General features: G+C 36.2%; 2 protein-coding genes and 1 pseudogene across 10 annotated transcripts; all 3 read right to left on the bottom strand.

Annotated features, from left to right (window-relative positions):
• Positions 1–34,424: 34,424 nt before the first annotated feature.
• LOC100616702 (calnexin-like) lies at positions 34,425–36,049 on the bottom strand (annotated as a pseudogene).
• Positions 36,050–98,383: 62,334 nt separating this feature from the next.
• MEMO1 (mediator of cell motility 1) lies at positions 98,384–232,683 on the bottom strand. 3 transcript variants are annotated; one of them, XM_001371423.4, is made up of 9 exons: positions 232,211–232,683; positions 190,113–190,194; positions 145,195–145,263; positions 139,568–139,680; positions 137,895–138,006; positions 125,674–125,816; positions 116,958–117,034; positions 101,062–101,166; positions 98,384–99,070 (listed from the first exon to the last, which is right to left on the bottom strand). In XM_001371423.4, the coding sequence occupies exons 1-9, from the start codon at positions 232,269–232,271 to the stop codon at positions 98,939–98,941; spliced, it is 894 nt and encodes a 297-aa protein (XP_001371460.1). In that variant the 5' UTR covers positions 232,272–232,683; the 3' UTR covers positions 98,384–98,938. The 3 variants fall into 3 exon arrangements, with proteins under 3 accessions (XP_001371460.1, XP_056669212.1, XP_056669213.1); XM_056813234.1 differs by lacking the exon at positions 125,674–125,816 and having other exon boundaries at positions 232,211–232,269; XM_056813235.1 differs by lacking the exons at positions 125,674–125,816; positions 232,211–232,683 and adding an exon at positions 187,565–187,734 and having other exon boundaries at positions 190,113–190,190.
• A 4,037-nt stretch (positions 232,684–236,720) lies between these two features.
• On the bottom strand, positions 236,721–249,132 carry DPY30 (dpy-30 histone methyltransferase complex regulatory subunit). 7 transcript variants are annotated; one of them, XM_007476042.3, is made up of 6 exons: positions 248,577–248,718; positions 248,246–248,319; positions 248,109–248,156; positions 243,353–243,495; positions 239,260–239,289; positions 236,721–238,677 (listed from the first exon to the last, which is right to left on the bottom strand). In XM_007476042.3, exons 2-6 carry the CDS (start codon positions 248,279–248,281, stop codon positions 238,662–238,664), a joined length of 273 nt encoding a protein of 90 aa, XP_007476104.1. In that variant the 5' UTR covers positions 248,282–248,319; positions 248,577–248,718; the 3' UTR covers positions 236,721–238,661. The 7 variants fall into 7 exon arrangements, with proteins under 7 accessions (XP_007476104.1, XP_056669216.1, XP_001371479.1 ...); XM_056813238.1 differs by having other exon boundaries at positions 248,572–248,698; XM_001371442.5 differs by having other exon boundaries at positions 236,980–239,289; positions 248,577–248,717.
• Between the last annotated feature and the right edge of the window lie 39,226 nt (positions 249,133–288,358).

Below are 288,358 nucleotides of genomic sequence, written 5' to 3' on the forward strand. Positions count from 1 at the left end.
CCAGCCCAATTTTTCCTAGTCCATCATTTTGAAGATGAGGAAACTGAGGGATAAGGACATTAAATGACTTGACCAAGATTGTAAAGCTTTATCAATAAATATTTATTAAGTGCCTACTATGTGCCATATGTGCTAAGCTCTAGAGATGAAGAGTCAAAAATAAAAACAGAAGTTTACATTCTAAAGGGAAAGACAATATGCAAACAAATGTATACAAAGCAAATTACAGCATAAATAGAAATCAATTAATGAAGGGGAAACATTAAAATCTGAGTTGGAATTCAAATCTCGGATCTTGACTTCAAGTCTAGTGTTCTCACCTAGGACATTTAGCAGGTAATTGAACAAGTTTATCACTGAGATCCTATCAGTCTCACATTAATTTAAGCATGAGAGATATTTTATTTGAAGGGAATCTCAAGGGCTGGATTCTTTTCTACCAAGTCAAAAGCTTTCTTTAAAAAAAATCAATCAGATATTTAACATACCAGGATCCCAGATTCTATTACCTGTCTTCTAGCTATGAAGTGTGTTTTGCAATTTAAAAAAAAAAACAGCTGCAAAACTGGCCTGCTATCTTCTCATGCTTTTACTGGGTGTACCTCAATGTGTGAACCTATGCCATTTTCCGAAAACAACAATTCTAAACAGGGGTACTGGTAAATGTCAAACAATGAGCTTTCCAGTGGGAGAGGGAAGAAGTACATATAGCATACTTTAAAGTCTGTCAATCAATAAATATTTAGTCTTATAATATACTAGCCGCTATGCTAAGTGCTAGGGATACAAAAAAAAAAAAGCTAGACATCCCTCTCCTTCAAGGAGCTTACAATCTAGTAGGGGAGACAACATGCAAACAAATATTTATAATGAAAGCTATATATAGTATAAATTGGTTGATTTTTGTCCTTAGTCCTTAGAGTGGACTTCCAATCTATCACACTGAGCAATATAACAAAATGGAAAACAATAAACACTGGAGGGAATATGGGAAAACTGGGACACTAATACACTGTTGATGGAGCTGTGAATTGATACAACCATGTGGAAAATAATTTGGAACCATGCCCAAAGGGCCATAAAACTATGCATACCCTTTGATCCAGTAATATCACTACTAAGAATATGTCCCAAAAAGATAAAAAATAAGGAATAAGGACCTACTTGCACAAAAATATTTATAGAAGCTCTTTTTGTGGTGGCAAAGAACTGGAACTGAAGGGCTATCCACCAATTGAGGAATGGCTGAACAATTGTGGCATATGACTGTAATGGAATACTATTATGCCATTAGAAATAACAAGTAAGGTGATCACAAAAAAATTAGGAAAGATTTACATGAAGTTATGCAAAGTAAAGTGAGTAAAACCAGTAAATTGTACACAACAATAGCAGTAAGATACAGTGATCAACAGTGAATGACAACTATTATATCAACAATGCAAGGATCCAGGAGAGTTTCAAGGGACACATGACAAAAAGACTCTCCATCACCACAGAAGGAACTGACAAAATCCAAATGCATATTGAAGTATATCACTCTTTCTTTATTTCCTTCATGAATTTTTCTCTCATGAATTTCATTATTAATATGGAAATATGCATTGTATGATAACATATGTACAACCTATATCATAGTACCTACCATCTTGGAGAGGAGAGAGAGGTTGAAGGGAGGGAAAGAACATGGATCACAAAATGTTAGAAAAATGTTTTTATTGTATTGATGTGATCTTGAAAAAAATTTTTAATTAATTTTTAATTAATCTTGGAACTACTGGGAGAAAAAAAGACAAAAGACAAGATGACTGGTAATGGCTCAGGTTGCAGTGGTTATACTTGCCTTCTTCGATGGCTCAGGTTGCAGTGGTTATACTTGCCTTCTTCGATGTCTAACCAAGTTCTAAGCACTCCATAGTGCCTGCTTCCACCACTTTCATAGCCATTTGAACAAATTCCCCTCTGCCCTTTCCATCAGAGGAAATCTTCATATGCATGCTATCCCCCCTAACTCACCAATAAGCTTGCAGTCTGATATTTACCTTCAACCTGGTTTAGCCTATCTGTCAAGGCATTTTACCAAGGTGTGACGCCAGGCATGCTACAACTTCATGGAGCCACAAGTGAGAGCTGAGAGGCAGGTAGATAACCAAGGAAGAAAGGAGTCCTGAAAAGGGCTTGGCTCACCCTCACAGTAGAGAAAGAAGTCTTCTTTACTTACCCCATATACTCTTACAAGATAAGTAGAAAATAATTAAAAGAGGGAGAGTACTAAAATTAAGAAGGGTTAGGGAAGGCTTTCTTTATTTTCCTAAGTCTAAACAATCAACAAAGCTATAAATCAAGTCCTGGTTTGTAGTGTTCACAGACTTCCAAGTTGTAAATATTTACATTGAAAATTTAACAATTAGCTTTCTTGAGCATGTTCAAGCCAGCTCTAGCATAGTATTGATTCTAATACTCACACATGTAATATCATAACTACATTCCCTCATACTTTTAACTGATGTAATGGGGTAGAAATGTGAGGGGGTTTACATAAAAGGTTGGACTGGATTATTTTTGAGAGTAGGGTCACCAGGAATTTAATTAATTCCGAAGAGATTTATTTTAACAATTTATTTACAAAATATAGAAAGAGTGCAGTAAGAAATCAGAGAGAGGATAGGGTAAGATATCTAGCCTAAGCACTAAGTATTTTGCTCCAAGGATCTGGGGATACAGGGCACTTCTCTCAAGAGAGTAAATAGCCTTTCTCCTGAGACTAGTCCCTTCAGAAAATCCAGGAAAGGAGTCAGTTCTTTTCACTCACCACATGCTAGTCTAAAGGGAGAGATCTAAGAACAGTCTCACCAAGTATAAGGTTTCAGGTCCAGTAAGCAGATTCATCATCCTCCAACTTGAACTCAAAACTCTGAAGAACAAGAGAAATCCCTTCACAGAAAGATGTAACTCCTTTTAAAGACACTTCTTTTGTGTCACTTCCTGTGTCTTCCTCCACTTGACTTGTACCAATTACAGCTAAATATTTGCTTAAGGCTGCCCAGGGGCAGTCAGTCGATTCTGATTCATCGCCCACCGACCTCCCCCACTCATCTGAGTTGGGTGTATACATTTTTGGTGATTAAATGGGCAGGGGAGAATTAATTTAATCTTCACAATCAGGGGAGAGTTCATTTAATCTTCACACTATAAAGGAGAAAGTAGGAGAAGTCAAAGTCAGAGGCTAATCTTTTTTATAAATATATTTTATTTTTACCTATTACATGTAATAAATTTTCACATAAGTTTTCCAAAGTTATATGATCCAAATTGTTTTCCTCCTTCCTCTCCCTCCCCCATCCTAGAGCTGGCAAGCAATTTGATCTGATTTATATATGTATTATCATGCAAACATTTTATATTGTTGATTTTTATGAGAGAATAATCATAAAACCAAAACCCAAAATAAAAACCCAAATAAACTAAAATGAAAAGTAGTACACTTTGATCTGCATTCTGACTCCGATAGTTCTTTCTCTGGAGGTAGATAGCATTCTTTGTCGTAAGTCCTTCAAAATTGTCCTGGATCATTGTATTGCTGAGATTAGCTAAGTCTCTCACATTTGATCATATCATAATATTGCTGTTATTGTGTATAATGTTCTCTTGGTTGTTCTTATTTCACTCTGTATCTATTCATGTCTTTCCAACTCTTTCTGAAATCATCCTATTTATCATTTCTTAAAGCACAATAGTATTTTATCACCATCATATACCACAATTTGTTCAGCCCAAATGCTAATCTTAAAGAGTAAAAGGGAATATGAAATAACCATTAGCCACTGGAAGTTTGAAATGAAGGGCTCAGGGTCAGAAATGAAGGGGAGATAGAGGGGGCAAGACAATGGAGAGCCATCTTCCTATGTGTTCTGCTCTTCTCCATAGTCTCACTCTCCTGAGAAAAAGCTAGCTGCAAAAAGAAACATTTGGAAGCCCCCGGCAATGATGGGATAACATGTAGAAAAGCACCAGCCATCAGAAGCATCAGATCATACCAGATCAGCAATCCAGTCCCTGGGCCATGAGGAGGAGCTGGAAATGTAGATTCCAAGTTTTCATCCAAAAACTGGACTTATTGAATAAAATGAGTTGAACATTAATTAGGCACTCCCCTGGGTTTTCTATGCTCACTGTCCTTTTTGGTGACTGCCTTACCTGGTATACTATTTCCAACAGACCCCAGTTATGTTTCATTTCACAGGTTATTCTCCTGCCATCTTCTATAGTCTGACCACTAGCCTTTCTGCTGGGACCAGAAGCCAAGCTCCTAAGATATTAACACTTTTCTTCTCCAGAACTTTTGCCGTGGTGCCCCATTCTAATAAATGCCTCTCTCACTTGGCTCACTATTTCAGGCAAACTGAAGCAGTGTTTCACTTCATTCTCTACATCCCAAGAATCTTCTTGACAGACTCGCAAGCAGCCTTGCTGTCATGGGCCTCTCCTTTCTAACACTCCCCTATTCTCTAGTTCTGGAACCATGATCAAATAAACTCTGCCACTGTTTCTACCTTTATTCCCATGTGTTCCCCTCTCTGCCATCACTGTAGCTTTCCAGACCAAAGTAGCCCTCCCTGACTACCACTCCCTCATGCATGCTTTCTCCCAAAATTCAAATGTATGCTCTTGGAACACAGAGTCTGTTGCTGTTATTTTTTTTTTATTTCTATCTCCAGTGGTTAGCAGAGTGTTTGACTGATAGTAAGTGCTTAATAAATGGCTTTTCACTATTCATTCTTTTGCCTACCACTGGAAGAGAAGCTATGGGAAAAATAAGCAAACCAAACTGTGTCTTCCCTAGAACGCCTTTATTTAATGTAAACTATAGACTACTGTCTGTAGGATTGGGACTTCAAAGCTAAGTTTGATTGGATGAATCCACACTATGTTCTCTACAATGCAAGGGTGGAGTGGTTACCCACAGAGAGGAAGGCTTGAAGAATAATAGATCATCTATTCTCTGAAAATCATACTAATCATTTCTCCAACACTTTAATTAGCAGGATATGTTGCACAACTGCCCATCTCATATTCTTAATACTTTACTCCCTTTCACATATTCTAAGGTCCAGAGAAACTGGATTTCTTTGTTGTTCCTCACCCAAGATACTCTCTCTACTGACTCAGAGTTTTCATCAGCTGTCAACAAAGTCTGGAATGTTCTCTCTCCTCATGTCCACTTCCTGGTTTCCCTAATTTCCCTCAGGTCAGCTCCAATTCCGCCTTCAGTAAGAAGCCTCTTCGCAAATTCTTCTCAATCTCAGTGCTTTCTCTCTGAGATTATCTCCAATGATGCCATTTATACTTTGCTTGATTGTTATCTGCCCCATTAGACTATGATTTTCTTGACTTAAGGAATGGGGAGCAGGGAGGAGGTGACACAAAGGAGGGATGTTGTGGTTTGTTTTGACATTTCTTTGTATCCCCACAGCACCAGGAATGGAGTAGATATTTAATAAATTCTTATTGTTTGATTAAGTGGCTTGACTATAGGTTCAGAATTTGTCAGCATCAAAGTCAAGTCTCTTGACTTCAATTCTAGCAATCTTTCCACTATACTGTGCTACTTCTAGACAAAATAAATTCGGTATTGAGAATATAGGTTGGTAGCTCCCAATATCTTCTAGGTTCTCTTTTTTTTGTAAGAGCACCATCTCTGTGGAAAATTATTCTCCTAGAATCTTTCCTACTTCAAGATATATTAAAAATTGATCCTTGACTACCTTTAAAATTACATCACCAATTAACAGGTAAGGAGTCCCAGTAAAATGAAGTAAAAATTCATTAAAAAGAAAAAAAAGTCCTGCTCAATACCACTACATGAACAGAGTTGGAACTACCCCTTGATTTTTAAAAACTAGTAAATAAATAAAAAGTGCTGGAGGCCATCAGTCCATGACGCCTTGACAGAGTCACGCGTGGTAGCCAGAAAGACCAGAGAGTGGTCCTTGGCGAGATGTGACTGCCCACTCTATCCCCCTTGCATGACTTCTTTCATCAATGCCCCTTACCTATGATTATTATTCTCCCTAGTCTCAAAAGAAATAATGCAAGAGCAAAACACATGTACCCTTATTCCCCAAATCATCAAACCCAATCCCAAAAGACTATCATGGGTTAACTTTTACTTAGGTACATAATTCCCAGCAAAACTGCTGCTATAGGCCAAGCCCAAAACTTTCTCATGAAGCCAGCACACAAATCAACCATAGAGGCCCATACAATAGGTACAGGTACAGTACAGGTACACTAAGCTTCAATATGCCTCAGTGAGTCAATTACACAAATCAGTAACTCAAACTCCCTAGTAAGCCACCTGTGACAAAATCATTTATCTTGTATTCTGTCTGTAATCACAATACAAAAATATAGAATGTTAATCAAGTGATTTGTTAAAAGTTAATGTATCACTTTTCCAATTATCTCTCTTTGATTTTGTGTATCTGCATGCCAAGAATATGGATATAAAATAAATCCCAAGCCTGAGAATGTCGGAGCAACTGAGATGCAAAGCAGTCCCATGGCCATAATGATTAAGCAGTCTTCCGTTTGTTATTTATTTTATTATTTATTTTGACTGATCGTTCCCCACCAGTCAGGAATTCTGGAGTTGCGAGTAGGGCTGGACCCTGACCATGGCAAAAAAAGGAAAGGAGAGAAAAGGATAATTTCAATGCCACCTGTGGATATTTAATATCTAAACACCAACAATGAATTTAAGGCAAGGCCAAGTTTAAAAAGCTAAATCATTAAATCACTGAAAGGAAATTTTCTCTCCTGTCCTTTTTTATTTATTTACTAGTTTAAAAAAAATGACAGCAGTTCCAACTACAAAACCTAAAGAATAATAGATTAAGACCAGATCTGTGATTTTATGGGTCTAGGAGGCTCAGAGTGAGGAACATTCTCTGCCAATGCAATTTAACTCTCTTCCTGCAACATCTAGTTCTAAAGATTACATAGAAAACTGAGAGATTTATGTGACTATTCCAAGGTCACATAGCCAGTACGTAATAGAAGCAAAACTTGAACCCTAAAAGAGGCTTACAGGAAAGGAAAAGACATGTAAATGAGCCAGCAAAAAGAAAAGTCTAATATGAATGAAATGTTAGGGAATAATGGATCCCTCCAAGCAGTCACCAGAAGGAAGAAATAACACACTAAATTCATCCATGTCCCCAGAAATAAAGCTGGATTTAGCTCAAGCCACATCAAATTTATTGAAAACATTCTCAAAGGAAAGAATCAGAATCTGGCATTGGTAAAGAAAGATCTGACATTTGTAATTAGAGAGCTCCTAGCAATAAAAACAGAATAAGACAAATAGATAAATATTCCCGACCTAGAGAAGACAGTGGGAAATGGGAATAAAAGTATTTAACTGATGAGAAATTACACTGCCAGGCTGAAAGGTGAATTAGCTGAAGTGACAGCTTGCAGTTAAAAAAAAAGAAAAGAAAAAAAGATGAAAGACTTAAGAGCTTTACAAGTCAAGATGAGGGAATGTGACAGTTTGTAGAAATGATTTAGGAGCCATTAGACTTTTTAAAGCATGAAGAAAGAGCCTAGCCACTAGTTTTTTCCAGAAATCATGTAAGAAAATTTCCCAGAATTAGTAAAATCCTGGGACAAATTCCAAATTAATTTTCATCAGATGCCCACAGAAAGAAACATCTGATTCAATTCACCAACATATATTGTCATCAATATCCAAGACTTCATCAATGAAGAGGTAATTTCACAAGTGGACAAGAAGAAAATGCCACTTGTTGAGATCACTGATTTGAATTTCACAAAGATTTTAATGAGTAAAAAGGCTAGAAAACAAATTACCCAAAGTGCAGGGAAATTGGGCTTCTTGCCAAATTTTTCTACCCTACTATATTTAGAATAATGTTCAAAAATTTTAAAAATACACTTTTTATCCTCACAACATTTGTTTTCATAAAGAAAAAAAAACTCAAAAAAACTTGGTGAGGCATTTGACATGCAAATTGGCCCAGAAACAAACCTCTAGGTAATTCCTAGAGAGTCCACACTACCAGTGGATAGTTGATATGCAAACCAATAATGAATTTCAGGCAAAATCAAGTTTAAAAATCTAAATCATTAAATTGCTGAAAGGAAATTCAGTGGGTAACCTATATTTTAAAGAGTTTAGTTTTCTCTCCCTGCAATTTCATGGATTTTTATGAACCAGTAAAGAAAACATAGGGTCAGTGGTCAGATTGCCAGGATGTTTGATGTAAAGGCAATTGCTTGTTTTATGTTGGACTATAGCAGCACCTTTAAGGAAAGTCAACCGCTTTACAAAAAATATATATGACAAACTGAAACGCAGAATAGCCAGTGAGCCTTCAAGCAAACTCACTAAATGGTCTCTTATTCTGTAGGACAGCTGGGCCCAAAGGCAACGCAATATGTCTTAGAAGATGCTGAAGAAACAGGCTGGAGACTTACAGGAGAACATAGTGCCTGACCAAATTCCTTGCCAGCTAGTTTAAATGTCCAGTAGCAGCTTCATTTAGCTAGTCGCTAAGACCTGAGATTAAGTACTACCAGTACTACAGATCCAAAGTTGGAGGGCTTTTGTCCAGCTGATCCAGAAGGATTAGATTGCAGTGACATAATGCTTTTGAGATCTTGAAAAGCAAGCTAGATGATACAGTGGCTAAAGCACCTCACCTAGAGTTAAGAAGACCCGAGTTTAAATCCAGCTTCAGATACATGTGGCTGTGTGACCTTGGGCAAGTCACCTCACCTCTACTACAGTTTCTTCAGTTGCAAAATGGGGATAATAATAGCACCTACCTCTCAGAATTGTTGAGAGAATTAAATGAGATATTTGTAAAGTGCTTAGCACACAGTAGGTGCTATATAAATGCTAACTATTTTATTAATGTATTAGTTAAAAATGGGACATGAACCAAAAAAGAGATATGAGAAGTTACCTCACTGCCTTTTTGAAGATGTAGGAGACAATGGATATGGAATACTCCATACAATGTCATATTTTTTTTAACATTTTGATTAGTTTTACTGAATTTTTACTTCTTTTTTTATTCTTCATTATAAAGGAATAAAAGTCTGAAAAAAAGGAAAATGCATGGGAAAGCATAGTAGTAAAAAAAAATTATCTGCATTGAGTATGCTCTGGCCTCGGTCTTCCCAATTCAGATCAACTTCTTTGGTTGATTTGGTTCCAGAAGATACCCCTGAGGGTTGAGAGGTCTCTTCTTTAAAGCCATTCACTTGAACACCCACTAATGCATTCCTCTGACTAGACTAAAGCTCTATTCCACTTAACTTCAATTAACTTTTAGAAAGGGAGAATTTACATTGAAGACAGCAGGAAGAAAAACACTAGCATTTTCTCCCCATATTTTCAAGGACATTCTCCCTCCTATACTACTTTGGTCTCTAAGGAGAATGAGCTTTGATATAGCATAATTTCCATATACAATTTATCCCACAGAGTTCAAAAAGCATCACTTATCTTCCACTGGAGGTAGAGGAGGTGGAGTGTATCAAAGGTCACAATCTAGAGTCTAGACAGCATCAAAGATGAGTTGAGTGCAAAACTCAACATGGAAGCTCCTCCCAGACTCCTGGATGCCTAGAAATCTGGACACTGTACTCTCCTGACCTTTAGAAACTCACAAGTGACAATATCCAATCCCTTTATCTAAAACAAAAGAACAAATGCTAAAACAAAACAAGGAGGCCCCTTTTCACAAGGATCACATGTCACCTTCAGACAGAGAAGGCCAAAGGTGAGATCATTGTCTCTCACCAGATGGCATAAAGCAAAAGAATCAAACCAAGGGCAAAGATCCACCAAAAGGGGGAAGACTAGAGGCCAAATAATCACTTTGAAAAATCTCTGCAGCCAATCATAACCATAGAGTTAGTTGACTAAAGCCAGATACAGAATGTTCCAAAGTCTCTCCAATTTACTTCCATTATACATCATCATGCCTTTCCCAGAAGCAGGATCCCCAGCCTTCATCACTTGAAGAGTTTATTCAGTGGCATTCTGTCCATACATAAGTCCTTTTTACATACTGCTAAAAATGTACTTTAGAAATAGAAGAGGCAAAGAGAGAGGAGGGGAGGAATGAAGAGGAGAGAAAATGAGAGAAAAGAAAAAGGAGGGGAGGCAAGGCAAGGGAAAGAGAAAGAGGGGAATGAGAAACACTTGCCCCACAAGAGCACTATAGTATGCCTGATCACAGATTCCAAAGACTAGGTCAGAGGAAGTTGAATTGAGAATTCAGTCTTTCTAGAACCAGGTGTGTTTTTAATGCCATAGTTTTAATTTGTTTTTCCATTTAATAAATGTGCTCTAAATTATAATGTGAATGTGTAGAGGAAGGAACTCTATTTGCGCAGTCAGAAGACATAGATTCAAAGCCAACCTATAAGTGATATTGCCTGATACACTCTGGGCCATTCACATACAACATCTCTGGACCTCAATTTCCTCATATGTAAAATGAGTTGATGGGGTTAAATGGATTCTGAGGTTCCTTTCAGCTCTAGATCTATGAACCTATGCACCTATGATTTAAAAGATCATAAAAAAAAAGATACCAGATGATGACTTTAGGGTCATACAAAGTTGAGAAGGAGTCTGGAGTATCAATGAGATGAAGATAAAATGCTCCAAATGGGCTCTGAGTCATTATTGGGAGGATTTATAGTTCATAACTTAGACTAGACAAAACCAAGTTCTAACTGATAGCAATTAAAGGTTGAAGCCAAGCAACTCAAGCAGGTGACCCATGTCTACCCATATGCAAAAACCAGGGCGTTAGCTCCTACATCAGATATGTTCTCCCAGTATCTGCTGAAGGGGACCCAAGAACGAGAGCAACTTGAATTCAGAGCACCACCTAGCGTTTTATTTAGAGAGAAAATCCTTAACAGCCATTTCCACAACATCTTCCTAATTATAGCAATAGAAACACAAGTACATAGGATCATAAGTTTAGAGCCAGAAAAGATCTTAGATCATGCCCCTCATCTTACAGATGCAGAAATTAAGACTCTGAGAAAAGAAGTGAATTGTCCCTAAGTCATACAGAAAGTGAATGACAGAACTAGGATTTAAAATCTGGTTCTAGTCAGTTCTCATTCCCCTGTATTGTGCATCCTCTTGTATAGAACACTGCTCCTAATTGTGTCTAAATGAAGCATAGCATTTTCCAGTTAAATGCTCTACATACAACATTAGCAAAACTAAAGTTGGGATGTTATGACCTGAAAGTGTTTCAAATGATAGAGACAGAATGGCATGGGTGATTTAGTATAAATGTCATTCAAGCCAAAAAAAAAAATACCATTAGTGATATTATGATAGGCAAAGATGTAAAGTAGAGGGGAGATGGACTTGGGAGGAAGAGTTTGTCTAAATGCAATACAAAGGAAAACGGGTTGGAGAATTAAATAAGTCTGAAAGAGAAGGCTTCTGTGACAATCAGTAATGGGATTGGGTCCATGGGTCACCCTTTCAATCTGGACAGAAGAGGGAGATACAGTCTCAAATTTCTTTCATTTTTATTTCTTTCATAAGAAGGAAAACCAAAGATTAGTGAAAATAGAGATGTAGCTTTTTCCCATCCAGGTTCATGGGGAAGAAAGTCCATGGATTTCTAGTCAAAGACACAACAGGATATATATTACATGATCCCAAAGTAACAAACCCTTCATCAGTGAGCTGTATATCTCCACAGAAGTGGCCAGGGTATAGTTTCAACACTCCATGGGATGTGTTCTAACCAAAATAGATCAGGGGATATACTATTTATTCTCATTACACTTATGTATCAAGAATACTTTCTTCAGGGGCAACTGGGTATCTCAGTGGATTGAGAGTCAGGCCTAGAGACAGGAGGTCCCAGGTTCAAATCTGACCTCAGCCACTTCCTAGCTGTGTGACCCTGGGCAAGTCACTTAACCCCCAATGCCTAGCCCTTACCACTCTTCTGCCTTGGAACCAATATACAGTATTGATTCAAAGATGGAAGGTAAGGGTTTAAAAAAATACTTTCTTCAAAATGAGAATTGAAAGATCTTGGGAATTAATATCTATTAACATCACACAAAAGGAAATTGACTATCATAACAAATTGGAAACAATGCTACCAAAGTGGAAGTTTTTTCTGAAATAGCATCCCCACTGAAATTTTTTTCAGGGTGTATAGTATAGGGTGTTCAAGGAAGACTAGAACCCTTGGTATGAGGATCTGCTGAGGCCTTTTCAGAGCTGCTCATCTACTTTCAGTGTCTAACTTTCATTCAACTCTCATCTGTTGGCCCCAAGAAGTTGCAGCATGACTGGAGATACATCCCAGTAACATTGTCTCAGTGGTTTGACTAAACCAGGTTTAGAGTCACCAACAGGCCTCAAAACCCATTGGCAATTGGGGGGAGGGAGGTGTCTACCCCAAACTTGTAAAGATTTCTCCTGGCAGAATAGGGGGATGAGAACAATTTATTCCAACAGCCATGAATGTGTTCAAAGCAGGCACTGTGGTATGCTTAGTTTGGTCACCCATCAAAGATGCCAAGGTCATCCATTACATCCCAAGCCATTACCAGTTATCTTGACTTTTGTCCTACCACTGGATTTCATTGACTCTGGAAGAGATAGAGAGGATGAGGCTTGGGCAACTCTGCTTCATTTAAATCCAACTCATTTACAAATCAGGACCTGATGTCATTGGTCCTCTTCAAAAACAAAGGACAAACAACAACTAATCAATTCGTTGAAACCAAAATAAAATCAACCACAAATTGGGAAAAAAATATTAGCTCAATATAATGGCATGCAATCAAAACAGCTTCAACTTGACATTTTAAAACTTATTGAAGGAGAAAATGAAAGATGTTGATAACTTGATAACTATCTTGATATGCTAGATTTATCCTTCCACATGTGTGATGAAGATGTGTAAGAATAACTCTATTTACTTGGGACTCAGAGTGATTTGAAGAAACTGATTGTCTTTATGACCCAGAGTAACCTGAAGAACCTAACTGTCTTTGACAGCCTGGCTGAAGTCCACCTGCCATTGACTCATTCCTTACCAATTTTCATAGTCTCTCTGGAATGAACTAGCCAAAAGCCCTTGACCTTTCCTGTAAATATATCTGCTCCCAGCCTCTCTCTCTCCCTCTCCCTCCCTCCCTCCCTCCCTCTCCTCTCTCTCTCTCTCTCTCTCTCTCTCTCTCTCTCTCTCTCTCTCTCTCTCTCTCTCTCTCTCTCATTGAGTTTATCATTTGATCTCAACTATGGGACATCTGGCCCTAAGGATCAGTGGGTATTGCTAAGTGTAAATCTGTTGTGACTATTTCTTGTTGCAATGACTGGTGTACTCTGGCTTGAGACTAGAGAGAGCTGCTAGTATGGGGACACACCTGAGGGTACCTAATTACAATGGAGATAGATGTACTTTGAGAGATACTGAGAGAGATGCTGCTACAGAGATGGAGGGATGCTGCCACAGGGGAATGCTCTGGGCTTTGCCTATAGATCCCTATTTGAAGGCTAATGGATCAATATTTTCATAATATCCTCCTACCTTCTTCCTCCCTCACTCCCTCCCTTAACCACCAACTTCTTAAAGCCTTTGGTTCCCTCCCTCCCCCCTGAGTGGGCTATGAAGATACTCTTAGTTTCTTTCTCAGGTAAGGGGTTTATTGGGAAACAACAGGATGGGAAACTGAGGAAAGAGGGATAAAGGTTTCCCTAATCTATAAGGAGAATTTGAGGGTTTGGGGAATCAGTCCAGTAACAACTGTGACAGAGGGACAGTTAGAGAGATGGAGGACAATTGTTTAAAATCTTCTTTTCTTATTCACAAAGCCACCAAGGTCTCTCAGCCTAATTTCAGAAGCCCCCACCCTCCTCAAGGGTCCTTCAGCCTGGGACAAAAGCTAACAAGATCAGTTCAGGGCTTCTCTCCTTCAGCCAGCCACCAAGAAAGTCTCTCCTTCAGCCTGACTTTCCTCCAACTCTTGGTCAGTAAAATCCCAGAGAGCCAAAGTCTCCTTAGTCAGTCAAACCCCAGAGAGAGAGAGACAGAAGCAGATCCTCCCCTTGGCCAGCTCAACTGCCTCCTCCTCTGGGAACATTCTGTTCAGAACTGTCTCCTTGATTTTGTAGATCAGGTCCCCAGCTTGTTTCTTGCATGCTTGGCTTGCAAGTCCTCTCTCTCTCCATGCCTCTACCACACTTCACACTCTTTATCTTGCTCTCTTACACTAAAAATATGTACCAGCAATGTCTTTGTTCCCCCTTGCACCTGAATCAATTGAATTTTGTGGGTTTTGTTGTTATCAATGGAAAATAGTGCTTTGACATAGAAATTTTGACAGATCTTTTCCATTTTTATGTGTGTCATCATAGTTTTATCCTTAAATGTTCTTAGGAGATCCTACCAAGCTTTCTATAAACTCATTAATCCCTGTGTTGACATCACAATCCCTTAGGTGCTACATGAAAAAATAGAAATGACACTAGGAAAAAAAGATATCTAGATCAAACCAAGAATATCCAGAAGAAATCTATACTTATATTGTCACAGTTTTGATGGCATTAAAGTATCAACTCTCAAAATATCTGAAAAAATGAAGAATTAGCAAAGACCCTTGAGGAAAAAAATCAAGGATATTAATAACCCCCCCAAAAATCCAGAAACTTAGTCAATAGCAATAATACACCATATATGACTTTTTTTCTTTTAGTGAATTAGTCTTTATGTTAAAATTTTATATACATATAAAAGACATCTTTAAAAAATCCAAATCAACAAGCATTTATTAAACACTATGTGCCAAGGACTAGGACACGCTTACAATAGCAAAAATTAAACAATGCCCTCAAGGAATAAAACTTATATTTTATATGAGCACAGATAAGTAAATACAAAGGAATTTCACAGAGAGTAATAACAATTTGCAGATCATGAAAGGTCTCAATTGGGAGGTGAGACTTGAGTTTAAGATTCTACAAACTTGGGTGGTACTTGAACAAAGATAGGGATTCTACAGAGCTGATAAGAGGCATGGGAACAATCTGTACAAAAGTATGGAAATAAAAGAAAAGAATAAGCAGGCTTTCACAAACAATAGAAGACCACAGACAAATAACAAATAAAACGTGTGGAGAATACAAGATCCCATTGCATTTATTTTTTGCCAGTTGTAAAATCATTTGATTTCATAGAACAAAAAGAGATTTTACAGGCTCTTTTTTTCCAATAGGATCCCTAGTATACTGTAAAGATAATTTTAGTGTTTTGACTTAAATCTAAATAATTGGTTGCCAGGGATGATTCCCAAATAATAAAATACCCAAGTCAGCTGGGAATTATGGAGATTTTAATTAATATAGAGAGAAGGAATTAAGGAAAGGAGAGAGAGAGAGAGAGAGAAAGAGAGAAAAAGAGGAGAAAGAGAGAGAAGAGAGAGAGAGAGAGAGAGAGAGAGAGAGAGAGAGAGAGAGAGAGAGAGAGAGAGAGAGAGAGAGAGAGAGAGAGAGAGAGAATATAAACTTAAACTGCTCTGGCTCAGGCTGAGCCAGGCATTAGCTAAAGGCCTTGGCCAAAGTGGTCTTCCTGAGCCTAAAGGAAAGGGAGTCAGTCTTATCACTCACAAGACCATTTCCAAGGAAGCTCCAGTCCTCCACTGAACTCAATCTCCTGAACTGAGTTCAGACTGAATTGTCTCAACTGACTTTTTTAGCCTCCTTTTAAAGAAATTTTCTCTTATGTCACCTCCCCTAAATTTTCACATCTACCAATCACAGTAGGCGCTTTTTTCCAGGACTGCCCATTCTTAGTTCTTTAGTTCTCATCTTCTCTGATTAGATTATATCTTCTGAGGTACTTCACTCTTCTTTGTTAAGCTTACCTTTTGTGAGATACTTGACCTTTTTGTGATTAATTTAACCTTTACAGGTACTTAACACCTTTTTGTATTAGATCTAAAAATAGACTTAGCTTAAGGTTCTAGCTTCACTATAAGGTATGAGTTTATTGATTCATTGTTCAATAAGGAGTTTACAACTTTATCTTCCCCTAAAGTATGTCTAAGTATGGGTGGAGTAATGTAAAGTTCCCAAGACATTCCTGATTCTTATTAGACCAAGTATCTCCATTGTTACAATAAGGAAATAGCTAAATCAAATCTTCTAAAGTACAGTCTGAGTAGTTTTTAAGATTCACAATATGAATATTAAGATGATATAAGATTCCTTGAGATACACAGGAGATAACTTTGACAATTGGTTCTTGATATAAACCAAGGCATAAAACATGCATATATCTACTTTCTAAACTTATTTGCCATTGTCACATAGGGTTTTCAGCAGAAAGTCCAAATGAAAGAGGTTTGTTTGATTTTTTTCTGAATTTTTGAACCCATGCTTCCATTTGTAGCTGACATTGTGCTCATTACATCAAAATCTGAAATACTACAAAGCCTCCTAAATAAGATATATAATCACTCAAAAAGGATAGATCTAACCCCCTATCAATCAGAAAACATCTATTAAGTACATACTAGGTGCTTAAGAACACCCCAGTACAGAAATTCCTTCCCACTCCCAAGTGATAAAGACCTGGATAAAAGTGCTCTATTACAGTGTGGCATGCTATTAGTATATTGAATTCCAAATTGTTGCTTTTTGGAAAAAAAGCAACAAAAAATGAAATGTCTGTATGAAATTTTTTTGTAATATATGTATGTATGTATGAAATTTTTTTGAAAAAAAATATTTTAGCTGAGCTGAATTTTGTCTGAAAGAGCCTTACTGATTCTATCCAACCAATAACAATAGACTTCCAGGGAAGTAACATCTTTTTATCCATCCAATGATTGTGGAAGTATTTTAGTCTTCCCAAATTGATTAAGGATTCCTTTTTACTAGTTTATATTGACTGATTGATTCAGTAGAGTGTTTGTGGGATTGTGCTCAACTTTTATTCCTTTCTCTAATTCTATAACTCAATAAAAAGGGGTATTCCCACTTGATAAGGAAAAAAAAAGAACACCCCAGTACAGTCTATCCTTCACTATATTAAATTCTTGGTTGCTGGCCATCAAAATCTGCTACCAACTAATTCCTTATAATTCAATTTAATAATCTAAATCATTAATACCAATGGGTAAATGTATTGTCTATTAAGTACTCCTATAAGCACCTAAATTAAACTATTCAATATTTTCAACATACAGTCTGAATTAATACCTTTAAGCTACAGGCCTGCCACAAATCTTATATTTATGAAGTCTTATCAGTTCAATGATTTTAAAAAATGAAAAGAAGGTCCATTAAGACCTTTAGAATAGAACAAAAATCTCATGTTAAAATTTATTTGTTCTTTCCAAGTCACATGAGCAACAAGATGGCAGAGTAGACCTCTCAGACCTTCCTAAAACAGAAATTATGCACCAGAGATGAAGCAATTTCAACTGTTTCCAAAGTCTAGGTCATCTAAAATTCAAAAGGAGGTAGGGAGAGGAAAAAAAACAGGAACTGATGCTCACTGACATTAAGTTCACTCAACTTTACCCCTTTACCTTTCTATTACTAGAGAAAGGTTACATTAGCAGACTCAAGGCATCAAAACTCATCCCTACAACCTGGTTACCCTTCTCTTTTTCCATTGAAATGGAGACCCTGACTCCAAGCTGTGAAAGTTTACTCAGGGCTCAAGAGCTACCTTGTTCACAACCTTTCAGGAGTAAAAACATGCAAAGGGCACCAACTCAAAAGCACCAGTACTGCAAAGACCTGGACTAGCTGTGCTGTGGGCAATAGGCTCTGAAGTACCTGTGCTGGGCCAGAGAACTGGAGAACAAAAGTAGTTGGTCAGGTCACTGAGAACAGGATACTGTGCATTATCAGAGCTCCGCAACATTCCATCAAGTCTGAGAACATCATTCAGCCAAGGCCACTTCTGCCAACCAAAAGTTATTTGGGGCAGAAAACTAGACTGGTCAGCTGTGACTTGCCTATTATGGGAAGAGGTTGAGACACTTTGAGATCAAGTCCCTAAGGAAACTACAATCAGGGTTAGGAGAGAAGGTGAGGAGTGCCTGTTTGAATCTCACTGTTAAGAGAACAGTAAAGAATTATTGATCTTTTCAGATGGCTCAGGAAAAAACATTACAGGGTAGGTAATTTCCATTAATATTTCAGGAGGTCTTGGAGTAAGGAAGTTTCTAAATAGAATCTCTGGGTTCTTGTATTTTGGTGAAGAGCTACAATATAGTTGTATTTTAATAATAAGACGTAATAACGTGACCTCCAAATGGATCTGGTGTGAGGAGTCTTCCAAATTCAACCCCCAGTAATAACTAAGGTTAGATCATGTCTGTCCTAAGACCTGTGGTGGAACAGAGGAAGAAGCCATGATGTTAGTGTATGTTCTCCCCTGCTTGAGTCCTCAGAGGTCACAGAGGGCTGAAAGCATTACTGTGATGACAAAGAGCAGTGTACTACAATCTCAAAGCAAGACAATAAGTTTAGGGAAGTACATTACAAGGTACTGAGGTACTCCAATCCCAATTCCAAATAGAGGTGGGACAGGAATTTGACCCTTGAAGGACAAAAATCCCATGGAAGAGCAGGTGTTGGGGCAAGAATCATTTGTATTAGTAAAGTCTCCCACCTTTCTTGGTGCATAATGAAAATAAAGGTTGATAGTGTTTTGGTGATTCAGAATTACTTAAAGCCTGTTAGTACAGTAAATTTTAACTTTCTTATCTAAAATCTCTATCTGTATCTTTCTTCATTGGCTTTTATTTCCTGTAGCAATGTATTATTGGGTTGTTTTATAATTCCTTCAATAGTTTTTTTTTTCATTTCATAGAGGTCTTTTTTTTTTCATTTTATAAGGGATTTAAGTCCATTTACATTAATGATAATTGTATGATTTATCATACATTATTACTTTAAGCAAATTGGTAGAAGGGAAAATAATCTTCCTTATGTCACCAATATTAATCCTCTCACAATCTTAATATATGCAAAACATTAAACATAGTTTCAATATTTGTTATTATTAGCTCACTTAAATTTGTAAAAATTCAAGTTTCCTATTTTCAATCAGTTTGAGATCTACTTCAATGCGATAAACATTTATTAGGCATCTACTATGTGTCATGCACTGTGTTAAGCACTGGAGATACAAAAAGGGGCAAAAGATAGTTCCTGTCCTCAAAGATCTTACAATCTAATGAAGGAGACAACATGGAAACAATTATATACTATACAGGATAAGCAGATAAAAATAAAAGATGAACCTTCCTATAGAAGATGACATTTTAGTTGGGACTTAAAGGAATCCAGGGAGGTCAGTAGTCAGAGCAGAGGACAGGAAGCATTATAAACATGGGGGAAAGTCAAAGATAATTATCAGAGCCAATAAAGGGGTATTGTTTATAAAATAAGTAGCCAAAGCCACTGAAGAAAAGAGTATGTTAGGGAGTAAGGTGTAAGAAGTGTGGCAAGGTAGAAGGTCAGGTTGTGAAGGACTTCAAATTCCAAACAGAACATTTTATATTTGCACCTAGAGGCAATAGGAAACCACTAGAGTTTATTGGGGATAAGGTGTGACATGATCTAACCTGTGTTTTAAGAAAATCATTTTAGTGGCTGAATGGAAGGTGGATTGGATGGGGTGAATCTTGAGGCAGGCAGGCCCACCCTTGAAAGACTGAATTGCCTTCTATTTGAATAGGGAAATGTAAGACTAAAATCAGTATCCGAGAGAGCAGGGTTACCAAAACTTTCATCTCCAAAATGTAAGGAAGTAACATAAAGATGAAAGTGGGGTTCTGGGAAAAGGAGTCCTGGGATACAAAATTCTAATTACACAGAATGTATGAGGGAGAAAGATAATAAGTTCTGTTTTAGACATGTATAAATATCTCCTGGACTAAAACAGATTAAAACAGCCTGTTTTAACTGTCTGAAAGGCAGTAGGAGAAGTGAAATTGGAGGTCAGCAGAAAGGTTGAAGCAGAATAGGTATATTTGAGAATTATCAAAAAAGAGATGGTAATTAAGTCCATGGGAACTGATAAGATCATAAGAAAAGAAGGCCCAGAAGAGAATCCAAAGGGAAAACTATAGTCTGAAGGTGTAATCTGGAAGAGATAATAAAGGGGACTGAGGAATGGTCATATAGTAGGAGAGGAAGAATAGTGTCCAAAAAACCTAGAAAGATTATCAAGGAGAAGAGACCATTGCTGTCAAGTGGAATGAGGATTAAGAAAGGATATTGTGAGGCAGCTGGGTAGCACAATGGGAAAAGCATCAGGCTTGGAGTCAAGAGGACCTGGGTTCAAATGTGACCTCATGCACTTTCTAGCTATGTAACCCTGGGCAGGTCACAACTCCAATTGCCTGGCCCTTGTCACTCTTCTGTTTCAGAACTGATGCTAAAACAGAAAGCAAGGGCTAAAAGGGGGAGATGGGGGGAGAAGAGAAAGATTATTGGATTTGACTAGTAAAAGATCATTAGTAACTTTGGAGAGTGTAGTTTCAGTGGAATGATAAGATTGGAAATCAGATTGTAGGTGCTTTGGAAAAGAATGAGAGGAGAGAAAGTGGAGGGTTTTATATTTATATATATTTTATATATATATATTTATATATATAAGGGTATTATAGAGGGTCTTCTCAAGGCATGTAACAAAGGGTAGAAGAGAAATACGAAAATAGTGAACAGAGATAGAATGATGGAGTGAGGGATTTTTTACAAGATAGGGGAAACATGGGCATGATTGTAGTAGTAGGGAAAGAGCCAGGAAACAGGAAAAGATTGAAAATAAGTGAAAGAATGGGTCTGATAGAAGAGACTGTTTGTTGGAAGAAACAGGGTGGAATGGGATCACTTGAACAAGTAGAGAGGTTAGTCTTGTTAAGGAATAAGGCTACTTCATCATGTGAAATGGGAGAGAAGGATGAGAAATTGGGAGACAATACCTGAGTAATGGGAGATGAGGAAGAGAGAAGAGAAATTTCATAGAAAATGGCCTCAATTTTTCCTGTCAGTATGTGTGCGTGCATGTAAAAAACATAGTGTGTGCAGGTGTATGTTGAAATTCCAGAATGACCTTGGGTTAGGACTATAAAATTATTTTCTCCAGTGCTGTTTGCCAGCTACGAGAGTGATTGAGAATTTCTTTTTATGAAAAGGGATATAAAGGCACTGAGTTGAGGCAGTATTTGTAATATTAAATTGACCCAACATGGTATTTGCATGAGTCCCAATTACAACATTTTGAGGCAGTGTTGTAAATTGTCATTTAGGAGAAAGATTGTGGTATTTATTCTTGTGCATTATATTCATAGGTAGATTAGAGGATGCTGGTTTTACTCTCATTTAAAGCAATATAATAATGATATTCTATAATTGGGTGCCATAATATCTAGAAGAGATTTTTTTTTATTCTGACAATGAGGAAACAATAGCCAGCTTCCTTTTCTTCATGACTAGTATTTTTATTTTTTAAGGTAATAATTAAATTTAGTATCACTAACATGCACTCCTACCTTGTTTGTGGCATGTCACATGATATGATGTATACTGCTCAAACAGGGAGTAATTTCACTTAAATATATGGTAAATTCCACAGCATATCTTTTTTCGTTTTGTTTTTAGTAGATGACATAAGTGTTGACTTTGGTGAGGTGGGCACTGTATAAGCAAAAATGGTAGAGCAAAGGGGATAGAAATAGTGGACTGCCAAAGAGCTATCTGTGTGAAGCCAGTTTTTAGAAACATGAACCAAAAATTGCACCAAAAAACATGAACCTGATGTATCTGAACCTGTGGATTTTATTTTACTTTCTCTAAATAATAAAATGAAATTTCTTTGGAAAAAAAGGCAAGTTTCCCACCTGAGAGAGTAGAGAGGGTCAAGAAAGTCATGGAATGTTTAAAGAGGAACAAAAGCTTTAGAAAAGCCTTTGGGGGGAGTGGGATAATGAGTTGACAAGGGAGATATAGTAGGATTGCCTAGCAGCAGTGAAGACCCATTTGAGATTAGAAAACAAATTTGTAGAAGACCCAGGCAGAACATTTGAATAATTTTCTCCACTTTCATTTAGCAGATTGTGTGTAAGTGACAAATAATGGAAATGATACAAGAGTGAACTTGGCTGGATGTAATAAGTAATATAAGGGATAGAAATCCAAGACAGGGGGACAGTATAGCATTGAATTGGGTCACTGGGTCAAAATGGGGAGGAGAGACACTTGTGTAGGGGAGATGGTCTGCAAGAGAACTGAGGAATCAAGCAAGGGTTTGGGGATCAGAGTGAAGATGAAAAGGAGAAAATATAAGGAGGCAAGGCACAGGGAGAAGTGAAAAGTCAATAATTATTGTCAGATAAGGGAATTTCAAAATTTGTGAGTGATGGCAAAGTCAAGAGGATGACCATATTTGTATGTGGCTGAGACGAGGTGGAGGAATCACTCATGGGAGGAGAGTAAGATAAGGAACCCAGTTAGGTTATTTCAGGGAGAATCAATACATATGTTTAAGTCCCTTCATATAAGGTCAGGAGTTGGAGGGACAAGAAAAATTATAAACCAGGTTTTGAACTCATTGAGGAAGGACAAGGAGTGACCTGGGAATTTGTAGACAATAGCTATCAGGATTTTGAGTCAGTGATAGATATGAATAGCAGGAACCCCAAAGGACTACAATGTTCCTGAAATATTGTAATCACATTACGTTCATGGTTTTTAGAAACCAAACAATTAATAAATATTTTCTTACTCTGTCCTCCAGTTTCACCATTTTTACCTGCATAGATTCCAATTTTTTTCCAGTAATTTTCTGGGCATATTATTCTGTTTCTTCTCTTGTTTCTACCCTTCTGTCCTCCTAATGAAATAATTCTGCTTTTTATTGACCTGTTGTTTTGTTTATATTTACCAATGATATTTCTTTCTTTCTTTCTTTTAAACCCTTACCTTCTGTTTTAGTATCAATTCTAAGAAAGAACAGCAAAGACTAAGTAATCAGGGTTGAGTGATTTGCCAAGAGTCACACAACTAGAAAATGTCTGAGTCCAGATCTCTAGGCCTAGAACTCATTCTACTGTGCCCCTACCAATGATATTTCAAAACTGTTGAGTTTCTTCATCATCATCATCTTGTCTTGAGATTTCCTAGCTATATTTATAAGATTGTTCTTAATAGATCTTCATTTTTGTTAATTTCGCATATTCCTTTAGTGTATTGATTATCCATTTTATTGTATCTTGAAAAAAATTCCATTTCATTTCTGGTGATTCTCCTGGTGAAGTTTTCTTCTGAAATTTTTGTCTCTACTCTTTTTAATCCATTATATTTTATTGTGTCATAATTCCTCTTTTGTTTATATATTAATATTCCATGGATCTTATGTAAAATAATGAGGGCAGTGATAGCAGCAAAAACCCTCTAGCTAAGGACTCTGTATGCAAGACTCTAAAATGAGGCCTGATCATAAATGGATTAAGTATAAAGCATATATATATATATACTCCTAGGATGACAAATACAACTCATCTTGCTACTTACATAATACTAAAGATTTTATTAATAAAGTGATGGTGACACTAAGGTTTCAAACCTGGATGACTGAAAGGATGCTGAAATCCTCAGTAGTAACAGGAAGTTTTAGAAGAGAAATGAGTTTTAGAGGAAATGTAATGAGAACTGGAATGTACTCATCCATGTCTGTTCATCTTGTATATACGTCACTCTCTGTCCCACCAAAAATGGAAAGAGTAGATTGGAGCCCTTACTCATCAGAGTGACTCGGAGCACTGATATTGTGGGGAAAAGAGAAGAATTTCATGTGAGCATACTTCAGGTGTCTCGGTCAGCTTTCTAATACCTCTAAGGGGCCAATGGCCAGGCACAATCATGAGGAACCAATTGTGAGAGGGGGGAGAATGGAGGAATTATTAAGCAATAATAAGTGAAGCAGGGAATATAGTGATGTCCGAGATAAGCTAGTTATTGGCTAAAGTGGGGAGGGTGAAAAACAACCCATTCACACATCCACTGATTCATTAGGCAGCCTTTGAGACGGTATCCCAGTCCCCTGAAAGATACACAGACCCCACTTTGGAGACTAACAGACTAGGTCACCCCTAAGATCCTTTCCAGCTATAAAACTTAGAAGCCTAGTTCAAATTTTGATACATTAGAGTTGACAGGATAATGGGTTAAGCAAATGGAATGTTTCCAGCTATACTATTAATAACTATTCACTTTGAAATAAAATTACACTTCCTGTCCTGGGCCCCAATCCCTTCTCTTTATTAATTTTCTATTTTTTTAAAGAAATTTTTATTAACACCTTTTTTACATCACCAAAATTTTCCCTTGTATTCATCCCCATATCCCTCCCAAAGACTTACTCCATATAATAAAATTTTTAAAGACAAGAAAAAGAAGAAGAAATCAACAAAATTGATTAATATATTACAGAAGCCTAATAATATTTTAGATACCAAATCCTTAGAGAAATTTGATACAAAGATTTTTGGGGGGCCCATTTGACCACATCCCTTCTTATCCTACGTGGATTAATTTTGTGTAGAAATTTCTGTGATATAAAGTTACCTATTTTATCTCTTGTTCCTTTTCCATGAGTCTAACTGTCCAATAACTGTTAACATCTTCCCTTCTAACTTTCCTCCTTTGGGGCTCCAAGTTTGAGCAAAGATGTGTTTGCAAAGATCATCTGAAGCACACCACTGACATCTAGTGGAACTAATGAATTTTTTTCTTTTCTTTTTCTTTTTTCTAAAGGAAAAGTAATGAAAAGAGAAAATACAAACCACTACTATAGGGGCACCATAAGATCATAGATCTAGAGCTGAAAGGGCTTCGGGGATCAACTAGTCCAGTCCCCTCATTTACAGGGGAGAAAACTGAGGCCCAAGTGACATGCCTAAAGTCACAAAGGAGAAGCAGAAGCAGAAGACCGTCTTCTGACACAATCACCTGAGTTTTCCTCCTTATCATACTTCCTCATTTTGATTACCTACTTAAGCAATTAATGTGCATTTATATTCTCTCTTCTATATCGTATGTCTGTGTTATAGATTATATATTAATGTCCCTTAATGGAGAGTTTTTCACAGGTTAGAGAACACTTGTATATACAATATCCCTGGGTGACTTGGGAATGCCTGAGCAGGAAATAGGATGAACCAGAGGGCTCCCTGTGTGAAGAGATCTTGCAGAATCTCTCCTCCCAGAACAGGGCCCATGTGCCCCTCGGGTTCCTGCCCCTTCTGTTCAGCTAATAGACACTCAAAAGTACTCGGGGGAAAAAGTGGGGTCCTGACTCAGCAAAAGAAGCACAAAAATCACCAAAAGATCCTAGTGGCCCTGCAGAGGTCTGTCTTGACCATACCCTTCCAGGACTGTGCTAGCTGTATGTATTACCTATTTGTGTACCTCTCCATGCATGCCTTGATCATATGTGTTTTCTATGTGTGTGCTCATCAGATATGATCCTTATTCTTGTTCGTTCTTCCCACTAAAAGTACATGTATTAGTGAAAAAATATCACCAAAGTTGGGGGAGAGGGAAGTGAGAAAGGAGAGATATTCTAGTATTACTTAAATTATGTTTAACTAAGTGTTTCTTCTATCTAGATAACAAAGGCAAACACTAGTGGGGGCTTATGAGTAGTGATTTTTCAGAAGATGCAGGTCCACAGAGTTACTTGAACCTGGGATAGCTACTCTTGGAAGGGTGGCCAAGTGAGAGTGCCCTCAAGTGAGCTCCTCTATAGGTTAAGATTTTTATGGATGCCTCTGAAAATCTAATGTAAGAAAAATTATATTCCTCGAGAGGTACTGGTATAAATATATGAATTTTAATTTTAAAGTGTTTTTATTTCATTGTTTTTTATGTTTTAATGTTTTAAATTTAATTTTAAAAGTGTTTCCCTCCCAACAACCCTATGCATTGAGTAGTACAATGCTGTTACCTCCATTCTCTAGATTGTACGGGGGAGGGGAGGAAGGTGAGCCTCTTCTGTTTGGCATTAAAGCCCTCTATAGCCTAACTTCAAGATGCTTACTTTCTAGGTTTATTATAGTACACTTCACCCGCCTTCCAGTCCAGCCATTTTGACCTTCATGCATTTTGACCTCACCCATTGCATTACTGCTCTGTGCCTTTCCATGTGTTCTCCCATCATTTCTGCCTCTTGGATTCTCTAGTTTCCTTCAAATGGTTAATTTATATGCCACCTCCAACTTGAGATCTTTCTTAACCCACCAGTTACCAGTACCTCCTTCCTTAAATTACTTGCATTTTGTTGGTAGAGATCCAATTGGTCCAACTATTTGGGAGGGCAATTTGGAACTATACTCAAAGGGCTATAAAATAGTACATACCCTTTGATCCAGTAATACCACTACTGAATCTGTATCCCTAAGAGTTAAAAAGAGAGAGAGAGAGGAAAGGACCTACTTGTACAAAAATATTTGTAGCAATTCTTTTTGTGGTGGCCAAGAATTGGAAATTATGGGGATGTCCACCAATTGGGGAATGTCTAAACAAATTGTGGTACATGTTGGTAATGGAATACTATTATGCTAAAAGAAATGATAAGATGGTTTCAGGAAAAGCTGGAAAGATCTGCAGGAACTGATGCAGAGTGAAATAAACAGAACCAGGAGAACATTATACACAATAACAGCAATATTGGAAAATGATTATCTGTGAAAACGTGGCCACTCTCAGCAATGCAATGATCTGGGACAATCTGAAAGACTTATGACTGGGAATACTATCCACCTCCACAGAAAGAATTGTTGAGTCATCTTTCACTTCAGTGTATCCTTGGTTTTATTTGGGGGTTTTGGTTATGTATAAGTTTGCTCTAAGAACAATGACCAATAAGAAAGTGTTTTTTGAATGACAATTTAAAAATGGAGGGAAAAAGTAATTACTTGCACTGATTTTTTTAATTCTTGTATGTGTAGATGTTGCAACTCCTAATAGAGCATAAGCCCCTCGGGGGCAAAGACTTTCATCTTTGATTTTGTGTTCCCAGCACACTTAATCATCACTTGCTGGTTGTCTCCCTAATTACTGCATTCAAAGACATGAGATTATGATAAGCCACTGAACTTTGGGGTTTCCTCTGCTGAAGCTGGAAAATGGCCTTAGGAAGTGGAAAGAGAGAAACTGAATTCTACCTAGAGCAGAGGAAGGAGGACATAATGGTCAGGGTTTTTGAGAAAATATTAGTGAGAGGATTCATATTGATTCTCATTGCAGCGCTTGGTGTTAGCACTGCATGCATCTTATCTAATCAGACTGAATGCATCATCAGATGCCTAAATGAATTAACAATGGCTGGATCCAAACAGGTGATGCTTCCAGTAGGTAGGGGCAGAGTCATGGGAGATGAGTAATCCTGTAACTTGGGAACTGAAAAAGACTATTGTCTGTCCTACCCAAACAGGGAATCTGTCTCATGTAGGAGCCTGTCACAATGGGTGGGGCAAACTCTTCTTTTTTGTTTTGTTAGAGTAGACTTGGTTAGAGCATGGAATTTTGTAAGGGAGTTCATTTCTCAAGTGGGCTGGTTAACTTTAATTTCTCTCCTAATTCAGAAGCAAGCTTATGCTCTGTTCGGGGGCTACTCCTAACAGGAAGCTTCTGGCTGGATTTTTGCTGGCATATCCTAGGCAAATTTCCTCTGGGGGCAAGGGCCATGTAGGAATTTCTTTTCCAAAGTCCCATAGTTGAGGGATTCCTGGTATTTTTTTTAAAACCTTTGTCTTCTGCTATAATACCCTTTCCCCAGAGGGGGCACTGCAGGACTGCCATATGGGCATATTAGACATAGAAACTAACCCTTTAAAGCAAGAGGAAATATTCATGTCAAACATTTAAGTACCTGCTATGTGCCAAGCACCACTCTAAAAGCTAGGAATACTGTACGAAGACAAAAATGAAGTAGTCACTGCCCACAGGAAACTTACACTCAATCAGGGGAGACAACATATATATCAATAAATAGAAATAGAACAAGTACAAAATAAATACAGAGCGGTTTGGAAGGTACTAGCAGCTGAGAGATGAGGGAAAGGCTTGAGCTTCTGTGAAGAAAGAGTGGAATAAGGCAGAGAGGACGAAGGATTCCATTCCAAGCATGGGGTGGAGATCTGGGAGAAGGGAATGCAGCATAAGCAGAAAGCTGCATGCAGTTTGTTATACCTTCACAGACTCTTTCACTTGATTCAGCTTAAAAGCTACCTTAGTACTTTTCAGACTGCTGTGACTGACTTATTGGCCATTCTAATAAGAACCAAGCCTTTTGAATCAATAACTTTCTTTGTGATTATAATTATTAATTACCAGAAAATCAAGAGGCTTTCACATCTAGAATCCCAGTCCATTTTCTTGGCTTCAAGTTGAATCTGTTATCCTTTTGGCTGTCTGAAAACTGATTCAGCAAGTATTAACTGGACTAAGCTTACCCACTATTCAGTTCTATTTAACATGGAATCAGCACACATTTGTTCAAGTCAAGAAGCAATGTTTCATAGTAGATATAGAGCTTGCCTTATAGTCAGGATGACATAGGTTCGAGTCCCACCTCTGAGACCCAACTGAGCACATGACTCTAGGCAAATCACTAAAACTTACAGGGTTTAAGCAACTAAGACTGTAGAGATGGTGCAGGTCTGAACGATAGCGTCTTCATCACCAGAAACCTTTTCTACTAATGAAAAAAACTGATCTAATTTTTAAAAAATTATTATTTGAGGGGGCAGCTGGGTAGCTCAGTGGATTGAGAGCCAGGCCTGGAGATGGGAGGTCCTAGGTTCAAATCTGGCCTCAGAAAATTCCCAGCTGTGTGACCCTGGGCAAGTCACTTGACCCCCATTGCCTAGCCCTTACCACTCTTCTGCCTTAGAGCCAATACACAGTATTTATATTTATATATATATAAATTTTTTTAATTACTATTTGAGGCACTGGGGACAAAAAGACAAGAAAAAAGCAGACCCTGCTCTCAGGATGCTTACATTGCACTGGGGAATTTGTTGTCATTATTCAATCATGTCTGATTCTTTATCCCAATGGGCCCTACTGTCCTTAGGGTTTCCATAGCAAAGATACTAGAGTGGTTTGCCATTTCCTTATCCAGAGGATTTAGGCCAAAAGGTTAAATGGCTTACCCAGCTAGCAAGTGTTTGACATCTGATTTGAACTTTGGGCCTACCTAACTGAAGACCCAGTTCTCAATTCACTTCACTATCTAGTTGCTTAAAGAATTCTGAGAGGAGATCCATTTTGAGATAGCTTATTCTCCTTTTATGTAATTCCCATGATTAGAAGGTTTTCCAGACATCAATCAAGCCTGAACTGACCTCTTTGCCATTTTAATCCATTATTCCTTGCTCTACCCTTTTAGGTCACAAAGAACAAACCTAATCTCTCTTCCATGTAGCATGCTTTCAAATATTTGAAACAACTACAGTCTCTCATGCTTAGCTCCCCTTTTCCCCCAGAGTCTTTTCTTCTCCAAGCTAAACATAGGATCATAAAATCAATGGTCTAAAGATGGATGGAAAGAACTCCAGAGGCCCCATCTTGTCCAAGGGAAGCACAGGGAGCTTAAGCTATGCTTCTAAGGTCACCTAGGTAGTGAGTATCTAAGGTAGGATGCCAACTTCCTTTAACTAATTCTCTTATGAGATGGATTCAAGCCCCTTCTCCAACCTGGTTACCTCCTCTAGCACTCTCCAGTTTATCAAGACCCTTTTTAATGTGTGGCTCTTAGAAGACAACATGGTCTTTCCCATGAGATCTAGCTAGGACTACTACTACTCCAGCTTTGGAAGTTCTGCCTCTCTTCATGCAAGCCACAACTGCATAAACTCTATTGTCTGTCACATCACACTTCTAGCCCCCTACAGAGCTTGCACTCAATCCACTAACACCCTCAAATCCCTTTCAGAACAACTTCTCTCTAGCCATACCTCTCCCATTGTATTAAAAAGGGGGAGTTAATTTGTACTCTGAGGGGTTCAACCTTTCAGTATTGAAAGGGGGAAAGAGTGGAGACCCCTATCTCCTTCTCAAAAGTGGAGTACAGGGGAGACAGCTGATGTTTAGGGTTGGCTCAGAGAGAGGAGAGGGGATTTGAAGATTTTCCCCCTTCTGCTTTTCCTCCTTAGCTAAAGCTGCTCTCCCCAATTCATTCTTGTCCCTCTTGTCCCCCCTCCACTACATGAGACCAAAAGGTCTCCCCTTGATCTGTTCACTCACACTCTGCTTGGGGAACAGATAAGTTTTAACATCAATTCAATCAGGTAAAATGAAAGGAATAACGAGCAGGGAAGAATGGGAAAAGGAAAGTGGAGAAAGGGAATCCCTTTCTCTATCTAAACCCTTTCCCTCCCTCCTCGAGTTTGGCAGAACTCAGTCCTTGGCAACCTGAGCCCTCTGAGAGAAAATCAGGTTGACTCACTCCTGGGCAACAGGAGCTGCAATAAAGTCTGCTCAGGTTTCTCTTCAGAAAGTCCCTTCAATTGAGAAGTGTTGGGGGCGGGGGGGAAGATTCCCAGTCACCAGCAAGAAAAGTGGGTAACACTCAGGAGAAAGTCTTTTCCCACCTACTCTCTTTAGCTTCTCAAGATTAAGAGCGACCAACTCCTTTACCAGCCAGAGTCTTCTCCTCCAGATTCCACTCTCCTGGGGCCCCTCCCCCTTTGAGGTGATCAGTTTCACATACTCTTCAGTATTTACTTTACTTAAGTGCCAACCTCTGTCACACCCTCTTGTTCTTGTGACATTGCTTTTTTTGTACCCAAATGTTCCAAAGGTGAAGATGAGGATGGAGTGTGTTCCAAACCTAGGAGACAACCTGTACCACCATCACAGAAATAGGAGATAGAATAGCAAACAGATAAGATTAGCTGGTCCATAAAGTTCATCAAAGAGCCATATATAATAAAGCTTTAAAATGTTCATTAAATCTGGATAGACCCAAATTATTTTTTTATTCTAGTACATATTTATTTATTTGCTTGTTTATTTATTTTTAAGGTAATAAGTTTACTATTGGGTGTGGAGATTTTTTTTTGAAAATTTTATTTAGTCAATTTAGAACATTATTCCTTGCTTACAAGAATCATAGTCATTCCCTCCCTTCCCTCCCCCCACCATTTCCCATAGCTGATGTGCAATTCCACTAGGTATTACATGTATCCTTGATCAGAACCTATTTCTATGTTATTGATGTTTGCACTAGGATGATCATTTAGTCTACATTCCGAATCATATTCCCCTTGACCCATGTAATCAACAGTTGTTTTTCTTCTGTGTTTCTGCACCCACAGCTTTTTCCTCTGGATGTGGATAGTGTTCTTCCTCATAGATCCCTCCAAGTTGCTCAAGATCACTGCACTGCCACTAATGGAGAAGTTCATTATATTTGATTGTACCACAGTATATCAGTCTCATCTCTGTGTACAATGTTTTCCTGGTTCTGCTCCTTTCGTTCTGCATCAATTCCTGAAGGTCATTCCAGTTCACATGGAATTCCTCCAATTTATTATTCCTTTGAGTATAACAGTATTCCATCACCAACAAGTACCACAATTTGTTCAGCCATTCCTCAACTGAAGGGCATTCCCTCACTTTCCAATTTTTTGCCACCACAAAGAGCACAGCTATGAATATTCTTGTACAGTTCTTTTTTCTTATTATCTCTTTAGAATATAAACCCAGCAATGCTATGACTGGATCAAAAGGCAGACAGTCTTTTAGCACTCTTTGGACATAGCTCCAAATTGCCCTCCAGAATGATTGGATCTATTCACAACTCCACCAGCAGTGCATTAATGTCCCAACTTTGCCACATCCCCTCCAACATTCATTACTTTCCTTTGCTGTCATGTTAGTCAATCTGCTAGGCATGAGGTGATATCTTAGAGTTGTTTTTATTTGCATCTTTCTGATTATAAGAGATTTAGAAACTTGCCCATGTGTTTATTAATAGTTTTGATTTCTTTATCTGAAAATTGCCTATTCATGTCCCTTGCCATTATCAGTTGGAGAATGGCTTGATTTTTTTGTACAATTGATTTAGCTCTTTATAAATTTGTGTAATTTGACCTTTGTCAGAGGTTTTTTTAAGAAGATTTTTTCCCAATTTGTTGCTTCCCTTCTAATTTTGGTTGCATTGCTTTTGTTGGCACAAAAACATTTTTATTTAATATAATCAAAATTATTTATTTTACATTTTGTGTTTTTTTTCTAACTCTTGCTTGGTCTTAAAAATCTTTCCTTTCCCAAAAATCTGACATGTATAGTATTCTGAGTTCACCTAATTTACTTATAGTTTCCTTCTTTATATTCAAGTCATTCAGTGATTCTGAGTTTATCTTGGTGTAGGGTATGAGATGTTGATCTAAACCTAATCTCTCCCATTCCAATCTTCTCAGCAGTTTTTATCAAATAGGAGATTTTGGTCCCAAAAGCTGAGATCTTTGGGCTTATCATAGACTGTCTTGCTGAAGTCACTTACCCCAAGTCTATTCCACTGAGCCTCCTTTCTGTCTCTTAGCCAGTACCATATTGTTTTGATGACCACTGTTTTATAGTATAGTTTGAAATCTGGGACTGCAAGGCCTCCTTCCTTTGCATTTTTTTCATTATTTCCCTGGATATCCTTGATCTTTTTTTCTTCCAGATGAACTTTGTTATGGTTTTTTCTAATTCAGTAAAAAAGTTTTTTGGTAGTTCAATGGGTATGGCACTAAATAAGTAAATAAGTTTAGGTAGGATGGTCATTTTTATTATGTTAGCTGGTTCTACCCATGAGCAGTTGATGTTTTTCCAATTGTTTAGATCTAGTTTTAATTGTGTGGAAAGTGTTTTGTAGTTGTGTTCATATAGTTCCTGTGTTTGTCTCAGCAGATAGATTCCTAAGTATTTTATATTGTCTAGGGTGATTTTAAATGGAATTTTTCTTTCTAATTCTTGCTGCTGATATGTGTTGGAAATATATAGAAATGCTGATGACTTATGTGGGTTTATTTTGTATCCTGCAACTTAGCTAGTTGTTGATTATTTCTACTAGCTATTTAGTTGATTCATATCACCTGCAAAGAGTGATAGCCTGGTCTCTTCATTAACAGTTTTAATACCTTCAATTTCTTTTTCTTCTCTAATTGCTACTGCTAGTGTTTCTAGTACAATGTTAAATAATAGAGGTTATAATGGGCATCCTTGTTTCATTCCTGATCTTATTGGGAAGGCTTCTAGTTTATTCCCATTGCAGACAATGTTTGCTGATGGTTTTAGATATATACTGTTTATTATTTTTAGGAAAGTCCCTTCTATTCCTATGCTTTCTAGTGTTTTCAATAGGAATGAATATTGTATTTTGTCAAAGGCTTTTTCTGTATCTATTGAAATAATCATGTGATTTTTGTCAGTGTGCTTGTTAATATGGTCAATTATGTGGATGGTTTTCCGATTATTGAACCATCTTTTCATTCCTGGTATAAATCCTACCTGGTTATAATGAATAACCCTTGTGATCACTTGCTGGAGTCTTTTTGCTAGCATTGTATTTAAGATTTTTGTATCTATTTTCATTAGGGAGATTAGTCTGTAGTTTTCCTTCTCTGTTTTTGACCTGCCTGGCTTTGGAATCAGTACCATATTTGTGTCATAAAAGGAATTTGATAGACCTTCTTCTTTGCTTATTCTGTCAAGTAGTTTGTATAATATTAGGATTAGTTGTTCTTTGAATGTTTGATAGAATTCATTTGTGAATCCATCTGGTCCTGGGGATTTTTTCTTAGGTTCTTTGATTTATCCAATTTCTTTTTCTGATATGGGGTTGTTTAGGTATTCTATTTCTTCCTCTGTTAATCTAGGCAATTTATATTTTTGTAAATAGTCATCCATATCACCTAAATTGCTATATTCATTGCCATATTTGTGTATAATAGTTAGACACAAATTATGAAGGACTTTAGAAGTTCAATGGATGGGGCAGCTAGATGGCTCATAGTGTGGAAAGAAAAACTATGAATCAAGCTTTGGCAGTTCTGCCCACTGAGATGGAGCAGACATCAGTTGGAAGGTGATCAGGAGGAAGAGTTACAGTTGAAGTGGACCGTGGGAAAAACTGCTAGATGCTCAAATTTTCAGTGGATGGTGTTTGATTGGAATCTGTTGATTGTGAAGTCTTGAGGTTTTTCTGGGTTTCAACATATAAGGTGTATCCCAAGGTCCTCTTCCTAGGGTAATATCCAGGGTAGGGGGAAAAGGGAATCACAGATCAAATTCTTAAATTCTTTCAATCTCTTCATGGCTTTCTGTTTCTGGACAATCTGTTCAACACTTCATCTTCCTCTGCTTTAGATATTCTATCTTCATCCTCTTGACCTGCATCCTCTTCAGCATCATCTTTTTTGCTTCTTTCAAGTTTCTCTTCAGTCCCTTCTTCATCATCTTTCTTCTCCTTTTCCTCCTCTTTCTCTTCTTCCTCCTCCTCTTCCTCCACATCTGGTTGAGGAGCATCTGTCTTCTTATACTCTGCAGCACTAGGTTGTTTTTTTCCAGAACAGCAGAAGAGGACCACAAGGAACAATGGCAAGACCACAGTAAGAATATAGACCACCCAAAGCCATGTATGTTTTTCAGCTTTTCAAGCATTTGTCCCATTACACCAGGATCTGCAGCCCCATCTGCAGCTTTCTTCAGACCCCACCCATCATTGGCCCAATCATCTGCAACTTCTCGGTCTGCACAAATAATGAAATTGTCAAAAAAGATATCTGATGTCATGGACCACAGCTCCAGACCCACAGCACTGAAAGGAGTCATTTTGAAAGGCTCTAGATCTTCAAAGAAATCTGGGTTTGGAATCTTCCTTGGTTTCCAGATTCTCTCATAGTTAGGATTGTCAATCATAGGTGCTTTCCATTTGCCTTTATAATTGGGACTGTCAATGGTAGGTCTTTGCCAGACACCACAGCCAGGGGCTGATTCACTTTTTGGGTTTGTAATTTGGGGAGCTTCCCATTCTCCATCCATATCTTCATCCCAGTCCTCTGGCTTCTCTGTATCTCCCAGTCATCTGGTTTGACAGCATCAAGATCTGGTATCTTCAGCCTCTCATCCCAGTCCTCAGGCTTCTGATCATTTGGATCCTCAGTTTCCCAGGGAGGATTCACAGGAGGAGTCATATCATTCAGAAGGTCCCCACTATTCACAACCTTTTTGATCAACTAATATTTCAAAGCTATTATCTTGATTCAAGACTAATGGATACAGATGTGTTTTCTTATCAGTAAAGTGTCTTCAGATCTGATTCTGTCTCTTAGCATGCTTTTCCCCATAGATGCCTGTCTTTGGGTTTTTATGCCTGAAGATGAAGTGCTGCTTATAGTCCTCTCCACATTTATCTGGACCAAACATTATAAGAGGTCTTGTAATGGAACTGATCAGATTCAGTTCTGAAGTTCTTGAAAGCAGTTTCACATAGGCTTCACCACATTCTATTCCACTTTGGAAATTCACTTCATCCTGAACAATGAGGGGATTAGTATCAAAAGTGAATGGCTTGTTCAATCTTGCAGAGATGGCATGATGTTTGACTTGTGACAGCAACACAAACCCTTTATCTTCTGGAAGTTTAGATTCCTTCATTTCTTCCATTTCCCATTTCCCATCATATTTGGCAATTTCAGCATCAGTATCATCCATCTTGGCTTTGGATAAAACCCATCCAACCAGCATCCCCTTGTTGAAGGCATCAACAAAGTAAATCTCTCCTGTTGGAAGTGGTGCTTTATAGGAAACCTTTGGTGATAGAGAAAGTGTGGCACCATCTCCAGACTTTGAGTCTTCTACTTCTTCAATGCCATCTTCTAGGTCTTCTTCTACATCAATTACATCATTGTCATCATCATCATCTTCATCATCATGTCCTCATGTGCCTGAACCACTGTTCCAAGGAGCAGCCTCACGACTGGCACCAGCACCACTTCCCACTCCCTTGCCCCATGCCCAGCACCACAAGAAAAAGGGACAAGAAAGATTTCTAAGAAAAGAGTAGAGGACATCCAAAAGCTTAGTGTGCTAAAGACTAAAAAACAACTGAGAGCCTTTTTAGAAATAATAGGTTTCTGTATACAATGGATCCCAGGCTATAGCCAAATACAAAATGTCTGATGGACTTAACCAAAAACACAGTCCTAGAACCTTTGAAACTAACAAAATAGCATCTCCAAGCCTTGGCACAGCTCAAAGAAGCAATTCAAGGCTCCAGCCTTAGGTATTTCAGATTACAACAAAGAATTCCATCTTTTTGTACTTGAAACAAGAGGCATAGCTTCTGGATTGTTAGTCCAAACTTTAGAACCCAATTTTAGGCCAGAGGCATATTACAGTACACAGCTAGATATAGTTGAGAAAGGAATGATTCCCTGTCTTAGAGTAATCATAACCACAGCAACCATGATTCAAAAGTCATCTGATTTGGTACTAGGATCAAAACTTAATGTCTACTTTTCACACCAACTAGTCCATATTGAAGAAATGTCATTTACAAGCCTGCATACAACAGAGACTTTCTCAATATTAAATTGTGTTACTAAGCTACAAAAATATCATATTAAAATGTTGCCAACCATTGAATCTGGCAACCTTGATTCCAGATCTGCCATTTGAAGAGAAACCCATACATAACTGCCAGGAAACAATATCATTATTAGAGAAACCAAGAAATTATTTAAAAGACACTCCTCTGAAACAACCTGACATTGAAATGTATACAGATGGTTCGAGCATGATAGTTAATGGGGCAAGGTACTCTGTATTGGCAGGAGTAACACAGAGACATTATGGTATGCATCCTTACTGTAAAAATGGAGACTTGAATCCAGGACTTCAATCCCCAGAAGTCCTTGCTCCACTTCCCCAGAATGCTTTGTAATATCACTGAATTCTCACCTGGACCAAGATCGAGATGCGGTATTTAACCTGATTGGAAAGGCTTTTGGCTCTCTTTTCTTTCCTGTTTCCGCTTGCAAGCAGATGGGTCTTTCATGATGTAGGTGAGGTTGTGTATAGGCCTCTGTGGGCCTAGACACGTGCTTTCTTATTCTGTAATTTTCTTTAATCCTTAACCTTTAATAAACCTCTAAAAATATAATACTCCTTGCAGAGAGAAACTAATTTCTACCTACCTCAGTTTCCCAAAATTTTAACTCTTACATTACCAAAGTATGTGAGTGCTCAAGTGGAAGAGCTCGTTGCTTTGCTAAAAGCTTGTCAAATTGGGAAAGACAAATGGGTCAATATTTATACCAATTCCCAGTACATATTCTCAGGAATTCATGCCACAGTAGAAATTTGGAAATAGAGGGTTTTTAACAAGTACAGGCAAAGAGATTGCCTATGCCTTACAACTGCCCAAGGAAGTGGCAATAATCCACTGCAAATCACACACAGGTAATAAAAAGCATGTGTCCTTAGGAAAGCATATAGCTAACATTACAGCAAAATTTGAAGCTAGAGAAGGACCCCTACATGTTGTGGAAAGGAAACAAGACTGACAATTGGTGGGGGAAGGGGCAACTGGAAGTGACAGTTGGGTCTTGTGACTAGCGCTTCCTTCCTGTGGGGAGTGGCAGTTGGGTCTTGTGACTAGCACTTCCTTCCTGCCGGGTTTGACTTCCTTCCTGGTGTTGGAGGAGGGAGGAGCTGATTCAGCCCAGTCTGGAGTGGCATGCCTCGCCTTGGTTCAGCCCAAAGATTCAGGCCCAATCACTTCTGAAAGTTAGAACTCTTCTTGTTTGTTTTCTGTCTCCTGTAAGATTCTGAATTAGACAAAGCGAGGGCAGATATAGAGTAGACAGGAGTTGGAGAAACCCGCCACCAGCCGGTGGGGCCTATCTTCAACTCCAAAAGCTGAGGAAAAAACTCCAATCCCAACTGGTTATTAAACTTTATATTATTTGAATTCACAGTCAGATAAGTGGACTATCTTTTCTTGGCATAGAGGGAGCTGAACATCAGTTCAGTCATTCAACAAGAAACAGTCCTTATTGGACCCCTGCTGCTTTCTCTCGGCAGGGGGCATCTCTCTCCTTTGCTTCACCAAGCAATATTCTCTCTCTCCCCTCAACTCCTCCATACCCTGCCACAAACCCCCATTTTCTCCCATTTTTACAATCCCCCCATCATCTCTTTTCCCAATAAATATTACAATGTATTGAATTTTTCACTAATTGAACAGGACAATCTAACTAATGCCTATAATGAATGGGAAATTCAATCATGGATAAAGAACTTAGGGGCAAAACAAATAAGGGGCATATGGTTTTCACAAAAAGACAAGCCCATCTTGCCTAGAACCTTATTATATCATCTGTGCAATACAATACTTGCTCAAGGACACTATGGAACCCAAGCCATGATTGATTCAGTGAGACAATTTTGGACAGCACCTGGAACATCCTCATATGCCATAAGAGTCTGTCAAAAATGTAAAATTTGTCTGCAATTATGTTGATTTAGAATCTTGAACCCTAGAGACTACATTTCCCACAATCCTCTTTTCCTTTTCCTGTTTGTGCATCTCCGTATTTGGGAGGAGTTTTGAGTTTCTGTTTCTGCCCACATGGAGCACTGGTTCCATGGTGGGAGAAGGAGGAGCAGCTTTTGGTTTTTGCTAGTCTTACTTCCTTATACTTCAAGATAAATATTTAATAAATGTTATTAAATATAATCCTTGGAGTACTGGATATTAATTTTAATCTTTACACAGTTCAATCAAGGAATTTATAAGACCAAAGGGTTAGAAGGTCATCCCTTAGCATATACTCCATTTGAATGCAGAAAGATAGATTTTTCAACATACCAAGAGACAAAGGGCATAGGTATTGCCTTATGATAATAGACAAACCAACTAGATGACCAGAAGTTTTTCCTGCCAAAAAGAACAATGCAGTGTTTGTGGTCAAAATCCTATTAAAATAAATCATACCTAGATTTGGGATTCCCACAAACTGGACTCAGACCATGGGAGTCACTTCACTCAATCAATATTAAATGAAATTTATAAAAATCTAGGAATACAAGCAACATACCACACACTGTATCATCCCCAAAGTTCAGGGCAAGTGGAGAGATTAAATAAAGACATCAAACCATTAATTGGTAAATTTTGTGCAGAAACACACATAATATGGACAGACATTCTACCAGTAGTTCTGTTCCATCTTAGAAAAGGACCCTGTGAATATATACGCATTTCTCCATTTGAGATGCTATATGGACATGCAATTTGGTAGGGAAGGACTTGTAAACCAGCATACATAGCAATGATAGGAAGAGATTGTCAATCAACAAAGTACATACAAGCTTTACAAATAAGAATAGCAGAGTTGCATGAAGTGGACCTCAAACACTTCCTGTGTGACCTTGCTTACCTATTTGACTGTAAAAGGAAGAAAGATATGGTAGTTAAAAAGAAGCATACAATCAAATGTGAGTATGTCTATGGTTGTGGTTGTGATTGTTGCTGTTGTTACTATTGTTGAAGGATAGAGGAGATCTGGGAATATTTGTAAATTGTAGAGTAGGAGCCTGTGGATAATAAATGACAGAAATTTAGGGAAAGGGGGGATGATCAACTGGTAATCTCCCAGTGAAGATAGAAAACTAGACAATCAAGAACACTAGTAGGGTTTGTATTTGCAAGAATAAGAGTCACCTTTTCCACTAGAACTGGAACAGAGGAGGAGAGACTCAAGTGTTAGGTTAAAGTGATTTGGAGGGTAGAGTTAGGGAGATGAGAATTTATGAGGTATAGTCTCAGTTTTCTCAGTAAAGTATTTTTCAAATTCCTCTACTGAGAAAGAAGGGAAATGGGTTGAAATAGGTGTTTTGAAGAGAGTAGAAGTTTTCAACTTAAGTTGAGGGAGCAGAGTAAAATCAGTCAGAAAAGAGTAAAAGAATTGATGTGTAAGCTAAGACTGGATTTTGGCTAATAAATTTTATTGGGCCTGGCCAAAATAATAGCATTATTATAACAAAGAATATTTTTCTTTCAGTTTCTTTTGTTTTTTGGTGAGGGGTTTATGAAAATCAAGATTATTTGAAGGGGGTGCTAATATCTATTGACTTTATTGAAGTCATTTATTCTTTGTTTAATGTCCTTATATAAATGTTTTTATAGATACATACATATATTCCATATACATGTATATACACATAAACAACCATGTCTTACAAACAAAATAGAGATTTTCATTTTTCCATTGACAATGTTTATCCTTTAGTCTTGATTTCATGCCTTATTTTTTTTGTAACTTCTCTAAAACAATGTTTAATAACTGGTGAGAGTGGGCAATCTTGCTTTTGAATGAGAATATTTTAATGGTCAAACATTCATATAATATTAGTTTGTGACATATATATATATATATATTTACATATACATATACACACCAAACACACATATATACACATACATACACATATATAGTTGTTTATTTATGAAAAATCTTTCAATTCTTTTATTTTTTACTGTTAACATCAAAGCATGCTTTCTGTGCATCTAATGATAAAAAGCAAGTACATTCCATTTGTCTTATTGATGTGATTTGATCATAAAAATGATTTTTAAAGAAAATGTTATATTCTATTTTCACATATTTAATATATTGTGGTGAGAGTCATTAAAATATGTCTATAATTTTCTTCTTTATTTGAACCTCTCATTTAATCATTCTCCTCTAAATCTTTAACTTGTTTAGAGATGAAAAATTACATTTTCTTCATAAAAAGAAAAAGGTTGCCTATAATCTTTCCCTATTTTTAGATATAGTCTATTTAGAATAGAATTATTTCACAGAATTGCAGAATCTTAGAGTTCAGGGCTTTAATAGAGAGTTTGTCTGGTTGTAAAGAGAGAAAGAGTGGAGACCTCCCTTTCTCAAATTGGGGGTCAGGAGGAACAGCTGATGTTTAATTTGGCCAAGGGAGAGAAGAGGGAAGTGAGTCTGTAGTTCCTCCTCAGTTAACCTCAGTTATGGCTACCCTCCCAAACTGCCCTTGAGTTCCCTTCTTTACTATTATATACAAGGAGCTTCTCCCCTCAGAGAGAGAATATTCTCTCTCTCCCATAGCTAGAACTGTTTCCCCACTCTAACTGGATTCAATTGGAGAAAAACAACAAACTTTATTCTGGATAATCAGTCAGGAATGACACAGGAAAATGGCTGTAAGAAAGGGTCTGTGAGGAAAGAGGGAAAGGTGTCCCTAACTGGCTATACCTTCCTCCCCCCTCAAGGTGGGGAATCCAGGTCTTGGCAGCTTTGGGTCCCCTGAGAGACTCGCGTTTGAATGACCTTGGTCTTGGTCACAACTGAATGCAGTTCAGACCCAGGGCAGGCTGGTCACTTTCAATTGAGAAATCAGTGGGGGATGATGTTCAAGCACCAAGAGAGAAATCTGAATCTTTTCCTCAGCCTCAGGATCTAGTCTTAACAAGACCTTCTCCTTTGATTGTCTCAAAGCTGAGAGACCTAATTGACCCTCTGTCAGAACCTTTTATCTCAAGATTCCAAACCTCCTGGAGCCTCTGCCGGGTCGAGGAGAGAAGATTCTGTCACTCTTCCTTGAGTTCAGACCTCTGTCACAGGGCCTATCCAATATGATCCATACTTATCCTGAGAATTGTAGTCATGCAATTTTCATGGGAAGTCAGGGGGAACCCATTACTTCCTAAAACAGTCCATTCCATTTTGTTGTATAGGATATGATTCCAATAATTATTATGAAATTGTTCCTAACATGAAACTAAAATCTTCTTTACAATTTACACACTCTAATAGAATGTAAATCCCTGAAAGACAATGACTATTTCATTTATGACTTTGTATCCCTAGGGCCTACTGAGGTGAGTGGCACATAGTAAATGCTTTTTAAATTATTTTTTAATTGAATTAGACACTGATCAGGGTAGAAAGATCAAAAGGAGTCAGGCTCCTCATACACTCCATACAAAAAAGAGAAGAGAAATAGAGAGAGAAAAAAAAAACAAAGCAAAATAGCAGTACAATTAGAAAATACTGAAGGACAACTGAATCCACTAAACTGCTAGGGGCAACAGAGATGGAAAAATAAACCAACCTTATAATCTATTCCAAAAGAGCAAAAGGCAAAAATGACATACAAGAAATTAAACATGGCAATGCTAAGAAATTATAATACCAAATAAAAGAAGAGTTTGAAAGAAAGTTTAAAAGAAAAACACATGAGGAAATTAAAGACCAAGGCCACTAAAAATTAAAAGGCATGGGGAAAGAATGAGAAAAAATGTTGAAAATTTTATCAATGTTGCCATTTAATAAACACTTTCTTGAAGTAGATACCTCTCTCTGTCAATGTTCCAAAAGCCATTTGCTTCTCAAATATCCATCTCCTATTTTCAAAGAGCATACTAGGTAAGTAATTCTGGGCTCATGTAAATCCAAATGGCCTTTGGAACACTGACAGAGAGAGGTGTCTACTTCAGGAAAGTCTTCAAAAGGCTAGCAAATTGCCCAGACAGAAAGAAAACAATAAAGATAAAATAAACCTCCTCAGAGTATTTTATTGACTGAATCACAAGTTCAGTCAATAAATATTTATTTCAGAGGGAAGTATTCAGAGAAACTGAAGGGGAAAATATCCAAGAGAAGAAATGGAAATAAAGAAAAGGATCGGGCAATCTCAAAGTAAAGTAGTCTAATCATGGGAAATCACAATTAATGTACAGTTTTGTAATGTAATGTAGAGGAATTTTGCTTTGAGTGGTTCTGTTACCTTGAATATTTCCAATAACTTAAGGTTCATCCTAGAATTAAGGAGTCAAGATGGAAGAGGAGCCTTTCTTTGTATCTTCAAGGCTTAGCACACAGCAACCAGCATGTAAAAAAAGACTTATTTAAACTGAAATTACACAATCACTGAAGTATAGAAATAACATAAATCAGAGTGTTATAATATCACAGATTAAATAATTAAATATTGTGCTTATAATAAGAATATAAGCTAACATTTATATAGTACTTACTATGGGTCAGGCACTGTGCTGAGTACTGTACATATTTATAAAGTCAGAGATTCAATTCTTATCACCTGTGTTATTTATATATATTTATGTGTGTATGTGTATATGTAATTCATTCCCAATAAAATGCAAGCTCTTTAAGGTCATCTTTAAGGTCAATAATTAAGGTACCTTAATTATTCCCATTTTACAGATGAGAAACTGAGGCAGAGGATGAGTGACAATAACTTCTACTTTAAAAATTAAATATTAAATCTTTTGAAATAAATCCCTATGATGGAGATGGTTTCTATGGGCAAATTAGATTTCTATTTGCATAATTTCCATATAAAAGGCTTTGCAACCCATTTTTAGTTTGCAAATTGCTTATTACCAATGATGGTAATAAGTTGGTTGGTATTTCAAGAAAGGGTATTATCACAGACCTAACTACATTTAGTACCTGTCCAACCATTATCAATTAACTAGAAAAAATATAAATAAATCAAAAATATCTGATAATGATGCAGATAGTAAAGGAAGGCTCCTAGAAATGGCATTGCCTGATGTAACATTTGGTTGTCACTTTAGTTTTCTTGAAAAGTTCATCTGACCCATCTAAAGATCCAATAGTCTGCATGTTTCTAAGAGTTGGCAGGAATAATGACCTAATTATATAACATACACAGCCAAAAAAATAAGAGCAACAGCCCCACATGATAGGTCTTGAGAATTTTTTTAACGGAAAATGCCACTGGTTCCATGCATTGGAAAAGTGAACCAAACACTGAAATGTTTTAAAGGCAAGAAAAGGATAATAGAAAATCATTCCAAAAGCTAAGCTTTGGGGATTTAGAAAAAAAAATGTTGGCCTCACTATAAATCATATCACAAGAAACACTTTGGTTCAGTGGGTGATGCAAAGATTGGGAAGTCCTGCAATCTTTGCCAGCCCTGCCACTGATTTACAGTCTAATAGTCTCATGATAAATCATCCATCATTTCCTTCCCTTTTTTTCTTTTTGACCTCAGTTAACCTGAAATAAGAGCACTTATTTTATCTACAATGATGTTATGAGGAACATCACTGGAAAAGCTCCATGTGATATATAGGTAGGTCCATTACATAACTGGGAAAGCATTGGAGGTCTAGGAGACTAAGGTAAGTTTGGGGACATCACCTCCTATATGAAGCCTTCTTGAAATGGTAGAGGAAATATTCGTACCTGGGAATTTCTCAAATACATAAAGTCACAGGTCCAATTCCTTTCCCCTGTTTTTGTACATACTTATGTATGTACATATTATTTATTCCCAATAGAATGTAAGATCTTTAAGGGCATAGACTATTTTATTTTTGTCTTTCTGTCTACAGTGCCTAGCACAGTATCTGAGATGTGATAGGCACTTAATAAATGGGAAGGGGGAAAAGGAAATGTCTCAAGCATTTATTCAGCACCTACTATGAGCCAGGAATTGTGAAAGTATTTCACAAATATTATTTCATTTGATCGATTGAAAGGATTAATGTATTTTGGAGAGGAGAAGGAAAATAAGTTAGAAAAGAGTCAGAGAGTAAATAGAAATAAAAAGATGAGATTCATATTAGGAATTTGAAACAATCTTCACGTCTTATTGCAAGGAACACAAGGAAGGAGCAGCTAGTAGCACAGTGGTTAGAGAGCCTCTTGGAGATGGGAGCTCCTGGGTTCAAATATGACCTCAGACGCTTCCTAACTATGTAACCCTGGCCAAATCACTTAACCCCCACTGCCTAGCCCTTCCTGCTCTTCTGTCTTAAAACTAGTACATAGCATTGATTCTAAGATGGAAGGTATGGGTTAAAAAAATAATAACGCAAGAATTAAGAGTTGGATGAGGAACCCCACCTATCTGCATGCCACAGATAGGTCCCTTTTTTACCTGAGTTTTTATATTATAAATTCATGTTATCCAATTTCAACTAGCACCTTGCTGCAGCTATTATTTTATTCCTCCCTTACTAATTCTTTTTTCTCACTACCCCTCCCATCAAAAGTTTTTCCAAAAAAATGAGGGGATGCCCTTCAATTGGGGAATGGCTGAACAAATTGTGGTATCTATTGGTGATGGAATACTATCGTGCCCAAAGGAATAATGAACTGGAGGTATTCCATGTGAACTGGAACAACCTCTAGGAATTGATGCAGAGTAAAGGAACAGAATCAGGAGAACATTGTACACAGAGATGGATACATTATGGTACAATCGAATGTAATGGACTTCTCTACTAGCAGCAATGCATTGATCCAGGATAATTCTGAGGGACTCACAAAAAAGAACCCTATCCTTATCCAGAAGAACTGTGTAAGTAGAAACACAGAAGAAAAACAATTACTTGATCACATGGGTTGATGGAGATATGATTGGGGATGTAGACTCTAAACAATCACCCTAGTGCAAATATCAGTAATATGGAAATAGGTCTTGATCAATGACACATGTAAAACCCAGTGGAATTGCCTGTCAGCTCTGGGAGGGGGTAGGAGAGAGGGAAAAGAAAGAACATGAATCTTGTAACCATGGAAAAATATTCTAAATTAAGTAATTAAATAAAATTTTCCAAATTTAATTTTAAAAAGTTTTTCAAAAAACTTCTTTTCCTACTCTCTGAACCTTACCTCATCTTCTCTCAGCTGAATTTTTTACATTACTGTGAAAATTAAAGCTATTCCAAGTGAGCTTTTTGTTCTCTCCTTTTCTCATCTCAATATCCCTTGATTTCCCTCTTTCTGCCTCTTTTCTACCCTCTCCTGTTACAAGTTAAATTAATATATCTACTCAGTTATTAATTTTATAAAGTTTATTAATAGAAAGGATAGATAAGACAAAGTTAAATCTTGCTGCCTTACTCTAAGATTTCAAACCACCTGTGCCTAGCCTTCATTAACCTTTCTCTACCTCACCTGTCTCTCCAGCCCCGTGTCTGTCCAAAAAACTGCCAGGTATCCCCACCTACTTTCTTTTTATTGAGATTCCAACATTCACTGATGCAAACTCTGATACGTGGGGAATGTTGATGAACTGGGATGGAGGGGATTTCTCCAAGGGACTGAAATAAGATAGCCCTTCTTTCCTAAATTACCCCTGTTACCCATCCCCTTGATTCCATCTTCTACCATATTTTCTTGCATGTTACAACCTTAGGCATCCTCTTTTCCCCAAACCACTGTCCTCAAATATGCTTTAATATCCCTCATCCTTCAAAATCTTCACTAGACCCTCTCATCTCCACCCCAAGTCATGATACTATTTCCCTTCTCTTTCTTGTCAAGTTGCTTGAAAAAGCTGTCTGCATAAATTCCAAAGAACTCATAATGAAAAATGCTATCCATCACCAGAGAGAGAACTGCCGAACTCTGAAAGCAAAACTTCACTTTCTTAATTGTTATTCTTAATTGTTATTGCCTTTTTTTGTAACATGACTAATATGGAAATGTTTTGTATGATTTCATATTCATAAGTGATATGAGCTTGCTTTCTCAATGGGTGGGGGAGGAGTGAGAGAGAGAATTCGGTACTCAAAAATAATTTTTAAGAATATTAAAAATGGGTAAACATTTTTAGAAAAAATAATTTTTAAATTTTTTTTAAGAAAAAGCTATCTTTACTCAGTGCTGCCACTCAAACTGATTGCTCACCTCTTGCAATCTGGCCTTCAATCTCATCACATAACTAAAACTGCTTTCTCCAAAGTTACCATTGATCACTTATTTACTAAACGTTATGGTCTCTTTTAATCGTCATTCTTCTGAATCTATCTGCTATATACTATTGACCACCATACTTTCCTGGATACGCTGTCCTCCCTCCAACTATCTCTCCTGATTCTCTTCCAGTCTCACCAATCTTTCTCTTTCTACTTTAGTGGTCCATAATCTAAGTCGTGCCTCCTAACTATAGATACTCTCCAGGGCTCTGTTCTAGGCACCTTTACTCTTCTTCCCATATATTCTCTCTCAGTGACATTACCAGTTCCCATAGATTTAATTGTCATTTATAAAATTAATGACACACAGACACACACCCCTTATGTATTCGGTTGCTGTCATTCCCTTTAATTTTAATAATATATCATACTTGTCTACTGAACATTTCAGATTAGATGTCTGGAGATATCACAAACTGAAAACTAAACTCTCTAAAAAGCTGACCCCCCACTTCCAAATTTCCCTCTTTCCATTGTTGACATTTCCATACTTCTGGTCTCACAAATTCTAAACCCTATCATTACCCTTTACTCCAGGAACTCCCTCAACCCACATATTCAATCAATTGTTAAATTTTACAATTCTACTCCCCACAAAAAAACTTCCCTAGCAACTAATCCTTTCACTCTACTCATACAGCCATTGTCTTATCACTCACCATCTCTAATCTAGACTATTGTGACAGCCTCCAGATTGGTCTTTCTACCTCAAGCCTCTTCCCATTTTGAACCATTCTAAATACTGCTACCAAAAGGACTCCTCCTAAGCACAGCTCTGCCCATGTCATTAACCTACTCAATAAATTCCAGTGACTTCCTATCATTCTAGAATACAATATGCTTGGCTGTGGATACTCTGACCCACACATATTCTTTAGCCTAATTTCGTGTTTAGAAATCTTGCCCTAACATATATTTCTAGCCTCATTATATATTATACCTCTTCTTGCACTTTGTCTTTGCACTGTCTCCCTCCAAGTCTTGAATGTACTCCCTTCTTACCTTCTAGTCATAAAATACCTGTCTTCCTTCAGATACAGCTCAAGTACTACCTTCTACTGTGGCATCTCCTAATCACTTCAGCTACTAGTGCCCTTCTCCTTAGGCTACCTAGCATTTAACTACTGTATATTTCTTCTCTTTATGTTTATTCTATATGCCTTCGTATGTATCCTTTCTCTTTCTTGCTTTGGAATGGAAAATCTTTGAGACCAGGTGTTCTGTTCTTTGTATCTGGCACACAGCAGGTACTTAATAAATGCTTTTAGATTTCTCCACCATGCCTTCAAAAATGCTTCAGAAAAACTCTTCATTGGAAAACTCATCATCCTCCAAGATTGAATCAGCTTTGGTACGCATATCTCATCAGTTCACTTTGATTCTCTGCTTAGACCTTCTGATTGAAGGGCATAACCCATTCTCCCCCTTTCTCACTAGCTACACTGCTTTTGGACCTCTTTGGACTTCTCCATTATGCCCTAGAGGTAGATATCTTCTCTCCCTCCTTTTCAGCTACTTGTGTGTGTTGTTTTACTCCACTAGATTACAAGCTTCTTAAGAGCAAGACCTGCCCTTCTCTTCATTTATATTTGTTTTCCTAGTGCTTAGTGAAGTATCCAGAACATAGTAGGAGTTTAACAAATGTTTATTAACTATTGATACTTATTACTGGTTTGTTGAGGTAGACAGTGTCATCTATGTCATATTGTAGAGGAGGAATCAGGAAATAGTTCAGAAATGTGGGCATAAGGGGTACAATTGGTAAAAAAAAAAAAAAGGACAAATGGAAAATGTAGAACACATATATATATATATATATATGTATCCAGATTCCTTTTGGCTTTAAATAAGCATCTCCTTCTATCATTCACATCCATATATGTAATATTTATTCCACAAGAATTTCAGAAGCACCTATTATACACAAAGCACAGTGCTAATGTGAGAGAACTCTTACAGCTATATTGATTTTTATGACATGCTTTTCCTCCTACTTTCTACTCTGGTTATTGATGTTAACTATGTTATTCTCCCTATTAGGTTGCAGACTCTATGAGAACAAGGACTATGGCTTACCTCTTTACCATCTCTAGCATTACGTCTAGTTCTTGGTAGGGGAACAAATATTTGTTGTATTGAACTAAAAAGAAATGCTTTTTATCTTTAACCCATTGGTCTTTTATTTCTCTCTGGTAATCACAGATGATTAATCTAATTCTTCTTCTACTTGAAAATCTTTCAGGTAAAATTATTGTCATGTGGTTTTTAGAATCTTCATCAACCTGATCACCCTCCTTTAGTTTATCAGTGTTTCTAAAAATATTTCTTCTCAAAAAAGAATACAACTCTACATGTGGGACCATTACTTCCTGTGATGAGAAACAGTCCTCCTTTTATATACTTTTTTTTAAGTAACTGTCTCACACTATTGCCTTCTTAAGCTTATAGTCAATTAAAATTCATATATCTTTTTCAGACAAATTAATTCTCACATATTGGTCTTGAACCACCGTACATTTTAGCCAGAAAGACTTTAAGTTTATCTCTGACAAGAGAAGAAATCACCAGTCTGAATTTTTACTTTCCTTTTGACTGCTTTTAAAAGTCAACATGGTAAAATGGGAAATAAGGGCTGGACCTGGATTTGAGACATCCAAGGGCAATTCACAACTTCCAACACTGACTTGTTATGAAACCATAAATGAGTCTATTAAACTAAAATTCAGGTTTCTCATTAATAAATTTGAGATAACAATATGTGTATTAGGTACTTCACAGGCTTGTTTTGAAGATCAAATGAAAACACATATAAAGTGCTTTATGAACCTTTGATTCTTATACAAATGTCAGTTATAATACTACATAAATACTAATAACTGACTAAAATTCCTGATATTTCAGAGTTGGCTTGTTACTTCTTATCCTACTCTCCATATAGACCTAGAAGAGCCCAACAGGAAGGTAGCCTCGTTTAGTGGAAAGAGATGATTTGAAGTCAAAAGACCTAGCATCAAAGCCCAGCTCACTAACATTTTCTACCAGCTGTGTGAGCTTGTGCAAATCATTTCACTTGTCAAAGTTTTCATTTCCTCATTCATAAAAGGATGAGGGAAAGGCTAGATGACCTTTGAGGTTCCTTCTATATCTAGATCAATGAAACTCTCATCTTCCCTCTGTGCTCATGAAACTTTCCCCGCAATGCTCATCCCTTAAAAACATCAGTCAAAGCTTCTCTGGGATAATTAATCTCAATAGAAAGGTTTTTTCCGTCTTTCTTCTATTGGTCCAATTGCCTTTGAACATTTCCATTGCGTCCCTCAAAGTGTAAATCACAATCTCCAAATCATACCTGGGTAATGGAAACTAGAACCAAAAGAAGAATGTTATAATAAGACCCTGCCTGATCCAAAATGAGCTGATTCTCATCTCTCTCTACTTTCTACCCCACAGGCGTTATGAACGTGCTGCCACTGGATTGTGTTGCTATGGCGGCACTATAACATTCTGGTTTTCTCTAAACAGTACTGCGCTGTCCTGGGGCATAGCCAGTTGCTTTCTCCTAAGAAAGCATCCGGTCAGTGATGTAGTCAATAGAAATGCATTGGTACTAATTGATGTACCAGAATTGGGGAACCTACTCCATCCCTGCATCTACTCAGGTTAATTTGGAGATATGAGTTTATACTCAGGACAGAAGAAACTACCTTCATGGTGTTGCTTATTCAGCTCCTAAGTGTTATTGCCTTCTGGACCAAGTCTGTGGGCAATTGGAATGTGTTCTATGTTTTCAATATCTGGTTTGGGGTTACTGTGAGATGTGTTTCTTCTGTATTTTTATGAGATAAAATGAAGGCTGACGTAATTACCTCATATTCATCTTTGTAACACTGAATATCTTTAAAGGAGGCAGAAACCTTGTGGTAAATATATGAGGAAACCTTAGTTAAAAGCTATATTTAGATATTTTCATGTAGCAGATTCCAGGTGAGAGCAAGAAACCAAAGAGAAAGATGACTAATTTAGAGGTTAACCTCAGAATTAAACTCAGCCCATTTGAGTCCAGAGTGGGCGAGGGGGTCCCTATCCTTGTGTTACAAAATGTAAATGAAAAGAAAGCTAAAATAATGTTGAAAAAATATATAATTACAATGACCAATTTTGGTCCTAGAAAAGAGTTAGAAGTTATACTTCAATTTGTTTCTTGAAAAGGTCAAAGACTATGAATTCAGAATGTTGTGCATGCTATTAGGTGTGTTCACTGTGACAGCTGGTTGGTTCAAATGTTATGAGGTTCAACTAGGTCAGGGGAGCATGGTAAACCATGGACATGACAGTGATATAAATGCAAAAGAAATAAACAGAATGGAGAAAGATCATCACAAAAGAGAGATGACAATGAGGGAAGTGGAGTAGGAATAAAGGTATCTAGCATGAGGGTATGGTTTTGAAATGTGTAAGCTAAAAACAGAGGCAGGAGGAGAATGAAGCTGGACCCTTCCACAAAATGGATGTCCCAGGAGGAACTTACCAATGAGAAAAGAGAGATGGCCTGATGCAGGGATATTCCAGGATGAGAAAGTCACAAGGAGTGTTGTAAGTTCAATCTAGGCTCCTCTACAAAATGGTGGGCCTAAAAGAAACTCAACAATGGAAGTAGACCATATAGAATAATTATTGGGTGAGAAGGCCAAAAGGATTATATGTTCCAAAGCAAACAACAAGGAGGGTCCAACAGAGATTATATATCATAAATGTATAATAGGAAGAATTTAGGAAATCCTTCTCCCCCCATAAATGGTTCCACATTTTCCATAAAATCATTAAATCATTAGCCCTAAACTAAAATCATTCTCTTCTTTTGCAATCTTTCATATGAATATGTGAAGACAGGATTAACTCTTCCCTTGTTTATTTTTAGCTAATCAAGAACTTAAAGTACTCCTATTTGGCACTAAATAAGAGAGTTGCAAGTCACTTCTAGAGTAAGCTCAAACCTCCAAAGGTCACTGTCTGTCCCTCTTGGGCAGTGTTAGGCAAATTGAAAGACTGTAATTAGTTCCCATAAAGTGGGGGAGCAACAGGAAATGCTTCTTTTAAAAGGCCAGCTCAAGGATTCAGTCATTCTATCTTCTTTGGTGAGCCAAACTGGAGGAGGAAACTCCCTGGATGCTGCATTGGCTTGTGATGGTAAGTGGAATGATTTCTTCCTTGATTCTTTGTTGAGGAGACCATCTCCGCTCACTGGCACTCCCTTCAGTGTGAGTTCTGGTGAGATTTTTGGTCTTATCCTCATATGCACTGAAGGTTCTCAGTGCATTCTTCAGTGTCTCCTGGTTCTTTGGATTTGGGCTCCATAATTAGAACTCTGGATTCTGGTAAGATTCGCTTTTGGATTCCCATTTGTGGTCTGGAGACATTAGGATTAAACTTAGGGTATTTGTAGCTAGGCAGTACTTTCTGTCTCTTTATCTACATTTTTACACTTTCACTCTTTCCATCTCTGTAAATAAAGCTGCTAAGAGTCATTTTGACTTAAGCTGTAATATTTTAAAATTTGCAACCACAATATTACTTCGGAATTCTCATATCATCATAAAAATCTAAATTTAAATTCTTACAAGTCTTTCTTTGGCCCTTATCTTTTTAAAAATCTTTTATTTGCTAAATATATTGGCTATTTTTTTTCTAATTCCTCAACTTCCTTGACCTCTTCATAGCTTCTGACATTTTTTACTATCCCTGGAACTTTTTCTCCTCCCAAGATCCCTCATAATACTACTCTATCTTATATCTTTCTTGTTCTCTGACAGGCCTTTTACATTCGTCTCTACTAGATCATCATTCCTGCTCATAACGCATGGATATTCCCCCAAAGCTTTGCCTGGTCTTCTCTATACTTTCTTTTTTGGTGATCTTACCAATTTCTGGGGGAATCAACTATCATCTCCATGCACATAACATATCCAGTCCTCTTCTCTTTTCCAAGTTCCAGTACTATCTGATCAAATGTCTATCAAACACCAATAACTGCATATCTCATTTCCATCTCCAATGCAACTTGTCACAAATAGAATTCATGGTCATTATCCCTAATCCTGCCTAACTTCCCTGTTTCTCTCATGGGCACAACCACCCTTCTAATCACCCTGGCTCAAAATATCAAAGCCATTTCCTACTTTTAACTCTCCTTTAAGTGTTATAATGTACCAGGAAAATACAAACTCCTCAAGGACATGGGGCTGTTTTGTTTTTATTTTTGTTGTTGGTTCTGCATAGGGGGAGAAAAGGGGTCTTTATAAAAGGTTGGACTGGATTATTCAAGAGTAGAGTCACCAGGAATTTTATGAAATTCCAAAGAGATTTATTTAAAATTTATTTACAAAATAAAGAAAGAGTGAAAGTAAGAAAATGATAGAGAGGATAGGGCAAGCTATCTAACCTACACACTAAGTATTTTGCTCTGACCCCTAGCTCAAACAAGGCAGGGGAGTTTAGTCCTTAGCTAGATAGGCTTCGGCCTTGAGCTAAGGACCTGGGAGTGCAGGGAGCCTCTCTCAAGAGGCTGAATCTTGCCAGAAAATCCAGGAAAGTAGTCAGTTCTATCCACTCACCATGTGTCAGTCCAAAGGAGGGGATTCAAGGACAGTCTCACCAAGTACAGGTCTCAGGCCAGTCAGCAGATTCTTCATCAGATTCCAACTCAAACTCAGAACTCCAAAGAATGAGAATAGTCAGAAGTCCCAAGCACAAAGAACTCTCAAGAATGAAGAAGTCCCCACAGGAAATTATAACTCCCTTTTAAAGACACTTTCTTTTGTGTCACTTCTTGTGCCTTCCTCCACTTTTACATCTACCAATTACAGTTGAAACTTCGCTTACGACTGCCAAGGGAGAAGTCAGTTTGATTCTGATTAGTCTCCCACTAGCACATACGTGGGTCACAGACCTCCCCACTCAATGATTAAGTGGGATGATTACACTTTTGGTGATTAAATCTAAAAATGGGCAGGGGAGTTAGTTTAATCTTCATAATCAGGGGAGAGTTAATTAGCTTCATTTTCACAATCAGGAGAGAGTTAATTTAATCTTTACAGTTCCCAAGTTGAATTAAATAAAACAATACTTATATGTATCCATGTGGTTTCCCTAGAAAGTAATAAGATCCTTGAAGGGATTTTCTTTTCACTTCTTTGGGGTTTTTGTTTTTGTTTTTTCATTTTTGCAGCCCCAGATCAAGTCACTGTTTGGCAGATAGTAGACACTTTTAACAAATACTTGTTGAATTTAATTGAACTAGGATTCTTCTTAAAGTTCTTCAAAGTGAAGACCAGAACAACACTGGTGGGTTTGGGGCACATTTGGGCCAGTTGTACTTGCACTAATTCAGGGGATAACAAACCAATTCTTTCCCACTAAAATAAATAACACTGGTATCCTACAGTCAGATGTTCACATACCCCAGAGAGAGCCAATTCACTATTTTAAATACCATTAAGTTCATGGTCTACATTAAGCCTGACTGAAAGGAGCCATTGGAAGGTGCTAAATGAATAGCTACATGTGTTTGTGTTCACCTTGAGCACCAAAATAAAAATTCAACCTTGCTTTTCATCCAATCAAGCCAAGTATCAACTCCTTGCTGGACATACTATGCTGAGGGCAGCCTAGTAAAAACACCTTCTCAGAATTACTCCTGCTCACTAAGGACTTATCAGGATCAGTCGGGTCAGCTGGGAGTGCAGTTCTAACATTGTGGCTAAAATGTTAAGCATGTCAAGCACTTCCCTAAGACAGTATGAGGGAAAACACAGCTACAGTCCTCCTTCATTGGGCATAAGTAGGTTGCTGTGATAGAAAGCAAGGAGGCAGGTTTGGTTGGCTCTATTGGAATCAATTGAAGGGAAGTCTGCAGTAAGAATTTCTCAAATTTAAAGAGTAGTGAAAGGAAAAGGTTACAAAGAAAATTCCTTTTGTGATTATTTATATGATTATTCATTCTATCCAGGAACATTTTGGAAAATAAAGTGCCTGGATGGAAAGAAAACAAGGTATTTTAATAGATCCATAGTCTCATCAATGTGGAAGAAAGACACAGGGCAAAAGTACACATCCTATTCCACACAAGAGATGATGAAATGGATGGTTTCAGAGAAAACTGGGAAGATTCATATGAACTGATACAGAATAATGAGAGAAAAACCAGGAGGATAATTTATATATAAAAAGCAATAGTATAAAACAAAATAAATTTGAAAGACTTGAGAATCAGTGCAATAGAAAAGCACAATTCTTGAGAACTGTAAGAGTTAAAACTGGTTTTGATCAAATTGAGAGTTATAAAAAGTGTTGTGGTTGCCATTTATAAAAATTAACTCTTAAGTGACAAAGCTGTTAGTAGCTTTAGTAGCTTTATTATAGCAAGGTAGAGATAGAAAAGAGATGGAAATGAAGGAGGTAGAAAATATTGCCTAGCTAAATACCCTAAGTCTGGATCCAAGTGCCTCTAGACTGCAAATGTGAATTCTAATATCAATCTTACCAGCCCATGAGAGTGTCCCCAGCCAAGCATTTCACCAGCCAAAGGACCAACACCAAAAAGACTGAGCTGCAAAAGGCAGTCTCTAACACCAAGGAGGCAAGAGTCTCACCAGAGTAGGTGTCCCTCTTCAGCCCGAGTCTCCAATGAAGCAAGCCGAATCCAAAAGTCCGCCAGAGTCCAAAGTCTGAATGAGGAAGCCAAAATCAGAGTGCCTGACTTCCTGTTGGGTCTCACCTTATAAGCACTTTTCTCCACCCAACAGTTCTCTAATGTCACATCTCAGGAACCAATCATAGTTCCTTAATTTGTCTAGCACTATGGGGGTGGAGGGGAAGTGCTTGTGGGATCTACTTCTGGTATTTGAGGATGTGAACTTCCTTTTCCAGTGAAAGGTTCTTCAAGTGCCTAAGTGTGAAAGGAGGGGCACTCAAAGTTCTTGATTATGTTAAAATAAACAAAGGGAGTTAAAAATTCCCTTTCACAGAACCAAAGATGATGCATGTGTGAATTTCAAAACTACTCAACCCTATTCAGACCATTCTTTAAAAGATGGGATTTAGCTATTTCCTGATCAATAACAATAGAGATACTTGGAATAACAGAATTGGGTCTTGGAAACTACAATCTCCACCCTACTCAGGGTAACAAGATTAGAAAGGGCTGCAGCAAAACTCAAGATTTAATTATTTGAGAATATGGCCTTCAATAGACGTGTGCAAAAACGACAGACCTCTGGGCAGTCCTAGGTCAAGCTAGAGCCACCTTTGGCACATGTGAGAGACAGGAAGTAAGGTAGAGGACAGCTCAGGAGTTCTGGGGACTTCCTGTGTGGAGGGAGAGGTTGTTGGAGCCTGGTGCTTGGAGTGGAGGAGCCCACAGGCTGTTTCTCCATTTTGGTCACGTGAGTGATAGGGACTGATCTCTTTTCTTTGCCCCAGCTATCCAGGGCCTTGGACCTTTGGCTCAACCTAAGCAGAGTGGGTATTTAAGCCCTATTTCCTTCTCTCCTTTTTTTTTTCCTCTCTCTCTCTCCCTCTAATACTTTTCTTCCTCCTGTTTGTAATTAAAACACCATTAAAAAGGTTAACAGCTGACTTGAGTTTTCATTTAGGAATTACATAGCTGAATTCCTTGGCGACCTTAAATTAATATATGTCAGTATTTTAAAGTGATTTCCATATTACACATGATACCCACCATCTAAGAGGAAAGTGGTGGACTCAAGATGTACATTTTTTGATATGCAAGACTTTACTTTGTTTAACTATGTTATTTTGTTATTAAGTTTTTATTCTCTCTTTTTTTCAATTCAATAAAAGGTTTATAGGTGAAGGAAAGAAAAAATATATATCTATTAATTGGATTTTTAAAAATTTATTGGTGGGGAACAGCTAGTTGACTCAGTGGATTGAGAAGCAGACCTCGAGTTGGGAGGCTTTAGGTTCAAATCTGGCCTCAGATGCTTCCTAGCTATATAACCCAGGGCAAGTCGCTTAGCCCCCATTGCCTAGCCCTTACCACTCTTCTTCGTTAGAAAAAATTCACAGTGTTGATTCTAAGACAAAAGGTAACAGTTTAAAAAAAAACGCATGGTGTCCAACCTGAATAGATAAATCTTGAACCTCCTTGACCCCAGTAAATTTTATAGATTCAAGTGGCAAGACAAGGAGCCCATAATCAATAAATAAGTCTTTATTAAGCCTTACTTTTTGTTCACTAAGCTAGTAAGCACCAGAGGATATATAATAAGGCATGAATCTAGAGCTTTGTACAATATCTGGCACATAGTAGGTGCTTAATAAATATTTATTGATGAATTAAATCGTGCTTCCAAAGGTAATTATTATCTATTTGGGAAGATAAGCACAACACATAGGCATTGCTTCTAGTCATAAGAATGTGATAATCTTGCTATGTTTTGCCTTGTCCAGGTTTCATATGGAGTTTTGCAGTTAAGTGGGAAAACCATAGTATGGGAAGAGCATCATTAAGAAGGAGTTCTTCAGAGCTGGGAAACCAGGATATTGAAGCCCCTTGAATCTATGTCACCAGAGGACTAGTTAAGGAATGTTTAAGCTTGTTTAGCTTGCAGAATAGACAATTCAAGGGAGATATGATAACTGTCCTCAGGTATTTGAAGAGTTGTCATGAAGAAGAGGGGTTATATTTGGTTCTGTTGTTTATTCCCAAAGGGCAAAATGAGAAGTTGCAATGAGGCAAACTGGACTTATCCAAAAGTGGAATGGAGTGGTTTGAAAAATAATGGGTTCCCTTTCACTGGAGGTCTTCAAACAAAAACTAGGTGCCTACTTGTGGAGAGTGTGACAAGGATTCATTCTGGACTTTGGAATAGCCATAAAGGTTCTATTTTATTTAGAGATATTTGGAGACAGCTCTCAAGTTCCATGACTCTGTAATATGAAAGATCAAGAAAACAGGATTAAAAAAATAACTGGGAGATTCTAGGAGATAAGTACTATAGAAACCTGGAAATCAATCAGAGGAAGCTGGAGAAAGTGATGAGATAAAGAGCCATTCTGGACTGAATTCTGACCAAAGGAGAACTGCCAAGGAAGTGACAAGAATCTTGAAAGAAAATGACTGTCATCTAAGGAGTGAGCAAAAGAATGTGTATATGCTTTAAGTGGGAGGCAGAGTGATATAATTAGGTTCTAATTCTGGTTCTACCACTTGCTAGCCACATCACAGAACAAGTTAGCCTGTCTGAGCTTCCATTTCCTCGTCTTTAAAATGAGAATAATAGTGCCTATCTATCAGAGGTGTTATGAGGAATTAAATGAAATTATGTCTGGCACTTTGAAATCTGTGAAATTATAAAAATATAAGAATTCCCCAGGGATTTATGAATATAGTTTCAAATTGACTGAATGTAAACTGTGAAAAATCATAAAGACTGAGAGAGTCACTAATTATCTAGAGATAAGTACATTTTCTCCTCCTATTTTAAAGGGTAGATTTTGGAAGATATCCACAAAGGATTCTGACTTCTACACTAGACCCTCTACCTTGTTATCTCCAATCAAAGGTCCTACCCTGACCACTTCGGGATCCATCATGGCTGACTCATGGAGCAATTTGGTTCAAAGTCTAAATCTTTATCTTTCAGATCAGCCTAGATGACATCTAAGTCTTGAATATATCATTTGGAACAAATACCAGTAATTACACTGAGTATACCCCAAGAGACTGTAGGAAAAACAATGCAGCACTGCAGAGGAATCTAACCCAAGGGGATCATGTCCAAGATCGCTTCAGGGATGAAAAATGAGAATGTTATCAGTTTAGGTCAAAACTCCAATATAACTGCATCAAGTATGCCCAGGCTTACCCCAGCTGTAGTTTAAGTAGTCCCTCTTCTCTCTTGAGTCTCCTGGATAAGACCTGTCTCCAAAAGACACAAGTATCCTCATTCTGGGCTTTATTCCATTAAAGAGGCTTTTGTTCTGGCACTGATTCAAGGTCAAATACTTGAGCTATGCCCTTTGGGCATAATCCTTTTAAAATATCAAATTCACATGGAGGTAGAATAGAAAAACACAGAGAAAGGCCGAGTCTCAGCACTGGACAAATTTCCTATATAGAAGCAAAAGTACTGTATCTATGCAACTCCATCATGGATGTTGGGAAGGTGAACCTTCACAGTTGTCCTGCCTCTGAATTTTTTTTTCTGTGTCATCTGCCCCAATTAGAGTGTTGAGACCAGGGCCAGTCTCATTTTTTTGGTTCCAATCTTCCACACTTATTAAAAATTTAAGTGCTTAGTAAATATATTTTCATTTATTTATTTGCCAGATAGACATCCAGAAAGAGAAAGTGAGATAAGAGATGAAACTGGCCTCCTGGCTGTGTGACTCTGAGCAAGTCACTTCATCCCAACTGCCTAGGCCCTGACAATCTTCTTAGAATCGATACTAAGACAAAAGGTAAGAGTTTTAAAACAGAGAGGCAGAGAAGGGAGGGGGTAAGGGGGATTGGACCGAGGGAGTGAAAAAGTCTTGTACCTGCAAAAAGGCCCATGGGACACACCATCTACCCTGAAAAGGAAAGACTAGAATAGCAGGAAACATGACATAAAGAAACAACGCAGACCTATCCCTTCTCTGGTACAAGGGAGGGCGGGATCCATCAGAGGAAAGGTAGCAACCCTAAAATATGACCTCAGTGGGGGCAACTTCTCCGGACTGCACTAGAATGGTCATTTCCATACCCATTTGGAGTGATTGTATAAATTCATGGTAAAAGGGAGACTTCCTGGGGAGACAGTGTTGTTTAGTTCCTTGGGAACTCTGAAGTTCTTTCCAGTAAAAGGTTAGGTTGGGGGTGGGAGGGAACTGGAGCCCCCAGCCTCAAGGTGACACTATAATTTGTATTAATCATATAATAGGTCTTTGGGTAAGTGGGGATGGAAGTGGAGACAGGTCCACTAAAAGGAAGAGGTGCCTTTCCTGTGGAAGCGGTCAAGTATAAATCTTTTATGGTTTTTCTTTTTGTTTTTCATAGTGAATATGGTAGAGAAAGAATGCCTGTTAACCTAAGCACTTGCTTAGGAGCTAAAAAAACAAACAACCTTTTAAGAAAGACATGAGTTAAATTCTGATGCTTCCAAAAGAAAACCTGGATGGAAGCACAAGCCGAAGAGATAGATCACAGATATTCCCAAAGTAAATAAAGGTCCATACCCACATCAGTAAAACAGTATGCTTTCAGATTTGGATGTCAACCAAAGTATGATATCTAGAATGTGATTCCTAGAGGAGAACAATGAAGATGGTTAGAAGGAAATAGGCTCACTGAAGACTAAAGGAATTGAGTTTTAATAAACTCAGCAAAGCAATCCAGTTGAATAAAATTTCAAAAACATGAAGGGAATACTGCATTACAGTGAGGATTACATAGTCCATATTAAAAATAGGCCAAGAGGAAACTGATTTATATTGTCAAAGGTTAGCATTTGATAAAAGAAAAAATTTTTTTTTTGAAAGCATTTCCTCTCTGTGGGAGGATAACCTAGAATGCCCCAATTTGGGAGATGAGGATGTTTCACTTGAAGATTTTTAAAGAAAAAAATATATATGTGTATATATGTGTGTGCGTCTGTATCTGCATATCTGTTTCCTGGCATGATTTGAATGAATGTGTTTTCAACAGTTAATCAACAGATATCTATTAAGCATTTACTAAGTGCAAGGCACCATGCTAAGCTCTACAGATGCAAATAAAGGCAAAAACAGTCCCTGCCTTCAAATAGCTCATGGTCTAATGAAGGAATATGCAAATAACTCTGTACAAATGTCCCAAAAAGCCTATTGGTATGAGATTTTTTCCTTATTGGTAGAGAAAGATCCAGTGAGGGGCAGGTAGAATTGGCAAGAAACAAGAGCTTCAGTTCTCAGTCATTCCCTAGGACTCAACTAATTATGATTTCCTTGAGTCCTTTTCAGGACTCTCCAAGAAAGAGTTCCCTTTTGAGGAGTATTTGCTATGTGTACTCATTGTAGAACTGGTTTTAGTTCAGGAAGGAATCAAGCTTTGAATATAGAGCTTGAGGTTTCCATTCCCCACAATATGACAGAGAGCCAAATTCAGACGGAACCCAATCATATTCTCTAGACTATATATTTTATATTTAATATATGACATTTATTATATATTTATATTTAAATATGCCATTTATTATATTAACTATATTTAAGGGAAGAGATATAGTTCTAGCTGAGTATCCTTGCTAAGGAAAGTAGAGTGGTGGTCTCTGATCCCAACATCCTGCTTTCCCTCCTAGCAGGGATGAAAGTCTCCCTTGGAGAAGGGGTGGGGGGAGGACAAGAAGTGCTAAAGATATTTCTTCTGCCTCCCTCTTTGCCACAGGCCTTGCCATCTGTGTGGTGTCTCTACTCTTATCAATGCACAATATATGTTAACAAATTTTATATATATATATATATACACACACACACACACACACAAGACAAAATGAAAATATTTTCATAGTGAAGGCCTTTAGACAAAGACTGGCAAAGGCTCCTTGTAGAAGGTAGAACTGTAGCTGAGACTTAAAGGAAACCAGGGAATCCAAGAAGCAGATATGAGGAGGGAGAGAGTTCTAGGTATGGGGAACAGCCAGTGAAAATGCTCAGGCAACAGACAGTGTCTTCTTTAAGCAAAAGCAAAGAGGACAGTGTCCTTGTATCACAGATTGGAGGGAAAAGGTGGGTAGGAAGGGGAAAAGGAGAGGAAGGGCCAGATTATAAGGGATTTTAAAAGCCAGACAGAAGATTAGGTATATGATCAGGACAGGAACAACCTAGGCAAGGGATCTCAAACCCTTCCAACTACTTAAATCTAGACCTGAAAGAGACCATCAAGACCCCCTAGTCCAACTCCCCATTCTGTAAATGAGGAAACAAGCCCAGAGAGTTTAAGGGGCTAGCCTGAACTCCCACAGGTAGTAATCAATAGAGGTAGGTTTTGAATCTAGTTCTCCTGATTCCAGAACCTATACTCTTTCCATTGTACCAGCAAGGTCATGTAGTTTTTTTATTCATTTGAATACAGAATCCAGTTGATCTTTGTGAAGAGAAGCAATGATTTAGAGAATTGTGGTAAAAATAGATGACTACTATAAACAAACATGTATTTTGTATTTGATGCCACTAAACTGGAACTAGCTCAAGATAACATTAAAAATAAAATGTAATGACTGTATTTAGAGTAATGCTTTCCCGCACATCCAATCACATCAGTAACTATACAGATTGTTGCACACAGCACCATTTGGAGGGTTTCAATGACCACATTCTTATTACCTGGGGAACAATCCTTTAGACAATGTTACAAGGGAATCACTTTAAAAGACTGATATATATTAATTTAAGGTCGCCAAGGAATCAGCTATGTAATTCCTAAATGAAAAACTCAAGTCAGCCGTCAGCCTTTTTTGGAGTTTAATTACAATAGGAGCAAGAAAGGAATTAGAGATATATATAGAGAGAGAAAGGGGAGAGAAGGGAATAGGGCTTAAATACCCCTTCTGTTTAGGCTGGGCCAAAAGGCCCAAGCCCTTAGATAGCTGGGGCAAAGAAAAGAGATCAGTCCCTTTCACTCACGTGTCCAAAATGGAGAAACAGTCTCAGAGGCCCCCACCTTCAGCTTCCTCCAGAGCAAGCTTCCTCAGAGCCCAGGAACCACACCGACCAAAAACTCAATCCCCTCTCTCCGTCTCCAGACCCTCCTATCTTTAAGGATACCATCCAAGTTGCCTCCCCTCAGTCCTCACATCTACCAATCACTCTTCATCAATTTCCCTGTCAATGGAGGCTCTCACTTAACCCAGGACCGCCCAGAGGTTTCTGGCTTTTGCACATGTCTGTTGAAGGTCATATTTTTCAAATGATTAAATCTTTACTCCTTTGTTCCAGCCCTTTCTAAATCCTGTTAACTTGAGTATGGTAGAGATTGGAATAATTAAATTTTGATCTAGGCTGCAGCCCTTACTCAATCCTATTAGGACTGAATAGGGTGGAGATTTATTCCAAGTATCTCCATTGTATCAATTCTAAAATCAATCAAGACTCAAAGAAATTCCTGTTCTATGCTCAAGCATAGGTCAAAGTCCTTTCCATTGTTCAGCAAAGGGTTTCTGTCCTAAAGTAATCTTAAGAAGGGAAGAGAAGGAACCTCCCATGCCAATGGAGTTCCCATTCCAATAGACTATCAGTAAGAAATTTTCCAAGTATGAAATATCCCAATGGTGAAATTTCCAACATTTATAAGTCTAAGGAATTTTGAGGTTTACAATCCCCCCTGATGATCATTGGGAGACTAGTCTCCCCATTGATCATTTAATATAATCATTTTGTAGTTCTAAATTCACTTCTAACTAAAGATATATATATTAACTTGTATTACTGCAGGGAAAAATAATATTAGTATTAATTATGTGTACCTTCAGTACAAAAAATGAGAAAAAAATCAAATATTCTGATAAAAAAATAAAAGAAAAGAAATAAGAAAAAATAAGAAAAAAATCAGTAATTCAATATATTCTTGAGAGAAAAAAAAAACAGCATCCATTTGTCTATGGATTATTATCTCCAATTCTTATGATAAGATAGAGTCACAATTCATATGATAGGATAGAGTCAATCAGTCTCAGCAGAAGATGCTTTCTTCACATGTGAGCAGTGAATCCAAGAGTCTCTTTCTCCAATCTTTATAGATGTTGGAGTAGTTAATAATATTTGGAATGGTCCTTCCCATGAAGGTTCAGTTGCTCCAGTTCGCTTGAAATTCTTGATATAAACTTTATCTCCTGGGTTCAGGTCATGCAGAGAAAAGTCTAATGGTCCAGCTTGTACTGCAGCTCCGGATTCATGAAGTTCACGTAGTTTGTGCTGTAACTCCTGTATATAGGAAGCAATAGTAATATCTCCCCCTAATAGCGATGTATAAGCCGGGGAGAAAGGCTTAGCCTGTATAGGCGGATGTCCAAAAAGCATCTCAAATGGTGAAATATGTAAGTCTCCTCTAGGCCTGCTTCTAAGATAAAATAGGGCCAGAGGGAGAATTTCAGGCCATTTTAAATGGGTCTCAGTGCATAATTTGCCAATCATAGTCTTAAGTTCTTTATTCATCCTCTCCACTTGGCCTGAGCTCTGGGGGTGATATGGAACATGGAATTTTGGAGTTATCCCCAAGCAAGAATATATTTGATTTAAGACAGAATCGGTAAAATGACTCCCTCTATCAGAGTCAATATGTGCTGGTAGGCCAAAACGAGGGATAATTTCTTTTAAAAGTATCTTTGCAACAAAATCTGCTGTGGCTCGGGTTGTAGGAAATGCTTCCGGCCATCTGGTTAGTTGATCTACAATTACTACACAAAATTTATAACGTCCAGCCTTTGGCATTGTTATGAAATCTATCTGTAGATGTTCAAAAGGTGTGTAAGCCAGAGGACGTCCCCCAAAGGCTTTTCCACGATATGCATGTTGGTTATATGCCTGGCAAATAGGGCAGGCTGAACATACTTTAGAGGCTACAGTAGTTATACCAGGGGCTATCCATACTCTCTTAACAGAGTCCACGATGCCCTGGGTGCCAAAATGACCATTTTTATGAATAGATTGGCAAATTTGGTTATAGAAACTTCTAGGGAGCAGGGGTTTTCCTTCAGGTGACACCCATACTCCATTAATCTGTTTTGCTTTAAATTTTTGTTTCCATTTTTCCACTTCCTTTTCATTATAGGAGAGTGATAAATTTAAATTATCAGTGGTTGTTAATGTTAAAATTAATCCAGGTCCTTCTATGGCTGCTAGTTTTGCAGCGGCATCTGCTCGGTCATTTCCTCTAGAGACAGGGTCAGAGCCACCTGTATGGGCAGAGCAATGAACTACAGCTAGGGCTTTAGGCAGTTTGAGAGCAGAAAGAACTTCATTAATAATTTCTGCATTAGCTATGGATTTTCCAGCTGAGGTTAAAAATCCTCTTTGGAGCCATAGCATCCCGACTGAGTGACAAATGCCAAAAGCATATCTAGAATCTGTATAAATTGTTGCCTTTTTATCCTTGGCAATTATACAAGCTTGTTTTAGAGCTATGAGTTCTGCTCCTTGAGCGCTAATGTTAGAAGGTAGTGAAGCTGACCATTCAGTGGCAAATTCTGAGACTACGGCAGCTCCAGTGTAACGTATGCCATCCCTCATAAAAGAGGAACCATCGGTAAATAAAATCAGATCTGCATTGTCTAAGGGAGTGTCCAAGAGATTATCTCGAGGCTTTTCTGCCATGGACACTAATGTTTCACAGTTATGTAGTGGTTCTCCTGAAGTAGGTAAATCTGGAAGCAAGGTGGCAGGGTTAAGAGTTGAACAGCGTTTCAAGGTAATATTTTCACTATTTAATAAGGTTATTTCATACCTTGTAATTCTCTGATCCGAGAATGCCTGTGTTCTATGTTTTACCAATAATGCTTCAATCTCATGTGGGCACATTATTGTTAATGGACATCCCAATACTAAATCAACGGTTTTTGTTACTAGTAAGGCTGTAGCAGCTACTCCTCTAAGGCATGGTGGTGCTCCTGCTGCTACTGGGTCTAGTTGGGCAGAATAATAAGCAATTGGGCGCTGAGAAGGTCCCAAAGTCTGAGTTAACACACCAGAGGCTACTCCTCTTCGCTCATGCACATATAAGGTAAATGGCTTGTTGTAATCTGGGATGCCTAGAGCAGGGGCAGACATGATAGCCTTTTTCAGATCTGTTAGAGCTGACAAGTGTTCAGGCTCTAATTTGAGGGGTTCAGGAACCGAATCCTTTGTTAATGCTATAAGGGGTTTAGTGATTTCCCCATAGCATGGAATCCATTGTCTACAAAACCCTGTTGCTCCTAAAATTGCTCTCAGCTGTTTCTTAGTGGTAGGAGCACTCAATTTTTGAATGTTCTCAATTCGTTTTGGAGAAATATAACGAGCACCCGCAGTCAAGATGAATCCCAAATATTCTACTTTTTGGAGACACCATTGAACTTTATCCTTAGAGATTTTATGTCCTCTTTTGTGCAATTCCAAAAGAAGGTGTTTGCTATCTTCTTGACATGTTTCTGCATCTGTTGAAGCCAAGAGTAGATCATCTACATATTTGATTAATTTGCTATTTTTAAATGTTATATTGTCTGTGTCTTGGCTCAAAATTTGCTCAAATAAGCTCGGACTTTCGACATAACCCTGTGGCAGCCGACACCAGGTATATTGTGAGCCCTTCCAGGTGAAAGCAAAAATATGCCTGGAGTTTTCATGTATTGGTATGGAAAAGAAAGCTGAACACAAGTCTACTACTGTAAAGTATGTAGCTGTGCTAGGAATAGATGAAATAATAATATGTATGTTAGAAACTACGGAGTGTCTCTTTATAACGTGATTATTCACTGCCCTTAGATCCTGTACGAATCTATAGATGTGCTTGCCATCGGGTCCTTTTTTTGGTTTTTTAATTGGCAGGATGGGCGTGTTGTATTCAGATTTGCAAGGGATTATTATTCCCTGTTCTATTACTGAGTTAATAACTGGTGTAATACCCTCAATTGCCTCCTTTGAGAGGGGATACTGAGGGATAGAAGGAGGTGGGCTAGATTTAGTTTTTATCTGCACAGGAACAGCAGATTTGAGTAAGCCTACGTCAGAAGAAGATGTGGCCCAAAGAGACTCCGGTATATCTTTAGGTATTTCAAAAATGGAAGGTTCTTTTGCCTCCTGGTTTTCCGAGAGAAGTACAGGGAGTAAATTTAAAGATTCCTCTGGTACTTCTAATGATAATGAGCCATCTGGGGAGCAGGTTATTGTGGCTCTGAGTTTGCATAGAAGGTCCCTCCCCAGCAAATTTAAAGGGGAGTCAGGCATCAAAAGGAAGGAGTGTTGTACCTCTAGGGGTCCTACAGACACCATTCTAGGAGGAAGTCTTTTAACTCTTTGGGTTATTCCTGATACTCCCATTACATTCTCTGAGCCAATAGAATAACATTGTAAATCAGGTGTTCTCTTTAATACAGACCAGGAAGCTCCGGTGTCTAATAGACAATCATAATAGGTGTTACCCACTTTTAAGGTAACATGGGGTTCATTAGTATGGGGAGGGCAGTGGATAGGGACAACGGGTAGTAGGACATCAGGGTCTGGGAAATCAAAGGTTGTATCCTCTGATTCCTGTGCCCCAGCCCCCCCCCCCCCGGCACCATCATTGTGTTTGGGATATTCCTTGGGCACCCCCCTGAAGGGCACCTCTCTGAGGGTCATTAGTACCTCGAGTAATTTTTGGACGAGCGCCATTTCTCATATATTGTTGAGTATTATCATTAAAATTTTCTTCAATTTGAGCATTGTCATTAAATTCCCAATTCCTATTTCTATAATTCTGGTTTCTAAAGCTCTTATTTCTATATTCATTATAGTTATTTCCATAGTCATTATTATAATTTCTAGAATTTTGGTTTCTATAACCATTATCATAATTTCTATAGTTATTATTTCTAAAACCATTATTAAACTGTGTATTCCTTCCAAACATCTTAAGAAAGGTTCTACATTCCATCATTTTGTGGCCCTTCTTCTCACAGAAGTGGCAAGTAATGGATTGATAATTGGATTTCTGGAGAGGGGCAATTGTCGTTGGTTCATTATCATGCCCACTTTCTAATTTAGTTATCCTATCTATTACACATCTCATTTTTTTCTTCATTTCCTCCATGTCATCATTATTCTCTTTCTCCTTTTCTTCGTTTCCCTTAAAAACATATATAGCTGTTTTTCGCAATTCTTCAAGGTCCATATCTGACCATCTTGGGCATTGTGTTTTAAAATAATTTTTAATTACTTTGCAAGAATTATTTACAAAGATTCTTCTAACTTGTCTTAAACTATTCTCTTTATTTAAGTCCCAATCTAAGTATCTGTCCCCAAACTCGATAATTCTGTCCATAAATCTGGAGGGTGTTTCGTTTTCCTTTTGCTTAATTTTTTCCAGTTCCATCCACTTATCTGTACTGTCCGCACATTCCTTCATGGCCGTGAGGATGGCCTCTCTACAACGGTATAGTTGTAGATAGTCCTCAGGATTATTATAGTCCCATTCGGGATCCTGAGATGGCCAATGTGCTGCATTACGCCCCCGGGTTTTGTTGACATGAGCAATTATTTTATTTTTTTCACATTCACTTAAAAAAGCCTGTAGTAAGCTCTCAACGTCCTTGTAAGACGGATTATATTGAAAAAATATGTCTCCCATCTTTTTTGTTACTAGAAAAGGATCTTGTTCATATGTGGGGATATTTCGTGTAAATTCATTTATTTCTTGGGGAGTAAACGGTATCCTATGTCTTAAAGTCACCACATCCCCATTTCGTCCTATTTCAGGTACTTCTCTTAGAGGAAACAGGCCTCTAGTTGAATTTTGCACCTGTGGGTCAGTTTGACAAGGACAGGTTTCTCTAGGAGGACAAGATCTCCCTTGCATTGGAATTTGGTTTTCTGTAGGAGAAGGAACATGAGAAGCTGGGATTGCAGGGGAAGGGTTTTGGGGATTAAATTCAGACAAGATTTGCACTGCACGAGAGAAGCAGTCTGTTAACTGGGCTATAGGGAAGGTGTTTTCCATCTTTATTTCAGGGAAGGAAATTTCCTCATTCAAAGGTTCAGAAACAGGTCTGTTTCTGGTAGAGTGGGTGTTTGCCCATTGATCCTGTAAGAAACATTTTAGATCTTCTAATTGGGCTTGCATTTTATCCTCAATTTTTCCTATTTTATCTTCCATATCTCCCATTTTATCCTCAATATTTCCTATTTTATTCTCAATATTTCCTATTTTATCCTCAAGTTTTTCTATTTTATTCTCAATATTTCCTATTTTTAACTGCTCATGGATAGGACGAGCCAATATAATAAAAATGACCATCCTACCCAAACTTCTTTATCTATTTAGTGCCATACCCATTGAACTACCAAAATACTTCTTCACTGATTTAGAAAAAACCATAACAAAGTTCATTTGGAAGAACAAAAGATCAAGGATATCCAGGGAAATAATGAAAAAAAAACACATATGATGGGGGCCTTGCAGTCCCAGACCTCAAACTATATTACAAAGCAGCAGTCATCAAAACAATTTGGTACTGGCTAAGAAACAGAAAGGAAGATCAGTGGAATAGACTGGGGGAAAACGACCTCAGCAAGACAGTATACGATAAACCCAAAGATCCCAGCTTTTGGGACAAAAATCCACTATTCGATAAAAACTGCTGGGAAAATTGGAAGACAGTGTGGGAGAGACTAGGAATAGATCAACACCTCACACCCTACACCAAGATAAATTCAAAATGGGTGAGTGACTTAAACATAAAGAAGGAAACCATAAGTAAATTGGGTAAACACAGAATAGTATACATGTCAGACCTTTGGGAGGGGAAAGGCTTTAAAACCAAGCAAGATATAGAAAGAATCACAAAATGTAAAATAAATAATTTTGACTACATCAAACTAAAAAGCTTTTGTACAAACAAAACCAATATAACTAAAATCAGAAGGGAAACAACAAATTGGGAAAAAATCTTCATAGAAACCTCTGACAAAGGTTTAATTACTCATATTTATAATGAGCTAAATCAATTGTACAAAAAATCAAGCCATTCTCCAATTGATAAATGGGCAAGGGAAATGGATAGGCAGTTCTCAGATAAAGAAATCAAAACTATTAACAAGCACATGAAAAAGTGCTCTAAATCTCTTATAATCAGAGAGATGCAAATCAAAACAACTCTGAGGTATCACCTCACACCTAGCAGATTGGCTAACATAACAGCAAAGGAAAGTAATGAATGCTGGAGGGGATGTGGCAAAGTAGGGACATTAATTCATTGCTGGTGGAGTTGTGAACTGATCCAACCATTCTGGAGGGCAATTTGGAACTATGCCCAAAGGGCGACAAAAGAATATCTACCCTTTGACCCAGCCATAGCACTGCTGGGTCTGTACCCCAAAGAGATAATGGACACAAAGACTTGTACAAAAATATTCATAGCTGCGCTCTTTGTGGTGGCCCAAAACTGGAAAACGAGGGGATGCCCATCAATTGGGGAATGGCTGAACAAACTGTGGTATATGTTGGTGATGGAGTACTATTGTGCTCAAAGGAATAATAAAGTGGAGAAGTTCCATGGAGACTGGAACAACCTCCAGGAAGTGATGCAGAGCGAGAGGAGCAGAACCAGGAGAACATTGTACACAGAGACTAATACACTGTGGTATAATCGAACGTAATGGACTTCTCCATTAGGGGCGGTGTAATGTCCCTGAACAACTTTCAGGGATCCAGGAGAAAAAAAAACACCATTCATAAGCAAAGGATAAACTATGGGAGTGGAAACACCGAGGAAAAGCAACTGCCTGAATACAGAGGTTGAGGGGACATGACAGAGGACAGACTTTAAATGAACACTCTAATGCAAATACTATCAACAAAGCAATGGGTTCAAATCAAGAAAACATCTAATGTCCAGTGGACTTACGCGTCGGCTATGGGGGGTGGGGGGTGGAAAAGAAAATGATCTATGTCTTTAACGAATAATGCTTGGAAATGATCAAATAAAATATATTAAAAAAATATTTCCTATTTTATCCTCAATTTTTTCTATTGTATCCTCAATTTTTTCTATTGTATCCTCAATTTTTTTTATTTTATCCTCAATATTTTCTATTTTATCCTCAATATTTTCTATTTTATCCTCATTTTTTTCTATTTTATCCTCAACATTTTCTATTTTATCCTCAATATTTTCTATTTTATCCTCATTTTGTTTTATTTTATCCTCATTTTGTTTTATTTTATCCTCATTTTGTTTTATTTTATCCTCATTTTGTTTTATTTTATCCTCATTTTGTTTTATTTTATCCTCAATATTTTTTATTTTTTCATCTCTATAGTATTGAGGAGTACAAAAATGACAGTACCTATTAATATAAAAATTTGGAGGTATCCTTCATTCCTCAATGCCCCTACTTCTTCAGCTGCCATATAATTGTCAAAGAATGTAGTACTCATTTTTATATGTATATTTTGTAATTTCACAAAACACGTGGGGAGCAGGGCAAAGCAACAAACTTTCCACAGGGTTTTTTTTTTTTTTAATCCAGGAAGTTGTTCCTTAAGGGAAAGGATATTTAGAAACAGTTCTTCCAGCCAGGACTTTAGAGTCCTGTTGCTGAGATTTAAAAACAGCTGTTTTCTGTCTATCAGAGTCACACAGCTGGGAAGTATCTGAGGTCCGATTTGAACCCAGGACCTTCTGCCTCTAGGGCTGGCTCTCAATCCGCTGAGCTACCCAGCTGTCCCTTAAGATTAAAGGGAAGAAAAAGAAAAAACTGCTGATTCCAATTTAACTTAAGGAGAAAAGAGAAAAAGTTTTTTATACTCACGTGTTCTAGCAGCTGTGTCTTTAAGCCAAGTTTTTTTTTAAAAAAAAAAAAAGGACTAAGTGGTGAAACAGTATAGTAAAAAGGCAAGGAAAAAGTTTTATTGAGAGGATTCTTTAGACTCCCGTGTGGTCAGCCACAATGTTACAAGGGAATCACTTTAAAAGACTGATATATATTAATTTAAGGTCGCCAAGGAATCAGCTATGTAATTCCTAAATGAAAAACTCAAGTCAGCCGTCAGCCTTTTTTGGAGTTTAATTACAATAGGAGCAAGAAAGGAATTAGAGATATATATATAGAGAGAAAGGGGAGAGAAGGGAATAGGGCTTAAATACCCCTTCTGTTTAGGCTGGGCCAAAAGGCCCAAGCCCTTAGATAGCTGGGGCAAAGAAAAGAGATCAGTCCCTTTCACTCACGTGTCCAAAATGGAGAAACAGTCTCAGAGGCCCCCACCTTCAGCTTCCTCCAGAGCAAGCTTCCTCAGAGCCCAGGAACCACACCGACCAAAAACTCAATCCCCTCTCTCCGTCTCCAGACCCTCCTATCTTTAAGGATACCATCCAAGTTGCCTCCCCTCAGTCCTCACATCTACCAATCACTCTTCATCAATTTCCCTGTCAATGGAGGCTCTCACTTAACCCAGGACCGCCCAGAGGTTTCTGGCTTTTGCACATGTCTGTTGAAGGTCATATTTTTCAAATGATTAAATCTTTACTCCTTTGTTCCAGCCCTTTCTAAATCCTGTTAACTTGAGTATGGTAGAGATTGGAATAATTAAATTTTGATCTAGGCTGCAGCCCTTACTCAATCCTATTAGGACTGAATAGGGTGGAGATTTATTCCAAGTATCTCCATTGTATCAATTCTAAAATCAATCAAGACTCAAAGAAATTCCTGTTCTATGCTCAAGCATAGGTCAAAGTCCTTTCCATTGTTCAGCAAAGGGTTTCTGTCCTAAAGTAATCTTAAGAAGGGAAGAGAAGGAACCTCCCATGCCAATGGAGTTCCCATTCCAATAGACTATCAGTAAGAAATTTTCCAAGTATGAAATATCCCAATGGTGAAATTTCCAACATTTATAAGTCTAAGGAATTTTGAGGTTTACAACAAATAGTCAGCAAAAAAATTTTTTTTCTGTTTCCTCAATCTATCTCAAATACAACTAGGTAACCTGGCTTATAAATGTTTGCAAAGATGTTATGAGCTAAATGGATATCCAGAAAGGTATGGATTGTTGATTTCAAGTCATTTTAGTCATGTCTGACTCTTTGTGACCCCATTTTGGGTTTTTCTTGACAAATATGCTGAAGCAGTTTATCATTTTCTTCTCTAGCTAATTTTAGAGATGAGGAACCATGGCAAACAGGGTTAAGTAACTTGCCCAGATTCACACAGCTAGTAAATGTCCAAGGCTGTATTTGAATTAAGGAAGAAAAGTCTTCCTGGTTCTAAGGTCAGCACTCTATCCACTATGCCACCTACTATCTCAAAGGTATGGATTAGAGCAATTAAAAATATGAAAACAACTTCCTCTGAGTTGGACTTTTTGGAGATAATCAAATATAGCATAAGATTCCTTCATACCAACCTTTTGGGCAATTTCTTCGGACTAAGAAATCAATAGGAATATTAAATATTTCAGAGACAGCCTGACCAACAGCTATGAGAGGCGAAGTTGGGAGAATAAATCAAGACTATGGCAGCTGCTTCAGTATCTTAACTGTTTTCCCTCATATGTTAGAACTTGGCTAATGTACTCTTTGAATCATATCCTATAACACAGTGTCAACTTCTGTGCTTCCAGAAACTACATGTGGTTTCAAAACATGGCACCATATTGCAGTCACAAGTGTGACTCTTCCAATTTTGAAGAACTACAGTGGGGGTAAGTGCCACAAGCCAAGTGATGTTAAGGACAAAAATTTAGATGATCTATGATTTCTACCATACTAATTTAACAATGTAATTAGTATTTATGCCACAATGATTGTTAGAATTGTCAGTACCTGCCTAAAAAATGCAATCTGCCCCAGTCTGAATTGGCTTAAAGGCCTGGTTGAAAGAGAATAGTGTTATGCTGTTCATCTTTCATTCTGAAGAGGCCCAATGACATGGAGTAATGTCTTGACTTGCTGGTGAATTGGATTTAGGTGGGACCAAGTTGCATCATCATCAGTCTCACTTTTTCAGTCATTGGAGTCCAGTGGCTAGAAAAAAAAAAAAACAATGGCCTGGTATGCAGTGGGATGACTACAGTAAATACTATAGCTCCCAACTAGCCCTCAGGACATTTACTTACTAAGTAGTTTCATTTGAGACATTGGCTTTGTTAAGCTGTAAACAAAGAATGAATTTAGGTTGGGTCTCCCTAGAAGGGACAGTTTTTCTGTCTTTTGTTTCATCTTGTCAAAATTAGTAGTAGTATGGTTTCTCCAAGAGGACAGCTAATCTGGGTCATCCTGATTGGGGTGGTTATGATTTTCCAGCCAAGATCACTAGAGGAAGTTGACATCCATGAAGCAATTAACATTTATTAATGTCAGAGATCAGCCATACCCAAAGGCCAACCTGTTTTCCCCAGCTGCAGCTAATCATTAGACTCAACTACCAGATCCCACATTCTCCTTTTGGGGGGGGGCCTCATTTTGCTGAGATGGTTGGTGACCCACTTTATAAATAATAATACACATCACTGTCAATAAACTGTTTTCTTGCCCAGAAAACTTGCCTCAGGATCATTTTACTCACTACAGTAGGGTAAGGAGAGCAATAAAAAATATGAGCTCTGTCTGTATGACATATTAGTTGAGAAGGCAAAAGGGGTTCAAAGTGGCTAGTAGCACTGTCTTCAGGGAAAAGACCCAGCTAGTCACAAGCAGACAGTGGATTATGGACAGGCTAATTTAGCCTTGGCATAGTGGGAAAAGGAGATGGTCAGTTTGGAAAACCCGAGTTCAAGTCCTACTAAAACCTACTGCTTTTGTGACTCTTGCCAACCTCCCAGGCCCCAATTACTTAAGATTTTAAGTTGCAGAACAATTGTTTATATTTTACATGGGGAGGGAGTTTCCTCACAGAGTTCTCTACACCTATTAAGAAAAAAGGAGGGGGTAGCTGGGTGGCTCAGTGGATTGAGAGTCGGGCTTAGAGATGGGAGGTCCTAGGTTCAAATCAGGTCTCAGACACTTCCCAGCTGTGTGACCCTGGGCAAGTCACTTGACCCCCATTGCCTAGCCCTTACCACTCTTCTGCTTTGGAGCCAATACACAGTATTGACTCCAAGATGGAAGGTAAGGGTTTAAAAAAAAAAAGGAAAACTTCTAAGAAGAAAACTTCTCAGACTGTTCTGTCTTCCTTTAGCCTAATGGTCCAATTCATGTTATAGATAAACCTTATTCCTCATGACAGTTGAAAATTGAATTTAGAATATACCAAGCAAATGGCCCATTCTCTCCTGAATTCTGATTATATATGCCAAAACTAGACACCAAGAATAATTCTGTTTGGCCCTTTTCAGACAAAAAATAAATAAAAAGAGGTCCTGAAGGGTTGCTGGGAGGGAAAGTCAGCATGTGGGTAGGTTGTTAGGTTCTATAGGGAAGGCTTAATGAGTCTTTATTCTTTTTCAAAATACCTTTCCATAGAAGGTAGTAATATCAAATATTTGTGTTACTTTCCATCTCCAGACCTGTGCAAATGCCTGGGATGTACTGCTTTCTCATCCCTAGTTTACAATTACTAAGTTTCCCTCAAAGCTCAGCTCATTTAAGCTTTCCCCTCCCTTTTACATGAAGCCTTTCCCAATATATCCAGTTGCTAGTTTATCACCAAAATTACCTTATATTTATTCTGCATATATCTGGTATATACTAATATATGTTCATGTTGTCTTATATAGAAGTTCTGTTTCCTTGAGAAGCCTATAGCACTTGCTTTTTTTCCCCCCACATCCCTAGCACATAATTTGGTATACAGTAGGCACTCAATAGTGGCTGATCTGGGTTTGTAGTCTTTTGCATACTTTACTTCATTAGACCCTCAACAACCCTGTGAAGTAGGTCCTGCAGCTATTATTATTAAATTTTATAGTGAAGAAACTGAGGCTTAGGAAGGTTGTGTCATATGGTCACACAACTAGCACATGCCAGAGGCTGGATTTGAACCCAGGATTTCCTAAAACCATATACCTCACTGTTGCTCAGAAGGAACCCAGAGCTGGGAGTCAGGAAGACTAGATTCTAGTCCTAAATCTGTTACTAATTAGCTTTGTGGGAAACTCTGATCATTTCCAGATTAAAAGATGTGTTCCTCACATTTATTCCATTTTTAATTTTAAAAACTAAAAATTTTATCAATGAAATTTTTCTTTTAAAAAATTCCACAGATCCATAGAAATCATCAACTGTGTTTTTAATCAGTTTCAAGTTCCTACTATACAGAAATAGCAGTTAGCTTTGAAGGTAACATTTACCTGAAGAATCTTCTTTGTACAGAGCAGCGAAGCAATAACAGACAATTCCATAGATTTTATAATTGCTGAATGTGATATATTCATTAAGAATTCCTAATATTTCCTTTGTTCAAGCCTCCTGCATGTCACATACCACAGAAAAGGCCAAATGGAATACAAACAGAATCCTTTTAGTTTTAGTGAAGGAAAACTTCTAAAAAGGTCATCAAAGATTGTGACCAGTTGGACTAACCAGAGTTCAGCTTAAGCATCCCAGTGATTCACCACCATTCTAGAAATAATAGGTCACCAAATTCAGAGCTGGAAAAGCTTGCCATCACCTAGACTAACCACCTCATTTAGAGCTGGAACTTTAGCCATCACCAACCGCAACAGCCTGATTTTACAAATGAAAATAAAGCCCACTCTTGAGAGGTAATGCATTTTACCCAAAATTACACAAGGATTAGGTGGCAAACCATGTCTCCTACCTCCAAATTTACAGCAGGAGCAAGAAAAGCAGATGCCTTCGTGGGTAAAGAAGGAAACATAGCAACAACTATCTTTCACTTTATTCTGACTCATCACTTTACTCTAGGGAAAGATTTTAAAAACAATTTCTTAAATCTCCACGAAGCTGAGCAAAGTGTATATACAATCTATGAAAATGATTTTGAACATGCATCATATATTCTAATAAGGAATCATTCAATTAAATGGATATATAAGGAGGTTGTGGTTTGTTTTTCAACAGATTTATAGTAGGGCAACTTGACTGATTAGCAGGCATACCAGAATTCATACTTTTACATTCAAGTTTAGCTGCCACCCTAGGAGGCAAAACACTGACACCACAGAGCAGAAAACTTTGGAAATCCCTGTTTGAATGGCCTCTGGAGTCTACAGATCATTCTTTTGAGTATGTACAAGGGCAGTAAAGCTTTATCCCTTTTGGATGTAATTTATGTTCTACACAATCAAAAGTCACTTAGAGTCAAATCAGAAAAATGAAGTAGGTGAAGTGGGTCTATTAAGTAGAGAGCCCGACCTTCCAGTCTGGCTCCCAAACTAACTTTGAAGGTGATTTCCAAAGAGAATCCAAAACCTTCCCTGGGGTAAGACAATTGAAGGAATTGAGGGGATGAGGACAGCAAACAGTTAACTGTGGAAACTGAGCGAACCACACTGACTCCATCTTGTATCTATCCTAGAGCTAGCTTAGTTCCCTTTTTATTCAATTATAGGCCTAGACCAAATTCTATCTTGTGAGAAAAGTTTATTTAATTATGGGAACTGGGACAAAACTTTATGCATTGTTTGAACCTTGCACTGTGTGGCTGGGAAATTGGATCATTTGTATCTGCTATTTAGAAACTCTTAACCTAGGAACCCATGTTGACCAGAAACACTTTCAGATCCAAAGACTGATGTGAGTTTTCTCATAGCTGTACATCTCAAACAACCTATACGCCTTACCTGAAAACATGCCCCATACTGATCAATTATTATTTCCACATTCCTTTGATTTTTTTAGATACTTGGAGGAGTGGGACACCTCTTTTCCTGAATTCAGGTAACTGTTTCCCCTTCCCAACTTGGAAAGTCCTTAGTCTTTTCTATTAGAAATCAGATTACCTCATGTTGTATTGTTTGCTTTTAATTAATTGGCCATATTTTATTATTTTGTGTATAAAAGTCTGTCTCCCCCTGTATTTAGGGTCTAGCTTTAAGATGAGGAAGGGGCCTGATCCCAACTTGTTAGGCAATTGGCATGCACTGCTTAATAAATCTATATACTCAGAAGATTGAACCTTTTTTTCCTCATTTCATCTTTTGCTTTTTACACTGGAGATGTCTCCACAGATTACTACTTTGAAAGACAACATTCATTTGCATATATACCTTTTGGTATGACTAAGAAAAATTAGTTCTACTACTTTCTGGTCCCATCCTTCCATCCTATAACAACATATTATTCCTTATATACACCTAGCACTTAAAAGTTTACAAATTCCTCACAATACCCCTGGAAGAGAAGGAAATGGGAATATAATCATGTTTTACAGAGGAGGAGACTGGGGCTCAGATAGATTAAGGAACATGCCCGATATCACACAGCTACTGACAAAAACAGTTTAAACCTACATCTCGTGACTGCAAGCCCAGTGCTCTTTCTTCTACATCATATTGCCTCCCTCCTATAATAAAAGACGTTCATAAGTCACCTGTATCTTGAAGGATCTGTTCAAACATTTGTATTAGAATTGGAATACATTGTCTACTGCTTGAAATAAGGAGGCATTTTAACTAGGATTTAAATGTTTTTGTTATCATCAGCAGTGGTTTTGTCAAAATGTTATTTGTTGTAGGGTTTGACATATTACACCCTACAGATCAATAATGGATTAGTAAAATGTTAGCTATTATAACTAGAAGTTATAGTATGTCTTGTTTATCCAAATGCTATTTTTTTTAAAAACTGCAAGTTTTTGAAAATGTAAAATGACATTTAAAAAAGAACTTCAAGGGCTTTGCCAAAAAAGAAAACTTGTAGGGTACATATCTATTAAAAAATACAGCTGACACTTTTCAAAATGAAATTACCTCACTAAGAATCAAAGCCACAGATGTCTTATTCTTTCTGCCAGAATACAGATCAACACAGCTACCAACTCTAAAGTGTTTAGATGGAAATGGCCCATTCAGGCTTTAATGAAATCAACTGTGCTCCTTTCCCCAATCTCCATATTAAAATCACTAATTAAGTTTTCCCCAGATCCAATTGTGGCTAAACAGAGGACACAGAATCCCATATGGGTTAAAAGTTGTCCTGAAGCTTGTATTTTCAGATTGCATCCTTCCCCAACTCAACTCCCACCCTAACTCCTCTTATTCCCCCCTGAAAACTTCCTGAAACATTTAGACATTTTAACACAAAATAAACCTCTGCTGTTAGTAGCATTTGGCATTATGTTCTAAGGGGTAACTACCAATTTACACCACAACCTTAATACCTAAAACTGAACAGTAGGACCTCTGATTATGTCAAAAAAGGGATTTCCAGGTCTGTTTTTATGGAAGCCCTTACAAGTTTCTCTAAGTCTTCCCCCAAAATTAAAGTTCACTCTTTTAAAAATTATCCCCTAATCATCAGTCCTAGAGATCATAAGTTGTGTGGTCTACTATTCTTCCTATGGGCAGGACCTAGTCTAAAGCATCCCAGAACAAGTATCTCCTACTGTCCTGACAACATCCCATAGCAAACATGCTCCATTGGTCCCTGAAACTCTAGTTTGGAAGTTCCTCCAATATCACTCTTAATTTACATGTTTCAACCTAGGCATCTTATTATGCATGTCCTTCCCTAGAAAGAGAAAAGTTACTCACTTCTAATAGTTCTTTCTTGAATCTTTGGTTAATAAAGACAACCCTGACCTTACACACTTATGTTTAAGTAATCTGAATTCCTCAATCTTAACCCAATTCCACCTCAGAAAGTCTCCTTTTCAACCTTCTACCTTGCAAGTATGCCTGCCATATGAATTGGAGGCTCCAGAGAGAATAGCTTATGATAGTAAAAATGGAAATCTTGTTCTACCGATGTCACTGGTGAGTCTGTACAATCAACCTTAAAGTGAGGTTACATTCGGTGTGCAAAAGAAGATGGAGCAATTTCCTAGTAGGAGAATGTTGCTAAGGGCCTTAGATGCCATTTAATTAGGCACCGGTAGGATTATTAAACTGGCAAGGTCTCCTAACTTTAAATTTTCTTAATTCTGAAATCCAGTCTGCAACTGATCTGAAGGGATCTACACGATCTCAGATAAAAGTCATCTAACCTCAGCTTAACCCCTTTAACAAGAGGGAACTTTTTATTTCAATGTGGGCCAGATAGTGCTAATTGTGTAAAACTTAGATAAGGATTATTAATTTCAAATAGCTCTGTGTGAGAATCAGAATCTGTCTCCCCATTACTTTTACCTCTTGGTCCTAATTCTTTTTCTGGTCAAGTAAATTTAATCCCTCAAATCATTTCCTTTATTCTTGATTTCTCTTTTTGTGAATGGTAATTAAATGGCAGGAATAGAGATACACAAACTTGTCATCTTAATTTTTTTTCTCTCTGTACTTTAGAAAGGAAAAATGCCTATAATGTTTTTTTTGTTTGTTTTTTTATAACCCTTACCTTCCATCTTGGAGTCAATACTGTGTATTGGCTCCAAGGCAGAAGAATGGTAAGGGCTAGGCAATGGGGGTCAAGTGACTTGCCCAGGGTCACACAGCTAGGAAGTGGCTAGGGCCACATTTGAACCTAGGACCTCCCATCTCTAGGCCTGGTTCTCAATCCACTGAGCAACCCAGCTGCCCCCCCCCCCATAATGTTACATACATATCTGTCTACACCTATTTGGAGGGCAAAGGGTTAGTAAACCATTATCAGCAAAATGTAACATTCAAAATCCATAGGCTCATTATTTCAGGACTAATGAGAAGTCCCATAGTGGAAAGCCAGACACCAAAAAAATGACTTGGGTTGAAGTCCTGCTTTTAGATATACTGAGTTAGAGGTGCCTATGTGTCTCAGTGGCTAGACTGTTAGACCTGGAGTCCAAAAGATCGAAGTTTAAATTTAATCTCAGACATTTATTTAAATCCACATTCATATACTAGTTGGGCAAGTCAGACTGTCTGCCATAGTTTCCTCAACCATAAAATGGGAATAATGATAGTACCTATCTCCCAAGATTGTTGTTAGGATAAAGTGAAATATTTGTAAAGCACTTCACAAATCTAAGGACTTATATAAAAGCTATCATCATCATCATCATTCTGGTTGTTAAACCCTTGGCAAGTAGCTTAACCATTTACAGTCCAAGGAAATTCTCTAAGACTACGAGTTTCATATTAGGTGCTAATCTACTAAAGGGGATTTCCTGAAGTGGCCTATACCAATGAAATCACAGATCTGGTCTAAATAAATAAACAAAAGGAAAAAAAAAGTATATTTGCTGCAAAATGACCAGTGACATCCTAGCATCAAAGAACAGGAAAATGTATGTTTCACTAAAATCAAGTGGCATTAAGAACGCAAATTTAAAAGATGGGTTTGGATCTTCTGAATAAGTTCTTCTGTATAAAGGAACCCCATTCAAGGATACAAAGATAAGCAGACATACATTTTTATTGATAATTCTGGGAGGTAAAGAAAACAATATTTTTACATACAAGTTGATGTTTACAAACATTTTCATAAAACATTTTCCTTTCCTTTAAAAAATGTATTGCCATTTAGCAAACAAGAAAAATTAAACCAAGATTTATTATAAGCATATGAGAACTGCCACCAACACTTTCCTTCCCCCTTATCCTTGGAATCTGCAACTATAAAGAGATATGGGGCATTTTTTACATCACCACTCCAATGTGTGGAGAAGTCCTTAACATTATTCTATAAAGTGCTGAAATGTGGAAGGATCCTTTACATAGTGAATCCAAGTGTCTAGAAAAAGAAGGTAGGGGAGGAAGGTACTGATTAACAGATTGAGCTATACACTGCCCTAAACAGAAGGAATTAAAAAGATAGTTTTATAGACCTGATTTACTTTTCTTCCATAATATTCTAAGATGATTTTAATAATTTTTAAAAATTTTAAATACTTGTCATATCTTTTACAATTTGTCCAATTATTTTCTTATTTTTCACATTAAAAAGCATTGCTTCTCTACTGAAATAGTCTTCAGATATATATGAAAAATGAACAACAGCAAAAGCCCTTCAAAATATAGCATTTATTTTCTCACACAATGCCTTTGCCACATTTTGGAAGGTATTCTTACTCAGACAAGATACCTGCTGACGTGTGTGGAAAACTTCATCTTTAGGTAAGAAAAATTATCAATGCAAAATAAAAAAAATGTTTATTACTCTGGAACTTTGGTCCTTCTTATTTATGGAAACATATAACCAAATTCCCTATAAGGGGCATTTCTGTCAAATACAATCATAGTCCTCCAAATGGAAAAAAGATTACAGCAATGCTGACCAGCTGAAGGAAAGTTATAAAACTGGAGGGAGAAGTGGTGAATCCTTTTTTTTTTTTAATTAAACCCTTACTTTCCAACTTGGAATCAATACTGTGTATTGGCTCCAAGGCAGAAGAGTGGTAAGGGCTATGTAATGAGGATCAAGTGACTTGCCCAGGGTCACACAGCTGGGAAATATCTGAGGCCAGATTTGAATCTAGGACCTCCCATCTCTAGGCCTGGCTCGAGAAGTAGTAATTCTTAAGAGGAAGAAAAATATTATTATACAATATAGTTACAGACATACTTTTCCATTTTGTTTTCTGAGTTGCTTCCAAAGTCATATTAACAGTTCACATATGAGCGCAAATGGCAGCTGTCTTTCTAAGTAAAAGGTCAATATTCAAAGTAATACACAAGAATTCTTTAAGCTGATGGTAAATACCTGACCACAGCACCTTCCCAGTAGCAAACTGATAGTGACAAAGATATTGGACAGACAAAAACATTAAGATTATCTAAAAAGTCAACTGATTAAAAACCTTTTCAAGAGAAATATGCATTCATGATGTGAAGTAATAATAAAGAAAGCACTTGGAGGTAGCTGAAAGGCTGAAGAGCAGGGATTGGGGAGGAAGTGTCCTATGTTCAAATCTGGTCTCAGATACTTTCTAACTATATGACTTTGGGCAAGTTATTTAATATCCATTGCCAGTCCTTACTGCTCCTCTGCCTTGGAACCAATACACAATACTGCTTCTCATATGGAAGGTAAATGTGTTTTTTAATGTTAAAAAAAAATACTGCATTAGCCAATAAAATTGTAAATAATACTGAACTACAGATATAAGCTTGCATTTAGGCAAAAAGTAACACCCTTTGGACAATGGTCCATTAATTAACTCAATTTAAGACAGCTGACCTAAGCTGTAGAACACTTTTGTAGTAACAACTTTGGTAAAACATTTACTATTCAATACCGTAAATACTTAACTACCTTAAGAACTATTACTTTTGTTTGACAAATTCTTAAGAAGCGGCTGAAAATTAATTACAAGGAACATCACTCAAGAGACTACTAATATCAAGGCACATAATTTTCCTAACATCAAGGCTACTTTAAAAAATATGTTACTAAACATCTGACATCATTATTTGCTTTCAGAAGAAATTAAAAAATGTTTTAACTATATTTTAAAAGAGGGCCATCATTTTCCTCAAATCATTTGTCCTCTTTCAATTGCACTGAGAACTTCTTTGAGACTAAGCAAATCCCAATGTACTCATCAAATTATAAATTAATCCAACACCACCACACGTTTATAAATACACAAGTTTGAAAACTACTTTTGCTATTCATAGGATGGCATAAGCTTTTAGTACCAAACCTCCTATTAAAAGAAATATTTTTAAAGTCCTTTCCTAGACTTAGTAAAGGCCGAAGTTGTACCTCATTCTTTAGTACTGAGGTATTGGGTAGCTCCAAAAATAGAAAACAATCCTTTGTATGTGTGTGCATGTCTGTGCGTGTGTAAATTCTTGGTTGTAAATGCTATTTCTCAGACTTCTCTCATTCAAGTTCTGTCTAGAGTTCAGGGTGAAGTTTCAACTTAATTGCCCCTAGGAGTTTACCTTTAAATTCGGTTCAGCAACCACAATTGTATTTTTAACTCCTCCCAAGAAATGATCTGTGTCCAGCCTGTCTCCAACAGCCTTGGCTTCACTTTTTATTTCCTTCTCTTGGATTCTTTTATCCCAGAGTTAGGGTTCAGCCATTGCTACAGACATGGAAATGGACATTCTTTTAGAATTGTTTAATCATAAAATGGATCCATTACATTTCCACTTGCCCTCATAAATGACATATGATAATAAAGCAAGAATCCTAAATTTTAAACATCACCTGAAGTTATCTATCCAAATGACAGCTACATTTTGAAAGTGTTAGGGGATGAGACACATTTATTTCAACAATATTTTACTGATCAAAATTCTTGGGGAACTTTTCTTTGAGAACTGTCATTAAAAAACAGTTTGTGAACCACATAAGAAAATCAACTTTGTTACTTGGCAGTTGTGCCTCATTTTTGAATAAAAATGGTACTCCACAATTGAATCCTCCAAAATCTAGACTTGGCTCATAAAGAATTCTACCCATTAGATTGTAAACTTCTTGAAAGCAAAACTGTTTTGCTTTCTATATTTACATCCTCATTGAGTCCCAAAGTGGTGGACCCATTGCTTCATCATTTATTCATTTTGACTATTTTCAAAATCAAATATGCCATTAGAAGCTACTTGAAAGACTACTTGCTCTGTAGGCATTGCAAAAGTTATTACCATAATAATATTTTTCCAATGCAAAATTTCTGGGATGATTGTTTTAAAAATCAATTACATCATTCTCCAATCCTACCTAATGTTATATAAATTTCTTTCATTTTAATACTCTCAAGATACTCTTAAATCATTTCTATGTTTATAGGAAATTTTGTATGCATATCAATTTCAGTGTAGTCCCATAGATAACTGTGCTTGGAAAATGGAATTATCCACATTTATTCATACATTTTATGAGTCCTATACATCACATTAACAAATAGAATATAAATTTAATGATAAAGCACTTGAAATAAATCACACTGTATAAAAGCATGAAGAATTGATCCAATATTTGTCTGAAATTAACAAAAACCAAATCTTCCAATGTTCATTTTCATTCAAACAGCAATTAAAAATCTTTAACTAGGGCAACAAAAATATATCAAAGTATTCCAAGAAATGAAGCTAATTCCAAAATGAACACATTCAGCAAAAGCATTTAATCCAAAATGGTTCATATTGCATCTTCCTTAAAATACAATATAATTAAAATTCCAAATGTACTAAATTTTTAACATCAGATTTTGTTCCAGTATTATTTAATCCTTATTCACTTAGTAACTAGAAAGTTTTGAGTCTAAAGATCAGAAAATAAAATACAACGTGTGAGAATGATCTCAAGTTTCTCCTTATAAGCAATGTTCCCACCAGTTCAGTTCTTTAATGGGCTCTGCTTATAATCAAAAAGTCGAGTAAGAAATAAGGTACCACAAGAAATAGATTCCAAATAGAAAAAAATCACCATTTGTAGCCTTAGCTGAACCATTTTCTCCATGAATTCTCTCACTCATGTCATACAGAAGTCATATAGAAACCTATCTAATGATCTGAGTTCTATAACCTGGGTTTTTCAAAGGATAAGGTATATTGATTGACCAATAGGTGAGATTTTTAACAAAGACCATAAAGTGCCTCTTAGAATCTGGGTTCTGATTTTGTATGTTGTAAAATATAGCTATTTAAGTTTAACTGTTTCAATAATAATGTAATTGTACATACTACAATTAGTAAAATAGTGATGTTAATTGAAAGAATAACAAAACTGAATGTTCTGTAATTATAACTGAACTTCATCCCTGAGAATTAAAAAAATGTACCTCCTTCCTTTCAGTGCAAAGGCTGTGGTTATGGGAATACTGAATATGCTGTGAGATGGACATCATCCTAGAATCATAGATTTAAAGCTAGGAGGAGTCTTACATATAAGTTTTGATACACTGGATTTATTCTCTTTTTTTAACTTAGTTATAAGGGAGGATGGGAAATGGGAAAGGATATATATTCAGAAATGAATATAACATTAAAAAATCAACTTTGAAAGAAATAAAAAGCAAATCAAACTGTTTAACAAGCATATAACTGATTTACAAAACAAAAAACAGTGAACTCTAGAATCCAGAGCCAGAAGGAGCCTTAAAAGATAATCTCAATCCCTTTATTTTAAAATGAAGACACTAAGGTTCAAAAAAGTGAATTAGCTTGCAGAAAGACACAGCTAATAAGTAGCAAAGCCAAAGTTCAAAAGCAGCTCCTCTGAATCCAAATCTAATGGTCTTAACACTATAAACTTCTACATGTTATCATTGCTGTTGCACTGGAAAACAGAATGGTTGGAAAAGTCAAATGTTAAAAGCCCTTAACATTAGACCTCATGGACAACATAAAATTGAGACTTGCTGAATAACTGAATAATCTAGTTTATGGGGAAATTTTATTGTACCTTTGTATGATTACAAATAACTAATTAAGCAGGTATGAATCCCAAACATATTTGACATTGTGAAAGTCAGTCATTGTTTACTTCTATATCACAGCCTTGTGAATGTCCTCCTATGCAAGAATGAGAGATAGTTGAACTCTTCCCCACCAAACCCAACAAAAAATGGCCTATTCAGCCTATTTGCAATTGATGTAATGAAGATCAAACAGGGAAAATATCCAAAAATGTTGAAAAGTTAAACACCATACAACTAACAAGATATCATTTTAAATTAAGTTAAAATTCATTTAATTTTAAATATTGCATTATATTCCTTTGAGATAACCAGAGATAAAGAGGAACTATGAAACGTTCAAGATTAAGTGTCCATTCTGAATTTACCACATGCCCACATGGGTATCTATTTGCTTTGATTTTGTTCAGTGGTGAAAGAATTCTAAGTCTGGCTCTCTTCCTAATTGAGTGATATGATACTAACCAAATTTCTTGACCTGTACTTACCTATCAGTTCAACTTGAACACCAAGTGATTAAAAATAAGATAGTATACACTCCATGCCCATAGTCTCACACAATCAAAACAACTGCAGAAATATAGTCTGGGCACTAATGGGCATTATACAACGATCCACTAAAGCAGTTGGTTCTCCTCAGATGTAATATTTGCTATTTTTTAACAAAGATAGGGGATAAATGGAGAAAATAAAGAAGGGAAAAATCAAGGAACTAGGGGCTGGAAAGAAAAGCTGGAAGTAAAGGAACAAAGGATCACAGAATCAGAGATCTAGAGCTAAAAGAGTCTGTCCAGACAAACCTCATTATCACAAGTGAGGAATCTGAGGCACAGAGAAGTTAAAAGATTTGTCCAGGATCATATAGTGCCTGAAGTGAGATTTGATACTAGGTCTTCTTGACTCAAAAGTCCAATGCTCTACTACACTATGTAGGTACTCAATTTGGACAATCAACATTCCATAATAACACACTATATACACAATTAAAGTACTAATTAGAAAACAAAATAATATAATACAATGGACAATAGTCTGTCATCAAAATGTTATCAAAGTTATCAATCAAAAGTTATCAAAGTTATTTGACAAAAATGGAAAGAAATCAAAGTTATTAGAAAGAGAGCTGTAGAGGCCATCTGTCCCAACCAGTTCATCTAATACGTAAGGAAATTGAAATTCAGGTTTGTCAAGTTGATAAATTTTAAAAGCACTTTGTTCAAAAGAAAAGGAATGTGACATTTGATGTTTAGAAAACAGATTACATAAAAAAGTTTGTCCTCTGATTTCTTCTAAAATAAGCAAAGAAAAGTAATAAATGTTGGAGATGTGGCAAAATTAGGACATTAATGCATTGCTGGTGGAGTTGTGAATTGATCCAACCATTCTGGATGGCAATTTGGAAATATGCCCAAAGGGCTTTAAAAGACTGCCTGCCCTTTGATCCAGTCATACTACTGCTGGGTTTGTACCCTAGAGACTAAAAAAAAAAAAAAAGACTTTTACAAAAACATTTATAGATACACTCTTTGTGGTGGCAAAAAAATTGGAAAATGAGAGGTGGCCTTTCAATTATGGAATGGCTAAACAAATTGCGATATCTGTTGATGATGGAATACTATTATGCTGAAAGGAATAATGAACTGGAGGAATTCCAAGTAAACTGGAATGACCTCCAGGAATGGATGCAGAATAAAAGGAGCAGAACCAGAAGATCGTTATACACTGAGACTGATACACTGTGGTACAATTGAATGTAATGGACTCCTCTACTAGCAGCAATGCAGTCATCTAGGACAATTCTGAGGAACTTATGAGAAAGAACACTATCCACATCTTGAGAAAGAACTGTGGGAATAGAAACACAAAAAAACAACTGCTTGATCATATGGGTTGGTGGGGATATGACTGGGAAAGTGGACTCGAAATGATCACCCTCGTGCAAATATTAATAATATGGAAATAGGACCTGATCAAAGACTCATGTAAAACCCAGTGGAATTGTGAGTCAGCTATGGGAGGGGGGTAAGGGGAGGGAAAGAACATGAATCTTGTAACAATGGGAAAATCTTCTAAATTAGTTAAATAAAACTTTCAAAAAAATAAAATAAGCATGTTAAGAGATATTTTAGTGCTCCTTCCACTTAGCACAGCAAATTTTTTCTAATTCCCTTTTAAAACAATTCAACCACCTAAAAATTACATGAATTAAAACACTTTCTCAATATATTGACCACCACATGTTCTGATTTAAATTACTCTTCAGACTGCTTTAACTCTTCCTAAGTAACATCTTTATAACCAAGCACATGGCATTCATGATTCTTCAATGATTCTTCAAACCATCTTGAGAATTTCAGTTCTATTTGTCATTCACTACACAGCCACTAATGGAGAAGTCCATTACATTTGATTTTACCACAGTGTATCAGTTTCTCTGTATAATGATCTCCTGGTTCTGCTCCTTTCACCCTGCATCAATTCCTGGAGGTCATTCCAGTTCACATTGAATTCCTCCAATTTATTATTCCTTTCAGAAAAATAGTATTCCATCAACAACTTATACCACAATTTGTTCAGCCATTCCCCAATTGAAAGGCATCCCCTCATTTTCCAATTTTTTGCCACCACAAAGAGCAGAGCTATGAATATTCCTGTACAGGTCTTTTTCCTTATTATCTCTTTGGGGTATAAACCCAGCAGTGCTATAGCTGGAACAAAAGGCTAAATAAAACCATTTCTTAAGAATAAAGTAGTCCTGTTATTGTAGGCTGTTAAGGGATAGGGTGGGTTTGATGATGATAGAATGACTACCTTTTTGACCTGCAATGCCTCTTGAACCAAAAAATGAGCCAGGTAAAATTGTAGGAAAGGAGAGGCAAATGCTTCAATGACAACCATCATTTAAATCATTTGCTTACTTTGACCTAGGGTGCCATGGTGTATGTAGTCTGCAGATTTGAGTGGAATACTATTGAGGTGAACAGGTGCACCTACCTGCATTTTCTAATAGATGCTTTAGTGACTCAAAACACCTTGTAGGGTATTCAGATTGTAATAAACCTGTTGAAGACAAGGCATGGATTTTGCATGTTGAGAGGTGGTAATTCCAAAGTAAGGTTTTAAGTAATTCTTTTTTTTTTTTAAACCCTTACCTTCTGTCTTGGAATCACTGTGTATTGGCTCCAAGGCAGAAGAGTGGTATGGGCTAGGCAATGGGGGTCAAGTGACTTGCCCAGGGTCACACAGCTGGGAAGTGTCTGAGGCCAGATTTGAACCTAGGACCCCCCTCCCCAATCTCTAGGCTTGATCTCAATCCACTGAGCTATCCAGCTGCCCCCTAAGTAATTCTATCTTGATAATGGGTGTGCTTTATAAAACTACTGATCTTGCCTAGCATAATCTTTTGATAAGTAGCATAAAGGAAGAACTTCTGATCATAAAATGAATTATGTTTTAATGTTCTCAGACATTTGGGAATTCCTAGTTGGTTTTCTTTAAAATTAGAAAATAGTCATCCTTGTTCCAAACAGCTGCTTGATTACATGGGTCTAGGGGGATATGACTGGGGATGTAGACTCTAAATGATCATCCTAGTGCAAACATCAGCAACATGGAAATAGGTCAAGGATACATGTAAAACCCAGTGGAATTGCATATTGGTTATGGGAAGCGGTGGGAAGTAAGGAGGGAAAGAATATGATTCTTGTAACCAAGGAATAATGTTGTAAATTGACTAAATAAAATTTTCAAAAAGAAATAGTTCTATTTAGACTTGTATTAAATGTAAAGTCAATCATAATTAGTTTATTAATAATTGTTACAAATCAATGAACAAAATAAAAAAGCTGCTCTAATAATAAATACAACTTTTACCATCCTAATTTAACTTATACCCTTTTTCATTAACTTTTTTTATATAATCATAATTGATTGTACCTCCTACCCAAGAACTAGGATGGCTAAGTATGAAGAAGCTCATCACTAGAAAGTTGGCCAAGAATTAATTTCTTTTTTGAACATGGCAGCATGACTCCCTTCAATATAGTTTCCATTTATCTGACAGTGGTCAATGTAACCCCTCAATCATCTGAACACTCATGTCTTAAGCTATGACTTTAGCTTTTGTAGGTGGAATTCCCAAGAGATTCTCTAAAGGGTTACTAGGATTAGGCCACTAAAGACAAAAAGACAATGATTAAAAATTATTGCAAGTTTTGGGTTGCCTGAACCTCATCCATTATCTAAATGGCTGATAAGTCTGGTCTAAGGAGTACACATATGAGGTGGATCTTCTTAGAATTGAGATGTAATTACATCATCCAAAATTTTGTAGATTTTAAAAGGGGATGCACTCACAGCTCATAAGTTTCTTTTTTTATTCTTTAGGTGAGGAGGTGAGGAGGAGGGGGAACCTTGGAAATGTATTAGGTAGAAATGATTACTATAGCATTTAGGTAGGATTGTGGTAGTTAGGGAATCTGCATTGAAGTAAGACTTGGGTTCAAATTCTCCTCCTGAAAAACACTAGCAGTACAACTTTATGTTACAAATTACTTTCAGGGAAATTAGTTTCTACACAGAATTTCCCCAGATTACTAAATATATAGGCTTTAAGATGCCCATTCTTCATGCCCTCCTCCCCTTTAAAACACTACCAAATTCTCAACATCACCATATGTATGAAGAACCCTCCTCCTCCTATGAGGCTAAGTGCTTAGGATCTATATTTGATCTCCACATGGTTTATAATCTATTACAAATTATAGGAGGATGAATGAAAGGTTGCTTTGGGGCCATACCACAGACATTTTTTACATACTGTATTACTATTTGGGCTCTGTCAGGTCACTTTTAATATTTATCATTCAGTCTTTGAATATTTCATATGGATAGTACATCACTACAGAGACTATAGCTGGGCAATATTTTGATTTGCTCAACAAAACCTTACACATAGCCCATTATCCTGTCAGCACTAGTTAACCTGCAGGAATATGATCAATATGACAAGTTCAAAAACCACATTTAATACCTATAACATGTAAATTTCTATAATCTCTTTATAGACACAAGAAAAATCTAACTGAATCTCCCAATCAATGAGGAAATCCTTTCCATTACATTCCTGGTGATGTCATATCCATTCTGCTTATATAATTCCAAAGATAAAATATTTACTCCTTAATGAAAAAGTACATTTTCTTGCTAGACAGACTTAGGAATCCTAATAGAACTTCCATCCATTGATCCTAGTGTCTGAAGAAACACATAACAAAGTACTTCTTCCCTCATGAAACCACCTTCAAATATTAGAGGTTATCTTGCCAACCCTTCTCCTGTCAGTTTAGTTGTCCAAGAAAAGTATTTAAAACCTTCAACTGATCTTTTCACAATTTGAACACTATTAACTAATGTGGTCATACTTCAGTAATGAATATGATGTTAAAAGATATGAACCAAACAATGCAGAGTACAAGTAAAAGATGACTTCCTTTGACTGGGACATTTTTTATTTTTTATCATTTTCATGATATTGTTGGGTCATACTGACTCTAGTAGACTAACAAAATTCATCAGATTTGGAAATATTATCTGACCCCCTCCATGCCAAGGAATTAAAATGAATATGAAATCAAAGCATGCAATTTTTTGCTTAAGTTTATTTGGGTTGTTGTTTCAAAATTTTTGTTTTATATGATTTTTCTCTTATAAAAATGAATATTGTAATACGTTTTGCATGATAAAAATGTATAACCAAGGTCTGCTTGCCAGGTCTGGGAGGGGAGAAGAAAGGAGACAATTTGGATCATGTAACTTCAGAAAACATAAATGAAAATCTATTATATATAATTGGTAAAAATATTTTTATTATTAAAAAATAAAAGTGCTTTCCTGACAAAAATAAATAAAACATAATTAGTAAATGTTTAATGAAATAAAAATACAATGCAACAAAGAAAAAAATAAAGAGGATCTACAAAATATTGTCCTAGACTGAAGTCATAGGTAGCCAAGGACTTCACATAGTTTCTAGGATTCTTATTCAGTTTGCCATAAAGAAACTCAGGCTTTCTAGTAGTTTCCTAAAGTACCTGGTTAGCCCTGATTTTGAGGGAGTCAGAAGCCAGTTAAAGTTTAAATTACCATGTTAGTGCCATTTTGTAAACCTTAAAATTTCTTAGACTTATAAATGTTGGAAATTTCACCAATGGGAAATTTCATACTTGGAAAATTTCTTATTGATAGTCTATTGGAATGTGAACCCCATTGGCATGGGAGGTTCCTCCTCCTCCCTTCTTAAGATTACTTTAGGACAGAAACCTTTTGCTAAACAATGGAAAGGGCTTTGACCTATGTTTAAGCATAGAACAGGAATTTCTTTGAGTCATGATTGATTTTAGAATTGATACAATAGAGATACTTGGAATGACAGAACCAGGTCTTGGAAATTACAATCTCCACCCTACTCAGTCCTAACAGGATTGAGGAAGGGCTGCAGCATAGATCAAAATTTAATTATTCCAATCTCTACCCTACTCAGGGTAACAGGATTTAGGAAGGGCTGTAGCAAAAGATCAAGATTTAATTATTTGAGAATATGACCTTCAACAGACATGTGCAAAGACACAGACCTCTGGGCAGTCCTGGGTTAAGGTAGAGCCACCATTGGCACAGGGAAGACATGGACAGTGATTGGTAGATGGGAGAACTGAGGGGAGGGAACTTGGATGGTTTCCTTAAAGATAGAGGGGTCTGAGGACTGAGAGGGTTGGTTGGAGAGTTTGGGCTCTGAGCGGTTGGAGAGGTGCTCTGAGAAGCTTGCTCTGAAGGAAGCTGGAGGTGGAGGCCCCTGAGACTGTTTCTCCATTTTGGTCACGTGAGTAATAGGGACTGATCTCCTTTCTTTGCCCCAGCTATCTAAGGGCTTGGGCCTTTTGGCCCAGCTTAAATAGAAGGGGTATTTAAGCCCTATTCCCTTCTCTCCCCTTTCTCTCTCTCTCTCTCTCTCTCTCTCTAATTCCTTTCTTCCTCCTGTTTGTAATTAAACTCTATAAAAGGTTGACGGCTGACTTGAGTTTTCATTTAGGAATTACATAGCTGAATTCCTTGGCGACCTTAAATTAATATATATCAGTCTTTTAAAGTGATTTCCTTGTCACAATTTGGAAGACCCTACAAAGTATAATTGTGTCCTTACCTTTTCTGCATATTATCTTCTACAGAACTTAACTTGGAAAAAGAACCATTTGCTATCAAACATATATGAATTCTGGCAACTCCCTGAAGGAAGGTGTAATATACAAGTCTGGCATAGGAAACAACCCTAACCAGCTATACAGCCCCAACTATATCTTATAAGACTAATAATCTACAAGTGATAGTCAATTTGAGCCTCTGCACATGAGAGGATAAGTTCCTCAACAAGTCAGTCTCTGGATACATTGAAGATATCAGACAAGAGATGTTAGAAGAAAGGTAAGAACATACTGCTCTAAATTTAATCCCGTATCTGTCACATTTAAGAAAGATGCCATTACCTGGACAATATGGACTAAGCAAAAGCTTCCACTTTGGGACCAGTAAAGTTTGGTGGTATGTTGATATTCACATATGAATTCCGTGCCTACCAAAAGATGGAAGTCATCAATAGAGCCCATTACTACTCATTTATTCAAGGTTTGTAACCTCTAGAATCCTAGGTAAGTTCATATTTGAAACTTAGCATCAATTCAGTTTCTGTCATCATCAAGAGTCACAAAATCTTTATAACAATGCAAAAAAAATTTTTTTTTTAACTTAAGAACTCTAATACAACAAACTCACCTCCAGAAGATCAATGATGAACATGTTACCCATCTCGTCCTAAGAGGTGAAGAATTCAAGATGCAGAATAAGATATACATTTGTGAACATGAGCAATGTGTAGGTTTGCTTTCCTTAACTTTACATTAATAAATGATTATTTATTATAAGTATTTTTTTCCTATTTTTTCTACTGAGGAAGATTATTGGTAGAAGAAAGGAGCTTATAATAGTATCACCAAAAAAGGGAGGGGTCATACTCAAGCAATTTTTAATGAACATTAGTTCAAAAGGAAATAGAGACAAGCAGGCCAGCTTTGAAAGTAACATGTTTAATTTATTATAATTTTTTTAAAGCAAGCAGCACATAATAGATTCAGGGTTTCACATATAATCCTTTTTCTGTTCTAATTGTATAAAGAAATATTAAGTTCAGAATAAAAAAAATTTAAAACAAATTTCACTTGATGTTAGCCTATCACCCCAAGATGAACAGGCCGACTAAATAATGTAACAAATCTGGAGCAGTACTGACCTCCTACTAAAATAAGTGGCCCATTCTAATTAATTTCCCTTATAAATGAGGTTTTTTTCCATTCAAATCAGCTCTCTTTTTTCTATTTTGACTTACACTGTTGCTATTTTCCAATCTACTAATGATACCTTTATACTCCTTTGCTCCTATGACAACTTTGCCTATCTCCAAATTGACCTCTAAATATTCTTGCATTAAGCCAAGGGGCTCTGTATAAAGTCCAGGTCAGCAAATGGTAGATGTCTAGAAAGCCCAACTTAGACTGGTCATGTATTGAATTTTTCTACACTATCCAAACTGTCATCACAAAATTATATGATTGGAAAAGATCGCAGAGTCCATCTGGTCCAACCAATAAACAAATTAAGGATGGGCTCTCTAGAATATCCCCAATATATTATCATATGGCCCTCATTTGAAACAAAGGAGTTGAACTCTGATAAACTCCAATACTGATCTCAGGCCCAAAAACGGGTGTAACTTAGTTCAGTCCCAAAGAGCATGATATAACAAACTTGCTTCTCCTTGGTAAGAAAGAGTAGAAATGGGAGCAAAATGTTGTATGTACTTTTGGGCAAGGTCTCTTTGTTAGTCAGTTTTGCTTGACTGCTTTTCCTTGTTAGAAGTGAGGGTCTAATTTGAGGAAGGAATATCTTCTCCAGAGCAATCCTCCCCAAGTTCCTTCAACCAATCCTCATATGTCACAGTATTGATACTCTTCGATATTCTACTTATCCTCCCTCTTCCAGTTGTTCTCTAGCTTATAAATAGCTTTCCTAAAATGTGGTATCTACAATGGAATGTGGCACCTGAGGAATGGTCTAGAAAGGGCAGAATGCAGGACTATCATCTTATTCCTCTTTATTTTAACCTAAAATAAAATGAACTTTTTTGGCCAGCTATATCACACCTGTTGACTCAATTTGAACCTGTAGTTAAATAGCCCCATCCTCATGCTTTAAAAATGAATTATCTAGCCATACCTACTACATTTTGTAATATGAAGTTGATTTTCTAAACTGAAGCACAGGTCATTTATTCCTATTAAATTTATCTTACTAGAATTGAACCAACATACTTGTTGATATTTTTTCAGATCCTGATTAGGTCACATTCCTCCCTTATTTTGGGTCATCTACAAAATTGGTGATTATGCCTTCACTCAAATTGATAAAAAAAAAACAGCAATGGATCAAGCAAAGATGCTTGAGCACTGTACTAAGAATATCTTTATAGGGAAGTCTCTATATTCAATGATAACCAGCTGAACTAGTACTTCAACCTCCATCACAGCTGGCTCATGGAAGGAGGAGTCTTACTGAGATCTCTATGGAAGCCCGGCCCTAGGGTTAATTTAACCATGTTCCTATGGAACATGGGCAACAGAGCAAAGGGTTCAATTTGTGTATATTAATTGAGATAGAAGTCTCCTTTTAAAAATACCAATGATAATTCACATACATATTATATCTCACTTTAAGATTTTCAAAACTTTTCTCTTTAGTAGAATACTCTTGGGCTAACTAAAGAGGCTTATCTGCTCTCAAGTGACCTGCTACTATAGCTAACTATTGCTCTAAAATGTAAAGATCAAGAACATTTCACAAAGAAGAGCATCTATGAAACTGCCTCAGTTGCTCAAGCTTCTCTTAAAACAGCTATTTCCCAAAGTGTTCCTTATACAAACTGCCCTAACAAAGATTTTTCTGGGTATCTAGAAAACTGTTATATTGTTAACACTTCTGATTCAGAACCTTTCTTGAACAGTCTAGTCAAAGCCACTAACACTGGACCTACCTAATTCCTTAACAAACCTACCTTTCTCAACCTAACTTGGGTAACACACTGCTTCATTATGATGACCTAGAAAGTCTAATGTTCTGTTCCAGCAATAATATAATAATAATATAACAGACCTCCCTGATGACATTTTTGCTAAAGTTGATATGAAAATTAAATTGTACTCTCTAAGTAATACATCACAACATGGGTAGCAGGAAGAGAAGAATACCCAAAGGTATAATGGATAATGAAAAGAAATCAATCAGTGATGCACCACAAATGAAGTATAAAGAAGATAATAAAACATTGATTTAACCATGTTATATACAGTTTAAAAATGCTTATATCTGTCCAAAGCTATAGACTTTTTTAAAGGCACATAAACTCTATTAGTCTAGATCCAACATTTCAGAACTAATTCCATTTAGCTAATACAAATTAACTTCTCTCTTTATATCATTATAACAAAAAAAAAATCTTTATACTATGAATTGAAGATAAAAGATAGCACCTTATACTTCAATCACTTAGCAGTTTTAGCTTGTTTTACACAAGTGACACCAGAACTGCCATGGATTAAGTTCATAGAACCATAAAAGTTAAGAGCTAGAAGGAACCTCATATGATCTAATCCACATTATCTAGTTCATTTCTTATGACGGAATTGAGGCTCAGAGTGGTTAACTTCCCCAAGAGGTGGAAAGCCAAAACTAGAAATAAGGTCTTCTTCTCACCCCACACTCTTTCCCAATTACATGATGTTTATATTGTGTAAAGTGATGCTGATCAAGTTATCAATACAGATATTCTCCATTTAAAGTAAATTTATTTTTACCAAAAATACCAAATTTCCAGAATTGACATAGCAGGGCACTAAAAATTTTCCGGCTGAGATATAGTGGCACTTACTGTGCTACAGTAGCCCAACTCTCTGAGACACTGCAAATATATACCAAAAAAAGAAAAAAAGAAATAGTAGAGCTAAATTCTAGGAGGTATAAGTGTGGAGCCAGGGCAATTCCCAGGCATGGCAGATGTTCCTGTGTTCTTGGAAACAGGTAGAGGTGATTAGGGAGAATCCTAGACTTCAAAAAATTCTATAAAAGCATTCCCTGTATAACAACGCCAGCATTTAACAGGCATGGCCACCATCTTATCCTCTTTCTTAAAAAGGAAATCACAACTCACCAAATTGGAAAACTTTCCTCACAAAATATATTGCAAATTTTATAACAACATTACCAAGAGGGCCAATGGTTAGCTTTTAAAAAATGTACATATCACAATCAATTTTTATGTATTTCATTTAAATCCACAGAGCAAAGATATTGTAACCCGACACCCCCTCCCCCAAAAAAATTCCCTGTGAACATGCCAGGATTTAAATCATTGACAACTAATTGAATGGTACACTTTTCCACAGAGATGCATAGGACACTTTTAATCCATTTAGAAAAGTATTACCATTAATCAGACCTTGGGTAGAAAAAATTAATGCTTAACAAATAACAAAAACAAATACTTGAATAAATTTGGTGCAAGGCACCTAAGTATTGTGCTTGTCGGACATTGAAGATTTTAAAACTGAATTCAGTAGCTGAGAAGTCAAATGCTAGACTATGCTGAAATAAATCTAGCAAAAACAAGATGAACAAATAATAATCAATAACTACCACCTCACTTTTTCCAATTAAATTAAATCTAAACTAGTCTAAATTAAGCAAAAGAAATAGTATTATTTAAATGTGGGATCATAGGAATAGTAAAGGATTTTAAAAATTATTCCTTACTGAGAAAGATGAATACAAGACAAGGTCAAATTTTTTAAAGAACTATGAAACAAAGTGGTAACTATTTGGCAATAACTATAACTATAAAAGACTAGACATTCTACAATCTTTGCAAACTAGCATCCTCAAATAAACTTTGCAGCTGAAGGGCTAAGTCAACCGTATTTTGCCAAATCTGAATGTAAAGTCCACATGATATTTAGACAAAAAATTGGTTTCATATACCTAAAAGCAATTTTGGTATGCTGTAAGTAGCTTTGAAAAAACTACTTGTAAATTATAACATTATACTAATTTCTGTAACTGAAATAGTCCTCATAATAAATATAAAAGAAATTCTAAGCTATCTTAGAAAAGTGCTGTGAACATAAAAATTCTAAGATGAGTTAAGGAGAGGCAATCTACACATATACCACAGAGCAATAAGTTTAAATCAGACTAATTTGAGTTGTGTAGCCCTTTATTAGCAACTAAAATAGAAGGTATCTGTTGTACAACACGGGTAGTAGTTGACTATACTGGAGATTTATTATATTCTAATACAGATCATTTATAAATGCAATTTTCATTATTAAAAAGCTTCCACCCTTTTTTGTTTGTTTACAATTTGCAAAACTATTCTGAAAGCTGAATATATGTGCACAGGTCTGCAAAGAGTGCAAATTTAGAATATGGTAAATGCTTTACAGGTTTTATTTGAAGGAACATCTGCCACCTTGACTTTACATCCATCATCACTTTTTTAAATCATAAAATATTTTGATGCCATTCTTCCTTCCTTCCTTCCTTCCTTCCATTGTCCTAAACAAGAAAGCATTTTATAATGAGTTGAAATTAAGGAAGGACTACACCTACTAGAAAAGAAGAGAAGAAAGTTCTATTAATTTTGAGGTTTCAGTATCCCCAAAGACCAGGAACTGTATCTTTGTAAGGGCTAGGCTGGGACCCCGTTTAGAGTATGAGTATGTGCAGGTGGTATCCCTGAGTATTCAGAGCTTCAGTGGACTGTTAGTGCTCCAGCTGCATAACTCACTGAACTGTCTTGCCAGTTTCTACACTGGCTTGACTGGGCATAATTCAAAAATGAAAAGCTCATATTCATTCCATTCTTCTGTAGCTCTGTGATAGCCTGGGGGAAAAAACAAACAAACAAACAAACAAACCCAAAAACATAATTAGAACACAAATTATGCATGAGGACTATTAAATAAATGATTCGATCTTTTTCACTGATAATTTCTAAACTTTTTTATGCTTCAGCCTTCTTTTTCCACCCAAATCTGTATTTTTGTTTCTCAAATGATTTGCAGCTGCTTTTCATATTATATACATTAAGTAAATGTTTTTTTTTTCCTTCAAAGGTCTTTCCTCAAGTTAGCAACTATTATTACTGTAGAAAACAGTATCATCACCTTCTCATTTGTCCAAACAAAAAATCTTGGTCATCTTAAATTTTAGCTCCTCTTTCTCCCCACACTTAATGAGGGTTTACCCTCTGAGTTTACCTACCAGTAAGCCCTCATTAATTTTAATTTCAAAGATAGATTTCTGACCATTTTACCCTTGAACTATTTACTAAAGTTGAATCCAATCAAATATTGGTTCAGTTCAGGCTCACCTATAAAATTTTGGTGTCTTCATTTCTAAAATTCAAATGAAATAATGTATGTGAAGTAGTTTGCAAACAAAAATCCATAAAGCTCAGTTGTTGCTAATTTAAAAATTTTTTTAATATTTAAGTTTAGTCCCAGCACAATACAGTTCACTCAGATAATTCATTTAAAAAATTTAAGTACCTGCTAGATGCAGGAGCTTTGAAAATAAAACAAAACAAAAACAGTTCCTTAAGGGACTAACATTCTACTAAGGGAAATAACATATGTAAATATAGGTAAATATCAAAGATATTAAATACATAACAATTTTGAGGGGAGCAGTAATAACTGGGGAGATCAAGAATGGACTTAAGAGATATGTTTGAATTTCAAATAAGAAGGGAAGAATTTGTAATTCATTTTTACCCCCCTCAAAAATAGGAATTGGATTGAATTTGGATTCTTATAAAGTGCCAATATCCATCCCTACTACAGGCAACGTAAAATGTTTAAACTAAAATATCCCTTCTGTTTCAACCATTTTAACCATATTACTTGCAAATATCTCCTTTAAAATCTTAAACAGATATTTAATTGACCTCCATATCACATTAGTAGCAAGACTCTAATATAAAAGTCTCCCTATATCTTTTCTCTCTTTCATGTTCAATTTTTAAACTCAAGTAGAACTTTAGAGTTGGAAGAGATACCAGCCCTTCATTTTGGTAAGGAAAAATGCTATTAGGTAAAGCTGCTAAATGGTCCCACTCATCCCTACCAAGTTAACTACTCCCATTATTTATTCTACATCTTTTCTGTCCTCCTGAATTAGTTCAACTCTGTCATTATTATACCTCCCCTCTAAAATCTGGCTCACCAAAATTCTTGGCCCTTTCTCCTTCAGATAAAATTACAATATAGAAAGGTTAAAAGTCATATAACTTGTTTAAGTCAGTTCCTAAAGAATAGGATTTAATCTTTTGTTTAATCTATATATAACCTATAGAAATGTGGCTCCTAATCAAAATATACCTTTAAAATATTATCAGGGTAAAAGTTTGCAAAAAAGCAATTGGATTTGATAGAATGTTAGAAAGAACCATAACTATCTAGTTCAGTCCTTTAATTTTACAAAGACAGGCACTGAGACATAGCCTAAAGAACACAACTGACTGGCTTGCTAAAAGCTACCCAGCTATTATGTGACACAGCCAGGACTAGTACACTGATGTTTCCACAGTGCTTACATTCTCTCACTGTGAGATGGCCAATAAGCATAAGAGAGCATTGTACTCTAGTCCGATAACTTTTTATATTTATTTATACATATACATACACACACACACACACACACACACACACACACATCGTAGAATTAATAGGTATAGTGTTCTCATTTTAAAGGCAAATTGGAAAAAAAGGTACCATGCATATGTTCAACTAGTGATAATGAGTTAATGCCAATCATTTCATTTCACTATGGATGGGAACAAACTATAAAATCAAGGTTTCACAGAATACTCACATTTAATAACACACCAATGGGATGTCTTCCACATATTGTATTATGATATTTCTTCAAGTAATTGCTAAAAGATACAGGGTCTAGTTGTTCTATAATGCTCATGCCCTGAAAAAAAAAAAACCCAACAAATTATTACTTTTAAATAGATGTAGAAAATGTTCCTTAAAATACTTAAGCTTCATAATTAATATGAGTAAAGGAAACATAGTGAATAAACTTAGTGAAATATCAAATTACAGGAATCTTGCTTATAATCAACTTTCAATGACCTCTGCAGTAATCTGCAGGAACATTTGTAATCCTTTCCATTTTGGTTAATGGCACATTTCTCTCCCTGGACTACACATATCAGTTTTCTATTTGCTTATTAGGCAAATGCTATGATTTATTCTAAAATTAAATATAAAGTTTTATTAACTATTTTTCCATATCTATGTCACCACAGTCTCCTTTTGATAGTAATAATTGAAAGCTGAATACAATTGACTATAAGTTTTCATATTTACATGACATTTTCCTGGACACACAAAATATATAAGGCATTGTAAACATAGCAACAAAAATCTCTAAGGAATTAAATAGGCTAGAAAATATGCTAAAGAAATGGCTATAAATAAGGGGAAATCAGAAGAGGGGTGATTACAAATTAAGGCAGTGAATTAAAGAGTTATTTTTATGAAGATAGAAGGCTGATGGTAGCAAAGAAAGATTAATTCTCACAAACAAAAGATAGAAAGAGGTTTTGAAAGTTTCTACTTCTCTTTCTAAGGGCAACTGTTTGTCCATTTAATTAAACTATCTAAAATAGTAGAATTTTGCACGATAGGTGGTTAACAAATGTTTCTTGGATTATAGATTCAAATCTGATTGACCACTAGGAAGTAAAACAAGTGCTTATTTACAACAACCTGTAATATAAATTATAGAGAATCACAGAATTTGGGAGCAGAAAGGGATATAAGAAGTTATCTAGTCCAACTGCCTCATTTAAAGTACAACGACAACAACAAAAACTGAGGCCCCAGTCCCAGTTACCTAACTTCAGGTTTAGTGGTATTTCTAATATAAAATGTAACTCAGTGAAATCATATTTTCTCTCTCTCTCTCTCTCTCTCTCTCTCTCTCTCTCTCTCTCTCTCTCTCTCTCTCTCTCTCTCTCTCTCTCTCTCTCTCTCTCTCTGTCTCTGTCTCTCTCTCTCATATAACTTTTGCTGCTATTAAAATGAAATCCAGGCTATCCACAGGATGTTTTGCCTTCCAGTTTTTTTAATATTAAGTGCCATGTCATGCTTTTAAGTAAACTACAATAGCATATTCCAAGAGAAATTTAAAAGGCAAATAAATTATATCAAGAAATAGTTAAAAGTTCACTGGAACATATTTTATGCTTACTTTGATTTCATGAGCTGATTTAACAAAATAAACTCTACAAAACATCTGAGAATAACTTACTGAGCATTTATATCAAAATATAAGAATAATATAAAGAAGAGGTAGGGGAATCAGTGGAATAAAGCAATAAGTATGGCATACAAATTATGCATCTGTTTTTTTAAAAGTTTTCTTTCAAGGTAAAGTATTTCAAAACAAGTAACATTTTTCTAATATTACTACCTAAAAATAAGTAGGAGGAGATTTAACTAACTCTCTATCAGTTTCTTGACTGGCCACTTTGTGGCTTATCAACTGAACACAGTTATTCCCAGCTGGTTTCCCCATATATGTTTCTAAGTCATTGCTTTCTAGGAACTTTGGGCAAGTTCAATGTAACTAATTTCAAACTCAAACATTAAAAAAAGTCACAATTTATACGATAAAATTACAACACACAAAAAATTATAAAATGCATTCCAAAACCAAAAAGAAGTGATCTGGAAATGACTCCATATAAGAGAAAACTTTTTTTAAACAAAGAAACTAAGGCAAAAATATCTAAATAAGTTTTTTTAAATACCTATTTTAGATCTCTTGAATCTTAAATAACAGAACAATCCACAATCAAACTTTCAAACAGAAAAATGTTAAGCTATAGAGTCACAGAAGAATGTGATTAAAGAGGAGGATATATAAATGACTGAAGACTAGTTAAACTATATATGTGCTATTTAACTGTTAATACTTAAGTCATTTCACATATAATACTCACCTATTCTTGGATAAATATATACTTCAATGTTTCATTTTTGTCCGTTTCTTTGTTTTGGAAATGCAAATTTGGCCCCCATCTCAAAGTAAACTAATAGTGTCTGAGTTTCATAGATTACGAAAATGCCCCAAACTCATAAACTAATAAAATGGGATCATTAAAAAAATATCAGCAAACTGAAATGTAGTACAACTACCAATAAATAGCTATGGAGACAAAGAAATTAAAAAATGTTGGCTTCAGAATTTTTTTTTTTGCCCTTAAAATATTTTCTTTAAGAATATGTAATCAAATGAGTGGCAATTCCAGGCAAATGATATAACTTTTCAGAGATCTAAAATAATTGGAATTTGATCTCTAAAAATGCAACTAGTTTAAAAGATACTAAATTCCATCAGTGTTCATTCATTTCGAAGAAATGAAGTTTCCTTTATATTCAACAAAAACCTCATATACTACAAGCTACTCTGAACAATTTGAAATGGCAGCATCATCAAGATAAACTAGGTTTAGTTAGAATAAAAACTAAGCCCCTTATGCCCTTTGAAAGTATAGCCCACAAAGTGAATCCTTTAACTCACAGGGTGGTAAGGAGAACCTTGAAATGCCAGTGTTTATGTATTCTTAATTGAATATATTTTTGACCAATAGATTTTATATATTAATAGATTCTTGTTCAGACCTGCAACTTCTGAACTTTGATGTGGCAACAAAGATGAAACAACATTGCTCTTCTATATATGACAAGGCGGACTCTAGTCAAATGAATCAGAAATTACTACCCAAAGGGAAAAAAAATAAGTTTCCTAAATATAATAACCATGTGGCAACTAGTAGAACACTTTCAAGAGTGCTCAGATGTAAGACCCCAAATTATTAAAAGTCTACTCATACTACATATGCAATCATATATTTGAAACTTATTTATATGAATGAAGTTATATACTATTTTCAAGAGGAACCGCTTATATATTAGATAACAAATGATCTTGACATGTTCAAACAGGGGTCAGCAAACTAAAATCCAAGAGCCAAAAATGGTCTATCCTGTAATGTTTTGTACATTTTTTTATATAAAAATCTGATGGGGGCAGCTGGGTAGCTCAGTGGATTGAGAACCAGCCCTAGAGACAGGACGTCCTAGGTTCAAATCTGGCCTCAGACACTTCCCAGCTGTGTGACCCTAGGCAAGTCACTTGACCCTCATTGCCTAGCCCTTACCACTCTTCTGCCTTGGTGCCAATACACAGTATTGACTCCAAGATGGAAGGTAAGGGTTAAAAAAAAAAATCTGAGATGGGTGTGGGGTGGGGGGAGTTGTAAGCCAAACTATGGGCCTTACACACTAGAACAAAGGGCCAAATCTAATAAGATAAAAATTTCATAGGGATAAATGTATACTTGAATTTTGGGGAAAGATATACTCTTCCCCTCTAAATATAGTTTCACAGTTTATGTGAAAAAAGATCAACAGTAGACCATAGCCACAAAAGCTAATGTGATCTTAGACTATATTAATAAAACAAGGGAATTGGCTGACCAGTTATACTTTGTCCTAATCAGATCATATCAAATGTAACATGGAGTTCTGGAAGCCACATTTTAGGAAGGAAATTGCTAATCAGGAGAGCACCCAAAGCAAAAAGGATATTGAGGAAACTGGAGGCCATGCCAATATGATGACCAGCAGAAAGAAATGGGGATGTTTAGCCCTGAGAAGAAAAGCCTTAACAAAGTCATGAGAGTGTTAAGTTTATCTAAGAGCTATCATAAGGAAGAATAAAGAATTTAACTTGTATTAATAGGCCCCAATGTTCAGAGAAAGGGTCAGTCAATGGGGAAAAATGCTAAGAGGCAGACTTGGTCTTACGGAAAGAAAAATATCCCAACAACGAGACACAGTCAGAAATGAAACTGGCTACTCTCATATGTTATAAGCTATCCTTTATTGAAAAGTCTTTAAATGGATACTGAATAATCATTTTAGTCAAGAATAGTGAAGTAGTAATTCATGTTCAGAAACAAGCTAAAAGATAGGACCTAGCAAATCTCTTCTAATTCTTAATAAATTTCTACATCAATTTTCTTTTGAAATCCAGAAGGTAGTAGTGAGCTATAAAAAAATCACCTAAAAAGAATGTTCTATTAATATTTTGGGCCATAAATGGTAAAAAAAAAATCTATTACTGAGACATTATGCAATACTGTATAATAATATGTACTAGGAAAAAGAAGTACCAAAATTCCACTATGAATTTGTACCTTCGGTATAATATGGGCAGAAGAAAGAACAATAAAAACAAATATACAAAGCAATTATTTGTTAAAAGCTTCACAAAGAAATATAGCAGAAAAAAGTTGTCACATATCTAAAATGAAAGAATTCTGTCTCCCATTATAACTGGTCAATAATGTACCACTAGCCAGGTATGCTGCAATGTAACTACTGAAACAAAGACTATACTTCTAAAAGTAGCTTTAAAAAATACCTCATTTATTTATTTAAGAACTACTTAAAAACAACATTCATATTTATAAATGAGTAATCGATAACTCTCAAAATCAGTGTCATATTCTGATTTGGATGTGATAAGTATTCATATTCATTACTTCATATCCTCAAACACACACACACACACACACACACACACACACACACACACACACACACACACACACACACAATCTATCTATATGGTTGATTGATTCCAAGATGGAAAGTAAGGGTTTAAATTAAAAAATATATATATCTATATAGATATAGATATAGATATAGATATAGATATAGATAGATAGATATATGAGGTCACATTTGAACCTCCCATCTCAAGGCCTGACTCTCAATCTACTGACCTACCCAGCTGCCCGCCAAAAATTTTTTTTAAATAAATTATAATCCATTATATCACAAAGTCCTTCAAAACCTATATTCTTTTTTTTTTTTAATTATAGGCATTCATTTTTTCAACCAACCCAAAACCTGGGAAGTCTAGTTTGTTTACCTACCTATCTTCCTTCATTATGTCCCACTATATATGCTTCCATAGTACACTTTTGCAATTCCCCCCCAAATTCGAACTTAATAAATCTTTTTTGGGTAAAGACATTTTATAGATAAAAGACTTCTTTGTTTTAAAGGGATGAGAAAAAGCTGGACTTAGGTCAATATCTTACTAATTTACATATTGTGATATCACAAGTAATTAAATACAATTTTCTAGTAGCACAATAAGATTATCAAAATTTTGGACGTGGCTTAAACATACTAATGTACAAACTTTTATATTAAAAAATATTCTTCTTTGTACTTCCACAAAACTAAAATATTTATACTAGCTATGCATTAGTAATAGAAAATGGGTCTTCAGGGGCAGTTGGGTAATTCAGTGGATTGAGAGCTAGCCCTAGAGACGGGAGGTCCTAGATTAAAATCTGGCTTCAAACACTTCCCAGCTGTGTGACCCTGGGCAAGTCACTTGACCCCCATTTCCTAGCCCTTACCACTCTTCTGCTTTGGAGTCAATACAACTCCAAGATGGAAGGTATGGGTTTAAAAAAAGAAAGAAAATGGGTCTTCTCCTGCTCACCACCACCACCACCAACTGCTGACCAACTTACAGTGATGTGTAAGAAAGAGTTCTGGGAGTGGCAGCACACCTTTGACAATAAATGCATTTCAAAAAAAATTGTAAATCTTGGAGAGAGGGAAGGGAAAGAATATGATTCTTATAATCAAGGAATGATGTTCTAAACTGACTAATTAAATAAAATTTTCAAAAAATGAAAAAATAGTAAATCTTGTTATTAAAAAAACTCTTAAAACACACAAAAAAATCCATGAGTGAATTAAAAACTTTAATTGTAACTTAATCATATCATATAAATAATATAAAATCAATATACATGTCCTTTTGGTTACATATTCTAGGATGAGCTCTTTATTATAATTTAACCAATTACTGATTTCATTTGTTCATAAAATTAGCAATTGGCTAATAAAATAAAGAGAGGCATAGAAATCATTTTAGCAGGTGCAAACAACATTCTCTCTCCAGGCCCATTTACCTATAAGATGGGCCATTTTTTAGGCCTGCCCTATACCTAAAAAAAAAAATGTTATCTCTCGGCAACTAAATATGGCTGAAGACAAAAATTTCTCGTACAGCAATAAAAGTTCACTATCAAGGAAAATTCTAGAATACAAATACAAGATGTTTATTTTTCAAATATCTACAGTTTCTATTACCCTACATGAAAACATGTACAAACTAAAAACCATATTCTCCAAACCACAGAATTCTCTAGCATTAGTCAAGTCTCTAAATCAACAACAGACTGAGAATGAGGTGGGCAGGAAATTCATCCCCAGAAAGAACCAACTAATACAAATTCAATTCTAGAAAATAAGCAGGAGGTCCAGAATAAGACTTTTTCTGATGAGAGGCAAACTAAATGATCCTCAAACTAAATATTAGAATTAATTTTACATTAGTCTCTATGATGAGTATTCAGATCTTTCTCCTATCAAGGAATAGCTTTAAGAGAATACTAATTTTCCAAAAAATGAGTACTTTACAACTGTATTCTTGTAAAAACTAAGGAGATGGTGATTTCAGACTTCACTCAAAGTAAAGTCTCTTATGTTGGAGCTATCCACAACCTTAGCCTATTCTAGTTTTCAAATGACAACGCTTTCAACATCATTTAATAATTGTGTTTACTCAGAATCCCTTGAACATAGGGAAACTACTACCTATGATATATTTTAACTTCTCAGTCTCTTAAGTAGAGGGAACGGATCTCTTGATGCTTTTTACATTTTTCCCCTAAGGATAAACAGTAGGATATTTAGGCAGGTTTCAGATACTTCAAAGCAAAGACCTTAATTCCAAATGTCACCACCCACATAGATTGACTGAAAAAAAAAATCAAATGAAGCTCTATCTCCCTCTGCTGAGTTCTCCCCCTGAGAATTCATGCTTTTAAGAATTCTCTGTGTAAGGTAAACTAAAGATAACAATACTAACCATTCTGTTCCTTTGATTAATTTTCTTCCAGATCTTGTTAATTGAAAATTCCAGCCTTCAGGTTGACCATATCTTACTTAACCTCATTTTCTCTTGTTAGGATGACTCCTTTCTTTCCCCCTCCTAAAATGCACCACCTATGAAGTATATAAACTTTCCAATTTTAAAAAAACAGATTATTTTGCTCCAATTGTATCTACATGTGTCCAACTCCTGATATAATTCAGCAGTTACAGAATCAGATAAACCCAAAAGCTTTATATCTCTTTGGCCCTGAGAGAAATCTGTATTTCAAATTACAGTCTCATTAGTGAGTCAATGTCCAGTTTGGGCAATCACAAAACCCCATGACAATTTTCTTCTAACAAATTGCTAGGTTAAGTCTCTCCATTTAATATTTTGCATAAGGACCATGAAGGTTTGAAACAGAACTATTCTACAAATGACGATTCCTGCACTGTTCTGTAGGACTATTCTCATTCAACTCCATAAATTTTACAGAAAGGAATTAGGTCATAAGATGATTCAATAAGTATAATCTTAATTAAAGATCCTCTGACTCTAAATCCTATACTCCTGCTATATGAGATGTCTTCTCTTCCTAACATTACCATATTACTTAAATAGAAATAAAAAAGAAACCTCTCCCATCTCTCCATAAGATATTTTTTAACTTCCTTTATTTGCTCTTTTACATAATATTCTATGTAGCTATTTGTGAATTTTTCATGCCTCTAACTAGACTTCATAAGAGATTACACTACATTTTTCTTTGTGTCCCCCAGTTTTATAATCCATCAATGAGCATTTATCAAATACTTACTATGAGCTTAGGGATAACAAAAACACAACAGTCTCTGCCCTCAAAGAGCTTACATTTTGTTAACAGAAAATGTTATACATAAAAGACATCAAATAAAAATTTGTTAAATGTTGAGGTGTAAAGTAAGACTGTTCACTGATCTTTAATCACCCTGGTACTCCATAGTAAGAAACTGCCCGTGTTTTCAATAATAAGATATATTTATAAATTTCAGGATAGACCAATGCTTCTTTTCATAGCCTATATCATACTACTAAAATCTTAGTATAAAGAAATCATTTCATGCAAATTAAATTTCATTCCCAAATGGTGTAAAAGCAGGACTCTGTCACACACTTCTATTTAAACAATTTGGTACAATTACAGGATTAAGTTAATTATGTGTGCCTCTCTTTCAGTTACACCAAATAAAAAAGAATCATCCATGACTTAGTTTGATTACCTCAGATTAGGAAGAAACAAGAAGCTAAGCTTGTAGGCCAGCTATTTTTAGAGAGTAGCTAAGCAAAAATTATAAAAAAAAAATCAAAATTTGTTTATTTGATTGGCCTGTTCTCAAATTTATATCAATAGACCCTTAATAAATAAATACCTTTCTAATATCCTATTTTAATGCCTCAGTACTATGTGGATATGACTCTAGGTTCTAAGCCTAAACAAGTCAATTCCAAGTTCTGACAGTACTTAACCAAGCTGAAAAGGCTTCAAGTACAGGCTAGTCCACTGTCTATTGGCAAGGATTATTAACCTAACCAAATTCAGAGCAACACTCCTCACCAAGATGACCCATATGATGAAGAAATTTTCAGCCACAGAAATTCTTGAAGACTATCTACTAAGTAGGGAAAGTATTCACACTGATAAAATTACATACACTGTAAGCACTGAAATATATACACTAAATAACCACATTAGATAGGTTAATTCACCTGTTGAGGGCATATTTCTACTCAAAAGCAAACATTCTACGAAGGGCATTGTTAGTTTATTGCAGAGGTAAATTATTGGTTAATGGTTGCCCTAAAAATTTTCAGAGCAAATTAGTTTATTTTTATCTGGAATAGAACTAGAACTTTAAGCTCTCAAATGAGCCAATACACTGAAGATTAAATGTTCCTTTATTATTTTATATGTCTTTTAAAGATTTACAAATTTGATTAAAATATTGGCCCAATTTAAAGTCACTCTTACAGCTTACTTCCTTGTGGAAACAAATTAGCCCTCTAGCTGGAATAAAATCAAGTCAAGTTTGAAACTCGAAGTCAACTTTGCTTTGTACACATTTGATATTGGAAAGAATATAACTATAACTCTTATCAATAAACTAAAACATCAGCATTTCAAATACTAGTCAAAGATTAAATGGGCACTAGTCTTACCCAAGAACTCAACTCTCTCAGTGTAATAAGCCTAACAGACATGTTTACTAACCACTGTTCTGATTCTTCAAGTTTTATCTCTACGTTAACATTAAGATTATTTTTAAAAATGGAGTTTGAACTAAATCTTAGATCTATATGATAATATTCTTGTTATGCTAAAAGTTAATACTTTTTCAAATTTCAGAGGAGGTAAGTATGTGGGGGAGAATGTTAAACAATAACACTGGGAATATTAAACAATGTCCTTTATATGAGGATCTAAGGTATTAAATTCCTTTTTGAATCCATGACAAACAAGAGTTTGTCTCTCCAACTGAACATTCATGCTTTATTTTACCATATAATGATGAGAAATATGTAGTAAACAACAGTATCTTAACTTGATTTAAGTTGACTTACTGACAAGACCTAAAAAACTGTTATTATAATCAAGTTGGAAAAATGTCTCTAATAGAGTAATCTAGATTTACTCAAACCCTGTGTTACTCAAAACAGGATGATAAATTTAAATTTATAGTTAATAGGAACTTTAAATATAATGTAGTCCAAGCCCTAAATTTAACAAATCACTAAACTGAGACCCAAGGAATAAGTGTCTTATCTTAGTCACATGGATATATGGGAGAGACTGGATTCAAATTCAAAGTTCTCCTTCTAAATACAGCACTCTTTCCACTATACCACACTATCTTTTCATTTTCACCCATAATCCTGACAAAGGCATAGATAGCAAACACCAAACTTGCTAATGCAACAAAAACAGAATCTATGACTAAAATTCAAATGAAGAATCCAATTCAAATCCAAGAAGCCATCAAAGGGGCCAAATGTAAAGTCTTCCAGTTGGAGGATCAAAGAATCAACTTTAAAAGAATAAGATAAGAAGAAATGGAGGGATACTTCATGCTTTTTTTTTTTTAATATTTGCAAGACTTAATGAACTACAGGCCCAATATGAATAAATAATGTGATATGGTAGCCAAAAAAGCTGAGAGTTTTTTAGAAAAGACACCATTAAAGTTGGAGAGCATCCAGAAGGACAATCAGGTAAGAGTCTCAAGATCATGTTATAATACGATTGGCTGAAGAAACTAAAGATGTTTGATCTCAGAAGAATAAGAGAGCTCAAATGTCTTCAAATATTGGAAAAGATGTCTTGTAGAAGCATTAGCTTTGTTCTGTCTGGCCTGATTTAAGGAAAAACTAGCTAACAACTAAGGCTATCAGCAGGTGGAAGAGGCTCCCTCAAGAGACAATAGTTTCTTCTGCATTAAAAGTACTCAAAAGAAGACAAGATGAGCTGGCATTTGTCATATCAGTTAGAAAGGAACTTCTTGTTCTGGTATGGGCTGAATTAGAAGTCTTCTAAAGTTTCTCCCCATCTCTCAAATTCTATAATTCTGGAATTATATAATTTGATGTTAGTCTGTCTGACTTAACTTCCAAAAAACTCAAGAGCTAAATTCATTGCTCAATTTAGGCAGGCAATTCATCTCAAGTTCTTATATTCAATTTCTCTACTCCTTTTTACTGATTTGCTGGGTTTTTTCCCTATTTCTACTTGTTCTACTTAATATTGCATTAAATGTAAAACTACCCCCCTTAAATTCTTTCTTGGAAATAAGAGTTACATGTAATACAAAATTAAAAATAAACTGGAATTATATCTCCATCACCTATTATTAATAATAATAATTAGCATTTGTCTATAGCACTTTAAAGTTTGCAAATAGGCACCCCAAAGCTCTAAGCTCACAACCTAGATATCATCTTGAGATTCTTCACTATTTCTCATCCTCTCACATCCAATCTGTGGCTTGCTGATTTTGCCTTTGTAATATCTCTCATTTATGCCCCCTTCTCTCCTCTGACACCACCACCACCCCTCTGGTAACAGACCCTCATCATCTCTCACCTAGACTACCACCATAGTCTAGCCAACTGGTTAGGTCTTCCTACCACAGGTCTCTCCCCACTGCAGGCTATCTTTCTGTCAAGATACTAAAGAGATTTTCTCAAAGTGCAGGGCCTAACCTACTCAATAAACTGCAGTGGATCTCTATTAATTCCAAGATGAAATACAAAGCTTGTATTTGGGGTTCAAAATCTTTCATAATCTATCTCCTTGCTATCTTTCCAGTCCTCTTATATTGTACTCTTCAATTCAGCAACAATGGAGTCCTTTCTGTTGCAGGAACAAGACACTCTATCCCTACACTCCATGCATTTCCAGCCATGTCTAGTATGCTCTCCCTCACCTCTATCTCCTGGTTTCTCTGGCTTCCTTCAACTCCCAATTAGAATGTTTAATAGGAAGTTCACATTACAAAACTCTTTTGCAAACTTCCTATTACAAATCTCTCTTACTATAGGAGGCTTTTTCTGATCCCTCTCAACTTTAGTGACTTTACCCTGTGGATTATTTCCTATTCATATTATATATTGTTTATTTGTATATAGTTGTTTGCATATTGCCTTCCCCAACTAGACTGGGAGCTCCCTGAGAATAGAGGCCATCTTTCACCTTCTTTTGTATTCCTAGCACTTAGCACACAGTAGACATTTAAAAAATATTTACTGATTAAAAAATATTATCTCATCTTCTTTTTATAATAACCCTGAGTGATACATGCTATAATTAACCTCATTTTACAGATTTGGAAACTGACGCAGGCAGAGGTTGACTTGCCCAGAGTCAAAGAGCTAGTTAAGTGTCTAAGGCAGGATTTTAAGGCAGATCTTCCTGACTCCAGGTTCAATTCTCTATCCCACTTTGTCTAGTCATTCTAGTCACCAGAATTTTGAAAGGAATAAGTATTTGCCAAAATTAATACATAAATAATAACAGTGTTTTAAAATTCACAATATATAAATCCAGCTCCAAAAGTTTTTATGGCTAGATGACAGAAAAACTAGATATTTAGGGTAAAGATTCACTCATGCACCTCTATAAACTAGAATTCAATCATAAGGAACAACAAAGATATTTCTATCTAAACAGGAATGGTAGGATGCATTCTAGGTTCTTTTCTTTTCTCCCCTTCCCAACTCTAAAAAAAAAGGTAGTTCTCATTAATAATAACAACAACAACAATATTACTTATATAGTGTCTACTATGTTCAGGCACAGTACTAATTGCTTTACAAATATTCTCATTTGATCCTGATAACAACCCTGGGAGTTAATTGCTATTATTATCTCCATTATATGAATAACAAAACTAAGGCAAACAGAAGCTAAGTGACTTGCCCAGAGTCATACAGCTAATAAGTGCCTATGGCTACATTTGAACTCTGGTCTTCCTGAATCTAGGACCAGTATTCTACCAACACACTATCAGTGAAAAAGGCTTTAGATACTGAAACCTGGTAGAGAGGCTGGAAACTATTTGAATTACAGGAAGGCATAAATCTAAAAAATGTTCCCAGTGAATTAGTACTGCTCAGGTTTAACAACAGAAGCAGAGTTAGAGCTTCATACACGGATAGACAAAGAATCTATGATATGTCAAAACAGGTAACTCCCAACATGGGAATAACCTCCATTAAGGCAAATTGAAACCCTCCTATGACTTCTTAAAAGTCCTATGGAGTTATATATACCAGTTGCTGTATATCTGGATATATACTGAAGCATATACAGGTTAAAAGACCCATCTGAGATCAAAATACCTATGTGTACATATGTATGTATGTGTATTTATATATGAGTGTGTGTATATATATATATATATATATATATATATATATATATATATATATATATATATCATGACTTGAACCTAGGTTTTCTCAATTTTAAGCCCAGTATTCTATCTACAATGTCACAGTACCTCTACTGTAATTATTTTATATTGTAAAGAAATTGTATTCAAGTCATTGCATTTCTTTAAATCTACAAAATAATCTTCATGTTTAATTATTTTAATGAAAAGTCACAGCTAAATGGAAGAACATGCTAAATTAGCCTCTTTCATTTAACCATGCTTAAGGAATGCCTGGTGATAGTATAATTCTAATTGGAGACCCAGTTTCTAAAATGAAATAAGCAGCTTCCTAGCTAGCTTCAATAGCCCTGCAAACTCAGATGAATGCAAACATGATAATTTGTATCAAACACATGCTGCGTGTGCATGGGACAGACACAGTTTCCTGGTTTCCTTTGGTAGAAGTATTTTTTATATTAACACCTGCATTAATTTTATCAAAAGACACACCCCTAGAATATTAGTTTCATTCATTTTAATCACATGTTGGGACTGATTTTTTTTAAGTGTGGGCTCATCTTTTTTTTGACTCTTTTATGCAGAAATGATCTAATACATATAGACTGAGAGAAAAGGCCAATGAAAAACTTGGGGAAAGAAGGGGAAAAAAACACTTTTTTTTTTTAAAGCCATGCCTCTTTATAGACAATTAATATTCATGAATGTTAGATTCTGATCATTCCAATTGGCTCTTCATACATACTGGCAAGAAGCTCAACAATCAAAATTATTTTTTCAATGATAATTCATATGAATGATAGAACTAATTTCCAGGTGTTGTAAATTTGAATAAGGAGACAACTAGTAATTACATTTTTTTAAAGGAGTGCCAAATGGTTAAAGTAATTTTCAATAAAAATGAAATTCTTGCTATCTTTCAGGAAGATGTTAATAAAGTCAATATTAGTAATGTTTGCTTCATCACTCTTTCTATAAAAGCAGCCTAAATAAGGAAAGTAATCATCTAAATAAACTTACAGTTCTTGAAATAAAAATAATATAAACTAGTCCTTAAATTTTTTTAATTCTAAGGGGGCAGCTGGGTAGCTCAGTGGATTGAGAGCCAGGCCTAGAGACAGGAGGTCCTAGGTTCAAATCTAGCCTCAGATACTCCCCAGCTGTGTGACCCTGAGCAAGTCACTTGACACCCCCCCCCCCCATTGCCTAGCCCTTACCACTCAGTCAATACACAGTATTGACTCCAAGATGGAAGGTAAGGGTTTAAAAAAAAATTCTAAGGAAATAAGAATTGAGAGAAAGATAATATCTAGTGTTCCCCAATTTCTCAGGCCATGAGACTTATTTACCCTTCAAGAGTATTCAGAGAGGCAGCTAAGTGGCTCAGTGGAAAGAGACCCAAGCCTGGAGATAGGAGATCCTAAGTTTAAATCTAGCCTCAGACACATGCTGGCTGAGTGACCCTGAGTGACCCTAGGCAAGTCATGTACAACTCCCTAGACCTTACTGTTCTTCTGCCTTAAAATGATACTTAGTGTAGATTCTAAGGTAGAAGGTAAGTTCTGGTTTTTGTTTTCTAAAGAGTATTCAAAGAACCAAACAGCTAGAATGCAGAATTATTTTTAATACAGAGTATATGTACTTAAAAAAAATAAGACTAGGAACCAAGAAATCTGTAGCTAAATTCTTAAACTTCTATGTAAACCAAACCAACCAAAAATGATATAGAGACCAACCAAAAATGAAGTTATAATAGAAATTAATAGAAAAATAAAATTACCTTTATTTTAAAAATGTATGGAAGCTTTTCAGTTATCAATAATGCTGAGCAAGGCAATATAGAAAATAACTTTTAAAATTTTATCTCAAAATTTGTTGTGGAAAAATCCTAACTCTCCCTAAAATTTAGCTCATTTCAAAGTGAACTGAAATGTATTTATAAATGAGTTAAATGGAATTAAGAAACTAAATGTTTAAGATTTAAAATTAAATGTAAATGACTATATTAAAACAAATTATAAATTAGGGAAATAAGAAGAGATGATCTATCTCTACAGCTTTGTCTTCCTTCCCTATCATCATTTCCTTTATTTAGCTGTTATCTTTCCCTTTATATTGCTATCAAACTTATTACAATATATAATATACATATTTCCTGTATTTTGCTCATTTATTAGAAGGCTATAAACCAATTCAGAAAGGAAATACCTCAAATTTGGGGTAGCTGAAACAACAAAAACAACTTTCATAATGAATATGTTTAAAGCATAAATTCACTAAACCTGTAACCATTACAGCTTTCTGTGGTACCAACTATAAAGTTAAGTGATTTAAAATTTGCTATAATTTAACCTGTCCATCAAAACTAAATATTAAACAAAATAGCCAGTGAAAAAATAATTGAGTTTAAGGCAGTGAATCAAAGCACATTTTAAAAATCTCTAAATATTCATAAAAAATATGAATCAGAACCAAAGTGATGTTAGTATCCTCAATAAAAAAAAAAACTGAGTTGCCAGAAATATATTTCAAAGTCATATGGCTTGCTGATTATTCTTACTAGGACTATGAAATCTTTTGGCAAATGAAAAATAAGATGAAAGGTATCTGTAGTAATTGTGCAGGGGGTTATTCTGTAATCATTGTTTACATGATTACAATATACATTTTTGCACACTTAAATAGGAAGATCTATTACTCAATCTTATATGTCAACATATCAGGTCACAAAGTTCTTCTTTGAGACTGCAGAAGAAAATTTATTATTAACACCCCAACACCTGGAAGACTTACCATTTTATCTAGATGTTCAATGGATCTATAAATCTCCCCCTGGGACTCATCATAGTAACTGTAACGGAACCTTTGACCTTGAAACAAATATTATGTACAAAATAAAATAGGGAAAATTAGAAGCTAAAAACGTAAATGTTTACCAAAATAAGTTCAGTCCTCATGGAAGGCAAAGCATAGCTTAAGCCTTTGAGAATCAATCCCATGAGCCCTTAATAAGCCAAAAAAGGTAAATTTGGTTTTGTAACAAAGAAATTACAATCATTACAGCATTTTTATGTTAAAAGGTATTCCAAATCGTAAAATAGGAAAGACATCAGCAAAATAAAAGATTTAAAAAGAAACATAAAACAACTTTAAAAGTTAGAAGCATGGTTACATATAGTTGATCACTGAAAAAGACATTTACAATTTTTTTCAATAATGAAAAATAGATACACAAAATATTATTCAGAGCAATTTAATGTAAACAACCTGAATCTAATAAATCATAGAAAGCTTAGATTTTGGAGCAAAGATCCAATCTCCATTACAAGAAATCTATACAGATCAGGGATTTACAGGTGGCTTATGCCTGTGAATTTCCCAACCTGAAAATACAAGTGTTTGCTCTTTTGTCAAAACTTTTTCTTTTGGAGAAAGGTCATTTATAGGTTCCTTAAGTGAAAAATAAATAAGGTATGAAAAAGTATTTGTAATAAATGGTGCACTCTTCCTAATTTATAATATCTCAGTAAGGATACTCGGGTAGATAGTACTTAAAAATACAGTGATTTCCCCAAAATAAACAGAAAGAGCTAAATGGGGCAAAACTCTTTAAAACCTGCTTAAAATAACTGGGAAACTAAGGACAAACTGAGACAATTTTGTTCTCACCATCCTTTGCTCCCAAGGAAAATGATAACTAATGGTAGATTGTGATTCTTATGACTAGTATATCTTACACTGCTACCTGAAGCCATTCTTTCCAGCCTGACAATCTGGACTGAATTCATGATTAAAGAGTTGGTTTAATCTCCAAAGGTGCATTATATTTATCATATTACTCAATTTCTAAAACTAGGCAACAGATTTAGAATGGGAAAAGATAAATCCTTCCATTTTACAACTGAGAAAGGAGAATAAGTAAGGTAAGTTATTCTTGAAAAAGATTATTTCTAAATCTACAGCAGAGCCATAGCAGAGCATAAAGGCCTGAAGAATCTAAAGTCTATCTTAGAACAATGTTTTATATATGAGCTTTCATCCTCTCATGGAAGATGGCAGAAATTCATGACTGTATCACTAAGATAAAGCTAGCTTTCTCTCAAATCTTCTCACCTATTGGGATGACTCATCTGGGAATAAGGGACAATTAAAAAATCTTGGCATCGTTTTGAAGGTTATCTCTTAGAGGAAAAGTAAATATCACTAGATAGAATCCATTCATTTATCCTGTGGCAGAAAGGAGTTGTACAAGTGTGAATTTCCAGATATGTGCCAGAGTTTTTACTCTGAATCATCTTTGACAAAAATTTAAGATACCTGACTCACTTTTATGCTTGCTTAGAACATATAAACCATCACGAAATATTCTTGATATCTTAGGATCAATTACTTAATGACAAATAATATAACTGCCTACTCCAGGAGAACTGAGGTTTTATAAAGCTGCTTGTAATTAAAGAAGCTAATATTCCTGTACATTTATCCCAATGTCTCTTATGTCTATTCTCAGTTTTCCTTCCTATCTATGCCCAGTGTGAACTAATAATCTGCTGCCTTAAAAGGAACAGTTTCTTGAACAGGAACTATATTCTGGCATTATTCTTCCTATTCCAGAGTGAAATACATGAAATTTGATTGCTTCTTTATCAATAAGAAAACTATTCTGCTTATTTCTAGGACTTGCAGATATGTTCCAGATGTTTCTGATTGTTATTCCAAGGTCAGTGAAATGTTACTGTACTTCAAAATACTTTTCTTCTGATGTAGACCATTAAAAATGATTTTAAGAACTTTGTTTGCAAGAAAAATAGAGAAGCAAACATCCTAAAATATAATTTTAAGAGAAAGTTTGAATTTAAATTGGAATACATCACAGGCTAACCAAATAATAAAAAATTATGTGTAGGACAATTTTTTTAAATGGCTGCTATCATACCATCTGACCCATTATTAGTATCTCCATATGTAATACTTACTAAAGAACCAGGGAAAGTGTGCCTAATTTAACTCAGTTCAAATCAACAAACGTTATTAGGTGTTTATTGTGTGGAAGGCATTTTAAGAGGCATCAATGATACAAAGGGGTGAAAAGAGGAAGTGTATTAAAAGAGTTTACATTCCTATATTAGCTAATAAGAAAAAATATACATATATTTACATATAAATACAAAAATGATGCTAAATCACTTAATATGATTCACAGATGTTAAGAGTTTTATTTTCTCTTCACTTATCTATCACTGTTACCATCCTGATTTGTGTGTTAAAATTTTAATGGAAAGAGGCCATGGGATACCAGGTATTATCTTTTTTGTATTTCTTTAAAAAAATAAGAAGTGTTCTTTAGATTAATGAGAACACCTGGAAGTATCTAGCACAGTAGCTTGTATGTATTTAGGTCTTAAAATAGTATTTTGTTGTTCATTTTTAAAAAAATGAAAAACAAAACTCCGATTTCAAATGTGTCTTAACGATATGTTTTAGGTCACAATATCTAACATTTTCAACATTAAAATCAATTTCTGCAGCTGCCCACATTCCTAAACAAGTGAACTTATGCACTTTTATAAGTATGAAAAAAGCATACTACACATCACAAAATAAGTGAAAATTACTTACCTGAAACTTATCCTTTCAGAAGGTACACTGGGAAAATGGATTCTTTGAGCCCCTGTTTCAACTCCAAGTATGAGCTTTCTAGCTTTAAGAGCCATTGACACTGCCCCTAGAGGCAATACAAGCTTTGGAACTCCCCTAGTGAGTATAAGTCAGTAGTTTCTTCAAGTGCCTTCCCTCAGTTCTTTTCAAATTCAAAAGATGAGAGGAAAAATAACCCAAGAAAAAATCCTGTAAAGCAGAAACCTTACTCTTTGAGGGAAGGAGGGTAGCTCATTTGTGAATCCATTCCAGAGCACGCTTTCTGAGAAAAAGAAATACAGGTAAGTAATTTTCCCATTTCCAAAGGTGACTGGTGATTAATGAGTGGATTCACAGAGTGTGGAGTAATAAGCTCCAGGGATGTCTATTTAACACACAACATTCAACTAATGAGGACAAACAAAACAATGAATGGGACAAGTACCAACACTACTTTTAAGTATCTCAAAACAGCATCTAAAAGCAACACCTCAAAAAGTATTCCATACAAAAAAAGAATTAACAATAAAACTGACAAGCTGAATCCCCAAAAACCCAGTCAAGAAGAAAAATTTTAGACAAATGTTAATTCATTGTTCTCTATGATTAAATTTGCCTTCAAGATTACACATTTCCATTTCTTTATCACTGTATTTTTGGATCCACAAAATGCCTTCCAATCACCTTTTAAAAAAATAAAATAAAATCCTCACAACACCCCTGTGAGGTAGGTTTTTAGCCCACTCTACCTTAAATATAGGGACCTTGTGTGGGGTAAATGCAGGAACTCATTATTAAAAGAAAACCATGTTTCATGAAGAAATTACAAACAAACTGATATTAACCAGGGAAATCATGTTTCCAAGCAACATGTTATTCCTTGATTCGAACTTCATAATTAAAGCATAAAGCTTCTTATTAATAGCTGATATTCATTAACTCAGTATGATAAACTATCTGAGACATCAAGAAACCTGCATGCCCTGATGACATATACATTAAGTATTAGCTAATATCTATGACACTATTTAAATATATTTAAAAATAAAATGGTAGAGATACAAAAAAATTAGCAAAATTAAGTTACCAATTTTTTTGAAAACAAGGAAAATTAAGTATAAATGGGAAATTATTCTCCAATATCTCTAAAGCTGATAAAAGGGAATAAATATTGATGTAAATTCTACAAATATGCCAAAGAGTGCAATTATGCACAAAGCAAAATATGTTGTAAAAAAAAAAAATTACAAAAGTCCAAACTCAAGTAGATAAAAATACAAAATTTCTAGAGTAAGAGAACAAACAAGATTTTACTTACATCTTAACAAAATCTTTTACCTAAGAAAACTATCACCACTGATGAGGATTTTAAATTATCATGAAGATAGAAAATAAATAAAGGGCAAATATCTGGTCAAAAAGGAAATTTTTTTATCATATTACAAAACTGTTTTATTTAATAAAGTTCTCAAGAAACTACAAATTAACTGAATGAAAGCTGCCAGTGAGTCCAAATTAAGAAATATTAAATAAATTCATAAAGTAAATGGGTTTTACAGCTGCAAAAACCCTAAAAGATCATTCAATCCAACCTCTTCATTTTATAGATAAAGAAACTGAAGCACAGGAGAACAGAAGTGACTGCTCAAATTTACCCAGCTAGTAAGTGGTAGAGTAAGGGTATGAACCTGAGTCCTTTGACTCTAAAACCTGGGATCTTTCAGTTATGCCACACTAGAATGGAGGTAAGAGAAAAGGTAGCAGGTAGGAAGAACTGTTAGGAAGCTATTATAATACTCTAGTGTAGGTAATAATGGCCTGAACTAGGATGGTAGCAGTGGGAATGGAAATGAGATACCTCTAAAAAAGGAAAGATAGAAGATTTGAGGTGTGGAAGCAAGGGGGATGTCAAGGAAAACCAAGGTTCTAAGTGTGAATGACTGGGTAAATAGTAGCATCATTTATCCAGATACTTTAGTAGGGAAGAAATAGAGAACTGAAGGTAAAGATAAATCAGAGACAAATATACTAGTGATAGTCTATTTTTCCCCCTATTGAATGATATAAGTTGAAACAAAGCATATCATATAGCCTAAGTAACTATTTTTTCCTAATTTTAACTGTCTTTAGGAAAGATAAATAACTATTACTAAGAAAGAAAAAAATACAAATGGAAAATTGAAAAGAAAAGAATATGGGTCTAGTAAATAAGTGATACCTTTTAGAAAAGTTGGTTTCAACCATATATTTCATGAAAAGGGGAGAAGCCAACAAGGATACCATGCAATAAAAATTCTATATCAACATTAAAACCAACCAAACAAAACGATATCCTTTATTCAATTGCTGAATCCTAGGGAATACTCATAGAAGATATATTTGATATATTCTTAAAAATTGGAGTCTTTCCCATAGCAAAAGTCAAGCATTGGCAATTCTCTTACTTTAGCCTGTGTTCCATTTCCAGCTGCTAGTAGAGAGGCAAGTGAGAGGCATGATATAGTGTCCTTATTCCTACCTGAAGAAGTATTCCATCATTCTGGCTATTTTAGTGACCTGTGAGACCAATAAAGGAAGAGAAAGAGAAGCCAATATGTGGAGAACACAGAAGAGAAAACAGGAAGCAGAATGCATGATAGGATTGTTAGACTCATGTTCCTGTCTCCCTTGTATCACCATCCCAGAAGAAAATAATGGTGCCAATTTCTGAAAATCTATTTCTTCTATTAGTGGAAAGATTTAAAAATCAGATAAATTAATTTGGAGGAAGAATATTACAATTTTTCAAAATGAAACATACTTTTTAAAATAAGCCATCCTTATACTATTCATATTAGATCATAAATTTTATACATATTAAATGATGAATCCATAGAACAGAATTCCCAGTTAAAGTGCAAGAGCCTCAATTATATCATTCTACCAAACATTTTATCTTGATTTATTCAGAAGCTATGACTACTACAAACAAAAATATAGATTAGAATCATTTTAGCTGACATCTCTATAGCGTTTTAAACTTTTGCAAAGTACTTTACATGAATTATTTCTTTGAGTTATTTGATCATGACTGTCATTAATTCACTGTGAAGTTGCCAAATATAAATAGAGAGCTGTGGCACAGTCACAGGAGCTCTGAATTTTAAGTTAAAAAGACTTAGGTTCAAATCTCAGCTCCACTACTAAGGATTAGTATGTCTTTAGTTAAATTACTTAACCTCACTGGGCTTCAGTATCTTCATTTACAAAATGAAAGAAATGGGTAAGATGTTTTCTAAGGTCCATGATAGTTCTAAATACTATGATCCAATGTTATAAGCAGAATAAGACTTATATCAAGATGACATAAAATAATCCTTTCAAAGTTGACTTTCCTGACACAGAGAACATAGTGATTTGATCTAAATCAGGATATTAAATACTAAACAGGATCCTACCTGAAAAAGAGACAAAATCTTCAAAGGTATATAGCATGTAGTACTTTCAGGAAAGTTGAATTTCTAGGATCTTGACAATAGTAAGGATTTTCCATATAGAGGAGTAACCCTGTTATTATGAATAATGAACTTGAGAAGCTTAGATGTTGAAGCATGAATGAAGATTGTAATTGGGCTCCTATGGCTAATGACTATTATGACTTTAAAATTAGGCAATAAGATTCACCAAATAATCTTACTCTTATATAAAAAGTCCGATTATGGCAAAAATAAGGTCCAATTATTTAAGAGTTCAAGAAGAAATCTGACCCAATAACTTGCTATCAAGGTTAATATCCCTGAATAAACTAAGCATAAGATATGTTTAATAAACACTTGTTGATGATAATGATGATATTAGAGGTGGAAAAGGTGAGCATGAGTTTTCTTTCAGTCTTTAGACATTTCAAACATCTAACTCTTCTTTCCCTAGAGAATGGTTGTTTTCTTATCTCAACAAGAAATGATCTCTCCCTCCTCTGATCTCATGTAACATTTAGCCTGTATTTATAATAGCCTAGCTCTTATTAAAGATCATCATTTAAAAGTCTTATCTCCCCTACTAGGTTATGAGTCCCCTAAAGGCAGAAGCTAAAGGAACTTCTGAGTGTCTTTCTTAGAACAAGCATTCAGTAGCTATGTGTTAAATTAGTGAATTATTTTATATTTTATATGAAAATTTCATTTTAATATGTAATTATTAAATTTCATAATAAACAGGACAGTGAATTCAAAACTACAAAATTTTTTTTCTTTATAAACATACTGAATTGAATTTTTTGCTAGAACATATGAATTTCCAACAGCTTATTTTCTGTCCTACCTAAATCATCCTTTCCACCTTGAAATTTTGAAGACAGTAATGAGGACTTTTCTCAGAGCAAAATCCTTAATGACAACCTTAATAAAAGAAATTTCTTGTTCTTGATCTAATACAAATGACCAAAGACTAAAAACTTATGATTTTTCCCCACTAAAATCAATATGGAATGTAAAAACGGCTTTAATATGTTTTAAAACCCTTGAAGTACTAGAATTTTTTTCTCCAATGAAGAAACCAAGATTCCACAGAAGTGGGAAATAATAAGGTAGCCATCAAGATCTTGTATATTACAATCACTCATCTTGAGGGTTCACTGGGATGGCAAGAGAAGGGGTAAAATAGTTTATGTACATAGCTGAGATTCTTGCAAATTTGAGTAGCAAATTTTAATCATGAAGAATTGAAAATTCAAGGATATCTAACCTCTATAAAACAAAGAAACTCAGAAAACAAAGCCAAAAAGACAAAGATAAGCATTTAAATATTATTAAAATACAAGGGTAAGCCTCAGTACCAATTAAATTTCACAATATCATTTTTTTCCAGAATGAATTATAAAAGAATCTTGATCTCATCAAAAACAAAAGGAGTTCCTTAAAGTCTCAACTTAAGACATAAGTTCTAAATAATATCTCTAAATACATAAAGAATAATTTATTCTAAGCTTAGCCCAAGAAGCAAATATAATTGTATTTTGAATGACAATGTGTGTTGACTAATAATAGCAACACATCTTGAAAATGGGAAACAATTTCTGGATTTTTTTCCCCTTAACATGCCAAAAAAAAAAGGCAACAAATGGAAGAACTCAGCATTCAGGAAACAATGACTTATTTTGTCATACAGAGATGTTCTAAAGGCACCTCAAAATGTACTAAGTCATTATAAGATAGGTGAAAATGACAGGGGACCCAATACTGTAAAAACTGCTCTTAAGAGAAATATATTCAAAGTTAAAGTTCTGAGAGATGCTTCCTTTTCTCTGTGATCCATCTCCTTCAAGAATCTTCACCTTTCATATCACATTAATTAGAGTTGAGACTTTTTAATCACTTTGAATAGATGACAGTTTCAATATCCATAAAATTCCAATCTGTGACGTATATCTCTAAAGTAAAGGCAATGCTGGACAAAAATCAAGTATTAGAAAAGGACAAAAGGAAAAAAAAAAAGAAGGAAAAGCACTAATGAAGCACAAAAGGATCTTCTGTAGTTCTTGGTGATATCACCAAGAACTTTTCCCTTCAGAGACTCTACAAAGGACCTCTGCCTGGGGAAGGGCTCACGGATCTAAACCCTGAGAGGTCCTGCTGAATATATCTATATAGGCCAAGACCCTCACACTGTGAATCCATTTATACCAGTCGCCTTTGGAAATGTGCTCATCAACCTACTCCTACTAATCATTCAAAGATAACCAAGTAACTTTAAAATATATCTCCTTTAGGTAATGCTAAGACCTCCAAGAGGAAAATAGAAAGAACTGAAAACAGAAGCTTAACATATCAGGATACCTTTCATTACAAAAGCATACTATCTAACAAGATATGATAATATAAAGTCTACAACTTACCCCAATGGCAGAAATCAGAAGAAACCACAAAGAGATTACTAGGATCCGCTAGATATTTACTGAAGAGTTTTCCGAATTCCTGTTCTTTTGACTCACTCAGAGCTCCAACCAATACAGGAATAATGGTAAACTCATCCTTATGGCTTAAAGGAAACAGGGGAGGCAGATGGTCACATTTAATGTATTCAACAATAGTAACTTTTCAAATATGTTCATATTAAATAGACCATTTATTCAAAGTACTGAATTGGTAATAACAGTTAACATAATATTAGTACCCTGAATTTATAAAATCTATAAATTGTATATTTAAAAGGAAACAAAAAAGTAAAAAATTATGGACAGTATATCATGTAATCACTAAAAATACAAATTATAAGGCATGTGCATGTAACATGTACTTATATACTGATCTATATAATACTACACATATTAAATACTATATCCTCAGGAATTCTAAACTATAGTTGAATATTCTCTAAAGCAAAAACATACAGTGCACATTTGATTAGACCTTCAGGGACTCTTTTGAGCCTTTTCCCCTCATCACCTTAAGCTGTAAGTTCCCACCCAAAACTTCCAGAAGTTGATCTCTTATTGGATCTTTTAAATTTCCTTCCCATGTCATTCACCTCAGGAGAAACCACTATCAAAATCATCCATGAATATATGGTCTTAGTCAATCCTCTGAAACCAAGGTATGAGACCAACTGAAAAATAATTTTGCCTCAACCATAAAATTCACCATCCCCACTTCTGCACCTGCTCCAGGGAATAGATGTGGAAGAGTCTAAACATGTTAAATGAACTTCACTGACAACCTAGAGTACTTGTAGTTTAAGGAGTTGAATGTCAATTTAAAATGACAAGACAAAGGAACTATAAATAAGTCAACTGTATCTCACATACCCCACCTAAAATGTAAGCAAGTACAAAAATCAAGTATCATAAAACAACAGAATCGTTTAGTTGGAAGGGACCTTAGAGGTCATTTAACTCATCCTATTTCCCATTCCATGGAGAAATCATCTTTACAACATCCCTAATATTTCCAGTGATAAATGAATTGCTAACTTTTAAGATAAACCATTCAGGTCCAATAACTAAGAGAACATTCTTCTTCATTGTAAACCAAAATCTGCATCCTTCAATCTTCTGACTATTGATCCATGTCATGTTCTCTGGAATTACACAGAAAAAATCCAATCTCTTCTTTCACATGAAAGTTTTATCAAGTTTTTGTAGACATCTATCATATCTCATTTAAGTGTTATCTTCTCTAGACTAAACATACCCAGTTCCCTTTAATCAATGCTTATATGGAATGGGTTGGGGTCTCCTTAACACTGATTTCTCTCAAAAGACACACTCCAATTTCTCCATGTCCCTCAAAAAAGTGGCAACAAGAATTGAACAAGAACTCCAAAAGTGGCCTGATGAAAGTAGAGCATAATGGAACTATTTATTTCTTTCCTTATCCAGGCACAATAACTATATTAGTGGAACCCAAGACCTGACAGGCATTCCAAACACCTGAGTCATTGTGTACTTAAAGTAAACAAAAATCTCCAAATTTTTCTTATATAAATTGCCATCAAATCACATTTCTTCTCCACCTATCCCAATGCCGTTCTATAATTATACAGTTGATTTGAAGAATCTAATTATAGCTCTTTATATTTATCCTTGCATTTATTTCCACATGCTAAATTCAACCTAACATTGCAATCTGTCAAGATCATTTTGAATCTTGATTCTATCACCTAATATATTAAATATTCCTCCCAGTTTTGTGACATTCACAAATTTGCATAGGTTGTCTTCTAAATCTATTTTTTTCTTTAAAACCTTACTTTCTGTCTTAAAATTGATACGATCAGTCCCGAGGCAAAAGAATGGTATGGGCCAGGCAATCGGGGTTAAATGACTTGACCAGAGTCACAGAGGTAAGAAATATCTAAGATCAGATTTGAAATTTGGTCCTCCCAACTCCAAGATTGAAGCTCTTCCACTGTGCTGCTTTTAGCTACCTTCTGTCTTCTAGATCTTAAAAGACACTGATTAAAACAATGACCAAGACATAGCCATGAATAGAGTCCTGTAGCAAACGAGTAGAGACCACTCTTCCAGGCTGACAGTAATCCTGCTGGCAAAATGTAGACAAAGTTGGGCAACTAGCTTTGAGCTGTATCGGTCTATATAACATCTGAGTTAAAAAGGCATCAGAAAAGTTTGACAAATTCCTTTAAAAAAAACTATAGATATTGGCTTCAAAGCACCTAAAATATATGCCTTGCCTATAGTATGTACTTAATTTAAAAAATTTCTGAATTGAATTATTCTAATAAATCAGTCTAATGATGCCATCAACAAAGGAAATGAGGTTAATTTGGCACTATAATTTTAGCTTAATGAACCTATACTAAGTGCTAGTAATCATCACTGCTCTTTTTAAGTGTTCACAAACCATGAGTTTTCATATTGTAGACTAGAATTTTGTCAAAAATTCCAGATATATTTTGAAAATTAAAACAATGTATGCTCTTCTCTGGTCTCCTAGGACATACTGAAGATTTTGAGTTTATCATCAATGCTTTCAGTAATAACATCTTGAAGTTCTTTCAGCACACTAATATATAAATTTATCAGTCAGATGCCAAGTCTCTGGAAGGGTACCAATCCTAAAGCAAGAAGGGAAACTAGCTACCTCATTCTGATAGTGCAAACAGGTTTAATGTATTCAGTTGCCCATAAATGTTACCTTAGCTTTACCTGCTTTCTGAATTCACATTAGCTTCTCACTCTGACCTCTAGACTTTTCTATGCTTTTGGGCATTCTAATTTTTCTTAGATCTCAGTTAACTTACACAATAATGAAACAATACTTCCTGCTTATCTTCTCTAGAAATCAGGACTTTGTTTATATTACTCCCCTAATACAGTTCATGTGGATACCTATTTGATCTTTTTTTTTTTCCTTAAAACCCTTACCTTCCATCTCAGAATCATTACTGCGTATTGGTTCTAAGGCAGAAGAGCAGTAAGGACTAGGCAATGGGGGTTAAGTGATTTGCCCAGGGTCACAAACCTGGGAAGTGTCTGAAGCCAAATTTGAACCTAGGAGCCTGGCTCTCAATTCACTGAGCCACCAAGCTGCCCCCCCCCCCCACTTATTTGATCTTAATCATAACCAAATATGGCCTAACTTTGTGCAATCTCTGCATTAGGCCCAACTATTCCAAGGTCATTGCCAGAATCTTTTGGCCCCTGCAAATCCTGAAGGGTCAAACAGTTCCAGTGTCCTCATTTCCAAAAGTCTTAGCATTTCTCTGTGGAACACAGTAGGTTGGCCCAAGAGACTTTAACTCATTTAAAGTGGCTTAGTTTTATCTTCTCACCTCTCTTGAGCTTTAGTTATCCCTGAGTAGCATGAATAATGATCATTCTTTTTGAGAGAGAAAACAGAACCAATCTATGAATTGAATAATTCTGCTTTCTCTCTGCAATGTGAGAGATGTGGCAGAGATGGAAAGCAAAATAGGCCTACTATCAGAAAAACTGGATTTGAATATTCTTACCAGCTCCTCAACTTCTAGAAGTCTTGTTTGCTTCATCCATAGAATAGAAAACAATGTCTAATTTTAACCACTGCACAATTATGAAAACCAAGTGAGACAATGCATGGAAAAGCACTTTGTAATGAACAGAAATATTCTTAGAGAAAGTCAAGTTAGTGTAATAGCAAAATAACAGAACTTGAAGTCAAAAGACCTGAGTTCAAACCTTAACTCTACTATAATCTAGCTATGTAACTGACCCTCTCTAAGCCTCAATTGCACACATGTATATGAGAGAAGAGAGGAGAAAAAGGGGGAAGAAATAAAGAGAGGGAGAGGAAAGGGGGTGCTCATTTTGCACTTCAGCCTAATACTCTTCTATATTTGTTCTTATTTAAACAACACTCATTCCATCTTCTATATAAAGCCTTTAAAACCAACATTTTAGAGCTCCTTTTGCAGACACATCAATCTTCCTCAATTCTTTCCCTTTTCTTCATCTTCAGTCTTCCAAAATTATACTATCAGAATGCCTTTAATAGTTTCTTTTTACTTATGCAACATATTTCCTTTTATACTCTGAAGGTACATTAACAAGCTTTTTGAATGTTACTTTACTTAAGTTTAGCACATGTTTGAGCATATTCAGGTGTTTCTTGGCTGTCAGAGCCACTTGCTTCCAAATTTCATAACTTCCACATTATCAACTAATTTCTGACTGAATTTAGAACTAAAATTCGGGGGTTTATATATAATTTTATATATATATATATATATATATATATATATATATATATATATATATATATATATATATATATATATATTATATATAATTTGCGGATTCCTCTATTTTGGCCTTTTACCAAAGAGCATGAATGTTAGATTGTTAGGGAATGGAGAAAGCACTTAAAAGGGAACTTTCATTGTAGAGAATTTAGTGTGATCAGATAAAGAATAATTAGAATGGTCCAAAATGCATGCACTTACATGTTATGTATTCAATATTTATTGTCTTAACAGCATTTTATACTTAAGGAAGATAGAAAAATATTGTCTTTCTGAAATTGTAAGACTTTAGACACCAGAAATAAGTCTAATTTGCTCTGTACAAGACCTAACATGATATCATGAACAAATTAAAACATTTAATAAATGTTTTTGATGTTGGGACAATGTCTTTAAGGGTAAAATTTTCCCAAGGAGTCAGGCCATTTATTAATATGTATGTAGCAAAGAAGTAATTAAAGAGCATTTTAAAATACTTAACTTTTAAGTATTCCTTAAATCAGTATTTCAGTGTTCTATGATATGAAATAGGGGGCTGGTGAGAAAATATGACATATGAAATCATGTAAGCATTCAGAATGCTTGTAGTAAATTCTCTGCATGAAAATACTTAATTTCTCTATTTTTCTCCCAAAATGTTGACAGCATGCTGTCTATCACTTCCTAGAACCAGCATTTGTATTATTCAGCTATGCAGTTCAAGTCTAAGAATGTTCCACTGGTCAAACAAGTTTGAGAAACACTGCTTTAAATAACTGTTAATTCCACAACATCAGGTTGCATTCTACAGTAGAATATCATCACCCCCAAAGAGCTCCCTGTAATGAATGTAGTTGAAAGACATTATTATATTTAGTCAGAAAGCCTAGGTTTAAATTTGGACTCTGCTACTATCTGGAAGACCCTATGAAAGCCACTCATCCTTCTCTGGGTCTCCATTTCTTTATATGAAACAAGAGGAAGTTGAACTAAAAGAGATTTCTATGGTCCGTACAACACCCAAATCCTATGACTGTTAGTTACAAAATAAAAGGAGGTATGAAGTATCACCTGTAATGATCTTTCAAAATACCTCTATCTATAGAGCATTAAAAAAGAGTAAAATAATTGACAAAAGAGTCAGTCTGGGGTGTCTTCTTAACCCTTCACACCTTGCTTAGGTAAAGAATAGTCACAAAATTATAGGGTTAGTCTATTTGAAGTCTTTTGTCCCAGATTACCTAAACTGATAAGAAAAAAAGGGAGAGGAGAAACTTCTGATGTAAATACATTAACTTCATAGTCAACAGAGATCTCTAAGTTCAAGAACAATACTCACCCCCACTCCAATCACATTCTACACAATAAAAAAAAGTAGCTGTAGTGATTGAGACATTACTTCCTAACTGGCAACAGTTAAAAAGATCATTAATGAACTCATGGCTTGATGTACAGAATGTAACTGAACAAGTACATTTTTTTGCTGTTGATTTCTTTGGAGGTTGGGGGGGGGGGGGGGGTTAGAATAGTACAGTTGGTAATACTTTATCTCTCATTTCTCTAGAGGCAGCTGAAAGGTTAAGTATGAAAATTTATTTCTTCAGTCAACCCCTTCTGAACTTCTCAAAAGTAATTCTTTATCAACAGTGAACACTAGATGACCACCAGGAGACCAAGCCACATTCCAGCTTGGAGCCATTACACTAACACAGAAACAGACACTATGTACAAAAGTAAGATATAAATTTACCCTTTTTTTTCTTTCTCTTGTTTTCCCAGAAATTCCTAATACTCTTTCTACATTCTTTTGTCCTGTGTTACCTAAATCTATCTAGGTATGTCAAATAGTTTCTTCTTATTTGAAGGAAAGGTGTCTAAGATTCAAAAATAGGGATGAAGCTTAGGCTATGTGTTGTTTAAATACTGATTAATGTCCAAATTTTTAGTACATTTATTTGTGTGTTCTTTTCCCTCTAAACGACTTTCTCCTCTCCTACTTCAATTCTTAAAAGAGGAATGAAAGAATTTTTATTAACTTTTACTGTCTACACATCATCAATACTGACAAACCACAGATATCTGAAGTATAATTGAATCTCCTTCAGTCCTTAGAATTATTAGGTATTAATGTTAGGCATTCTAAAATCATCAAAGTTTAGAAAGTATTTATGAAGAGTTTAACACAATACTACAGATATGTCAGAAGGAAAATTATATATATATATATATATATAATTTTTTATATTTCTCCTTTTACCCAAAAAGTATCTGTGAAAATTAGTGAACTCATGTAAGTATAATCTTTACTTTAATTCATGTCAAATATATTTCCTATTCACTTGTATCACTCATTGGTACTTGTCATCTATTATTGCTTTTCAGCGTAAGTATTAGAATGAATCATTTCTATGAAGTTTCATCATCTAAAAAGATCCAACATAAGCAACTCCATTTCCTGCAGTTCCTGAAAAATTATTACCCACTGAAGACTGAGGAATATCTAAAAGGAATATAGAGTGTGGAGTAGGGAAAAATAGAAATAAAAGTAAAAATATGAGAAAAAATGAATATAACTATAGAGAAAAACAAAATTACGTGCTCTAAATACCGAAAATAGATGCCATGATTGCTATATAATTTATTCAGATCTATTCAAACAATTATGAACTAAAAAGCAAAATAAAAAAGCACATACTCGTATGAATTTTAGTACTTCTAGATCCAAAATTTAAATAAATCTGGGGAAAAAAAAGTTGAAAATTTCTAGTTTATTCCCTTTTTTCTTCAGGAAACCCCAACCTACTTCCACTCCAGATCAAAACTAGCCTTTCATTATTACACTTGAAGAGTTCCCAGACATCACTTCTAGACATCACTTCTAGATTTCTTTTAGTTTATACAAATCTGAACACAATTACACTATTCAACTTATTATTTTGTTTAATAGCATAGTAAAACTATAATTAATCTTCTCAGTTAACTTCTATCAAATAAGAATTTCTATACACTATTATCTTCCTTCCATCCACTGGAAAAGAGCTTAGTGCTAATCTGCTTAAAACTGGAAAGACTATTAGAAAAGAGCACTATGAAGCCTAAATTCAAGAAAGGAAAAACAAATTTCTGAAAGATAATATAATTAGTGGTAGGCCTTTGGTGCAGCCATTTAATGCATCTATCTTAAGAGATCTTCTCAAACTCTTTAAAATTCATGTGGTTAGGAATATTTGATTATAGGACTTTAAATATTTTTTAGTAATTTTTTAAAAATAACTTTAACGGGGGCAGCTGGGTAGCTCAGTGGATTGAGAACCAGGCCTAGAGACGGGAGGTCCTAGGTTCAAATCCCGCCTCAGCCACTTCCTAGCTGTGTGACCCTGGGCAAGTCACTTGACCCCCATTGCCTAGCCCTTACCACTCTTCTGCCTTGGAGCCAATACACAGTATTGACTCCAAGACGGAAGGTAAGGGTTATTAAAAAAAATAACTTTAACGATGGTAGTTAATTTTTGTCTCCAAATTTCTTGTATATAAATGGCAATAGGTTATAATTCTTTACTAATTGATTGTATTCTTATCTATAACCCCAAATACATTGAGACATCTTGCCATTTGCCCTTATGATCCTGCAACCACCCGAAACCTGGGAAAGTACCAGTCCTGAGGTTATACCTCTCTTTGAGTGAGTTAGTCCACATGGCTCTACAACTTCATCCTTATAAACTTGCCTAACTCAGCTCCAGCACTCTATCCACTGCATCACCTAACTACCTCTAAGGAACCTTTAGAGATTATTTAATCCAATCTCCTTTATCTAGTGAACTCCATTTACAATGTTCTAGAAAATGGTCATTCAGACCTCACTGTTTGAACAATTACAATAAATGGAATCTTATTACCCAATGAGGTAGCCCTGAACAAATAATGTCCTACTTGTGCCCTCTAGACCTACATAAATCTAATTTCTATTCTACATAATGATCCTTTACATATTTGAAGAAAACTATCTTATCTCCCTTAATCCTTTACTCCTTTCAAACTTAAACTTATTTCTTTTCTTAATGTTTTAAAAACAAAGAGCTGTCTTCTCTCCCTATAACATTCCTCCTAACAAGAAAAACAAAAAACAAACACCCAGATTGGATATATAGAGAATCATGGTTGATCATTAATTGAGTCTTTTGTTGGTACTGTATAATTTTTTTTCATGGTTCTGTTCACTCCACTCTACATAAGTTTAAACACGTCGTCCCAACCACTCCTCAATTACTTCTTAAAGTAAAATAGTATTCCAACATCTTACTATACCATAATTTATTGAACCATTCTCCAAATGATATAAGATACTTCCTTGGTTTTCAATTCTTTGCCATCATAAAAAGAATTGCTATATATATTTTTTCAGCATATGAGTGGTTTTTGCTATTTCTTCAATATCTTTGGAGAATAAATCTAGTAGTGCTATCAATGAATCAAAGCAATTTAATAGTTTTCGGAGAATTGTTCCAAATAGCTTTCAAGAACTGGACTTGTTAAACTGGCAAATGCGTTAATGGAATGTTTTCTCATAGCTCCTCCTCCCTAGCATTTGTCATTTACATCTCTAATTTCTTCACAAGGCTTCATATAATGTGGATTTTTAGACTTTTTCATCCTTCGGGTTGCTATCCACTATATATATATATATATATATATATATATATATATATATATATATATATATATATATATATATATATTCCAGTTTCTAAATGTCCTTCCTAAAAAGTAATATACAGAACATTATACAGACTCCAGATATAGACTAATAGGAAAGCAAAATATAGTAGGACTAATGGAATAGTAATGATATACTAAGATTATATTTTCTTTAACCAAATTCTAAAAAGCTTACTTCAAAATTTAAAATTTGAGTTTTCAAATAATTTCTGTTCAGTGGGTGCATTTTGAGCACATACTCCCCATAGGATGCCAGTAAATCATAGAGACTAGACCCTCAAACATACTTTATTTGTTAAAGGGAAGATTAATAAGTTTTAAAAGAGTATGCAGTACCTAATTGAGGCTCTTCCACAACACATCAGAAGAAGTAAAAGAGTATTTTTTAAGGGATAGTTTAAGGGGGAAATGGACAGCCAAATGAAATATTTTATATTATCATTGATACTCGAACTAAAAAATGGTATTTTCTAAAGTGTCTTCAAAATCATTCAATACTATTTGTTAACTTAATTAAAAGATGAGCTAACTTACTGTTAAGATTTTAATTTGTAATATTTATCTCCAGATTTGTCCTTAACTTGCTCAAGTGAAAACAAGGCACGGGGAGGGGTGGGGGGAGGGTGTGTGTGTGTGGAGGGGAGGAGAACAATATGAAGATAAAACTTCATGGGAAGTTGGCTATAAGAATTTGAATAGGATACCAAAATTAATTCCATTTCAATTCCTTCCTACTCTTCCATAGCCCCTCCACCATGACCTCCCTAGCCCCTCAAGTATGGATTAAGTACAGTGTGTTTTAACACTTTTCTGGGACATCTAAATAATTCAGATAAAAACAAGATTTTCTACATAACTGACAAGAACATATAGTGGACTTCTTAGGTATTCTTCAGATACATCCAAAAGAATTATTACCACCTAGTCCTGCTGAATTTATGGCTCTCTAAGGCATAAGGTAAAACAGATATAAATACAAAGAAATGTATTTTCAAGATGTCTGCAAGCCAAATGTTGGCAGTATCAAAATGTGTTATATGGCTAATGATATTTTTACAGTGAACATAAACAGTTTTAAAGTGCTAGATTCCTCACTCTCACACTTTCTGAAGTTATTAAAAAACATTCCAATAGTTCTAAAGTCTAAGAAAAAGCAGCAATAAAAAAATACTCTTTTATAAAGGAAAAGCTATGAATTGGTGTTATAAACTTCAACAATTAACTATATTTTTCTAGGAAGCTAAATGGTTTCTATATGTTCTCACAACCATAAAAAAGAGATGCAAGAGGATGCAAAATTAATTTCCTGAAATGCAATTATCCCTCCAAATATTATAGATATTAAATTCTTTTATTTAAAAAAATATAAGTATTTCAAGGTATAGTTGTCATCTGTCATCTTATGGAATCTAAGAACACTTAAGAATTTGATGTTATCTGGCAATCTTAACGTATAGGATAGAAAAACTGTTCTACCTCCTTAATAAATAAAAGAATGAATGAAAAAATGGATAAATGCATGGATGGGAGGGAGGGAAGAAGAGAGGGAAGGGAAAGGAAAGGGGAAGGGGAAAGCGGAGAAGGGGAAGGGGAAGGGGAAGGGGAAAGGGGAAGGGGAAGGGGAAAGGGGAAGGGGAAGGGGAAAGGGAAGAGGAAGGGGAAGGGAAGAGGAAGGGAAGAAGAAGGAGAAGGAGAAGGGGAAGGGGAAGGGAAGGAGAAGGAGAAGGGGAAGGGGAAGGGGAAGGGGAAGGGAAGAGGAAGGGAAGGAGAAGGGGAAGGGGAAGGGGAAGGGAAGGAGAAGGAGAAGGGGAAGGGGAAGGGGAAGGGAAGAGGAAGGGAAGGAGAAGGGGAAGGGGAAGGGGAAGGGGAAGGGGTAGGGGTAGGGGAAGAGGAAGGGAAGGAGAAGGGGAAGGGAAAGGGGAAGGGAAAGGGGAAGGGAAAGGGAAAGGGGAAGGGGAAGGGGAAGGGGAAGAGGAAGGGGAAGGGGAAGGGGAAGGGGAAGGGGAAGGGGAAGGGGAAGGGGAAGGGGAAGGGGAAGGGGAAGGGGAAGGGGAAGGGGAAGGGGAAGGGGAAGGGGAAGGGGAAGGGGAAGAAATTTATAGGAATAATCACTAATAAGCTAGATAACAGAATCAGTAGTCAATACGCTCTCCAAATACACTGTAACAGATTCACGGGTCAAAATGCTCTCAAAAAGCTGTAATAATGGACCAAAATCAATTAAATAAAATGTGACAAATAAATGTAAAAACATATTTAGAATTTAAAAATTCAATGGCATAATTGTGAGTCAAGGAGGGCTATCTAATTTGAAAATAATTAATGAGATAAAGACTTCATTTCAGTTGAGCACAAATCCAGTATGTCATGTGATTAATACAAAAGTGCTATATTAATAAAGCAAATCAACAAATTGTGCCTTCTCTGGTCCAAAAGAATAGCATACCTATCAAGAATGGCAATAATTTCCACAGTACTCTGTCTGCGGACATCTGGAATACTGTGTTCTATTCAAGGTGCCCTATTTACAATTTAAAATTCATAAATTAGAGCATATCCAAAAAGGCTGTTAACAAGATGATGTCTCTTTAGAAACCATACTATTAGGAAAGACTGAAGATGTTAACTAGAAGAAAAAACTAAGGATAGACATAATTAATATTTCTTCAAAAATATTTAGACCTATCATTTAAATGAGAGTTAATGATTCTGTGCAGCTTCAAAAGAACCAAAAAACGAGTTATAGGAAAGCATATTTGGCTCAATATCAGAAAATTTGTAACAACCAGAGCTGTAACAATGGAATAACTTTTGTGGGCATAAACTCTCTCTGATTTTAAACAGATTAGTTAGCACTGTTATTTTCCAATGGATGGAAGGAAGACAACAGTATACAGAAATTCTTATTTGATAGAAGTTAACTGAAAAGATTAATTATAGCTTAATATGCTATCAAACAAAATAATCAATTGAACCTAAGTATTCATATTTTACAAATAAACTTATCAATCACTATCAAAAAATTCCCTTCATTTCAAAAGTTCATTTTATTTAACTTTAAATAAGTCAAAGGAAGATTACAATTCCTTGTCCAATGAATTGCTGCTTCCAAATTAACAACTTATATGTAATAATAAGTGTATTTTCTCTTGGACTAACATATTTTAAACAATATACCTTTCCATGGCTTTAGCAGTATAAGGCAAATGCATTTCAATACTGTGTTCATCTTCATCTGTTTGCAGAGACATGCGCTCAAACATTCCTGTCTTCCATAGCTCTCCATAAACTGAAAAATTTTTCAGAATATATTAAAAACATATTACCATTTACTTTCATTGGAATTAAGGCACAAGACACAAAACTACTCGCATGGAATGGCTGTGAATATGGGGAAATGGAGCACTCTTCTTTATGTAAACATCAGCAACATTTTACAAGATAAAATACATATACATTCATGTTATACATAAAGTGTGGTTTCTTATCCTCTTTAAAGAGAGTTTGAACTAGCATTTCAAAAAAAACTAACTTCAATTGTAAAATATCTACATTTACATTATATAAAGTCACCTTTATGTTTGGGGTTCTTAAGTTTAGTTAGCATGGCCTTGCAAAAGCACAGCTGATAAAATGAGCTACTGTTGAGACATGGAAAAACACTGGTCTACCTACTCACCAGATTAATGACAGACAAGGAATTTACAGGACTTTCAGTCTCACTCCCTCCAGCGTGTTAGGAACAGACATGCTGGCAACACATCAAAAGATGGAAACTCTCCCGTATATAAGCAGGGTATTCTCCCAGAACTTCAAAATGAAGTTCATGGAAGATCAGAACATTAATTTAGTGAGGCATCACACCAGTTTAAAAGGCTTCATAATCAAAGGCATGTCACACAATATAAGGCAGCATTGCTTTACTTGCAAATGAAGGGTTTGTTTTTTAACCAAAAGTTATTTAGTTCTTAAAACCTCTGAGTTTAACATTTTTATTCTATCATAAGAATAAAAATCCCCCATTCTTGGAAATACTCTACTAAAAAGAAATTACAAAAAAATTATAAAAGACAAATAGTGGAGTAAGCATTTCTCACAAAATTGTTAGTTTAATAATGTCTTTCAACAAGTATGCATTCTAAAACCAAGAATATTTTAGTTCTACAATATTTTCAAGATAATGTGTTCTCTAGAAAACAACTCAAATAGGACATAGTAATGAAACTCAATTCTAAAACAAAACATTATTGCAAAAAATTTTAATGTATCTTCACTTTAAGGAATCTACAAAAATAAGCACTAACCCTTAGTCTGATAAAAAAAAAGTATGAAAAATTATTATTTATTTAGAAAGGTGATTCTTAATTTTACAAAATTATTCAGACTTCAATAAATGCTATGTTCCCAATTTCATTTGAAATATAATTTTATTTCCAAAATATGTTTATCTATTACATATTCTTAATTATACCTATACAGAAATCATTTTTATTCTATTTCAATTTTTTAAAATATGAAGAATAGAAAAAATAATATTCATGGTAGATTTATATGCCTTTTCTTTTAAAGAATGCTAAGCACAATGCTTTACAATTATGATATCATTTTATAAATAAGAAATTAGTTCTTACAGATGCTGATAAGGTTATCCCAAATCAAATATAATGATATAAATTTTCTAACTCTTGGTCTCAGTGTTATTTTTTGCCATAATATGCTATCTTTTGTTGATTGCTTTATTATCAGTCAATTTCAATTTTAAAAATTCATATTCTTTCATTTAAGATGCTAAAATACTTACCACTAAAACTAAAGCTAAATAACAGCCTGCAAGCTTACTACATACTTACTCTTTTGATCAATACGAAGATCATACAAAGGTGTTCTATATATATCCACACTGGAAAGTGCACATCGAGATAGGGGCACATGATGAGAAGGCCCAAGAATGAATATTCTCCGGCTAGGATAATTTAAACAAAAGATAAACACAGAAAAATTGAACTTCTATACAAAAACCTGCTCCAATATCTGAAAAAATAGTGATAAAAATTATATGCAGTATTTTTTCTCCTATTTGGTTTCATTGTCTAGAGAGAATTTTGCAAGCTATACAGGCATAAGTCTCTAATTAGAATGAGCTATAAGAAGGATCACTATTAGTTCGCAAGAAAAAAAGAAATCAAGTCTCAACCAACCTAAGCTACTTAGGTGAGGAAAAAATACTAAAGCTCTATTCAAGTTTCAGGTCTATTACTTTGAAGTGATTACTTCTTGTAAAAGACTCTGAAATCAACCTGGGAAAAATTGTCTTTCATTTCTATTATGAAATTTAAAGGAACAAATATCATTTTGAAATATAGTAAATTTATATTGCTAAAAGAAATCTAAACTTGCTACACAATGTTCAATCAACAAGGACCTACCATGTGCCAGGCACTATGGATACCAAACAAATAAATGAAATAACCTCTATTCCCAAGAAGCTTTTATACTCCAATGGTAAAGATAATTACATATCTAATCTATATAAAATGAACCATTTTTAGCTAAAAATTTGTAATATTCATGTAAAATGTAATACTCATAAAGTAATATTTTCCCCATTAACCCAAAATGATTTTCTAAAGACAACACTATCTTCCCTGCCTTTACATGGGCCACACTGGACATGTTTGTTAGACAGTGCTATTTGTTATTATCATATAAAAACAATACTAAATTCTACTCTATTTCAGGTCCAAGTAAAACAAAACAAAAACAAAAACATAAAAACTTGTTTACTGGGGGCAGCTGGGTAGGTCAGTGGATTGAGAGCCAGGCCCAGAGATGGGAGGTCCTGGATTCAAATCTCACCTCAGACACTTCCTAGCTGTGTGAACCTGGGCAAGGCACTTGACCCCCACTGCCTAGCCCTTACCATTCTTCTGCCTTGAAACCAAAACACAGTACTGATTCTAAGAGGAAAGGGAAGGGTTTTAATTTAAAAAAACAAAAAAATTGTTACAACTTTTTTTTTTCAGTATAGTCTAAGAGATGCAATTGCTTTTTCCTTTCAATAAATAACAATTACCATTCCCCTCCCCATATTCTTAACTGAAATATTCAAATTATTATCACTGTCCCCTGACCCTCCCAAGAAAAATATTTCTTCCAGTGGAAAAAAAAAAACTCACAACTGAATTCATAAGACAGAAAATGAAAAAGAATGTATATAAAAAAGTTAATGAATGAGCCTACAGTAGTATCTTCAAAGACTAATGTCAACAGAAATAACTAGATAGGAAAGAGTATAGGAATTACCTGCTTCTTAAGAGCACAAGCAGTACATCATTCTTTGTGAAAGTGAAAGATTCTCTTTAATTAAATTAGCTAAAAGTTTTTTCTCATACTACTACTATCTACAAAAAGTTTTCTCATGGCTGATATATAAAAAAGGCTTTTAAAAAAACTTTAGGAGATATTTACTTGCAAATCTTACTAGTCAGAATATTAGCTGCAAAGAATCTACATTCATATATTTACATTCAGTAAAGAATACAGGATATAAATATATTTACATAGAGAACTGTCAATTTGGGTTTGGTTTTTTTTTTTTTAATTTTAAAGGAAAAGCAAAAAAAAAGGTAAATAAAGAAAAAAAATCTTCCCTATCAAAAGGAGATTCCTTCTTTTTCCAAATCCCTTTCTAAAAGCATTGAATCAAAATTATGCTGATATCTTAGTGCTCTATCTATCTACCTGAAATCTGGAACTTGCCATCTAGTAAATGGTCTTACCAACCGAAGAACATAGGAAATCAATTTTCCATACTAAATTAAATGGTCATATGAATCCTTAAAAAACAAGTTAATGAGAAACTAATGATTTTTTTTCCACAAAGATTAATTTTTTTCCCTCCTTTTATTTTACTTGTAGACAAAAATCTCAGGTGAATCAAGATTATTCACTTTTCATAAATTTTCCCATAAAATTATGATTTTTAAAGAATGGTTACTAAATAAAAGACTATTTGCTATCACAAAGACAAAGGTTTATTTTGTTGTTTTGTAACAAAATACTCCTCTTACAAATATCTACCACAGGTGAAAGGGGGAAGAGACATGGATGGGCACCTCAATATTTGGGAAACTTGAGGATACAGAGAACCTTCTCCCCTAAAAAACATTTACTCCCTTAGGGCCTCCTCACCCTTACAAATATATGACCTGTGTTTATTTCACTAAAGATGAATTTAATAACAAATTCAAACTGGGAAGGTATCAGGATCAAGGGAATAGGGATTTGCCCTATACTTTGCCACAGACTGGGTTTGTGTCTCAGCTTCTGAGCTGAGCCAGGCCTCATAGGCTTGTGGAGGATTTCCTTTATTCCTGACTATACTATATCTATGCTTGGTTTCTTAAGTTCAAAGTCTTTAACCATAGACAGCAAGAGGAAAAATAGAATGTGACCTTCAGAGCTGGTTGGGCCTGTCTCTTCAAGCTAACGCCCTAAAGACCAGCCTTACATTTCAAACCACTCCCCTTAAATTCTTTTGTTTGATGACATGATCACAGGAATCCCAGTAGAGCACACAGTTGGGAAAAATCCAGGAATAGAGGTACTTCTATGCAGGGACAGGGAGAGAGCGCTCCTTCCAGTCCAAGGGCCAGGAAAGAGTACCATTCAAGAGCAACTGTCACTCTCCAAGTCTCCCCACCCCTCCGCCAACTGCCTTTCCTGTCCATCAATCTTCACTTTAACATTCCAAACCCTTTCTGTAAAATAATTTCCCCACATCTCCTTTCACGCAATGAGCTAACTAGCTCAATGACATGAACTATTATACTTAGCTTTAATTATCCTATGGTATTTGCTAAACCTAAACTCCCTCCCAAAATAATAAAACCCTTATCTTCTACTACATTATGCCAGATTTCTAACTATCTACCCTAAACTAAGACATTTTGGGAAGGTTTGGGATGGGAATCAGGGTTTAGAAAAATGAATACAGAAAAATAAGAACAATTGTTGCAATACAATAACATAAGCAAAAACTAATAACCATTACTAATGCTATTTTCTATCTTTGAAATTTTTATACTAATACAACAATTTCCTATCTTATTTTATCACAATGCAAAATCAATTCAATTATAACATTTCTATCAACAATTTCTAGATAATGCTGTTACATATAACTTCTTTAAAGATAACTATTCTGCTACTCAAATTTCAAATTCTATGGTTACTCTATGTGCTAATCTAAACTAAGTATCTAGTAACTCAAACTATTTGCTAACTGTTACTATATGTTATTCTAACTCCCCTATCTATTCTGTACATTTGTTATATACTATGTACAAGGTATGATACAGTACTTACAACCCTATAACTATAATATGCAACCCTATGTTAAATGTATTTACGTATGTACACTTTTTACAAAAATTATATACACATGTGTATTTATAGCAATTGTGTTATTTCTTACACCTTGATGTTAATCAAACAGATTTCAGGACTTGAAAGATTTTCCATCAAAATTAAACCTAATAAACAAGCAAATATTTTACTTTATATTCATTTTATTACTTCAAGTATAAGAAGTAGTACTAGGTACACATGGCAATATCTCTAAGACTTAACATATTAGTTATGAGGTATGAATGAAAAAAATATTCAGCCCTTGATAACCAGCCTATTGATCATTAGGTATTGTGTGTGTGTGTGTGTGTGTGTGTGTGTGTGTGTGTGTGTATAAATGTATGTTTCTGTGTATGTATGATTTAAATTTTTTCAGAATTCTCAAAATGCTTTCTTTCATGCTTACTTTCATAACCTTCACCTCCAAATTTCCTTAATATCTAAAGTTTTCATCATTATCTTTACTTTCAACCTCTTCATCAATTTATTTCCAATATTTTCTTCTAAAGGGTTAGCCATTAACCATTTGCCCCGAAGATATGGAGCCCAATAGCATAAAATAATGTCAGCCAGTGTTGGATTACATTCATTAAATATTTACTGAACACCTAAGATTTGCAAACTACATTTTAGAAGATAAAAAGGTGAATAAGATATAAAGTTTATGCCTCAAAAGTCTTACAATTTAGGTGAACATGACAATAGAAAAGCAAGACTGTGCCTTAACTAAAAATAAAAGCATCTTAATTTGTCATATTTCTAAAGTCCATCTGATTTCCCAGCTCTTCAGTTTCTTTTACTTTTTCTTTTTATATGTCACTGCCCCTACCAACACTTCATTGCTAAGAAGAGATAAAGAATAAGAAATCTTTTTTTAAAACTATTAGGAGATGCTCTCACTTTTTTTTCTGTCTCCTTTTCCTTTAGATTCTCTTTACATTATTTTCTCTATACGGTCTTCTTCACTTCTTTCTCTCTCTGTTATCTTAGTTAAGGACTACACTTCCTCTTTTACCCCAAATCAATGTCCTCACCCCTATCCCTATATCAAATATTCAAAGTAAAACTTTAAACTCCAAAAGGCCATGCTATAGCATGTTAAAATTTAGATATTCACAGTTGTGTAACATAATATAAAACACTGGGAAACAATGTTCTAATCAATATATTAACTACAAATATATACAATACATATCAGCAGGATAACTTGAACCTCAGGTATTACCGATTCCTATCCACTACATCATATTAATCAATAACAATAACATTTATATAGTGCTTTAAAGCTTGCAAAAGCTTTATAAGTACTGCCACATTTGATCCTCACCACAACCCTAGGACATAAATACTATTATGATGTTCATTTTTACAAATTTAGGAAACTGAAGCAGGCAGAGGATAAGTGCCTTGCCCAAGGTCACATGGTATCTGAAGTCATATCTGAACTCAAGTCTTCCTAACGCCAAGCCCAGCCTTCTATATACTGCTCTATAAGCTCTTGTGCATACTGGGATTTTAAAACTTGTCACCCATTCATCACAAGCCATCCACCCCAGCCTCATGAAAGTCCTTAAGTTTCCTTCAAGGTTCCTTCACTGATCAATCCAGTTGTTAACATTCATTCCATCCATAAACTCCATTTAAAGATTACCCCAAAAAAATTTATTTATGTACATGTGTAGTCCTCTCAATAGTACATAAGCTTCCTGAAGGTAGTCTTGTTTTAGCCTTTGAATCACCAGCACTCAGCACATTGCTTTTCACATGTTTGTTAAATAGAAATGAATTTCTATATTTATCAGAAAATCATGAAGATAAAATGTATTACTTTGGCGATTCTATGACATATATTTAGGAATTTATTTAAAATGGTAAGTCAAGTAAAAGGAAAGTAATGAGGAATTTTGGAAGAATTCATAAAAACATCAGTAAAGATGTTATCCATTCTTAAAGTCAAATATTTATCAAAAACTCAAAAGCAATTTGCTTTCTCTGACAAATCATTTTTCATTTCTGAAATTTCTCCTAATTAAAAAAGAAAAAGAAAACATCTGATAATATTACTTACGTAATAGATGGATCCACTTGTTTGTAAGCATGAGCAGCACAAGACCCACAGTAAGTATATCCTGCGTGGCTACAAAACAAAATAATTTCAAAATCTTAATCCTCTGTGTCAAAATCAAGATACAAAAAGACATTAAGAGAAAAGCAACAATAAATGGTAAACATAAAAAGGTTTGAATAAGTATTAAGCAACAATGAGGCAACACTAGAAGTAGGCATGATAGCCAGTACATAGACATGGGGAAAGCCAAGGAAGCCCCACATGATAGAAGGAGAAGAAAAAGGAAATAATCACAGATATAGATTGGATGGATAGACGGATGGGTGGGTGGATGGATTGGCAGATAGACAGACAGACAGACAGACAGACAAGACAAGACAAACAGAGCCTACAATGTACAAAACATTGTGCTGAGCCTTTTAAATATATGTGTGTATGTGTGTATATACACACATATAAATAATCACATTGATTCTCACAACTTTGCAAAGTAGGTGCTATTATTATCCCCACTTTACAGCTGAAAAAACTGAGCCAAAGAGAGGTTAAGTGAGTGGCCCTGGGTCATACAGCTCATAAACGTCTAGGGCCAGATTTTAACTCAGATTTTCATGACTCCAGGCCCCAATCTATATCCACTATGCCACCAGCTACCTTAACATGGACACAGCTGGTATGGAGTACAGGACAGAGAATAATGCATAATGAGGCTAGAAAGTAAGTATGGGTCAAAGGACATTCACAATTAACTTTTTATTGCTTCATAGAATGATTATTCACAGGTAAATTAATGTTCTTGTTATGCCACAGCCTCTCCAACATTTATCATTTTCCCTTTTTGTCATTTTTGCACTTCTGCTGGTGTGCAGATAGAATCTCAGAGATGCTTTAATTGCATTTCCATCAGTATCATTTGGAACACTTTTTCACATGGCTATATTTTCATATGGCAATAAATGTCTTGGTTTCTTCCCTTGAGAACTGACTAATCCATATCTTTAGACCATTTATCAATTTAGGAAATGGCTTATTTATATTTCAATCAATTCCTTATATAGATTGGAAATGAGACTTTTATCAAAGAAATATGCTACGATTTAAATTTGTTTCTGGAAAAATATTTTAATATTATTTAATCAGAATTATCCATTTTATTTTCTGTGATCTTCTCTAGCCCTAATTTGGTAATGAACTCTTCTCCTATCTATAGATCTTTTCTCTTTAATCCAACTCTATTATTGGTAGACCTGTAACAAATGAAAATCAAAGAAAGAAGAAAAAGGCTTACAGGATAAAAAGATTATTTGTTGTAGCAAAAAAAAAAAACTTGGAAATTAGAGGGATGCTCATCAACTAAGTAATGTCTGAATAAGTTGGGAACTAATGTGATGGAATTCTATTGTACTATAAGAAATAGAAGGTTTCAAAAAAAGACATGTAAATGTTTAAATAAAAGAGGAAAATATGCAAAATAAGAATAACAATATATATCATTGCAAAAAATGAACAATTCTAAAAACTTATAAACTGAAGAATGAACAATATAATGCCCACTCATGATTCAAGAAAACTAATAAGCAAATATATTATCCATGACAGAGAAAAGATGAAAACTAGATGGAGATACAAATATTTTTTATATAGCCATTGAGGGAATATGTTTTGATTCACTATGTATATGTATTGCAAGGAATCTTTTTCTCTTTTTTTTTTCCAGTAGTGTAGATAGGAAAGCAAATAGATTGCTGGGGTTTTGGGGTTATTGTTTTTTAAATATAGAGATGATGGATGCCACAGATATAGAATGTTGTATACAATTGCAGATGAGGTCTCTATTGTTACTTTGTAATAAGAGACCTCTCAGAGTAATCTGTAAATGTTTATAATGTAAAAACAAAATACCTTAATTGTTTAAAAGAAAGCTGTTAATAAACTAACAGTTAAGACTTTTTAAAACATTTTTTTTGTTTAAAGAAAGCTTATAAAGAGCTTTAGAAACATAAGAGTTGATTTTTTATCCTCCAGAAAAGAGTCATTGGAAAGGGGGGGGGGGGGAGACTCAGATTTATGTTAAATTAAAAATTTTGGTCAGCTGTGAAGAGTTTGGGAGTTGGAGGGAGATTTGAGGCCACTGCAATAATAGCAAGAGATAATAAAAGTCTAAAACAGAGGTTATTAACCTTGATTTTGTCATGTATTCCTTTGAAAGTCTGGTGAAACATATAAATTTGTCCATTATTCTGGTGAAAGCTACATATGAACTCATCAAAATAATGTTTATAAATACATAAGATAAAATACATGGTAATACCAAAAAAAATTATATTGCAATAAAGATGTAATTTTTTTCCGTCCAAATTCATAGATTCTCTGAAATTGATCTAAAGAAATTTTGGGGGTGGGGAATCCAAGGATTCCAGGTTAAGAATTCCTAGTATAAACTAAAGTGATAGCTATGTAAACAGGGTTAAAAGTAAGGGTTAAATATGCGGTTAAAAACTGGCAAGATTTGGCAGTTGACTGGAAATGTGTGAAGTAAAGTAAGAAGTAGAAAATAACACTGACATTACTAAACCAGACTAGAAAATAATATCTTTTGGGAAAAAATGGTGATGTTCAGTAGAGGGGGAGAAATATGAGAGAAAGATATTTAATTCAGTTTTTTGCATGATAAGTTTTAAGATGTCTCTGTGACATTTAGTTTTTAATATTCAGTAGACAACTGGTGAAGTAGAACTAGAACTTAATTGAAAAAGTATAAATGCATAGAAGATATGTCATCTTCATAAAGAAAATAAACTCATGACAGGATACGGTAACCAAAAGAATAAGATTAGAGAGATGGTTGAGAACAGAGCATTGGGGTATATTCAGTTAGTTAAGCAGCATCATATGGGTGATGATCCAGCAAAAGAGAAGTAAACAAATAGCTGGAAAACAATTGAGAGAAGTAAACAAATAGCTGGAAAAGAAATTGAAACAGACTAGTATTACAATAATCCAGAAAGAAATAGAATGTTCAGAAGAGAGTAGTTAAAGTATCAAATGGATCAGAGTGGTTAAGAAATTGATGACTAAGAAAAAGACCATTAGGATCTGGCAATTAAAAGATTAGTAACTTTGGAGAGAGGAGTTTCAGTTGACTATCAAGGTTAGTAAGTCAAATTGCAAAGGACTGAGGAATGGTAAATGTCCTATTTCCCCAAGGTCTGTGAATCCCTAGCATCTAGCACAATTTCTAGAACACATAAGTTTGCTTACTGATTCATACTCAGAAGCAGATATCAACAGTAGTCTGTGTACAAGTAGCATTCCTACTCTCTCAGAAGAATAGGCTGTATACATAATAATAAAACAGTATCTCTTAATACAATGTTTAACAGGCTAACTCTTCCAAAAGAAAGTTCTGAATTTCCTGTATGAATTTGTTTTATTTCCAAATGGAAAGCCTGGAAAACAAGAGAAGAAAATATCAAATTATAAAGAACTTTCTGGAAAACAAGGATATTTCCCCTTCTGGAAAACAATATGAAATTGGGGACAAGACATTTAATTGTGTTTACTCTTTCAATCAACAATAACAAAGAGATCAAAGACAATGGAAAGGATCCCTTTGTGCTAAAAATATTTTTAGCAACACTGGCAGAAAAGAGTTGGAAACCAAGAGAGTACTTGTGGTATGGAGAATGGTTAAACAAATTGTGGGTATATGAGAATACTACTGGTCCATAAAAAATAACAAATTTGAAGAATGCATAGAACCTTGGGGAGATACTTATGAACTGATGCAGAACAAAATAAGCAGTACCATTAAAGCAATTTATACAATGACCAAAATAACATAAAGGAAAACAAGACTTCGGCATCCCTAGAGCAGTAAAATGAACAATCATGGCTAGGGCTATCTCCTCAATACCTATCAAGTTTAGAATCACATAATTCAATTTTTTAGTCTTCCCACCCTTTATATTGTTGTTTTCTATATTGTACATCATTTATAGATTAATTTCTTATGAGTTTTAATCATCAAAATTACTTTGCTACTAGTTAGTTAAAGTCTTTGTTTCACTGCCATTCTCCTATGACAATCCCAATGAGTGAAATCATAACACTTTCATCATTCTATTTTTCCCTTCCCAAATCTAACCTCTGACATTTCCTTCCCATATGACATTAGGAGAGTCAGTTATCCTTTATAATCTCTAAACTGACCATGATATGACTTTAATGTACTTATGATGAAACCTGCCTCCCAAAGGAGAGATGACGGACTAAGAATATTCATTTTAGGAAATGTCCAATACATTGAGTTGTTTTGTATAATTATATTTACTTGTTGGGCAGGGTAGAGAAGGGAAAAAAAAACATGAATATAACCAAAAGAAAAGAAAAACGGGGTAAAAAGAAGTCAAGCAATTTTGTTACCAGCTTATTCAATTTAGCATATTTTTTCAAATAATACATAACACAAATAAGATTTTCATGTCCAATCTTCTTTTTAATGTTTGAATGTTCAAGTTAATTGGCGAAATTCATGAAAGAGAACAGAGAAAAGGAAAAGAGTAAAGAGAGAGGAGAAAGGAAGAGAGGAGACAGAAGAGGAAGAGGAGCAAAAACTGGAAATACAGTCAATGCTCAACATTTGCACGGTTAACTTTCACAACTTCAAGCATTTGCATGATTTTTTAGTACCTTCAATTTAACTTCTACATCAACAACCAAGTATATTCACAGCTATGTATATTGGGGGGAGGGGGGTGTTAAGAAACATGATGCACACAAATTTGTAGAGTGGCTGGTATTAGATGGTTCAATGGTCCCCATGCATTTGTTAAATATTTTCACTGCTTTTGAAACTCAAGTTTTATGTTGCAATTATGCCTCTATAAAGGGTAGTACAATTTCTTTTAGCTCTAAAGCTCAAACTTGCAAAGTCAATGATGTAGCCTGGGGAGAAAAAAAAGATGTTAGATAGAAGTCATTCAAAAATGTCTACAATCACTATCAATAGTGAATTCAGTGTTAACAAATTTATAATTTGTTATAACTGAAAAAAAAAGAGTAAAGTATTTGTGGTAATATAGTTTTTGTGTTTTGAAAAGTTAATACTGTCTGCAATCAATGTTTTGTTTTGTTTTTAATTGAGGCATTAGCACAAAAGATCAGAGAATTCTAAGAAATTACTAGACAAAAAAAGGTTTCACGTTACCAGTTTTATTTTGTGTACTGCATTTTATGGGTTAATAGTTATTGTGTTAAGAAAAATATATATTATCATAACTGGTGCTTTCTTATAAAAAATTATATAAAGAAAAGTGTATTTTCAACAATATCTAGTGAAAGATAACACCTTTTGGTGGTTGTGGGAACCTAAGCCCCTATTTCCCAGGAGCTGAATATATCGGCATTTGCATCTTTTACTTTTGCACCATTTTATAGGTATGTTAGCATATTAGGATTAAATTTATCTTTCAAAAATAAATGGGAGGGGTTAAGATAGCAAAGGACACTCCTCTAATCCCTACACACACACACACACACACACACACACACACACTCTCTCTCTCTCTCTCTCTCTCTCAATCACCTCAAAACAACAGAAAATTGGAGTAACACGTCTCATTGGCTTAAGAAGAGAGTAGTTCAGGCAGCAGAACATCTTCAAGAATCAGTAGAACATGAAGTAACCCAACACACCATGATTCAGTCAGAGGCAAAGAAGTTGCAGGAGAGATAGAAGCACAGCCCAAGCCACTATAACCCAGTTATAGAAGTCAGAGAAGATAGGAAACTGTGTTCCCACATAGCAGCAGAGAGGGAAAACAGCTAAATCACAGGAAACCCACACTCCCACATGGCAGCAGAGGGTCTGAGGTAGCAGAATCCAAAGCATGGAACTTGCCCAGTACAAGCCACTTAGTAGGGGCAAGGAAGCAACAGAGTGGAGAGCAGCCTAGTCCATAAAATAATAAAGGAACAGCTAACACAGGGTGCTGAACATAAAGGCAGAGAACACTTGCAAAAACTCCCCAGAGCAAGCCAACAGGGCCTTCTCCTTAACAAATGCATCATGATAAAGGCAGCTGGGACTATCTCAAGTACCAAAGAAGAATACTCTGCAAGCTTAAAGCAATGTGCCCTCTACCATAGGAATAGAAAAGAATCTCAAAAGATAGATATGGTTTCAAAAAAAGGGGATAAAGGAAGGAACACCTACAAAGATGAGAAAAACACAAAAAAATCCTGACCATAAAAAGTTACTTTAATGTCAGGGAAGCCAAAATACAAAACCAAAAGCGAATAACAATGCCAAAAAAGTAAAAATGTAAAGCCTCAAAGAAAAGTATAAAAGTATGTCAGGTCCCAAAAGAACTCCTCAAAGAACTTGGAAAAAAAGTTTAAAAAACAAATAACAAATAACAAGAGAATTGGCAAAAAAAATTCAACAGCTGGGGGGAGGGGAGATTTAACGAAGAAATCAACTCCCTAAAAATAAGAATAGACAAAAGAAAATATACTGAAAAACACAACTTCCTAATGATGTGTTGATGAATAGCGTGCCAGAGGGATCTGTTCTCTTCCCCATCGCCATGTGCAACTGAGAACATTTCTCCCATCACCCGCCCCTCTGCCCAGCAGCCCAATGTAAGTGCATCCTCCCTCCCATCTAGGGTAAGGCGAGGGGACTCACATGCTGTTTGAAGGTTACAATTTGGGGATTTGGTCTCTGTGGAAGAGGCGTGAAGGAAGAGAGAATATCATGCATGCAAGACAAAGTAAAGGACCTCAGTTGTCAATCAAAAAAAGAACATTCCAAATAGAATGTTCCCAGGTGTAAAAATGGAGATTTGAACCCCAGACTTCAATTCCCAGAAGTCCTTCGTAGTTCCCAGAATTCCCTGAAATCTCACTGGGGATCCTCACCTGGGCTGAGAGCAAAAGGGGTATTTATTTAAACTGACTTGTAGCACCTACGCCCGCTCTCCCTGCTTCCGCTTTTAAACACACGCGTCTCTCAAGATGTAGAGTAAGTGAAATTGAATGGGCTTTCAGCCCTCCTAGGCACATGCTTTATTATTTTATATTTTCTTTATTTCTTCGTCTTTAATAAACCTCACAAAAATATAATACTTTTAGCAGAGAAACTAATTTTAACTGTAACACAGGAAAGACAGTTGGAGAGTCAAGCCAGGCTAAAAGGGGAAGAAGCTCTGAACTGATCCCCCCTGTTAGCTTCTGTCCTAGGCTGAAGGACCCTTGGGGGAGCTTCTGGAGCTAGGCTGAGAAGAAATTAACTTTTGTTGGTGGTTTAGTGTGGTGAAGAAGATATTTTTATCTCTGAGATTTGAGTTTGAAGGAAGAAAGAAGATTAAACAGTTATCCTCCAATCTCCTTGACAGACTTGTGTCACAGCTGTGACAGGACTGACATTTCCTAAAATCCTCCTTTCCATCCTAGTCTGTTTTTCCCCAATAAACCTCCTTACCTGAGAAAGAGTGAAAAAGTATCTTCTCTAAACCTCACAGTTCACCTTTGAGTTACATAGAAAGGTGGCTGACTAACAGAGGGGAGGGGAAGGGAAGCAGGAGGGCATGGGTGGAAAACTGGGAGGTGAAGGGTGGAGGGTAGGAAATATCTTGATCTATTAGCCATCAGTAGTGATCAATAGGCAACCCCAGAGTATCCCTTTTAGTAGTATCTCTCTATCTAACAGAAGTATCTTTATATCCATTACAACTAGGTACTCACAGATTTTCCCTAGTATCTCTCTAGTCACTGCCAGAGTATTTCAGTTATTACTACCAGAAATATCTCCTAGATTATCTTTTCTAATACAATTGGCACCTCAAAAATTTACTGAACTCCACAATCTTTTGAAAGGCAGAGTAGAATAGAAAAAGCAATGTTTAAGCAAGTTATCTGTGGAGTTGTGGTCATTGCTATCATTGCTTGTTTCTGGGTCTACAACACACTGTATAGCAGAATGACCCATATGATCATGGAATCTATTGATGATATAGGCAACATTACAATGTCTACGTTGCAGTTGCCATTCCAAACTGAACTGGTACTCTGGCAGATCCTGGCTCAATTATATGTGATCTTAATGGCTGTCCTGCAGACTCTAACCCAAGTGAAGAATATCTTTAGATTTGTGATTAGATTTAGATTTCCCCTTAAGGCAGAAAAGTTACTGGCTATTGATAACAACCAGGAAAGCATGATTAAGGCTGTGTTTGAGCAATTGATTAAAGAAAAGGGGCTAGATCAGGTTATGGGCAAGGACAATGGAAAAGCTGACAGTGTCTCTGAAGAAAAGATAGCTAAAGTCACTGATAAGGGAAATGAAGGTGACAAGGACACTGTATCTGCTGGTGAACCTGCAAAAATCTGCCAACGGAAAGAAATCACCAAACTATCGAGTAATGCTGGTGTGCTACACTCCAAAGCCCATAGACAATTCACCTCACAGGAACTTTAATACATAAAATCACATTTCCCAAAATTTGTAGAAAATTCTTTCAACTCTCAAAAGGAGTTTAAACGTGCTTTAAGGATTTTTGATCCTGATTTTGAAGATGTGGAGTTTCTCATTTCAGAGTTATTTAGCCCCCCATGAACAAAGGCAATTCATGGAGAAGACAAGATCTGATAGCAATTTAACTAGCTGGCCAACTGTGAAGCAAAGGGTAGATAAGGGCTTTGCTAACTCTACTAGCATATTCTACCTAAGAAAATACAGGGAGAACTTTCTTCAGGCCATAAAATAAAGCTGTCCAAAAACAAATGCATGGGCTAGATTTGACAAGATCTTGCAGAATAAAGGGGAATATCATGCCACATACATTGACTGTCTGTCAGAGATGGCAGATTCAATTTTGGGAACAGTAGCTAATAGTGAAGAATCTGCCAGCCATGTCTGTAGGCAATTTCTAAGGGGTTGCACACCTAATTTAAAAAAATTTATTCAAGCACTATCTCCCTAAGTATGATACAGGTGGCCTGATAGAACTGCGTGAGACAGCAACTTACTTACATGATAGTAATTCAGAACAAAGTAAACAAGTCCAAGACCTAAAAGAAAAATTAGAAATGACTGAGAAAAATTTGAAGGATAAGGAGATTGAAGAAATTAAGAGACTGAACATGGTTAAAACTTACACAATATCTAGTTACAAGAAACCTAGTTATAGACAAAAACCAGTGCAGAGAGAAACTAGGGAATGTTTCTTTTGCCACAAGAAAGGTCGTTTGTTTAAAAATTGCTTTTTAAAGAAACATGAAATTAATAACAAGAATACACAAAATTCACAAACTAGGTATAAGAAGTCCACTTGTCACATTACACATTAAAATCCTCAAAGGAAGCTCCAGACTTTCATGAAATGCAATGGGCCATAAAAACTGGTGCTAAATCCAAGTACTCAGATATGGTTAGGAAAGAGTTATGAAGCCTAAACCACTTTCTGTGTTTAAACACATGCTGTGTGAGGATTGCAATTTGGGGATTTGATCTCTAAAAGGTTCACCATCACTGCCTTTAAGGCATAGAATGGATCAAATGGAAATGGAAGACAAAAATAATTACAGAAAACAACTTTTTAAAGAATAGAACTGGCCAAATGAGAAATGAAACACAAAAACTAAAGGAAGAAAATAACTTCCTAAAAACTTAACTAAACAAATAGAAGCAAGTTAAAACCATAATACATCAGGAAACAATAAAACAAAGTAAAAACAAAAAAAATAGAAATAAATCTTAAAATATTTTAATGGGAGAGCAACCAACCTAGAAAACAGATCCAGGGAGATTATCTAAGAATCATTGTAATACCAGATATCCATTATTGTAAAAAAGACTGGACAGCATATTACAAGAAATCATCATATTGAACTGCTCTAATATCCTTGAAAAAGAGGGGGAAATAGAAATTCAGAGAATCCACTGATAATCGCCTTAAGGAGAACCCTAAAATTAAGTACCCAGATCGTTAGAGCCAAATTCCAGAAATCCAAGGCCAATGAAAAAGTACTAAAAGCAGCCAGACAGAAACAATTTAAATATCATGGAGCCAGGCAGAATTACATAGGACCTAGCAGCTTCTGCAATAAAGGAATGAAAGGCATAAAATATAGAATCCCAAAAGGTAAAAAGGACCTAGGAATAACACCACCTAGAATTACATACCCAGCAAAAATAAGCATACTCCTCCAGGGGAAAAAAATTAATGTTTCAATGAAATAGAGAAATTTTAGACTTTCCTGATCCTAGAGGTAAAAAGAAAATCTGACAAGCAAATTCCACATTTAAGAAAAAGCATAAAAAGGAAAAGTGAAAACTTATGGATTTCAATAAGATTAAATTGTGTACATTCATACCTCAGAGGGTAATAATTGAAATAATGAGCTATCTATGATACCTGAGACAGGTTAAGGTACATAAAGTATACAAGATAGCTAACATACCTAAAAAACTTAAGAACTATATCACTACCAAAGCAATGAAAATAAGTATACATAGAAAGAAGGAAGGAATCTAAATAAGATGGGTTAATACACCCCTCCACCTCCCCCCCAAAAAAGTAATGGGAAAGAGAAATAATGGGGGAAAAGAGAAAAGGAACAACAGGAGATATCCTCTCATTAAGAGGCATATAAGAGATAAATACAGTGGAGAAGATGGAGGGAAGGGGAGTTATGCTTTAACCTTACTCTCATCAGAATTAGCTCAAAGTAAGAATTATTCCCATATTCAATCAGCTATAGAAACCTAACTTAACCTATGGGGAAGTGAAAGGGTAGGGAGAAAAAGGGAGAAGTGGCCATCCAAACAAAAAAGAAGGATGAACTGGGGGAGGTCATTGTTGAAAATTAAACATCTGTGAATAAGGAAAGGGTAAAAGGAAAGAGAAGAATAAAAGAGAAGAAAATAATATGGAGGGAAATATACAATTAGACATCATATCTGTGAAGGTTAGATGGGAAGAACTCACCCATTAAATGAAAAAGAATAGTAGAGTGCAATAAAAGCAGAATCCCACAATATGCTGTCTACAAAAGGCACATTTAAAACAGGGAGACATACACCAAGTAAAATTAAAGGGTTAGAGCAGAATCTATTATGCCTCTGCTAAAGTTAAAAGGGGGGGAGGGGGGGCAAAGGTAGCAATCATGATCTCGGACAAAGCAAGATTTTAAAAAATTGATCTAATCAAGAGATAAAGAAGAAAATTACATCATGATAAATGACACCATAGACAATGAAATAATATTAACATTAAACATATATGCACCAAATGGCATAGCATTGAGATTCTTAAAGAAAAAAATTACATGAGTTACAGGAGGAAAAAAAGAGTAAAATGTTACTTAGTAGGGGACCTTCCTTCTCAGAAGTAGATAACTCCAACCAAAAATTAAGAAAATAATTATAGAGGTAAATAGAACTTTACTTAGGAAAGCTCAAAATGACAGACATCTGGAGCAAACTGAATCAAAATAGAAAGGAATACACCTTTTTCTCAGTGGTATATGGCAGCTTCACAAAAATTGATCATACATCAGGGCACAAAAATGTGCAATCATCCAAATGTGGAAAAGCAGAAATATTAAAGGCATACTTTTCAGATCATAATACAATAAAATCACATTCATCAAACTGCAACAGAATAAAAGAATAAAACTTAATTGGAAACTAAATAACCTTATCCCAAATAATAAATGGGTCAAAGAATAAATCAGAAAAATAGTCAACAATTTCATTAAAGAAAATGACAATGAGGAAACATACCAAAATATATAGAATGTAGCCAAAACAGTAATTAAGGGGAAATTCATAGTCTTAAGGCTTACATCAATAAATTAGAGAAAGAGCAGATCAATGATTTGGGCATACAATTAAAAAACTAGAAAAAGAACAAATTAAAAATCCCCAATTAAACACTAAACTAAAAACCCTGGAAATCAAGGAAAAGATTAATAAAACTGAAAGAAAGTAATCAAACTAATAAGACAAGGGGCTGATTGTATGAAAAATAGATAAACCATTGATTAACTTGATAAAGAAAAAAGAAAACCAAATTTCCAGTATTGAAACTTTTAGACGCAATCATAACAAATGAAGAAATCAAAGCAATTATTAGAAGATATTTTGCCCAATTATAACTTAAATCTGAAAATCTAAGGAAAATAGATAACTTACAAAAACATAAACTACCTAGATTTTAAAAAAGGAAATCGAATACTTAAATGACCCCATCATAGAAAAAGAAACTGAACAAAACCATCAAAGAATTCCCTAAGAAAAAAGAGCCCAGGGTCAAATGGATTCACAAGTAAATTCTACCAAACATTCAAAGAAAAACTAAATCCAATACATAAACTATTTAGAAAAATAGGGAAAGAGAGAATCCTTCCAAATTATTTTTATGATGCAAATATGGTATTTATACATAAAGCAGGATGAAATAAATCTATACAGCAATCTCCCTAATGAACACTGATGTGAAAGTTTTAAATAAAATACTAGCAAAGAGATTACAACATTCTATCACAAGAATCATATACTACGATCAGGTGGTTTCTTAACAAGAATGCAGGAATGGTTCAATATTAGGAAAATCATCAGAATAAATGACTAAATTAAAAACAAAAAATAGGAACCACATTATTTCATTAGATGCAGGAAAAGCATTTAACAAACTACAACACCCATTCCTTATAAAAACATTATAAAGTCCTAGAATAAAGTAAGCCTTCCTTCAAGTGACAAATGGCACATATCTAAAACCATCAGTAAGCATTATCTGTAATGGGGATAAACTAGAACCCTTACCAACAAGATCAGGGGTAAGGCAAGCAAGAATGCCCATTATCACCACTCTTATTTAATATTGTACTAGAAATACTCTATAGCTGTGATGGAGAACCAATGGCACACACAGACCTCTCTGGAAGGCACACATACCAAAGACCCAGGGCCCTAAGGACTCAGTGTTCCCATCACTACAGCAGAGTTTGCCAGAGTTTCAGTTCCTAATTAGAAAGCCTGAGGGGAGGCGCAGCTGGGCTACTCCCCTCCCCCAGTAGGAGTTAGTTAGAAGTTCTCTTCCCTTGAAGGTCAAGACTGTCTCACCCCATACAGAATATAATAATCTCTTAATTACCTTTGGCCTGAGTGAGACAGAAACAACTTATATCAGAAGCAACCAGTGTCTTTATAATAAAAAGTATTTTGGGGATTTGGGGATGTAGCTTTTTGAGTTTGTACTTTAAAAATAATCTAAACTGTAGTCTAATGATTTAGGAATAAGTTTTATGAACCCAAGGCTAGACTAATATCCTCTTCCCAGTTCTGTAACCCCTTTCCTTAATTTCTTTCATTGGCAACCTGTGTTAGTTTTAGTCTGTTCAATTTGCATTCAAAGAATGCCTGCCTAAGAGAAAACACAATAATGACTTGTCAATCTCCCAATCAGCAGATAAAAACCTGACTTCAACCCTTGACCATTTACTAAAAAAGTTAATTTGGATGTTACCCACTTCAGAAAGACTAGCCTGGAATGGGTTGAATGTGTCAAGATGAGGATTATATTTTCCTATAAATAAAGGGTTTTCCTGGAGGATGAGGCTTTTTTGCCCCTTTGGGGGGGGGGGGCATCTTTTTCTCTCTTTCTCAATAAAGCATTGCATTTGAAATGGCTTCCAGTTCCATGAATATTGGCTAAAGAGGGTGTACTTTGAAATTTCCAAGGTCCCCTCAATTTCCACTTTGGAAAGGAGCTAGGTTTGAGGGGAACATAGCTCACATAACTAGTGGGGAACAATGTATAGTTCTAGTGACCCTCACCTTACCCCCCAAAGCCTGACTATATCACCCACCCCCCTGCCCAGAAGTCCAATGGGAATGCTTCCTCCCTCCCCGCGGTGTGGGGATGGAGGAGCAGTGTGAGCTGGGCAGTCAATTGGGGAGGGGCAGAGAATGCAGTCTCTGAGTGAGGGCAGAGCCTGGCACTCCATCTCTTAAAGGTTGTCCATCACTGCTCTATAGCAAAAAGAACAAAAAAATGAAATTGAAGGAATTAGTAAAGTAAATGAAGAAACAAAGTTTTCACTTAGCAGACCATATGATGGTATACCTAGAAAACCCTAAAGAATCAAACAAAAAAACAACAAAAATATTAACAACTTCAACAAAGTTGCAGAAAACAAAATAAACCCCCATAAATAATTGGTATTTCTATTTACCACCAACAAAATCCAACAGCAAGACATAAAAGTTAATTTTATTCAAAGTAACTCTTGACAATATAAAACAGAGGTGAATCTTCTTCCGGGTAAACGTGGCTGCAATCTAGACACGAATAGCTTCCTCTCCCTGGCACCGAACGAAATAGACTACATCAAAAGAGCATAAAAATCATCTTTGGAAAAACGGAGGGACTCCCCAGTACCCCACAGAAACGACGGTACATGGTGTTTGAACATTGCCACACTATAAGGAGGAAAAGCTTGCACAAAAACGTGAACTGAGCTGCACTTCCTCCTCCTCACAGAACCAGAATAGGGGCTCAGAGTGCTCACCGAGACAGTGAGTGAGTGAGGAATGTCTCTGTCTTGGGGGGGCACACCAGGGTCCTTGAAATCTAAAGACTTATAGGGAACTACCTCTCAGGGTGGTTTCACTGGAGTACTCTGCACACTGGAGAGCGCGCAGACCACGGGGCCCCTGCAAACTGAGAACAGTGTGGAGTTTTGAGAAACTGTAGAAACTGCCTAAGGCCAAAGCTCCACTCTTTGTTGTAGTGAGGGGGGAGGCGGAGGGGGGCACGCCAGGCTCCCTGGAAACTGACATGGACAACCAGAGATTTACCCCTCAGAGCGGTTTTACAGGAGATTCCTATGCACCAGTAAGATGAGACCATAGAGCACGGGGGCACACTACCCAAGAGCAATCCTCCAAGAAGAAAGGGAAAAACCTGACTATTGAGAACTATTGGGGGGGGGGGGGGGAGCCAGGGGACAGAAGAGAAAGAGGATGAAATTCAAACAAAATCAAAACATGTCCCAAAAAGTGGAAATCATCCACAAGCTCTGGGAGAACTGAAAATGGAACTTATCCACAAGATGAAAACCTTCTGGCAAGAAAATGGGAAAAAATTCAGAAAGAGGTCAGCAGTCTGACAGACAAGACCTCACAATTGGAGAAAGAACTGGAGGCCACAAACAGAAGGGCAAACCAAACTGAAAAGCAAAACCAGTCCTTAAAGACCAGAATTAAGCAACTGGAAGACAGTGAGCTTGCAAAACAGCAAGAATTAATAAAGCAAAGTCAAAAAAGTAATGAATTAGAAGAAAACATAAAATATCTCACTGACAAGGTGACAGACCAGGAATAGAGGAAGGAGAGACAACTTGAGAATCATTGGTCTACCCAAAAAAACAGAGATAAACAACAATCTCGATGCCATACTACAGGAAATTATAGAAGAGAATTACCCAAATGTTCTTCAGCAAGGGGGAAAAATAGAAATAGAAAGGGTTCATAGAACAGCCTCTATACTAAATCCCCAAAAGACAACCCCCAGGAATGTAATCACCAAATTCAAGAGCTTCCAAGCTAAGGAGAAAATCTTACAAGAAGCCAAGAAGAGGTGCTTCAGATATAGAGGAGCCCCCATAAGGATCACACATGACTTAGCAGTGAACGCGCAAAGAGACCACAAAGCATGGAACACGATATTCAGAAAGGCAAGAGAGCTGGGTCTTCAACCAAGAATCAGCTACCCATCAAAACTAACTATATACTTCCAGGGGAAAGTATGGGCATTCAACAAAATAGAAGATTTCCAAGTTTTTGTAATGAAAAGACCAGAACTTAGTGGAAAGTTTGACATCCAAACACAAAGAGCAAGAGAAACATGAAAAGGGAAATATGAAAGAAAGGGAAAAGGAGAAAAATGTTATCGTTTTCTTTCATTCAAACTCTCTTCTATAAGGAATACATTTATATCAAATTATATCTATTAATATGTGGAGAAAATGTAATGTGTAACTCTCAAAAATTGTATGCATCAGAGTAGTTAGAAGAATCACGCATAGGGAAAGATAGGGGCATCAAGATGATATGGTGAAAGGGGGGGAGAAGAATGAAAAAGGGAGGGGGGGAATTGTTGATGGTACTAAGATTTACTTCAAGAAATAAGAGGGGAAAAAACTAAATAAAATAATCTTTATCACACAAAGATACACATGGGAAGGGGAGGGGAAGAATTCTATTATAAGGAGAGGAAGAGAGCGTGAAGTGGTATTACTTAAACTTTACTCTCAGTGAAATCAACTCTGAGAGGGAAGAACATCTAGATCCATTGGGATCTTGAATTCTATCTTATCCAACAGGGTAAGAGAGAAGGGGAAATTGAGGAGGGGGAGAGGGGAGGGAGTATAAAAAGGGAGGGAGGGGAACGAAACAAAAAGAGAGGGGCTAGAAAGGGAAGCATATCAATGGAGGGGACTAGGGGGATTGATCTAAAGTAAATCACTGCTTTAAAAGGTTATAGCTAAAGAAGAAAGGTCAGAATTAGGGGAGGATATCAAAATGCCAGGGAATCCACAAGTAACAATCATAACTTTGAACATGAATGGGATGAACTCACCCATAAAACATAGACAAATAGCAGAATGGATTAGAACCCAAAACCCTATGATATGTTGTCTTCAAGAAACACATATGAGACAGGTTGATACTCACAAGGTTAGAATCAAAGGATGAGACCTTTTGGGCCTCAACTGATAGAAAGAAGGCAGGAGTTGCAATCATGATATCTGACAAAGCCAAAGCAAAAATAAACCAGATAGGGAAGGTAAATATATTCAGTTAAGAGGGAGTATAGACAATGAGGAAATATCACTAATCAACATGTACACACCAAATGGTATAGTACCCAAATTTCTAATGGAGAAACTAGGAGAATTGAAGGAGGAAATAGACAGTAAAACCATATTAGTGGGAGACCACTATCAAATTTAGATAAATCAAATCAAAAAATAAATAAGAAAGAGACAATATACAAACCCAGCAACTACATGAAAACAATTATAAAACACACAAAATAAGACCTAAACAATTAGAACATTAATTGCTTATTATGGAAAGGCTGAGACATACCTAAATTAATTTACCTACTTAATGTCATACCAAACTATTCAAAAAATTATTTCATAGAACTAAAAAAAAAAAAAAGTTCAGCTGGAAGAACAAAAGGCCTAGAATATCAAGAGAATCAATGAAAAAAGGTCAATTAGCTGTACCAGATCTCAAACTATACCATAAAGAAGTAATAATCAAAACAATGTGGTAGTAGATAAGAAATAGAGTGGTGGATCCATGGAATAGAGAAGAGAACCAACAGATGACAGTTACTGCTCATGGCAATAGACCCAAAGATCTAAACTTTTGGGAAAGAGCTTACTATCTGACAAAAACTGGGAAAATTGGAAAGCAGAATGGTAGAGACTAAGCATGAATCAACATCTCACATCATACAGCAGGATTAAATCAAAATGGATACTTGTTCTAGACATTAAGGGTGACAACACAAACAAATTAAGGTAACATGGTAAAGTTTACCTTGAGATCTTTGGATGAAGAAAGAATTTATTACCAAACAAGACAGAACAAATGAAATGGATAATTTTGATAAATTTAAATAAAATGAGTTTGTAGAAATTAAACCAATGCAACCAAGATGAGAAGGAAAACAACAAATTTCTTTTGTCTCATAGGGAAATCTTATATGAAAGTATTTCTGGTAAAAGACTTGTCTCTCAACTACATAGGAAACTGAGCCAAATTTATAAGTATACGAAGTATTTCCCCAGTTGACAAATATCTATAGTCATATGAAAAAATGCTCTAAATCAAGAATGATTAGAGAAATGCAAATTAAAACAACTCTGAGATACCATCTCACACCTACCAAACATGACCAAAATGTAGTAAGATAAAAAATGGCGGGATTTTGGGAAAATTGCAACACTAATATGCTGTTGGTAGAACTGTAAACTGATACAATGATATCTTGACACATGAGTTCAATTATTTCCATGGCCAAGCTTGTGACTCAATTTGCTCCATGTGTCAAATCAAATTTCCCAGTTTAAATTAATGAAAATGTAATTAATCCATTCTGGCCCAAAAAAACCACACCAATTTTTTGTCTTATAGGCTTTTGAATATAAAAATGCATATAAATAACAAATAAATATATTTATAGATAATAAGAAAGAATGTAAAGAAATAAAATTGCTTATAAAATGTCATTTACTTTTCTCTATTGTAAACAATGTGTGTTTCACTTAACAATATGATGAATGTGTAAATATGTAATGGATGTTAACAAATGTACAATCTATATCATATCATTTGCCTTCTTAGGAAGAGGACAGGAGTAGGAGATGGAGAACATGGATTGACAAAAGGTTAGAAAACTAGTATTAAAATTTGTTTTGACATCTAATCTGGAAAAAAATAAAAATAAGCACAAAATAAATAAATAAATAAATAGATAGATAGATAGATAGATAGATAGATAGATAGATAGATAGATAGATAAATAAATAAATAAATAAATAAATAAATAAATGAAATGTCATTTACCTTCAAGGTCAGACAAAAATGCTGGCAGAGGTTTTCATTTCATGTGCTATCACTTAACATAAACATGTAAAGCTACATTTAAATGCAAAATTGACCTTACACATTACTTATGATATGTAACTTTATTGTTAAACTTAACTGCTATTTTTTTTTACTTTACTTAATTATCATCATTTTCTTCACTGAATTTTGGCTGTTTTTGCCACATTTTCCTTGATTTAAGAGGCCATTTCAACAAAAAATTTTCCACAGAAATTTGTTTCTTCCTTTCAAAACGTTTCGATAATGTGTAAAACAAGTGTTGTTATACAGCTCCCATGCAAGACCTGTTGCAACTTTTTCTGGGTGTGTCTTAATAAACTGTTAATTTTTTTCCCAAATCCTCAATATTTCCTTAATCTCATTTGTACTGATTACCTCATCTACCTCTGGCTACTCTCCATTAATTTCCTGCAAAACCTCCATATGCTGAGGTTTCTGCTGCTTCTGCTGCTGTAACTCCTTCAATTCCTCTGCCATCAGTTCCTCGCTGTGCTTCAACAAGGTCATCAATGTCAAGCAAAAGTAATTCCATACAGATACTCGCACAGCCAGATAAACACTGAACTAAATTAAACAGCCTCATGTAACTTGTGGAACCAAACGTTTGGCAGGCTATCTAGTAGAGGGTGGCGGAATCTCCTGATTCAAATATATGTTCACAACCTAAAGCAAAAAATTCCAATCGTGACTGCTCATATCTCAAATGCTCAAGACTTAAGGTGCTTGTGGATCAAAGTATTATTATGCAACCATTCTGTAGAGCAACACGGAATCAGTTCAATGGGCCACAAAACTATACATATACTTTGATTGAGCAATATCACTTCTGGGTCAATATCCCAAAGAGATCAGAGATAAGGGGAAAGCATCTGCCTGCACCAAAATATTTTTAGCAGTTCTTTGTGTAGTGACAAAGAATTGGAAACTATGAGGTTTCTCTATCACCTGAAGAATGGATAAGCAAATTGTGGCATATAGTTGAAATAGAATACTACTGTGCCACACAGAACAATAAATAGAACGAGTTCAAGAAAACCTAGAAAGGCTTATATGAACTGATGCAAAGTGGAGCAAGGACAACAAGGGGAACAAGTCATACAGTAACAGAAATATTAGACAATGACCAACTGTGAAGGATTAAACTATCATAGGCAAAGCAAATCCCACAAGAGATTCATGATGAAAATATTACACTTTACAATATTACAGACAAAGAAGAAACTATTTTAATTCTGAATATAGATCAAAGCATTCATCTTCCACCATATTTCATGAAATTTCTATTGTATATGTGGTATTTAACTTCTTTCATGACATGAGCAATATGGAAATATGTATTACCTATAAATATGACTATAACCTTTATCACACTATTATTCATCGCGTCAGGAAGGTAGGGAGGGCAGAGAGGAAGAAAACTCGAATTCTAAAATGTTGGAAAACAATTGCCAAAAATTGTTTCTACATTTAATTGAAAAAATAAAAAATAATAACAACAATGAATGGAATGTTTGAAATTGACTGACATGACTCTGAACTTGACCCAGAAGGTGAGAGAGGATAAAAGGTATGATCAAGTAAATGTTCATTCTCTATTCTCTAGTGACAGACCAAGGAAAATGCTCCTGGAGGTCAGGCTGAGAGCACCCATGTATTAGATTTGACTATTTTACTTTTATCCTTCTACATATTTCTGATCTTTTACCTATCCAAGTGATTTTAATAAACTTCATAAAGTGACCTGCCCAGAGTCACACAGCTAGGAAGTGTCTGAGGCCAGATTTAAACCTAGGACCTCCCATCCCTAGGCCTGGCTCTCAATTCACTGAGCCACCCAGTCTCCTCCCCCCCTCTGCCCCCCATTGCCTTCTTACACATTAGAACTATACATTATTATTACACATCAACTTCCATTTCCCTGATTCCCTCCTCTTGGGATCGCTAGATTCCTTGAAAGAACAGTGTGGATACCACCTTTTAGATGAAATCTTTCCCAATTTTCCCCACAATTGGTATGATCTCTCAATTGGGAAGATTACTTTTTTATTAAGTCATATATATTTGATATTAACTAATCTATATAGGCTACATCTTTCAAATTAAAATTTAAGCTCACTGAGGTCAGGGTCTTTCTTCTGGTTTTATAATCTCAGTGCCTAGATAGGGCCATGCACCTTAAAGGAACCAAACAAACATGAGCTAAATTGTTTCCAATACTCTTGGTCTCTAAGGGATCAAAAAATAGATGGAAAAAAAAAAGTCAAGTAGATTCTTTATATTATCTGTCTGTATATATCTACATATTTTCATAAAAAACTTTAAGATAAGATAATAGAAAAATCACCTCCAGCTAAAGTAATCAAGTAAGGCTTAATGGAAATGAGCCTTTGAGAGAGGACATTAATAATGGCTAGATTGCAATACATGAAGAAGGGGAAAAGAGTACAAGAAAAAGGGAAGAATATGAGCATTAAGCAGTGACAAACAACAGATATGGCAAAAAATCTAGTTTGGCTAAACTATAGAGTATGTGAGTAAAAGTAATGTGATGTAGGAAAAGTAGAGTGGATTAAGTAGGGTAAATTAAGGAGGGCAATAAATGCAGATGAAGTTTATTGAATAAATGGGAAGCTATTGAAGGTTTCCAAGCAATGGACTGATTTGATTATGCCTTTATACTAGGAAAAACAAGTATTTTTAGCAATAACAGTTCTGTTAGATTAATGCTGGAATTCCTCCAAAAAGATTACTTTGTAAGAGAATCTCTTAGTTGGAGGAATAATTTTTGGGATGTTTATTGAACATTCTCCCAAATTTTATTTGGGATGTTTCATTATTTGGCAACCATATCATGAAAACACAGAATCAGAAAAGCTTAGAGTTGGAAAGGATGGTAAGGTCCAAACTTCATATCTATTTTTTGAAGTTAAAATTAGAATGCAAATGTAAAAAATACTGCTATTAGTATTTAATAAATATGAAAGTAATAACATTATAAATGTGGATAAAGAAAAATCATGACTCCTTAAATACACACACAGTAAAACTAAAATTAAAATGCATAGCTATCTAATTTCTAATCTATTACTTAGTCACTAAAATAAGCTTTTACATCCTATTGAAGGATTTTCAAGGGCAAATTTGAGAAAAGAAAATTTGATTAGTATATCTAAGGAAGGAGAGTCAAATGTAGTGAAGAAATATTTCTTCTACATACATTAAAAATAAGATGGATCCTCTATCTCTCTTGGCACTTCACACCAACCATAAAAAAAAATCTAATGAAAAAACAGGAGTGTCACAGGAAATGTTTTAACTCATTGAATCATAAAATATTATATCTACTAATAAAGAATAAATAAAATGACATAAAATTAGGAAGGCAAGAAATATAAAGACAATCTATGTGAAAGTCTATCTGCATAACATTTCAACTAAAGGTATAGAAAAATGATTTTCAAAAAAAAATAAAACAATTCCAAGAGCTTCAAAAAGAAAATAAATTAATAGTGATAATGGTACTGGGCTAGAAAGGAGGTTGGAAACGTAGGCACTAGTCATGGCTCTGTTTCTACCTTGCCATGGACCTTCAGGCCTAAGGCCTCAGTTTCACAGTCACAGAGTTAGATGAACCTGGGAGATTCATCTAATTCAACTCACAAATGTAGATAAATCATTCAGCCCCTACTTGAAGAAGTCTAATGATGGAATAGCTTCTATTTCCAAAAGCATATTATTTTACTTTTAGACAGCTGTAATTGCTAGGAAACTTTCCTTACATAAAAAGCCTAAATCTATCTTTTTGCAATTTCTACCTGCCATTCCTATTTCTGCCTTTCTGATCAAGAAAAAAGTCTAAGGGACAAGATTCAAGAAGACACCTTGAAGCTAGCTATAAAAATGCCATATTCTAAACCTTCTCTCTATATATAAACATAGATTGTAAAGTTAGAAACCAAGTGATTCAGGCTCAAAAAGCTCAATTAACTTTGGCACGCCTCTTTTATTAGTCCCTCCCTCCACTCTGCTGCTATTATATAAACTCTACCTTCACACACACTTCCCACTACCCTATAGTCCAGGCCCTCTTGCCTAAACTATTTTAATAACTTCCTATTATTCCTAACTCCTGTCTCTATCTTCTCCAATCATCATCCAAATTGCTACAGAAATAGTCCTCCTAATATAATACACAGGTCTAACTAATACATGCTATATGTTCAAAAACCTTAAAAGGATCCTTACTGACTACGGGTTAAAAGGAAAAGTTCATTGCTTAATATTTTTAAGGTTCTCCACATTAAGATTTGGTTTATAACATAAGTCCCCACAGCTGAAAATAGCAATTCCATCCTACTTATTCTCCAGGCTTTGGGCTACCTCTTAATTGGTTCTTTGTTGGTGTGTGTGTTTTAAACCCTTACCTTCTGTCTTGGAGCCAATACTGTGTATTGGTTCCAAGGCAGAAGAGTGATAAGGGCTAGGCAATGGGAGTTAAGTGACTTGCCCAGGGTCACACAGCTGAGAAGTGTCTGAGGCCACATTTGAACCTAGGACCTCCCATCTCTAGGCCTGGCTCTCAAACCAGCTACCGAGCTGCCCCCAATTGGTTCTTAGTTTCAAGCAGAAAGTATAATTTTAATAAACCCTTGAGATGCTGATAGCTTAAAGACTTGCTTCAGGCCTGGGCATAAAGAGGAAGGATAAGCATAGCCGGGTTGCAATCCGTAACTCTGAAGGAAATTTTCTAATCAATGGAATTACAGATCCATTTAAATACCTACAACCATTGTATGCTTTCTGAGGTACAAAGTAAAATCATCTCAATAATGTCAAAATTAATCCACTAAAAGTTTATGAAACTGAAAGAATCTAAATGTTTGAAAGGAGGCAAAAACATATAACTCAATATTCTACTTGTAGAAACAGTTTTTCTATCTTCTCTCTTTACCTTAAAAATATATTCAGGGGGCAGCTAAGTGGCTCACTGAATTGAGAGCCAAGCTAAACACAGGAGGTCCTGAGTTCAAAACTGAACTCAGACACTTCTTAGCTATGTGACTCTGGGCAAGTCACTCAACCTCACTGCCTAGTCCTTACCACTCTTCTGCTTTGGTTCTAAGGCAGAAGGTAAGGATTTTTTTTAAAAAATCATCCTGCCTGAAAACCAATTTAATCCTCTTGCTCCTACTTGCTTACATAACTTACTGGAAATGAAGGTGATAAAGAACATTGCTCAACCTTTATTGTGTCAACAGCATTTAATAAGTACCACACTATAATAGCATTTTTAGGATTTACAAAGGAAACAGAAGACAAAGTCCCAAATTTTCAAAAGCATGAAATCTACTGTGAAAAGTAGTTGGCTAGTCAGTGGTGCCTCAATCTCAAACTTTGAATGATCTCCTTCACAAAGAGCCTAAAAAAAAAAGTTCTACTGGTATATATCGTATGTAGTACACCACATTTGGAGATTTTAACTTGTCTCCCCCATTTCACCAAGCTTAGCTCTAGCTATATACAGTATTTGTCAAGAATCCATACAAAGAGCTAACTCAATACAGCATGTATGTAGTAGTCTCTCGATAATCGAGGATGATGATTGACTTTGTGCGTTTTTGTGCACAGACACTTGTGCATGAAGATTTAAGTGGAAAAGTCGATGCACAGAGACAGTCCCACTCTCTCGGCGTTGGAAGCCTGGGTCCATTGGCACGAAAAGTCGTTACACCTGGAGACTTCCTCAGCTGCATTGAATGGCCGTGTTGTCTTTCAACACGCCCTAAGCACTCCACAGTGCCATCTCAGCCGTTGAACCTTCTTGTTGGTTTCTTCTGCCTGTTCGGCCGAAGCAGTCTTCACATGCTGGGTGAGCAAGGCCCTGGTTCACCAGGGGTCGACGACCCGATGGCTACCCTAACAAGGTTTAGCCGGCCCGTTGAAGCCGTTGCCTGGGGTGTGGCCGCTGCCGCATGCTAGCAGCTACTGGGTGCCACAAGTGAGAGCTGGGTGTCAGATGAGGGTCAGAGGCTGGAGAGCTGCCCTAGGAGGGCACGACAAGCCTCCATACCAGAGATATTACTCCTCCCTGAGCACCCCATACACCCATGTTTGGCTAAATAACAACTTAAAAACTGAGGGAAACAAAGTAAAGTTATTAAAATCTTTAACAAAAAATAAACAAGTTGTGGGAGCATAATGTGGTGATACACAGGAAAGAGGGAAATCTTGGTGATGATAATAAAATCTGTAATTTTTTAAAAAGCAGGAGGGCTTCACTGAATTTAAGCATAAGTATGTGAAATGAGAGTCAATAACTTTTTAGGAGTACAATTCTAAATTAAGTTATAGATTCTTGAAAATAAAAACAAAATTTATTTCACAAATGAAATATTTATCTGGGTTATATCAAGTTATTCTTTCAAATACAACTATCCCTAAGGAAGCATTGTCTATCAGTTATTGAATTGGTGAATTCCTATTCCCCTATTATTTTCCTCTAAGTCAATAAGAAAATAACAGTTGTTATGAGGCTGTTGTATCAAGCTGATAAAACTAGTATAAATTCCTAACCAAGAGGCACTTTAGGTAAGGTAAACCTGGGTAGTGTAATCACAAGTCAGTTCAATTAAATATTTTTAATGCACTTACTAGAAATATAAAACTGCTTTCACAGGGCAAAGATAAGTACAAAATAATTCAAAGATAGAAAACAAGAAACCAGCAAGACCTTCCCTTAGGAAGGGAAGTATTAGCACCTGAAGCTGAACTCTGAAGGAAGCTTTGAATTTTAGCTGTGAATTTACTCCACCCTGTTTAGTCTTTAGAATTTTAGCAACCAGGAATGTATACACCCCCACTTAACGATTAACTGTGAGGGAGGATGGTCTGTGACCCACATGTGCTAGCAAGTGACAAATCAAAAACAACTGATTGACCCCCTGGGCTGTCCTAAGCCAAGTTTAAGCCACCATTGGTACATGTGAGACATGTGATGTAAAGAACTGCCTTTATAGTTCACATCACTTCCTGTGAGAGGGACTGGCAGCTTTTTGCTATGATTCTTGACTTGGAGGGCTGCAGCATGGAGACCTGAGACTGCTTCCCTTAGGTGACCACATAGTGAATATTAAGGCTCAAGCCTCTTTCCCTAGCTTTCTGAAGGCACCAGCCTCCAAGGAGGCCCCTCATCTTGGAGGAAGCCTCATGGCTGGAAGCCGAGCTAGATTTAATCTTCTGGGAAGGCCCCTTGGCTGAGGTCTCTGAATTCCCCCTGGCTCAGGCCAGGCAGGAGTAGATCCTCTACTCTTTTCCCTCTTTCTCCCTCATTCTTAATTTTTTCCTTCTATTGTAAATAAACCACCATAAAATTCCATTCTAACTTGAGTATTTCATTGGGATTTAGAATTTAAATCCCTGGTGACCACTAAAATTATATTCAATCTCAATCCTAAAATTCACTCTTAACAAAGCCAAGGATCCTAAGAGGAAGAATGGAAAAGGAAGTACACTCCAGGAATGGCAAACAGTCTGAGCAAAACTCTAAAAAGGGAAATGTAATGTAGAGTTCAAAATTAGTGGCATTATAACAGCTTAACTAGAATATAGAATGTGAAATGGTAAACAAAAGGAAATAAGATTAGAAAGGTAGATGGGAGCTAGATAGTAGAGAGCTGGGCAATTAAGTGGCCACTTCTAATTTTTTTGTTCAAGAGACCAACAAAGTTAAGACCTGTGGTGTAGGAATATAAATATTCATATTTTGTAGTTTTTAAAATGTAGACTTTTATAGTTATCATTATTAAATGTAATTTTTAATTTAAAAAATACTTAATACTTTTCTACTAGTAGAAATGCAACAATCCAGGACAATCTATGGGAACTTATTAGATAAAACACTATCCACATCCAGAGAAAAACTGTGGGACTAGAAATGCAGAAGAAAAACATATGATCAATCACGGAGTTTGATGGGGATATGATTAGGGTTCTGATGTTAAAAGATCTCTCTACTGCAAATATGAATAACACGGAAATAGATTTTGAACAATAATACATGCATAACCCAGTGGAATTGCTTGTCATCTCTGGGAAGGGGAAGGGAAGAGGAGTGGGAAAAATCACAAATCATATAACCATGGAAAAATATTCTAAATAAAATAAATAAGTAAATAAAAATACTGATTTAGCACCCAATGCTTACAGGGTTTTTTTCTAAGTTTAAGTTAGAAAAACCAGAAAAAAACTATAAAACGCCTTTATAATTTACTCCGGTGCATGTTTGTGTACCCCTAAACTAAGAGCACTGTGCCAGAAGTTAAGGATACAAAGATACAAGTAAAACAGACTATCTTGGGGGCAGCTGGGTAGCTCAGTGGACTGAGAGTCAGGCTTGGAGACAGGAGGTCCTAGGTTCAAATCTGACCTCAGACACTTCCTAGCTGTGTTATCCTGGGCAAATCACTTAATCCCCATTGCCTGATTCCAAGACAGAAGGTATGAGATGAGGTTAAAAAAAAAAAACTATCTTGAAACAATATATAGTCTACTGAGGGAATATAACATGTACATAAATTCAATAGGTATATAAAATATGATTCCATAAATGAAAAAAAACTAATGACTGGGGGGACCAGAAAAGCAAATAAAATTTGGCTAATCATTTCAAGCAGTCAAGCTCTTTTTTGACACTAGCTCTGTCATCCAGTGTATTAGCTATTCTCACATTACATCCAAAAAATTGTTTGCTACTTATACATTCATTCAAGTTATTGATAAAAATAAAGGAAAGCGGACAATAGAAAACAGCTTTCAATGTTTACATACTTCCATTACCCATTCATCCTTTCAAAACAAACAATAATCACCTTACTGATATAGGGTTTATTCATAAAGATATCATTAGAAGTTATCTTCTTTTTAAAAAAAATAATAAAGTCTTACTTTCTGTCTCAGAACAACTCTAAAGACAGAAGAGTAAGGCCTAGACAAAGGAGGTTAAGTGACTTGCCCAGGGTCACACAGATAAAAAGTGTCTGAGACGCTCTATCTGCTGTTCTACTTAGCTGCCCAAGAGGTTTTTCAAATTTCCTGCTCTACCACTTCCTCCCTCCAAAAAAGGAGGAGGGCAAAATATAAAGTGTAGCCATGACTTGCTCCTAGTGAATACATGCAGGCTCTTTTATTCCCAACAGGACCCAAAATGATTAGTGTCTCCAGAAGTGCAACTTACCACTTCCTGAGAAAAGAAGTCAGATCAAGTCACAGCCAAAATTGGCTCAATGAGAAATGGCATGCATAAAATTAGTTATAAGAAAAAAAAGTTGTTTTTTGGAAATGGAATGTTTGGCTAAGATGGCAGAGCCACATGTTCCAGATGTGTGAGGAATTCATTCAACAAGCAGACAAAAGACATACTAGGTCATGCAAAAAAGAATAACAATGGAAAGAAGAGGCTGTATTAAAGGTTGATGCAGAATTAGTACACAGTTGGCTACAGGAGATTTGTCAGGCACAGCCACTTTCCCTGAAGGAGTATCTGAAGAGCCACTGCCCAATTCTACAAGTACATTTTGGTCTCACACGCGTGGAAAGACTCGCTCAGAAGCAGAATTATATCAAAAGATATGAAGTCAGTTTAAAAAAAAATGAAATCTATTAACAAACCAAAAGGGAAAAAATGATTCAAATAAAAAACAAGAGAAATGCAAAATAAAGTAATTCCATAATCACATCATCAGATTGGCAAAGATGATCAAAAAAAGGAAGATAACAATTATTGGGGGGGAGGTGGGGGAGAGATAGGAAGATAGGCACAATAATGCACTGTGCCTGGAACATAGTCAGCATTTAATATATGCTCATTAACTGAGACTGTGAAGTGTCCTAACCACTCTGGAAATCAGTTGCAAAGTATAACCCAAAAGTTACTAAATCTACATGATCCAGTGATGCCACTATTAGACTTATAACCAGAAGTGAATGGGAAGAATCTATATATACAAAATATTCCTAACAACACTTTTTTGTTGAGAAAAGAACTGGAAACAAAATGGATACCCATCAACTAAGGAATGGCTGAACATAATATGGTATATGAAATAACTGAGTATTATTGTCCTATAAGAAATGAAGAAAGGGACTGATACAGAGATGACTGGGAAAACTTCTATGACCTGATGCATAGTAAAGTGATCATAAGCAAAAAACAATTTATATAATGATTACAACAACATAAAGGAAAACAACTTGGAAAGACTTAAGAACTCTGGTCAATGCAATGACCAATCATGACTAATAATGAAGCATGGCTTCCCTATTGGCAGAAAAGTGACTGTACCAAGTTGCATGCCATTTGGACAGATTCTTCAAATACACCTAATACAAGAAATTATGTTGCTTGCTATACTTGTTACAAAACTGGAATGGGGAAATGGATGAATAGTGACAATAACGCCAAAAAAAAGCAAAGATCAATGCAATATAAACCACACAGAAGTAAATTTAGAATGGGCCACCATGTTATACCACTGTATCAAAATTTAACATAGCTATATATGAAAAAAAAACTTATAATAGATTCAAGGTTTCACATACAATCATCTTCTATTCTTCATATATTCAAATGTTAAATGTTTAAGTTCATATTTCTAAAAAAATTTTAAAGCAGCAGTGGGCAGTCTTTGATGTTCTCAAACCCGTTTCTAAGCACTCACCAATCATCCAAGTGATAACCTAGTCAAAATTATTGCTAGGAATCAAGATATGATTCATTGATTTATAACTTCTGAAACATACATTTTTTTTTTCCTCTATCCCTCTTAGGGAAGATTAACCTATCTCTAACTCTTAAGAACTTTTCCTTTCTCCACAATTCCTTAATAATGGTTCAGTCAGTGATCTTATCTTTTAAGTCTTATTACCCTAAGTTAGAATCCTTATGATACAAGGATCTTGAACTCAAAAAATCAGATTCTCTCTTCCTACCTCATTCTCACTTATCAACTACTCATCTACTTAAGAGTATCAATTCTCACTTACCAACTACTCACCTACTTAAGAGTATAAATTCCCTCTTAATAGCATTTCTTCTTCCTCTTCAACTCACTGGCCAACCATGAATCTAGATGATCCATGAAGAATGTGCTACCCATATCTTAACAGGAGGTGATGAATTAATATGAAGAATTTATAAGACAGCAAACATAGGAAACTTGTTTTGCTTGACTACAACTATGTTACACAAAGGTTTTATTTTTCTTCTTTCCCTGACTCTCCAGAGGTGAAGAGGAATGCAAAAAGTAGGAGAAAAAATGCTGGATACTAGAAAACAATAAAATCTAGTTATTTTTTTTAAATGTTCTACCCTTTCCAGTTTGATAATTATTCTCCTTGATGAAGAGGGAGACAAAATAGGAATATGGTAGTTGTGATTTTTCTCTATTGACTCTATTAATATTATATTGATCTAAGGGGACCTCTGGGGGTGGGGCCAAGATGGCAGAGTAAAGTAAAGAAGCTCAGGGTCACCAAGAGAATCTTCTCCAGACAATATTAAAATAACGCCACAAAACAAATACAGGAGTGAAAGAACCAAAAAAAGATACAGAGCGAAACAACTTTCAAAAAAAGAAAAACTGAAAAGGTAGGCAGAAAACATCTGGGACACTGGGGTAAGAGGGGAGCATAGTCAACAGGAGGCTAAAGTAAGTAGTGAAGAGCCAGCCAAGAGCAAGCCACACCCCCCCACTCCACATCTCTGTTCCACATTCAGAACCTAAGTCCAAGCCAACATTCAGATCCTGAGATGCTGCCTGGGCAAAATAGAGGTCCAACCAACCCACATCCCTTGAAATTCTCAGTCTGTGTTAAAATCCAGAATCCCAGTTCAGGGTAATCTGTGCTGAAGTGGGATGATCTGTGTAGGCCCAGAGCAAAGCCAGGAGTCCCATTCTGGGCCTATGGTGAGGACATAGATCCCAGTTTGGAGTAGTTGGTAGACCCAAAGTGGGTCCAGATCTTTTTGCCAAAAGCTCAGGGCAGAGTTTGAGGACAGAGCAATCAACAGTGTAGCCAATTAGATCATGTATATATTGAAACCAAAAACTTACACCAAAGGCTAAGGCAACAATTTGAGCAGTCTCTGACCTGATCAAACTCAAGAGAAAGACCAAAAGTTTATGCCCAAGCCTGAAGCAAGTCTTTAAGCTATCAGCATTTCAAGGGTTTATTAAAATTATGCTTTCTGCTTAAAACTAAGAACCAAATTAAGAGGTAGCCCAAAGCCTGGAGAATAAGTAGGATGGAATTGATATTTTCAGCTGTGGGGTCTTATGTTATAAACCAAATTTCAAATTATAATAAAAGAGGCATCTATAAAATTACCTGCCTATATGAGATGTGATTATGTAGTCATGGAAAAATTGTACAGTAATAGAAATTTAACTTGTGGCTCAAATAATTTATTATTATACATTACAGGTATCCCTTCCACATAATGACTTTCTCCATCATGGTTTCTAAATATTGCAGTTTTGTGGAAGCTGTAGACAACACAGGAAAAGTTTAGAAACTATGTAACCTATGACCAAATATTTAACCCAGATTTTACTCTAAGGCACTATAAAAACACTGTAAAAGAAAAAATAAAATATTTAAATTACCTCATACAAAATAAAATTTCCCTGGCACAAAGGGAGGGCCAAAAAATTTTATGTGAATTTTCCAGATTGCAGAGGTGTTAAACCCTCACCACCTCTGTACCCCTAAATCCTTACAATGTGGAAGGGATACCTGCATATATATTATTATGTATTTATACATATGTGTGTATGTATACACACATATATTATATACATTTCTTAAATAACTTATACATCACCTGTCCCCACAATGCAATAATGCAGTTTCATACTCTAAATCACTAATTAAAGGTATCGTGTATCAGTTACCTCCTCCCTATGTAGGAAGGCATTAGTAAAGGATAAGGTTTAAGGGTTGAGATTACTGATGTAATGATTGAAATTCTCAAGAGGCAGTATTTCTTAATTTTTAAGTTAATTAATCAAGAAAATCTAAACTAGCCAGTTTATTTCCTCCATAATCTCAACAGACACCAAGGTGCTTGAGTAGGGAATAAAAGAAAGAGTTCCTGTGGTTCAAGGTCAATATATACCTATTGTGACCTCATCACTCAGTCATGTCTTCCCCCTACCCCATCCCAGGACATCCCAAGACATTTGTAAATAGTAACTGATTTGTAAATAGTAACTGAGGAGGTATATTCAAAGAACTCAATCCCTTTCTCATTGCTTCATCACAGGAAGGGAAGTATCTTTGTTAAGACCAGAAGACTCTAATACATTCTGTCAAGTGGCCATTTCAACATGGCTGCCTAGTTTTTGGCTGCTAGAGCTTGCAGACTTCCTTCACCTAAGAGAGTTCTTGTTTATAGATAAAGAAAAATCAGGTCTCTACCCTACCTTTAACAAAAGCTAGTCCAGGTTTAAGAAAGGTTTTGTATTAAAATTATCACATTCCAATATTAATTGTCATCATTTCCATATATGATATCTATATATTTCAAAACTGTCTCAGCAAGACACATAAGGGCCAGAAGGTATTATACAATTCATGGAAGGTCTAACTATACTTAGGTGTTTCTTAACATGATATTAAAAATGACTGATAAACACACTGACAGGAAGCCATTAGGGAACACTCTCCTTTTTGGCACAAGGATCTTACAAACAAAAAATAAAATATGAGCACATGGGGAGGACCAAAGGAATGGGTAACTCAAAAACCACTGCCAAATTCTGTCCATTATGTATAAGAGCTCAAAGTCTCTTGATGTAGGTATTTAATTTTGAGAGGCATCTTCTACTGATATCATCTTAGGGCCTCTAGAGTCATATTTGTCCTTAGAGCAGTTTCTCTGACAAATCAGTTTTAATCCTGGTCACTAGCATCTTTTCTGGGTTAAAGACAGAGTCAACTGGCTAGTTTAGATTTTCTTGATTAATAAACTAACTTAAAAATTAAGAAATATTGCTTCTTGAGAATTCAATCATTATGCTGGACTGAGAGCTAAACAGGATTTCCCATTATCAAAATAAGTGGAATAGATCTCAGTAGTCACCTAGTTCAATCATATCCAAAAAAAGAATCTCCACTACAACACGCTTAATAAATAGTCATCCAGCCTCTATTTGAAATCCTCCAGAGGGAAAATTTACCCACTAAGACAACATAAGCCTCTTTTGGATAGGTTTAATTGTTAGACTATTAATCCTGACAATAAATTTAAATAATCTACTTTGTAATTTACACCAAAAGTTCATCTATGTAACTATAGTTTTAATAGTGATAGTTCAAGTTACTAGTTGAGCAAATAACTATATGAGAATCATAAATCAACATAGTATGATTAAAATAATTTATCTAATTACCTTTAGTAACTTACAAGATATTCTAGTCACAAAGACTGTGCATGTCTTCAGTGTCCTAGGATACATCCGGAGTTCCTGAAGCTGTAGATTCATGTTATCTCACTTAAAATACAATCATAGTGACCTTGGCCATCTTTATTTTAACATATATGGTACAGGTGGTTCTGTTATCTGCCTTATAGAAAGAATGAAAGGATGTCCTACTTCCAGGAGAAGGAAGATGCAGTTGGCCAATTCTCTCTAACATGAATTTGTGTAACCTAGCTCTTTTGCATAAAGCATAAATACTTGTCACCTGAAAAACTCATGGTGAATATTTCTGCAGATCCTGACTTTTGTGACTGAGGCTCTCACAATAAAGTCAGTTTCTGCTCAGAAAATCTTTGCCCAGTCTTTTTCTTTTACAATTAATTGGGGAACAGTTGAAAAAGCTGTGGTATATTGTTATAATAGAATACTATTGTGCTATAAAAAATAATAAGCAGGTTTATTTCAGAAAAAAACATGGAAAGAATTATATGAATTGATGTAAAGTGAGCTGAACCAGGAGAACATTATACATAGCAATAGTAATACTGTAGCAATGATCAACCACGAATGACTTACCTATTCTCGGCAATTTAATAATCCAAGACAATGCCAAAGGATTCATGATGAAAAATTCTATCTACCTACAAGAAAGAACTAATGAAGTCTGAATGCAGATTTCAATATTACTTTTCTTTCTTTTTTTTTTGGTGGGTTTTTTTTTTGGTCTGTTTTCTTTCACACCATGATGATTATGATGTCTTCCATGGTTGCACATGTAAAAACTTATATCAAATTGTTTGCTATCTCAAGAACTGGGGATAAAGCAAGAAAGGGAAAGAATTGGAACCTGAAATTATTTTAATTGAATGTTAATTATTTTTACATGTAATTGGAAATATATATAATATTATTCAAAAGAAAAAAGTCATAGGAATCTAATCTGCTGCTTAGGTAGTTTTATGACCATTAATAATAATTATAGTTATATCCAATGATAAAGAGTAATAAATTATCATGCTTTGAGGAGTAAATGAATCACCATTTAAAAAATAGAACATAAACTAATTCATAAAATCTTACAAAGAATAATGGAAAATTATAAGAAGTATCACCTAATAAAAAAGAGCAAGAGGCATTGGAAGGGCAGCTAGAATAAAGAACCAGGCTAAAGACAGGAGATTCTGGTCTCAAATATGGACTCAGACACTTCCTAGCTGTGTGATCCTGAGCAAGTCACTTAACTCCCATTGTCTAGCCTTTACACTCTTTTGCCTTGGAATCAATACACATTATTGATTCTAAGACAAAAGGTAAGGGTTTGTTGTTTTGTTTTGTTTTGTTTTTTAAGGAGCAGCAGCAGCAAAGGAGAGAGAACCAAGTTTTATTTTTCAGGGAGAGGCTATCCAAGGTATATTGTCTTGATGAAACTGGTAAGTAATTGCTGAGAATCTACAAAGGCTCAGGTTATCAGATGACATTGTGCTGACTGCATCAAACTCCAGAACACCTCAAAATCTCTGAAATGAGATCTATAATCATTCAGTCTAAATATCCAAACAGGAAAAATAAAAGCTATCTACCTTCCATTTTCATCCTTAAATGACTTTGGGTTGACTATCATTTGTAGATGGACACATAACCTATTTGAACTGATACATCAATAATATACCTTGGATAGCCTGACACTAAAAAATAAGCTAAAAAATTCTTTAAGACAATAAGATACTTATTAGTTATGGGATCTGTAATGACACCTATCCATGCTAGAAGTTTTCGATACTAATGAAAGAACCTACCCAACCCCATCGAATTCCACCCTCAATCCAAAAGAAAAAAAAAGTCTAAGCCCAAAGCTGAATAGGAAACAAAGTTGGGCTACATTTCAAAAACTGCATTGTTTTTAATGATCCCAATCTCTTTCTCAAAGGTTTTTTAAAAATCAGTACTCCTGATAATATTGTTTAGGTCCAAGTCATGAATTCTTCAATGATTGGTATTCCAAGTTACAGGCCACCCAAAAGGCAACAGAGACACGTATGTTGTTCATAAGCAGGCTGAAACTCAATATCAACAAAGACCTGAACTAGAAAATAAGTATTAATAGATATAATTATGTTCTTAGAGTTAGATATAACCAACAAAAAGCTCACATGCTCCACCATTAGTCACACAACAGTAAAGGATCTCTTAGAAGGTCCCTCTAGATATCTTATAATACATTAAGTGAACCTTCTATGGAGGAAGTAAAAACATAATCAAGGGCCATACGGGGATGAGAAAGTTTGAATAGGTTGTGATCTACATAGAGAATAACCACATCAATAAGAACACAGAAGGATCCATCATCAAACTCATAGAAGACACTCACCAGGCATATTTAGCCAGAAGACACAAAAGAGATATCCCTCTTCAGTATGTGAAGGAGTATCTCATGGAGGAAGAATTAAACTTGCTGTTTGGCCCCAGAGAACCAAGAGTACTGGGAAGTTGGCAAGGAGGCAAATTTAAACTTGATTTCAAGGGAAAATTCCTTTGGAGACTAAAGGTTGAAGAAAATGACTCTGCATTATCATTTACCCAAAGCCAGCTACCCTTGGGCTCTCAAATGCCCAAACACTCATACCCAGAGGGTTTCCACCAATAACCACCACTGATCTGATTTGGGCAGTTAATTTAATTTGACTCAGCATTAAGAGATAGTAACAGAAGAGTCAAGTGAAGAGAAAGCAGGGGAATAGGAAGACACAGGCAAGAATTCAAGCTCCCCTTCTTCCTTCAAACACCAGCAAGACCTCTTTGATTCTGCAGAGATAGACAGTGATGATTTCTGAAACCATACTGTGATTTCTTCTAGCTGACTGCCCAATCATCAATATGGTCAGATGGAATATAAAAAACAGGATTGGAATCCATCCCATTCTAGTCACTTAGGAAAAACAAAAGAAGAGCTTTCACCTATCCTCCTTCTCTCCCATTTTCTATTATCTCTTCTTTATTCCTCATAACTTTTGGGTTGTGGAAATGGTTGTAGTTGTGCCTTGACTTTCCTATTCTTCCTGACGCATGTTTAACTTTGGATTTTGTCTCATCTATTATTGAGATTTGGGTTCCCACACACAAATTTGGGAGAGGAAAATACATCCTTTTTGAAAAGGATCTTTTGTTTACCCACATTTGTGAAAATAGTTATCACCTAAGGTTTTTTTTTTTTGGTGTCTCTTTTGGTGAATGTTAGCTCAAAGAAGTTGTTGAAAATTTAAAAACCCGGGGTAGGGGAGGATTCTTAACAATTAAAGCTGTTCAAAAGTGGAATGGGCAGCCGTGCCATTCTGAGAGGCGGTATGTTCTGCCGTTTAGTAGGTTTTCATTCAAAATCTGGACAACCACTTGTCATGTAGATTATAGTGGGAATTCCTTTTATGTATGAGTTGGACTAGCTAGACACTGGGGCACTTTCTAACTTTCAAATTCTATGACTCTATGAAGATATAATAGTTTATAGAGAAAGACTGGCTTATAATAGCTGGACTTTTTCTATTATTTTCTCCTAGATTAATACATTCTATTTGTGAATCATGACTAGGAAAAGCAAAGCAGCAAAGTTATAAAGCAAGTTTGTGCCAAAGATGGCAGTCTGAAAGCAGGTAAATTCTACAGACCCTTTCAGACTGCCTGCTTTAACTCCCATTTTGCTGTGCCTGAACCTTTACTGGATTTTCACCATGCTAAAAGACTCAATTTCTGATATTCAATATCTCAACTCTCTCAGTTGCCTCTCCTCTTTGACTGGACAAATGAAACAGTAAGCTCCTCTAAAAGCCTTCCTTTAGAGAGGGCTCCAAACTTTAAAAAAAATTTTCAGGTTAATTTCTCAATTTCCATCAATAGCTTTAACATGGTTTCAAGTCCAGGGAACATCATGTCCCAGTACCAGGTACCCCCAATATCCTCTTCTCCCTTTTCAGCTTCCTTTTGTATACTGTCTTTCTCCACTAGAGTGTAAGCTCCTTGAAGACAGGGACTGTCTTTTCTTACTTTTTCTTTATTTTTGCATCCTTAACACTTGGAACAGTACCTGGCATGAAGCAAGTAAGTGCTTAATAAATGTTTACTGAATTGAACTGAACTGAATTATCTTTTTTGTAACACTTCTATACTGCCTACATAATTCTTGCTTCAACAAAGATCCCTACTAGATTATTATGAATAATATTTCATTTTAATTGGTCTTTCCAAATATTATTAGTTTAGATAGCATTGTAAGAAAGAGATACAGAAAATAAGTAACATAGCAGAAAAAAAGAACAAAAATATCCTACTTCTATATAGGATTTCCCCCAAAAAAATACCTAGTATAATACCAAATAAATATTTAATGATTAATCTGAGTAGAAGTCTGACTATGTATTATATATAAAAGCTAAAAATAAGGGAGTAATTTAAACATTCTCTACCCCACTTTAAATTATATTTGTTACAGAAAATATGTATAAAAATTAAATTTCTAGAAATCAAATCTTATTTTAAATGTACAAGGAAAATAGACAACTGAGTAACAGAAATTCACAAAGGATATAATAACAACTTACTTAAAATGACTTAATGTCTATAAAGCCTTTCCCTCTCAGAATACTCTAAAGACATGAGTAGTGTCCTCATTTTAAAGATAAGGAAACTGAGACCAAGAGAAGTTAGATTATCTGCCTGAGGTCACACAGTAAAGTTCTTGATGTTTTTAAACTTCAAGATTAACAACCTAAAAGTTAGTCACAGGAAATACATCACAAAAATCTAAATCCTTCAATTTTAAAAGCTTTTTTTAACCCTCAAGAAGACCTTCCTAAGATTTATAAAGTTTTGGTATAAACATTAAAACAGAGCTTTCTAAAGATTTGCCACCATAAAACAATTTGGATTTATAATAATAGAGCATGTTCATGGATAGTAAGAGTATGTGTATGTGTGTACATGATAAGGGAGAACAGTACCACTCCTAAGGCCAATAGAAAGCTAAATAATTGTGGTTTTATGCAATAAGAACAGACTTTGTATTTTTAGAACTATAAAAATTACTTGTCTTAAACTATTTGGCTATTGAAAATGAAGAATTAGAGAATACCAGACTGAGGATTGAGGTTATTAATGCAAACTCCATTCAATATAAGAAATTTATATATATTTTCAGCACATATTGATCATTCTTTCTTTATAATTCCAATAAGTTATTTCTTCAAGAACTACAAGTCTTATACCAGTTTTTACTGAAACTAGGGGTATAATAATTACACCAAGTGTTTGCTCTCCATTTATATAGCTTTTACCAGAGATAATGTGATGTAACACAGATGGGAAGATGGGAAGAACAGGAAGACCTAGATGTAAATCTCAGCTCTGGCACTACTGAGTGGGTCCATGGTCAAATCACTTAAGCTTTCTAAGTCTCAAATTTATTCAAATGTAAATGGGGATTACTCACTTCACAGGATTAGTAGAAACTCCAATTGATATAATGTACATAAATCATTTGGTAACTCTTAAAGCATTACATATACATGTCAGTTACTGTCATAATTACCTCCCACTGCTGCTACCTTCTACCTTTGATCTCCACCTGTTGTTAGGGCTTACGATCTCTGGAGTTCAAGATCAAAGTTAGGCATTATGTCCATCATTTTATACTTCAATAACATTCAATTAATGAGTATCTCTCCAAAGATAGAGAAAGAGAAAGAAAGTATCTAACCCCATGATATTCTTATCCATATTCTCCAAAGACTGCTCTACAGAGAGTCTAACAGATGTACATAGGGGTGTTTTTATTCATTCTTTCAACAAGAATTTATTAAGCACCTACTGTACATACAAGGCAATAAAGATCTAAAGGCAAAAATTCAACAGTTCCTTCCCTCAAGAAGTTTGACCCTGCATGAAAACCAATGAAATACAAGGGTTATCCATAAATTACAACTTATTCTCAAGACAGGTCTAAGCCATCTTCTCCTATCATACATCTCTCTGATGACATCTTTTATACTATTTCCTCTGTTTCAACCTATGAAACATTCTATTTTATACTTGCAAAAACATTCCAATCATCAGATTAATCTTCCTAAGGCATAACTCTAATCAATATTACACAAAGTACTCCTCTATAAAAAATAAAAAAATAAATTAAAAAATACATTTCAGTGGTACCTTGTTTTCTAAATAAGATCCAGATTGCTTTGCCTGACAATTGAAGCCCTTCATAATTTTACTCCATATCATTCTAATTCCCCTTCATACGTCCAATGCTCTGGCCAAAATATCCTAATTTCTATTTATTAAAACACAGGAATAACCCATGTTACCTAATCCTTGGCTCAGGCCTTTCACTCTGTCTATTTCAATTATGTCTCAACTTGTCCAATCATAACACCCTTTAAATTCTATTTCAAATATGATCTACTACAAATTAGCCTCCCTTTTACAGTAATGTTTAAAATGCTTTAACTCCAATTTAGAGGAAATTTTAAACATATTTGTAGGGTTTTTTAGGTACTTTGGATGATGTCTCATTTCTGTGTTTATGTGGCTCCCAGTCTCCAAATGGTCACTGGCTCCAACTGACTCCAAGAGCCATTCCTGCTCTCTGGTTAGAAATCATATCAAAAGTTCTCTTTTTCCCAAAGAGATAATAATGAAAAATGCTTGTACAAAAATATTCATAACTGTACTCTTTGTGGTGGCAAAAAATTGGAAAATGAGGAGGTATCCTTCAATTGGGGAATGCCTGAACAAACCATGGTAACTGATGGTAATGGAATACTATTGTGCTGGTGGATTTCTATATGAACTGGAAAGACCTCCAAGAACTAATGCAGAGTGAAATGAGCAGAACCAAGAGAACATTGTACACCAAAAGTGAAATATTGTGGAACTATCCAATGTAAAGGGCTTTACTACTTGTAGCAATTCAATAATCCAGGGCATTCCTGAAGGATTTATGAGAAAGAATGCTATCCACATTGAGAAAAAGAACTATAGGAGTAGAAACACAAAAGAAAAATTTATGACTTATCACTTGTTTATATGGATATATGATTTAGGGTTTCAGCTCTATGGTAAAAATGAATAACGATGAAATAGGTATCAAGTGAAAACATTTGTACAACCCAGTGGAATAGTTATTGGTTCTGGGAGGAGGGAGGGAAAGAAAATGAATTATGTAAACAAGGAAAAATATTTTAAAATAAAATAAAATAATTTTTTGAAGTTCTCTTTTTACTGAATTAATGTCACATTTTGTACTTATTTTATTGTACTTTTAGCTTAAAGGGCATACTGAAAAGAAAAAAAATCAAAACCAACACACATTCATTTGGTACCTACTTATAAGGTACTATACAAGTCATTACACAATTTTTAGAATACACATAATACTTCATCTTCTAATCCCATAATTATCTATAAGTGGAGCTTCTTTCTCTTTTACAAAAAAGGCACACCTGTATAACCTTCCGTTATGCCCAGGAGTGTTTAAATATTTTTGTATACTGCCACACATGAGAATAGCATAAGAGTGAATGATGGTATGAATTAATTATCTATACCAATGCTACTTGAAATTGATAAGCTATAAGGCAAAATTAACTTACTATAAACTAAACTGGCCTTCCTTATACCCGGTATGTGATCTCACCTTCCTATCTTTGTGTCCCCTTCACTTCCATTCCTCAGAAACCTTATTCTTCAAGGCTCACCTCAAGCACAACCTCTACAAGGAACTTTTCCTGATCTCTCCTATCCAATCCACCCAAACTAGAGGTCTAGTGCCTTTGCATAAAAATCACTTTGTACATATATTGCATCATTTTTATACATACCTATACATTTATATTTATGCCAGTCAATCAATCAATAAAACATTTATTAAACGCCTACCATGTACCAGGCATTGTGCTAAATAAGCACTGGAGATACAAATACTAGAAAGGAGCTTATAATCTAATGGAGGAAGACAATACACAAAAAGATCAAACAAGGGAGAGGAAAAGTATGAGTGAAGTTGGGAAGATAATGGACAAGTCCAAAGGAGTGGATTTGAAGAGGGAAAGAGAGATGGTTGGTTTGGGTGTTTATCTTAAGTGGAGATTTTGGGAATAGTCTCCACTAGCTAGTCAAAATTTTCCTTAAGGACAGAGAGCCATTTTCATTTTTGCCTTTGTATTCCCCAGGCCCAGGACAGTAAACTGAACAATTGTAGACTAGGAACCATTTAAGCAAAAAAATAGGACACTGTCCAAAATACCTACAAAACCTACAAAAATGTTCAAAACTCCCCCCCACCCAACCTAAATTTAAAATATTTTAAACTTCACTGCAAAAAAAAAAGGCCAAGATGTCAGCTAAAGGATCACTGCAACCATGAGCAGCATTTGTCCTCTGATTTGGATCAACCAAAGAATAATCACCCAAAGAGAAAAGAAAAATTAACTGTTATTTAAAAAAACAAACAAACTGAGAGCCAAATGACTAATGCCTAGATATTTGATCACATTAGCATTAGGAATCAGAATGAATATGGGACACAATAAAGAAACCTGAAGCTATCTATCTGTTCTAGCAAATGGGTTTTTCAGTAATTTTGACACTTCGTGCTTTGGTGGAAATAGATCTTGGTTATATGCACCCAAAAAAAGGGTTTAAGTAAAGATCATTTTCCTCAAAATTCTTATAACTTTATTTAAATATTCATAGTCTTTTATAGATATAATTTAGAGGACAAACTAAAAACACAAAGACTTTCCAATTACAAAGATTATATTGGCACTTTCTCTTTAAAAAGTTACTTAATGTAGTTATTGTACATCTTCTATTATGCTTTACTTCAAATACTATAGAGACAGAAATCCAAGAGCTACTTCTAAAATCCATAATAAAATAATGTTCCCTTAATACATTTTCCAAGTTTTAAGAGAACCATTTTTTTCCTGTGTACTCAAAATATGAAGTAGATTGTTTTCTTTTGCTTTTTTAATTTTGTACACATTTAGCAAACAACTACTTCTGTCTTCCTAATTTTTCTATTACTGTCAAGAATACAACCATCTTCTCAGAGATGCAGGCTCACAACCTAGATGGCATCTTTGACACCGCAGGCTCTCTCATCCCCTACATCCAATCAGTTGCCAAATCATGTGTCTCCTACCTTCACAACATCTCTCCTCTGACACTGCCACCACTCTGGTGCAGGCCCCTCATCATCTCATGTCTGTCTGGACTATTGCAATAGTTTTATGGTTGGCCTCTTTGCTTCAAGTCTCTCCCCACTTGAGTCCATTCTCCACTCAGCTGTCAAATAAACTGTGGATTCACCAACTGATAAATGATCAAAGGATATAAAGTGTTTAGAAGAAGAGATCAAAGCTATCTGAAGTCCTTAAAAAATGCTCTAAATAACTTCTAATTAGAAAAATACATTTTAAAATAATTGAGGTCCACCTCAAATCTATCAAAAATGATAATTATTGGAGGGGATGGGGATAATAAATAAACTAATGAACTCCCAATGGAGTAGTGAACTGGTCCAACCATTGTGGAGAACAATTTGGAACTAGAGCCAAAGGACCATAAAACTACATGCCATCTGAAATACCAATAATAAGTCTGTATTCCAGAGATACAAAAGAAATAGGAAAAGGATCTATATGTTTAAAAATATTTAAATAGTACCTTTTTTGTGGTGGCAAAGAAATGGAAATCAAAGGGATGCTCATCAACTGGGGAATCAGCCAAATATGTTGTGGTACATGATTTTTTGGTAAAGTACTATTGTGAAATGATGATGGGGTGGTTTAAGAAAAACATGGTATATGAACTGACAGAAAGTGAAATGAGAAGTGGGAAGATCATTGTGCAGTAAGATCACTGTGCAGTAAAAGCAATATTTTAATGATTATCAACTGTAAAAGGACGTGGCTACTCTGAGCAATACAATGATCCAAGGCAATTCCAAAGGACTTCATGATGAAAAAAAATGCTATTCACCTCCAGAGAGAACTGAATAATTCTGAATACAAACAAGTATAATTTTCTCAGTGTCTTTATTTTTCTTCCTTTTTAAAAAATGGCTACTATGGAAATATGTTTTCCATGATCTATCATAATGCTTGCTTACTATGTGGGTGAGAGAAGAGATGGGTGGAAGGGAGAGAATTTGGAATATACATTTTTTAAAAAAATATCAAAAATAAATAAGTAATAAATTAGAATGTTTTAGTAAAAAAATAAATAAGTAAATTGTATATCTGAACTGATGACCTTCCCCTCCTGACACCCCCTACATTTCAATAAACTTCAATGGCTCCTTATCACCTTCTGGATCAAATAAAAAATTGTTTGGCATTTGAAGTTTTTCATAACCTAGTCCCTTCCTGTTTTTCCAGTGACCTTACATCTTATCTACCCTCATGCATTCTAAGATTCAGTGACACTTGCCTCCTTCCTAATTATCAAACATAGCACTCCATGCTCCATCTCCTTAATATAGGCATTGTCACTGGCTGTCCTCTATGTCTGGTATTCTCACTCTCTCTCTCTCTCTCCTCATCTCAGCCTCTCACTTTCCCTGGTTTGCTTCAAATCTTGGGGAAAGTTCTGTCTCTTACAAGAAGTCTTTCCTTGTATGTAAATAGTTATCTTCATTAAACTGTGAGCTCCCTGAGAGCAGAGATTGTCTGAGCACAGTGTCTAGCAAATAGTTGGCACTTAATAAATGCTTGTTGACTGTGTGCAAGGCACTGTAAAGGATGCTAGGGAATATACACAGATTAGATAAAATAGTCACTGTCCTTGTGGAACTTAAATTCTTGCATAATACCATTATATATAATAGAACTTTACATATAAAACTAAAGCTAATTTAAGATTACCAAACAATATAAAATATGGCTAGGTATGATAGTAGATAGAGCACCACTCTTCTTTCTGAGTTCAAATCTGGCCTCAGACCTTTATTACTTGTGTGACCCTAGGCAAGTCACGTACTAGTTTCTTTGCCTTAGTTTTCTCAGCTATAAAATGATCTGAAGAAGAAAATAGCAAACCACTCTTGGTATTTTTGCCAAGAAAAACGCAAATGGGGTCATATATAGTCAGACACGGCTGAAACAACTGAACAAGAACAAATAGATATGTTTATATATGTTTATTTGTATACAAGTAAAAAGATGCAATAGCATATTAAAATGTTCTCAAAATTCCATTTGAAATGGAATGTTAATGAAATTTCAAAATTAGCCAACAGAAGGAAATAAGTCTGGCTACTCTTTCATAAGCATTTAATCACAATATAATTTCATGTTGACTTGGCTCAATTTCCACATTTGCAGACTGCTTCATCTATCATATCATTTCACTATAAGGAAAATTATATTTCTTAAGATAAAAGGGCATTTTAAAAAATTAATAATACTCATTCAACTAGAGCTTGTGTCTTGATCATTCCTCTATAATGAAAATCATTTAAAGGTTTTTAAAACATTATAACTAAAAAAACAAAAAACATGTTTTTCAAATTAAGTGACAGAATAAAAATAATGGGTTGTACTTTCCTTTGGCACACTTCCCAATGTTAAGTTCTTTAAGAAAAATTATTCAGCTTCTAAACAGTTTTCTTTATCAGAAAAAGATACATATAAGAAATTATATGTTTACTCTTCAAACTTACAGTGCATAAAAGTACACTTAAAACTTACGGGGCAATAATGGCTCTAGCAGGTCTTTTTGTGGACTGTACTTGGGAAAGCCAACCTTCTAATTGTGCATTCAGTTGAGGACCTGAAAAAAAAAAGAGAGAAAAGTGACTAAAAAAACAACAACAATGTACCAGAATTGAATAGCTCTACTAAGTCCATTATGCTAGAGGTTGAGGTTACAAAGAGGTCCCCTCCAAAAGAGTACCTGCTCTCAAGTTATTTACATTCTACTAGAAGGATACAAGACAATTAGTAAATATAAAGTAATAAAGCACAGAAGTATAATCTTTCCATTGGATTTAAAGTCAGAACAACTGGGTTCAAGTCCTGCTTTTGTCAATTCTAATCTGTCTAATCTGGGTCAAGCCAGATTTTACAACTCCACTGGGTCTCAATCCACTCATCTGTAAATAAGGGGTTTGACTTCCACATCAATTACAGCTCTAAAACTATGACATCATCCTATAATTAGTATGATTCTGTGATTACCAACAGCCAGGACTAGCCAGGGAGGACTTCAGGAAAAAGAAGGTATCTAAAGAAAAATGTAGAATGAAAGAGGAAATGCATTTCAGGCATAGGGAACAAGCTTGTGTAAACATACAGAAATCTTCAACAGAGTAATAACATCAGGGAAATATGTATTCAGACTAACATAATCAGAAACAACTCCACTACCATAATTATATCATACTCATCATGACAAAAGTAGCATTAAGAGTCATTTCTTAATATGACAAATAGTAGACAACAAATACCCTATTGATTTGTTCATTCATGACCATTACTATACAAGTCATAAGAAAAAAATGATATAACTACAGATTTAGGCTGGTTACTATCTCAGAATATATAAGAGGCAGTATGACCATGTTTTTCAATGCCAATGACTTTAAAGTTGCAAAGTTTCTTATATGATCTAAAAAAGAATGATTAGTGAATAAGATGCTTCTATTTAACCAATAAGAAGGTTCAACGGCTGAGATGGCAACGCAGCAAAGCACTGTGGAGTGCTTAGGGCGTGTTGGAGCACAAAAGACAACACGGCCATCCAATGCAGCTGAGGAAGTCTCCAGGTGTAACGACTTTTCGTGCCACTGGACCCAGGCTTCCAACGCCAAGAGAGTGGGACTATCTCTGTGCATCGACTTTTCCACTTAAATCTCTTTCACGCACAAGTATCTTTGCACACTCATCTATCCTAACCCCGTCCACCCTCTTCAAGACCTGCGGCGAAGGGGGTGTAGCGACGCAACAGGTGGAGGTGACCACTGGCAGTTGTAGTCACAATCCTGCACGTAGGCGGCCCACGGACCAGTGGTCGCTCGGCCCTGTAGGGCAGCAGAGATGTTCGGCAGCATCCTGGGCGACTGAGCAGCCCTCTCTAGGACAGCACTGCTCACCCTAATCAAGGGAGGGGAGTAGAAAAGGTGTCCCAAACATTGCCTGCCCTACAAACACCCGGTCAGCACACTGCGGCTGGCAGGTCATCCCTTTAAGCAGTCGAAGTCAAAGAAAACATAATACAAAGAAACTCCTACTAGGAGCATGGAACATCAGAACCTTACTTGATAGAGAGAATACCCCAAGACCTGAGAGAAGAACAGCTCTAATCGGTAAAGAACTGGCGCAGTAGAACATCGACATCGCAGCCTTAAGCGAAACACGCTTACCAGAAGAGGGATCACTCAGCGAACCTACCACTGGATACACCTTCTTCTGGAAAGGTAGAGCCTCAAATGAAGAAAATCCACGGTGTGGGCCTGGCTATCAAGACCAGTTTGCTCAAACAGCTGCCAGACTTGACTGTGGGCATCAGTGAGAGGCTCATGAAGATCTGTTTGCCTCTCAGCAAAGACCGTTATGCCGCAATCATCAGCGCATATGCCCCAACACTGAGCAGCACAGGAGACCATCGAGAAGTTCTACTCTGACCTGAGTGCCATCCTGCACTCAGTGCGCACAAATGACAAGCTGATACTACTGGGAGACTTCAACACCCGCATTGGCTAGGACCATGAAAGATGGAAAGGAGTGCTCGGCAAACTCGGCGTGGGCAAAATGAACAACAACGGCCTACTACTACTCAGCAAATGCTCAGAGTTCGAACTCACCATCACAAATACTTTGTTCAGAATGGCAAACAAATATAAAACAACATGGATGCACCCAAGATCAAAACAGTGGCATCTCACTGACTACATCATTGTATGCCGGCGAGACATCCAGGATGTACAGATCACCAGAGCCATGAGAGGAGCTGAATGCTGGACAGACCACCATTGGTTAAAGGGACTCTTCAAATGCTCATTGCGCCTCGCCATCCAAAACGCGCCCAGACAGTTCACGCATTTTACAACATGAGTCCTCTTATCCATCTTATTTGCAAACATTCCAGTCCTGCCTGGACAACAAGCTGTCTGTCAAGGGACCACTCACTGGAAGCTCAACGGAGAAATGGAACCAGTTCAGAGACGCAGTGAAGGAAACATCAAAGGCAGTCATAGGCCCCAAACAACGCAACCACCAGGACTGGTTTGACGAGAACAACACTATTTTTGAAGACCTATTGAGCAAAAAGAACAAAGCCTTTATGGAGTGGCAAAATAACCCAAACTCTGCTCCTAAAAAGGACGGATTCAAGTCTCTACAAGCCACGGCGCAGCATGAGATCAAGAAGATGCAAGACCGATGGTGGGGAAAAAAAGGCAGAAGAAATCCAGCGGTTTGCTGATATGAAAAACTACAAACAATTTTATAGTGCTCTCAAGACTGTCTATGGGCCATCAAAACCCACCACCACTCCCTTGCTATCCTCTGACGGTGACACTCTCATAAAAGATAAAAAAGGCATCAGCAACAGGTGGAAAGAACACTTCAGTCACTTCTCAACCGACCCTCTTCAATCGACCAAAGCGCCCGTGGCTAGATTCCCCCAAAACCGCACCATTGAACAACTTGACGTCCCTCCTTCAATAGAGGAAGTCCAAAAAGCCATTAAACAAATGAGTACAGGCAGGGCACCCGGTTAAGACGGGATCCCAACCAAGGTGTACAAGGCCTTAAATGGAAAGGCGCTCCAGGCATTCCACATAGTACTGACCAGCATATGGGAAGAGGAAGACATGCCCCCAGAACTCAGAGATGCCTCCATCGTAGCCCTATACAAGAACAAAGGTGCACGAGCAGCCTGCGACAACTACAGAGGCATCTCACTTCTCTCCACTGCTGGAAAAATCCTCACCCGTGTTATACTCAACAGACTCCTGTCATCTGTTTCAGAGCAGAACCTGCCTGAATCACAATGTGGCTTCTGACCAAATCGCAGCACCATCGACATGGTCTTCACGGTGAGGCAAATGCAGGAAAAATGCCTTGAGCAGAACCTGAGTCTCTACATTGTCTTCATAGACCTGATGAAGGCGTTCGACACAGTGAACAGGGACTCATTGTGGGTGATCCTTAGCAAGCTCGGTTGCCCAGCAAAATTCGTCAAACTGATCCAGCTCTTTCATGTCGACATGACGGGACGTCCTATCGGGTGGAGAGACTTCCAATCGCTTCAACATCTCCAATTGCATGAAACAAGGCTGCATCCTTGCTCTGGTTCCATTCAACCTATCCTTCACCCAAGTATTATGACATGCTGTGATGGATCTAGACCTGGGCGTCTACATCAAATACCGACTGGATGGCTCACTATTCGACCTTTGCTGCCTGACTGCAAAAATAAAGACAACAGAGAGACTCATCCTGGAAGCTCTCTTCGCAGATGACTGTGCTCTCATGGCCCACCAAGAAAATCATCTCCAAACCATTGTGGACAGATTCTCCACCACAACAAAACTGTTTGGCCTGACTATCAGCCTCAGCAAAATAGAGGTGCTGTTCCAACCTGCACCAGGGAGGCCAACTAACCAGCCGTGCATTACAATCAACGGTACGCAGCTTTCTAACATCAAAACTTTCAAGTACCTGGGCAGCACCATCACCAACGACGGGTCCCTAGACCACAAGATTAATGCCAGGATGCAAAAGGCCAGCCAGGCACTCGGGCGGCTGCGCTCCAAAGTCCTCCAACACAGCGGTGTAAGCACTGCGACGAAGCTCAAAGTTTATAACGCAGCGGTCCTCAGCTCGCTCCTGTACGGTTGTGAGACATGGACACTGTACCGGAAGCACATGAAACAGCTGGAGCAATTCCACCAACGCTCTCTCCGGTCAATCATGAGGATCCGATGGCAGGACTGAATCACCAACCAGGAAGTCCTCGACAGAGCCAACTCCACCAGCATCGAAGTCATGGTCCTCCAAACCCAGCTACAATGGTCTGGACACGTCATCCGCATGGACCCACAGCGAATACCAAGACAGGTATTCTATGGTGAACTGTTAGCTGGACTCAGGAAACAAGGCCGACCAAAGAAAAGATACAAGGATCAGCTAAAGTCAAATTTGAAGTGGGCTGGCATTACAACAAAGCAACTAGAACTCGCTGCCTCTGTCAGAAGCAGCTGGTGAACCCACATTAACCATGCCACCACCACCTTTGAAGATGAACGATGTCGCGACGTCTTGCCGCTGCGCGTGAATGCCGACACCAGGCCACAACCTCACCTCCCGTAACAACTGGTGTTCCATGCCCCATATGCCACAAACTTTGAGCCTCAGTCTTTGGACTTCAAAGCCATATGAGGGTACACCGTAGATGAAAACGCACAAAGACAATTGTCATTCTCAGACACCAAGAGACTACTACTATTTAAGCAGAATAAAACAATCTGAGATATTGAAGCCTAGTAAGGAGAAAGGAAATATCTGGAAAAAGATAACAATTCAGATTTTTAGAAAACCAAAAATTACTCTGATTTAAAAAAAAATCACCCCATTCAATTAATAAATAGATCAAAAGACCAAATCTTTTCCAACTTTATTGGAGCCAGGGAACACTTTAGAAGTATAGACCTCAATTACAAAATGTTTGTAAATGCATAAAATGAAATACATGCAATTAAAAAGTATAACGGAAATCAATTTTATTAAAATAGTTATCAGAATATTATTAAAGTTCACAAACCCAAAGTTAAGAAATCTTTTAAATTTATCCTTTCTTTGTTATTCAAAACACCACAATTCTTAAATTGTTTAAACCTTAAAATGTTTATCTTACATTATGAAATCTCTCCTCAACACAGCAACATGCGAGAAACATTAAGTTTCTTTAAAGAAGAAATTAACCGTTACAGAAAGCTTGCTAAAAGTAAACCTAGAACTGAATTTTTTTAAGAGCTTAAAATACTGGATGATTTTGAAATATGTAGTAAAAAGTTCATTTTGAACTTAATTTACCATTTGGAAGCATGCCACTTAACAAGCAGAGTTAAGCAACCGTTTTAAACTGTCTATACTACCCAATAATATTTTTCATAGAACTTCTCAGACACAATTAACAGCTTTAGATTTCTTCTTAGATTAATGTAAAATACTGTGCAACCTCTAAAAACTGACCCATGTTTTCTATAAATCAAGTATATACCTCCAACAAAATAATTTATAAAAGCCCCTGAACACAGGTTTCCAAAAATGCTTGTAGATTTAAATGCACATCTACAGGAACCAGTGTACTTTGTAAATAGTTAGGACCATCTATAAACTGATATGTGAGATCAAAAACAAAGAAGTCTGTCTTGGGATTTAAGCAGTAAATTTCATATAAATAAAGCTACAGGTAAAAATAATGTGTTAATAATCAGTTTAAACTGCAAAAAAAGTTTATTATTTAATCTTTAACTTACTATTGAACACTAAGTTATATGAATTTTTCTAACTCTTCAAAAATTTATTAACTTCTGTGACAGAGGCTGGCACTAGGCTGGAAAAAATGCCAGAATGAAGAGTATGTGAAATTGATCACCTTGACGGGGTAGGGACCCCAGGAGTGGAATCAAGAGGAGGAGAAGACTCTGGCTGTGAGAGCAGTGAGGTCTCTCCATCTTGAGAAGCCAAAGAGAAGTTGGGGAAAAAGACTTTCTCCTGAGGGTTACCAATTTTTCCTGCTGGTGACTGGAAATCTTTCCCCCCAACACTTCCCAATTGAAGGGACTTTCTGAAGAGAAACCAGACTCAGCCCAGGTACAGTTGCCCAGGGGTGAGTCAACCTGACTTTCAGGGGGCTCAGGCTGCCAAGGCCTGAGTTCCCTCCAAAGTCCAGGAGGGAAGGGAAAGGGTTTAGATAGAGACAGGGATCCCCTTTCCCCACTTTCCTTTTCCCATTCTTCCCTGCCCTGTTATTCCTTTTGTATTATCTGATTCAGCTAACATTAAAAGTTATCAGTTCCCCAAGCTGAGTGTGAGTGAACGGATCAAGGGGAGGCCTTTTGGTCTCAAGTAGTGGAGGGAGGAACAAGAGGGACAAGAGCAAATTGGGGAGAGCAGCTTTAGCTAAGGAGGAAAGGCAGAAGGGGGAAAATCTTCAAACCCCCTCTCCTCTCTCTGAGCCAACCCATTACATCTGCTGTCTCCCCTGATCCCCATTTTGTGGAAGGGGAGGTCTCCTCTCTTTCCCCTTATCCATACCGAAAGTACAAACTACCCTTCGGTTATAAACTTCCATCCTTTTTATTTTTTTAATACACTTAATTTTTAAAGTCCTAAATCTACATCTGTGTGGGTTCTTTTTGCATATCTGAAAATATTATAGTAATGAAAAGAGCTTACTATGTCATATAGATTGTGAAAGAAAGTCCAGGTCTCAGGTCTCCCTATTTACTTTTTAATAAGACCATAAAGACACAGGAGCAGGTAGGTAGCAGTGGATAGAAAGGCATGGCCTAGAGATGGGAAGTCTTGGGTTCAAGTCCAGCCTCTGACACTTCCTAGCTATGTAAGTCTGGGCAAATCACTTAACCCATTTGCCTAGGCCTTACGTAGTATTATTGTTTCTAAGACAGAAGGTACAGGTCTTTAAAAATAATAACTGTTTGGGCAGTTAAGTGGCATAATGGATAAAAGTATCAGGCCTGGAGTCAGGAGATTCATCTCCCTGAATTCAAATGTGGCCTCAGACATTTCCTAGCTTTGTGACCCTGCACAAGTCATTTAACCATGTTGGTCTCAGTTTCCTCATCTATAAATTGAGCTGGAAAAGGAAATGGCAAACAACTCCAGTATCTTTGCAACGAAAATTTGAAACATAGTTGTGAAGAGTCAAGCACAACTGAAAAGCAACTGGACAACAAATAAAAAATATTTGACAATTTAACATTTCACATGTAAGTAAACAAAAATACATACATAAATACATATGTATATAATTGTGTATATTGATTTGTTTCTGACTAGGAGGTTATAATGTTTGTGAACTAAAGAAATGGAAAATGTCAATTTTTAAGGTACTTACATATAACATACTAATTTATTTTAGTATGACAATGAAAAAAGTATAGCTTTTTTCAGCCATAGAATGAATGTTTCTTTTTTATCTTAGTCCCCTCTGTAGTCTTTAATTGGCAGTTTGCAAGATACCATTCCATAGTTCTGGAAAAATCATTTGGGCTATGTAGAAAGTGAATACACTATGTTCTAAGTGTGCTAACATGTCATAGTAACAAGAAAAGAATTAAACTAGATAAAAACTATGAAGATTTATTACCAGAAGGTTCATAATTTTTAATCAGCACACTCAAATATTAGAGTAGATAAAACTGTAAATGAAATGGTATTTCTACCACTTTGCCAATAATACTGACTTGCTAAATTTCTATCAACATTTCTAATTTATTTTTTAAAAGCGACAATCATACTTTTTATCCCTGTTTCTTTTACATAACAAAAAAATTTAAGTTCAATAGGCTAACCCTATTCTATTCCTATTCTTTATTGTCCAAGTAAGACAATAAAAGACAAAGCAAATTCATTTTCCATTTTCCTACACCATATACATATATGTATAATTTTTATGAGAAGCAAGTATGCAGAAAGATTCAAAGTGGAATATACTCCAAAAATTTGAAGCTTTCTACTATTAATTAATAAGAAAATAACAAGAATGACTGTCATCCTAATAGGGAGGCAGCGTAATGAAATGGACTTAAGGTCCAAAGAACTAGGGTCAAATCCCTATCTAGCACTTTGTGTGTAATCCTGAATAAGTAAGTGAATCTGGGCTTCATTTTCCTCATATTTAAAAAAAAAGGGGGGGGAGGGAGAATAATACCTATCCCATCTATTCTGCATTACCATTAGAAACAAAATGAAATATTGCATGGAAAACACTTGTGATAGACTATCTTACCTTATGGAGTATTTTTAAATCATAGATATTGCCAAGTATATGTCATTCATGGAGTCTATTTTGGCTATCATAATAGCAATAACAGCATAACTTTTTAAAGAAAAGTTTTAGGAACAAAAATAATGTTTCCATGCAGCTGAAGGTTTTTATAACAGCAAACATGGAACCTAATAATCAACAAACATTTGCTAGTATAGGTTGATTTAAGGTCATTCTACTTTGATATGGACAAAATTTTATCATTTAATTAAAGAAAGCATTGAAGCACAGTGACTTAAGCAATAAAATGCAAACTCAAGTAGTGAGGACAATGATTTACTCTATCAGAGGTAGTTTAAGGCCCACATTGTCTTTTTCAGAGTAAAAAAAATTTTTTTAATTCTTAATTAATATTTTAAAAAATTAGTGGGGGGAGGGAGGACAGAGCCAAAATGGCAGCTTACTAACATCAAAAGCTGCAACTGCTCTGACAATCCTTCCAAAAAGCCAGTCTGGATACCAGATTAATTGGGATAAGTAGCACGATACTCTCATTAGGATTTCTATAATCTTCAGACATCTCCTATCCAAGTTCTCTAATTATTATGTGTTTTATAAACAAAATTTCACTAGATGAGATGATACCAAGAGTACCCTTAAAAAAGCAATAGGGTTCTCTACTCTTCTGCCTAGAGGAAGAGATTTGAGAGTCAAATGGGAAATGGAGGAGGCGGGGGGGGGGGGGGGGGGGCCGAAGGAGGGTAATTATATTAGTACATGAACATGGAAGGAAAGAAAGAATATGAGCCAAGGGATAGAGGCAGGTCTGGGCAGGGCATGTATAGAGTTCAATGTTATTACATTTGGCTTCTGAATCTCATTCCTGTTTGTTACTCTGTTTGCTTCAATTATTCTTCCCTATTGGACCAGGGATGGATATTTTCTGATTACTTTCACAGCAAATACATGCCAGCAGTGTCCTTATCCATTACACCTCCAAAGCTGTATTCCATCTCCTCTTTCCACAAACAAGAAAAACAAGAGTAATGCCTACACGAATACTGATTGATACACCCCCCCCCCAGCCCACCCACTACTGGTGTATTCCCAGTGTTCAATCCTCAGATCTAATTCTGTTAAAAGATTCAGGGAAGAAATATTCAGCAATATTGAAAGATGCCAAACATCAAAGAGAAAGTTCAGTGAGAAAAGACTATAGAATCTGGCAATTATGAAATCACTACTAATCAGTATCAGTTGTGATGGGTCTTTCTCCATAAACTACAGATTTTCTCATCATTTTAAAGTTTCCACGATCTTATATTTTTCTATTTCATTATCCTTAAAATGTAATCTTAAATAAAAACCATTAATTTTTCTTAGGGAGTTGGGACAAAGCTAGTAAAAAAGAAAATGCAAGGTGTGACATGGGAGAGACCATTTTGAAGCACTTAATTACATGCTTCTAGCACAGTGACCAAATCATTAAAAAAAATTAAAAACCTCAATTTTAAGTGTATTATGCTTTTTTTAAGGCAAAATATAGTTCCTAGGATTTCCTTCATGTATAAGTAAATTAAATCAAGACAATTTTTAAACTTTGTCTTAAGAAATAAAATCAATAATTTATGTAAAACTGAATTGTATGTGATATTTTAAGTGACTACCTGTCAACTCTAAACATCAAAGCAGGCATTAAACACCTATTAACTAGGAGCTTTCTAAAGGGCATATTTCATTGTGGCATAGAACAAGCACAGACATAACCTCAATTTCATAGTGAGGCAACTCAAAATGTGTTATAGGAATTCACCATCATAGCTAGGCATATAAATGGAGAATTGAGAATGATTAAAAATATTCAGAAACAAAGTTCACAAAGGGGGAAAAAGTGTATTATTCAATTAATAAAGGCACTCACTAAAACAAGATTTGCCTGAATAAAAGAAAAAAACTTCAATTATTTCAGAAGCATTATATAAGACAGTTTGCCCTAGGTACAGTGGGAAAAGTCCTAGAAGAAAAATAAAGAAACTTGAGTTGAAATCCTAACTGAGGACTAACTAGTTACATGTCCTTAGACAAGTCATCTAAACCCAAATAGGCCTTCAGTTTATTCAAGTTATAAGGAGGCTGAAGTTAATGATCTCTAAAGGTCATTTATAATTCCCTTTTTAATTATAACAGGAATAAAATATAATGCTTTTAATATGCAAATTACAAATCTTTATTTTAGCGCTTTTTTTTTGCTTTTACTAAAGTAGGTCATAATATCTTAGATGTCAGACCCTCTCATTTACAGATGTGGAAAATAAGGATGAGAGACTTCTCAATTATTTGCTGACGGTTACAAGAATAATGACAGAATAAAAAATTGAATCCAGGTCTCCTGACTCCAAATCCAGAGCTCTTTCCACTGCACCACACAATAAGCAGGTCTCTGCCACTCAAAAACAATGATAATGACCATATTTTACAAAAACATACATAATCAATTACAAAGAGAAGTATCAAGGCATTGTGTCTAGAGAACCCACCCTAAGACTAAAGGCCCTAAGTTTGTCTCACCTCCACAATCATGGCTAAGTGATCAGAGCAAATCATTTAACCTCTCAGTGCACCAGGCAACTTAAAATACTAAACTTTATACAGCTAGAGACAATCTGCGTAGGGAAAATAAATTTCCTCCCTATCCAAGGAAATCATAGTTCTAGTCCAAAATAATTGGGGGTTTTTTTTAGTACTATTGTCTGTTTTGTTGTTGTTTGGGGGGGGTAGAAGGGTGTTATGTTACTACTATTATTGGCACAGATATCTTAATGAGAGACAATAGAGCTCAGAGTCAAGACACACAAAATTCCCAACACAAAAGATGTAAGACCCTGAGGAAGTTACTTAACCTCTCAAAGCTCCAGACCTGTCTTTTAAGATTAAATTGCTGAATGGATGCAGATCTGCACTGATAGAAAGTTTCCTTGTTGGGAGTTCCCTGCATCACTAAAATTAAAGACCTAGACAAAAGATATGGATATGGAATGGGTATGGGTATGAATAGAAAGACAGATATGGTAGAGGGACAGAAAGCCTCAGAGTCAGAAAGAAGTAGATTCAAAGTAGTTTTAAAACCAGACCAGTCTGCTAGTTACTCTCTCAAGTCTTTCCCCAGTCTAATCCATCCTCCACTTAGACATTATTTGATTGATCTTCCTAAAGCACAGGCTCCCCATTTGCCACCCCTCCCTCTGTTTAATAGACTTCAGAGGCTTCCTATCACCTCAGGGTACAAATGCAAAATCCTGTTTAGCATTCAAAATCCTAGATAACCAGAACAACCCACATTCTTCAATCACTTGGCTTTTCCCATGTTGATGGCTAGGCTAAACACTTTCTTAGTATTTATGGATCCTACCTAACAGGTTCTGAAGAATATACTTATTTGTTTTCTGAGTTGCCTGGTGTTAATACTCACAGGGATGCCTAACAAGATTGTTTCCATGACTGTATCTTTACTAAGGAAATGTAGAGCATTGGTTAGAAGCATTCTCTTCTCTTCTACTCTTCATCTCAAAATTCACTGATACTTTCACTGATCTCTTTCCTTACTCCAATCTCCAAGAAGATATGGTCCTTCTCACTAAGACCATCTTTCTACTTCTATCTTTTATCCTATCCCTTCCTGTCTCCTCTTCTGGCACATTACAAATTTTACTCCCAATTTCTTTCATCTTCCTATGTACTGGCTCATTCCCTGTAGTCTATAAAAATGCCCAGGTCTTTCCCTTTGTTAAATACTCTCACTTGAAATAGTATCCCCATATAATAGCAAATTCCTTACAAATAAAAGTCTTGGAACAGTCAAGGTCAATCAGGAAGGTTTAAAAATTTGCCATACTATGTGAAGATCCAGTTGGAATTAGATAAGAACTTACAGAATTCAGATGTATTTAGCAGCACAAAAATAAGAATAGGGATGGTGGTTGGTGGAAGTCAGGTATATTATTTCGATGAAACATTCAAAGGTATAGTATAGGCCAGTATATATCTGAATTAACTAAATACAGGGTTAAAATGGCAGAAGTTAAAAAATTAGGCCAGAGTATAGATGATAGATGGGGATAACAGGTAGGAAAGAAGGACAATTTGAGAATGAAGAATATGTTTAAAAGTAAGGCAAAGGAAAAATCTGGAAGCACAAGATATCATATAAAGGATGAATTTAATAGTTCACCATCATAAATGTGAAAAACAGAATTTGAAGGGAATGCTTGATCAAAGCTATTGACCATTACTGTGCTGAACATGAAATGGTATGAGAATAAGAATTATTGCAGATGAATATGCTGAAGAGGGGACAAATGTATATACTAAAATCCCCTAGTATGAAGACAGAAGTGGTAGTAGAAAGACTGTAAGTCTAGTACTATACTACTCAAGAATGAAAGGAAAATAACCTGGAGTCCAGATTTACAGAAAAAAAATTATCTAAACCAAAGGCAGCAGGGTTAGAAGTAGGACCAGGCCTTGAGCTCACAAAGGAAGATCTTCTTTGTTAAGATTAACACTCCACACTCATTGAGTTGACTGATCTGGCCAAGCAAGCCAACCCAGAGGAGATTGAAATAGGAGAGGAAGAGGAAAAGAATAAGCTGAACCCTAAAGAGGTGCTGGTAGAAAAGCAAACTATACCAGTCACTATCTTCATGAAGCTGAAAAAAAAAACATATTACAAAAAGAAAAAAGAAGGCAAAACCAATGTAACCATGATTGAAAGGGAAATAGAAAACTTAGGGGGGGGGGGGGGTAATATCAAGTATCTCTGACACAGACCTCATTTCTCAAATATATAGAGAACAGAGTCAAAATGTTTAAGAATAAAAGGCATTCTCTAATTGATAAATGGTCAAAGGATATGAACAGGTAGTTCTCAGATGAAGGAATTAAAATTATTTATAGGCATATTAAAAATGTTCCAAATCACTATTAACTAGAGAATTGCAAATTAAAACAACTCTGAAATACCACTTCATATCTATCAGACAGGCTATGTCAAAAAAGGAAAATGATGAACGTACAGGGGGCATATGGGAAAATTAAGACACTAATTTACTGTTGGTGGAGCTGTGAACTAATAGTCATTCTGGAGAACAATTTGGAAGTATGTCCAAAACGCCATCAAACTGCATATACCTTTTAATCTAGAAATACCACTAGTAGGTCTATATCCCATAGATAGCAAAGATAGGGGGAAAGGACCCATACATACAACAATATTTATAGCAGCTCTTTTTGTGATGGCAAAAAACTGGAAACTGATGGGTGTCCATCAACTGGGAATGGCTGAACCAGATGCAGTATATAATTGTATTAGAATACTATTGTGCCCTAAGAAATAACGAATAGGACAAGCATCAAAAAAAAAAAACAACTAGACAGACTTATGTGAAGTGATGCAAAGGGAAGTGAGCCAGACCAAGACAAAGTTATACAAAGTAACAACATTTAATGTACAATGATCAACTGTTAATATATTAACTATTATCAACAAGGCAATGAACCAGGACAACCTCAAAGGACTCATGAAAATGGAATTTTCCACTGCCATAGAAGGAACTGATAAGAGTCTGAATGCAGATTTGAAGCATACTCTTCTTCACTTTATTTCCCTTCATGAATTTATCTCTAGCATAAGCAATATGTCTTCTACAACACTACAAACATGGAAATACGTATAGTGTGAAAACACATTTACAATCTCTATATTACCTGCCTTGTTGAGTTCACTGATAGCCTGGCCTGCCTTCCTTCCTTCCTTACCTTTCATCCTTCCTTCATCCCTCCCTACCTCCCTCCTTCCTTTTTTCCTTTCTCCTTCCCTCCCTTTATTTTAAAGTTTTTATTTCTATTTTTAACATGTTGGTAAAATTTTAATAAGCATTTTATGATGTTTTGCAGGCCATTTTTTCTCTCTCCCACTCTCCTCAAGAAGGCAGGTGATCATCATATATTATTGTTTCTCTGGACAATGTTCTCCTGATTTTGCTAACTTCACCCTGTATCACTTCATATAAATCTTTCCAGACTTTTTTTGGGAATCATCTTGCTTTATCCTTTCTTAAGGCATAATAGTATTCCATTATAATCATATACAACAATTTGTTCAGCCATTCTCCAACTGATGAACATTTCCTGTTTTTAATGTAGTCTATCTTAGGTTATAAAATCTTAAGCTAGAGGGAGTTACATTTGAAGTAGTACATATCACCACATGAATAAGGCATTAAAAAAATAAAAATTTGTTATCTATGTATGAAACACTCAGGATACAAAGTTTCAAACAGTCTCAGTTCAGCACCTTTTTTTTTTTAAACCCTTACCTTCTATCTTAAAACCAATACTATGTATCGGTTCTAAGAAAGAAGAGTGGTAAGAGCCAAGCAATGGGGGTTAAGGGACTTGCCCAAGGTGACACAGTGTCTGAGATCATATGTGAACCCAAGACCTCCCCCTACCCCCCCCCCCTCTTGGTCTGGCTCCCAATCTACTTAGCCACCTAGCTGCCCCCTCAGTTCAGTACCTTCTCACAAAACTAAAATATTTTGCTACAACATTCCTGTGATGCTTGCATATCTAGTATAAAAACTGTACATTGCAGTTTTTATAAAACTTATATATATGCCCTATAGGCATGGTCTATTTTTCTGAAAACATGGCTATTTTTACACATTACTGCTTGATAGCACCCACTCCAATAAATGTATAAACAACACCACAGGCTTTCTCAGAGTAAAGCTTTTCTTTTTTTAATGGGTTCTAGATCTTTAGCTAGATATTGAGTCAAATATCCCAGTTCCTCTATTATAGAAATATGCTTTAGATGACTGCACATGTATAATATATATCAAATTGTTTGGCTTCTCAATAAGTAGGGAGGGGAAGGAGGGAGAGAGAGAAAATTTGAAACATAAAACTTTAAAAAAACAAATGTTAAAAATTGTTTTTGGATGTAATTAGGGAAAAAATAAAATATTATATGAGGGGGGAAAAAACCAAGTACCCCAGTTTTAGCTTAGGCTTAAACTGTACTAAAAATTTTCCCACAAAATCCATAAAAACAAAAGACAGGAAAAACATTACTTTTGTTATCACAGTAACAGTTTCTAGTTTCCCTATCATTCATTTTTCATACTTTCTTAACTTGTTTCAAAGTAATTTCATTTGAAACTACCTATTAACTAGCCTAGAATCTTTTCTTTCATTCTAAGTCTGATCTCATTGAAAAGTATACAATTTTCAAGCCACGATAGACCTAGGAGATCATCAAGTACTGGAATTTTTAACCTTTCTTTGTGTCACAAAACCCTTTAGCAGTCTAATAAAGCTCATGAACATCTTCAATGAACTATTTTCTCTGGCTGTCTCTCATGCCTACCTGCTGACAACTCTGGCTTCCTTCAAATCCAAGCTGAAATCTCCCTTCCTATAGGAAGCTTTTCCCAATCTCTCTTACTCTAATGCCTTTTCTCTGTTAATAACTTTCTAATTTTTCTATATATTGCATATTTGTTCATAGAGAGAAGGAAGGAAATAAGCATTTATATAGTGCCTGGTATGTACTAGGTGCTTTAAGAAATTATAATCTCATTTGATTCTCACAATTTAGGAAGTAAAGTATTATTATTCAATTTTATAATTGAGGAAATTGAGGAAGCGGGTAACATAACAATTAAGTGTTTGAAGCCAAATTTGAACTTGATTTTCTTCCTGATTCCAATCCTAGCATTCTTATCTACTGACCAAAATTATATCAATCCTGGGGATGTCTTTTGACACTAGAATAAATTAGATTAGAAGTAGAGTTGCGCAAAATCATTAGTCTCACTCTCTCTTCCAGAGTCATCAAAGTCCAATGGCAAGACATGTCAAGACAACTGGTGATGGCCTAGGATGCTGTGGGGAATCATCCTATTGAACAAATTGTTCTCATTTACCGACTGCTGCTACTGTAAGATTCCAGTTAAAACTGGTAACACAAATTTATAATGTAATCAGTGTGTAACTTCCTTCAGCTGCCTTTCAGCAACATTTTAATTCAGGGCTGGGGGTAGTTAGGGATGATTGGCAATAAAATACAGGAGGTAAAGGATTAGAGAGTAGAAAACAGTATGAAGTTGAATTGGTTAACTATATGATTAAGTTAAGGAAAAAAGGAAAGTGAAGTTAGAGCCTGGGTAACAGGTTGAGAAAAATAAGACAGGTCAGGAAGAAAGGTTATAACTATGATGAAGGGCAAAACTAGAAGGACTGAGGCATAGGAAGTGTTGGAATAATATAAGATTACAGTTCCAGTACAAGAATGTCAACATTTTTGATTAAGGAAATGGAATGCTTGTGGTTAATGGTGAGATTTTGGGTATGGCCATGCCTGTGACTGAAGTGGAATGAAAGAACAGGTCTTTAGATTTAAGAAGCCTGAGGTACTTACTAGGAGGTTAGAAAGTTTGAAGAAGCATCAATAAATGTACATTGAAGTCACTCCACAAAAGGGTAAGAGTTGGAAAAAAGTTATTAACAAGGTTCTGAATTCCTTAAGAAAAGAATAATGCACTGTGGTACAATCGAAGGTAATGGACTTCTCCATTAGGGTCAATGCAATGTCCCAGAACAACTTTTGGGGATCTAAAAAACACTATTCACAAGCAGAGGATAAACTGTGGGATGATGAAAAGCAACTGCTTGATTACAGGGGCTGAGGGGAAATGACTGAGGAGAGACTCTAAATGAAGACTCTAGTGCAAATACCAACAACATGGAAATGGGTTCGAATCAAGAACACATGTGAAACCCAGTGGAATTGTGCGTTGGCTATGGGAGAAGTGGGGGGGGGGGGGGGAGAAAATGATCATTGTTTCCAATGAATAATGTTTGTAAATGACCAAATAAAATAATGTTAAGAAAGAAAGAAAGAAAGAAAGAAAGAAAGAAAGAAAGAAAGAAAGAAAGAAAGAAAGAAAGAAAGAAAGAAAGAAAGAAAGAAAGAAAGAAAGAAAGAAAGAAAGAAAGAAAGAAAGAAAGAAAGAAAGAAAGAAAGAAAGAAAGAAAGAAAGAAAGGAAGGAAAAATGACATCAATATGCTGCCAACTCCTGACAATTCTACCTTTCAAATAGGCCCCCATACTAGTATTAAGCCCCTTATCTCCAGAATCAAATATAAAATATCCTTTTGGTTTAAAGCTTTCATAACCTTGCCTCCAACTCTCTTGTCTTCTAGCACCTTACTCTTCTCCACGTATTCTGCAATCAAGTTGGCAATGGCCTTCTTACTGTTTCTCAACCAGTTACTCAATCTCTCAACTCAAAGCATTTTCACTGGCTGTCCTTCTAGACCTAGAATTCTTCCCCACCTCATCCCCTGGTTTTCTTGGCTTCCTTCAAATCACAGCTAAAATCTCATCTTCTTCATGAAGCTTTCCCTCATCTCCCTTAACATCAGTGATTTCCCTCTATAGTTTAGCTCCAATTTATCCTATCTGTATCTATTTTTCAAAGGGTTGTTTGCATGTTGTTTTACCCATTCGACTGTGAGCTCCTTGAAAGCTAACAAGACTGGGTTTGGGGCATTTCTTTGCATCCCCAGTGCTTACCACAATGCCTGACATATGGTAAATACTTAATAAATAAATGTTTGTTGACTAGACCTGGATGTCAATACAAAATATCCACTATGATTAGAGTGGTAAATTTTGGCAGCATGGATTTTAAAAGAGAAAAGTGATAAAGGCAAAGACAGAGTCTGAAAGTGACAGATTTGGCAAGTATTTTGACTCCTTCCACTCAGGACCAGTGAGTCAAGAGGTGTCAGTGAAAGCACATCCAATAATGGAAAGGATGGACAGGAATGCAGTGTCGCCTAAGTGACTAATACAGAGATAGGAGGAGTAACAGGTGATAGTGAGTGGTAACTAAACTAGTAGTAATGGGTGGCAGATCTATTATAATGCTCCTTGGAGGCAGGAATTGTTTTTCCTTCTTTATTTTTGCAATGTTTGTTAGCACAGTGCTTGGCACACATGTAAAACAGCCAATGACTCATGGGACCTTAACCAAGTTCTAACAAAGGCTTGATATAGCAACTTTTAACTTAAACATTACTGAGTTTTTTTAATTATTTGAAAAATACATTAACACAACCAAAAAAAAGTAAGTTAACAATGAATTATTCTTCCACTGAGTTATAAAGAGGGGAAGTATCTATTAATTTCTTTTCTAAATCATTGCTCTCTGGATCACTTTTTTTTTTTTAATTCAAAGCCTTTATAAAGTCTGAAATCGAGCTACCTGGACTGATTTACTACTTTCAGACATATGGAAAATAAATGTGTGTGTGAATCTATGCATGTGTATGCAAATATACAATACACATTATATACTTACATATACACATGTAAGTTTCTGGTTTGGTCTGTCCAAAATTTCATTCACATTTATTAATCACCTACTTGCTATATATGCAAAGTACTACAATAGTCACTAGGGATATAAAGACAGAAAAGATTATGTAATATCATGGAACTACTGAGATGATACCCTATGTACACAAGTAAAAAAAAATAAAAATGGAAGAAGTTGAAAATAGGAAAAATATAAGAAATAAGGGAAGGTATCAAAAAAGGGGCACCAAAGATAAATTTTAGAGAAAGATTAGGCTTCTGACATGTAAAGAAGAGTAGAGTATAATGGACAGAAGGAACAGGTCATTCATATGCAAAGAGTTCTGGAGTTATCAAATTCAGAAAAAAACCTGCTAATCTACTTTCTGACAAGCACACTGAATTCATGAAGGAAAGTAATATAAAATAAGAGAAGCCAGAATATGTCCTAAATACCCTTCTAAGACAATCGGGATATTTTAACCTACACACAATATAAAGCAACTAGTGGTTAGTTGGCAATCAAGCAACCAATAAGTCCTTTTTAAAGTATCTACTACATCTAAGGCAGTGAAAACACATAGACAAAACTGAACAGATCCTGTCCTCAAGGAATCTATATTCTACAGGAGAAATAACGTATGCTCATGTCAGTATAAATAAAACTATATTCAAAGGAAGTAAAAGGTAATTCTGTGAAGGAGACACATCAGTGGCTGGGGGAATCAAGAAAAGCCTGACATAGGAAGTAGCATTTGAGCTAAGCTTTGAAGGAAGCCAGGATTCTAAGAGCCAGAAGCAAGACATCCCAGACATAAACAGGGGCAGCCTGTTTAAACGTGTAGAGGAAGAAACTGGAATACAATGTCTGAGGTACAGAAAAAAAGTCAGTTTAAAGGGACTAAAGAATATATGAAGGTAAATAACACATAAGAAAACTGGAAATGTAGGATAAAAGCCAGACTGTGAGGAGCAGGAGTTTACTAAGTTGGGAAGTGGCATGGTCAGACCTATGCCTTAGGAAGATTATTCTAGCAGTTATGTAGACAGATTTGACCAAGGAGAGACTATAGTCAAGGAAACCAATTAGGAGGCTATTATAGAAATCCAGGTAAGAGTTGATGAGAGCTTGTATTATGGTACAAAGCATGAATGGATAAAATGAGTTAGAGTGAAGAAATGTAGATGCAAAATTGACAAGACTTGGCATCTGAATGGACATTAGGAAAAGGAAGGGAAGAGAGAAGAGCTTAAGATTTAGTGGCTGGGCAGATAGTGATTCCCTCTACAGAAATAAGGGATTTTGAAGGAGACATATTTAGAGACAATAATAAAATTTATCTTGAATGAGTTTGCGAAGCCTAAAAGACATTCTGTGGGGTGTAGCGAGGGAAATTATAGGATGCAAGAAAATGATTGACAGGGCGTGAGACTCAGAATCTTTCTGAGCCTGGTTGAGTCAGAACTCCTGGGAACAGACTACCAACTGTCACTCTGGAGCTGCAAGTTGAAGGAGAAAGGTGTGTGGCTGAGACATTCTGGAAATCCATCCATCAAACAACTGGCCTTGAGAATTTACTAGCTGTGGTAAGAATATCTCCAGTCTTCCTGGTGGACAGCTGAACTGGGGAAAAGATCTCTACCTTGCTGGGACATCTGAGGATATCAGCTGGACTCCTGTACCTGACTCACCAAGGACTCTGTGAGAAATCTAGTTACCTGTTGGACTTGCCTTTAAGAATTTATGTAATTAGTTATGGTAGTTAAACAGTGGGTTTAGAGGGTAAAGCAGGCAGATTTCCCTTCTCCCATTTTCCTTCCTCCCTTCATCCCTTCACCGTTAATAAATTCAATATTATTTATATATGCTCTTTTTTCTTTGTATTACCTTCCTTCCCCCTTTCCTAAATATAGATTTAACAGGGGAAATTATCAAGTAGGCAGATGACAATGTAATGTAATTCAAGAGAAAAAATTAGGTTTAGATGAATAGTATCAATTAAGCAAGCACTATTAAGTGGCTACTATACATGCAACTAAGTGGCAACATAAATAATGTGCCAGGTTAAGAAGAGTCCAAATCCTGCCTCAGAAACTACCTATGTGCCATTGGGGCAAGTCACTTAACCCGCCTTTCCTCATTGTAACTGGGAAAATATTATCACCTACACTTCACCAGTTGTGAAGGTAAAATGAAATAATACTTGTAAAGAATTTTCAAACCTTAATGAGATATGTAAACGATAGACATTATTATGTACCCAGCACTGGGCTAGGCCATAGGGGTACTGGGACCCAAATATATAGAAGAAAATAATCACAACTTGCAAAAGCTTATATTCTAATGGAGGAAGAGAACAAGTCCATTTAAAAAACACATAAAGAATATGAAATTAATAAAAACAAATATAAACAAAGAAATTAAATATAAGATGTTTGTAAATGAGGACAATAGCAGATGGAGAAATCAGAACTGGCTTTATATAGAAGATAGTACATGAGTTGCATTTTAAAGGAAGACAGGAGATAGGGAGGAGGGGATAAGATAGGTGTACTGCATTCCAGGATAATAGTATAACAACAGATACAAAAGCAACAATAGGGGAGGCAGAATGTTTTCTGGGAGAAACAGAAACTGGCAAGATTTAAGTCATCTATGTGGAAATATTTCATCCAATGGTAACTGATAACCTCAAGACAGCATATAAAGAAATAAAAGAATTCAGGATAGAACCCTAAGGAACAAACACCCACACTATAAATTAATTGTGATATAGGAAAAGAGACATAGAAACAATCATTAGAAATAGAGGGGGGAAAAAAACCAAGAATCACTGGAAATGTCAATGAGGAGGGGGAGCTCAGTAATATCAAAAATTACAGACAGATGAAGGAAATAAAGGACTGAGAAAAAGCTACTTGATTCTGCAAGTTAGAATTGTTAACCCTAAAAAGTACAGTTTCAATGAGTGGTAGGGTCAGAAATAAGATTGTAAAAGACTAACACATGAGTAATGAGAAAGTGAAATTTAGAGCATAGACCATTTTCCCTAAGAATTTACAAATGTAACACAGGACAAAGAAATAAAAGACTTGTCCATCCATGCTCTTATTTCATGACTACTCAGACCAGACTAACTTGTTTTGTAGTTCTGAAACTATACTCCCAAGTGAGTTTGTCTTTTAACTTCCTGCTACTGGATGAGCTAAGATGACAGCCATATCTAAGGGTCAATAAAAACTATACACTCTTCCCTGGCCCTCACCTAGATATCAATGACATGATGATAATGATGATGAAGAAGACAATAACAACTAAGATTTATTAGTTAATAAGATTTATTAAGATTACTTAGGGGATATTTTGAATCAGTCAACTTGTACCACTTAAAGTAACAAGGCATTCTATAGTTTTGACAGACATTTATCAGGTCAGAACCCCACTGCCCAATGAATCAATCAAAAAGTCTGAACTTGGTGTGAAGAGTTATTAATTTAGAAGGAACAAAATCTTCCAACAATTGGATAAATTAAATGATGCTATGACTGAAGTACAATAAAATTAATTAAAAACTCAGAGACACCCTGTCGGAGTTTGGATGCAGTTCAGATTGCAGCATACCCGTGTCAGGTCAGCTTAGTGATGAACAGAATTTCATCCAAAACCTGACAGGAAAAAGAGAAAGCCATTATCTCCTCCCTCTCCTTCCAGACTAGAAAATAACCTTGTGAATATTATGAAGTTGGAAGCTTTTGGACTTCTCATAAAGATCCTACCAGTAACCCTGGAACAGAAACAGTTGCTGGTAGCATTGGTATCAGAAGCAAAGTAAACTAGACACAATAAAAAAGATGGCTTCAGGATTCTATACCATACCTTAAAAGGGCAAATTAATGAACACCACCCCCCCATAAAGGATAAAAAGGACTTCTAGCAATCAGGAACTGTGAATTGCCCCTTCGATACAGGTCCTCTAGGTCTACGTCCACTTTTCCCTTGGACTCTGTACTTGTAAGGGGAAGTCTCTCAGGCTGGGAAGATGTTTTGTTACAACTATCCGGTTTCTAAAAGTTAACTGACTGTCTAGCTAATTGAATTCAATTGATACTCAAAGAGAAAGTATGCCAATCCCCATTGCTAGGCTCCTAGCCTAGAAAACAAACTCCAACTCCTTGGAATTACTATCCCTGCCCTTTTGCCTCATCTGCTGGAGGAGGAATAATAGTAGGGACCAGACCAGATAGCTAAGTATGTACTAGATGAAAGAGCCCAGAGGCAATGTGCTCTACATGGGGCTTCTTCTGTGACAAATATGGGGCCCTTCACATTTACAGGGACCTACTAGAATGATTACCCACCTGGAATTCTAGTTATGAAATAGTCTAGTTTCCAGGATGCACTAGAAAAAAATTAAGATTTTTCCCATTGTTTTAGAACATAATTGAACAATCTGTATTCTAATGTGTCTCCTTATAAATTAATCCAATTTCTTTCTGATAACTTTTGTTTCTCTGTGATCGAGAATGACTATTGTCTTTGTGCAGTTTCATCTACGGTGTACCCTCATGTGGCTTTGGAGTATAAAGGCTGAGGCGCAGAGTTTGTGGCACATGGGGCATGGGAAGCCAGTTGTTACGGGAGGTGCGGTTGTGGCCTGGTGTCGGCGTTCACGCGCAGCGGCAAGACGTCGACGTCGCTCATCTTCAAAGGTGGTGGCGGCATGGTTAATGTGGGTTCACCAGCTGCTTCTGTCAGAGGCAGCAAGTTCTAGTTGCTTTGGTGTAATGCCAGCCCACTACAAGTGGGACTTTAGCTGATCCTTGAATCTTTTCTTTGGTCGGCCTTGTTTCCTGAGTCCAGCGGACAGTTCACCATAGAATACCTGTCTTGGTATTCACTGTGGGTCCATGTGGATGACGTGTCCAGACCATCATAGCTGGGTTTTGAGGACCATGACTTCGATGCTGGTGGAGTTGGCTCTGTCGAGGACTTCCTGGTTGGTGATTCGGTCCTGCCATCGGGTCCTCATGATTGACCAGAGAGAGCGTTGTACTTGAAAGTGTTGACGTTAGAAAGCTGCGTCCTGTTGATTGTAATGCACGGCTGGTTAGTTGGCCTCCCTGGTGCAGGTTGGAACAGCACCTCTATTTTGCTGAGGCTGATAGTCAGGCCAAACAGTTTTGTTGCGGTGGAGAACCTGTCCACAATGGTTTGGAGATGATTTTCTTGGTGGGCCATGAGAGCACAGTCATCTGTGAAGAGAGCTTCCAGGATGAGTCTCTCTGTTGTCTTTGTTTTTGCAGTCAGGCGGCGAAGGTCAAATAGTGAGCCATCCAGTCAGTATTTGATGTAGACGCCCAGGTCTAGATCCATCACAGCATGTCGTAATACTTGGGTGAAAAATAGGTTGAATAGTATGGGAGCAAGGACACAGCCTTGTTTCACGCCATTGGAGATGCTGAAGCGATTGGAAGTCTCTCCACCCGATAGGACTTCCCCTGTCATGTCGGCATGAAAGAGCTGGATCAGTTTGACGAATTTTGCTGGGCAACCGAGCTTGCTAAGGATCACACACAATGAGTCCCTGTTCACTGTGTCGAACGCCTTCGTCAGGTCTATGAAGACAATGTAGAGACTCAGGTTCTGCTCAAGGCATTTTTCCTGCATTTGCCTCACCGTGAAGACCATGTCGATGGTGCTGCGATCTGGTCGGAAGCCACATTGTGATTCAGGCAGGTTCTGCTCTGAAACAGATGACAGGAGTCTGTTGAGTATAACACGGGTGAGGATCTTTCCAGCAGTGGAGAGTAGTGAGATGCCTCTGTAGGCTGCTCGTGCACCTTTGTTCTTGTATAGGGCTACGATGGAGGCATCTCTGAGTTCTGGGGGCATGTCTTCCTCTTCCCATATGCTGGTCCCATATGTGGAATGCCTGGAGCACCTTTCCATTTAAGGCCTTGTATACCTTGGTTGGGATACCATCTTTACCGGGTGCCTTGCCTGCACTCATTTGTTTAATGGCTTTTTGGACTTCCTCTATTGAAGGAGGGACATCAAATTGTTCAATGGAGTAGTTTTGGGGGATCTGGCCAAGGGCACTTTGGTCGACTGAAGAGGGTTGGTTGAGAAGCTGACTGATGTGTTCTTTCCACCTGTTGCTGATGCCTTTTTTATCTTTTATGAGAGTGTGACCGTCAGAGAATACCAAGGGAGTGGTGGTGGGTTTTGATGGCCCATAGACAGGCTTGAGGGCACTGAAAAATTGTTTGTAGTTTTTCATATCAGCAAACCGCTGGATTTCTTCTGCCTTTTTTTCCCCACCGTTGGTCTTGCATCTTCCTGATCTCACGCTGCGCCGTGGCTTGGAGACTTGAATCTGTCCTTTTTAGGAGCAGAGTTTGGGTTATTTTGCCACTCCATAAAGGCTTTGTTCTTCTTGCTCAATAAGTCTTCAATAGCAGTGTTGTTCTCGTCGAACCAGTCCTAGTGGTTGTGTTGTTTTGGGCCTAGGACTGCCTTTGATGTTTCCTTCACTGCGTCTCTGAACTGGTTCCATTTCTCGTTTGAGCTTCCAGTGAGTGGTCCTTTGGCAGACAGCTTGTTGTCCAGGCAGGACTGGAATGTTTGCAAATAAGATGGACTCACGTTGTAAAATGCACGAACTATCTGAGCGCCTTTTGGATGGAGAGGCGCAATGCGCATTTGAAGAGTCGCTCTAACCAATCAGTGGTCTGTCCAGCATTCAGCTCCTCTCATGGCTCTGGTGATCTTTACATCCTGGATGTCTCGCCGGCGTACAATGATGTAGTCAATGAGATGCCACTGTTTTGATCTTGGGTGCATCCACGTTGTTTTATATTTGTTCGCCATTCTGAACACAGTGTTCGTGGTGGTGAGTTCGAACTCTGAGCATTTGCTGAGTAGCAGTAGGCCGTTGTTGTTCATTTTGCCCACACCGTGTTTGCTGAGCACTCCTTTCCATCTTTCATGGTCCTGGCCAATGCAGGCGTTGAAGTCTCCCAGTAGTATCAGCTTGTCATTTGTGGGTACTGATATCTATTGTATTACTATATACAGTTTTAGAACTGTAGCTAACAGATGTACAGATCTTGCATACAGTAAATAGTAGTGCTTACCTCACAAATGCTCATTCTTTCTTTTGCTTTTAAATAGTCATTCAGTAAACATTTATTAAGCCCCTAATATGTACCAGGCCCTGGGCTAAGTGCTGGGGAAATGAAAAGAGGCAAAATATAGTTCTTGCCCTCAAGGTGCTCACAACTGCTTACTTATGACATGAGTCTAAATAGCTTATCTGAGTTTTGTTTTGTTTAACTGATAGCAATGTCACAAGATAATGTTTATCTGCTGGCCTGTCAACTAATGCTTAATCCTCTTTTAGGAACTTCACAAACACTCTCAGAGCTTACCTGATGCTTCCTCTCTGCCCCTCCTCTCAAAATAAGCTTGCTTGTCCTATTTGGGGGCAAGTTTGGAATTCCATTAGGACTGCCTTGACAGTGGCAGGAATCCAGTAGAGAAATTTCAGCTGCCCTTTGATACAGGGACCCAGAAGAATCTACCTGAACCTCCAAAGGAACTGCATATTGTATGAGAAATTTGGGTGTGCCTTGCTTAGAAAGGGACCATCTAGAGATTTTGTCCAGACATCAAATTATGAAAGTTTTCACCAAGGAACAATTTGGTTTGTCACCTAAAAATGAGGAGAATGACTTCTAGTCAACTCCGGATCCCTAATTGGATAAATCCACATGCTCTGGATAACTACAGGAAATGGGCTTTCCTTTAAAAAAAAAACAAAGGAAGACATTTTCTTTTCTTTTTAAATTAATTTGCAATTAAACCCAGTCTATGTGTACAAGCACAGAGTAGAAATAGAAAGAACCATTAAGGGGAAGGGAAAGAACAAGAATTCCAGCTTCTCTAGAGTCAATGTATCAGTAATGCTATATAAACACCAAGCCAAATCAATTTGGCTTCTAACCTAAAGAGTGAGGAGGTGACTTTCCAGGTCCCAAATCCCTGTGTGGAGAGCTCCTTGTGCTTTTTGAGCTACACTTCTATAACCTCTATAAAGGTTAGACTTTTCTTCTGAAAAGATATGCTTGGTTTTCTTACCCTTTTTTTTCATCTTTATTGCTCTGAGGTTGAGGAAGACCTTTCTACAAGCACCAGTATAGAGATAACCTACAAAGACTTTGCAAAATGATTATTTCTTCAACTGTGTCAGTTAGTATGGGAGAATGTTAATTATCAAATCTAATTGGGAACTGTCATACAGACTTTTCCCAAAGACTTTTTTGGATAAAGTATAAGAATATATTAAAAAAGAATAACCCTTCCCAAGTTATCAAAAAACTACACAGGATTTGGAACTAATAGATTTTGCCAAACACAGTTCAGGAAATCTGCTAAGGACAGCAAAGTTAAAATAGGAGAGAAGGGGCAACTGGATAGCTCAGTGGATTGAGAGTCAGGCCTAGAGACAGGAGGTGGTCCTAGGTTCAAATATGGCCTCGGACACTTCCTAGCTTTGTGACCCTGTCACTTAACCCCCATTGCCTAGCCCTTACCACTCTTCTGCCTTGGAATCAATATTGATTCCAAGATGGAAGGTAAGGATTTAAAAAAAATAAAATAAAATAGGAGAGAAGAGGGTAAAGTGAGGGAGAAGAGGGAATTGCAAGGGGGACATAGAATGTCAATGTGTTGATCATTCCAACCCATTTAAAATAACTAATGAGAAAGATGCTTTTTAAACACTGACAGATTTATCAGGTCAAAACATATCATCGAAGCTATTAAAAATCATTACTCTTTACTTAAACATAAAGTCTTTAATTTGAAAGGAGTAAAAAATGCTTTCTACATACTAGATGAAAATAAATATTGCTATACAAAAGCGCATTAAGATTGGATTAAAAGTCAGTGATGCCCAGAGGTTTTGGACAAAATAGCAACTCAACTTGGAACCCGGAATTCTAGTGTCAGACCAGAGGGAGGAAAACAGCTGAAGCCAAGAATTTGGGAGGGAAATCCAGTAAGGATGCCTCTTTCTAATTGGTCCCACTTGAACAGAGGATGACCATGTGAATTTCAAAACATCAGAACACGATGGACTTCCCACATAATATCAGTGCCTCCGAAATATCAATGTCTGATCACAGCCATCTAAATTGGAAACAGAAGATGACAGAGTCTAACTCTGGAAATAGCTTCGAGGGCTATTGAGTCAGGGTGAAAAGTATATGTATTGGGCTTACAGGAGGGTCTGTTCCAACTAAGAACTACACAGGAAGCCTTTTAGAGCGGTGGCAAAGTTTGAGTTGGGGTCTACAATTTATAAGGTAAATGACATAGGTAGAGTAATTAGATAAGCCTCATACAGAAACTACATGCAATGAAAAACATGCAGCTTTAGGACTTTAAAAGGAGCCCCACAGAAATATACAACATGCCTAAAGAAATATATACCCTTCCTAAAGATGACTTCATAAGAAACCTCTCAAAGGTGAAAAAAGACTTCTAGCAACCATGACTGTGAATTACCCCCTTTGCTACATTTGTTCTTTACACTTAAGATCATTTTCCCTGGGAAACTATATTGTGTATACTTGTGGAAGAAAAGCATGTCCCCCATCAAGGGGGACTTTTTGTACCCATTGTTCTTACTATACATTGCCTTAATAAATACCTATTTAAGTCTGGCTAATTGATATTAACTGCTAATGAACTGGAGAGTACAGGGAAGGAAAGCATTCTCATTAAGTACTTGTGAGCAATAATACTAGGGGTAAAAAAAGGAAACAACCCCTCAAGTTTACCCTTTGAAATAATCAGCCACCATCTAGGTCTTCTACCTGTCAGTGTAAATGGGGGGTTATGAGCATAGCCTCAGAACTCCCCCTAAATTTAGAGTACTTTAAGGTTTACAAGGAAATTTACATATTATCTCATTTGCTCCTCACACTGACCCACTGAGTAAGGCATAGATGCTACTATTATATCCATTAAAGTAGAGCAAACTAAGGTTATGTCATTTTCTCAGGGTTAGAAACTTGGTAAGTGTATTTTTAATGCCCCATTTCATGGTCACAATCATTTACCTTGATTGAGTTCCTGTCTACCTCTCCTTACTTCAATACCAAAGGTTACATATTTTTACCATTCTACTTATAAAAATTTGTAAGCATATCAGAATATGAGCATAATCTACCTCTACTCTGCCAAATAATTGAGCATCAATAACAGTTTCTTAAAATATAAAGAAAAGATTTAAATTTAGCCCAAAAAATCCCATAAAACTATGTAAAAAATACATATGCAATCTTTTTCCATTCCACCTGGACTGAAGTTCTCAGGAATGGATTTCTAATATAGACAGCTCTTTCTGGACAAATAATAAGCTTAAATTTCAGCAGGAGAGAGGAATAAATACGATACAGTAAGACTTTTTATCATATCCTTATGCGACAATGACAACATGCTATCAACTTCTCCCTGATGACTTCCTATTACAAGTAGAGAAAAAAATGTCAAAATAAAATGATATAAAGCAGTAACAATAATAATAAAGATCTTAAAAAATAACCATGTCATGGGCTGTGAATTCTCTAGAAAAAGATCAGAATTTAGCTCTACTACTGTGTCAAACTAAGAAGAAGGACAATTAAGCAAAAGAATGGATGGATGGAGCATGGGATGCTCCAAAAAAGCATGGGATGGAGGGAGGGAGGGAGGGAGGGAGGGAGGGAGGGAGGGAGGGAGGGAGGGAGGGAGGAAGGAAGGAAGGAAGGAAGGAAGGAAGGAAGGAAGGAAGGAAGGAAGGAAGGAAGGAAGGAAGGAAGGAAGGAAGGAAGGAAGGAAGGAAGGAAGGAAGGAAGGAAGGAAGGAAGGAAGGAAGGAAGGAAGGAAGGAAGGAAATAATTTATGAAGTTTATAAAAATGAATGGCAAGAAGAAAAATTATTCTCATAAAGAGAAATGTCTGTTTCTAACAATCCTCAAGTGGAAAAAGGAGCAAAGCCTGTTATTCTACATTCCACATTTAACAGGTTGCTTTTTGGGTTGTTTTTTTTAATGGCTGCTATATGGAAGAATGGGATGTACAGGGAGAGAATTAAGTAAGAGAAATCAATTAGGAGGTTACTGTAAAAGTCCATGCAAGAAGTGACTGGTCTGGTCTTGAAGAGAGTGAAAATAAGGGAGTGAGTGGATGGGAGAGAGGTTGTGGAGGTACAACTGACAAGATCTGGCAAAGATTAGATGGGGGTAGAAGGAGCCAAAAGAAAAGATAATGAGTAATGTAAAATGACTCCAGGGTTTTGAACTTAGATGACTAGAATAACAGTGTTGCTGTCAGGGACATGAAGAAGAAAGATGGGTTTTGGGGAAAAGCAGCGGTAAAAATGTACAGATAATAAGCAAAATGCCAAAACATGCTTCATGAGGAGGGACATTGGTGAGCAAATTAATCCCTACCAGTTCTAAAATTCTATGACCTATACTAGCAGTTTTTATTTACATCTGTAAGAACATGTCACCACTTATTTGTGCTCCAATTTTTTTAAACACTCACCTTCTGTCTTAAAATCAATACTGTGTATTGGTTCCAAGGCAGAAGAGGAGGAAGGACTAGGCAGTGGGGGTTAAGTGACAGGGTCACAAAGCTAGGAAGTGTCGGAGGCCAGATTTGAACCTAGACCTCGCATCTCTAGACCTGGCTCTCAATCCACTGAGCCACCCAGCTGCCTCCCTCCAATTTTTTTAATTTGAAAAAAATGAACTTTTTTTCTGTTAATTGGGCTACTAGAAAGTTAAAATAAGTTCTACTCGATCAAACCATTTTGGAATTATGTTAAATGACTAAAATATCGATTCTCCTTGACCTAGAGGTCTCACTACTAGATGTGCAATGGATAAAAAGAAAGTTCCTATATACCAAAAAGTTCCTATATACCAAATATTTATATCAGTAGTTTTTTGTAATGTCAAAGAATTATTTAAAAAAAAAAAACAGATGCCCACTGAGTTGGGAATAGTTAAACAAATTGTGATACATGAATATATATCATATAGAACAATGAATATGGTTGGCCAACTGGTCAAAAAGCATTCAATAAGTGATTCCTATGTTCAGGCTCTAGGCTAAGTACTGGGAATACAAATAAAGGCAAAAGGGGCAACCAGGTAGCTCAGTGATTTGAGAGCCTGGCACAGACATAGGAGGTCCTGGTTTCAAATATGCCCTCAGACACTTCCTATCTGTATAGGCCCAGTCAAGTCACTTAACCCTAATTGTTGAGCCCTTACTACTCTTCCACATTGGAAATGATACTTAATATAGATTCTAAGACGGAAGGTAAGAATCTTAACAACAGCAAAGGTAAAAATAGCCCCAATTTTCAAGGTACTCACTGACCCCATTCCATTCTAATAGAAGAGATAACATGAAAACTACTGTCTAGAAGATATATACCAGGTAAATTGGAGGCACTTTTAGAGGGAAAACACTCATTGAGAGGAACTAGGGAAAAGGCAGCTTGCAAAAAGGCAGGATGTGAGCTCTCCTGAAGAAAGCCAGGAGGTAAAAGAGGAGAAAGGATAGTATTCTAGACCCATGTACAGAGAAGCAGGAGAAAATGTTCTGCAAAATGAGTAGAACCAGAAAAGTGTACATAACTATAACAATGTAAGTGGAAAGAATAACAACAAAAAATGGAAAGTGTATATTGTAAAATTGCAATGACCCATGTTGACCTCAAAGAAGAGATATAAAAAGGCATCTCCCTCCTGTCTTTGCAAAGGTGAGGAACTATAGATATGGAACATTGTATACAATGTCAGACTCGGCTGATCTGTTTTGCAGAAGTGGATTTTTATTCTTCTTTGTTAAAAGGGATAGGCTCTAGGAGAGGAAAGAGAAGGGAGAAAGCTATACCGGGAAATGAAAATAATGTAAAAATATTTTAATTATACACATTCTTCCTCAGCATTCAGAAAATCCATTAAGTTTCTCTATAATACATATTATACAGGCAAATCCATTTATAGATATGCTTGCAAACCTATATTTGTCTCTAAACTGGTATCAGATAATCCCAATGTGATAAACATTTTAGTTATTGCCTTTTGTAATATTTTGCATGTGCTTTTATTTTTAAGTACAAAAAGTTTGTTCAAATTTCCAATTCTTAAATACAACATTCTTGAAAAACTGCTTGAGCTACAATTAATATGAAAGTTCTTACCTAAGTTCTTGCTTTTTTCATTCAATGAACTATACAAATCAATTATGAAAAAAATTGAGCATTTATATATAAACTCTTCTGTGAGGAGGCTGGTAAAATTTTCAATTATCATTAAAAAAAAAAGATGATGCCCAGAAAAAAAATACATAACAGAATTTAGAAGCTATATTAAAATTAGTTTCTCCAAAATGTTCTAAACCCTAATGGCCACATCTGGATCAAGTAGTTACAATTTGCTTAAATTTTATGGTTTTGCCCCAAGTTAACTGTGGGCTCTGCCTAAAATAAGAATTAGCATTACTTACATTTAAATGGTGCTCTAGATTTTACAAAAACTTTCTCACAATAATCTTGAGAGAACAGTAGAATGCCAACTTCAATAAATTAGAAATTGTGATCACATAGCTATTAAACATGTCTGAGACAGGAATGGAAGCCAAGTGTGATTCCAGGGGGTAGCAAGCTATCTACTAAGACATGTTGCCACAATGTACTCTCATTTCTAAAGCCCAGAGTATATTAAATAACTTTTAAAATGCATATAGAATTGGTAATAACATTGGTCTAAAAATAAGTTGATTCACATTCTGGTCCTACTTTGGTACTAAGTAAAAACTAGACATCTTTAAAAGTCCTTGTTAACTCAAAATAGTCAAGATTCTACCAATGACTACTTTTACATTCAAAGCTCAGAAATGTTGGCTTTAACAAGGATATAAATTCCAATTCAACCTCAAGTAATTCAGTCCCTTCATTAGTATTCCCAAAATAGTAAGAGTGATACTTCCCTGAATATAACTAATCTCTTTCCATTATATTTTGTAAACCATGTTAACATAATATTTATAAGCACCTCCATTTTACTGACTCAAAATAGATTTCATTTTTATATATAGCTCAAGAAACTAAAAAACCTGTAATGAGATAAAGGTATTTATTTCCTAGTTTGTATTTAAAAAAAAAAAGTCCTCAGCATGTTGGAAGGGCCCTGCAACAGATTTATGGGAAGACTTGGATAAGAATACCCCAGAACAGTCAAGCATAGATAGATTATGATTGTTGGTGAGGAAAATCCAAATCAATGAGACTTGCAGAGATCCCCTGAAGTATTGAAGAAAGTTTAAAAAAAAAGACCTTGTTCTTTCAGAACACCATTAGAAACTTTCACTCTGGAAAAATGGAGAAGGAAAAGGAATTAATAACAGTAATTGCTCTCATTTCTAATACTTTAAAGTTTTTTAATTGTGTAACCTATATTATCTCATTTGACCCTCAAAACATGAAGAAAACCCTTCAAGGAGTTAAATGACTTGCCCATAATCCCAAAACTATTTCCCCTTTGATAGCTTTTTTGTTATTTTGTAAGGTGATAGTATGTGTCAGAAATAAGATTCAAACCCAGATCTTTCCTGAATCCAAATTCAGTCTGCTTTCTGATAGTCATCTCTTGATTATTAATATTTTTTTAATCAAACCCAACAGTTTTCAAAGCATTTTCACGTAGTTCTCAGAACAACCCAAAGAAGTGGAAAAGAAAGGCAATGATATACCCATTTCACAAATAGAGAAGTTGAGACTCAAAAAAAAAGTTAAGTGTCTTGACCAAAGCTACAGAGCTATCATGGTATTACAGGACTAAACTCTAAATTTCTTTGACTATTCACAAACTTTTTTTTTTTTGCTTTCAGGGCAAAATGTAAAGAAATATGTGACACAAAAAGAAAAACAACATATGTGACACAAAAGGGAAAAAACATAGATCTTTAGTTAGAAATGAATTTTTTAATTTTCTAAGTCACTAAATTCTATATAGTGTCTTTTTTCAGCTGAGTTGCTCAGAAAAGTAGTAATACACTTTACTAAGCAGTGGTGCTCCTGTTAATTAGAAACCATAAAATTGTTGGCAAATTTCTTAAAACTCCTTGAAACAAAAAACAAATCCATATACCTAAAAATGCAAAAAATTAATGGGGTTTTTAAGCTCAAGAATTTTAATGTCTCCCAACTAAATAATTATTTTCAAAGTAATCAAGTAAAATAAAAGCAACTAAAGAAGTAAACACATCTTTGTATACATCATTGCTCGTGCCCTCAAAGATCCAGGTCCTCCCTCAACTGATAAAGACCACAACCCTAACTTGCTTTTTCATTCTGTAATTCTTTCCTTATTATAATTCCAGGAATTATATGAGGTCTTCCTTTGTTTCCTATAGCATTTCAGGAATACCAATGCAGTTACTCAGCCTATTGCTACATAACCATTCCTCTATTTCCAGTTATTCATATCCTTAATGATATCTTTTATAATACTCATCAATCAAATCATCCTTGATAATATATTACAACCCATGTCTACCCATCTAACATATTTCCATAACCCTTTGAACTGAATATCTAACTCTGTCAACACCATTATGTTCCACTTTTCAGTCACATAGCATCACTGGGAGAAGAGTGGTATTTTTAAAAAATGGTTCTGGAGAAGAGAGTATCTGAGGATGGAACATTTTCCAAAATTCATTCAATCCCAATAACTTCCTCTTCTATTCATTTCTGGCTAATATCTATTGAGAGGGGGAAGGGGGCAGAGGGAGGGAGGGAGACAGTGGGAGACAAAAGGGGAAGGACAAAACAGAGAGACAGACAGAGACAGAGACAGAGACAGAGACAGAGACAGAGACAGAGAGAAACACTAATGGGACAACTTAATGGATTGCCAATTTAACTGCATACCCTATTCTGGCCAACATGCATTCTTCTTCCACTTGATTTTTCCTATGTGTACTGCTCTTCTAAACAGCTGTGGATCACACCGAGGCAGCCCTGCAGTATTCAGGGACTTAATGTGATCATTACAATGTCATCCACAAAACGGAACATCTGAAAAAACTTTCCTTCTAACTATATAATGACTAGACAAAACCAAAATCAACACCAAATTAGAAAAATGAATAAAGATGCCACTCATATATACAATTATATCAGCTCCAAACTTAAATAAGCATTAATGACTCTTGAAATTTTTACAAGGCAAAAATAAAGATATTGACTGAGATATACCATAAAATTAATTGCCATGAATTATTAACTGCCATTAAAAAATCCCTACAAGTTCAGGGACTACCTCAACCAGGAAAAATCTCTTTGTCAACATGAAAGCTAGGAGCAACATCAATTCAGAGTAGAAGCTATTTATAATCTGTTACTTATTCAGTCATATGGATCTCTTAATGACCCCTTTCTGGAGTTTTCTTGGCAAATATACTAGAATGGTTTGCCATTTCCTCCTCCAGCTCATTTTACAGATGAGGAAACTGAGGCCAACAGGATTAAGTGACTAAAAATCTTACACAAAGCTAGTAAGTATCTGAGGCCACAACGAATTCAGATCTTCCTGACACTAGTATCTACTGTGCCACCTAGTTATATTCTATAATCTCACAAAACAACAAAAAGCTATCAAGGGAAAAATAAGTGCTATCTATATTGTTTGGGTTATGTTTGGGGTTTTGCTTTTTTTGTAAATTAAGTATAAAAATATAATTTGAAAGCACTATATACTACCAGACTGGATTATATATTTTATTTCAGAGATTTCTAATCAGTATATTGGTATGCTACACTGAACATAAGTGCTCCCCAGAACTTGACATTCATGTCCTTTCTAAGAAAGTCAAACATAACTCATATGATCTTAAGAGTGTCATACTCAACAGTTTCTGTAAAAAAATCATAATAAGCAGATATGATGCAAATTATACACCATATAAGATAAACATTTGACTCCATCTAATTAATTACCCTTCCTGATTTGCCTATTTATTACACAGAAAACCACAAATAAATATCTACCTCAACCTCTTAGGAATCCTAATCCTCAACAACTAACTTTGGGGTGTCCCAAAGGCTCTCCCCTAAGCCCTCCTCTCCTGCATCTCTAATATTTCACTTGGTGATCCCATCAGATTCCATGGATTGAATTATCTCATGCTGATGAATCTCAGATCTATTTATCTTAACCAGTTAGGGCTCCTTCAGGGCCTCTAGTCTCGCCTCTCCAAATGCCTATTAGACATCTCAAATCGAATTTCCTTTTTTTTTCCCCCAGAAGAAAGATGTTCTATTTTCTTTCATTTCCCTTATAAAAACTCAAGTCAACATGACAGGTTGTTCTATTTTTTTTTTGTCCATAAGCTAAATAAAAGACAAAATGGCACAGAATTAAATTAATGAGTAACATTATTATAAAGAAAATCAGATCAGTCTTCAATAGCTCCAGAGTGCACTGCATCTTAAACTCAAAATGTCCAAAACTGAACACTTTCCCTGCAAATCCTCCTTTCTAAATAAATTCTCTTTTATTATTGAAGATACCATCATCCACCCAGGTTCACAACCTAAATGCCATCCTCAACTCTCACCCAGGATATTCAATCTACTGTCAAGTCCTTCTGATTCTACCTTCAAAACACTTCTGGGGCACAAAAAACTCTTCTTTACTCTGAGATTGTTACCACCCTGATATAGGCCCTCATCACCTCATATCTGGACAAGCAAAAAGCTTCTGGTTTGGTCTCCCTACTTCATGTCTCCCCACATTGCACTCAGCTGTCCAAGTGATCTTTTTAAAGTACAAGTCTGACTCTATCACCATCCCCTCCTAACCCACCCCAATCCACCCTCCTTCAATTTCAGTACTTCCTGATCACTCCAATATCAAATATATAAACCCACTGTTTGTTTTTTTAAATATTTAATAACTAGGCCTCTCCTACCTTTCCAATCTTCTCACAGTTTATTATCCTTAATATATAATCCAGTGACACTGAGTTCCTTATTGTTCTTGCATAAGACACTACATCTCCTTACTGTCCCTATTTTCACAACCTATCCCCCATACCTGAAATTCTTTCTCCTTATTTCTGCCTCTTGTCTCTTCTTTAAGTTTCAGCTGAAATCTGATCCCTCTTAATGCCAGCACTGTCCGTTTGCTGATTATCTCCAACCTATCCTGTCTATATCTTGTCTGTAAATAGTTGTTCAAATGTTTCCCCCCCCCTTTAGGTTATGAACTCCTTGAGAGAATGGCTTATCCTTGCCTTCTTTGTATTCTCAATGTTTAGCACCGTAACTACATATAGTCGGTGCTTAATAAATGCTTGTTGACTTGACATTTCATAAAATATAAATTTTTTTTAATTTTAGTAAAATAATAATTTATAAAAGTTAAAATTGATGTAATATTCATGTTTTCCAAAGCATTTTCCACACTACAACCCCAATGAATGAGGTAGAGTGTGCAAGTATTATTATCCCCATTTTATCCAAAAGTACACCAGGTAACTCAGCTAGTGAGAGAATGAAGACTTTAATCCAAGTCTTCTGACCTCAAGTCCAGCACTCTTTCCATTAAGCTAACCTTTCAACTGATTTACTGTTACCCTTCCAATTCAATATTTTTTTCCTTCTGTGTACTTACAAATTTTTTCTTGCTGTTTTTTTACAATAATCAATGTGCTCTAATTCTTTATCCAGTCATCTCTAATGTCTCCCCCATTCCCTTGGCCCTATATCCTATTAGTGACCAAACCATTCTTTAACAATATTTCTTTTATCAATTCCTTTTTCTCTTTTCTATCCCCATTATTGCCACTGAGTTCAAGTTATTATCATCTTACATGATCTCTATGTCACCAGTCTCTACTTCCTCTAGTACATATTGCACATTATTGCCAGGTTAATCTTCCTTTAGTGCCACTTTGAGCAAGTTATTCCTCTTGTTCAAATGTTTTCCCATAGCCTACAAAATAAGATCCAAACTCTTAAGCCTGACTGACATCCAACAGCCTCTACAATCTGTTTTGTATCTACATTTTGAGCTTTATCTCACACTATAACGCAAAATTAATGCTCTGTTCATGCATGACTCCTTTTCCATTCTGAGTATCCAAATTTTACCTATCCTTAAAATTCTCTCAAATTTATACAAGTGGTAATGGACACAGAATTTGCAGCCTGACTCCAAATCTATTCCTTTCTATCTTAATTCAAGCAAAAAATGAAAACATTTTACTGGAAACATTTATACTTACAGAAAAGAATAATTTGTGCTTAATTTATCTGAATTTACACTTATAAACACAAATATTTTGGGTTCCAGCAAGACAGAATTGTGTACTAGAGCACTGACAGAATCAGGAAAAATTCATTCAAGTCCAAAATATTAAAAGTCTTAGTCAAAGCTATATGATTATAATCAAGCCACTTAACTTTTCCAACCCTGTGCATCCTCATCTGTTAAACAGTAAAAATTATTTATACTGATAAAAGTACTTAATATTATCTTAAATGGTTGCTCTAAGGAAAGAACTCTATAGACATTAAAAGGCTACCTTTGTTAAATATGTAGTAAAATAAACTATTATTATGAAGCAATAATCAACTATTACAATAGTCTCTTTTTACGGGTCAGCTGGGTGGCTCAAAAGATAGAGAGAAGGTGTAAAAATGGTAAGTTCTGGGTTCAAATATGGCCTCAGACACTTCCTAACTAGGTGACCCTGGGCAAGTCACTTAACCCCTATTGCCTAGCCATTACCACTCTTCTTCCGTGGAACCAATACACAATACTGATTCCAAGACTGAAAGGCTTAAAAAAATTTTTTTTTGTTCTCTTAAACCAAATTCTCCACAGAAATAGTAATAAGTAACATCATAATTTTAAATATATATATATGTAAGTTCTAATCCTGATCCTATGAGTTCAGAAAACAGATGTAAATTAACATATAGCCAATTTCCGAAACATTTCATTGGCATCAAGGAAAACAAGTTTTTATATTAAATTTTTAATGAAATTATAATATAGTTAATTGTCAATAAAAAGATATAATATTACATTTCATAAACTAAAAGATCTTAGAGAGCTATTCTTAAAAAATAACACTTAGGAAATGGACATTTCAAGTCCAGATTCTAAGTTGCTATATATTATGAACCTCTAATCAATAAGTTAGTGATCATTCATTAAACACCTATTATGTGCCAGGCTCTGTTCTAAGAAGGCAAAAACAGTTTCTGCTTTCAAAAAGTTCTCAGTCTAATGAGTGAGACAACATACAAATGACAATGTACAAACAAGATACACATAAATGCACATTCGCTAAACAGGAAATCTTTGTGAGAGGGATTCCCTTCAGTAATCTATATCTGGCATTATAAATCTATAATAAATGGCAAATGGCATTTAAAGCACATTATCTCATTTGAACTTCACAAATCCCAATGAAGCAGACCATACAAGTGACAGGATTTCCAATTAACAGGTTAAGAAAACTGAGGCTTAAGAGAACTTTATCAATTAAAGCAGGATAGGGTGTGGAAAAAGCCCTGGATATGGAGTAAGAGGACAAAAATCCAACTCTGCTTCTGCCACCTAAAAATCTGTGACTTTATGAAGTAGAGCTTTTTGGTACTGAAGGGCTTGAATTAGATGACCAAAAAAGGCCCTTCAGGCTCTTTAAATCTATAATACTAGGATTTTGTGACTGGCCCATGGTCACATAACCAACCACTAACTAAATCAGAATATGAATCCAGATATTCCAGACATCATTAAAGCCTGGAATGTGGAAGTGCAGTTTTTAATGTAAAATTATCTCTCTCTCACACACACACACACACACACACACACACACACACTTAGAAAATTCTAAGAGGCAGTATCAAATAGTGAATAGAGAATCTCAACAGTAAGAAGAACTGGATTCAAGTCTGGCTTTGGCAATGCCTATGTGAGCAACAAGTCATTTAACCTTTAAAAACCCCAGGTACTCTTAAGACTAAGTTGCTGAGCAGGTGTCTATATGAACTCTTTAAGGAAATTTCATCATAAGCTTCTTATGCCAATAAAATCCCAGGCCTGACCCAAAATTTTAAAAAAGATACGTGTAAAATCTGACCAAAAAATAAGTTAAAAAATCTTGTCCATAAGGTCAATGCTGAGAAGCTGGCTCTTTTTAAAATGTAAAAAGAGAAAGCCTAAGTAGCTATATGAGTAAAATGTTTACCTCGCAGAAGAGGATCAATTTAAATGTCCAATTTGTTTTAAAAAATAACAGTCTAAAATAACAATTCTCAAACTTTATGTCCTTAGGACCCCTTTAGGTTTTTAAAAGTTATTGAGAAAGAACTTTTGTTTATGTGATTATATTTATCAATATTTGCCATATTCAAAATTAAAACATCTTAATATTGTCTTGAAAATAGATTTCTGATCTCTGAAAGGACCTCAGGGGACCCAGACCACATTGAGAAGGAAGCTCCAAAGGGAGAACTGCTAGTCTAGAGGTCTGAACAGATGCCCTGCAGTTTGGAACACTCCAAGTTTCCAAATTCTGTTCTGTCATGGGTCTCAATGGCTTACTGCATGGTGCTGGGGTATCACTGAACTTCTCTGCATCTGTTTACCCATCTGTTGAACAGGAATAGCAAAACTGAATCTCCGGTTGTGAAAATCAATTAAGTGTTTATGAAGTACTTTAAGGTTTTTAAAGGAAAAGAAGAGTAATTATAAAATATCTTTAACTATGAATCACAGATATATGCAAATCCCAGCACATTTTTTACATCTTTTTCATATCATCAAATTCTTAAATGAATCAGTCAGATGTATTTATTAACTAGCTTAGCAAAACTCTTGAGTCCACAACTTTTCATAATCTCTTTGTTTTCCCACAAAACATTTCACTAGCCCAATTACATATAAGGGTAAAAGTCTAGGATTCAGTGAGAAATTATTGGCAATTACGGCCAGAGCATCCGAAGCAAATAACTTTTTTTTAAAAAGCACCAGAGAATACAATAGTTTTAACGATGCATTGAAAATCCCTCTTCCTCCTACCCAGGGCATACTAACATTTGCTGATTAAAAAGAGTATGGACAGTTTATTCACTTTAAAGTGCAGGAGTTTTATTCACTTTTAAAGCTGGATTAGTTTGTTATTTGGCTCGCCTTGGCAAGTGCAAGAGGCTAAGAGACTATGGAAGAGTGGAAAAATGCTGATGCCACCTCCAGCTGCCCCTAGGGTGAATGACAGTAACAACAAAACAATGACAAAAGAACCAACAGGCTACCCCAGGCCTCGGCTTAACAATAATTCTGCCCCACCCCCAACACACAAAGGTACTCTCCAGAAAAGAAAAGGGGAAAAAAAAGAGGCCTCTTGCAAATCCTTAGCCACACCGCCAAGGAAGGGAACACTTCTTGGCAAAGGAGAGGATGGGAGAGAACAGGGTTCTCAACCCATCTGCTCTGTCTACACCCTTCACTAAGGAATGGGGAAGGTGTCGAGGAGTAAGGAGACTGACTCGCCCTCTCAACTAGAACGGGTAGTTTAGACAGGAGGCTCCACAGTAGAAGGCGTGAGGGGGCAGGGGAAAGACTCCAAAGGGAGAGGATTCCCCCGAGACTTGGGCTCTCAGAGGAGAAAGGGAAAAGGGAAGGTGTCTTCTCTGGAAAGCAGGCGGGCAGGGAAGTTCCGTCCCTCAAGAGTAAGAGAAAAGAGGGAGGGAGGGTCCTATACATGACTCAAAAGGAACGAAAGATCTTCCCCAACCACTGGGTGGTGGAGGAGAATAAGTCCCTTCTCTATTCTCGGGGATAGGTGCAGCAAATACTCTATCAAAGGGCTAAGGCAAGGGTTCTGGCCCCTCTCCTGCCCCACTCACGAGGTAAATGGGAGGCCAGGGGCAGGGCTCTAGGTTACCGACTATTCCGGCCCCAGCTTCCGGGGCGGGATCGGTCAGCTCGGCCTGAAGGTCGGAAAGAAAGGCGGGGGCCAAGCGGAATCAATCCCTCGAGTAAAGAAACTGGAGGAAGAACGGCCCCAGCTCCGCTTCCTTCCCTCCCTCTCCCGCTCCCGCTTGGGCCGCCAGTCTCAGCACGCCGAACCCGGAGCGCCTCTGCTCGGGGCCGGGCCCGGCCCGCTTACTCCGTTCCTCCCCGTATTGCCGTGCCGTGCCGTGCCGAGCCGCGCCCCGGGCCGCAGGGGGAGTCCTGGAGGCGGCTACGGCCGCCTGGCTAAGCTCCCTCGGTCCGGTCCGGCCCAGGCCCTCCCTCCCTCCTACCTGAGGCTGTATACCAGCTCCCGGCGTGACTGGCTTCCCGGCAGACCACTCGGTTGGACATCTTGGAACCTGTGCCGCCTATGGTGCACGAGGATGAATGAGGAGGAGGAGGCGGCGGCGGCTGCAGGAACGGCTCAGGGAGGGGACGAGGCACCGCCGGCCCAGCCCAGGAGGAGGCGGCCGTGGGGAGGGGATCTGCCCGGCCCAGGAGGAGGAGGAGGAGGAGAAAGAAGAGGAGGAGGCGGAGGAGGAGGAGGAGAAGATGATGGCGGCAGCGTCCCAGATCACCATGCACGCGGACGGCCTCCAGAAGGGGCCCGCGGCGGCCTCCCAGACCGCAGCAAAGCCCAGGCGCCGGCCCCCGGAGTTGCCGCTTCTCCCTCTCGGGGGCAGGGCCCGCCACCTAGCCGACCCAAAACCACACTGCCCCCCCCCACCCCCCGCCCTCCGGCGGCGCTGCCGCCGGTGACCCCACCCCCCTGACTCCACTCCCGCCCCCGCCCCCGGCCCCTCCGCTGGCTCCCCTCCCCCAGCGCGCCCCGGGCCGGGCCGGCGCGCCCCGCCCCGCCGCGCTCCGCCCCTGCCTGCGCCTGCCCTGCTGCCCGCGCCTGGAACCGGGAGAACCCGAACTACAGCCACTCAGGGCTGCATCGGGGTCTGCTTGGGCCCCGGGAGGCGGCTAGTGCATACAATAATGGCCGGGACCCGGGCTTCAACTGAGGAGATAGGGCTCGTGAAGAGCCAAGACTTCACTCCCCACCCCCAACCCACAAGCCTAAGCTGCCCACTGAGCATGCCCAGCTACTGATCCAAGGAACGTGCAGCTCCTTGCTCCCCCCGCAGAAGGGATACTAAAGGCAAGGACCGGAGACCCTAGACTTACCCGAGACCGTTAACCCCACCCCACGCCCCGCTCCCTTACAGCAATCGTGCACTTTACAAAAAGAAGTACTTTGTGGGTCCACACTCCAAGGTTTCAATTTTTTTCTTAACTTTAACCTGTGGCCACAAAGGAAGATTTTATTGACAAGACAAAAGATGTGTCCGGTCCTGGAAGGATTTGTCCTCTTCTGTCTTCCTTTCACAGTGAGTTACTACAGTGCAAGGTTTCCAATTTAAAGTCCAGTGTACAAAGGTGGACCAAGGGCTTTGGTGGAGATGGAGAACTCTGAAAGCCACGCAGCTTCAGCCAGAACATAGATTAAAAACCAGAATACTGAAGTGACAAATCCACTTCCACGATAGTCACACTTCTTTAGAACAGAAGAAAGCAGTGTAAGAAACTCAACTTAAAAACATTTTTAATATTACTCTACTGATATTACAAAAGAAACTCCGGTGCTCAGCTCTTCTGCCTGATGCTTGAATCTGTCACTTCTCTTTTTATGTGACATTCCACCAACAGAATTTTGTTATACTTATAATCTAATTCATTTGATCTTTTCTGAGTTCCTGCCTTTTTGCTGGGATGAAATCCTCAATGATTCAAGTATTTATCTTTTTCCACTCAACCCCTAAATTTTGGGGAAAAAAAACAAAATCGATACAATACCCACCTTTTATGTGGCAGCCTAAATGTGGCAGCCCAACTAAAAAGGCTGATTTACATTAAATCCTTTCAGATACGGCTCAAAAATCCCAAAAGACAAGCTCATTGAAGTACGGAAAGTCTTGTGATACCTACATCTCCATCCCAAATTGGTCTCTCCTTTAAAGTCCTACAGACCTCTAAGGACAAATGAACTTTGATCATTAATTTTGGGGATGACAGCTTTGTCCCAATGATCAGTAAATGTATTTCTCAGGTAAAATGGGGAATTACAGTAAAAATTCTAATGGCATCCTATAAGAAAAGCAATTTAAAGTATCTGCTCTAGCAAGAACCCTACATGTCACCTCCATCAAGATGCATAATTTAGGGTTAGGTTGGTTTTTGTTTTTAAGAAAAGTCTAGAATAAAAATACTTTCTCAAAGTTTTTTTCATGGAGCAGATAGATGGACAGTAGAGAGCCAGGCCTGGAGACAGGAGGACTTGGGTTCAAATCCACATCAGACAGGTTAGGCTGTCACTCTTGAGCAAGTTACTTAACCCCTTCTATCTTAGAGTTGTTACTAAGGCAGAAAGTAAAGGATAGGGGACATGTAGATAGCTCAGTGGATTGAGAGCCAAGCCTAGAGAGGGAAATCTTGGGTTCAATCTGGTCTCTGACACTTCTTAACCACGTGATTCTGGGAGTCACTTGACACCCCACACCCTACCCCCCCCCCCACAACCTAGCTTTTACCACTCTTCTGCCTTGAAACCAATACTCAGTATTGATTCTAAAAAAGAAGGTATGGGTTTAAAAAAAATAAAGGTTTCAAAAAGGTGGGGGAGGGGTTCCACTGGTCAGCCTCAATATATCAAACAAGACTCCACTGGTAAGTGCAACTTGAAAGATACCTTCAGCCCTTTGACACACCACCATACTCCCACTATCAATCTCCAGATTACTATTACCACCCCCAACAAGTCTCATGACAGAATATCCTGTTTATCTAAAAGCCGAAATTTCCTTCATAACGGTTAATTTCTCAGCTTTCAAGGATTTTTCTATTGGTTTACTCTATTCCCAATGGGACAGCTAGGTGGCAAAGTGAATCAATCCCAGGTCAGGGGTCAGGAAGACACTTTCCCAAGTTCAAATCTGGCCTCAGACACTAGCTGTGTGATTCTGGTCAAGTCACTTAACCCTGTTGGCATCAGTTTCCTATCTGTAAAGATGAGCTGGAGGAGAAAACGGCAAACCAGTTTCTCTGCCAAGAAAACCCCAAATGATATCACAAAGAATTAGAAGACTAAAATGACCAAACAAGAACTATTCTCCTAAGATTCCCCCCCCCCAAAAAAAAAAGGTAGATTTATGAAGCGCAGAACTTGGAATCAGAAAAGCTTGGATTCAGCTACTGCCTGATATTTACTTTGCCAGCATGAGCAACACCAGTAACTTTCACTTGAGATAGTGCCTCTAATACCTACATCAGTGCTGTTCCAAGACTCAAGTGAACATCTATGTAAATGTCACACATTATATGAAAGCAATCACTACCTTCTGGACACACAGACTGCTTTTGTAGTTCGGGGGTCAGGGTGGGGAGGTCTTTGTCATTTGATATTTAAGAACACAAAGTGCCCCATTCATAGTATTGATTCTAAGACAAAGTATGGGTTAAAAAAAAACCCACCCCCCAGCATTACAGTATAGTCATACATCTTTATATTTCATTGAATAACATTGAGAAGCAACAAGCTGTAGTGGATAGGGGACCAATCTTGAATTTTAGAGACTTGAATTCTTGAGAACAGGCACCTTCTGACTTTTTCTACTTATATCTCCATTGCTTAATATGTAGTAAGCACTTAATAAATGCCAAGATTACCAACAATAAACATCACTTGTTGGTAGCACCTAAAATATCTAAGACCCAAGCGTCCAGAATAAAAAGTGCTATCGTGGTAAGAATGAGAGGCAAAAGTCTGATTGCTAGTGGTATACAAGAGACATGAGAGAGAAAAAAAGACCCCTGGGCTAGTCTTTATGATTTATAAAAACATATGGAAAAGAATTATATGTGTGGAGGGGTTGTAATATGCATCAATAGAGAAAATAGCCAATGATAACTTGGAAATACAAATTATATTATACAAAAACTATATTTGGGCTCAATTTAACACAAATATACTACTTGCTCATTATGTATGTAATATCAGTTGGAGAAACCAGACAAGAAAGACTAAATTACAAGGAAGTTTCTCATTTGCACAGTGGAAGCAGTGTTCCTAAATGAGATTCAAACCCAAAAATAAAGAGCATTATTGTTTACAATTCTGAAGTTCAATTTATTCAACTACTGATAGCCTGAGTGGCTCCTGAGTTTATATTTTATCTGGACTTGAGGGAAAAAATACTAGAATGACACCAAAGCACTTTAATAAATCTAGATTGGGGGTGGTAAGGAAAATCAAGAAAGACAACTCATATATTCATAATTTGTGTCAGAATTAGCATTACATTCCTGGTATCAACAGGAATGTAGAGATTTAAATGTAGAAATTACAGTAACAAGTATTAAAACCTAAAAGACTAAAAAGATTTTTTCTAGTTAAACCTGACTTGTATCCCAGGTATATTGGTTTCGGAGCCCTCCCCCCAAACTTTCCCCCAACATAAATTAAGGAACTGTTTTAGATATCATTGAGAAAGGCTGGTGCAGGAATAGGTGACAGCAACCCAAGTCAAAAATAAATGATGCTTAGATTAACTCTGCTTCCCCAAACAAGAGCAGTAAATGAAAAATAACATAAATAAAATGGCTAGAAAATTCCTTGAGAAGTGAGTTTGAGAGATGAAATGAATAAGCATTTAAGAGCTTACCATATGCCAGGCACTATGCTTAGAGTTGAGCATAAAAAAAAAAAAAAAAAGAAAATTTGCCCTTGCCCTCAAAGAAATTACACAAGGAGCTCCCTGACAGAATCATCAGACTACATTTATATATGTATAAATATATATACTTACAATTTTTATATATGTATTTACAAAATACAAGAGAACTAGCTAATTAAGTCCACAGAGCAGGAACCCACTAGTAATTACATTGTTATACAACATATATTTAATATATTTAACATATTTAACAAAAAGAAATGTATCTAGTCTCATTTAGATTTTACGGAATCATGTCTAATTACATATTTCCCTTAGAATTCCCAGTTCAGAGAGCTGTATTTTTTTACTACACGGTATGCATTTTATTGTTAAACAATTATAGTTTACCTAAGCAACTGTAACAAGTTTCAGGGAAAATGGAAACATTTAATAACCACAGGAAAAGCTGCTCCAATTCTCAAACAATCAGAGATGAAAATCAAAGCAACCTTAAAATAGCATAATAAGTACACATAAAATGAAACAGCAAAAAGATCATACTGAGTTTTAACAGGTCAAGAAAAATAGGCACTCTAATACACTGCTAATGGCAACTACAGATCTATGTAGGTATTTGGTAAAACACAGTAACATACAATAAAATTCACAAATCACCTGATACCTTTTGAGCCAGTAATTCTATTGCTAATATTTTATATTAAGATTATCATAAAAAGGGAAAATAATCTATCTATACAAAATTATTCACAACTGCTTTATTTGTAATAGCATTAAATTAGCTACAACCTATATTTCAATTATTGGAAAATGGCTGAATTATATGTTAATGTCATGGAATTTCATAAATTTAAAGAATACAACAGGAATATCAGAAGACCAGATGACCTGATGAAAAATGAGACTGGTAGAACCAGTATCATACACATGGAGACAGACGATTATTTTAAAAAAAACTGTCAAAAGTAGTTATAGACAGGGGCAGCCAAGTGGCTCAGTGGATAGAGAACCAGGCCTGGAGACAATCTGTTCTCAGATAATTCCTAGATGTGTGACCCAGGTCAAGTCACTTAAGGCCACTTGCCTAGCCCTTACCACTTTTCTGCCTTAGAACCATATAAATTCTAAGACAAAAGGTAAGAGTTTAAAATGTTTTTTAAGGTAATGGACAGACTTGGAAACATAGGGATAGAAAACATTCTTTTTTTACCAGCTAATTTACTTGAATTTGGTAAATGAAAAATTTGGCAAATGAAAAAATATTATTTTATGTTTATTTTTATTAAGATTTAAGTGTAAATTAAAAATTTTAATGCCAGGGCAGATTTATGTAAATTAACTAAACCAGGCAGAATGAAAAATGTGGTCTGATTACTTCAAATATTTTATTAAGTTAATATGCAAAAATAACACTGCAGCCCTGCTCTGAAGCTCACAATCTAATCCATTTGAAAATAATAGCACCTTAAAATTTTATAGAACTTTGCAATCTACAAAAAGTGTTACATATGTTCTTACATTTGTAATAACCCTGTGAGGTGCTAAAGATAAAGCTGATGAAAGACTAAACTTCATAAATAGGTAAGCTCAAGAATTAACTCCAAATTCGGTATATTTCTTACATGATGATACAACTGTGGAAATTACAAAAAGCAGTTATTTCCAGATTTCTGTTACTAATATAAACACAAATTTGGCAGATGCAAAGCAGTGCTACTTTTATTGAGTAACCTCATTCTGTTATACCATTTCCTGAAATTTTGTGTTTTGGTTTTTTTTTTTTACAAAACTTTGGGAAACATGAAATTCATGTATTTTCTTTTAAAACTGGTACTTATTTTTATTTTTTCCTTGCCTATCTTAATGCTCTTTTCTCCAGGGACTAATCCATAAACTTTCTTCCTGGATGGTGGGTTACCTCAGCATTTTCACAAAAAACAGAGCAAGCAGATGCATCAGAGCCTCAGGTGCCATATAATTGTTTAGGGAAGGAATTGAAGGAACAATGCTACTTTTTGCTTGGCTATGAAGTACCAATACTTAGAGAGAGCCAGGTTAAGGCAAGATAATGATGGTTATGCAAGAATGGCAAAATGATTACCATTTAAAATGCTTAAGTTTTTCTAGTATCTTTTTTCTCTATGCTTTATCTTCATTGTACTATAAATCCAACACAACATTGCAAAATTTAACCCAAAGGAAACTATAATGCAAAAAAAAAGATAAAAATAGGATTAGTGCTACCTATTAAGTAATACCCAAACAATATTAAATATCCTCAATAAAAACTGCTTTCCAATAATCAAATTTTTATCAATTTATTCTGAAGGTTGATTTTAAGACAAAGTTTAAGACAATGTGAAAAAATAAAAACAGAATATGCTCATTAAATAAGTATGTTCATTAAATAAAGAATAAGGGAAATATGTTCCCTTCTGGAGTTACTGAAACAAGATCTGTGGTCCTGAACATTCATATACTTTCAAAAGAAAAAAAAAAGGAATCATGGCAATATAAACTGCCTCTTAATCATATATATCTACAGTAACAACCAAATTATTTTATTCTTTTCCCGAAATTAGTTTCGATCCTCAAACTGTGACTTGTTTTTTAAAAGATACGATGCTAGAAATTCAATGGGATTTGGAGGTCTGAAAAAAAAAAAGAGAGATCCAAGATTTAGAATCTATTCCAGATGTATCTATCCAAGGAAACTAATTATAAAAATAACATTGTATTATTGAATTTTATAATAATCATTTTAAGACATTTCTTACCAAAATTCAAGTAAAAAGCAATGTTTACTTTAGTTCAATTTAACTAAAGAAAATAATTTACTTCTTTGGGTAACAGCTATATATTTCTGTAAGTTGAAATTGATGATTATTTTGGTTTTCACCTTCACTTTTAATTAAAATATAACATTTTATGCCTTCAGTTCACACATGAAAAGACAGCATGATGTAGTGCAGAAAGCCATCTTCAGAGCCTGGAAAACTTGGGTTTTAGTCTAACCTCTAATATACTGGCCTCTCAAGCATTCTAGACAATTCCCCAAAACTGTGAGTTTGCATTGTTAGAAAGAGCTTCCTCATGAGTGTTCCCAATAACAAAAAACATAGGTATGGTTTATAGCTCTATCCCACAAATACAATGACAGGCTATGTGACTATAAAATAATGAGATAAGATTTTTCAAACATAGGTAATTCATGAATCATACATCCAAAGATTTAAAAGCCATCTACACAGAGATAGTAACAATGCAATGAGGTAATAAGATCACAATGGAAAAAGATTAGAAAGAAGAGTGTCTAAAAAAGATACTGGAAGGATGCCTATACAAGGGTTCAGGAAGATGATGACAATCTAGCAATGTACACTGAGAAGGAAGGTTCAAACAGGTAGAAGAGAACCATGAAAGAACAGGGTCACAGAAGCTAATGGAGAATTCAGTGATTACTGGTACCAAAAGCTGCAAAATGTCAAGCAGAATGAGGACTGAGGGGAAAAGGCTATTATTTGTGAGTTTAGAATTGGAGAAGTCAAAAGCCAGAATGAATTGAATTCAGATGTGAGTGGAAAGTGAAAAAATGGAGGCAACCCTCTCTAGGAGTTTAATAGTGAAAGAGTGATGATATAGAACCTAAGGGAGTAGGAGAGTCAAGAGAAAGTAAATGATAGAAGAGATCTGAGTATGTTTGCAGATAGCAAAAAGAAGCCAGTGAATAAGAGGCTTAAGATGAGGCAACAATCAAGGAGGCAAGTTCCCTGTGTAAAAGAGAAGGGGCAGAATCAAGAACATAAGTGGAGAGGTCAGAAATTGGAAAAGAGCGAATCAAGTACTAATAGAGAAAAGTTTTGAAGTATAATGTGAAGAAGCTCATGATGGATGGGCATCTGTTTTGGGAGGTCCTCTGCTGAGAGGAAGTAGGTAAAGGATGGTAAGAGCAGTTTGACACACTAGGAAAAAGCTTGAATAGCCATTGTGAAAAATACAAAAATTGATTAGGGAAGAATTGCTACTGAAGCAGTGAAGGCACAGCTGAGATAAATTTTTGTAATAAAGCCAGCCAGCATATTTGTGATTTTCTCCAGAAGTGCTCATAGAAACAAAAAGGTGGCTGGCACCTTTTTTGGTGAGTGGTACTGGCAAGATATGATTGGCAACAGGCTTAGGGGGCAAGGATATCTGAAAGAATGGCTAAAATGTTTGAACTCAGGATCAAGGATATGAAAGACTTGGAAAAGTCATATCAAGGATAACAAATAGGTTATAGGACTTAACAAGGTTCCACTTCACATTCCTCAGCTTGGCATATAGGACCAGCAAGGAAAATAAGAATCATTAAAGGAGTTATGGAAGGATAAGAACACTAATGAAGATGTGAATTAGTTCAACCATTCTAGAAAACAATTAGAAAATATATTTTAAAAGTCACTTAACTGTATACATATACTTGGACCAAATAATATTGCCATTGGGCATATACTCCAAGGAGGCAATGGGCAGCGGGAAAGGACCCACGTGTACAAGAATATTTATAGCTGTATTTTTGTTGCAGCAAAGAACCAGAAATAGGTGCCCATCTATCAGGGAATGTCTAAACAATTGTGGTATATGAATATAATAAAATATTATTGGACTATAAGAAATGATGACTATAAGATTCAAAAAAATGTGGTAAGACATACAGAATAAAATGAATAGTACGAATAAAGGAAATTGCATTTATTAAGTGCTTCCTAGAAATCAGGCAATGGGAATACAAACAGAAAAAGTTAGAAAGTGCCTGCTCTCAAGGAGTTCAATCTCTACTAGAAGGAAGGTTTATAAATAAAGTTCAATTATAAGGTAGATGTTAAGGATCTGAAAGTCCTTAAGTTGTATTGTCCAGAGAAGATGGGGACACTGAGCATTCCTTGGATTATACCAATAGAGAAAAATTTATGCAATGACAAGAATAATATGTGAATAAATAACTTTGCAAGAGCTCAGAATTCTAACCAAAACTTCAAACAATTATGACTTCAAAAGACTGGTGACACATATCTCCTACCTCTTGCTAGAAAAGTCAGTAAGAAGTAGAAATGAAGATAAGATAAAGAGACAATATTCTAGAATAAGTTTATATACGATAATAAGTTTATGTGTAAGTGTAAAGATGACATTAAAGGAGACCACACTCATTTGAATGTATAAATTTATCTCATTAATTTATAGTCACTTCTTTATATTACAGGTCACCATTGGAGCAGTTTTAAATATCATTGCCTTGGAACACATAAAGTTTACTATTAATTTCTCAACATTTTATCATTTTTATCACCATTTATTATATTTCAGGAGTCTAAATATCCAGATTTGGGGCTGATAATGACATATTTTCACTTGTGTCACAATACAGCACATAAACATTTGACTGGCATTGACCTTCAAATGTTATTTGAGACTTGAAAAATCTATTTACTCTAAATGAAAAAAAAAATTTAACATCAGCTTCACATGTAAATAAGCCATTTTATTTTACTTAATATCAATTTGCTGAAGAGTTATTTTTAATTATAAAATCCCACTGTCATTCATAGACTTTCTTCCAAACCTTAGTCTAAAAGTACCACGCAATTATAATCCTTATTTGAAAGGGAGGAAGGGATGATTAAATAACTCACCTATTGTCTAAGTATGCCAATGATAAAACCAAATACTCCTATAATAATTCCAATTTTATTAGAATCTTAAGTTACATATCTCAGAATCAAACACCTAAATATCTATTAAATTAGAACTATACTCGACAGAGGTAGTAACAACTTGCATATCTAATCTAAATATTAGACAATACTCGCTTCTTCAAACCAAAGATATGTTCCTAAGTTGTACCATGGTAAACTTCAAATTTATTTCTGACAAAATTTAAACTTATTACACTAAAACATAATGGGCATTAAATGATAACTAACTTAATTTTTATAAAGCTCTTTTCCAGTGGATCTAGTTACCTAGTGAAAAATCAATTAGTTGGGAATTTTAGGAAAAATAAAAAGGAGAAATAATTGTAAAGCCAGTGGTGTTGCAAATCAGGATGATTTCCAATTTTATTCTATTTATTCTAGTTACTTCATTTACAGGCAATGTAATATGTAAAAAATGTTAACTTTGTCAATAGAATATCTTTACTACATAATGAAATCTTAATCACAGTTATACAATGAATACTAGAGTAAATCTACTGGTTATTTTAGCCTCTTAGGTGACTTAAGGAGGAAAAAGTAGTAAAATAAATATATAGCCATCACTGCAACTCCTTGAATGCTCTTCCTATCATTTTCTAATTGACCATGAAGATAACTTGGAATACAAATAATTCTAATGATGGCATCACTCTAAATACAAAGTCCTCATAATTTCCCCTACAATACCTTTTTTAAAGACCTATTAAGTATCCAGGAACAAAAAAAAAAAGGAAAAGGGATGTCATGGAAAACCCCAAATTACCTTTGTGTTGACAGGTAGCTAAAAAAAAAGTAGTTTTAAGAATGGGATTCTATCTACTGTCTCTACTTAGACACAATCCCAGGCTTACAAGTTCTTAAAACTCAGAGGGTTTTTTCAAAATGTGAAATATTTATGTTAACATACATAAAGTACTTTTAAGAAAAATCCAAATCATTTGCAAAAGAATTAAAAATTAGATTGCATGTATTATCTCACCTTTCTTTTGCAAGCACAGCAAGTCCCTGTAATAAAATGGGTACAACTGTCTGATCCAAGTAGGCACGAGTTGGCAATGATTGAAGGTCCACCTTCTGTTTTGATGACTTTTCTGCATTAATCTTCTCATTTTCCACTATTCGCTAATGAATTAAAAAATGATGTATCAATGTGACACAATAAACTATCTTGAATGACAAAAATAACGAGTAGTAGGTTAAGAAATAAGCAGTCTTTCATTTGGAACATTTCAATCCCCAAATTTCTCTCTGCCAAGATTTCTCTTCTCAAATTTCTCTCATCAAATTTCATTCAGGTTATTTCTCCCCTTTCGTGCCTGATAACATCTAATTTTTTATATTCATAATATCATCAGACTTTTTTCTTTTACTTCTGCATTTTAAAATTCCTTTTAACTCTGATAACAAATATTCTTTCTCTTTTCCCACTAGACTATATTCTTTTAACTCTTACTCAACCTCTCTATTCTGCAACATTGCCAAGCCCAAATGCATTTTTTAAGTCTTGGGAGTCTCCACACAGACCTCCTCCAACTTCCAAGGCACAGGAATTGTATATGGTAGAAACATTTCACTGGAATTCTCAAATTAATGGTCTTTTTAATTCAGTATTTTTAAAATGTAGGGGGGAGAGGCATCATAAAAGGCCATGTTTGAAATATACTCTACCTGTACATATATACTAAAATGTGTGTGTATAAATAGCTTTTCAATCAAATTACTCGTTATCCAAATTATATCAAAACACACAGAGAACAAATGAGACACTTTTGTGTTAATTTTTATACTTTTTAAAAAGTATAAAGAGCAGTAACATCATATCTTTAGCCATTTTTTTCAGTCTGGTTTTAGAACTTTCAGCAATATATTAAAATGCTATTTAACTACTATTACAAAAGAATAAAGACATCTCCAAACCAATCTGTTCTCTAAATAAGATGCCAACTTTTTTTAATGGTAAATGGAAAAAAACATTAACTATGACCATTTCCTTAAAAAGTTCAATGAAAAATAGGCTTTAAAATGAAGAGGTCAGCAATTAAGTTTCCATTAAGTCTCCCCACCAAGAAAAATGGCAGCCAAAGACAATAATGGTTTATAGTTCACTTACAAAATATTATGAAAGCTTATGGAACACTTAAAGATGGTGATGGAAAACTATGAGCAGTACCTATAGTACCTATCTTTGAAGAATGAAAAATAATAATAAACAGTTCTTACTTTACATAAATTTGCATTACACAAATTGGTCTTAATGTAAAGAATTCTGCAAAAAATCCACATTCCAAAAAAAATTACAAAAATTTCTTACATGAAGCAAACACTATAATAAGATGCTCTACAATCTGGACAACATAAATAGTGATGTGAAGCACCACTTAGAGAATCATCTCTAAGTCAGTATCTGCAGAAAGTGATCCTGTGCCTTTCCCTATGTTCAATAATGATCTTTATATTTTCAGCATGGCTGGCAGCAAACATGCTCTTGAGCAGAAAAGTAAACCATCCTGTAATCATAAGCCAACAGACTTGGAAATTAAAATGAAAATAATTAGAAAATATGAAGGATAACAAAAATTGTCATTGATAGTATGTGAACTTAATCTCACATTGTCAACAGAGTGAAGGATACTGCCCAAATAAAGAAGCATGCAAAAGGAAGTGCTTGCATGAAGTTAAAACAAAGAGATGGTGCTATTCCAGAGGTTCATAAAAACCAGACCCAAAAGAACACTCATTTAAACTTGATGGCAAATCAAGCCATAGCTTGAATCCACTTTGAAGATATAAAGTATCCTGAGGGAACACAGGTATTTAAAGCAAACAATGGTTGTTTTGCACCAATTTTAAAAGTAATATAGGATTTCATAATATGCAAATGTCAGAAGCAACAAAAGTTCACAGACTTAGAAGTGGATGAAAAAGATGTGAAGTCACATCTGAAGAATTGTCAAATAAGGATCTGAATGAGCTAATAGTGATGCTATCTAGCAATGAGTTCTAGAGCATGTTCTCATAAGAATCAAAATTACAAAAGCCTCAAATGGCAATGGAAAGTAGACTGAAACTTATTATCAACAATAACCATCACTTGTTGGTATCGCTGGTCAGAATAAAGAAATGTGTTAGTTATGAGGTAAGAATGAGAGCCAAGTCTGACTGCTACAATGGTATCCTAGAGATATTATAAGAGGTAGAAAAAAAGGCCTCCAGACTATTCTGTATAGAAAATTTATAAAAAATATGTGAAAAAGAATTATTATGAGAAAAGTATGCATGGAGAAGTTGTAATATCCATCAATGAAGAAAATGTCTAATGATCACTTATCAAATACAAATTATATTACACAAAAATGGTATTTGGGCTCAATTTGACACAAAGACACTACTAATCACTATACCTATTAATTTAACTTTTTAAAAAAGGATAATGCCCCTCCGTTCTCCACTTTACAAATTCAACCTATTCATTCCATATCAAACACCTAGACTATATTGTATCCATCTAAATTCTGAAAGTAGTAACATCACTGTGATTGGATCTCTGTCCTATGACAAAACTATGATCTTTCTGAGCATTAATTTACTGCAAAAGTAAAAAAGAAAGAAAAATCAACCTAGGATCTAAGGACTTTTTAAAGGTTTATATCAATACCTACAATCTAAACGTTGAAAAGATGAAAAAGCTAAGAAAGAACACACCATTTATTTATGCCAAGAAGTATAGTTTAATATCTATCTTGAAAATAAAGCCAAAATTTCAAATAAAAAGCATAACTACCAAGTATTTTAAAAGTTGGATATGTACTAAATTATAAAAAATTCCTTTCATTGTTTTTTGTTAAAATCCTAAATTAATCTATTTCATGTTTCAGAAAATAAAGGATGGAATTTCATTAAGTGCTGTGACCATGACTTCTGTTCAAATCACTTGTCAAGGAGGTAAATACTGATATTTCAAAATGTGTCATGAGCACAAAATACAAACAAGCTATGTTGCTTCTATACCTAATCCAACCCAACAATGCAACAAAAACTATATTCCATATTGTTAAGTTATTCATCTAATTCTTCCTCAATATAAAAAAGTGCAATCTATATAAAATAATAATTAGCATTTATTTAGCCTTTTAAAGTTTGCAAAACACATATTTTTATCCTTACAACAAACCCAGGAGGTGCTATCATCCCCATTTAGAGGTGGGAAAACTAAGGCAGAAAGAGGTTAAGTGATTTGGCTAGAATTACATAGCCAGTTAAGAAAGTGCCTGAGGCTTGATCTGAATTCAGGATCCTACTTCCCAAGTCTATCCATTCTATACATTATGTCACATAACTACTATCTTTTAGTACTTGTCACAAAATTTTTGGAGTCAAGAGAATCTGGAAGTTCTGCTAATAATCACCTGTGTGACCTTGGGTAAGTCACCTTCCATGCCTCAGTTACCTCAACTGAAAACTGTGGATAAGCATTTATTAAACATTTACATAAGTTCCAGAGACTGTGTTAAGTGCTAAGGCAGAAAAACAAGTAAAGCAACTAGGAATGTCTGTCCACACAAGAGGCTTTTCTAACAGAGGAAGACAAATATAAACAATTTTATCTCAATAAAATAAAAATTTACATAATTTATATATGTTCTATATTAATACTAGATTCTTCCTGGCATATATTTTTTATTATGTATATGCAGCTACACATACACAGTTACATATACACATAAAATATGTATAACATACTGGAAAATAAGATGAAGTATATGCATTATTGTCATATATAAGGCATATATATCTCCTTTTATTTTCTATATGATAGTAACATATATGCTCTCTTTTTGTTTTCCAGTGAATTCATCCTCCTTTCCCCCTTAAGATTGTCTAATGGCTAGAACTGTTTGTTTTTTTTCTGTTGCATATCCCCACCTATAATGTTGCTTGGCACATAGTAACCTCTTTGTGAATGCTTGTTGAATTAAATTAACTGTATCCCAACAGCAACTCCTATATATGTATATATGTATGTATATACATATATATAAAGCATTCTGTATTTGCTGGCCAATTAATGTTGGCTAGCAATCAGTCAATAGAAGAAAATTTTTTTATTACTTAACTAAAAAAGTAATGGAAAGATCAATCAACAAATATTTATTATGTACATAGTAAATGCCAAGCACTATGCTAGGTGTTGTAGATACTAAAACAAAAATAGGACAGTCCCTATTGTCAAAAGGTTATTAAGGGAAATAGGTACAAATAAAAGTAAATACAAAGTATTTGCAAGATAAATACAAAGTAATTTTCAGAGGGCTTTAGTAACTGAAGATATTAGAAAAGGCCTTAGTCGATAGATATAACCCATGAACTGAAAAAAAAAAAACCCATCAACGCTGCCCACCAAATAATCTAACAACTTTCAGAAATGTTTTCTTCAGTCTTGTTTTAATAAGTGTAATTTATATCCAAAAAGGTACTATTAAGTTAAGAACCCAAGTGCAATAAAAGCAAATTGTCAGTAAAACTAAAAAGTCAAGCATATACCATTACCATATACTATAGGACAGAATCCAAATGCAATAAAAGCAATGCTGACATTTGAAACATCAAGCATATACCACCACCAGCACCCAGGTCTCCCTAATTTGCAAGGCTAGCAGAAACAAAAACAAACAACATTCCCGTTTACAACCGAAGTAGAAATATTGCTAACCAGTCAAAGAAGTGAAGTGAGTTACCTCGACGTTTTCCGTGAGTCCATACTCGGAGTGAGGATTTTCTGAACCCTACAAGACAAGATAAGGGTCAGGGCACAGTCCTGCAGCCCGAAGCGGCCCCGCACCCCACCCACCCACCCTTGCAGGCTCCCGGGTACCGGCGTCTGTCCCTCCAGCAGCTGTTCCGGCTCCATGACGAGGGCCCTGCAAGTGGCCGGCTCGGGACGTGAGTCTAGGGAAACAAGGAGAGCGCCGCGTCAGTTACCAACAGAGACCTAGGAGAAAGGACTGTATGGGTCGGGAAGGAAGGGACAGGACCCGGGGCCAAGATCGGGCCCCGCCCCTGCAGCCCCGGCTGGAGCCCAGGATCGGCCCGCGGAGCTGGCCAGGGGAACGCGGGGCCGTCCGCCCGCCCGGAGCGGCACGGGAAGCAGCGCCCAGCCCTGGCCCCAGCTACAGAAGGAGCTCGGAGGAAAAGACGCACGTTACCGCGCTCAAGTCGAACCGCGCCCAAAAGCCTTGCACCGCACCTCCGATTCCCTACGGCAAACCGCTCGGGCAGGCCGTAAAGCAAGGACGTCGTACGACTGCTGCGCCTGCGCAGAGTCCAATACACCCCCACCCCCACACCGGCTGGAGAAAGGAAGAAGGCGGTAAAGGAAACCGCGCGTCCCGGGTTCCCCGTGACTCCCGCCGCCACGAGAAGCAGGCATGCTTCTTATCTGAGGGGCCGCCCCCAGAGCGGGAAGAGGAATGGGTTATCCTGGAGCCCTTAAATCGGGCACAGCTGTTCGGTACACCCGGAACTGCTCGAGCAACGGGCCGACCCGGAATATGTGCCCACTTTGCGAACGCAGCAACCCCCGGGAAGGACCTCTTCCTCTGCTAACTTTCCTCTCTCCTCCCATTCTGGACCTTCTTGATTCCCCGCCACCCATTCCCTGGGTATTAGCTCTCTCCCAAGCCCGAAATTACTTTGTATATATTGTATTTGTTTTTCTGTGTACATGCGCACGCGCGTGGATACACTGCTCGTTGGCAGGGACCGTTTCCTTTTTTTTTTAACCTTTTGTGTAATCTGTGTCTAGTACCTAGAAACGCTTAATAAATATTTGTTCCATTAGAATTTAATTGAATCGCTACTGCTGTAAAAAATATATATACTATTCTAAGAGTAATTCTAGACAGGAATAAATTATCTAGCCATCCACTGGAGCTATACCTATGCCAAAAACGGAGCAGCTAATAACAGTGGTCCTAGGGATGATCTCGTTCTTCAAAGGTGGAGGGACAAGTAAATAGAAACTCTATTCTGGGTTTGAGTCTTACTGAAGGACAGGAACTTTTTAATGAGGTAAATCGATCAGCATTAAGCACCTACTATGTGCCGGCCACGGTGCTAAGTGCTAGGGATATAAAAAGAGGCAAAAGACATTCTCTGCCCTTAAAGACCTTACAGTCTAAGTAAGGAAACAAGCAAACAAATGAATACATGCAGCTTTGTAAAAGATAAATAGGAAATTATTAACAGAAGGAAGGCAACTAGAATTAAGAGGAGTTGGAAAAGTCTTCCTCTTAAAAAATAGGATGTTAGTTGAGACTTAAAGGAAGCCATGGAAATCAGGAAGCAAGTGTTAAAAGTCTCTCTTCCATGCCTTTGTATCATGGGAAACAGCCAGATAAAATGCCCAGGGCTAAGAGATGAGTATCTTGTTCCTAGAACAACCTGTGTCACAGCATGGAAGAATAAGTATTAGAGAGTAAAGTGTAAGAAGACAAGAAGTGGAGGAGGAGAGGGACCATAGATTATGAAAGACTTTGAATTGGAAACCAACATTTTGTATTTGATCTTTGAGAAAAGAAATGATCATCTGAGTGGGTGGGATGACATAGTGTGATCACTTCAGGAAAATCCCTTTGGTGGCTGAATAGAAGATGGATTGGAGTTGGGAAGAGACAAGACAAGCAGGCCTGCCAACAGGCTATTGCAGTATACCTGGCAGTGTCAGAGGCCAGAAGGAAGCATATCAAAGATGTTGCAAAAGTGAAATTAACAGGCTTTAGCAACATTGTATATAGGAGATGAGTGTTAATAAATCCAGTTTGAGGGACTAGAACAGTGATGGTGAACCTTTTAAAGGCAGAGTGCAAGGCCCTGCCCACCAGAACCAGTGTCCCTAGCCCCTACCCAGAGACCCTGTGCCATTCCACTCCCTCCCATCAAGTGCCCAGCTCACCGTCTACCCCGTTACCCCACACAGGAAAGAGAGAAAGAAAGTGTTCTTTCTCTCTGTGGGCTGGGGGAAAGGAGGTGAATGTGAAAAAATGTCAGGCAAGGTGGCGAGGGGGAGGGGAGCAGCTTCCCCTCAGTCTCTCTATCTTCCAGGTAACCAACTGGTTGGGGGAGTCCCACATACCCAGAGAGTGTTCTATGTGCCATAGGTTTACCATCACTGTGCTAGGAGAATGGTATAACCCTTTACAGTAATAGGGAAGTTAGGAGGGGGAAAAATGAGTTGTGTTTTCAAAATGTTTAGTTTAAGATGTTTACTAGATAGCCAGTTCAATATATCTGAAGGACAGTTGGAGATGTAACACTAGTTCAGAAAAAAGATTGGAGCAGGATAGGTAGATTTGAGAATCATTAGCATAGAGATGGTAATTAAATCCATGGGAGCTAATGAGATCATCAAAGGAAGTCATATAAAGGGGGACTTTTTTGTCTGAAGGACACCTATAATTAGAAGATGTGATCTGGATGAGGATCCCGCAAATAAGACTGAGAAAGGAAAAGTCAGATAGAGAAGATAACCAGGAGCCTGATATGTTGAAAACCTAGAAGGAGAAGAGTTTCAAGGTGGTAAAGATGTTCAATAATGTCAACAGCTACAGAGGGCTCAAAAAAAATAAAGACTGAGAACAGGCCAGGCATCATAGAAAAAATGCTAGCCTCATCCTCAAATTTGGTAACAGTGAGGGAAATTAGAGCATAATCTGATATGTTCCCCCAGACTGGGGAAAGCAGATATCAAACATTTCAGAGTAAAGATAGATAGGATCATATGCTACAGGGGAAGTCAGCCCATGAAAAACATATGCTCAAAAAATATCTAATAAGGGCTTGTCTCCCACATACAATATATAAATAGGGTATCTTTACATGACTTGAAGAGAGAACAGAAATCCCTAACTCTCCACCATACACACATACCTCCCTCCAAGGGAGGCTTTAATTCCTTAGGGGAAAATGTGGGGTTTGGAGGGAAGCAGGAAGTTGAGGCCAAAGGCTACTAGAATATCTATCTGCTCTATTAAATATTGTTAATTTAAGAACTGTGGTTTTTCAAGTTCAAACTAACTTCTGATTGCTGTTTCATTAAGAGGAAACAAGATCCTAAAATACATGTCCAAGACTTGGCTCCCTTCCCCTGCAAATACCAGTACCACAATTGCAAATAAACCTATTTGCACAATTTTTTTAAAAGAAGCAAAAAACAGAGAAGGAATACTAATGAAAGAACTTTCCCATTGGGAGTGAGGTAACTCAACTCAGCAGAGAGAGAATGCTCACCCAAAGGAAAGTTCCCCAAAGCCTCTAATGTAGCAAGCTGGGGATAGAGACATGATGGAGACTTCAGGCTTCTCTTAAAGTGGCTTTTTCCCTGAGATTTTTCCTTTAGTAATCTGAACTAGAGTTTGCCTCTTCTGTCTTCTTTCTTGAATCTTCCCAACTTCCCCTGGAAGAAAACTTGGCCTACCCCTCCCACAAGGACTTGAGTTGGGAGTTTGGTTTGGTTTTTATCCATATTGGGAGAAAAAGACAAAAGCACAGAAAGAACATTTGATCAGGATTGGCAGAATAATAATTGGAAAGAAAAGTCAGAGCTGTTTACTTCTAATTTTATTTTGAAGGGGAAAGGGGATTAATTTTAAAAGGGTTGGAATGGATTATTTAATAGTGTGATTGCCAGTAATTTAATTTATTCCAAAGAGATGTATTTATAATTTATTTACAAAATGTAGAAAGAGTGAAGTAAGAAAATCAGAGAGAGAAGTTAAGGTATCTAGCCTAAGCACTAAGTAATTTACTTTTGGCCTCAGCTGAACCCTGGCAGGGAGAGTTGGTTCATAGCTAACCTCAGCAAAGCTAAGGACCTGGGGAAAAACTCTCAAGAGGTTAGTCTCTCCTGAGTCTTAGTTTCTTCAGAAAATATCCAGGAAAGGAGTCTGCTCTTTCACTCACCACATGTCAGTTCAACAGTCTCATCAGGAACAGGGTCTCAGGTCCAGTCAACAGATTTCTCCTTTAGCCTCTAAAGAATGAAGAAGTCCCCCTCATAGGAAGTGACTGCTCCTTTTAAAGATGCTTCTTTTGCATCACTTCCAGTGTCTTCGACTTTTTATGAGGACAGATCATAGTCTAAAACCTTGCTTAGGACTGCCCAGGAGGCAGTCAGTTGATTCTGATTGATCACCCACTATTGAATATGGGGGTCACAGACCTCCCACTTAATGATTAAGTGGGATGGTTACACTTTTGGTGATTAGATCTAAAAATGGGCAGATCTTCCCTCTCAACTTTAAGTAGAGTGTTCTAAAAATAGTCAGGGGTTACAATTTTAATCTTCACAATAAAGGGAGAGTTAATTTTAATCTTCACAATTTGTTTTCTCTGCAAATGAGAAAGTCCCCAGCACTAAAAAGTAGAGAACAACCTATTTTCAAACTGATAGATCCTTTATGTATCAATATAAAAGTATTAATATAGGGGATATATCATCATATATCATACCAATATAATGGTATTGAACTATTAAAGGACATACACAATTTAATAGCTTTTGGAGCATAGTTCCATTGTTTTAATTTTACTCTCTGTCATGAATAATTTCATATTTATAATAATGGCTTTGGTTTGTAATGATTTGTTAATAGGCAGGCTTAGATGTTGTGAAGATTGGATTTGGCTATCTCCTGATTGTAACAATGAAGGTACTTAGCTCTTCCTTGATAGTGAAGATAAAATTGTAATCCCCAGTCTATTTTGAGGTTTTAATCCCCAAAGTGTTAACTCAGTATTTAAAGTAGATCTACCCATTTTAACTACTAAAAGGTGAACTAACCACAAAAGTATAACTAACTAAAAAAGGTGTGAACACCCATTTCATACATTCATACATTGTGTGGGCAGTCCTAGAGAGGAGCATGCTGTGATTGGTAGACATAAAAATTAGGGGAGGTGACACAAGAGAAAAAGATCTTTAAATAGAGGAAAAAGAGGCACACAAAGATGGATATGAATCAAGAATGAAGAAGAGTCACTCAGAGGAGAGACTGGAAGAGACACTTGGAAGACAGACACTCAGACTTGGAATGAAGACACTTGACTGCGAAACTGAATCCCTGGAGGAGCTCATGTATGTAAACCTCAAAATTTCTCAGACTTATGAATGTTAGGAGTTTCCCCCATTGGGGAATCTTCTACTTAAAAAAAATTCCCTAGCAGATGGTGAGAACTCTACTTGAGTGTGGGGGCTTCTTGCCTTGGGAATATCCCTACTCCACCCTATTTGGGATTGCTTTAGGACAGAGAGCTCCTTGAGAACAATGGAAGTACTTTGATCCATGCTTATGGAAGGGACAGGAAGTTCTTTGAGTCATGACTGTTTTAGAATTGATACCATGGGATACTAAGTACCTATAAAGGTGGGGCAACTTGTAAACTACTTAAACCTAAAAGGGTGATAACCTATTCAGAGGTTTTTTCTAATGAAATTTGTCAACACAGCAGCATTTTTTTCCTGACTTACTAAAGAGATTAAAACTACTCAGCTGTGAATTCAAAATGGGCAGTCCTTTAGAAACATCTACAGTGATTGGTAGATGTAAGGACTTAGGGGAGGTGACAGAGAAGATTTTGCCCTTAAAAATAAGAGCTCAGGGAAGAGCTGAAAAGTCATTCTGAAACATTCAGATTGGAGAGACTCATTCTGAGGAGACTGATTCTGAAACATTCAGATGGAGGAGGGAGCTGGTGAAAGCAGCTGAGATGCTGCTGGCCTGGTGTCATTAGAAATCCTTACTTAGACAGTTCTTATGGTGAGTTATAAAAAACTGACTGATTTCTCTTTTAAGACTCAGGTCTAGGCCATATTGGCTTTGAGGCCCTTCATACTTATTCCTTTCTTTCTCTCTCTTTCTTTGATTACTCATTGTATTGTTAATTAAAATCTCTATAAAACCCAATTGACTTGGGTATTTGAATAATTGGGAATATTTCCCTGGCGACCACCTTATATTTGATTTTAAACCCAAGACACTGTAGTGAAACATATTTCTGCAGTCAAACTTACTCACCCTCTCTTATATCTATCATAATTTATATCTTCCACTATTTTAACCACTACAGTTTAAGACCTCAACCATTTTAAATCTCACATGCAGGAGACCTCAGACGGCTTTCCTTTTAGATGGTCACTGGTCACTGTGGTGAGTGTAAAGGCTGACTTAGTTTCCTTGCCCTTTCTGAAGGTGTGAACCTCCAAAAAAGGCCCATTGTCTTGAGACTCATTTCCCCTGGCTAGGGCTTAGAATTTCTACTTGGCTCAGAGGAAGCTGGAGTTCTGCCTCTCTCTCACCCATTTTATTTCTTCCTTAATAGCTTCCCTCTATTGTAAAAATAAACTACCATAAATTCCATTTATTTTAGTAATTCATTTTGGGATTTAGAAATAAAATCCCTGGCGACCACCAAATTAAATATTCAATCCAACCACAATATAAATTTAACAATGCATATCAGAAATGAATTGGTTTTATATTTTAATACATTCAAATTAATTGTAAGGAACTTGATTTCTTATTAGCATTTCCCTCACTTTTCTTCTCAAATGGTTACTTATATCAGAAATTAAGAATTGGAAGAGACTTTAAATGTTCTCTTCTCTAGTTCAGCCTGTATCTGACTAAAACTCTTCTCATAATATTCTCAGCAAGTAGTCATTAAGCCCCTGCATAAAGAGCCTAAAAGAAAGTGGCCCATTCTGCTTTTAGAGAGTTCTAATTACTTGGAAAGAGACAGTGTTTCCTTATATAACACCTAAATATGCCACTATAACTTACATCCTTTGGTTCTAGTCCTGAAGTCAAGAATAACAAGTATAATACCTACTCCAACATGACAATATCTCAAAACCTTCAAGCCAGTTAACATGACCTCCTAAATCTTCTCTTATCTAGGCTAAACATCCCCGGGTCTCTTAATTCATCCTCCTATGGCAGGATCTCAATACCATTCACTATCCTGGTCTTTCTTCTATAGGCACTTATGCATATCACTGTTGTTATAATATGGTGCCCCTTACTGAACAAAATATACTTGATTCACATGTGGTCTGAGCAACAGAGCTGTTGCCTGTTGCCTGCCTGCCTGCCTGCCTGCCTGCCTGCTGCCGCCGCCACCGCCATCTGCTTTGGACTGCCTAACTCGGCAGCCCGCTCCGCTCGGCCCTGCTTGTCTGCACGCCGGCTCTGGCCCTGGCCCTGCCCACCCCAGCGGTCTTTCTCTCGCTCACCTGGCCCACCTGATTCAACCAAGATTGCAATCACCTGGTGACCTGCATGCCCAACAAACCCAGATCCTTGGCTGGTAACAAAATGGGGGTGAGGGGGATAATTGGCTCCATGTGGGCAGCCTGGACTCCACGTGGACTGGGGCAGAAAGAGGGATCATAGCAGGGGACAGAGAAAAGGGAGAGGAGAAAAAACAGACTTTTCAAACAGACTTTTAAGCAATGGGCTATTTAAAAGGATGCCTTTTGACTGTTCTGGTAATTTCACTGATTTCACCTGCATGCCAGAAGAAAGATTCAGCCCAAAGATTCAACTTTGAAGGGGCAGATGGGTGGCTCAGGGAACTGATAGCCAGGCATAAAGACATGCAGTCCTGGGTTAAAATTTGGCCTCAGATATTCCCCAGCTGTGGGGCCCTGGACGGGTCCCTTAACCCCCATTGCCTAGCCCTTACTACTCTGCCTTCGGACAATAGACATTTAAATGGATAATTAATTAAAAGAAAACAGAAACAAAAAAACACACACCTAAGGAACTTTAAAGACTAGAGGTTATAAATTTTAAGGCATTTCAGACTCCAATGGTTTATAAAAATCTCTGTATTCTATTGCATTTTTTGTTTAAGGTTTAACTTTGTGATTTTAAGTTCATATTACTGGATTCAATATTATTCTGTTATGCTGTTCATTTAATGTACTGAGTTAACTACTGTTAAATTCTGTTGTTTTTCCCCTATAACTGTGCTGAACAAATATTCTTGTAATTAAGCCCATATAAAAAAAAAAACAGCCTTTCTATTTTGACTTTGTAAATTATCACATAGAGGATAGATGGACTTCAGGATGGGTTACAATTGTAGAACAACCTTTGGAAAATTAATGTGCTAAATATCTCAACTGATTTTAAGGGTTTTTTAAATATGATTTTTGTAAATTTTTTTAACAATCTCTAGTAATTTTGCCTGCTCCTACCACGAGGTGTAAGGCCAGTTCTAGCTGAAGTGAAATACATTTTATAACCCCCAACCTTCCCGCATTTCTAAATATGTGAATGGAAATTGGGGCAGTTAATCTCAGGGCATTTGTACCCCTAAAAAGCCTCCAAAAAAGGAGTACCCCTTTATTTATACTCTTCAGCTCACTATTTTACTTCCACCAGAATGATACATAGATTTCTTGATTATGTTCTTAACCCAACATGAGTTTTACTTTGTTTAAAAATATGTTTATTACCAAAGTTGAAAGATTGCTACGTTTGTAAAAAAAAAAATGTGTGACAAATGTCCATCAATTCATAGGTTTTTAAAAATGCAATACAGCAACTTATGTGAAATATGATAGTGTGTTTGTTTGCTATTGTAATTACTTGGGCTATTGAGAACTTTGGGGATATTGATATCTACATATTTGTACAACTGTTCAATTCATTTGCCTCATACTTACAGTGGAGCATGGCCAGATATTAAGAGGAAATGGATCTCATTTTTGGTGAGAAAGCCTTGTAATCTTTATTTTCTTAGCTGACACAATATGTCAATGATTATAAGCTATATTTAAAAAAATTTTAAAGCTCTTTTATTATATTTTTCTTGCATGTGCAATATACTATTTGTTTTTTTCTCTCTTTTTTATATTTCAAGCACATGTCACCAGCATTAAGATTTTCTTTAACTTTTTTACTTTTCAGTACTACATGTTTAAGATACATTTGCTAATGCATGCCCTAAAAAACTAGAGACTATAAAAACGATGCCACTAATTATTTAAAAAATTATGGGACTTGGCTTAATGATTCTATCTGATTTCAGGACAAGATATACACACAAGAGCCATTTTACAGGGCCAAAGAAAACCCAATCCAGGATGGATTGATGCACTTCTAGGCCAATACAAAGGTCTTGAACCTAGTGTGAAGACTCGAGGTTACTGTGTTTAACATTGTTAGACATAGGCTTTCCTTGTGTCCACACTCACTCTGAAAATACAGACGAGTATCCCAGAAACCTTGGCTCATAATCTGGTCCCATTTTTTGCCTCTCATAGTGTGGTACCTTTCTGTAGTCCTGGCTACTGACTGAATAAATGCATCATTGCTTAGATCATTTTGATTGGGCCCTGATTCAAGGACCTATTATAGATTTATTTCTTTTTTACTTGGAATTTTTACACATAAGACCTTGATAGTCTATATTTTCATCCAGAAATTTTTCTTTTCTTTTTGATTTTTCTGATGTTTTTGTTAATTTCTCTTACCAATTGATTTATATACCTCATACCTCAGCCATGCATCCCTAAGTGGTCCTGTATTTGTCAATCACCCTCTTAACGGGGGAATGTAAAAAAATATCATTATTTAAATTATAAAGTTTAAATTCCTTTTGAGAAGAATTTTAGGTAAAGAGGATGCTACCTCTCGGAATCGAGAACTGAACTGTTGGAGAAGACACCATGAAGAAGCCTCCAGACCAGCCAGCTGCACAAAAAAAAAAAAATTGAACTTTGGGTGTAGTTGATTTGAACATTTATTTGTATGTATACTTTTATGCCAAAGGGGACTGCCCCATAACTGGCTTTTTGTCAATGCATTCAGCTATTATTGGTTTTATTCTTTTTTTGGTCTTATCCTCAAATTATTGTAATCTTTAAATTGATTATATTTACATGATCCTTTGGAAAAAAATTAATTTTTTTCAAACAATCAAACGGGGGATTGTAAAAATAGACTCGAACTCTGGACTTCAATCCCCACAAGCCCTTGCTCCACTTCCCCAAAATGCTTTGTAATCTCACGGAATTCTGAGGTGGGCCAAGATCAAGAAGGGATTTAACCTGATTGCAAAGGCTTTTGGGTCTCTTTTTGGACTTCCGTTTTGGAGCAGAGGCTTCTCTTCCGTGATGTGAGATTATCTTGTCTAGGCCTCTCTGGCCTAGGCACGTGTTTCTTATCCAGTATTTTCTTTAATCCTTAATCTTTAATAAACCTCTAAAAAATATAATACTCCTTACAGAGAGAAACTAATTTCTACCTGCCTCAGTCTCCCCTAAATTTTAATTTTTACAGAGCACAGGATTGTTCATCCTTCCTATTCAAAGAGGACTAATGATATCATTATGTTGGGATCAGGGTACAGTGTGTCCAACTATGGCTAATCAGTCCAATACTTTCAAGGCTTTAGAACTGGTTGGGCACAAAAAGTCAATATGAAAAATTGGGAGGAAGATGTCTCTAGATTTGTACATCTCATGTTTCCTTTGTGCTATCACAATTCTGCTTTGCTCATGGAACATAGATCCAGGCTGGGTCATACTATGCTAGGATCTCTCATATTTTATCAGTGATACTAAAGTTCATTAGAGAAACCTAGAGAATGTCCTTTAACTGCTTCTTCTGACCTCGATGTGAATGTTTGCTTTCTGCAGTTTCTCCAAAAAATAGTTTTTTAGGTAAAGTATATTTGGCATTAGAGTTATGTTGCCAAACTGAGTTGTACTCTTTTTTTTAAATAATATTTTATTTGATCATTTCCAAGCATTATTCATTAAAGACAAAGATCATTTTCTTTTCCTTCCCCCCACATCCCATAGCCGACTCGTGATTCCACTGGGTGTCACATGTGTTCTTGATTCGAACCCATTTCTATGTTGTCAATATTTGCATTAGAGTTTCGTTTAGAGTCTCTCCTCTGTCATGTCCCCTCAACTGCTGTAGTCAGGCAGTTGCTTTTCCTTGGTGTTTCCACTCCCACAGTTTGTCCTCTGCTTATGAATAGTGTTTTTTCTCCTAGATCCCTGCAGATTGTTCCAGGCCATTACACCACCACCAATGGAGAAGTCCATTACATTCAATTATACCACAGTGTATTAGTTTCTGTGTACAATGTTCTCCTGGTTCTGCTCCTCTCGCTCTGCATCACTTCCTGGAGGTTGTTCCATTCTCCATGGAATAACTCCACTTTATTATTCCTTTTAGCACAATAGTATTCCATCACCAACATATACCACAATTTGTCCAGCCATTCCCCAATTGATGGGCATACCCTCGCTTTCCAGTTATTGGCCACCACAAAGAGCTCAGCTATGAATATTTTTGTACAAGTCTTTCTGTCCATTGTCTCTTTGGGGTACAGACCCAGCAGTGCTATGGCTGGATCAAAGGGTAGACATTCTTTTGTCGCCCTTTGGGCATAGTTCCAAATTGCCCTCCAGAATGGTTGGATCAGTTCACAACTCCACCAGCAATGAATTAATGTCCCAACTTTGCCACATCCCCTCCAGCATTCATTACTTTCCTTTGCTATCATGCTAGCCAGTCTGCTTGGTATAAGGTGATACCTCAGAGTTGTTTTGATTTGCATCTCTCTGATTATAAGAGATTTAGAACACTTTTTCATGTGCTTATTAATACTTTTGATTTCTTTATCTGAGAACTGCTTATCCATGTCCCTTGCCCATTTATCAACTGGAGAATGGCTTGATTTTTTGTACAATTGATTTAGCTCTTTATAAATTTGAGTAATTAAACCTTTGTCAGAGATTTTTATGAAGATTGTTTCCCAATTTGTTGTTTCCCTTCTGATTATAGTTACATTGGTTTTGTTTGTACAAAACCTTTTTAATTTGATATAGTCAAAATTATTTATTTTACATTTTGTGATTTTTTCTATGTCTTGCTTGGTTTTAAAGCCTTTCTCCTCCCAAAGGTCTAACATGGATACTATTCTGTGTTTACCCAATTTACTTATGGTTTCCTTCTTTATGTTTAAGTCATTCACCCATTTTGAATTTATCTTGGTGTAGGGTGTGAGGTGTTGATCTATTCCTAATCTCTCCCATACTGTCTTCCAATTTTCCCAGCAGTTTTTATCGAAGAGTGGATTTTTGTCCCAAAAGCTGGGATCTTTGGGTTTATCGTATACTGTCTTGCTGAGGTCACTTGCCCCAAGTCTATTCCACTGATCTTCCTTTCTGTTTCTTAGCCAGTACCAAATTGTTTTGATGACTGCTGCTTTGTAATATAGTTTAACGTCTGGGACTACAAGGCCCCCATCATATGTGTTTTTTTTTTTTCATTATTTCCCTGGATATCCTTGATCTTTTGATATTCCAAATGAATTTTTTTAGGGTTTTTTCTAAATCAGTAAAGAAATATTTTGGGAGTTCAATGGGTATGGCACTAAATAGATAAATAAGTTTGGGTAGGATAGTCATTTTTATTATATTGGTTCATCCTATCCATGAGCAGTTAGTTTTTCCAATTGTTCAAGTCTAGTTTTAGTTGTGTGGAGAGTGTTTTGTAGTTGTGTTCATATAGTTCCTGTGTTTGTCTCAGGAGATAGATTCCTAGGTATTTTATTTTGTCTAAGGTGATTTTGAATGGGATTTCTCTTTCTAGTTTTTGCTGCTGAGCTATGTTGGAGATATATAGAAAAGCTGATAACTTATGTGGGTTTGTTTTGTATCCTGCTACTTTGCTAAAGTTGTTGATTATTTCAATTAGCTTTTTGGTTGAATCTCTAGGATTCTTTAAGTAGACCATCATGTCATCTGCAAAGAGTGATAACTTGGTCTCCTCCTTGCCTATTTTGATGCCTTAAATTCCTTTATCTTCTCTAATTGCTACTGCTAGTGTTTCTAGTACAATGTCAAATAGTAGAGGTGATAATGGGCATCCTTGTTTCATTCCTGATCTTATTTGGAATGCATCTAGTTTATCCCCATTGCAGATGATATTAGCTGATGGTTTTAGATATATACTGTTTATTATTTTTAGGAATGACCCTCCTATTCCTATGCTTTCTAGTGTTTTTAATAGGAATGGGTGTTGTATTTTATCAAAGGCTTTTTCTGCATCTATTGAGATAATCATGTGATTCTTTTTGGTTTGTTTGTTGATGAGGTCAATTATGTGGATGGTTTTCCTAATATTGAACCAGCCCTGCATGCCTGGTATAAATCCTACTTGATCATGGTGGATGACCCTTCTGATCACTTGCTGGAGTCTTTTTGCTAGAATCCTATTTAAGATTTTTGCATCTATATTCATTAGGGAGATTGGTCTATAGTTTTCTTTCTCTGTTTTTGACCTGCCTGGTTTTGGAATCAGTACCATGTTTGTGTCATAAAAGGAGTTTGGTAGAACTCCCTCTTTGCTTATGTCAAATAGTTTGTATAGCATTGGGATTAACTGTTCTCTGAATGTTTGATAGAATTCACTGGTGAATCCATGAGGCCCTGGGGATTTTTTCTTAGGAAGTTCTTTGATGGCTTGTTGGATTTCATTTTCTGATATGGGATTATTTAAGAATTCTATTTCCTCTTCTGTTAGTCTAGGCAGTTTGTATTTTTGTATATATTCATCCATGTCACCTAAATTGGTGTATTTATTGCCATATAATTGGGCAAAGTAATTTCTAATGATTGCCTTAATTTCCTCTTCATTGGAGGTGCTGTCCCCCTTTTCATCTTTGATGCTATTAATTTGCTTTTCTTCCTTCCTATTTTTAATTAGATTGACCAGTACTTTGTCTATTTTGTTTGTTTTTTCAAAGTACCAGCTTCTTGTCTTATTTACTAAATCAATAGTTCTATCACTTTCAATTTTATTAATTTCTCCCTTAATTTTTAGGACTTCTAGTTTGGTTTTCTGCTGGGGGGTTTTAATTTGATCGCTTTTGAGGTTTTTCATTTGCATTTCCAATTGATTGATCTCTGCTCTCCCTAGTTTGTTGATATATGCACTCAGGGATATGAATTTACCTCTGATTACCGCTTTGGCTGCATCCCAAAAGGTTTGAAAGAATGTCTCACCATTGTCATTTTCCTCGATAAAATTATTAATTGTTTCTATGATTTCTTCTCTAACTAAATGATTTTGGAGTATCATATTGTTTAATTTCCAATTAGTTTTTGATTTGGTTTTCCATGTACCTTTACTGATCATTATTTTTATTGCCTTGTGATCTGAGAAGGCTGCATTTATTATTTCTGCTTTTCTGCATTTGTGTGCTATGTTTCTGTGAACTAATGTATGGTCAATTTTTGTGAATGTGCCATGTGGTGCTGAGAAGAAGGTATATTCCTTTTTTATCCCTATTTATTTTTCTCCATACATCTATTAATTCTAATTTTTCTAAGATTTCATTCACTTCTTTTACCTCTTTCTTATTTATTTTTTGGTTTGATTTATCTAAATTTGATAATTGTTGGTTTAAGTCTCTCACTAATATGGTTTTACTGTCTATTTATTCCTTCAATTCTCCTAGTTTCTCCATTAGAAATTTGGGTGCTATATTATTTGGTGCATACATGTTGATTAGTGATATTTCCTTATTATCTAAAGTCCCTTTTAACAAAATATAATTACCTTCCCTATCCCTTTTGATCAGGTCTATTTTTGCTTTGGCTTTATCAGATATCATGATTACCACTCCTTTCTTCTTTCTGTCAGTTGAGGCCCAGAAGGTCTTACTCCATCCTTTAATTCTGACCTTGTGTGTGTCAACCCGCCTCATGTGTGTTTCTTGAAGACAACATATGGTAGGGTTTTGGATTCTAATCCATTCTGCTATTCGTCTACGTTTTATGGGTAAGTTCATCCCATTCATGTTCAAGGTTATGACTGACATTTGTGGACTCCCTGGCATTTTGATTGCCTTCCCTAATTCTAACGTTTTTACCTTTGGCTCTACCTTTTAGTCCAGTGATTTACTTTGAATCAGTCCCCCTTATCCCCTCCCTTGATATGTTTCCCTTTTTAGTCCCTCCCCTTTTGTTCCCTCTCCCTCCCCCCTCTCTTTCCCTCCCCTTTTGTTTTCCCTCTCCCCCTTCCCCCCTTGGTTTTCCCTTCTCCCTACCCTTGTTGGGTAAGATAGAATTCAAGATCCCAATGGATCTGGATGTTTTTCCCTCTCAGAGTTGATTTCCCTGAGAGTAAGGTTTAAGTAAAAACTCTCTTCCACTCCTGCTTATAGGAGTTGTCTTCCCCTCCCATTCCCATGTGAATCTTTGTGTGAAAATGATTATTCTATTTGGTCTTTCTTTTCCCCCTATTTACACATTACATTTTCACCACCTGTTAGTATACATAGATTGATATAAATGTAGTCCTTATAGAAGAGAGTTTGAGTAAAAGAAGAAGATAACACTTTTCTCCTTTTCCCTTTCTTTCATATTTACCTTTTCAGGTATTCCATGCTCTTTGATTTTCGATATCAAACTTTCCACAGAGCTCTGGTCTTTTCATTGCAAAAAGTTGGAAATCTTCTATTTTGTTGAATGCCCATACTTTCCCTTGGAAGTATATAGTCAGTTTTGCTGGATAGCTGATTCTTGGTTGAAGACCCAGCTCTCTTGCCTTTCTGAAGATCATGTTCCATGCCTTAACGATCATGCAGAGTGGAACTTGCAAAGTCTTGTGTGACCCTGATTGGCATTCCTTTATATCTAAATTGTCTTTTTCTGGCTTCTTGCAGGATTTTTTCTTTTGTTTGAGAGTTTTGGAATTTGGCAATTACATTCCTGGGAGTTGTCTTTTGGGGGTTTAGTGTAGAGGGTGTTCTGTGAGCTCTGTCAGTGGCTGTATTGCCCCCTTGTTCTAGAATCTCTGGACAATTTTCTTTGATTATCTCTTGTATCATGATGTCGAGTTTGCTGTTTATTTCTGGCTTTTCTGGAAGTCCAATTATTCTTAAATTATCTCTTCTCCCTCTATTTTCCAAATCTGTCACTTTGTCAGTGAGATATTTTATGTTCTCTTCTAATTTCTTGGTCTTTTGTCTTTGCTTTATTAGTTCTTGCTTTAAAGCCTGGTTTTCCTTTTCACTTTGGTCAAACTGGTTTTGTAGATGCATTAATTTCTTTTGCATTATTTTCCACTTTTCCTCCCAGAAGGCTTCCATCTTTTTGATCATTTCAGATTCAAATTCTTCATGGGTTTGTGGAGAGTTTCCATTTCCTTTGGAAGGTTTTGGGGCATTTGCTTGTGTTTCCTCTTATATCTCCTCTGTGTTTTGTATTTTTGCTCTATAAAATGTGTCCAAAGTCGCCCCCTTCTTTTTTTTTTTTTAATTTTGGGACTTTTGTGCTTCTGTGGAGTTTGCCATCTCTATCTGAGTGAGGGGGACTAGATTTTCTTATCTCTGTCTGGCATTCAGAGGTTTTAGCCCTAGGCAGATTGTCCATTCTATGCAGTTCTTGTTCTGTGTTCCCCGGGAAACCAGGAATTGCTGGTGTGTCCCTGTTACTGCCCTCCTCTCCTCGGCACCCTCCTGATGCTTCTCCGTTGCCTTACTTCCACACTCTAAGCCTAGCTTGGCCCTTGTTCCTGTGCCTTAGCCGGCCAGCTCCTGCACTCTGTGGGGGGAGGGGCCGCGGCTTCCTGGAGCTCTGAGGGCTCCTAATGAGATTTGCTTTCCCTGGGTTGAATTTAGTATGCCTTGAGGCAGGGACTTTTTTCGTGAGACTCTGATGGAAGGATCCAGCCAGGGCGTTATAAGCTCCCCCCTCTCTCTGTTTCCCTGCTGTCTGGGTGCCCCCTTGACTGGGTCAGGTTGTTTTCAGGATGCGGCCTTCAGAATAGCCGGCCCTGGGGTCCTTTTGTCAGCCCTGCGGGTTACTGTTGTTTCTGAAGACCCTGCTCTCTGAGGGGGAGGGGCCGAGGCTTCCTGGAGCTCTGGGGGAGGGCTCCTGATAAGAAGATTAGCTTTCCCTGGATTGAATTGAGTGTGCCCTGAGGCAGGGACTTGAGACTTGGATGGAGGGATCCAGCCAGGGGGTTACAAGCTCCCCTGTCTCTCTGTTTCCCTGCTGTTTAGGTGCCCCCTCGACTGGGTTAGTTTGTTTTCAGGATGTGGCCTTCAGAATAGCCGGCTCCCAAGGCCCTTTTGCTAGTCCTGAGGGTTGCTGTTGTTTCAGAAGCCTCTGCTCTCTGAGTGGGAGGGGCCGTGGCTTCCCGGAGCTCCAAGGGCTCCTCCCAGGGGGTTACGAGCTCCCCTGTCCCTCTCTGTTTCCCTGCTGTCTGGGTGCCCCCTCCACTGGGTTAGGTTGTTTTCAGGAATCGGCCTTCAGAATAGCAGGCCTTGGGGCTCTGAGGTTGCCTCTGCTGCCTCGGACTCGGTCTCAGCGCTCTGGGTTGGGGGGGATGTGTCCTAGGACCTTCCGTCTGCCTACCCCTTAGGTCCGAGTGGTCGCAGGTTCAGGCTTTTGGGGGGGGGGCGTACCTTTTGATCCAGGTCCAGGTCCAGGAGGAGGAATCCCAGGGTCTATGCTGTTGATCGTTTTGAATTTTGGTGTCCTAGGAGCATTCGGTTTGAGATCGGTAAGGAAGGGTTTCAGGAGATCTGAACTTTAGCTTTCTCTAAGCCGCCATCTTGACCAGAAGTCCTGAGTTGTACTCTTTGCAGTATAGTTTTAATGATTGGAAATTCAGTTGGAGAAAGGAACTTAGTGTCATATACCTTACCATATATTCATATTCTCCTGAGATAATTCAAATGGAAGTGGTTCCATGGATGGATGGTGTGGTGCTGGCTCTGTTTACTTGGTACTGATTGTCAGGTCAAAGTTAGCACAAAGTGGCAGAGAACTGTTCCATACTCTGTTGCATTTTAACCCCAGAAGCTGCATTGAACACAGATTCATCTGCAACAAGAAAGACATGCTGCTTGATACCCTTAGCTTGTGGCCTTTTCAAGTTAGTTTGCTATTGGTGCAGTCTTTATCCTTGATGCTGTTTTCATCTTTGTTGAAGGCATCCAACATTCTGGAAAACATCATGCTAAAAAACATAAAAGGAGACAGAGTCAAGATTGTGGCTTAGGAGCGACAAAAGCCAAAACCTCTGTGACTCTACTACCACATCAATCTTAAAAAAGCACTTAAAAAAAAACTAAAAATCCAAACCCAGCAACAAGACAGAGGCACAGGCTTCTTCTGCTGAACATAACTTGAAAGACAGGCAGAAAGAGTCTATTTCCATAGTATAAGAGAGAGACCGGAAATAAAACTGGGCTGCCCAAACACCTCTCCCCCACCAATAGCACGGATACCAGCAATTACATGCGGGCTGAATGGGGGATGGGGGGAGGAGTACAGCTGCAATGGAGCACTTTAGATTCAATATGCAAGGTCCAAGGCTCTCAAAACAGCTGGTAGGGAGGAACTTGGGGTTATCATCTGGTTGGGCACCCTAAGACTCCACAGTAGCTTTCTATGTTGAAAATTTGGCTTCAAGGCAGATTACTACAGCAAGTCAGCTCAACTTGTTTAATCAAGTATACAGTAGAGGAGAGAGAAGATTAAAGATTCCCTCCTGGGCAGAGTAGCTCAAAATCCCTAGTCCAGTAAACCATGAAGGGGTTAGTTTACAGTTGAGGGGGCAGAATGAATAAAGAAAAAGAAGGAGGTAACTATTGAACTATCGAGATAAAGATTAAAGAACAGAACTAGCCGAGAATGAGGGGATCCAATGAACTTCAAGCTAAACCTCAAAAAATCGAGGGAATCAGATTCAGGTGCTGGAAGAGCTCGAAAAAGAATTGAAAAATCAAATAAGACAGAATGAAGAAAAGTGGGGAAAGGAAAACAACAGCTTAAAAAGCAAAATAGGTCATCTGGAAACAAAGCCACACACATTAAAACAAAAAAAAAATAGTGTCTTAAAAGCAAGAATTGACCAACTGGAAAATAAGACAAAAAAAGGCAAAGGGTAAAAAAGAATGACTTAAAAAGAAGAATTGACCAGTTAGAAAAGGAGAATCAAAAGGTCATGGAAAAGAATTACGTCTTCAAAAATTAGAACTGGGAAATTAGAGGCTAATGATTTCATGAGACATCAAGAAATAGTAAAACAAAATCAAAAGAATGAAAAAATAGAAGAAAATATGAAATGCCTCATTGAAAAATAACTGACCTGGAAAATACATACAGGAGAAACAATTTAAGAATTATTGGACTACCTGAACATCATGGTAAAAAAATGCCTAGACATCATATTAAAGGAAATTATCGAAGAAAACTGCCCTAATATTCTTGAACAGGAGGGTAAAATAGAGATTGAAAGAATCCACTTATTACCTCCTGCATTAAATCACCAAATGACAACCCCCAGGAACATTTTAATCAAGTTCAAGAACTCCCAGGACAAGGAGAAAGTGCTACATGGAGCTAGAAAGAAACAATTCAAATATGATGGAGCCCCAGTAAAGATCATAAAGGATCTGGCACCCCCCACATTGAAGGAATGGAAGGCTTGGAGTATAATATTCTGGAAGGCATGGAAACTGGGTTTACAATTGTAAGAGTTAAAATAGTGGAAGCCATAAACTGTGGCAGATAAAAGAGTGTTTGGCTTAAATTGTGACCTCAGAAAATATGGTTTCAAGACAGTGTCTTGTTTTAAATCAAATATAAAGTGGTCAGCAGGGAATAAATTCCCAAATATTAAATATACCCAAGTCAGCTAGGTTTTATAGAGATTTTAATTAATACAAATGAGGAATTAATGAAAGGGAGAGAGAGAGAAAAAAAAAGGAAATAATGAGAAAAGGGCTAGACCAGCCTAGGCCAGCATGAGCCAGCCTAGGCTGAAAACCCTAGGAGAGAGATCAGTCAGTCTTTTATCAACTCACCACAAGATTTGTCCAAGCAAGATTCTAGTGTTCAGAGAGACACCAGTTCAGCTTTGGCTAGCTCAATCAAGTTCAGCCATCAAGCCCATCAAGGCAGCTTTGGCCAGCTGCCTCCTCCAATTCAGCTTTTCCCAGCTGAATCTCCAGAGATCTCTTTTTGACCTCCTTTTAAAGGGAATTTTCTCCCATTTAACCTCCCCTAAGTTCTCACATCTACCAATCACAGTAGACTTTTTCCAAAGGACTGACCATTCTTAATTCACACGTGAGTAGACTAAACTTTTGATTAAGTCACACCAGAGTAGACTAAAAATCTTTGAGTAAGTTCTTACCTCTTTGCCCTTTGCAAGTTCACAAGTTGCCTGACCTTTATAGGTACTTAGCACCCTTTTGTATTAGATCTAAAAATAGGCACAGCTTAAGAGCTTTTGACTTACTATAAGTATGGGTTAAGTATTTTTCATTGTTCAGCAAGGAGTTTACAATTTTATCTTCTCCTAAAGTATGCTTAAGTAGGGGTGGAGTAGAGGTCTCATATTCCTGATCTAAGTTCCTTCATTGTTTAAAATGGGGAATGGTCTTAACCAAGTGTTCTGAAGTAGGGTCTGAGAATTTTTAAGATTCACACAACCAAGAATCAACTACCCAGCAAGACTGACTATATTCTTTCCAGGGAAAGTATGGTCATGTAATAAAAGAGAAGATTTTGAAGCATTCCTGAAGAAAAGACCAGACTTAAACAGAAAATTTGAAGCAAAAATATAAAATCCAAGAGAAGCGTCAACAAGAAATAAGAAAGAGAAACAATTTAAGGGCTTTAATGTGTTTAATTGGCTTATATTCCTATATGGAAAAATGTTATCTGTAATTCTTAAAAATTGTTATTACTAACTTCCGGGTAAGCATGGCAGCAGATTAGACATGGCTCCCTTCCCCTCCTCAGGCCCAACGATACAGACAACATCAAAAGACCCACAAAAACCATCCTCATAAGAACAGAGGAACTCCACAGTAGGGTGCAGCACTGAAGGTATGTGGGATTTGGGCATTTCCACACTATAAGGAAACGAAAAAGCCCTCACCCAAACCTGAGCTGAACTACCCTCCCCCACCACACCTACAGAGACAGAGTTAAAGTCAATGCAAACCAGAATCAACTAGTGAGGGAGGGGAATCCTAGAAATGAGCAACAGGAAGCTCCATGTCTGGAGAGCTGACTAAGACCACTAAGGACTTACCCCTGGGAGCAATAACACCCGAAACCCCGGCAGGCAGGAAAAAGGAGCTCAGATCTCGGGCTCTCAGAACTAGTGCACCATAATCAACGAGTATGCAAAGGGCACCCCTGAAGTGAAAAAGTGGCACCAATAGGTCTTGGGAGTTAACTATGACCACCAAGGACTTACCCCTGAGAACAGTAACACCCGAAACCCTGGCAGGTGGGCAAAGGGAGCTCAGATCTTGGGAGCTCAGAACCAGCATGCCATAATCAACGAGTGTGAGAAGGGCACCCCTGAAATGAGCAAGTGGCACCTACAAGTCTTGGGAGTTAACTAAGAACACCAAGGACTTACCCCTGAGAGCAGTAACACCCAAAATGACAGCAGGCAAGGGAGAGAAGACATTGGGCTCCCCTGGGAATATAGCAAAGCTGCAGAGAAGCAAGAATTTGCCCGAGACAAAAGCCTTGACCTTTAGACATATACACAGAGAGCCAGCCCTCCTCACTCAGATTTCTGACTCGAAACGGGAAAAAAACACATAGAGATGGCAAAAAGTGCCCAGGAACAACATCCCAACACCAAGAAAAGCAAGAAGAAGGGGTTGACTTTGAATACTTTTTAAAGAGGAAAAATACAGAATACAGAGGAAATAGCAGCAGAATAAACCCAAATAAATGCTCCAAAAGAAATGGAAATTGTCCACAAATGCTTGAAGAATTTAATTTGGAAGTTATCAAAAAGATGGAAGCCTTCTGTCAGGAAAAATGGGAAAAATGCAAAGGGAATTCAACAATCTGAGGAACAAAAACACTCAATTGGAGAAACAGTTGGAAGCCTCAAAAAGCAGGAAAGACCAAACTGAAAAGGAAAACCAGTCTGTAAATATCAGAATCAGGCAACTGGAAGACAACGATCTTGCAAAACAGCAAGAATAAATAAATCAAAGTCAAAAGACGAAGAAATTAGAAGGTAACACAAAATATCTCTCTGACAAGGTGACAGACCTGGAAGAAAGAGGAAGGAGAGACAATCTCAGAATCATTGGTCTACCTGAAAAGCCAGAAATAAACAGATATCTTGATATCGTAATACAAGATATCATTCAAGAAAACTGCTCTGAGGTTCTAGAGCAAGAGGGCAAAATAGGCATTGAAAGAGTTCATAGAACACACTCTACACTAAATCCGCAAAAGGCAACTCCCAGGAATGTAATTGCCAAATTCCAAATCTTTCAAGCAAAAGAAAAAATCCTACAAGAAGCCAAAAAGAGACAATTTAGATACAAAGGAGTGCCAATCAGGATCACACAAGACCTGGCAAGATCCACACTGAATGACCACAAGACCTGTAACATGATATTCCGAAAGGCAAGAGAACTGGGTCTTCAACCAATAATCACCTATCCATCAAAACTGACTATATACTTCCAGGGGGAAATATGGGCATTCAACAAAATAGAAGATTTCCAAGTATTTGTAAAGAAAAAACTAGAACTCTGTGGAAAGTTTGACATCCAAATACAAAGACCAAGAGAAACATAAAAAGGTAAATATGAAGGAAAGGGAAAAGGAGAAAAATGTCATCTTTTTCTTTCATCCAAACTCTCTTCTATAAGGACTACATTTATATCAAATTATATATATTGATATGTGGGGAAAATGTAATGTGTAACTCAAAAATTGTATGCATTATTAGAGTAATTAGAAGAATCACTTAGGGAAAGATTGTGGCATTGAGATGATATGGAGAAAGGGGGAGGGAAGAAAGAAAAAGGGAGAGGGAAATTGTTGATGGTACTAAGATATACTTGAAGAAATAGAAAAAATTAAATAGAATTATCTTTCTCACACAAAGTTACACATGGGAAGGGGAGGAGAAGAATTCTCCTATAAGAAGGAGAAGAAGAGAGTGCTAATTGGTATTACTTAAACCTTACTCTCAGTGAAATCAACTCTTGAGAGGGAAGAGCATCTAGATGCATTGGGATCTTGAATTCTATCTTATCCAACAGTATAAGGAAGAAGGGGAAACTAAGGGGGGAGGGGGGAGGGAGTATAAAGAGGGAGGGAAGGAGAAGGGGGAGGGAAGTTAACAGACCCTAAAAACAAACAAACAAGAGGGGCTAGAAAGGGAAGCATATCAAGGGAGAGGACTAGGGGGACTGATTTAAAGTAAATCACTGGTTTAAAAGGGTATAGAAAAAGAAGAAAGGTCAGAATTAGGGGAGGATATCAAAATGCCAGGGAATTCACAAATGACAATCATAACTTTGAATGTAAATGGGATGAACTCACCCATAAAACCTAGACAAATAGCAGAGTGGATTAGAATCCAAAACCCTACCATATGTTGTCTTCAAGAAACACACATGAGGTGGGTAGATATTCACAAGGTCAGAATTAAAAGTTGGAGTAAGACCTTTTGGGCCTTGAAAGATTTAAAATGGTTGATGTTGTAAACTATAGTGAGTTAAAATGGTGGAAGATATAAATTGTGATAGATATAAGAGAGGGTGAGTAAATTTGACCACAGAAAATATGTTTCACTACAGTGTCTTGGTTTTAAATCAAAATATAAGGTGGTCGCCAGGGAAATATTCCCAATTCATGAATATGCCCAAGTCAACTGGGTTTTATAGAGAATTTAATTAATAATACAATGAGAAATTAAAGAAAAGGAGAAGGAGAGAGAAAAGGAATTAATGATAAAAGAATAGGTCGGCCCAGGGCAGGCCTGGCCAACTCAGGCCTAAGCCTTAAGAGAGAAACCAGTCAGTTATCACTCACCACAAGATCTGTCTTAAGCAAGGATGTCTGGGGAACAGAGTCTCCCCAGAGGGAGTTCCAGCCAGAGTCAGCCTCCAAGGGACTTCTTTTCAAGAGATCTTCAAAGGGCCTCCTCCAAAAGGATCCATCTCCAAGGAATCAAGGATCTATCTCCAAGGAATCACAGGATCTATCTCTAAGGATCCAAGGATCCCTAACCTCTCTTGCTCAAGAGATTCCTTTTCTTATATAGGGTTTTTTTTCCTATGTCACCTCCCCGAAGTTCTTCCATCTACCAATCACCATAGATGTTTTCTAAAAGACAGCCCATCTGAATTCCAGCTAAGTCGACTAATCCCCTCAGTAAGTCTGAACCAGAGAAAACACAGCTGAGTCGACTAATTACATCAAGAGAAAACCTGCCCGACCTTTATAGGTACCTAGCATCCCATTGTATCAATTCTAAAAATAGGCATGGCTCAAAGAACTCCTTGCCTTATTATAAGCATGGGTCCAAGTACTTTAGCAAGTATTGTTTAATTGTTTAGCAAGGAGTGTTTTCCCCTAAAGCAGTCTTAAGTACAGGTGAAGTAGAGGTCCTCCCATAGCAAGGAGTTTTCTCCCCTACAGCAGTCTTAAGTACGGGTGGAGTAGAGGTCCTCCCATTTCTGATCCTGGTGAGCTCTCACATCAAAATGGGGAATGTTTACAGTAGGGAATTTGTTCCAATTGAGAATTCCCCATTGGGGAAAATTTTTAACATTAACAAGTCTGAGAAATTTCAAGAATTACAGCCTCAACTGATAGAAAGAAGGCAGGAGTTGCAATAATGATGTCTGACAAAGCCAAAGCAAAAACAGACCTGATTAAACAGGATAGGGAAGGTAAATACATCCTGTTAAAAGGGAGTATAGATAATGAGGAAATATCACTAATCAACATATATGCACCAAATGGTATAGCACCCAAATTTCTAATGGAGAAACTAGGAGAATTGAAGGAGGAAATAGACAATAAAGCTATATTAGTGGGAGACCTGAACCAACCACTATCAAATTTAGATAAACCAAATCAAAAAATAAATAATAAAGAGGTAAAAGATGTGAATGAAATCTTAGAAAAAAATAGAGTTAATAGATATATGGAGAAAAATAAATAAGGACAAAAAGGAATACACCTTCTTTGCAGCAACACATGGCATATTCACAAAGATTGAACATACACTAGGTCATAGAAACATGGCACACAAATGCAGAAAAGCAGAAATAATAAATGCAAACTTTTCAGATCATAAGGCAATAAAAATAATGATTAGTAAGGGTACATGGAGAGCCGAATCAAAAATTAATTGGAAATTAAATAATATGATATTCCAAAATCTGTTAGTTAGAGAACAAATCATAGAAACAATAATTTCATTGAAGAAAATGACAATGGTGAGACATCCTTTCAAACCTTATGGAATATAGCCAAAGCAGTACTCAGAGGAAAACTCATATCCTTGAGTGCATATATTAATAAATTAGGGATGACAGAGATCAATGAATTGGACATGCAAATCAAAAAACTTGAAAGCGAACAAATTAAAAACCCCCAGAAGAAAACCAAATTAGAGATCCTAATAATTAAGGGAGAAATTAATAAAATCAAAAGTGATAGAACTATTGAACTAATAAATAAGACTAGAAGCTGGTACTTTGCACAAACAAACAAAATAGACAAAGTACTGGTCAATCTAATTAAAAAAAGGAAAGAAGAAAAGCAAATTAACAGTATCATAGATGAAAAGGGGGACCTCACCTCCAATGAAGAGGAAATTAAGGCAATCATTAAAAACTACATTTCCAGATTATATAGCAAAAAATATGCCAATCTAGGCAATATGGATGAATATTTATAAAAATATAAATTGCCTAGACTAACAGAAGAAGAAATAGAATTCTTAAATAATCCCATATAAGAATATGAAATCCAACAGGCCATCAAAGAACTCCCTAAGAAAAAATCCCCAGGGCTTGATGGATTCACAAGTAAATTCTATCAAACATTCAAAGAACAGCTAATCCCAGTACTATACAAACTATTTGACATAATAATCAAAGAGGGAGTTCTACCAAATTCCTTTTATGACACAAGCATGCTACTGATTCCAAAGCCAGGCAGGTCAAAAACAGAGAAAGAAAACTACAGACCAATCTCCCTAATGAACATAGATGCAAAAACCTTAAACAGGATACTAGCAAAAAGACTCCAGCAAGTGATCAGGAGGGTCATTCACTATGATCAAGTAGGAATTATACCAGGAGTGCAGTGCTGGTTCAATATTAGAAAAACCATCCACATAATTGACCATATCAACAAACAAACACAAAAATCACATGATTATCTCAATAGATGCAGAAAAAGCCTTTGATAAAATACAACACCCATTCCTATTAAAAACACTAGAAAGCATAGGAATAGAAGGGTCTTTCCTAAAAATAATAAACAGTATCTATCTAAAACCATCAGCAAACATCATCTGCAATGGGGATATACTAGATGCATTCCAAATAAGATCAGGAGTAAAAGAAGGATGCCCATTATCACTGCTATTATTTAACATTGTACTAGAAACACCAGCAGTAGCAATTAGAGAAGAAAAAGAAATTGAAGGTATTAAAATTGGTAATGAGGAGCCCAAGCTATCACTCTTTATGGATGATATGATGGTCTACTTAAAACATCCTAGAGAATCAACTAAAAGCTAGTGAAATAATCAAGAACTTTAGCAAAGTAGCAGGATACAAAATAAACCCACATAAGTCATCAGCATTTCTATATATCTCCAACACATCACAGCAGCAGAAAATAGAAAGAGAAATCCCATTCAAAATCACCTTAGACAATATAAAATACTTAGGAATCTATCTGCTGAGACAAACACAGGAACAATATGAACACAACTAGAAAACGCTCTCCACACAACTAAAACTAGATCTGAACAATTGGAAAAACATTAGCTGCTGAACTCCTTCAGATCTTTCCCTCATGCGGAAGGAGAGGCAATGATATTACCTCCTCCAGCCCTGAGACAGAGTCTCTGAGTGTGTGTCTCTGCCAACCACCAGAGAGCTACTCCTAACTGCCAGAGAGAGTAATTGACATAGAAAAAATGATCCAACTGCCAGAGAGAGAGTAATTGACATAGAAAACCGATTATAACTGTCACATCTGAAATTAACATGCTCTCTCAGCTCTGCTTCAAATTCCAGTTCTTTTCTCAAATCAACAACTTTACTTCTTATCCCTAAACTAATAAAACAATACTTATTTTCTAATATCATCTTTACAGTATATTCCTTCTAACTGCTATAATACTGATTTAAAAAAGTTAAGAATTATAAATGTCTGTTTTCCATGTAGGAATATATATCGTTTTACCTTATTGAGTTCCTTAAATTTTATCTTTCTTACCATTTTAGGTTTTTCTTGGGTTTTATATTTAGACATCAGATTTTCTACTTAGGTTTGGTCTTTTCATCAGAAATCCTTGGAAGTCTTCTATTTTATTAAAATTTTTCCATCTTTTCCCCTGGAAGAATATACTCAGTTTTACAGGATGGGTGATTCTGGGTTATAAACCTAGATATTTTATTTCTGGAATATCATATTCCACATCTTCTGATCCTTTAATGTGGAGGCTGCTAAGTCCTAGGTAATATTGACTGTGACTCTATGGTACTTAAATTATTTCTTTTTGGTTGTTTGAAGTATTTTCTCCTTGTTTTGGGGGCTCTTGAATTTAGCTCTAATATTCCTGGGACTTCTCATTTGGGGATTCCTTGTCACCACAAAAAGGACTACTATAAATATTTTCTTACAAATAGGTCTTTTCCCCTTCATTTGGATATCCTTGGGAATGGACCTAGCAGTGGTATTATAAGATCAAAGGGTAAGTACAGTTTTATTGCCCTTTTGGCATAGTTCCAAATTGGTCTACAAAATAGATCAGTTCACAACTCCACCAATAATGCATTAGTATCCTGATTTTGCCACATACCCTCCAATATTTATCAATTTCTTTTACTGTTATTTTCTGTGCCCCCTTTTAATTCAAAATGAACATTTATTTCATGTATTTTCCTTTATTATCAATTCTGTTTCTTAAAAAAAAAAACCTTACCTTCCATCTTGGAATCAATACTGTGTTACAAGGCAGAAGAGTGGTAAGGGCTAGGAAATGGGGGGATCAAGTGACTTGCCCAGGGTCACACAGCTAGGAAGTGTCTGAGGCCAGACTTGAACCTAGGACCTCCCATCTCTGGGCCTGGCTTTCAATCCACTGAGCCACCCTGCTATCCCCTCTGTTACTTTTTAATATAACTATCCAGGGTCAAATTCCAGTCAGAGGTCTTAACCAACAAAATCACAGTGATACCTCTGAGATTACATTTGCTTTCTCTGGGTAAGGATTTCTACTTTCTCTTGTTTTATTGTCCATTATTTATGCATTTGTTTATAATCAGTAGACATCTAATGTGGCAGGTTTTATTGCCACTTCTTTTTTTTTTATAGTATCTCATGACTTATTGGTCTTTTCTTTTATTCTTTGTTTTTTTTTAACACAGGTGAGTCAGATCAATGGCCTTTACCCAGAGGAGAAAAAGGGACAGAAACTAGGGTGACTGATGAATATCCATGAATAAGTCCATGACTCCAATGGAATTCTGCCATAACTGTAGTTAGTCTCATCTCCTCCCTTGACTGGTACATTGGTAAAAGACACCAGATCCTTTTGACTGTCTCAGAATAAAACTCTATAGCTGCTACCAGCCTCATTTTATCTAATAATTTGGATAGAACTGACCTTCTGGACCAAGTTTTTTAGTCAGCTAAGCCATACAAAAGTGGTAATTGAAAGGGGAATAATGAAGTGAATCAAAAAAGGAATATATACTTGTATCCTTTAGGCATGAATATGTCCATATAGTTGGTATATTATTCAATAAACCTCTTAATTAGTTAAGGTGGCCTTGACTGAATCTTTTCTTCAAAATCCTCAAATAACATATTTTCTTATCTTGATACCTGCTTCTCTATAGTACTAGATATGGCATATCTATATGGGGAGTTTTCTATTTCCTTCTCCATTTTCAGATCTATTTGTTGGCATACAAATTAAATTTGTTACACTTATCAGTGTTCTGATTATTTACCACACCCTATTATTGATAACTTGATTCTACATCTACTTATGCATAGTAGATGCTATACAAAGTATAGTAAATGGTCTATGCCTTCTAAAAGTTTATAGTCTAAGATACTGATATGGGCAAATAAAGGAAATCCAAATAATTGTGTCAACATCAAAAAAATCCACAAATAGAGTAACAATGTACAAATATATTCTTGTGCTAAAATGGAGGGAAGGGTGTGTGCATATAAAATGAAAAATTACTTCTACTTTACACATGCAATAAATATTCATTGAAAATGTGTAATATTCACAGCACTATGCTATGTAAAGTAGGGAATACACAAAGGCATATAAAGTGCTATATATCTCAAAGAGCTTATAATCAAGTTGTGAGAAAAAGACATTTTTGGTTGTTTTTCAGTCATTTCAGTCGTGTCCCACTCTTAATGACCCCATTTGGCATTTTTCCTTGTAAAAACCTTCTCCAGCTCATTTTAGAGATGAAGAAACAGAGGTAAACAGGAATAAATGATTTGCCAAATTGTGAGGATTGGATTTAGCTATGTCCTGATTGTAACAATGAAGATATTTAGTTTAACAAAATCAAGAATGTCTTTGGAACTCTAAATTACTCCACCCTACTTAGACCATACTTTAGGGGAAGATAAAGTTGTAATCTCCTGATTGAACAATGAAGGTACTTAACTCTTACCTTATAGTGAAGCTAGAACTTTAAGCTAAGTCTATTTTAAGATCTTAATACAAAAAGGTGTTAAGTAACTATGAAGTTTAAATTAATCACAAAAAGTTTAAGTAACTCACAAAAGGTGAACTTAACAAAGAAGTGTTAAGTAACTCTAAAGATATAATCTAATCAAAGAAGATGAGAACTAAAAGAATGGGCATTTAGAGGAGGAGACGGAAGAGTGAAAGGTCTATATATTGGCTCATTTCCTCTCTCTGGTACCTTTTACGGTGGAGAGTTGGCTAATAGCAGTGTGCTGGGTCTTTTGGCTTCTTAGCATGGCTACAAGCTATTGTCTGGCTCGGTGGTGAGTTTCTGGCTGAGTTTCCCTCCTTTACTTTCCAACTTTATCCTCTTAGAAGCCTTTAATCTTCTTCAGAGACCTAGAGATGGGGATTTTAAAACTCCCCCTGGCACAGGCCAGGCAGGAGAAATCCTATATCCTCTTTCCTCCTTCTCCTTAAATTCCTTCCCTCTATATTAATTAAATTACCATAAATTTCCAGAATGACTTGGGTATTTTATTTGGGATTTTCCCTGGCAAGCAATTAAATCTAGTCACAACTAGTTTTAAGTCACAACCCTAAAATTATCTTGACACAGTGTCACATGGGTAGTAAATATCTGAAGCCTGATTTGAACTTAGGAAGATTCCTCTTGAGTCCAGGCCAAAGACTCTATCTACTGTACCACTTAGCTACCAAGAATAAGGCATACATATGTGAAACATTGAAATAACAATAACGTAGTGTTGGATTAAGTGCCAATATGGGTAATACACATAAGGCCCTATTATATACAAACATACATATATATGTATATAATATACAAGTCCACTTATAAGAATTTGAACCCTAAAATAATTTTAAAACAGGGAGAGAGTTACATAGGATGGAGCAGTTGGGAAAAGAATCATAAAAGAGGTGAAAATTATTTCTCATATTATATTGTATAATTCCAGAGAATAGGGACAATATCATCCTTTCTTTTTATTTTTAGCACCTAACACAATATTTTGAACTTAAGTACTTCTAAGCTTTGATGGATGGATGATTTTGTCTTTGTGGTGACTCTTTCTAATCCTGCATAATGCATCCATAACTTCTTATCCTGGTCAACATTGTGTAATTTCCTAAATTCAATTAGTCAAATCAGTATGTACCCATTTATTGTCTAACTTCAGTAGTAATCCAAGACACACATATGTGCTCTATGGGTTTTTTATCTAATTTTATTTAGTAGTATGGATAACAGATATTCTTCATCTATTTAGTTTTCCCTGTGTGAATGGTTTAAATTAAATTCTTTTGAGTGATTATAAAATTCATTTAGGAAGCTCTGAAATTTTATCAAAAGAGTCTAAAATGCCTACCTAGGAAAATGGTATCAAATTGATTTTCTTACTGTAGCACTTTGATGAATCAAACCTTTACTTTTCCATTGTTTACTTCCAACATCTCCCTGGTACTTTCTACTCCAGCCAAAATGATCTAATTATCATTTCCTATACTCATCTTACTTTCTTCCATATATGTTCCTTTTCTAAAATCAATCCTTCCACTTAGAATGCCTTTCCTTTTTAAATATACCCATCAAAATAATATTCATTCTTCAAAGCCCAGAGGTCAAATGCCACCACTCCTAAGTCTTTTTTTAAATATACTTTTCTTAAAATATTTTGTTTTCATAGCACTTATATTTCCCATAGTATCCTTTCAATAACACCCTACTACAGAGACATTTCTTATTTTCTAAAATTATTTTTTCATTAAATATTTCCTAATAACATGTAAACAAAAATCTGTAGGAATCATCTTTTTAAATTTTGAGTTGCAGATTTTTCTTTCCCTCCAATCCCTCCCTTCCTTGAGAAGAAAAGCAATTTAATGTCAATTATGTCATGTAAAACATATTTCTATATCAGACATGTTGCAAAAGAAAACAACACAATAAAAACAAAGTTTAAAAAGTATCATTGAATCTACATCTAGAGTTCATGAGTTCTCTCTCTTAAGATGGATAGCATTTTTCCTTGTGTGTCCCTTTAGCATTGTCTCAGATTATGTTTTTTTTTTAAACCCTTACCTTCTGTCTTATGTCTTAGAATCATTACTGTGTATTGGTTCCAAGGCAGGAGATTGGTAAGGGCTAGTCAATGGGGGTCAAGTGACTTGCCCAGGGTCATAGCTAGGAAGTGTCTGAGGCCAGATTTAAACCCAGAACCTCCCATCTCTGGGCCTGGCTCTCAATCCACGGAGCCACCCAACTGCCCCCTCAGATTATTATCTTGATCATAGTAACCAAGTCTTTCACATTTGATCATCCTAACAATATTTCAGTTGCCATATACAGTGTTCTGATTCTGTTTACTTCACTTGGCAACAGTTCATATGAGTCTTCCCAGAGTTTTCTGAAACCATCCTTGTCATTATTCCTTAAAACACAGTAATATACCATCACAGTTATGTCCACAATTTGTTTTACTGTTCCCCAACTGATGTGTATCCCTTCAATTTTCAAATCTTTGCCATCACAAAAAGAGCTGCTATAAATATTTATGTGCAAATAGGTTCTTTTCACTTTTCTTTCATCTTTTAGGGATACAAACCTCGTAGTGATATCACTGGGTCATATGAACAGTTTCATAGTTCTTTGGACAAAATTCCAAATTGTCCTCTAAAATGGTTGGACAAGTTCACTATTCCACCACAAGTACATTAGTGTCCAAGTTTTTCAGTATCCCCTTCAGTATTTGTCATTTTCTTTTCCTATCACTTTAGCCAAACTAATAGGTACAAAGTGTTATCTCAGAGTTATTTAAATTTATATTCCTCTAATCGGTAGTGATCAAGAACATTTTTTTCATGTTACTATTGATAGCTTTGGTTTCTTCTTCTGAAAACTTCCTGTTCATATCCTTTGATCATTTATCAAATGGGGAATGAAAGTCATTCCTTAAAAATCAAGATTTTTTTTTTTAAGAAATGAAAAGTTCAGCCAAACTATTAAAAAAAAATAACTTTATATGCAGTATTGGAGACAGATATTTTCTCATCTTATTTGAGGCTGTTTGATCAGTATAATTTTGCAACATTTAGTAACAGTTTTTTCTTGTTTTTGATCCCATTTACTGTCATTTATGTCGTACTATATAATGCTAGAAACAGGATAAGAATCCAGCTTTTCCTAACTGAATGGTGCTCTATCCACCAGGCCACACTGTTCTATATTAGTTACACACCAATCTAACTTCTTATTTTTATAAAGGTTATATAGATGCGTGTTCTCGTTGAAAAAATATGAGAAGGAAACAGGCTAGTTTTCATAAACAATTTTCTAAAACAGACCATAATTCAGCCATATAATTGACTGAAATCATTTGTTCATTATTTTTTTTAAATCCTTTAGTTTCTGTCTTAGAATCCATTCTAAGTATCAGTTCCAAGGCAAAAGAGCAGTAAGGACTAGGAACTTGGGGTTAAATGACTTGTGTAAGATTTAAATCAATATCCAATATTTCAAATATTATATTTTTATAAAGTTTATCAATAATCACTTGAAGTAAAGGAATAAAAAGGTAATTATCTAACAAAATATGAGGCCACATGAGTAAATTCTCCTGCCATGAATCTATGAAATTAAAAATCTTGTACCTTTGAACTACATTATCCAGGAGCTCACTCACTTCTTGCCATTACTTACTGACATAGACAGAAAATAAATTGGGTGGAGTTCTGGGTTCAGGGCTCTTTCCTTCTTGTGTTGAGGTTTTTGATGGAGCAGGCGTTTTGAGAAGATAGATTAGCTTGGACATGTAGGTTTTTTTATTTTGTTAGATAATTACCTTTTATTCTTTGGCTTGTAGTGATTATTAATAAATATTATAAAATATAATATTCAGAGTGATTATATATTAATTTTAATTTTTACATTGATGGCAACCACAAAAGAATAAAATTTTTGAAAAAAATTTTTAAGATTTTTAGTAAAGAATAAGGAGCAGATAAATTTTACAAAGCCACATTCCTACCGCTTCTAGTGCCTTGCTCCTGCCATTTTTCTCCATGTAACCTCCTGCAGTTACATCTTAACATTCTTGTGGGTGGACACCTGAGAAGGAGATTGGAAACTGAGGGAAAATGAATAGAGGAGAGAAAGAGAGAGACAAAGGAATAAAGACTCAGAGACAAGGAGTTAAAAAGTATGGGCTACATGTTGCAGTGCTCCTCAGATAGAACTGAGAGGGGGCTCCACACATACTCTCAAACTTGTATTGGAGAGTGTAGGAATGTGGAGTGGGAGGTAACTAATGAACATGTGACATGGCATAGGCTTTAACACTGGCTCAATTGATAATCACATAATCAAAAGAGGAAGAGGTTAATTAAACATGTGACTTGCAAAGGAATGTGGTCTAACAAGGTGTGAGGTAGGACCCTGTGGCAAATAATGTCCTACTCAGGAATTCTTTTCTCCTTTGGACTGAAGATTTGGAAATGCAATAATCAATAAGTAACATAACCATGAGTCTGGTATATGAACACATAAAATACAATATCAATACACCAAGCATACTTTCAAGATGCTAATATAGCAGGTATGCTACACTCCAGCCACTCCACCTGCCTGCCCACCACCACTTTTGTTTGTGTGACTTAGCCTGGGGGTCTTTGCCTGTGTTTCTGCTGTCCCTGAACTACTGCAGTCCCTGCCCAATTGACTAAGGGTTTGAGAGCTGTTTAGAAGCACTTTTGTTTTTTCTGCAGAGGGTGAACTATAATCTCTACCCTGCCCCCAACATGGGTCTCAAGCTTGCACTAGCCACTTTTCAGCAGGTGAATGCTGTGTTGAGCAGCCCAATGCTATCTACCCCAATCCCCAACCTCATCTAGCTTCCCAGCCTGGCTAACCAATGAGGGCTCCCTTGCTCCTAGCTGTGGGAGAAGGGGACTGAGTTATCACAGAGCCATTGTTTTTACCCCTGTTTGGGTGAAGGGAACAGAACTTTTCTCCCAAACATTCTTTGTGAGGCTTTTACTCCTAGGCAGTGCATACTAGGGTTGAGCCACCTTCTGACAGGAAGTAGATATTGTAAGCATGGCTCAGTTGCCTGCCTCTCTCAAACAGCTTCCATTTCCAAAGACACTTATCGAGTTCACGCATCTTACAGCTTTAGGATGTCTTTTCTTACTTCTGTTCATGAGGGCTTTTGTGCTGATTGGATATATCACAGTTGATAGCTTGACGAATCTTAAGATTCAGATGGAAGATTCACCTCCCTATACCCCCCTATCATTTTGGCCTGTCCAGCCTCTGCAACACATCCTATATGGGATTTGCCCACACTATGTTCAGTGCTAGTATGGGGCACCCCAGAAGTGTGACCAAAGGGAGGGGAAGTGTAAAAATGAAGATTTGAAACCCGAACTTCAATTCCCAGAAGTCCTTTGTACTTCCCAGAATTCCCCAGAATCTCACCTGAGTGTGAGATCACAAATTATTATTTAAAGGGGTTCTCCGCCTACTTGAGGCTCTCTCTCCCTGCTCCTGCTTCCAAGCACACGCGTCTCTCAAGATGTAGAGTAAGTAAAATTGAATAGGCCTTTCGGCCCTCCTAGGAACATGCTTTCTTATTTTGTATTTTCTTTATTTCTTTAATAAAACTCTAAAAATATAATCTTTTAGCAGAGAAATTAATTTTAATTTTTACAGAAGGAACCTTAAAGAGATCTGGAAGTTTATTTATGTTAACTTTTGGGGGTTTGTTTCCCCTCCATAATAGTGAAGAAGTCTATTGAAATTGGAGAAAAGGACTTTTGAATTCAGTGCCTGTATCCTGTCACATATATTGTATTTTGCTGATTATTTGCTTTCAAATTTAATTTTGTTTGTTCAGTTCACATATTAATCTAATCAATATTATTCTGTTACACTGAATCATTTTAAGTTACTGTGTTTTGGACATCAGTTATATGTTCTGTTACATTATCTTTATTTGTACCTTTCCATTATGACTGTACTGCAGAAAATATCATTGTAAAAGTCCATAAAAATCTGGCACAAACATTTTTTTCTGTCAAAACCAAAAGTCTTTATGGATGCTAGGTTTGTCACCAGATCCATTGAGGTCATATGTTGCCTATATGGCCTTTTGTTCCTTTTTGCCTTTGTTAAATTGTCACATAGATGATAGATGGACTCAATCAAACTGGTTACAAACTGTATACAAGCTTTGGAGAATTTAGTGACCTAAGAATATCTCAACTGATTTTAAGGGATCTTCAGACATGATTTTTAGATTTCTAGTAGCTGAACTCTGGGATGTGCTAATATGAAATGTGGGGTTTGAATGCATTTGTTTTGTATGTATACTTTTATGCTGAAGGGGACTGCTCCCAATTGGCTTTTTGCCAATGCATTTAGCAATCATTGGTTTTGTTCTCTTTTCCTTTTATCACAAAATTATTGTAATTTAAAATTTGGTTATGTTTACAAGATCCATTGGAGATACTAGTCTTCCAAAGGATCTCAGGAGATCCTAAAAATCAAAGGAGAAATTAATAAAATGGAAAGTCAAAGAACTATTGATTTAATAAATAAGACTAGAAGCTGGCACTTTGAAAAAACTAATAAAATAGACAAAGTACTGGTCAATCTAATAAAAAAATGAAAAATGAAAACCAAATTGACAGTATCCAAGATGAAAAGGGAGACCTCACCTCCAATGAAGAGGAAATTCAGGCAATCATTAAAAACTATTATGGTAAATTATATGGCAATAAATATGGTAATCTTGGTGATATGGATGAATATTTACAAAAATATAAATTGCCTAGACTAACAGAAGAAATAGAATACCTAAACAACCCCATATTAGAAAAATAAATTGAACAAGCCATCAAAGAACTCCCTAAGAAAAAATCCTCAGGTCCAGATGGATTCACAAATGAATTCTATCAAACATTCAAAGAAAAACTAATCCCAGTATTATACAAAGTATTTGACAGAATAAGCAAAGAGGGAGTTCTACAAAATTCCATTTATGACACAAATATGGTACTAATTCCAAAGCCAGGCAGCTCAAAAACAAAGAAAGAAAACTATAGACCAATCTCGCTAATGAACACAGATGAAAAAATCTTAAATAAGATACTAGCAAAAAGACTTCAGCAAGGGATCATGAGGGTTATTCATTATGACCAGGTAAGATTTATATCAGGAATGCAAGGATGGTTCAATATTAGGAAAACCATCCACATAATTGATCATATTAACAAGCAAACCAAAAAAAGTCACATGATTATTTCATTAGATGCAGAAAAGCCTTTGACAAAATACAACACTCATTCCTATTGAAAACACTAGAAAGCATAGAAATAGAAGGGTCTTTCCTAAAAATAATAAACAGTATCTATCTAAAACCATCAGCAAACATCATCTGTAATGGGGACAAACTAGAAGCCTTCCCAATAAGATCAGGAGTGAAACAAGGATGCCCATTATCACCTCTATTATTTAACATTGTACTAGAAACACGAGCAGTAGCAATTAGAGAAGAAAAGGAAATTGAAGGTATTAAAATTGGCAATAAGGAGACCAAGCTATCACTCTTTGTAGATGATATGTTGGTCTACTTAAAGAATCCTAGAGAATCAAACAAAGGATCTCAGGGGTGAATGTGTAATTAAAAATCTTATACCTTTCAACTACATTACCCAGGAGCCCACTCACTTCCTTTCATTATTGCTGACATAGACAGAAGATAAGGTTTGGATCAATATCTCACACCCTACACCAAGATAAACTCAGAATGGGTGAATGACTTGAACACAGAATAGTATACATGTCAGACCTATGGGAAAGGAAACATTTTAAAACCAAGCAAGACTTAGAAAAAGTCACAAAATGTAAAATATATAATTTTGATCACATCAAATTAAAAAGGTTTTGAACAAACAAAACCAATGTAACCAAAATTAGAAGGGAAGTAACAAATTGGGAAACAATCTTCATTACAAAAACCTCTGACAAAGGTCTAATTACTCAAATTTACAAAGAGCTAACTCAATGGTACAAAAAAACAAGCAATTCTCCAATTAATAAATGGGCAAGGGACATGAATAGGCAATTTTCAGTCAAAGAAATCAAAACTATTAATAGGCACATGAAAAAGTGTTCTAAATTTCTTATAATCAAAGAGATGCAAATCAAAACAACTCTGAAGTATCACCTCACACCTAGCAGATTAACTAATATGACAGCAATGGAAAGTAATAAATACTGGATGGGATGTGGCAAAGTGGGGACATTAATTCATTGCTGTTGGAGTTGTGAATTGATCCAACCATTCTGGAGGGCAATTTGGAACTATGCCCAAAGGGCGATAAAAGACTGTCTGCCCCTTGATCCAGCCATAGCACTGCTGGGTTTGTACCCCAAAGAGATAATAAGGAAAAAGACTTGTACAAGAATATTCATAGCTGCACTCTTTGTGGTGGCCAAAAATTGGAAAATGATGGAGTGTCCTTCGATTGGGGACTGGCTGAACAAATTGTGGTATATGTTGGTGATGGAATACTATTGTGCTAAAAGGAATAATAAAGTGGAGGAATTCCATGGGTACTGGAACAACCTCCAGGAATTGATACAGAGTGAAAGCAGCAGAACCAGGAGAACATTGTACACAGAGATTGATACACTGTGGTACAATCGAATGTAATGGACTTTTCCATTATTGGCAATGTAGTGATTCTGAACAACTTGGAGAGATCTATGAGAAAGAACACTATCCACAATCAGAGGAAAAACTGTGGGAGTAAAAACACCATAGAAAAACAACTGCTTGATTACATGGGTGGAGGGGGATATGATTGGGGATATAGACCCTAAATGAACATCCTAGAGCAAACATCAACAGCATGGAAATAGATTCTGATCAAAGACACATGTAATACCCAGTGGAATTGTGAGTTGGCTACAGGAAGGGAGGGGGGAGGGGAGGGAGGAATAGAATATGATTTTTGTAACCAGTGAATAACATTTGAAATTGACCAAATAATATTTTTAAAAATTAAAAGAAAAAAAAGAAAAGGAATTTGACAAACCTGTACATCATCACCTTATTTATTTAACTCCTAAGCAGAATAACACAAGTGAAACGCCAGGCTGGATGAATCAAAAGCCAGAATTAATCTCAGATATACAGACAATATCACTGTGATTGCAGAGAGAAAAGAATGATTAAGAAGCCTCTTGATAAAGGTGAAAGAATAGAGTAAAAAAGCTAACTTGAAGCTTGACATAAAAAAACCCTAACTTCTTGGCAACTGGTACCATCACTTCCAGGCAAAGAGAGGGAGAAAAAATGAAAGCAGATTGAGATTTTTATATTCTTGGGATCAAAAATCACTCCAGATGGTGACTGTAGCCAGGGAATTAAAAGATGTTTGCTCCTTGGAAGAAAAGCTATAGAAAATCTATACAGCGAACTAAAAGAGCAGAGACATCACCTTACTAACAAAGATTTATATAGTCAAGGGATGTTTTTTCCAGTCCCAATATATGGCTATGAGAATTGGATTTTAAGGAAAGCTGAGCTCTGCAGATTCGCCATTTTCAAATTGTATTTGAGAAGTCTTTTGAGAGTCCCTAGGACAGCAAAGTGGTCAAATCAGTCAATATTTAAAGACATTAATTTAGACTATATCCTGGAAGGTCAACTACTGAAACTAAAACTTAAATACTTTTGACCACATAATGAGAAGACAGGACTAATTGAAAAAGACTCTGATGCCAGCAAAATTGCCAGGAAAGATTGAAGGAAAAAAGAAAAAGGGATGGCAGAGGACGAAATGGGTAGACAGTGTCATGAAAGCAATGAACATGAGACTGGACAGACTTTGGGAGATAGTGGAGGATAGAAGGACCTAGCATGGAGAATGAACAAGAGTAACAAAATAAGGGGCAGACTAAAAAAAAAAAAAAGATATGAGGGTAAGCCTCTTACAGACTGCATAGTCTATTTGCATATAAAAGGATCAGGAAACCACCTCTAACAGAAGATTTTCAGAGGAAATGCATTTTTGTTTTGGGGAATGATTATGTCCTGTTAATAGCATAAGTGCCTATACTTAAAAGCAACTTGAGAAGTCCAGCAAAGCCT

Source organism: Monodelphis domestica, chromosome 1, assembly GCF_027887165.1.
Source record: "Monodelphis domestica isolate mMonDom1 chromosome 1, mMonDom1.pri, whole genome shotgun sequence".
In the NCBI taxonomy this organism is placed as follows: domain Eukaryota; kingdom Metazoa; phylum Chordata; class Mammalia; order Didelphimorphia; family Didelphidae; genus Monodelphis; species Monodelphis domestica.

What these genes read in the sequence shown, in the direction of transcription:
- MEMO1 (XM_001371423.4), bottom strand. Translation starts at nt 232,271, where the DNA reads ATGTCCAACCGAGTGGTCTGCCGGGAAGCCAGTCACGCCGGGAGCTGG. An exon ending in TCTTCGTATTGATCAAAAGA is followed by an intron (nt 138,007 to 139,567) that starts GTAAGTATGTAG and finishes AAAATTTTTCAG; the next exon opens with TTTATGGAGAGCTATGGAAG. An exon ending in CCATTGGTGTGTTATTAAAT is followed by an intron (nt 99,071 to 101,061) that starts GTGAGTATTCTG and finishes TTTTTCCCCCAG; the next exon opens with GCTATCACAGAGCTACAGAA.
- DPY30 (XM_056813236.1), bottom strand. Translation starts at nt 248,800, where the DNA reads ATGCCTGCTTCTCGTGGCGGCGGGAGTCACGGGGAACCCGGGACGCGC. An exon ending in TTTGCCGTAGGGAATCGGAG is followed by an intron (nt 248,320 to 248,617) that starts GTGCGGTGCAAG and finishes TTGTTTCCCTAG; the next exon opens with ACTCACGTCCCGAGCCGGCC. An exon ending in GTACCCGGGAGCCTGCAAGG is followed by an intron (nt 248,157 to 248,225) that starts GTGGGTGGGTGG and finishes CTTGTCTTGTAG; the next exon opens with GGTTCAGAAAATCCTCACTC.